The 229,874-nt window shown below is 29.1% G+C and overlaps 30 protein-coding genes across 56 annotated transcripts; 17 read left to right on the forward strand and 13 right to left on the reverse strand.

The window, feature by feature from the left end:
- The first annotated feature begins 3,521 nt into the window (after nt 1–3,521).
- LOC124498478 (carboxypeptidase D) lies at nt 3,522–5,264 on the forward strand. Its single transcript, XM_047062236.2, is given in 3 exon segments — nt 3,522–4,516; nt 4,518–4,604; nt 4,680–5,264. Coding segments are annotated over 3 exon segments (1,461 nt in total). The 5' UTR covers nt 3,522–3,649; the 3' UTR covers nt 5,187–5,264.
- Nucleotides 5,211–8,235, reverse strand: LOC124498476 (TBC domain-containing protein kinase-like protein). The gene is given in 6 exon segments (XM_047062233.2): nt 5,211–5,541; nt 5,543–5,931; nt 6,066–6,630; nt 6,632–7,539; nt 7,602–7,865; nt 7,927–8,235. Coding segments are annotated over 6 exon segments (2,613 nt in total). The 5' UTR covers nt 8,144–8,235; the 3' UTR covers nt 5,211–5,271.
- A 36-nt stretch (nt 8,236–8,271) lies between these two features.
- On the forward strand, nt 8,272–10,132 carry LOC124498480 (cysteine-rich with EGF-like domain protein 2-B). Its single transcript, XM_075729074.1, has 4 exons — nt 8,272–8,677; nt 8,734–9,451; nt 9,663–9,709; nt 9,795–10,132. Exons 1-4 carry the CDS (start codon nt 8,441–8,443, stop codon nt 10,047–10,049), a joined length of 1,257 nt encoding a protein of 418 aa, XP_075585189.1. The 5' UTR covers nt 8,272–8,440; the 3' UTR covers nt 10,050–10,132.
- A 43-nt stretch (nt 10,133–10,175) lies between these two features.
- Nucleotides 10,176–10,728, reverse strand: LOC124498481 (uncharacterized). Its single transcript, XM_075729075.1, has one exon. The coding sequence runs from the start codon at nt 10,608–10,610 to the stop codon at nt 10,176–10,178; it is 435 nt and encodes a 144-aa protein (XP_075585190.1). The 5' UTR covers nt 10,611–10,728.
- Nucleotides 10,729–10,918: 190 nt separating this feature from the next.
- LOC124498479 (nuclear hormone receptor HR96) lies at nt 10,919–15,367 on the forward strand. The gene is made up of 4 exons (XM_047062237.2): nt 10,919–11,596; nt 11,848–12,698; nt 12,775–12,836; nt 12,903–15,367. Exons 1-4 carry the CDS (start codon nt 11,425–11,427, stop codon nt 13,111–13,113), a joined length of 1,296 nt encoding a protein of 431 aa, XP_046918193.2. The 5' UTR covers nt 10,919–11,424; the 3' UTR covers nt 13,114–15,367.
- LOC124498475 (sodium/potassium/calcium exchanger 5) lies at nt 13,362–15,197 on the reverse strand. Its single transcript, XM_047062231.2, has one exon. The coding sequence runs from the start codon at nt 15,195–15,197 to the stop codon at nt 13,563–13,565; it is 1,635 nt and encodes a 544-aa protein (XP_046918187.2). The 3' UTR covers nt 13,362–13,562.
- Nucleotides 15,368–15,813: 446 nt separating the features above from the next.
- Asator (tau-tubulin kinase asator) lies at nt 15,814–25,623 on the reverse strand. 3 transcript variants are annotated; one of them, XM_075729072.1, is made up of 9 exons: nt 23,931–25,082; nt 23,520–23,844; nt 22,425–22,737; nt 21,190–21,451; nt 20,893–21,024; nt 20,482–20,506; nt 19,984–20,232; nt 19,419–19,880; nt 15,814–19,346 (listed from the first exon to the last, which is right to left on the reverse strand). In XM_075729072.1, the coding sequence occupies exons 3-9, from the start codon at nt 22,653–22,655 to the stop codon at nt 16,649–16,651; spliced, it is 4,059 nt and encodes a 1,352-aa protein (XP_075585187.1). In that variant the 5' UTR covers nt 22,656–22,737; nt 23,520–23,844; nt 23,931–25,082; the 3' UTR covers nt 15,814–16,648. The 3 variants fall into 3 exon arrangements, with proteins under 3 accessions (XP_075585187.1, XP_046918018.2, XP_075585188.1); XM_047062062.2 differs by lacking the exons at nt 23,520–23,844; nt 23,931–25,082 and adding an exon at nt 25,560–25,623; XM_075729073.1 differs by lacking the exons at nt 23,520–23,844; nt 23,931–25,082 and adding an exon at nt 25,244–25,547.
- A 563-nt stretch (nt 25,624–26,186) lies between these two features.
- On the reverse strand, nt 26,187–28,598 carry LOC124498321 (uncharacterized). The gene is made up of 2 exons (XM_047062063.2): nt 28,363–28,598; nt 26,187–28,298 (listed from the first exon to the last, which is right to left on the reverse strand). Exons 1-2 carry the CDS (start codon nt 28,565–28,567, stop codon nt 26,317–26,319), a joined length of 2,187 nt encoding a protein of 728 aa, XP_046918019.2. The 5' UTR covers nt 28,568–28,598; the 3' UTR covers nt 26,187–26,316.
- On the forward strand, nt 28,594–29,787 carry cnir (cornichon-like protein). Its single transcript, XM_047062065.2, has 4 exons — nt 28,594–28,890; nt 29,054–29,122; nt 29,192–29,304; nt 29,393–29,787. Exons 1-4 carry the CDS (start codon nt 28,816–28,818, stop codon nt 29,565–29,567), a joined length of 432 nt encoding a protein of 143 aa, XP_046918021.1. The 5' UTR covers nt 28,594–28,815; the 3' UTR covers nt 29,568–29,787.
- Nucleotides 29,788–29,911: 124 nt separating this feature from the next.
- LOC124498322 (U3 small nucleolar RNA-associated protein 6 homolog) lies at nt 29,912–32,233 on the forward strand. Its single transcript, XM_047062064.2, has 3 exons — nt 29,912–30,655; nt 30,730–31,134; nt 31,236–32,233. The coding sequence occupies exons 1-3, from the start codon at nt 30,039–30,041 to the stop codon at nt 32,104–32,106; spliced, it is 1,893 nt and encodes a 630-aa protein (XP_046918020.1). The 5' UTR covers nt 29,912–30,038; the 3' UTR covers nt 32,107–32,233.
- LOC124498319 (phospholipid-transporting ATPase ABCA3) lies at nt 32,179–38,053 on the forward strand. The gene is given in 7 exon segments (XM_047062060.2): nt 32,179–32,760; nt 32,849–33,612; nt 33,697–33,776; nt 33,839–34,129; nt 34,131–35,575; nt 35,656–37,325; nt 37,401–38,053. Coding segments are annotated over 7 exon segments (5,067 nt in total). The 5' UTR covers nt 32,179–32,459; the 3' UTR covers nt 37,917–38,053.
- Nucleotides 38,054–39,001: 948 nt separating this feature from the next.
- LOC124498260 (cell adhesion molecule Dscam1) lies at nt 39,002–103,962 on the forward strand. Of its 2 annotated transcripts, none has more exons than XR_012832100.1 (29): nt 39,002–39,717; nt 39,929–41,165; nt 49,600–49,657; nt 49,775–49,869; nt 51,989–52,138; nt 72,315–72,572; nt 72,653–72,799; nt 72,974–73,315; nt 77,520–77,909; nt 78,022–78,092; nt 80,110–80,266; nt 80,369–80,554; nt 80,614–80,781; nt 90,997–91,097; nt 91,238–91,358; nt 91,432–91,500; nt 93,490–93,609; nt 93,678–93,866; nt 94,088–94,175; nt 94,341–94,681; nt 97,226–97,768; nt 97,827–97,919; nt 97,999–98,181; nt 101,589–101,669; nt 101,923–102,129; nt 102,208–102,378; nt 102,438–102,724; nt 102,790–103,073; nt 103,163–103,962. XR_012832100.1 is itself a non-coding variant. In XM_075729076.1 (29 exons), the coding sequence occupies exons 2-29, from the start codon at nt 40,823–40,825 to the stop codon at nt 103,363–103,365; spliced, it is 5,250 nt and encodes a 1,749-aa protein (XP_075585191.1). In that variant the 5' UTR covers nt 39,002–39,717; nt 39,929–40,822; the 3' UTR covers nt 103,366–103,962. The 2 variants fall into 2 exon arrangements, 1 of the variants encoding a protein (XP_075585191.1); XM_075729076.1 differs by having other exon boundaries at nt 102,790–102,877.
- A 297-nt stretch (nt 103,963–104,259) lies between these two features.
- On the forward strand, nt 104,260–105,458 carry LOC124498263 (uncharacterized). The gene is made up of 2 exons (XM_047061998.2): nt 104,260–104,527; nt 104,585–105,458. The coding sequence occupies exons 1-2, from the start codon at nt 104,461–104,463 to the stop codon at nt 105,121–105,123; spliced, it is 606 nt and encodes a 201-aa protein (XP_046917954.1). The 5' UTR covers nt 104,260–104,460; the 3' UTR covers nt 105,124–105,458.
- On the reverse strand, nt 105,121–107,761 carry LOC124498261 (uncharacterized). 2 transcript variants are annotated; one of them, XM_075729367.1, is made up of 4 exons: nt 107,358–107,588; nt 106,682–107,305; nt 106,156–106,626; nt 105,121–106,094 (listed from the first exon to the last, which is right to left on the reverse strand). In XM_075729367.1, the coding sequence occupies exons 1-4, from the start codon at nt 107,509–107,511 to the stop codon at nt 105,190–105,192; spliced, it is 2,154 nt and encodes a 717-aa protein (XP_075585482.1). In that variant the 5' UTR covers nt 107,512–107,588; the 3' UTR covers nt 105,121–105,189. The 2 variants fall into 2 exon arrangements, with proteins under 2 accessions (XP_075585482.1, XP_046917951.1); XM_047061995.2 differs by having other exon boundaries at nt 105,163–106,094; nt 106,682–107,309; nt 107,362–107,761.
- Nucleotides 107,762–107,862: 101 nt separating this feature from the next.
- LOC124498333 (uncharacterized) lies at nt 107,863–109,055 on the forward strand. The gene is made up of 2 exons (XM_047062074.2): nt 107,863–108,018; nt 108,091–109,055. Exons 1-2 carry the CDS (start codon nt 107,967–107,969, stop codon nt 108,990–108,992), a joined length of 954 nt encoding a protein of 317 aa, XP_046918030.2. The 5' UTR covers nt 107,863–107,966; the 3' UTR covers nt 108,993–109,055.
- A 5,062-nt stretch (nt 109,056–114,117) lies between these two features.
- On the forward strand, nt 114,118–115,200 carry Dpm1 (Dolichyl-phosphate mannosyltransferase subunit 1). 2 transcript variants are annotated; one of them, XM_075729077.1, is made up of 4 exons: nt 114,118–114,312; nt 114,378–114,588; nt 114,662–114,770; nt 114,834–115,200. In XM_075729077.1, exons 1-4 carry the CDS (start codon nt 114,203–114,205, stop codon nt 115,070–115,072), a joined length of 669 nt encoding a protein of 222 aa, XP_075585192.1. In that variant the 5' UTR covers nt 114,118–114,202; the 3' UTR covers nt 115,073–115,200. The 2 variants fall into 2 exon arrangements, with proteins under 2 accessions (XP_075585192.1, XP_046914156.2); XM_047058200.2 differs by having other exon boundaries at nt 114,662–115,200.
- Nucleotides 115,201–115,238: 38 nt separating this feature from the next.
- Nucleotides 115,239–116,565, forward strand: LOC124498223 (ribosomal L1 domain-containing protein 1-like). Its single transcript, XM_047061947.2, has one exon. It carries the CDS (start codon nt 115,329–115,331, stop codon nt 116,508–116,510), a length of 1,182 nt encoding a protein of 393 aa, XP_046917903.2. The 5' UTR covers nt 115,239–115,328; the 3' UTR covers nt 116,511–116,565.
- An 89-nt stretch (nt 116,566–116,654) lies between these two features.
- Nucleotides 116,655–118,512, forward strand: LOC124494912 (protein lethal(2)denticleless-like). Its single transcript, XM_047058198.2, has one exon. It carries the CDS (start codon nt 116,749–116,751, stop codon nt 118,462–118,464), a length of 1,716 nt encoding a protein of 571 aa, XP_046914154.2. The 5' UTR covers nt 116,655–116,748; the 3' UTR covers nt 118,465–118,512.
- Nucleotides 118,476–124,262, reverse strand: LOC124498270 (uncharacterized). 6 transcript variants are annotated; one of them, XM_075729082.1, is made up of 7 exons: nt 123,977–124,262; nt 121,083–121,778; nt 120,573–120,990; nt 120,115–120,514; nt 119,741–120,040; nt 119,085–119,543; nt 118,476–119,007 (listed from the first exon to the last, which is right to left on the reverse strand). In XM_075729082.1, exons 2-7 carry the CDS (start codon nt 121,548–121,550, stop codon nt 118,830–118,832), a joined length of 2,223 nt encoding a protein of 740 aa, XP_075585197.1. In that variant the 5' UTR covers nt 121,551–121,778; nt 123,977–124,262; the 3' UTR covers nt 118,476–118,829. The 6 variants fall into 6 exon arrangements, with proteins under 6 accessions (XP_075585197.1, XP_075585193.1, XP_075585198.1 ...); XM_075729078.1 differs by having other exon boundaries at nt 121,083–123,810; nt 123,977–124,260; XM_075729083.1 differs by having other exon boundaries at nt 121,083–121,665; nt 123,977–124,074.
- A 3,559-nt stretch (nt 124,263–127,821) lies between these two features.
- LOC124494523 (uncharacterized) lies at nt 127,822–129,010 on the reverse strand. Its single transcript, XM_047057701.2, has 3 exons — nt 128,785–129,010; nt 128,179–128,298; nt 127,822–128,074 (listed from the first exon to the last, which is right to left on the reverse strand). Exons 1-3 carry the CDS (start codon nt 128,962–128,964, stop codon nt 128,030–128,032), a joined length of 345 nt encoding a protein of 114 aa, XP_046913657.1. The 5' UTR covers nt 128,965–129,010; the 3' UTR covers nt 127,822–128,029.
- A 205-nt stretch (nt 129,011–129,215) lies between these two features.
- Nucleotides 129,216–139,670, reverse strand: LOC124495328 (uncharacterized). 6 transcript variants are annotated; one of them, XM_075729085.1, is made up of 3 exons: nt 139,435–139,662; nt 135,968–137,665; nt 129,216–134,366 (listed from the first exon to the last, which is right to left on the reverse strand). In XM_075729085.1, the coding sequence occupies exon 3, from the start codon at nt 133,253–133,255 to the stop codon at nt 130,613–130,615; it is 2,643 nt and encodes an 880-aa protein (XP_075585200.1). In that variant the 5' UTR covers nt 133,256–134,366; nt 135,968–137,665; nt 139,435–139,662; the 3' UTR covers nt 129,216–130,612. The 6 variants fall into 6 exon arrangements, 5 of the variants coding, with proteins under 5 accessions (XP_075585200.1, XP_075585202.1, XP_075585201.1 ...); XM_075729087.1 differs by lacking the exon at nt 139,435–139,662 and adding an exon at nt 138,203–138,999; XM_075729086.1 differs by lacking the exon at nt 139,435–139,662 and adding an exon at nt 137,743–138,999.
- A 793-nt stretch (nt 139,671–140,463) lies between these two features.
- On the reverse strand, nt 140,464–141,609 carry Tfb4 (transcription factor B4). Its single transcript, XM_047057760.2, has one exon. It carries the CDS (start codon nt 141,518–141,520, stop codon nt 140,489–140,491), a length of 1,032 nt encoding a protein of 343 aa, XP_046913716.1. The 5' UTR covers nt 141,521–141,609; the 3' UTR covers nt 140,464–140,488.
- Nucleotides 141,610–141,838: 229 nt separating this feature from the next.
- LOC124494567 (uncharacterized) lies at nt 141,839–152,011 on the forward strand. 6 transcript variants are annotated; one of them, XM_075729293.1, is made up of 4 exons: nt 145,153–145,240; nt 145,303–145,704; nt 147,781–149,277; nt 150,962–152,011. In XM_075729293.1, exons 3-4 carry the CDS (start codon nt 148,107–148,109, stop codon nt 151,501–151,503), a joined length of 1,713 nt encoding a protein of 570 aa, XP_075585408.1. In that variant the 5' UTR covers nt 145,153–145,240; nt 145,303–145,704; nt 147,781–148,106; the 3' UTR covers nt 151,504–152,011. The 6 variants fall into 6 exon arrangements, with proteins under 6 accessions (XP_075585409.1, XP_046913714.2, XP_075585410.1 ...); XM_075729292.1 differs by having other exon boundaries at nt 145,303–145,654; XM_075729294.1 differs by lacking the exons at nt 145,153–145,240; nt 145,303–145,704 and adding an exon at nt 141,839–141,947.
- Nucleotides 152,012–154,023: 2,012 nt separating this feature from the next.
- Nucleotides 154,024–155,130, forward strand: LOC124494453 (uncharacterized). The gene has a single exon (XM_075729099.1). It carries the CDS (start codon nt 154,186–154,188, stop codon nt 155,128–155,130), a length of 945 nt encoding a protein of 314 aa, XP_075585214.1. The 5' UTR covers nt 154,024–154,185.
- A 313-nt stretch (nt 155,131–155,443) lies between these two features.
- On the reverse strand, nt 155,444–201,576 carry LOC124494452 (uncharacterized). Of its 3 annotated transcripts, none has more exons than XM_075729088.1 (13): nt 201,079–201,576; nt 181,581–184,941; nt 180,847–181,479; nt 171,421–172,754; nt 169,473–169,688; nt 168,953–169,015; nt 166,774–166,936; nt 166,387–166,575; nt 165,738–166,290; nt 160,002–161,702; nt 159,782–159,848; nt 159,227–159,484; nt 155,444–157,578 (listed from the first exon to the last, which is right to left on the reverse strand). In XM_075729088.1, the coding sequence occupies exons 2-13, from the start codon at nt 183,766–183,768 to the stop codon at nt 155,545–155,547; spliced, it is 9,399 nt and encodes a 3,132-aa protein (XP_075585203.1). In that variant the 5' UTR covers nt 183,769–184,941; nt 201,079–201,576; the 3' UTR covers nt 155,444–155,544. The 3 variants fall into 3 exon arrangements, with proteins under 3 accessions (XP_075585203.1, XP_075585204.1, XP_075585205.1); XM_075729089.1 differs by lacking the exon at nt 201,079–201,576 and adding an exon at nt 185,582–185,676; XM_075729090.1 differs by lacking the exon at nt 201,079–201,576 and adding an exon at nt 185,425–185,448.
- On the forward strand, nt 164,049–165,331 carry LOC124495882 (uncharacterized). The gene has a single exon (XM_075729091.1). It carries the CDS (start codon nt 164,060–164,062, stop codon nt 165,149–165,151), a length of 1,092 nt encoding a protein of 363 aa, XP_075585206.1. The 5' UTR covers nt 164,049–164,059; the 3' UTR covers nt 165,152–165,331.
- Nucleotides 192,456–193,560, reverse strand: LOC142597371 (uncharacterized; the record flags this gene model as incomplete). Its single annotated transcript, XM_075729100.1, has 1 exon — nt 192,456–193,560. A coding segment is annotated over one exon (1,095 nt), but the record flags the coding sequence as incomplete, so codon positions are not given.
- An 8,244-nt stretch (nt 201,577–209,820) lies between the features above and the next one.
- Nucleotides 209,821–217,447, forward strand: LOC124494830 (ribonucleoside-diphosphate reductase large subunit-like). Of its 2 annotated transcripts, XM_075729671.1 has the most exons (5): nt 209,821–210,146; nt 213,845–213,915; nt 214,706–214,831; nt 214,889–216,670; nt 216,730–217,447. In XM_075729671.1, the coding sequence occupies exons 2-5, from the start codon at nt 213,892–213,894 to the stop codon at nt 217,261–217,263; spliced, it is 2,466 nt and encodes an 821-aa protein (XP_075585786.1). In that variant the 5' UTR covers nt 209,821–210,146; nt 213,845–213,891; the 3' UTR covers nt 217,264–217,447. The 2 variants fall into 2 exon arrangements, with proteins under 2 accessions (XP_075585786.1, XP_046914056.2); XM_047058100.2 differs by lacking the exon at nt 209,821–210,146 and having other exon boundaries at nt 213,836–213,915; nt 216,730–217,358.
- Nucleotides 217,448–217,746: 299 nt separating this feature from the next.
- On the forward strand, nt 217,747–227,585 carry LOC124494831 (acyl-CoA desaturase 1). Of its 4 annotated transcripts, none has more exons than XM_075729673.1 (7): nt 217,747–217,957; nt 218,090–218,214; nt 220,606–220,933; nt 221,002–221,132; nt 221,195–221,400; nt 222,350–222,526; nt 223,555–224,346. In XM_075729673.1, the coding sequence occupies exons 3-7, from the start codon at nt 220,693–220,695 to the stop codon at nt 223,889–223,891; spliced, it is 1,092 nt and encodes a 363-aa protein (XP_075585788.1). In that variant the 5' UTR covers nt 217,747–217,957; nt 218,090–218,214; nt 220,606–220,692; the 3' UTR covers nt 223,892–224,346. The 4 variants fall into 4 exon arrangements, with proteins under 4 accessions (XP_075585788.1, XP_075585790.1, XP_075585787.1 ...); XM_075729672.1 differs by lacking the exons at nt 217,747–217,957; nt 218,090–218,214 and adding exons at nt 219,176–220,378; nt 224,803–227,585 and having other exon boundaries at nt 223,555–223,790; XM_075729675.1 differs by lacking the exon at nt 217,747–217,957 and having other exon boundaries at nt 221,002–221,126.
- On the reverse strand, nt 225,331–226,659 carry LOC124494519 (uncharacterized). Its single transcript, XM_047057697.2, is given in 3 exon segments — nt 225,331–226,204; nt 226,206–226,343; nt 226,345–226,659. Coding segments are annotated over 3 exon segments (1,074 nt in total). The 3' UTR covers nt 225,331–225,583.
- Nucleotides 227,586–229,874: the final 2,289 nt, after the last annotated feature.

Below are 229,874 nucleotides of genomic sequence, written 5' to 3' on the forward strand. Positions count from 1 at the left end.
TCATCATTATTGCCAAGTGAGAAAAAGCGACGAAAAAAAATTCGTGAATGTTATAAATTTTCTAAATAAAATAAGCAAAAAAATTCATTTCTTCGCAGTTGTACCAGATGGCTGGTTTTTTTTTATTTTATTTTTTTGTGGCCTAAATGCAAAAAAATTTTAAGACTGTGGATACAGAATATGCAATGTGATGAAAAACGACAACAACAAAAAACAAAATAGTAAAATAAATTGACATATATACATTGGTTGTTGTTTTTTCGAGATTCGACAAAATATAAATGTTTGTTGTAGAGCAGAATATGTTGGTTAAATGGAAATAAATTAAAATTGATTTTTTTTTCTCTCTCTCTCTATCTGAGGCTCGTGTCTTGACAATGATGATGATGATGATGGTGATTATTTTTTTTCGTATAATAAATAAATAGACTCATTTTGTGGCTTTTTCACACAACGCAATCATTGGACTAATTTTCTTTCTATACTACGATTCATCTTTGGGCCGGATGATCACATACACACACACATACACAGCCTGGTGGTTGTTCATCAAAAATACAACCAACAAGCCTATGGTCAATGAATATTTGCTGTCAAAACAAATTTCTTTTTTTTTTTCTTTCCCCACTTCAAAAAAGTCTGGCCCAGCATGCAAGGCCAATGATTTGTTTTTATTTTTCTTTTGCTTGTTACTGATTATCATCATCATCATCATTATCATCAGACATGTTGATCCTGATCAATTTCCACATGAAACATGCTGTTTGTTTATTTGTTCAAGTAATCATAATTATTTTTCTCTCTCTTTTTTTTATGTAGTCGTTATTGATTATCATCATTACTGTAAGTCTAAATATTATTTCATCTAGTTCAGTCTGTGTGTGTGTGTTTGTGTTAATAATTGAACGTAATTGAGAAATCGTGTATCTGTTTGTTGTTATTTACAATTGAACAAATTTATTGGTTTAATGAAAGATTTGAATTTTTGATAAATATTAATTTAATTAGAAAAAAATGGTAAAAAAAATTCATAATAAGTACATAGGTGTCATAGGTGTTTGAAAATTTTAATAGTTGAAATTTTCCGGAAAAGAATGAATGATTGATTCATTCATTCATTCATTTATTCATTTGCTCCTTTTTTTTACCAATCATAAATGATCATTATGAATTTTTAAATATCAATTTAGATTTGATTATAAACGATGTTGGAATGTAAGTAAGTCACTAATTATAGCCTATCATTACTATGTTAGATATATTCAATTAGTGAATTAATTGTTCACAACACCGATCATCATCAATGATGATGATCATTTTCAATGATTCTCTCAAACAAGAAACAAAAATCATCAGGTCAACATATAATTCTTTAATTTTCAAAAACAAGAAGAATACAACACAAACTAATAGCCAAAAAAAAAGATCAATCAATTTCGAAGCTTCAAAAAAACTTGTCTGATATAATTGCTAGGTTTATACAAACAACAACAACAACAACAGTCAGATTGTGACTATGAGCAGCAAAAAAAAAATTAGCAAACTAAAAATTGAATTTCATCTAAAACCATCACCTTTCTTGATTTTTGTTTTTTTAGAAAATTGAATTTTTTGTTTAAGCCACTTTTTTGAAAGTTTTTCAGAAACAACACGAATTCGATTATTATTATTATTATCATCATCAACATCATCATCATCGTCATTGTTATTATCACATTGATTTGATAGGAATCAATGGAAATGAAAGATGAAAACATTTTTTTTTTGTTGTTCACGAATTATAAATATGAATGAAAATGTGTATCGTAATCATAATAATTATTATTACCATTATCATCATCATCATCATGAAATAAATATTGGAATGAAATTAAATTCAATGATTGTGTGGGCGTCAGACCAATGCACACACCCCAAACTTGAATCAATTTCGTACAGATAAATCAATAGATCGATATTTTTTTTCCTAATGTTTAATTAATCAATACGACTGTGTTCAGGTGTGTGTGTGTGTGTGTGCAGGTACACAGTGTTCGTGTAAATCAGTTAATAATTTAAACCGGGCGTGAAACAAATTAGTTAAACGTTTAAACGTGTCTTGAATCAATTTCGAATAAAAAAAATGATGGAAAAACTTTTTTATAATTGGTCGATTGATGTGGAATCGATTTACTTACAACACACACACACACACACACCAATATTTGTTGCTTTCCTTCAATAGCTAATAGCTGTTAATGATGATCCAATGATTTATAATTAGCCGGTAATTATATATGTGTGTGTGTGTACAACATAAATTGATTGAAAAAAATAATCTAATGTAACAAAAAAAAACAAAAATTTTTCCTGTACAACAAGTAGTCGGCCGTTGTTTTTTTTTCTTGTATATAATGATTATGGCCATCGGCCTTTGCCACTGTGTATGTGTGTGTGTGTGTGTTTGTGTTTGAATGAAAATCCTTCTTGATCATTTTGAACCAGTTATGATAATCCACATGTTCAATCCTATTCAATTAATGATGATGATGATGATCCTCATCATTTAATCATTAGCTATCGATTAATGATGATGATGATGATGATGATTATAATGATCAAATCTTTGATACAAATTGAATTATAATAACTATATATATCTTTTGTTGTTGTTGTTGTTGTTGTTCTTGATCGTTTAACATTTTTTTTCTGGCTTATAATTATAATTATCTTGATTGATAGTAGTAAATTGAAAATTGATCAATTGAAATTGATAATATCAAAATGTACGAATACAAATCTAACAACCATTTGGCATAAACCTGTTAAATAATCTGATTTTTTTTCGTTCAATCTGATGATGGTGGTAGACACAAATCAAAAAAAAAAACTTGTCGCGTGCAAATATGTTTTATGTCTGTTTTTTAAGTTTGTACAGGTGTTTATTGTTTTTTTTGTCTGTTTGTTGAATGTGTGTGTGTGTGTGTGTGTGTGTGTAGGTGTTCATTCATTGTTATTTTTATCCATCAGATGATGAACAATTGTCATTTCAGTCAATTTATTCGATTCAATAATAATAATAATTGACTGTATTGATCACGTATATTGGAAGATATTTGTAGGTGTTCAGTATGGTTTGGTAAAGCTTTGAATCGATGATGTATTGAACCCATCCACATCTATGCTGCCTCTCTTTTTTTTTATTCATGGATTACAATTTCATCGATTTGTGAATGAAATAAATAGATTCATCATCGAATTATGAATTGCTATAAATTCAAGTTCTATTTGTTCGATTTGATTTTGTTTCTAATATAAATATTAAATATATACATGGAAAAATCATAGATTTCTTTGACTTTTATATTTTCATTTGTGAAAATTTCAAATGTTTGTGTGTGTATGTGTGTGACGAAAAAAAATAATAATGATGACTACAGCAATTTCAAGTTCAATCTATTCATTAACCACATAATCATCATCATTGATTTGTAAAGTTGAATATAATAATGGCCATATTTCGTGATATTTATTGATTTGCCTGATTTGTTTTGTGTGTGGTCATGTCTTTGTATATATTAAATCAACCACAACATACATACATCAAAATTGATTACGTTTAATAGAAGAAAAAACATTGAATTTTTTTTTCGACTATCCATCCTAATTAATGGATACCAGTTATGATGTTTCGATGACAATTGTTCACGGCAATAATGATCATAATAATGATGATGATGATGATGATGACGATGTTCAGTGTACCTCTAATAAATCCTTCAATCAATCAATTGCTAATGAACAACAACAACAACGACAAATCATGAATAGTTGGAAAATTCTTTTCCATATTTCAGCACGTAAAATTCTTATTGGAATATTAATTTTTTTGGGTATATTAATATCGCTTTTATTACTTGGTTTTATTCTTTATTATTCAATTATAAATCGTACCGAATGGCCTGATCAATTACGGCAACCAAAAATTGGCTATTATCATCATAATAATAATGAACTTTTATCAATTCTTGATGCTTATTCCAGATATTATCCACAATTAACACGTTTATATACGATTGGCTATTCGAATCGAAAAAATCCCATTAAAGTATTGGAAATCAGTGATCAACCTGGTGTTCATGAACCAGGTGAAGCTGAAATCAAACTAATTGCTAATATACATGGTAATGAAGTAGTTGGACGTGAATTATTGTTACACTTGATTGATCATCTCTTGTCAACATATCATTCAAATTCATCGACTAGATCATTAGTTGATAATTTACGTATTCATATCGTACCTACAATAAATCCTGATGGTTATGAAGATGCAATGGAAGGAGAATGTATGGGACTTATTGGTCGTAGTAATGCTAACAAAATAGATTTAAATCGCAATTTTCCCGATCAATTTATTCATAATGATGTGAATGAAGAACCAGAAATAGAAACGACAATTGTTATGCAGTGGATAAAACAATATCCATTCGTTTTATCCGTATCATTGCATGGTGGAGCTTTAGTTGTTAATTATCCATTTCGATAATAATAAAGAAATGACTAAAAATGAAACAAAATGTCCTGATAACGATGTTTTTCGTCATTTATCTTTAATATATTCCAAGGTAAATAAAATGACAGATAAAATTATCATCAAAAATTATTGTTAATATCTTTTATTGATTATTATTCTTGAACAGAATCATCCATACATGTATGCCAATAATGGTCGTTGTCTTGATTCATGTGATGGAACAGATGATTATTTTTTACAAGGTATTACAAACGGTGCAAAATGGTATCCAGTTGCTGGTGGAATGCAAGATTGGAATTATTTAAATACAAATTGTTTTGAATTAACTATTGAAGTTGGATGTAAAAAATATCCATTTAGTAATGAACTAGAAACATATTGGCAACAACATCAGAATTCATTACTAAATCTAATCAATTCCACTTATAACGGTGTACATGGTTTTGTCCATGATAATCATGGTAGACCAATAGAATTGGCCATCATTTCTGTCGAAGGAATTGATAAAAATATTACCACATATAAAACAGGTGATTATTGGCGTTTATTAACACCTGGCCGTCCATATAGAATAACAGCTTCGAAATATGGTTACAATTCACAGACATCGGTAATATTCATTCATTATTCCAATCAATTAAATTTTACATTGTATAAATTATCTTCATTTTAATCTATTTTTAAAAAAATTGGAATATGTCAAACACAGGTTTTTTATTCAATTACCTAAATAAAAATACATAGATAAAAATTTATGATTATTGAATGAGTAAACATTTTGGAATATATCCTGGATCTGATGATGATAAATCCAGATAGCAAACACGAGGAATGGAGAAATTTTCAATCAATTCTAATGTTTTTTCAATTGAATCAATGACAATAATTAAATCATGTTTACCATGTGGCTGTTGATAATGACATTTGGTTGACCGATTAGTTTTATTGCCATTCGTTATTTCTTTTTGTAATTCTTGATAAAAATCTTCATATCGTACTGAATTGATAAGGGTACCACCGTACTTGGATTATATCATCTTTTGAACGGCAATCAATCAGAACTAGTTGGGTGTTACGACCACAATCCGAACACAATGATTGTTGTTGATCGAAAGCTACCGCTGTGGCTGTACAATTGGATAGATTAAGCCGATCGACCAATATGGTAAGATCTTCAATATTGATCCTCGGCAATCGAGGATATTTTTTAAGTGCATGTATTTCCCACAAATTTCGTCTACTAATCGATTTAGGCGTTGAACAGAAAAATTTTATCGAATTTCTCACACATCGATCAATGTCAATCTGTGGTAAATCGCTAAATATTAGGATGCAATCGTTGAATGTAAAATCCAATATTCGATCACGTAACTGATGAAGAATGGCCAAACCAATGAAAAGAGGAAAGGATTCATTTCCTACAATGGGAAAAAAAATTATGAGACTAATAATAAGAAAACGATGGAAAAATAAAATAATCATTGACAAGAGAAAAATAACAAAAATCTATTGATCATTTATAATAATAATATGATTTAAGGTAATAATTTACCTAGGATTAATGTGTCCCAAAGCTGAAAAATCTGATATAATGGTAATATATGGGTGAACATTGTCAAAAACCATGAAATGGCATATAAATCCGGAACAAATTTCAATGATGCTAAATGATTGCTGAGCACTGGATCATGAAAGGCAATGATCACCTGAAAAAGGGCCAGATATTCCTGTATTGCTGCTGAATTATCTTTTTGGAAAAATCCATGTAAATATTTACGAACAAAATGATCAAAACAAGCAAATGCTTGTGATTCATTGTTAAAATTCAATATGACAAACGGTGCTGCCAATGAATCAAGACCTTGCCAATATACTTCACCATTAGATTCATTATATGCAAGCCATGCTTTTAATATTCGAGTTAATTTTCGATGTCCTTCGGCCGATGCTAACAGGTCATTGTATTGATGACAACGAGGTATATCTACAGCAATTTGTCGATCGGTTGTTGTTTTGCTTATTTTATCAATTTGTTCAAACAATAATTTATCTTTCCAACGAACGTTGAGCAATGAACACCAGATTTGAGCACGATAATGAGGACAGATATCGGATTTTGGATTCGGTTATCAATTGATTTCGTAGAAAAGGATAGCCATTTAATAGAGCTTTAAATAGAAAAAGTCGTTCGCATTGATAATCAAAATCCATTTCACGGATAGGCAACGGTAGCGATTCACAACTTTGTTTAGATTCGGGTCTATTATTGAAAAGATTAGCATCGGAAATAAGTAGAGGAGAGAAAATTTCGCTAGATAATTTGAGTAAACGTTGATTTATCGTATCGACGGGTAATAGTTTAAAATCACAGTTCGAAGGTAATCGTACCATTTTCCAATTGGTTTCCAGATCTATGGACATAATTTTTTCAATTAAATTATTTTCATCATCAGGGACTGTTCGATTATGATTACTATCACAGTTATCTTGATTCGAGCATTCATTTTCCAATATGACTAGCTTAGGTATTGAGAGTATTGTAGGAATTTTTTGCTCTTCTTTATTCGTTTCTTTTGATGGATATGCAATCGACCACAGATAATAGAATTCGTGTAAATTGATAAAATTGCTAATTTTAAAAAATTCTTCATCATTTACTTCGTTAACATTTTGATAAGATTTAGTTTTAATGAATTTTTCATATGTCGTATAATACTGTGGCTCTGGAATGGCCATTATTGCAATCAATTCTTTGATCGATAAACGTTCATTTGGATTTGGATTTAAAGTTGATTGAAAAAAATTCATCCATTTTTCAGATAAATCTTTAATTTCGATGCCAAGTTTTACCATTATCGAATTAAAGCCATTTGAATCATCTATCAATTCCAATGGATTGTAAGGAAAATTTTGACGTTGATTCGGAAACATTAAGTATAAGATTGACAAACCAAACGACCAGATATCGCTTTTCTTTGTTGGTTTCAATAACAGACATTGTTCGGGGGATATGAAACGAATGTCATCTAATGACAATGAAAATTTAATCAAATCAAATATAATCCCATAAACTATAATAAACGCCTACTTGGATAGATTCGAGTTTGACAAAGACGACCCATGTCAGTGATGATATTAATTGCCCAATGTGTTAATTTGTAAGGAATTTTCTGGTCATTTGTTGTCAAGAATGCACTTGGTGATATAAGGCCATGGACAGCACCAATCACATAATGTAAATGATATAATCCATATAGACCACATTGTAAAATTGATTGCAAATTTTCGTTGGATATCGGTGAATCTTCTGCTACACACGAAGCATAATGTTCAAATACCAATGTAATTCGTTCTAATTCAGTTTGAAAATATTTCAAAAATTAGATTGCATTTAAAAAATCTGATAGACATACCATTTTTACTACGTATACAATCCAGATAATGTGTCAAATAAGGCGTTAATGTGTTGGCAGCATTAAAACTATGAACAAACGAATGAAAATTACCGATCATTGTGATTGATGGCGGTGTCAACGGTAAACCATTCGTACCGAACATATCATTTTGATTTACTGTCGATTCAAAGGCTACAGTGGCCAATTTATAGTTGTCTGATAGTTTCATTACCATCTCGATAGATTCAAAAATTATAATTCTTTGTCGATTGATAAAAAAAAACGAACAAAGATCAATGATTGAACGATGCAGTCGAAATATTTTTTTTCATTGTTTTGTTTTTATGGATTTAGGATCCATTCAAACAATACATGTCGATTGTTGCTGGTCAAACGACGTTTACAGAGGAATTTTCGCGAACCGGCTTGTTATTTCCATTATAAATTTTTGACCAAATTTTCCATATTTTTACTCAGGAATTCAATTTCCAATCATCATATCATCAGTTTATAACCATTTTCCATCATTGATATGATGGTCGTCCAAAGTGGTAGATTGTTTTTTCAATTTTTCAATTTACAAAACAATTCTTATGTGACGTGTACAAAATATCAAAAAAATCTTGTCAAATTTATTACACTTTTATCACTAATTTTGTTAATAATTTTATTCGAATGTCATCATATCAATGCCTATCTACATCAAAAAGATGAAAAAATTCTAGATTCTTGCCAAAGATGTAAATTATTGGTTAAATCTTTCAAAGAGGTATGTGTTATTGTTTGTCATGTCATACATATAGAAAATTGATATTTTTATACCAGGGTCTGAAACGAACGGCTCGCGGAAAACATGAAGGTGGTGATGCTTATTGGGAGGAAAGTAAATTGAACAATTATGCTGATAGTGAAATACGATTGACTGAAATACAAGAAAATCTTTGCAATGATGTCAAATTGGGCAAAGATCAGTGCCATAGTTTTGCTGAACAATATGAAAGTGAAATTGAAGATTGGTTTTTAAAGAATCGTAAACAAGAACGGCAAGATCATTTGGAAGAGGGTATCACATTATTTGAATATCTATGCAATCAACTTAGTCAGGCTTGTTGTCCAGATGGACATTTTGGTGCCGATTGTCAACCGTGTCATGGCTATCCGGATAATGTTTGTTATAATCGTGGATATTGTTCTGGTAATGGTACACGAAAAGGCCAAGGAAAATGTATCTGTCTTGGTGGATTCGATGGCGAATTTTGTGAAAAATGTTCGCCAAATTATTTGGCTATTGGCATTATTGAAATGAATTTTGAGAAAAAAATTCCAAACATTCCTGAACAATGCATTCGTTGTGATCAATCCTGTGCCTCATCATGTCATTCACTTGGACCACAAGGTTGTCATGTTTGTCGTACTGGATATTTTCGTGATAATGATAAAGGATGTATCGATATCGATGAATGTAATGTATCGGATGTTGAATTGAATCCATGCAAATTTCAAACATATTGTGTCAATACACAAGGCTCATATAGATGTTATCGTAAGTGTATGCTACAATATTATCAGGGATACTGTACACGAAATCAGATTGCTTGGCAATCATTCATTAATCGATTTTTAGATACTAAAAATTTAATCAAAAAGAAAAATTGAAGACATTAATTAATAAATTTAATAATTCTTATTGTTTTAAATTATTAATTGTTTTATTTTTTTCCCCCATTTCATAATACCAAATGGACAAAAAAAAGCTTGTCACGAATCATGTGAAGGTTGCACTGGACATGGATCGAATTCGGTAATGAAAAAGGTTTTCATCTGGATCTTGATTTTCATTTTAATTTTTATTTCTTTATTTTACAAAAAATACGATAATATTTTAGTGTATCCAATGTTCATCCAATTATAAACGATCGACAATTAGTAATGATTGTATCCGAAATGATGAATACATTATATGGCAATTATGGAAACGATATATTCAATATATACGATATGTATTTTATTTAATGTCAATGATCATCATTTTCATCATTGCTTCATGTAACAATATTTTACTGGCCGTATGTTTTTCATTAATCACTTCGATTATTATAACATTCATTGAAAAGCCTGATTTACTATATGATTTTCTGTAATAAAGTAAAAATCATCATAGTTATTAAATAAGCAATGTACATTATAATAAAATAAAATAAAAATTAATTTACATAATGATCAATTTCAAAAACTGGTGATGATGAGTATCACGTGGTTGATTATGATTATTTCGTCCAGCTAACTTTTGGTATATCATAATGTTCACTGAGATTTTCCAGATGGCTATTAAATTCTTCTACTCGTTGTTTATGTGTTTTTGATGCTTTTGCCATTACTCGTGCTAATTGTCGTTTTTCTTGTTGTGCTAAGAATTTTTTCTGCGCTTCGGTCATCCAAGATGATGATGATGATGATTGTTGTTGAACAATCGGTTCATTCGAATTTGAATCACTATCAATAATTGATGTTGCGGTTGTTGTTGTTGTTGATGATGATGATGATTTGGCTGTTTCGATTATCGCTTTTAAATCTTGACCTTTCACTTTGTTTTTATTCTTTTTTCTTTTTTTATCTTTTTGGCTTAGTCCGAGAGGATTGTTGTTGTTTTTTTGTTTTAATTTTAATGATCCGCTAGAAAACAATTTATAATCATCAGACATGTTGCAATTATTATTGAAATTATTGTTGTTGTTGTTTTCCTTTTTTTCCACTCAATATAAATGGTTACGCAAAGGATAGTAAATAATTCGAATGACAAATTAAAGAAATGATGATGATGATGATTGATTATTGAAATTCAGCAATATTATTCTCATAAACTCAAATCTGCATATATAAACATATTAAATGGCCTTGGGAAAAAAAATTGTTGTTGTTTTCCATGCTACTCGATGGTTGCCGTTCATATAGTATGTATGCGAATGAAAAAAAAATTACATTCAATTATAAATTGTCCTATACTATAGGACTCAAATGATGTGGCCATTTCAATGATGCATGTAAAAAAAAAATATTTACTTTGGTCTTGTTACATTACATTCATGTTTATTTGTGCGTATCCAACCATAAAAAAACCAACAAATTGATGCTTGTAATATCGTTACCCCCCGCATATATGATTTACCTGTTTAATCATTTGTTTGTTTTGAAAATTTTTGTTCCATGTCAATTGATTCAATAATGGTGGCTGTTTGACAAACATTGAAGAATATAGTGTGAACATACACGACCACATTCTATACAATAATATGATTCCTTCATTCGAATATATATTTTCTGATCGATACATTTGTTCCTTCTATTTTTTTTCTACGTTTCCATATAATACTATGGAAACATTCTTCTTCTGTATGTATTGAGAAACGAAAAAAAAACTCCAATATAAACAAGGAATAAAAAGAAAATTATATAACAACATTCGATAATAGAGTGAAAGAAGGAAAAAAAGTAGCTTTATAATCATAATCAGCATCTATGACGACAATGGGTTCCACAAATTCGCCGTCAAACTTTTCAATAAATCAATTTAGCTATGAAAAATCCGAGAATACGTCACAGGAAACAACTAATTCATATAATCAAATCATTTACAATCAACATTCATTCGACTCATCTAACAATCAACGCATGGAAATGAACTCATTAGGTAATTATATCGATTGTTAATGATAAAGATCATGTTTAAAAATCATTTCATTTCCTATATTCAAAAAAAACGTTAATCATTCGAACTATAATATAGCTACATATTCTCAAAACAAAAAATAAAACTGAATGCTTTATTCATGCTGTATTGTACTTTACCCCATAAGAAATCCGATCTATTTTCTTTCATTAAATATTTCATTTGATCAACAAACTCATTCAATAACATTGATTTTCTTTTACTTTCATTAGGAATGAAAAATTTATCAATGAAATCGATGGAAATTCATAATTCAAATCCTACCAGAGTGAGTCCAAACATTGTTTCACCTGCCCTAGAAACAATGTGTAACGATTTTGAAGATGTTGAAGATAATTCAACTACAGCGACAACAAATTCGCCTAGTACATCATATGGTCCTAATAATTCATCAAAAAATCCAAGTGAATCTAATTCACCAAATTATTCTGGATTGAATTCATCTTTGGATACATTGAAAAAAGAAATCAATCAGGTTAAAGAATCGATTATATTTGCTGTTTCGAAAATGAACATGTGCGATGTACCATTGCGACGTCAAGTATTCGAATCAATGATCAATAAACAAGCCGAACAATTGAGTACAGCTAAACGAATGCCCGGTTATAAAGAATTTTTAGAAATTGAAAAATGTAAAACATTATATCCAATCGAAAATGAGCGACTTGAAGAGTTGAAAAAAGCCTGTCTCTTGCTTCGAAATCCATATGAACAGATAGTAAATACAAATACACATCATTTAACAGATGCTGTTCAAGTGACCGAAGCTGCCATTCGTCGATTAATACAAATGTCCAATAAATTGAGCTCATTTAATCGTCTATCACAAAGTGATAAGATAGCTTTACTTAAAAGTTCTATAATTGAAATGTTTTGCATTCGTGCCACAACCAATTTTAATGTCGAGAATAATTTTTGGTATTTCATCGATGACCAAAATAAAGGCCTTTCATTGGTTTCTATGGAAGTGCTCACTGCTGCTCAGATCAATTTTCTATCACATAAAGAATTTGCCATAAAATATCAATCAGAATTCCGTAATGATAATGTTATTGCCGATTTGGTATGTTTTTTTTTTGTTTTGCACATTTATGTCAAAAAAATTCAACATCATTTTTTCATTCTGTTAATAATTATAGCTAACAGCCATAATACTATTCCGGCCATCGAGAGCAACGATATCGGTGCCAGATATTGTCCAGTAAGTGCAATTAATATTTGAAAAAAATCAAATTAATTATCGATTTTTTCTATCTGTTAAAAACAGTGAAGAATTTCTCAACTATTGTTATTTACTAAACCGTTATCTTCATGTTAAACATGATGGTGACTCATGTGCAGCTAAAACATCATTCATAACATTGATGCATCGACTTGAAGAACTATTCCATTTATCCGAAGATATTGTCCGTATCTATATGGATCTTAATCCACAGAATGCTGGACAATTATTTGTGGAACTTTTCGATCTCTCATAAACATTTATTCTCTATTTTTTTTTTTTGTCAAACATACAAACAACAAAACAATCATTTTAAATTATCCATCCAAATTCATTCGTTCATTTCATGAATATATCCATTCATTGTGCAATATCATCATTTCATTCCATAAACATTATCATCATTATTCATATAATTGAACAAAATAAAAACACCAATCAATATCATTACATCAGAAAACAATCGTAAACAGAACAAAAAAAAATTTTAAACAATACGATATACCTCATAAATATCCATAATGTCATATATATTTTAATAATTTTATAACAATACAAAACAGCAGCAACAACATAATCATCATCATCATCATCATATTCATTTGATTCATTTGAATTTAAACCCGATGAATTGTATATAAAAAAAATATTGGTTTAAAAAAACGAACAATGATGATGATTATTACTTTTAAATTCATTACCATTTTATACAATCGAAATATAATGATCAAATATGAGTAAACATACAAGAAAAAAAATATATAAAATAGTAAATGAATAGCTAGATTTGATTGATAATTTCCAATTACTTAAGTAGAATATAAATATGAATATTAGTAATAATAATGTTAATGATATAGCAACATATTCAAATAATCGATAATCAATATCAATTGTATAGGCTTGTAATTTTTCCAATGTTGTACCTTCTTTCACGGTCAATATGAAAATCTTTAGAAACCATGGTAATCCAAGACAGATAAGAATGTTGAAAATATTTGAACCAATTGCATGACATATTACCATATCGACTAAATGTAATCGTTTAATGACAATGATTGAAGATATCATTTTGGTTATGTTACCAAGTGCTAACATGGTTAACACTGAACTTGAATGAGTAAAATGAATAGCTTTGCTTATGATTGATATCATCCACATAAGAAAATAGGTTATAGCAACAATCCAAATGTTTGAAAGTATATATGTTGCAATGAATGATCGTCGATTAACTCTTGGAATTGTTATTGAAAATATCCATTGAAATGGTATCAATATCGATTTTAGATATTTATCTTGTGGAAAAGTTCCACGATAAAGTGTTGATCCACCACCATTATTATTATTTTCTTGGCTACCACTTGTGGACGGTTGTTGTGGATTGGCAATCGTTAATTTTTTCATGGCAGGTTTCATATTGATTTTTGATTGTTGTAGATAATGGGTATATTTAAGCCAAGGTCGGTCCTGAGCATGGAAAAATTTTCGTCGATTTTGTTGCTGTTGAATTATCTCGAAATTTGACCAAAGATAAAGACAAAGCATATAAACAGTGTAAATGAAAATAAATATCAATGACTCTATACAATCAATTGAATCATCTTTGATGCTCAGAATGAATACAACAATTGTAATCGAATAAAAGACAATTTCACGGCGTACTGGCCATGCATTTATACGTATAAATGTAAATGTTCTTGGTGTCAATACCATTAGGCCACATATTCCTGGAATAGCCAATAAATTGAATAGGCTTGATACGACAATTGCACCGGTAACGATTGATTTTCCACCAATAAACACGGAAATTATTGAAGTGAACAATTCCGGTGATGATGTTCCTAATACCATTAATGTTGAACCAACAATATTTGGTGATAATCCATAAACATGGCTAAACATTTGTAATGATGGTACAAAATATGAATCAATGACCAATGTTAAAACAAAACATAGATAACAGAATATTAAAATGTGAACAATATAGCCACCATTTCGACGTAATTGAGCATTCATAAAATCAGGTGGCAAAAAACTTAAAACATTGATCAGATCAGGATTTATATCACGATCATCTTCTATGGTGTAATTTTCTCCAATACGATTCGGTAAAACAGTAATATTACTTTGATTTTTAATGATTTGATCGACAAGCTCATCGACAGATATAATTGTTGTTGTTGTTTTAGCCGTTGTGGCTATTATTTTTGTTGAAGTTGTTGTTGTTGTTGTTGTTGTTGTATTATTGTTTTTGGAACAATTAGTCAAAACAACCATCAGAGAACATAGGAAAAAAACCAAATTGAACACGTACTTCATTTTTTTTATGATGATGTTCATTCAGTCAATAATATAATTGAATTAAAACAAATACAATGAAAGTCTTTGATCAATCGAATACGAATGAAATTTCGTTTCAAAAATGGCAAAACAACATTATCGTTAAACAACATCATCAATACCCAACAACTAACAGAAAAAAAAGATGATTTAAAAAACGGCTACGTGAACAAGATATAAATACCTCACTATCGATAGACTTTAAATGTTCAAATCCATTCATGTTCATGTTTTCACCAAAATGATAAATAATCAATATATGGGCAAACATTTTTTAATTTTATATATAAACATAAGATAGAAAAAAAACTGATCTCAGAACAAACATATCGTTCAAGTGCAGCCTTATGATACAATCATCATAATGATAAAATATAATCAATATGTCATATGATCAACACATTTAACATAATCATCATAGACTTACAAACGGATATTTACACTGGTTAAAAAACGGCTGATTCGTCTTAATTTTTTCTGTTTGTTTGTTTGTTTGTTTGATCGACAAATCTATCAAATTTGATTTGATTCGGAAATGATGGTAACGGAAACGCGAACCCACTGTAATCAAATTCAAAATGCAACAATGAATGAATGTATGAATGGAAAATTAGTCTTTTTTTATGATGCCATTAAATTTAATGTGAATGAATAAAATTGAAAATGTTTTTCTTTTCTGTTGTTTTCAATGATGATAGTGGATAATAATAGTGTGGATGATGATGGCAATATAATATATAATATAATAATATATAGTACAAAAAAAACAAATGAAATTAAAATGACAAAAAAAAACAAGAATATAACAAACAATGAATTTGTATGTATATGTATGTTTGGATGTTTACGTATGTGATGATTGAGAATTATGGAACCGAAGAAAAAAAAAGAAAAATAAACATAAATTTAAATTGCAAATCCTATGATCAAAAAAAAAAAAAAAAATTGAAACTCAATAAAAAACAAATTCAGAAAATTTGTCTTTCTGTTGACAAATGTATATATATTTTCATTTCTGGAACAAAAGAAAATTCTGAATTTGAATTTTGTATAAAGAATTTTTGCGTGTTTTTATTTTGGCTGAATTTTTTGAATTTCTTTTATTGTTGTTGTTGTTGTTGTTATTGTGGGAGATTCATAATGAACATTTGCACAAATAATTTCAATGGTTAGGTGTGTTTGTGGATTGGTTTCGGAGTTTTTTCTTAGTTTTCACAGAAATTTTTTTTGTTCAACAACAATTTTTCTCTAATTTCACTAATTTTAATATATTGTTGTTGAATCATTATTTTGTGATTGATAAATCGATAATTTTTTGATTGTATGATATTGACACAGTATTTGTGGGATAATTTTTTTTGAAGGAAAAAAAAATGATTCAAATTTTTGTTTTTTTGGCCAAAAATTTTTCTTCATCCATAGAAGAATGGATAAAGGTTTTTTATGCATTTTTATTTAATAAAAAAACGTTTCCGGCGTACTGAAACCACTTCGACTAATGGTGGTGGTGTACCGGATGGTGTTTCTAATCCATTTGTTGTCTGACTACTATTATGACTGCCACTAATATCCACCATGATATCATCATTATTATTATCACGTCCGGTTAACGGAATTCGTTTAAAACAATTAGCACCTCCAGGCACATGATTACCGGCCATATCACCAGTATTATTATCAACATTTGAAGAATCTTGACTGGTCGATGATGATGATGAAGATGAAGAGGAAGATGTTGAGCTAGTCGTGTTTGACGTCACCGAACTATGGCTATTACTACTTTCACCTTGAGACATCGGAACACAATCTCGATTTGATAGTTGTTGATGGCTTAGACAATCATCATATCTTGAAGTTGATAATCGTTCATTTTGTTGATTATAAATTTGATGATGATTATTATTAATACTTGAATAACTGATGGAACCAGCACCACCAACAACGACATTATTGGATAAATGTTTCAACGATGATGTTGATGATGACGATGATGATCTATTTGTTAACAATGAAATTTTACCATTTTGTTGTTCATTATCACCAATATTGTTATTGTTGATAGCCATACTTGAATTCTTACTATCGCTCTTATAATAGTATAAATAGCTACTAGATGAACCGGATGATCGAGATTGTTTATTATCATCATTATTTTTATTTTTATTTCCTTGATGATGATAATTATTCGTACTATGAAATTGTTGATCACAATCATGCTTTTGTTGTTGCGATTGATTAAAATGACTATTATTATTTTTTGGTTGTCTTATGATAATATTTGCTCGTGATACGACATTACCATTTGATGTGTATGACCAAATTGAATTATTGCTAATGTTGTTTTGATTAGATGATGTAGTGTTGATGGATAAGGATTTGATCGACGTCAATATTGACGAAGGATTTTGATTACAATTTGATTTGTTTGTATTCATTTCGATTTTTTTCGTCGATGAGGATGATGATGATGATAAGGGTGGAATATTTCCATTCACCTCTTCACCATCAATCCATGATGTTCGATGTTGTTGATGATCACGATTATGATGACGATGATTGATGATAACGTTGTTTTTCACTTTTAAAACTACTTTCACTTTGGTTTCTTCATCATCATCATCATCATCGTCACCTTCTTCTGATTCATCACTTTGATCTTTGACATCTTCTTCACTTTCTTTTTTAGTATCAACGATATGTTTGACAATGGCATTATTGGGTTTCACTAAAATTCGTCTTGGTGGTGGTGATGGTGGAAGTATCTGTTGTAGCTGTCGAACGGATGATTCTTGTTGCTCTTCATCATCATCATCGTCATCCTCTTCTGAAATTATATTTTTTGAATCAACCTCTTCACCAACAACAATATTATTAGATTCACTACTTGAATTTCTACTCGTTTGAGCATGATGATTTTGTGATGATATTGTCGAAGTTGATGATTCTTTACTATCAGATAATGTTTTGATTCGTTGTCTTTGAATAAATTTTCTTGGACTATTCGAATTATTTTGCTGTCTACCACTGATAGTATTTTCATTGTTACTATTACTAGTATGTTTTGATTGGCTATCATCAAAATATTGTCCTTTATTAGTATACGGTGATGTTTGCCGATGTTGTTGATAGCCAATATGTTGCTGATGATGATGATGATGGTAGTAATGATGATAATTTTCATTAGCACTATAACCACCACCACCACCACCGCTACCGGCATTATGATCATCATCATCGAATTTTTTATCAGATTTATAATAATCCATCATGTTAGCATCAATTTCATTTGGTTTTTCTTCATCATCCTCTTCCTCATCATCATCGACAACAGGACCAACAATCATTGATGGTAAACTCATTGATCGCAATTTATTCAAATCTTTGATAATTGGATAAGTATTCGATGGTTTTATTGATGATATAGCCGGATGGCAATAATTTTGTAAATCAGCTGGATTGTCACCGCTAAAATGATGTACATCATTTAAATGATGATGATGATGATTAACATAGCCGTTATTATCGTCATTAAAACCATTCTTGCAATAATTTTGCGATTGTTGTTGTTGATGGTGATGATGATGATGATGATGATAAGGCAAACGATTGGTAGAATTTTCATTTTTGTTTGCTATGAATTTTCTATTATTATTATCATTATTATCACTATCGTCATCAGCAACGACATCACTTGGTTTAGAATCAACGATCTTATTATTAATCAACTTATTGCAAGTCGATAATTGTTGAGCAATTGCTTGATTATGAGTATTGATAAATGGATTATTCAATGGCGATCTTTGGTTATTATTCTGTCCATTTGTTGTTGTCGTAGTCGCCGTTGTTGTTGTTGCTATTGCAGCCGTATCATAATATAACATTGACGATAGTCGTTGCTGTTGTTGGTGATTGTGATTGATATTATTGTTTGATGATGTCATCGATCGTGGATGTTGTTGTTGTTGTAAATCAATATCATTGTTATTATTATTATTATTCGATAAAGATGGTTGCTTTTGTATTGGATCACCACACGAAGATGAATTTGGTTTATGTGTACCAATACCGATTACAGGTTGATCATCACAATCATCTTGATCATCATTACATTCATTTTCATCATTAGCCACACTCTTTTCCCACATGTTACTATTTGATTGATGAATTTAAAAGGAAAAATTAATTAATTAAAATTCAATTCGATTAATTCATAATACATACGAAACACAATACTGTGTAATGTTGCGTTTATTATCCAGATCACCAGTAGTGTTTGGCTTCAATGAAAGATCATCAGCACAAGCGTTCATTTGTGTGACTAGACTAACATCTTTGTTATTGGTGATGGTTGTACCAATATTTAAATTGTTAATTTTATTTGTCAATGATTTATTGTTTACACCATCATCGCCATTATTATTATTCGCTACATGATTTCCGGCATAATTCCCGGTGGCTGTAGCTAAAACATTCGATGAATTGGCTAAATTGATTATATCATTTGCACGTTCAGTATTTTTTGCATTGAAATTATTTTTTGCTTTATTATTATTGTCAGAATAATATCCGACAGAAATTTCATTCTCATTGTTCATGTCACGATTCTGGCTAATCAATTCCCAATCATAAGGATCATCAGGTCGGATATTGCGTCGTTTAATGCTTCGTTCAAATATTGAATTTCTTTATTGCAAAAAAATAACATAAAAAATTTAACATAATAATTGTATAGCCAAAAAAAAAACTAAATCAGAAATATTATTAGCTATAATCTATCGATACTCACAATAGTTGATAATTGGGTGTATCCGTATATGTCAATGATTCAATATGTTCTAAAAATTGTTTAAAATCTTGAGGTAAATGTTTCAACAGTAGACGATGATCAAATGTTGATTTCATTAGACCAACAGAATCTTTGTCTTTAATTTTACGCCAAGGTAATGAACCATTGACCATTTCAATGAGCACATAGAATAATGACCATAAATCATCATGTCGGCCCATTTCTTTATTTTTATGAGCATTTATGGACCTATGTTTTGTATATTTTGTTGTGTTTGATTTGATTTGTTCGTTGTTGTTTTGTCATCATCCAAGAAAACCACCACCATATATTCATAGAAAATTAACGTTTGACAGCGATACACAAACAATAAATGTTTTTGTTACAGGAAAATGGATAAAAACAAATAACAACAAAAGAGAAACAAAAAATAAATAATAAAAAAAGAAAATGAGAATAAAGGAAAGAATCGAGGTCAAACATTTGAGAATAACTTACGCATATCTCACTGTTCCACGAAAGCCTACAAATATGGATTATGAACGACAAGCCAGAAAAATGGGCGCCAGATACATTTTTTTTATGCAATATTATGCAATTATGCAGCAAAAACAGCAACAAAAAAAAGAAAGAAAAAACAAAAAAGAAACCAGAAATGAGAAACAACAACAAAAAATTTTTATATACATAGAACAAACACAGCAGAACCTAGAGGAATCAAAAAAAAAATTTCCCTTTCATTTTTTTTCTGTTTGTAAAAAAAACAACTCAAACAACCAGAGCTTGATATAATCATCATCATCAACAAACAAAATTTAGTCGGTCAGTCAGTCAATCAATCAAAAATATCATGATATTTATAAATGATTCACAAAAAAAAATAATGTGCAAAATTTGCAATCATATTACCTGCTGCGATTCTGGGTGGACGTACTTCATTCGTATTCGATATGACATATTGACGGGCGAGACCAAAATCAAGCATGTATACTTTTTTGGAATTAGTTTCACTACGTCCCATTGCAAAATTTGAAGGTTTAACTGTATATGTGTAAATTGGGTTAGGTTTGAAATTGATTTTTTTTTTGTTGTTGGTTGTTTTAATATTTATGAAAATTAATTTAGTGAAAAAAAATAAAATAATTAATCATTTTTTTTTTTGTTTGATCGAAATTATGTAATAATACAAGTGAAAATAATACTCACTATCACGATGAAGAAATCCAATTGAATGTATAGCCTGTATTGATTGTAATATCTGTTGACATAATCGTAATGCAGTTGAAAGACTAAATGCCGGTTTCTGATTGATTTGTACCACTGAACGTCTTAATTCGGCCAAATTTTTACCCAACATTGACATCACACAATAATTGAAACGTTCATTACGTCCGCAACCAATAAATCGGCATACATTGGCCGATGTATTTTGTAATTTTTTCAGTACAGCCACTTCCATTTTGAGTACCTATTATTATGTCAAATAATTATATTACAATCTATGTCATCAACCAACAACAACAACAACAACAACCAATCAACATGTTTTTTTTTAATCAGAATATTTTGTTGTTGTTGTAAACGTTGTTGTCATCAAATGTAATCATTTTCTAAAAAAAAAAAATTTTTCATTTGTTGGGGTTCCCATTTCTTTTACTTACTCACAAACAAAAAAAATAACAACAACAAAATCTATCAATAGAATCCTACTATATCAAAAGAACTTGAAAAAAAAATTTTTTTTTAAAGCCAAGAATATGTTTATCACAAACACATCAAGAATATAATGTACTCATTCATTCATTTATATAGAAATCTAAATGATGACGATATTTGTGCAGAACAAATGGAAAACAAACAAATTGTCTTAAAATAAAAAAATTTCAATTCTCAATAAATTCTCACATGGTGTTGATAATGATGATGATGATGACGATGATGATATGATCATATATTACCATCAATTTTAGTTAGCTAACAAGAATTCTGAATTTTTTTTTAAATGTTGAAATCATCAAATAACAACAAAAACAAGAGAAAAAACACTGACAAACAACTACACCATTATTTTTTGAATTAAAGTTATTCTTATCATTGACATGTATCTTATTTCCCATACATAGGTAAGTGAAACATTGACGTTGTCTTCGAAACACAGTGAAAAAAAATGATTAAAGCAACATGATCCTTTTTGTTTGTTTGTTTCGATGGTTGTCATTCCGAGAATCTGAATGATAATTTGAAAAATGGTTGAAAGAAAATAACAGATAACTATCTGATAATGTTTTATCATAACAAAAAAAAAATTCTAAATCTAAATCTAAGTTATGAGAGCAAATATATTAATCAATCTCGTTATCAATCCGTTAATTCTATGTCGTTGGTTGTTGTTGTTGTTGATGACAACAATCAATGAAACGGAAAAAGAAATTTGAACAAACCTGTTTTTGTTGTCGTGTAGATTCTACTTTTAGTGCGACATGTTGATTCGTTTGTAGATCTAAACATTCGAATATTTCGCCAAAACCACCACCACCAATACGTCGTATAACACGCCATCGTTCTTTGACCACGTGTCCAGGTGATAATAAAGATTGATGTTGCTGTTGTTGTTGTTGCTGTTGTTGCTGCTGCTGCTGCTGCTGCTGTTGTTGTTGGTGATTGGCATCCATTTTTAATGCTGATGATTTTTAAAATAGGAATTTGATAAATCCGTCAATTCCTAATGGAATGATTGTCAGAATTTACCATTCTCTAATTTCAAATAGAATTCATTTGAATGATGATCAATAACGATGAATGAATGAGTATCAAATACAAAAAAAAATATATATATTGAATTCAATGTTTCAAATAATAAGATTCGAAATAAGATTGAATTTAAATAAATAAATAATCATCAAAATTTGAAAAAAATTGAGATCATTCAAACAAAAACTTTAAACACAAACACAAACACAAGCACACACACGATGAAAACAGAATAAACACACACACACACAAACACAAACAAATAAAGACAGTTGGCAGCCAACAACAAACAAAAAAAACAACGATTCTTCAAAATTCAAACGATTCTTTTTGATATTCGTCAATTTGTCGAAATCGACAACATGTGCTGTTTAGTTTTTGATGATGTTAACTATATGGCTGAATTGGTCGCCGATTCATTTCGTGCATCATTCTATCTCACAAAATCAAAACAATAATGTGTGCAAAAATACTTGATGCAAAAAAAATCTGATTTCAATTTTCGTAATCCAGAATATTCTTGTGAAAAATGAAAACGATTTCAAAACAACGACAACAACAACAACAACAACAATAACAACAGAGAGATTCTATGAATGAAAAACAAGGCAGCAGGCAATCATTAGATGATTTTGTTTTTTTTTCACTGAATTTAGGCAAACATTAGTCTTTTGTTAGCCTGAAAAAAATATAACTGATTTTTTATCACAACACCCGCACACAAACACACACACATTTATATTTATTTTATAATGCGATAATGTTGTGGCCACGTATTTATTTACCAATTATCTTTTGTCGGTTTTTTTTCGTTTCAACACGATATCATGAAGTAGTAGCAGAAGCAAATAATCTTGAATTTATATTGAAATAACCGTAAGTTATATAAAACAAACTGATAAACATTGGCAAATGTTTGAATGAAAATTTTTCATTCAATCGTAGGCGTGTGTCTATGTTTGTTCCAGTTGATCATTCTAAAATTCAATCGATGTGTTTGGCAATTAATTTGTGGAAATGAATTTGAATTTAAAAATTCATTATTGAATTTTGGAATCGTGGAATTTTTTTTTTTTCTGAATGAAAAAGTTTGATTTGCTCCAAACAGCCCTAGAGAATAAGAATAATGAAAAAAAAAATTCTGTAATAAATGCATTTCATCATATTAAGATTGTATGTATGAAAGTTTCACGTACAATTCATTCATTCGGGACAATGTATGAAAAAGGCTTGATTTCGATTTGATTGAACAATAAGAATGATGAGTTGAATATTATATATATGAATTATTCGACTAGAATTGTTATGGGAGTTTGTAAATCCGAAATTCTGTACAGATTTATCAATATGAATGTGAATCGATCATTATTTTTTTTGTTGATAGCCAAATATGATTGGCCACTTGCTTCATTCTAATTCATCAGTTGCATTCATCATGATGAGTGATTGTTGTCATTTGTAGTATTGTTGGACTCTCGAACGACGACGATATGTATAGTAATAATAATGTAAACGGTGGTTATATATTACATCGGATCAATTTTTTCATTATTTGGCTAACTGGTTGACTGGACCATAATGATGATGATTGAGTAAAATTTTTATAAAGACTAGCGTCAACGATGAATATAATAAATATATAGAATATTGTGTTATCACAAAATTTCTGCATTAAAGAAATGTTTTGAGAAACGAAATTTCTGGAACAGGCGCATTAATTACGTTTGAATGAATAAGAATCAACGACAACAGTAAGACAAATGCATGTATAGTGAAAAAGAATTTAAAAAAGAAGAAAATTTTTTTTTTTTTTTGTTCACCAATGATCAGAAGGAATCGATGATTATAATGGTGGTGGTGGTGATGATGATGATGATGATTATGATCACAAATATAAAACAAATACGCACACTTACACCACTACCCCTATACCGGAATCTTTGAAATAATTTTGACGTAATCATGCGGATGGATCGAATAAATGAATTTAGGCCTAAACCTAACGGCGTAATTCACATTCTGATATCAAACCAGAAACCGACCACACACACACACACACACACACACACTTTAAACAATTTATTCATCGATGGCCCAGAAAAACAACAGCTATGAACAAAAATGATTCTTCTTTTTTTCTCAATGTGATTCTGGTGAATATGGTTGAAAAGTTGATTTCGTTATATTCGTATTATATTCAACATTTTGTGATCATCATACGATTCGACCGAGAATATTCTTCACCAGAGAAAGTGAATATATGAAACATTATAAGTAGTAGCAAGGAAAAAAAGTGGAAGAAAAAAAAACTTGGCTAATGATGAAATGATGGCACCATTTTCCATTGTTGAGCAAATACACAAACACACACAAGTTTCATGGCGCCGTAATCATCTTTATCTATCTATCTATATATATATAAAACATAATTGTATACAATAAACACAGAAATAAATGAAGAGTATATAGGAACGAAAAAAAAAATAAATAAATAAAATCTCGAACTCACAAACAAAATAAACGAACGAACGGTAACCAAAATAACCGTTCGACCAACTTTTTTTTTACTATCACGGAACATCACAAACAAATATTATTCAGATGATGATTATAGCGCATGACAATCTTAGAATCTATAGATCCTGATGATGATGTTTAATCGGTAATACATGAAGACTAGAACGGGATATATATAATTTTTTCCGGAATGTAACGGCAATGATTTAAGTAAAATAACCGAGTTTTAGAGAGAAAAAACAGACACATACATATATATGCACACAAAACGGGATAAAAAAAAGAAAAGAAAAAACTTGAATACAAACATTAGACATCAAACAGGAACAGACAGATAGATCAATCGACTAACCGACCAACAACGATACAGTTCGGTTAAAAAATATTTACAAACGAAAAGAGCAAGAAAAATCCACATTGTGTGTAGGCCACCAATTTGGATACCACCGCCACCATCACAACCATTGACAAACGTTACAAACATGACGACTCAGAATTTATAACCAGAAAAACCAGAAACCAGAATATGATGACAATGTTTAAAATGTCTGTGTGTGTGTGTGTGTGTGTGTTTGTGTGTGTGTATGTGTGTTTTTGTATCTATGGTGATTATTGTTTGTTGTTGGTTATTTGAGCTGATGGCTCTCACATCATACACACACACACACACACACATTGGGTATGGTCCATATTTACAATATTCTGGATTTCGAAATATGAATCCAGTTCTCAACAACAACTATCTAAGCATCTTCATTTTTTTACGATGCTTGCGATAAACACACCTTCCACACAAAAACATACAAACACACAAAATTCCATTATTTTTCTTAAAAATATAGTCGATTTGGTATTAAGAAACGAGACTGAATAAAAACATAGAAACAAGATTAATCAAAAAAATAAGAAAAAGAAAAATAGAATAAGGAAAATGGTTTCACTTTTTTTCCCTGAAAAAGGTAAATGAGATTTTGTTTATTAATGATGATTTTTTTCCATTTTCTTTGTTTCAAGTAGATAGAACAATATTATTATCAAACAAACAAAAAAAAAAAATAATGATAGCTAGCTACGAATATATACAAATGGTATATGACATGAATCTTGATATAAAAATTGTTCAACCAATAAACCGGATGGAATTGGAATTAAATTCGGTATAACTAAAAAATTAATCTTATTTTTTTCCGCATTGAATATGTTGCCAAAATGATGTATGGATGATATTGTTACAAAGATGGATGAATGAACTGGATCAACATTTCGTATTATACCACAACCAAAACATTTAGCACTTTTTGGCAATTGATGTAATAGTTTGATGTTTTTGTCCATCGACGACGACGACGACGACGTTTGTCTGTCTGAATTTTTTATTATCATATTTCCATTATTTTGATTATTAATTGATGGCAATTCTTGCTGCATAATGGATGATATCTCAATACAGTTCATATTTTCATTCATTTCATTAGGATCTAGACTTCCTAGAAATACCCAGGAAACATTCAAAAGAATGTAAATAGATTTAGGCACCATAGCTGGATAGTTTGTGAAATGAATATAAAGATTCTCCATACGAATCTGAATTGGTTGTATTGAATAAAATGGTTTGAATGAAATTTGTGGCCATAAATTTGAACATAGATATAAAAGTTGATTGATTTCACGTCGTAAATATGAAACACTGAATATAGTAGGTTTAAAATTTGAAATAAAAGGAAACAATGTGATCCATAATTGATGGCCAATGGAATTTTTCATATCTACTAATTGTATTAAATCTTGAAAATCACTGTCGACATTCAAGTTCAATTTAAATATTCGTTCTAATTCTTTTCGATTTTGGATGTTTATCATGGATGAATCTGAAACGGATAACGATGGAGAATCATTTTCGATTCGAATTATATGAGTTGGCCGTACTATAGAAATGATATTCGTCAATAATTCCAGGCCAAGTTCTTCAATCCAACCCATCGTATTGATGAATAATGGTCGTTTTTTCTTTACATTCATTTGCCGATATGATTGATAAAGTTGAGAGATCAAAGAAATATATTCAAAAGTATTGCCAGATGGTGTAATTGTTCCAAATATTTTTGATTTAATTCTTTCATCATCATTTAGTACATGATTTTCGTTGAATAAAAATTTATATCCCAAGGCGTTGGATATTTTTCCATTAATCTCAACTAAGCTAAGTATTCCACATGGAGCGAATTCCGGTTGTCCAGGATCACATTCCAGGTAAGCAACAGGCTGATTTCTATTATTTAAATATTGATTTATAAGATAATGTAGCAAGGATGTTTTACCACAATTAGCTTGACCATACACTAGAATCACATCGTCGTTACTAATTTTAAGAGTATGAAAAATTTTTAGGATATGCAATGTACATTGTTCAAAATCGATGTTGGATATTTTTGATAAAATATTCATATGATCTTTGTCGCTCATGGTCGACAATTTTTTTCGACAAATTTGTCTAGCTTTTTCATTGGATGATTTAGATAGATATTCAAGGACAAGTCTATATTTAGCCATTGACTTTGGGATCGATTCGAATTTCAAAAGAACATAATCGCCAATTAAAACTCCTGGAAGATGTTGTTCGAGAAAGTCAAATTCATCAAGATTGATTAAATTATTTTTTTGATTTTCGTTAAAATCTCGATAATCTGTAAAACGAATAAATATTCGATGCCTGAAACATGTGGAAATAGTTAGAGTTTCACCAGCTTTGGCCTGATATCCTTCACAAAAAATGGCCCATTTAGTAAATGGTACCAACGATAAATGACCACAAAGATCGGATTGTAATTCATATGATGATTGCAAATCGGTTACCAATATATATCGAACATGAGGTGTAGCCGTAGGATAAACGATCAAGCCTTCAGTATTTACCGGTGAGTCAACTATGCTTTCTTCAACATTAAATTCTTGAGATGATTGGGGATTTTGATGATGTCGATGAAGTCTTAGCATTCGACATTGTTTTCGTGATAGACGCTTTTTAGAAAATTGTCTGATTTTACGAGCTACAAATAAATTTATGATGATAAATTTATATCGAAACAATATGACTGAGAAAAAAATACTTACACGAAGTTTTTATCCGGATTTTTTCTTTATTTCGAGGCATTTTATTATCGATTAAAATTCTCTCGTGTGAATGCTGAAATAAAAATGGAACACATGGCCAATTCCAATGGAATAAGCAAATACTTGTCAATAGATGGCAGAAAATTCTCCGATTTTGGATTAATAAGTTTGCAGACAAGACTAGTTCAGTTTTTGTTGTTGACATTTTTTTTTTTTTTACAAAAGAATTGGCAATAAACGTCAAAATTGATCATCATTCGATTTTTCGTCAGAATTCATTTCTCATTTTCTTTTCCTTAATTTGATTATAAATAGTTGTTTTTCGACTTTCAGGTAAACGATTAAACATTCATCATCAAAGCGAGTACATCGCTACCAAACGTTTTGAAGCGTTATCAAGCATTATTTTTTTAAATCATCAATCTCCAAAATTTTCAATAAAGAAAAAAAATCATGGCCATTAACGTAACATTATTTGGTTTTGCTTTGCTTGATACTGGCGCTCTACTTTTTCTTTCAATCTACATAGTAAGCTTTTCGTATGAAATTGAAAAACATTCATAACGTTTGATTATATATAATGGCTATTTTCATAATTAATAATAATGATGATGATGATCATTTAAAATTATTATCCGATTATAATCATTCTATATGTATTTTTCATTTGTTTTTTTTGAAAAATTTTTAGCTAATCACATTGAGCGATCTGGATTGTGATTATCTAAATCCAATACAATGTTGTGATAGATTGAACAAGGTAATTTTAATGTAAAATTGAATCAAATCTGATTTTAATTTGTTGATCGATTGATTGATTGATTGACAGTGGATCATACCGGAACTAATAGCTCATGGAACAAATATCTGTCTAATTCTATTGACAAGTCGTTGGTTTCTATTAGCCATCAATTTAGCCATGTTATTCTATCTCATCTACAAGTAAGAATTTTGAGTTCTTTTTTTCTGATATATCATATCCAAATATTAACAAATTTCTTAATTTCGATTTATCCAATCAATCATTTAGCTTTTATATATCTCTTCCACGAAGCAGTATGTGTTTCTATGATCCATCCGAGATACATGTACGAGGTAATCTCAAGACTCACATTAAAATATCATTCATACGAATGGTATTCCATTTGATTCATTTCTTTGTCTACTTATATTTGTTCATCATTTCATTACTAACTGAATCATGAATTTTGCATTTCCATTTTCAACATCACTAAAATTAAACCAACGAATAATTGGAACAATTTACTTCGAATCAAATACTTGATTTGATCTTGTAAAAGATAATGTGCCAGATTGACTGTTTGAACATACACACACACATACACTCATTGATTCTCATATAATATGAATATATTGTATTTGCTTCCTCGATAACATTAATTAAATAATCTTAATTTTTTAAAATTTATAATTGAATTTGAATTCTTCATGATAAAAAAAAATAATGTATATCCAAACATGTACTCTATGGATGGTTAACCAAGAATACTTGAGTTCAATTGATGCGCGCACACGTGTTCCAAATGACTGCATGCAGCATTGGAAAAATAGATAGATTCTTGTTGAATTGTTGTTGTTTATATTCTGGGTCAATAGGTTTAATCTTTCTTGGTGTGTGTGTGTGTGTATGTTTTGAATGTGCAAAATATTTTGAAATGGCTGAAATTGTTCAACAAGTTTTTGAAACATCAATACTTGAACTAGCTGTATTGGAAAAATATCATCTATTCAAATCATCGGAAATCAAAACCATTCTAGGCAAACGTCGAGAATTTGAATATCGTCTTCGTAAAGTGAATAAAAACAAAGATGATTTTCTACAATATCTTGCCTATGAAGAAAGCCTATTGAAATTGATTCGTGTACGTTGCGATAAACTTGAAGTCGAAGTTGATAGATATGAAATTGAATATAGCTTTATTGAACATATAAAAAAATTATTTGAATTCACCATCAATAAATTCAAATCGGATATATCAATATGGTTATCATATGTAGATTTTGTGAAAAATCAAAAGATGTACGATCTTGTGTCGATCATTTATTTCCGTATGTTACAGATTCATAATAAACCATGGTTATGGATTCAATATGCTAAATTTGAATTCGAAGAAAAGGCATCATCACAAACAGCTCGTAAGATCATGTTGAAAGCAATTTCATTCCATCCAGAATCCAAAGTGATATGGCTTGAATATTTTAAATTTGAACTATTATATTGTGCCAAAATTCGTAAAAGATTTAAATTGTTTTTAAAGTTTTCCGATGAAAAGTAAGTACAAATTATAAAGTACATTATTTTTCATTTTAATAATCCCATTTTTTTACAATATAATTTTATCGTAGATCGACTACAGAATGGAGTGATAAACAATCAAAAGATAATATCTGGAATGGAAAATTAGCATTAATTGTTTATAGGCATGCAATCAATCGTAATGATCAGTTCGATTTTGCAGCCAATTTTATCGACATTTGCAATCGATTTGATTATGAAACAACCAAAGAGGTTAAACAATCCATTATAGATGATCTTAAAATTAGATTTGATAATCGTGAAGAATTCTGGAATCTTATGGCCATGAATAAATATGAAGAATATAAACAAAAACTACGTGGAAATATGGCTGAAAATGATGATGAAAAATTGGCAATCAAAAAAAATGCCATCATTGAAACGGTAGAAATATTTGAAAAAGCATGCATACGATTCGATACAGCCTTGATGTGGGAGTTTTATCTCGAGTTTAGGTAAGCAAAATCCTCATTTATCGGACATTGTTTTTCTATTATTTATCTTTTATTTTGTCTAATTTTTTCCCATGAAAAATATAATCCATTTGATGGCAAAGATTTAAAGATTTATTAGAAAATTATAACAACAATACTACGGATCAAGCGTCTGAAATTCTACATCTATTAGAAACATTATGGAATGTTGATAAAATCACAATGAAAATATTTCAACAATGGGTTCGATTCTATTATACCTGTTTTCGTAGTAATCAATTAGCGATGCAAAGACTTCAACATTTATTATTGGATAGTGCCGAAAGATGGCCCAATGATTTAAGTCTACATCTATTCATTGGTAGTTTTATGGCTAAATTTCCTTCAGAAAATCAAAAAATTGTACAAAAATATTTTGATGATTGTCTTATGAAAAAATTTACTCATTTTGACCAAAACAATGCTAGTATAGGCATGGATTTCTGGGAATTATACATTGATTGGTCATTGAAAAATAAATTACAGGCACAGAAAATTTTAAAAATTATTAATGATTTCAACAATCAAATACTGAATCATTGTCCACGTAAAATGTCTGAATATTTTAAACCAAAAATTCTTGCCATCAATTATCATCTAATGGGCATCAATCGTACACGTGCTTATTATGAAAAAAATAAATCCGTATCACCTATATGTAAGAATTTTTTTCTAAAAATGATCGAAATTGAAAAACATTCATTAAATGAAGAAGATGATCAACAACAACAACGACAACAATCATATGCCAATGTATATGAAGATCTAATACATTATTTCGGTAATGATGATGCACAAATATGGATTGATTATATCAAATATGCAATGTATGATATGGGTGATATAGTCAAATCAACTAATCTATACCAGAAAGCATTAAAATGTCTACCCTCGTTTATTTGTAATGATTTTTTGCAAAAATATGCTCTATTCCAATCATCATCATTAAAATAATTGTTAATCTAATCCGATTGATTTAATCATTATTTACATATATAGACATTATAATTGTCCTTTCCTTGGTTACAATCACAATGATTTTAAATGATAAAAAATAAAATAATTATTATTAGTTCAAAAATCATTGAGTGCTTTTTCAAAAAAAAACTAACCGCGATCATTCATGTTAAGCGTAGATGACAAGTTTTTACTTTTTTTTATCAATTGGCACTGATTGATTGCGACCCATAAATACCTTCCATTGTTTGTGGATGGAATCTTAAGCTGTTTCTGCCGATGAAATACATCACATCAACCCTTAATCGATGATCAGTCAAACAAAATACAAACAAAATTGAAAAATTAAAATGTTTGGCTTAAATCGATTCTGGCTTTTGTTTTGGAAAAATTATAAACTTCGTATCCGTCATCCATGGATTCTATTGTTCGAATTAGCTGTACCTTGTTTGTTTACAATCATTTTGGTTGTTGTTCGTACGATAACATCATTTGATCGTGTTACCAATGCTACTGTTTTTCAGCAACGAGAAATTGAAGGCTTATCTAGTATCTATGAATTCAACAGTAAAATGATTCTGTTTGGTCCAAAAACAAACAGAACAATTGAATTAATGGATATATTTACAAAACTCACAAAAGGCATAAAAGGTAAGCGTTGAATTTTTTTTATTTAATCATTATCATTAACATTAAATAATATGGAAATTCTTTTAAACACACACACAATGCTTCAAAGTTCTGAATTTTGAAACAGAAGAGGAAATGGTCGATTATTATGTTCAGAAAGATTCGGATTCGATACGATGTGGTATTTGGTTCAATTCTTTGACGGATGATTCGTTGGATTTTAAGCTCCGTTTTTCGTTTGCACCGAGAAAATTAAGCAGTACCTTTGAATTCTCACAAGTGAATGAATTTACGTGGCAAACGTTAAAAAATTTTCCAATGTTTCAAAAACCAGGCCCTAGGTCTGAAAATTCTGATGATGGAGGTCCACCTGATTATTATAAAAGTGGATTTTTATTTATTCAACATTTTATCAGTCGTGCATATGCTTATCAACAGAATCCGAATGCAACTTTAGAATTTTTCGATAATGTTCATTCTTACAATATTCTACGATTTCCATATCCACCATACAATAATGATCAATTTATGTTTTCACTTCAATTCATGTTTCCAATTATCATGATGATCAGTTTCATTTATCCAAATGTTAATCTTGTGAAAAATATTGTTTTGGAAAAAGAACTTCGATTGAAAGAAGCAATGAAAATGATGAGCCTAAAAGATTGGATGTATTGGTCATCATGGTTTTTTGATTCAATTCTTTGGAATAGTATCAGTATAATATTCATTACAATTTTGTTTTGTATATCATTTCAACCGGATCATGGTATCATCAGTAATAGTAATCCAATCCTTATATTTATTTTTTTCATGGCCTACATGATATCATCGATTTTATTTTGTTTTTTACTGAGTACATTTTTCACAAATGTAAGTAGTGATTGTTTTTTTTATGGGGAAAACAAATCAATTTAATTTTTTTTTGAATTTACATTTTTTTCAACACCAAAAAAGGCAAACATAGCCGGAATAGGTGCCGGTACAATTTATTTTCTATCGTTCATACCATATCTAAGCGTCAGTCTAAATTATCAGTTAAGTTTTATCTTGAAGATGAAAATTTTCTCATTTGATTGCTATTGATTTCTTTTAATAGGCAACTATCTCGAGTGGCCAAAATATTAATTAGCTTGCTCTTCAATACAAATATGGCCTTGGGTTGTATGTTTATATCGATTTGGGAAAGTGAACATGCTGGCTTACAATGGTCCAATCTAGCCGAACCAGCAACATTGGATGATAGTGTGACATTCCAGGACATCTTGATGATGTTTGCCATAGATTCGATAATCTATCTGATTTTAGCATTATATATCAGTAATGTTTTTCCCGGTAGATATGGTATACCAAGAAAATGGTACTATTTCTTACAGCCTTCATATTGGTTTGAATCAAAATCAAAAAAATCGATCACCTTCAAATGATACTGAAATGCAGGATAAACATTTTAGCCAAAATAAACGTGGCATTGAATTGTGTGGTCTAACAAAATCCTATAATCATGGCAAAATTAAAGCATTACAGAATTTTAATCTGATGATGAAATCAAATGAAATCACCGTATTGCTTGGCCATAATGGTGCTGGAAAAACGACGCTCATGTCGATCCTTTGTGGTTTAATACCACCAAGTTCTGGATCAATCTATATCGATGGCAGTGATACAGAAAATGATTTTGATGAAATACGAAAAAGTCTTGGAGTTTGTCCACAATTTGATGTGCTATTCAATCATTTAACGGTTGAAGAACATCTGTGGTTTTATTGTAAACTAAAAAATGTTAATGATTCAAAAATCAACGATCATATTGATAAAATAATCAAAATGTTGGATTTTGTTGACAAACGTCATAATCAAGCACAAACGTTATCGGGTGGAATGAAACGAAAACTTTCCGTAGGCATAGCATTGATAGGTGATTCGAAAATTGTTTTATTGGATGAAGCAACATCCGGTATGGATGTTTCAGCTCGTCGATTCATTTGGGATCTATTGATCAAAGAGAAAAAAGATCGTGTTATATTGTTATCGACACATTTCATGGAAGAAGCTGATGTACTTGGTGATAAGATTGCCATCATGGAACAAGGTCAATTAAAATGTTTTGGATCATCCATTGAATTGAAAAAGAATTATGGCCTCGGTTATTTATTAAATTTCGTTGTTAAAGAAGAACAAATCGATGTGAAACGTTTGACCGATTTAATTCGATCACATGTTCATCATGCCAAAATATTAACTTCTGTAGGACGTGAAGTGACATTTAGTTTGCCTGAAAATGAAGCATATAAATTTGAATCATTATTTGCAAATATTGAACAAAATATGACACAACTTGGTATTGTAAATTTTGGAATTTCAATGACAACACTTGAAGAAGTATTCTTACGTGTGGGTGATTTTGCTCAACAAGGCACTGAACAAATAAATAGTTTTTATGAAAAAAATACACAACATTTTGGTGATAAATTTGGCAATGAATCATCAGTGATTGAAAAAATTAAACATAATTCATTGAAATTGAATCAAGGTTTCCATCATCAAATACAAGTTTATTATAGTTTATTTGTCAAAAAGATTTTGTTCACTTATCGTAATCTATTCACATTGTTTGCACAATTCATTTTACCCGCCTTGTTATTGGGCCTTAGTATCGTTGTCAATCGAAATCAGTCTGAACGAACCATAAATTCACCACAATTATTGCTAAATATTGATTCATTTCATAAAATTGAAGCCACAGTATTTCATGATGAAAATCAACAAATAAATTCACTATCCAATTTGTATCAAAATATCATACGAAATGCCCATACGGCCACCATTATCGATGGTAAATATTTGCATGATGAATGATTTGATTTTTTTTTATAAAAATATTTTTTCTTTCAATTTCAAAAATTCAATTTCCAGAAAAAGTAAACAAAACCGATCAACTCAGTGATTATGCTATTGAATATCTGGCCAACTATGGTGCAAAACATGAAGATCGTTTCAACATGTATTATATAATTTCGGCCATATTTGGAATGGATAAAAATGGAATGAAAATTATAGCCATGTTTAATAATCAAGCATATCATTCTAGTGCCATTTCTATTTCTTATATTGATGAAACAATAATCAAATATTTAATTGGTGAAAAATTTCAATTAAGAATCTGGAATCATCCATTTCCACGTAAACAGTTTGATAATTTACAGGCCGTTGGATTCGATATGTCTCAACAGATACAAGTATCGAATAATATTCAATTTTCCGTTGCTTTTCTGGTGGCCAGTTTTATTATATTCCTGGTGAAAGAACAATCAACGAATTTTAAACACATTCAACAGATTAGTGGATTGAATATGTTTCAATATTGGACTAGTAATTTCATTATTGATTACATTATTTATCTGATTTCATCATCAATGTTATGTGCCATAATTTATTGGCTAGATGTGACCAGCTATAGAGAATGGAGACAACAAGGTCGCCTGTTTCTTATATTTGCTACACATGGTTTTGCAGCATTGCCAGTGGTTTATATTTGTTCATTGTTTTTCCGAAATTCAGCAACCGCTTATGTTCGTCTTGCATTATATATACTAATAGTGGGAACATCAACACTTTTGGTCGTATTGATTCTTACATTACCTTCATTGGATCTTAGAAAATTAAGCGAAATACTTGATTATATTTTTTCGGCCATTTTACCTATTCATATTATGGGCATAGGATCATATGATTTATCATCGAATGCAATGGCATTAAATACTTGTCTGTCTAATGTTACAATATATCAACAAACATTGAATATTCAAGAACTTTGTCACGATGAAACTTTGAATATAGGATTAATTAGAATGTGTTGTAAAGAAATATGTGGCAATTCATGCTGGAATTTTGAAGAGAATTTTTTCTCATTTATTAAACCAGGAATCGGTTCCTATTTGGTTGCTATGGCTATTCAAGGAACCGTTTATTGGTGTATATTGGCCATATTAGAAGGAAAATGGCTACATCAAATCTGGTTGAAATTATCACCATCAATAAATGATAATAAGAAAAATCAATTAAACGAAATAATATCCGAAGAAAGCGATGTTGAAGCCGAAAATAATCGACTAAAACGATGCAATCTTTTCTCATTAAATCGATCCGATTCAATGATTGTACAAAATGTTTGTAAAAATTATGGCAAATTCAAAGCTGTACGTAATATAAGTTTTGGCGTTAAACGTGGCGAATGTTTTGGTGTGTTGGGTGAAAATGGTGCTGGAAAAACAACAATGTTCAAAATGATAACTGGAAGCGTCGACATGAATAGTGGCGATATTCTTGTTAATGGAAACAGTGTTAAAAAAGATATTCGACTCATTTACCGTGACATTGGTTATTGTCCACAATTTGATGGTCTTATCGATCATCTAACCGGTCGGGAAACATTGAAAATTATTTCAAGAATTCGTGGAATTAACGAAAATATTATCGATGAACAAATTGATGCATTGAGTAAACTGTTATTCTTTCAAAAACATATCGATCAACAAGTTAGTGGATACAGTGGTGGAACTAAACGAAAACTTAGTTTTGCAATTGTAAGTGAATTTTTACATCCATACGTTTTAAATAATAATCTAATTTTCGTTGTTTTTATTTTTGATTTTCAATAGTCGATTGTTGGCAATCCATTGATTGCATTTCTTGATGAACCAACTACCGGTGTTGATCCAGTATCACGACGTTGTCTATGGAATGCAATACATTTGGTTCGTGAAGCCGGTTCTTCATTGGTATTGACATCACATTCAATGGAAGAATGTGAAGCACTATGTAATCGTTTAATAATTATGGTACATGGTCGTATTACCTGTCTGGGAAGTCCAATGCATTTGAAACAAAAATATGGTGCCGGTTATATTGTTCATATAAAATTGAAAAATCCAGTCATAGAAAAATCCATAAGGAAATTGGATCGATTTATGCGTTCGAAATTTCTTGAATGTTTCATCGACAGTGTTCATAATAATATGATTGTATACAAAATTCAGACGAATCAAATCAAATTAAGTCAATTATTTGGCAGTATTGAACGATCAAAAGATTTATTAATGATTGAAGATTATTCCATTTGTCAGACATCATTGGAACGTATATTTCTATCATTTGTACGTAAACCAAAGAAATGAAACAAAAATCCGAAATTTTGACATCATCATCATCATCAAAATCATCTCGATAGATGGCACACATACACATTGTTGTTGTTTTTTTTGTTACCATTGCTTTTTTCAAAATAAATTTTTTTCGTATTCATTACAAAAAATTGATTTGTTTCCTGTTGCGTCATTCATTTAGAATCTTGAAATTAATTAATTTGGATCGATCTGTTTGAGTTGATTCATCGAAGTGTGTGCGTGTTCAATCATTTCTATTGTCAGCCATTGTATCGAAGAAAAAGATGACAATTCTGTGATTAAATTTGCAAAAAAAAAAAATTATCACCGCATCACATGGTGCCACATGACATGCGACACCATATGTGAGTTTTGGTTTACGTTACTCTGTAACTGGTTGGGCTATAATATCATTTTTGGTATCGTCCAATGTCATCAATCGGGTAAGCTCACCCAGGTTTCCATATACCATTAAAAAAATGAAGTAAAAATGAAATGGATTTATCCCTGTGAATAGTAATAATAAAAATAATGGGAAAATCTAGTCGCGCGAGAATAACAATGATTATATGGGAAAAACATATACACAAGACACGCAAGGGCTGATGAATGCCAAATCCTAGTGAAATCAATATCACCATTCAGTGTGTGTGTGCGTTATAATGATGAAAGGTAATACGCGAAGCAATAAAATATCTTATCTGCAGATCTGGGTACCATTATTATTATTAAAATAGTGCATTGATCCAACTAGAATTGTATGCAATTCAATTTTATAATGACAATCATAATAATAAAAGAGGGCTAAACATTTTGATTTTGGAATCTCATCATTGGTTTCATTGTTGTAAACGTCTACCACACACCAGAATGAAATGAAAACAAACTCTGGTATTCGGATCTGCTTGTTTCGGTGGGTGCGTGGTTTGGTTTTTTTTTTGTTGGATCGTATCCATCACGGCCAATGATTCAAGGCATATATAAGCTGTGCGCGCAGAACTGCGCTGGCGAAATATAAAAAAAAAATCAACCAAATATATGGAATCGAATCTCGATCATCGTATGGATTCCATTTTCATTTAGTCGTCAAACACAAACACACAAGTATCCATAGTTCAGTTGTGTTTCAGTCAACCGTCAGAGCGGATCAACCGTATACGGCCATTTTTCGGACCGATCAACCGACTGTTGTATGTGTGTGTATGAGTGTCTTCCAACAGCAACAGACGGGAAGATTTTTTTTTTTTTTTTTTTTTGGTCCCTGTTCGGATGATGTGATTACTGTTGTCATTGCCGTTATTTTTGCTGTTTGGATTTTTTTCGATTTTCATTTCAACATTTATCTCCATTTTTATATCAACAGTGATGACTGAATTTTTTTTTTCGCCGATGATAAGGATAATTTTGATAAAATTAGTTTGTAGTTAAAGTGTTTGTGTGTGTGTGTATTGAAGGATGATTGTATCAATTCAATATTGTAAGTTATATCCGAAATAATATTCGTCTTTGGTTTGTGTGTGTGTGTGTGTGTTGATCATCATCAGCATCATTAATGTTAGCATGTCCATGCATCGTTCAGTATTTTGTTCAAGTGTGTATTTACAATCAATGATCATTCAACCGATACGAATCGATTAACGGATTCATTCACACACAGACACACACGTATCACTCAATTGAAACAAAAACAGCTCTAAACTTCGTGTAAACAACAGAAACGAAAATAATTTCCGATGAAATTTACTGCCTTTCCAACAAAATGGACCGATGATTTTCGAAACAAAAAAAAATACTTGAAAAAAAAGAATGGCAAGTAAGCAACAAACACAAAACAAAAATTATTACTTATAATACAAATTTTATACTTGAAAATTAATTTTCAAACATTAACAACAAAATGACTTTTCATGAACAACAACAACAACAACAACAATAATAAAAACACTTGTAATTCTAATTTTCTAATTCTAAATAACGATGTTTTTATATATCGTTTTTATTCTTTTTGTTTCACTCTCAACCAGGATTCCATTATCAGATCGACGAAATGGTGGATTCATTTATCTTTTGTGCATTTGATTTGTGATCCATCCCTTTAGTGAAAACCACAACAACAACAACAACTTTTTTTCGTGATTTAGTTTTCTGATTGTGTGTAGTTCTCTTGCTTAGTTGTAGTTGATGATTGTGGCTTTTGAATTTTTTAAATGAACCGTTACATTCTGTGAATTTTCTCTGTTTTTTTCGAATGTATGTGTGACATTTTGACATTAAAATAACTATCTATCTATTTTTCCATCATTATTCGACCTATTATCATTTGGATTTTATGAATTTTGTGTGTGTGTGTGTATGACCAAAGTCCATCATCATTATCGTGATTCTTATTCTTTACATCAGTGATTTCAACACTACCACTACTGCAACTACGTTACAGCTATGATGATGATATTTTGAAAAATTCATCATGATGAAGATGAAGACAGAATTTTTATCATGTCAAACTTTGCCCTTATTTGTTTGCTTGTTTTTGATCATGTTTCGTTATTTTTTTTTGTTCGTTCAGTGCTTGTATTTCTTGTTTGAAACAACAACAACATGAAGATTTCATTGATTCAGTTCATTTTCTTCTTTCCGTTGATGAATGTTTCATTTATTTCATAAAGTTTATTTATTTGTTTGTTTGCTTATCCAAAAAGAAAACAGTGAAACAAACATTAAACCAGGAAACAGATGATTTGATATATGGATAGATGGATGGATCTTATATATATCTGTATCGAATGAATTAAGTCTTAAACAAAGAAAGAAATAAAAAAAATGGAAAATTAAATTGAAACAAAACCCAAATTAAATGATGAAGAGAAGAGAGAAATCATTCTACACGAAAATTGAAATTTTTTTTTTAATTCATCAAAATGGCCAATAATTCTGCTCAAATGGTTGTCCAAAATACAGATATACTGATGATGACAAAAATGAAACAACAACGATCAAATTGGTCACATTCTCACCATCACCATCATCATCATCGTGATCGAAAATTAATCATCAATAATGATGATGATTTATCGATAGCTGCTTATTCTTTTTCATCATGCTCATCATCAATATTGTCATCAATTTTTTCATTATTATCATTATACAATTTAAATTTACGAAAATTTCCATTAAATTCATTCTTCATTGTTTTTATGATGATTTTTTTGATGATTACAATGTTGTCATTACCGACTTGTTGTTTATTGCTCAACACAGCAGGTATGTTTGTTTTTTGAAATCTGTTTTGTTTATTTTTTTCTTCATTTTACCGGTAACAATGTTTGATTTTCATAATTTGTTATGAATCATGACATCATTATTACGGAATCTCTTGTTCATCTCAAGTTTCGTAGTGATGGTGATGGTATCCATTTCCGTGTGTGTGTGTGCGTTTTTTTGTGGATTTTTTTTCATAAAACCCAGATAAAATTATAATGACAACCAGAACCATAGAAAATTCATACAAAATAAGTTGAAGAATTCATCATCAGAAACATGCGATTCATGAATGAATGATTTCATTTTTTTTTGTTTCTCCATTCACCAATTTAATTCTTGATTGACGCTGATTCTATCTTCTTTGTTTATTTACCGATGCTACAAAAATTGTTGCTGCCAATTTGATTCGTTTTTTTTTGTTGTTGTTGTCAGGAATGAAAAATAAAATCCTTATATCCATTGAACTTTTTTTTATTTTCACTCATTCAATCATCCTATGTTGAATGTTGGTGTTGTTTTGATTCAATTCAAAATCATGGAATTATAATAAATTTTTATTTATTTATTTTTCATTTTATTTTTTAACAAATATGAAATGAAAAAAAAACTATAGAATTTTTTCTTGAACGCGATTCTCTATGTATTTTTTTTCACCATTCTGTTATTATTATTATTGAAACTTTCATGGGAATCATTTTTTTCTCTTTCTCTCTCTCTCATCTTTCTCAATTGTTTTCAATGAATGACATTGTCCCTTATATGGATGACGTTCATTTGTTCGTTTTCTTTTTTTTTTGTTCTTGTTGTTGTTGCTGTTGTTAGTGTTCCAATTGGGACCAGTTTTTTTTTCTTCCTACCCTGTTATTCTAATACATCAAGTCAGTATGGTTCTTTCATTCATGTTTTCTTGATATATTCTATGATATTATTAAAGTTACATACAGACGACTTGACTCGGCTATAACTGTAACTAGTAACTTTGAATTTGACTGACTGACTGACTGACTGTGTATTGCAAATTTTTGAATAGCAATGGTATTTATTATTATTATTTTGCTTGTCGTAGTCAATTGGCTTCTTCTTTCATGCATTGATTCACATCCATCTATCCATTCATCCAGCCATCCATCCATCCAAACATTCATTCATTCATTCAACCAAAAATTTAGAATCAAGAGAATACCAGAGAAAAAAGAGGCGGAATTTTTTTTCAATGAAAAAAAAACACAAATTCACCAGTCCACACACACACACACACGCACACAAATTGAGTGATTGAAAGAAACAGAATGAATTATTGAATGATGAAAAAAAAACGATTGAATGAAATTCAACCATCCATCTCAAAATAAAATAAAAAAAAATAGTTCCACAGTGTATGTGTGTGTCGTGTTTCGATCAGAATCAGAATTAAGAAATGTATCAAAAATTCACTCTTTGGTTGATTCAATTTTTGTGTTGAAAAAAAAAACAAAAAAAAAATTTCCCTATTCTCCTCGTTCGTAACTTACATAGTCATTTTTTGACAAATGTTACTATTTTATCATTGTTTCCAATGATGATCATCATGATCTTATGATGCAAAAAAAAGCAATACGGTTTACAGCTGTTCAGTTGTCATCATCATCATCATCATTTTCAATTGTTGGATCGGTTGGTTGGTTGGCTTGGTTGTTCCAAGAGCATCTCGTGATTACCATAATTTGCCTTCATCATATTAATAATAAATATTGATCCAATGACAATGTTCAATGATGATGAATCAAAAAGAAAAAAAGATGTGTGTTTTTATGAAAATGAGGCAGTTTTTTTGTTGTTATTGTTATTTTCGTTTTTCCTTGAATTCATTCATCCATTCACAAATGATTACTATGAAACTGAGTGAAAAAAAAAATTTGAATTCTTTCTAATGAATCTAACAAATGCAAATATATTATACAAATATACATCTTTTTTTTTGATAATGAAATAATGAAAAACACAAACACATGCACATTCTTAAAGACAGCAGAATTTGAATTCTATCAGTTCTGTCAGTTTTTTTTTGTTTTGTTTTTTTTTCTTTTTTTTGTTCTTGAATCTGTCAAATTTTACTTTTCCAATTTTTTTTCAATCTCTTGCTCTCTTGATTCACAACGCCATTGAACGAGTGAATGAATTTTTTTTTTCTTCTTCTTTACACAGCTCTACATACATATTCTTTAATTCTTTCAATTCAATTTTTTTTTCTATGAAAAAAAAAATCTTTTTTGACATTTGATAACTTTTGATTTCATGATGATAGTTTAGAATATGAAGAGAATTTGAATCCAAAAAACAATTCCAGTGTGAAACGAATTGTTTGTTTAATTTTTTTTTTGTTTCTTCTCTTTCTCTCTTACTGAAATTTTATAAATCCATTTGCTTTTACTTTTTTTTCTTGTTTTAAAATGATGATGATGATGGAATGAAATGAAATTGTCAGTGATCCGATGTAATCATGATTGGTCCTAAATTTTAAATTTTTTTTTTTTAAATAATGAATAAATGGATGTATAGGAAATTTTACCAAAGCATTAACCTTATTAGCATCGATGATGTAAAATCGACAATTTTTTAACAAACAAACCAAAAAAGAAAAAATTTCTCTTTTTAAATGGACAGATTAGCATTTATATTTGTCCATCAGAAAAAATAACGCAAAAAATTTACAAATGCATTTCCAATTATAACAGAAATGCTAAAACTTTCGTTTGTTGAATCGTGTAATTGTTATATTGACTGAACAAAATATCCAAATGTCAATTAGTCAATAAATTGGTTAATAATAATATCCTGGTTGTTACTAATTTGAAACTGTTGTGTTGATGCAAAAAAAAACCAAGAAAACCGCTTGGGTACGTTTATCATTATCCAAGTTTTTATTTCTGTCATCAATGTGTAATGTAATGGCATTATATTCAACGTTGTTGTTGTTGTTCACTTATAAAAGGTGCATGAATTTTCATTATTATCCTACAAATAACAACAACAACAACAACAACAACAACAATGACAAAAAAAAACGGGCAGGAAAAATCCAAAATTCTTAAATTTAAATATATTTTTTTTTTGTTCTGAACATGGTTATATATTCAAAACACAATAATACACATTGTATACACATTTATCATGTTGACATACTCTATTTTTATTTTTTTTTCTCCTATTCTGTTGTATATGAGCGCGTATATATTCAACGGTGTTTGAAAGAAAAGGAAATGAAACAGTGGAAAAAAAACATAAAACATAAAACTATGAATTACAGTTTTCATGTAAAAGAATATAGTTCACATTTTATTTTCATTTCAAAAATAGTAAAATAAATGGAAAAATCCAACGTTAAAGTTGATTTTCATTTTAATTATTGAATGATGATGATTTTTATCTTTGCCATTGCATTTGAATCAATATCTTGTCTGTTTGTTTCAATCATTTTTTTTTTTTTTTGAAATCAAAATTCTTCAACAAAAAAAAATCAAATGATGATCCTATTGTGAAAGGATTCTGTACGTCTTTTGACTGCCACTGATGAAGATCATGATTCGTGCATACCATACACTTATCATTATCATATTAATATATAATATCAGAATAAATTGAATCTCACAGCATGTGAATTTTAAATAATGAATTCCTGTAGACACATACATACATACCATATATACGTATACGTAGATGATATACAAACACGCACACACACACACACACACCGAATACATATTTGGAATAATATTTTATTGTAATGATAATAAAAATTATTGCATGGTTTGTGTATGTGTGCGTGTTTCAATGAAGAATGTCATATGAACAACGAAAAAATTCAAAGAAAGAATTCATCCGTATGGATCGTGTTGTCAAGAAGAAGAAGAAGAAAATATTAGATTGCCTCATTGGATTATACCAGGAAAAATCTTTTTATATTGCTTTTGGTTTTGCATATAATAATAATAACTTTAATATCCAATCCATGAAGGGCCAATGCTAAATCTTTATGCAAATTTTTTTTTTACTGAATTTTTTTCCAATTTTCCGAAAAAAAGTCATTCTTTAGTATGAAAAAAAAATCTTGTTGTATTGTGTTCATGTTCGTTGACTTTATTGTCGTTTGAGAATGAACAAGTTTTTTCTTTCTCTCTCTCTCTCTCTCTCTCTCTCTCTCTCTCTCTCTCTCTCTCTCTCTCTCTTTCTCTCTTTTGGCCTGTCTACATTCTTCATTCAATTCCGTCAAACTTCTTGTATATATGTATCTTGTGGTTTCGTTTTGACTGACTGACTTATTGAATGAAATGACTGGAATAAAATCCGAATCATGTAATAAATGTGGCTGACGGTTTTTTTTTTACTCCCCTCTTTCTTATCGGGTCTTATGTATGTATGCATTGGTTGGTGATTGAAAGCAATGAATGTTTTCTGAAACAACCATCAGCCACTCACTGGTTTTGTTGTACATGTAATGCTTAGACTTTTTAATGTAGAAAATGGCGGAAAACGAAAACTTTCATGAATTTTGTCACAATAACTTTGAATCCAAGAATCGCATTGCACTATGGGATTCTTTTTGTCCATTTTTTTTATTGATTCATTTTTTAAATTCATTTTCTTTTGGACAATTTTAACTGGAAATTCTTGTTCAAATCTTTGCAACAAAAAAAGGTGTTGTCATTTGCCAATATAAAGTAATTTATCATTAAATTTTAAAAGATTTTCATATTATTTTTTCTTCATAATGAAGATAAAGATGTTTTTTCTTATCGTCAAAACCGAATACAGAATCCTTTTGTAAACATTATCATTTTTTCTTATTTATTCTTGACCTTTTTATTATTACGACACCCAACCTAATGAAATATGTGTAGATGAATGCAATGCACTTTGAAAATTATTATCACAAAAATTGAATGTGAACCAATAATGCAATTTTTTTTCATGGGTTAAAGGCTATAATGATGATACGAATATTATATATACTACATAATAATGATGATGATGATGATGATCAAATAATGATCGAATTGGATCTATACCCAATCCCTGATGATCCATATAATAATCACACATACACAATATGCAATTGTCCATTATCACCATCGTTGATCTTTTTTTTCTGTTCCTTTCTCTCTCTCTATTTATACGGAAATTATATTGTAATATATTTGTATGGATGATAAACGATCAAATAACGACAAATTTCCTTATTCTAAATCATCCACTCTATACACACATTTTTTTTAGTTCAGTTCTTATATCGATAATCATTGAACAACCGTTGAATAATACCGTCAAACGATGATTATAGATAATTTTAAGCTTTGCTTTTTACTTTCATTTTTTTCTTATTTATTTATTTATTATTGAATAGTTATTATATTCTTGTGGTCTATATATTTATGGCATGTGTATGAAAATATACCATATAATGAATGAATAATCGCCATCATCATCATCATGATACCCGTGATGATAATGATGATAGTGGATCATGGCGCCATCAATACAAAGAAAAATGATTACCATTTCATCATCTCAAACTGTAGTATTGAGAGTATAATAAGGGTTTTTTTCATGATTCTAGTATTTTTTTTTTGCATTTCATTTTTTTATGTTTATTTTTTTCTTGCGATTATTATTGACTTTTGATGATAATGATGATTACAATGATCATTTATGGTATATGTGTATTCATTTTCAAGAATTTATTGCCAAAAACACATTAGATCATCGAAAAAAAAGTTAATTCGACGTTAGTTTACAGAGAACAAAAAAATTTACTTGATCAAAAAAAAAAAAAAAAATGGAAAAATTGTCGCTTCTTTGATTTTTTCTTTTTATATTTGCTCATCAAGTTTTCTCTTTTTATTATTATCATCATCTGTGGTCATTGCATTTAGTTTGTGGTCAATGGGTTAACTTTTTTTTCTACCATCATAAAATAAATGTTCTGTTCTGTTTGATTTGATGCAAAAAAATTAACGTAGTGAATGAAACATCAAACTAACTCAAGATGGTCGTTGCATTTTTTTTTAATAATAACAAGACAATGAAAAATAATTCTTTTATATATGCATTGAGTGAAATGTTCTTACTTGTCATTATTATCACTATTATTATGATTATGATTATGATGATGATCATGGGGTAAAACGTCTTTTATATTATTTTTCATAACTCATTCAATTTATTGAATTTTTAGTGAAGCGGTGGTTGGTTTATTTTATATATGATTGGTTATATAATATGTATGATATTAAAATTGAAGCTCCCAATATAAATGATTTGACTTTCACTTTTCTCTCTCTCTCTCTCTCTCACTTAATATATGGGGAACATTCTCTTGATGCTTTTGATGATTCTGTCTTGATCTCGTTTTTATTTTGTAAGCTTAGAATAATTCTATTGCTGCTGCTGCTACTGCTGCTGATGTCGGTATTTTGATGTTCCTGTTTGAATTTCCTGGTTTCTTTTTTTTTCATTTTGGTTGTTGGCCATGTCGTGCCACACCAAATATGTGTGTGTGTGTGTGTGTGTGCTATGTGATCATCATGGATTGTTGTCATCAGTCAGTCAGTCAGTCAGTCTTTAGTATGACATTGTGCACGCTATAACAATAAAACTATGGTTATATATGGGTTTCAATTTCCAGTGTTGTCGCCATCATCATCATCATCATCACGATGATCATCTTTTGGAATATTTGAAATTTTTTTTTCTGGCCCATTCTTATGTTCTTTCTTTTTTTTTTGATTTTTGGTTGCTCAAAAATGAATGAATGAATGAAAGAATGGATGCTCTATGTTGATGAAAATAATAAAGCCAAAAAACGATGATCATGATATGATGAGCTTGAATTTTTCATTCAATTCCTTTGTATTGGATTCTGGTTGAACATTTTTTTCTTTTACTCCCATCTTTCTCTCTCTTGTTCCTTGTTAATACATTATGAATATTTTGCTTGTTGTTCTCTGGCTCATCAATGGAAAAATTTTTTTTTTCATCGTGGCTTAAGAAGGCGTATGGTATGTGTGTGTGTGTGTGCGAACCGATTAACGTTTTCTTTTCCTATTTTCCTCCTCTTCAGTATCTGGTCGATTGTTTGCTTGGTTGGTTGGTGTAATTTTCAATAAATGGTTTCACCATATAGCCTGTCATCGTTGTTGTAGTCATTTGCGTGTCGTATCAATGAAAGTGAATTAATATAGAAAAAAAATATATATGATGATGATGATATGAATGATAGGCTGTACATTTTATTTTCTTTCTTTCTTTCTTTCCTTTTTTTCATTTTTGTATGGATGATATCACGCAAATATCTCGACCTTAATGCACTTAGTAAGAATCACAACGAGAATTTTCGTCTGTCTTTGTGTGTGTGTGTGTGTGTTTGTATGGGGGGGGAAAGGGAATTGAATTCAAACATTATAAATTGATTGATTTGATTCACTTGCAATATTCACTATCTCATATATATATGAATAGTCATTCAACACAATAATAAATAAGTTCCAATTTTATATTATATTAGTCACATTAATGATTGACAATAATCGATTGTGGACAACCGTTGAATAGGAAAAAAAAATAGAATTCATTCATGATGATTGTTGCTGTGGTGAATTTTGTCAATTATTATTATTATTCGATCTAAATTTAATCAAATTCAATTTTTTTTCTCTATCACGTTTACGGCAGACCTAGAACGAAAGCAAAAGCAGAACAAAAAATTGAAATACAATTAAAATCCATCCCAACGAACGTTCTGAAAAAATTCCAGAATCTTTCATCAATTATTCTTTATTAAAATCATTCATTCAATCGACTATTGTTTCGAGATTTTCATTTTCATTTTTTTCTGTTCTTTGTCGTCCTTTTTTTCCCGGTTGTCAATTTTTTTATCTCATTTTCCCTTTTTATATATTTGCAGTCAATTCCACGTGGATGATTTGTCGTGTTTTTTCCCTCGATCTCTATCTTTTTTCCTAATTTTTTTTTAATATAAACATTTGCAGTACCATGTTGTTGTTGTTGTTGTTGTATGCATGTTCATTCATTATCATCGAAAAAAACACGATGATCAAAAAAAAAAACGATGACAATGATGTCATTTTCACACCGTACTGTCAATAAAAAGTTATGACATTGACATCATATCATATTCATGAATTTACCATGAATATGATAACTTTGAATAAAATTCATTGAATACCATTATTATTAGACATTGACTTTGGGTTGTCTGTCATCATCACCATCATCGTTATCAATGATGATTATGGATTATTGTGAAAATTAATTCCATAATAACGAATGAATGATTATGTTGAATGAATGAATGAAAGAATTGATTTTTTTTTCTTATTCATTTACTTTTCATATAAATAATCTGGTTTCTTTGTTTTTTTTTTTTGGATTTATTTAGATCATATTGGGCCATATTTCATACGTGAACCACCACAGCAAGTGATATTTTCAAACAAGTAAGTCGTATATATGGATGATTTTTTTTATTTTATTGTCACAATAAATTAATTTTGTAATGAATTTCCATTTTTTTTCTCTCATTCATTCCAATTTCTAATGGTTATCATTTTAAGTACCGGTGCCGTAATTTATTGTTCAGTAAATGGTAATCCAATGCCAAAAGTTTATTGGGAAACAAAAAATGATCAAATTATAACCGATGTTACTGGTAAGATATTATTTATATACACATATGTATGATATACACGCACACCTGATCTTTTTTTTTTTTTTTTGATTCCAATAAACAATGTTGGAATGTCCATCTTCATCATCATTCTATTTAATTTCCATCTCATAATGAGAACAATAATAACAGTTAGACATTTTCCCTTTCCCGTTTCTAATGGTCATCACATATTCGATAACAAAAACACCGAAACATGCATGCAAATCATAGGGATTTATTTACATATACCATACTGTTTGAAGCATATTTGAATTCTTTTTGTTTCATTGCCCTGATATTTTATTTTATTTTTATATATTTTTTTTTTGGGATGACGGAACCTAAAATAAAAATAAAAAAAGCCAAAAAACGAATGAATTTATTCACTTTACTGACAAGAAGAAAAAAAATTGACAAAATTCTCTCATGTAGACCATTATTTATGATCATCAATGGAAAATGAATGGTGAAACAAAAAAAAAAAAAAAAAATAGAAAAAAGATGAGAAAAAAACCACGAAACATACACACACACACACACACACACACACACACACACACACACAGAAAGACAATGAATGTGAGATTGAAAATAGTTTCTAAACATTTTTCAACAATATCAACAACATTATGTGTGGCTTATTTTTTTCCAAGGGTCATCTTTGTTACCAAAGAAGATGATGATGATGACGGCGATAATGAAAGGGCAAATTGATTCAGGCGTAAAAGAATTTTTGTTTAGGTAGTCAGAAAAACCAAAAAAAAAAAAAAAAAACAAAAGAAAATTAATATAAATAAAAGTCATCATCTGAACACATAATATTCTTCATTTCAAACAAATTTTTTTTTGGTCACATTAATCAATCATCATCAGCAACAACAACAACGACAACAACTTTTTTCTGATCTTTAAACCTATAATTTTTGTTTTTCGGTTTTTTTTTCATCATTCCATAATGATGATTATTAAATATATGCAAAAAAAATCATGACAAGAAAAAAGTTTAATTTTCCTGAGTATTCAGAATCTGATTTTTTTTTTAAAGAAAGTTTTTTTGGATCCTATCATCATCATCATCATCTTTCAAATGATGATGACGATGTACCAATCATAAGTCAAGTTAGGACATTCACCGACAACGTCAATTTACATAATTTTTTTTTGTTCTGAATAAATGTCGTAATGATGTGAATGGTAATGTGATTTTTTTTTCATTCAGATAAATTTCCATCCCAGAAAAAAAACAACGAACCAAAAATTTGATGATAACTGACAAACTGTGTGTGTTTCGTTGTTACATATTCCGTCGATTCAATTTTCATATAAATGAATGAATATAAAATGTCATAGAAGCCGATAAAATTATTTTCAATTTTTTTTGTTTGTTTGTTTGTTTTGTCGTTGTTTTCGAAATATTACATTGCCTTTTAACATTATTGGTAAATTTATTTATTAACATTTTATGTTTGTTTTTTTTCTGGTTTTCCGTTCTGTTTGGATGTGTTTTGTTTTTGTTTCCCTTGGTTTTTTTTCACTCAAACCAAACAAAACAACGACATTTTTTTCCCTACATTATCCTAATTAGCCCTGAATGAATTATAAAAAATAACAAATGAACGGGCAAAAAAAAACAATAATGAATAGTGATAACAGAATAAAACACACACACACACACACCAATGAATTGTACCCAGGAAAGAATATTTCAATGATGAAATACTATTAATGAAAAAAAATTTCACTTTTTTTCTTTGTTCTTTGTGCTCATTTTGCTCATTTTATTTTCGACTTTAATTATATTATGATTATTGCAATTGTAAATGAATTTTTTTTCGCCGTTTTTCATTCAACGATGCTCGTTCATTTGATGACATACAACGGCAACAACAACAACAAACATACCTTTTGTCATTATCTACATATAGAATAATGATGTTTGTTAAATTACTAGACGCCCATCCAATTAATTTGGACACTACCGAATTTACCCGAATTATTTTATTATTTTTTTTGCGCAAAATAATTCTAATTCAGAATTCATTTTTTTTACTCTTTACTCTTTTCATGACCAATTATTCATCTGGCTGGTTGAATGAATTTTGGAATGAATAAATTAAAGGCCTACGACATGTACGACATGACAATGCGCTCGTTTTTCAACAATTTTCCACCAAAGATTATCGTCCGGATTTACATTCAAATACTTATCGTTGTAGTGCAGAGAATTCTGTTGGTATAATCAAAAGTCGATATGTTCAAGTTCGTGCCGGTAAGTGTGAAATTTTTTTTTTAATAATTCTTTCAACATTTTTAAAATTGCTTATTATTATTAGTTGAAAATAAAAGTTTCTTGAACGTGTAACATACATCGAATGAATTAAGTTTCTACATTCTTTCATCTTTTTTTTTGTGGAGATCATAACATAAATATAAAGCATTCATTAAAAAAAAATTGTATTCAGAAATTTTTCTCTGTTTTTTTTGTTATGAAAATTTTTTTTTTAGATGAAAAAATCGAAACATACATACATCATGAATGTATATGAATGGATAGAAAATCCGATTAAAAAGAGAAAAAAAAATTCTCAGTTTATTTCTTGATGATGAATATAACAAGCTCAAATTCTCTTTTATTCATTTTTTTTGACGCATCCACTATCCATGATCTTTACCTAAAAATGATGTGTGCCTTTAGCCAATATTACTTTAGATATTGTCTACTTTTTATGATGATGATGATGATGATGATAATTTTGAGAAAATGCTAAGTATCTATCTTTTGTCGGCGACGGAAAAAGAAAGACAATCGTCAGCCGACTAACAAGACTATAGAACAATTTCGTTTGTATTTTTTTTTTTTATTGCCATGAAAAGATAACTCTGATGAAACAAGAACCAAGAAAAAAAAATAGTGTTAGAATCGAAACATACACTCGGTTTCCACATACACACACACACACACACACGCACATAAAAAGAAAGCAAAACATGAAATTGGCATTTGTTTTCATTATACAGTCATATTATACCATACATACGGAATGACAGTGCTAATTTCTTGAATAAAAAATAACAGAAAAAAAAGAATAATTCCGTCTATCTATCGAAATCCAGAGAATGTGAACATTGAACACAGAATACAGTGAAAACAAACGATGTATAAAAATGAATGAAACAAGATGTAGAGAAAGAGAGAGAGAGAGAGAGAGAGAGAGAGAGAGAGAGAGAGAGAGAGAGAGAGAGAGAGAGAGAGAGAGAGAGAGAGAGAGTGAAGAATTTTAGTAAGTAAAACAGGAAATTCAATTTCTTCTTATATCATCTTCAGTTTCAAGTTCCAATTTTATTCCATTCTCACTCTCTTTCTCACTTTTCTTATTCTTTTTTTTTGCATTCTAAGAATAAAAGTGAAAAGTGAAAATATACACACACACTTTACATGGAATGGGAAACACACACACACAATAATATACTTGAAAACAACAACAACGACTAAAAGGAGAAAAAAAATATTTGTTTATATGAAATAACTGCCATTGTAAAATGGATATAACATTTTGTATAAATGATGTTGTTAATGTTTGTTTGTAATTCAATTTACAATTAAGAATAAAATGCAAATTGTCATTTTGTTGTTGTTGTTGTTGTTGTTTTCATTTGGTTGAAAAATCTTGACTAGTGTGGATATATAATTTGGCAAATTCTTTTTCACACAATAAAATTCTGTGATTGTCAACAGATCTTTGATAGACTTTCTCTCCATCTTCCTTTTGTTTGTTGTAAAATTGGTAAAATTTCCGAAAATATTGCCAAGAAAAGATAAATTCTCAATACTTTTTGATTGAATTTTATTGAATGCCCTATTGTTTCTTAATAGGATTTGATTGTGATCAAATTGGTCAAATATTTCAATAGCTTTGATTACACACACACACACACCAAAACACACACAATAAGTCATAAGTCTAGATAATGATTGGAGTCAAGATGATGATGATTTCGACAATTGTGCAATGTATTGATAATGAAATAAAAATGGAAAAAAAATTCTTTTGTTGATTTTATTTTCTTCATAGAAATTTAATTAATTTTAATTTCATTTTTGCTTTACGTACAATGAAAAATTATCATTATTTACATTGAATTGAACTTTATTCTCGTGATTCGTGTAATGTTTTGAATCAAATGAAATAGCCTGAATTGACAGCTATTGAAAAAGACCCTAGCTGGAAAAAAATGAAGAAAAAAGAAAATTCTATGATTGTGTGGCTCAATGAATCATCATTTCGAATGGAATGAACACACACACACACATACACACACAGACAGACATCACAAAAGTTCATCTCGGCGAACAAATTAATTTAATTTTCCAACAAATAAAAAAAAATTGAAACCAAGAAAAAAAAATCTCTGTACTTGCCTGGATGTTGATTTTTTTTTTCTTGTCTCATTCAACCAGCCATTTTGCCTGACATTTGGCCATAAATTTTTTTGACGAAAAAAAAAATATTTTCGTGAAAGAAAAAAGGCCAGAATAAAACATCATGTTGTCCTTTCTTTTGAAGTTTTCATTACTCTGAATACATAGATAGTACTTAAAGGTAGCGAATGAATGAATGCCCGTTGGGTCCTATGGAATTTCTTTCTTTCTCATTGGATTTCTTTTCGTGATTTTTTTTATTTTCTTTTTTTCCCTAATATTTCCAAGTCTCGATGTGTGTGTGTGTTTGTGTTTAATTAATCATCATAGCTATATATATACCAAATCATAGAAATTCATTTTTTTTTTTTTGCATTCTCTGCTTGATTCTATGAAAATGTCGCTTCATTCAATTACATAATAAATATGTTTTTCTTCTGCTTATGAAAAAAAGAAAAAAAATTCTTTCATATTTCACATATTTTGCTTGCTTATCGTTCATATATATTTAGAGATGAATTGAAGCGATTAATTAAGTTTTTCTTTTTCTTTCTTTCTTTTTTTTTTGCTTCTTTCATTATTCATTTATAGCTATTTGTATTAATAGTAATGACGATAATGATGATGATGAGTTTGAGATTCGCGTATCATTTGGATTTATAACTAGATAAAAATTTTCTATCAAAACAATGTTTATCCAGTTTTAATTGACTTGTATCAAATAATATCCGGATTCTGGTTGCATTTATTTCGATTTTTTTTCAAGAAAGAAAATTTTTTTCAACATTTTTTTTCACCGTAGAAACAAAAAATGTGATGATGAAAAGTGAAATGAGCAAAAAAAAAACTTTACTTTTGACCAAGATTTGACGAGAGATGTAACAAAAAAAAAAAAAAATGATGAGTGAATGAATGAATGAACGAATGAAAATGGATGAAAAACTTTTTTTTTGGCACAAATTCACAACCGGTTATGGTTTGATGAACATTTTTTTTCCTTACACTGTTCCAGCAAATTCCAAAAAAAAAAAAAAAAAATTCCATAGGGTTATAATATATCGTCAAAGGCTATTTTGATGTTGACTATTTTTACATCAACATATATTCGTATATCACTATCCAAGGGAAGTAGAAAAAAATCATAATTTCCTTTTCATCATCGTCATCTTGTCTGTCTATTTTTTCTTCTCTTGTTGTTGTTGTTGTTGTTGTTGGCTTTCATAAAACTTTTCGACATACGCAATGAACGAATTAATGAATGAATGAATGAATAAAACACTCGTCTTCAAAATGCAGGCTGTGCAGAAAAAAAAAAATCTACCATCTATATCTATGAAAGCATATAACATTGGAATAAATGAAAGAAAAAATACATATTCCATATTTCGTCGTTGTCGTCATCTTTTTTTTTTTTTTTTTTACTTGTCAAAAAAAAGATACACACACACACACATACACGCACACATGTTATGGTACTTTTTTTTCTTTGCCATCTTTAATCATCAAGTCATCTGAATTCCAAATTTCAAGCTGTTTGGCGTAACAGCAGCCAGCAGCCCAACAGGAAACTTCGACCTTTTTTTTCTTGTTTTTTATTTCTGAATCTATTTCAACCATTTTTTTTCTATTCGTCGTCATTCATCGTCGTCATTCACCACCACCACCACCACCACAACTATCAACTATCAATTGTAATCGTCAATAATTTGTCATTCAATAGAGGGAATGAAAAAAAAAATTTTTGTCCCCTCTTTTTTTTGTTTTGTTTTGTTTTGGTGTTGAGATATTATTCAAGCTTGTGAGTGTATACAATAATTTAATTTCATTTACCGTTAGAGAAAAAAAAAGGTAGATTGCCATTCATTTTTTTTTTTACTTTTTCTTGTTCATTTGACGTGTGGCCATACATACACACACACACACACATACGTTCATTCAAACATGGTGATGAAGTCTCGGGTTTCACCTTTTTTTTTAGGTTTCACATTCTATTTGGTCGAAATTTTGGTGGAGAAAAAAAGATTCCATTTTCATTATTGATGATTCCTGTGGATTCTTTGGTTTTTTTCTCTCTGCACATTCCTTTCGTTCAGGTTCATTCATCATCAATTTCATATTCTATGTGTACAAGTTTTTTTTCAAATGTGGTGCTGAAATAAAAAGAAAAATTCGTCAAACTATGTGGTCCGGTCATTTTTTTTCTACTTTCTCTTTAATGACTAATGTTCAATAGATAATATCAATGTTTGGAATTCTTTTTTTTTCAATTCCATCATTTTCAGTATGAAAAAAAACATTGGATTGATTTTATTCGATTTTTTCGCTCTTTTTTTCGGTAAACGAAAAAGCCAAACTTAGATGAGAAAGTAGAAAAAAAGCCAAATGTTTGTCTGCTTTATCATTTCATTTTGGTTAGTTTATTTTTTTTCTACTGTTCAAAGACAGCTAGAATATACCAAAAAAAAAAAAAAAATTCAGATATATTCTATCCATCCATCTATCGTTGAATTCAATTTGGATTGAAATCATTCACATTCACATTCTCAATGTGTTTCATGTGTAAATATTTTGTTATATCATCCCATTGAGAAATAGTGTGTTTGTTTGTTTTTTTGTTTGCTTATACAGAACCAAAACCAAAAGTAAAGTTCCAGTATCTCTATAGTTTAAACAGACGAGAATAGAAAAAAAAATTGCCCAAAATCTAAAATAAATAAAATTTAAACTTTGGTAAATATTTTTCTCCATAGCCCACACACACTTTGCCGGACTAAAAATTCGATATCCACACACACACACACACACAAAAAGAAGAATAAAATGAAAAAAAACCAAAGTCAATTGAATCAACCAAGTGGGCATAACAGGATTTCACTACTACTATATTTGGTTGTTGTTTTTTTTTTTTTTTTTTTTTGGTTCAATTCAATGGTGATATATTCTTGGTGATATGGCTGGTAATCATGAATCAAGAACATACACTTCATCTAGTCAATTATTTAGTTGTGCTTATTGTTTGTGGTGGAATCAACACAGGAAAAATTAGTCTATAATGGTAAAGAGATTAGATTTTTGTCTTGTTTTGTTTTGTTTCGTTGCTTGAAAAAAAAATTTTTGTTTGATTAAAGAATCGTTGGGAAACATGAAAAAAAACAAAAGTGATATTTTTTTTGTTTGTTTGTTTGTTGTCCATTACAATTTCATTGAAAATTTCAAAACATAAAATTTTTTTTATATTTATTTTTCGGTCTGAACGATACTATCGATACTTTGTATCTATATGTGTTTGTGTGAGTGTGTGTGTGTATGGTAAAAAAAAAATAATTTGTCCCAAATTAATATTTGGTTTGACGACGAAAAATACGTTTTGTTCCAATTTTTTTTCTTTCTTCTTGTTGTGATACTAGTGTGTCCAATTTTGATGATGATGATGATGATGATGATAGTAGTTTATACTCCACCCAGATTTGGTTGCTTTTTTTTTGGCAGTTGGTTGAACGTTTCATTTGTTGTGTTTGGCCTCATCAAGAATCACTAAGGTGTGTTTGTGTGTGTGTGTGTGTGTGTCGAGTGATTCAATAAGTGTTGAATATAAATGGTCGATGGATGATTATTATTATGAAGAATAAATGAACAACAGCGAAAATGAATAAATGAATAAGTCTTGAACCAAAAAAAAAAAAAAAAACGAAAAACGAAAAAATAAAAAATTTTCGCTTCTTTTCATCGTGTGTGTGTGTGTGTGTATTTTAATGCGAAATAATGATAATAATAATAATAATGAAAAAAAGAATACAATGAAATACAATGGATAAATAGAGCGACAAACGAACCAAAGAATCATTTTTTTCCATTTATTACATAGCATTGAATATAATGATGATGATGATGATAATAATAATTCATACACAAGCATCATTATCATTTGAAACTTTAAAAAAAAGAACCAAACAAAACAAAACAAAACAAAAAATCATCATCATTTTCAACCATCCACCCACCCACTCACACTTTTTTTCTTTGTCTTTTTTTTCTTTCCTACTAACACACAAACACACAGATGCATCCTATCGTTATCTAATAGGTCCATTCATTTACTAGGACTAACTCTTTAGCCAACTTGGTTTCGTTCATTTTTTTGACTTGATGTTTTTTTGTAAATTAATAATGCGTATCCTGTCAACAACAACAACAACAACAACAACAAATATATGGATGGATGGATGGATGAATGTGAAAAAAAATTGAATATAAAATCCATCCACTAATGGAGATTGGCCGTATTGGCTTTACTTTTTTTTGTTTTGTTTTATTTTGCATGGATCTTGATCCAAAAACTCTTGAATCTTTTTTTTATATTTTATTATTATCGTTGTTGTTCATCATTATGATGATTCTATATAATAGTTTGTTCAATTATCTCTTTCGAAATTTTTTTTTTTGGCATGTGATTTTACATACGTATGTAGAGAAAAAAAGAAAATGTGGAAAAAAGTAAAGTAAAGTAAATAATTCATTTTAAAACATTGTCGACAACAACATTCTAGTGTTCCATATTTATATCTGTGTGTGTGTGTGTGTGTGTGTATTATAATGATATTATACTTTATTTCTTCTTTGCATCATCATTATCATCAGCAACAACAACAACAACAACAAAAAAAACATAAACATCGTTATCCTTTGATGCTTTTCTTTCATTTTCATCATCATCATCATCATCATTATCATCATGGGCATAATTGACAAATGGCTTTCTTTCGTTTTTCATTCACACTTTGAAATGATATTATGATGATGATAATGATGAATGTAATATCATCAGAATGTAACATTTTTGTTTTGTTTTTTTTTCTTATTCATTTTGAAATATTCTTAAATGTATCACAATGTTTTGCATTTTTTGTTTCTGTAAAAAAAATTTTCCTATCATATTGTATTTGGAAACGAAATTTTTTTTTCTCATCTTACATAAATTATAGCTGTAATTTCTTTTGTTTTTATGTGTTAATTCTTAGACCTGGACAGAGAGTAAAAAAAGAAAACCTTGCTGATTTTATGCTATTCAATGTAATTATTATGCATATATGATTATCATTATTATTCGGGTTATATTCATGGTGCACAGATATTATTCCATGTGCTTTATCTTTGGTGTTCTTTGGAGAAAAAAAAACAGAAATTCTTTAACAAAAAATCCATAAAATTATTCTAGGTCATGTATAAATTTTGTCTAACGAATTATGAACGCATCATCACTATTTGCTGTTTTTTTTCATTTCAGTTGGTCATTTTGAAACTTTTTTTTTTGCTCACTGGCTACTATCTAATAGTATTTACTTCTTATTATTATTAATATAAACCGACTATATCAGGCATCACTATGTTGGTTTTTTTTCCATTTTCACTATACGCTTTTAAATTCATTGTTGATGCAAATGCCAGAAATTCTTGTTTTTTTTTGTCTCATAACATTCATCCTTTCTGGATCATTCCTATTTCTCAACCAGGAGATAGAGAGAGAGAGAAAAAAAAATGTGAAGCATCTGTCGTTCATCGTTTCTTTGTGTGTGTGTATTTGGTAGGCGTCTGGTGGTGGAATTTTGTTTTTTTTCCTTCCACTATTCATTGTTCAAGAGTTTGAAAACGATTTGTGTAGAATAGTTAAAAACAACAAACGAATAGACCAATGAAGTGTACACACAGACACACACACAGCAGCAGCAGCAGCACTCTAGTGATTTTATTTTACTGTTTTTTTTTCTTTGGCATTCACCAGAAAATTCAGTTTACCAGAACCAATATATGAGTAAAAAAAAAAATTATGTGAAGTGTGTGTGTGTGTGTGTGTGTTGATTCTAGAATCTAGATCTAACTAACAAGTTTTAAAAGCTAGCGATATGAAAAAAAATTCCACTTGATTTTTTCTTTTTTTTGAATCGATTTAATATTAAAAAAAACGTTGTTGAATACTATTTAAAGCTATGCTATTTGTGAATGTTCAAGATGATGATGATGATGATGATGATGATGATGATGATGATGATGATGATGATGATGAAGATAAGTCGATTCACTAGTATATTTTGATTGTTTTGAAATTTCGATGATCATCATTGTCATCATCATCATCAATAATAATCGCTTAGTGACAATTTAAGTTTGGATTCAATCAAATTATAACGATAATCACTGAATGATTTAAAAACTTTTTCTTTCTTTTATTTTATTACAAATCGATGAACGGGATTTGTTTCGCATATTTTGTCATCATTATAATCATCATTTCTTAACTGGATGCCCGTTTTTTTTGGATCAATATTTCATTCATTTACCGTACAAGATTTTTTTTCAATTTTTATAATTATGAATATTCTTCTCGTTGTTAGCAAATATTGCCAAAAAAAAATCTAATGAAAAAAAATGAAAGTCATCATCAAAGATGTTATTCAATATTCTTGTGGGGTGGGCAGTGAAAGATTGTTTCATTTGATTGTCGCTGTCTTTTTTTTCTCTTTTATCCATAATGATTGCAAATTGTTCATCTAGGTCGTTTCCTTGGAGATATTACTGATTCTTTCAATTTTCATGCTTATTGAATAAAACCTGACAACAATATATATGGATAGAGGCGACAGAATTTCATTCATCAACAACAATGTAAAGAGAAATTAAATCTACATTATAAACATCTTCATCATTATCATTGATGATTGTTTTCACTTGAAGTTCGTTTTGTTTGTTTATTAACATCATCATCAATATATTATCGTACATGATGATGATAATAATAAATGAAAAAAAGAGAAAAAAAAAGATGAAAAGACAATCACACAAAATGATTCAAGTTATTGAGTCAAATAAATTGCACGGTATCCTAGAAAATTTTTTGGAACGATGATCATGATGATGATGATGATTGGACTTGGAGCATTTATTTTTGATTTATTTGAATCTTTACTTTTTTAGACAAAAAAAAACTCGACGAAAATAAAAATCATTTTGATTCAAAAAAAAAAATTTCGAATCAATCGATAAATTAAATCGTCAAGACTTCTATCCTGAGATTTCTATCGCACACTTTTCTCCGTGAATTTTTTTTCCACGATATCAGAGAATCAAATTTCATTTAGGATTTTTTTTTTCTCAAATTCACATATACAAATACACCCATCGAAGATAATCGTTTTCTTTCTAATAATAATATTCCGTGTTTGTGTTTGTGTGTGTGTGTGTGTGTGATGAGAATAATTAGCAACCTAAAAAACCTAAACCTCTTTCAACTTGAATCTTTTCTAATAATATTTTTTTTTACTTGATTGCTTCTTCAATTCTCATTTTTTTTTTTGGTCTGCTCTGATAGGTCATTAAGAATTGGCTTACTACTGAATCCACACAACTAAACAACACCAACAACATAAATTCATAGCAAATGATTGAAATCTAACCAAACAGTTAGCATATAGTAAAGTTTTAATGAGAAAAAAAAATACAGAATTCTTGTATAAATATGTCACTCTCTGCGTGTGAGTGTGAGTTCTCTGTCATCATTAGTTCATTTAGGAGAAAAAAAGACCAGTTTGCAATGATAATAAACAAATAATTTTTTTTCTCTGTTTCCACCATCATCTTCATTCATTTTACCATTGAAAATCATTATTGTCATTTGAAATGTGTATGTGGTTCGATGAACGAAAAAAAAGGTTGGCTTTTTTTCCCATTTTGGGAAACAAAAAGAGAACTGAAATTTCGAATGGAAAACAGCAATCATCATGTGATAAATCACTTTTTGAACTTTTTTTTCCAAAATTCTGTTTTCATTCATTTTCTTCGTTGAAATACCGGTGTTGTTGTTGGTTTTTTTACGGTGTGATCAATATGTGTGTGTGTTTGTGTACCCAGTAGTAATGGATACAACCTTTTTTTTTATTTCCATTCCATATAATCGTGGCAGGTTGTTTTTTTTTTTTTGGGTTTAATTGCATGATATGTTTTTTTCTTTATCCTTTTTTTTCGCTTTCCAAAATGTCATACACTCAGAATGAATGAACAAATGATTCCATTATAATAAATTTATCAGGTAGCGACAATTTGTGCCTATCAATACACTATCATCATCATTGTCATCGATGCATTATCAATTGATTATAAATTATTGCTATCGAATTTGCTAAATTTAGCATTTTGCTAACATCTAGTAGTTAGCAAATAGTTCTTAAGAGATTATTTGTCCAATAATGTTTGAATACAAAACAAAAGATTTTGATAATATCTCATGAACATGATTGTCTTCTTCTTCTTGATGATCAAACAACGATGCAAAAGCAAATTAATTTATTTTTTCTTTCCAATACATTTTTTTGTTTTGTTTGAATTCCGGGTTCTTTCAATTTATAGAATAATTGTTGCCTTATTGAATATGTCAATATAGTTTATTTTGAAAGAAAAAAAAGGTCAATTCATTTTGCTGATGGAATAATTCTGTTTGTGTGTGTGTGTGTAGAATTGACAAAACTTAATTTTGTAACAGAATTTTTTTTTATACTATTATTTTCACTTTTTTTTGAAACAGAAGTTGATGTCGTTGTAGTCATCATTGGCAATTATTATTATCGTTCGATTATTTGTTATAATATTGATGGGGAAAGAAAAAAAAAGATTGAGTAGTTCGATATTATATGTGTGGTGTACAGATATTACAATCCAGATGTGTATGTGTGTGTCTCTCTCTTTTTTATTCCGATTCTTGTTTTTCTGGATCACCAGTGTAAATCTTGACTTTTTTTTTATTCACTTGAATCTCACAACATATTTTTTTTATTCGGTTCCCCTTTAATTTTACCATATATAGTTTTTTTTCTTGAGATTATTCTTGGCCATATTTCATGTCAAAAACAGTTCCATGACATAAATTTTCCATGTCGACAACTATACTATTGCTTATGGTTCACAACTGTTATATTCAATGATGATGTTGATGTTGATGATGGTGATGATGATGATGATGCCTGATTACAAGCTCTACAAGATTTTTTTTCTTTCTTGAAAGTTCAGGGTGTTCAAACAAATATTCTTGATTTTTTTTCTATTTTTAGTTCATTTTTTCCGTGAATATCTCACATTTCACATGAAGATCGGGATTATCCAATTCTGTTAGTCAACAAAAAGAATAACAATTTTTAACATTTTACAATTGCCGCAATCATGAAACAAAACAAAACAAAAAAAAATTCATTCATTCACACATGTTAAGTATATTCAATCTGTATGAGAATAAAAAAAAATGAATGAAAGTAACAAATATTGTTTTTTTTTATTCTGGAATTCATAAATTCTTGGTGAGTGTATCATGTTTCTTTTACATAATAATAATAATAAATAAAAACAAGCGTCATAAAGAGATAGATAAATAATATGCAAAACAACACAGAATTATTATTCGTACACAGAATATATGAATGAATCACAATTCATAATATATGAGTGAATGGAGTGTGGTATTGAAAAAAAAACAATTCGATTTGTTTCAATGTTTTGTGACATTCAATATCATATTATAATTTGATTTGATTTTTTGGTTTTTTGTTTCACTATGAAATTGTTGTAATAATAAATGTGATCGATTCGATTTACACATCCAATCTATGTTTGTGTGTGTGTGTGTGTGTGTGTATCAAAAGTATAAAATAAAAACGGAATGGTCAAACGAAACAAAACAAAACACGAATGAAACACACAATGATAGTGAAAACAACAACAACAACAACAAGAACGTGTCATGAATGTAAAATTGGAAAAATAAATAAAATTTTCATTTTGATTTTCATTCTTGGCCCATACACGCACACACAATCAGTGAAACAAAACCAATCTGTGTATGAATATGTTGTAAGAAACTTTTTTTTTTCTTATATTTCAATGACCACATTTACAACAGCGACAACAAAAAAAAATTGATGAATAGGTGGATATGATGCAAGTGATGAAATGAAAACAAGAAAAAGAAGAAGGAATAATTCGTTCGTATTTTTTTTTCATTTGTATCATCAATTTTATCTGATTTTGTCATCATCATTATGATGATGATGATGAACAACAACAAGATGATTTAATTAATTAATCTTCAGATTCAATTCAATTGTGTATATATGCTCCAAGCAATAATGAGTATTTTTTTTGTTTGTTTGCTTGCGCTTGTGAATCCTATAGTGAATGAATTGCTATTTTCAAGCAAACAAAAAAAAAAAAAAAAGAAAATAGATAAATCGAAGAAAATTGAATTAGAAATTGAATTATTATAGGATTAAGATCGAACGTACACACACACACACACATGAACAAACAAACAAACAAGCAACAACGGTAAAAACGATTCAAACAATCGTTTGGTACAATCGATTCTCTTTTTTACTTTTCTCTTCAAAAATGACAAATCTATGAAAATCTCAAACAATTTTTTTTTTCGTATATCGATTTTAAGCCTTTTTTTCTTATTTCTGAATTAAATCTGGTTCTATGATTCTCTCTATATTGTTTTTTTTTCACGTTTTTCGTTGTCAATACATTTTGATTTGACCCAAAACATACACACACACACACAAAACAAAACAAAACGAAAATTCTCTGCGTGTCAAAAACATCAAATAACTACATTGTTGCCGTAGTTTTATGTTTAACATGATGGAAAAAAATGCAGAATTTTAATCATTTCTGTTTTTTTTTCTTTTGGTTTAACATTACCTTTTCAACTATTTTTCTCTTCTCGATTCTCGATTGCTGATTTGATTAAATCTTATCGTTTCCGTGTTTGGTTAATTCCCATTTATCGTGTGTTGTCGTCAACAAATTATACGCCCAATTCGTTTGTTTTCAACTGAAAATATATTTATTTCTCAATACTGTTGACAATGACAGTTTTTTTTTCTTTTTGCTTTTCACTTTTCATCTTATTTTCGCTTGATTGAATCTAATCATTCGTTCATTTGATTTCGTTTTTTTTTCTTTGGTTCGGTTTTCTGGTCTTGTTTTTTATTTTTTTTTTATTTTTTCGTTCATCATCATCATCATCATCATCATTTCTCTCATGGTTGAATCTCATGATGATGATGATGCATAAGTTATACATCTTTCATAATTAATATTCCATTAGATTTATCGTTTTTTTCGCATTCCCTTTTGAAAAACGTTCGTTTGTTCATCCATCCATCCATTCATTCATTCATCTCCTTATATAACAACAACAAGCTACAACACAGTAGTTTAGTTTCATTGGTTCAATAGCTTATCATTTTTTCCCCTTCTTTTTTTCGACATAGATTTAGGTTTCACCATCATCATCATAGATTTATGTGTGTCATATATAAAGAGTGAGAGAGAGAGAGTGAGTGCTATTAACATTCAAGTTTAATGGTAATGGGGGCATTCTAACCTAGCTTTGAACAACGTCATAAATAGAAAAAAAAGAGAGGGAGAGAGAGAACGAAAAAAATTAGGAAAACCATTTCGAAACAAGACGAAAAAAAACGTTGTATCAATTTATCACATAGAATGAAGAAGAAGAAGAAAGAATACATAACATCCAACAACAAGCATAATAATTCTAACTTTATTTTTACCACACAAACACACACACACACACATCGTCAAAGCTAAAATCATCTACAGCCCTTTTTTTTCTCATCTAATCGTAATGACGTTGCAATTGGTAAAAGAAATCAATTTTCCATTTTTCTTGATCTCATTACACATTATTGGTCCAGATAGATAGGACCTAGAACAGCACACCAAGAACGAGAAAAAAAACTTGATAATGACAGCAAACTATAATATGACGATTATTATTATTTTTTTCGATTCTTTTTTCGATGCTCACAATAATTCGTTTACCCGATTTTTTATTTTATCTATATATTCGATTTTGGCCATTTATATTTTTCTCGGTCAATGTGATTTATGAGATTGTTGAAAATTGTCGCCGATGATGATGATGATGATGATGATGATGGGGGTGGTCGAAATCAAAACTGAAAATGATGACCGATCCTTGTCCAGGAAAAATAAAATATGAAATAATTGTATTTAAAAAAAAAAATTGTCAAAACTGAGAATATTGCCCAATATTGCTGCTTGAATTGCCGGCCACAATTTTTTTTCATCATCAACATTGAATGAATGCTAAACACGGATTTTATCTAAAAAAGACCATTTTGGATTCAAAATGTTTTCAATGAATAAAAAACAATAGAATAAGAATCTCCTGAATTATTATAGGGGTTCCATTTAAAAAAAAATAAATTTTTCACTTGATGACATTATCATCATCAAGATGATCACACTCATCTGATCACATTAACGATCAAGACTAACAAACAGAACAAAAAACCGATGACGATGACATTCTGTTCATTCATTCGTATTTTTAGTTTCATTCATTCATTCATTTATACATTTCATTTTTTTTTCTCACTATTTTCATATTTCCTTCCATAGAATTGAATTCTGTTTGTTCATTTGTATTGTTTCATTTCATTTTTCTGTTCTGTTTTGTTTTGTTTGTCTATCTGTATCCATCAAGATTGCAACTTATTGATGATGACCGACTAATTGTGTAGAGAATGTGTTTGTTGCCATTTTCATTTCTTTCTCTCTCATTCCAAGTCAGTAGTTCACGATGAGAAGAGACCGTTTTTGTCTTGTTTGGTTGTTGTTGTTGCATGATACTTTTGTATTTGTTCATTATGCTTTTGATTGCAATTTTTTTTCATTGCAATTAAAATTCTTTGAAAAGTAAATATAATCAAGTTTGAAGAAAAAAAAATTTTTTTTAAATTAGATTTTATCGTCATTAGCAAAGAATAAAAAAAATCATTTGACCATTTTTTTTTCATCCACAATCATCATTATCATTTGATTTTTTTTTTTGTTCACAGAATAAATTTACATATTTATTCTATAGAATTTCGTATATGAATTTCAAACTGGATGGATGTTCAAATGGATCAATTTCTTCATACATCTATTCATATTTTGATATTTAATTTTTTTTCAAATAACTTATTTTTCTTGACATAATAATAATATCGAAAACATTTATATATTTCATGTCAGTGATAATAAAGGATTCGATAATTTCGAAAATATTCGATTCAATTAACGAATTAAGCAACAGCAGCAACAACAACAGAAAAAAAGTTCCCTGTTTCTGACAAATTTGGCCATTTTCATTCGAATATTTATATGTCATAGAATAGGAAAATGATGAGCGAAATGCAAAAAAAAACTTTTATTTTTCATTTAGCAATCCAATAAATGATTATGATGATGATGATGATGACATAGTTTTCTGCTATAAGAATCAATGTGCGTGTGTGTGTGTGTGTCGAGAGCGAGCAAGAGAGAGAGTTAAATATGTCACATTCAATTAATATGTTCATCTAATCTCTCTTTCAAAACATTCATTCACTGCATATATATACTGTATATAGTATATAAGCCAAAACGTTGTGAAAAAAAAAATAAAATGTTGGCTTCACCACCATAAATAAATGAAACTTTTGTCGTTTTTTTTTTGTTCATTTATTTATTTTTCTGGCCATCAACGCCGTCAATATTTTTGTTTTTCATTTTTTTTTCAACTTTTTCATCATCACACACACTGCTCTTCACAATAAATTCCGTTTCTACAGAATGGATGAAGACAGAGAAATTCTCTGCCATACATTCATTCATCATCGGTTTGAATTTGGTTTTTTTTATTCCGTCTATTTGTTTTTCTTTTCTCTCATTTCATTTTGTGTTGTTGTATACAACAGATTTGAATTTTTCATTGAATTCAATCACGCAATTTATACATAAAATTTATGATGATGATGGTGATTATGAATTTTTTTTCTTGCAAGTCACCACCATCATCATCATATAAATTTATCATCATTGAATTGTTGATTAAATGAAATTTACACACCCATTCACCCATCAACATCCTACTTACACACACACACACACACACTAATTATGAAACAAAACAAACAAATGAATTTCGAATTGGATTTTAATTCTTACTGAATTTTTTTTTTTATATTCATCTTCTTATCACAATTGTTTAATTCAATTTATAATTGAATCTTGAATCTTTCTATGAATTCCACTATATAGATAGATAGATAGATGGATCAAAAATATGTTCATTTTATCATGCCAACACAATGATGACAACAACAACAACAAACATAATCGTATATTCAATATCATCATCGTCATCATCAACGACAACAACATCAGTATCATCAGTGTAATTACTTTGTTATAATTTAATTTAGCTGTTTTCATCACCACTATTATCATCATCATCATCATCATCATCATCATCATAGCTATAGTATCAATGATGATGAATTTGTAAAACTATGAAAAAACTGAACATCAGCTGTGGAAAATAGGGAAAGATTCTGTCCGTTCACAGTAAAATGGCTATATTGCATAAGACTAAAATGGATATAGATGATAATAATGTAAATAATGATAGAGACAAATAAAAATAATAATAATAATAATAATCTAAAGACAAGAAAATGAATAAGATTGTTCATAGAATCTAGTTACTGAGATGATGATGATGATGATGAAAATGAACGACGTTCCCTCATATAACTATGATGATGATGATGATGATGTTTTCGATATATTCATTTTATCTCCATCTTATTTTATTTGTTTCGGTTGTCTCTCTTTTTTTTTACTTGTTGTTGTTGGATAAGTTTCACATTCTATGATGATGGTATTGAATACGACAAAAACAACAACGTTAAGAACAACGACAAACATAAAATGAAAAGATATATATATAGAAATAAAGTAAAGTAAAGAAAAAAATCCATTCATTAAAGGAATCTCTTTTCTTTGCTCATCTTCTTTTTATTCACTATGACTATAGAGAATATATATTGAATGTTGTTGTTGTTGTGTATACACAGTGTATGAGTGAAAATTGGTGTTTATGAATTGCAAAAAAATCTTATCGATGCTATAGTGACAAACAAACAAACAAACAAATGAAAGAAAGAAAAAAAAATTTTTTTTTTTTGAGATTGCAACCTAGCTACCCGCTAGCGGCATCATTGATGTCCCTTAACATCTTTATATTAACAACAAATCATTGATATATATTTCACATTCACAATAATCATTCTGTTCTATTATATACATTTATTTCTACAATTGGTATATACGATTGTAATTTTCTTTCAATATGCCAATTGCAAAATTCTTAACAGAATCATCGTCATCATTATCATTTTGAAACATACAAACGTTCATACACATATTATATATATATATTTACATGTCACATTGCATTTTCACTGTAATGATAATAATTCTTTCATTTCATTCTATCAATATTTTTCTTTCTATGTTTGATAATGTGTACTTTAATTATGAACTTGCTTACTTACTGTCTAATAAATATATCTAGTTTTCTCTTTTTCTTCTGTGCTACACATGTTGTTTCATTTTGTTGTTGTTGTCGTTGTTGTCGTTTTTGTTGTTGTTGTTATTGTCGCCATTGATAACCATCGTATATTATATACATTTTTGAAGTTTAACTTTATTCATATATATATAATACACACCCGTATTAGCGCTAAACGGGGCAGCGTAAGCGGGGTATTACTGTATATAATACACACCCGTATTAGGTTTAGTTTTATCAAATCTCATGAGATCGATGTATCAAATTAAGCTTACACATATACACAAACATACAGGGATTCTATATCCATCTACATAATAATAATGATATATGTGAGAATTATGGTGAACATGAATTTTTCCAGTGATTCATATTCATTCAATATTCAAAGATGTTTCTAGTCATCAATGTTGTTGTTAGGTCGGTCGGTCGATTGGCTCTAGTTATTTTTAATGTTCATTCATTTATTCAATTGACGACGACGATTTGTTAATTTGTTTGCAAAAAAAAAACAAATTCATATTTTACGAGAATTTCATCATTATTCAGCGAAATTTCTGTTTTTTTTTTTTGGTATTCGTTTTTGTTGTTGTTGTTGTTGTTGTTGTTGTTGTTGTTCTTTTTTCTTTGTTTTTTATCTTATTAAAATTACTCGTATAAATTTCCAGCTAATAACAATAATGATGATGATGATGATGATAATTCTGTTAGTTTATTTCCATCATCATCAGCATCATCGTTTAGTTTGTCGGATAAGAGTAAAAGTTGCTTGCAATGATCCTGTGAATCTTTCTTTCTTTCTTTTTTAACTCTTTGTTTTCCAGTAATATTCATTCATTTTTTTTTGTTTCATGTTTTCTATAAAGACAAAACTTTTTTTCCAGTGTTTTGTGTGTTCCACATGCTAATTTAAAAACTCGAAAAAAAACCGAATAAAAGAATTGAGAAAGAAAATTTATTACCAGAGAAAAAAAATAATAATAAACGTTTCGAAAACAAGCTAAACATTGAAAAACACCATTATTACCACTATAGTATAGTGATGACAGGCAAAACATTTTTTGGATCACTGTTAAATGGCTGATAGCTTTGTATTAGGAAAAAGGAAGAAAAGCTTTGCTGGTAAAAGAAATTGGCATCAACCAAAAAAAAAAAAAAAAAAATTTGCTGGACCAATGATTTTTTAATTTATATCCATCCTGTTTGTGCACAAACACACACACACACACACACACTATATGGCGTCATCATACGTATTATCATGATGATGCCATCATCCTTTGCCATAATTTTTCAACACACACAACAATATTATCGCGAAATTTTTTTTTAAAAACTTTTACAATGATAATTAATTAATTTGAGCTTGTGTTTCATCCCAACGACTACCCTCTTCCGTGAAAATCGGATATTCCTCGTTTATATATGTTTGCCTGTTTGTTTGTTTGTATGTTTGTATGTTTGTTTTTTTAATAGAATCCACAAAGATAATTCTTGCAAACAGATCTTTTTTTTGTTGTTCGAAAAAAACCAAATATCATAAACAAAACTGTGGTATTTGAAATAGAAAATTTTGTGAAATATTTTCCATATAATTCACATACACACACAGAGTAATTATCATTAAATACAAATAAAGTGAGAGTAATCTGAATTTATAATTGTTAATTATGATTTTTTTCGGTTTGTTTATGTCTAGTATGTATGGTATTGTCATTCATTATGAGATTCACAATTCAATGAATCATATGATGATTACCGAATGAAAATCATTCAATAATTGACTAATAAAATGATGATGATGATGATAGAAATTGATTCAATCGTAAAGAATTTAATATTTTAAATGACAAAACAGCAAAAAATAATGGCATAACAATGATAAATCTTTATATGGATGAGAATAAAATTATCTGGACATTTTTTCGTTTCGTTTCGTTTTGTTTTGTTTCACCAAATACATGTGATCAGAAAAGTTGAAAAACAATAAATATAAATTAGCCTTATATAAATGAAAACCAAAGGTTCTGTCAGGCCAATGATGATGATGATGATGATGATGAACAACAGAAAAAAAACTATAATATTTATAGAAACCAATAATAATAATAATCATAAAAAAATATTAATAGCTTCTACCGGGTTGTTCATTCATTGTTCGACCAGGGTTCATGTTCGTTTGATGGGTAATTAACCCAATACCCGACAAATAAATAAAAAAAAATGTGGTTATCTCATTTTTGTTTTCTGTTTCTACCACATTATGTCATCTATATTCTTTTTTTTTGTCATTTATTTTTTGCTTTTTATTTCGTTCGTAAATCGGAAAATGTCAATTTCCATTTTCCATCATTGCTTGTGTGTATTAATTTTTATCATTTTATCATCATCATCATCATCATCATTATTATTAGCATTCGCTTTTGTTTGATTTCATTTCATGACATCAAATTATTAATTGATCTTTTTTTTGTATATTTTTTTTCCTTTTTCTAATATTTGACATTATGTTGTGGTGTTACTGTGACCACAATTTATAATCACCCAAACAAACAGTGGTTGAACAACGATTCGTAATTGAAGTATACGATGAATTTGTTACCGCAGGCAATTCAGCATTATTACGTTGTCATATACCAGCATTTATGCGTGATTTACTTGATATTATTGGCTGGATAGAAGGTTCATCTAATTATATTTTACCCGATACAACTGCCTTTGTTTCATCATCATCATCATCATCATCATCATCATCATTATCTTCATCATTGTCTTCGTCATCATCATCGTCCATAACACATCGTCAAAATTCAGGTATGTTATTCTTTCATTTGTTTAAAATGAATTCAAATTGATAAAACATTTTTTTTTTCATCATCCACATGGATGGACAGATAAATATCGTATTCTTTATAATGGTGAACTTTTGATCAATAAAGTTGAACCAGCCGATGCATTAAAAAGTTTTCGCTGTCAAGTTAAACATCGATTGACGAATGAAAAATTTTTGAGCTCAAATTCTGGACGTTTGTTTGTTTCCGGTATGTATCAAGTGAATCAGCATCATGCATTGCCATTAATGTATCTATTTATTTATCATTCCATTTTGAATGATTAATTGATAAATTCCATTTCTTTCTACTTTTTTGTTCCTGATAATTTATATGAACAAAAAAACAACATTTATCCATAATCATCAATATTGAAATATGAAGAACTAATTTCTAGTCAACCACCAAGAATAATTGACACAAATCGTGTGATAATAACTGAAGAAGGTTCAACAGCTGAAATTGTTTGCCTAGCTCAAGGCTATCCAGAACCAACATACACGTGGTATAAAAATGCCGATCTAATATCCGATCGTATTATAACAGAATCATCATCATCAACATTAAGTGGCCTAATGTCAAATAACTATCTAATACCTCGTTTTCGTATATTAACAAATTCAATATTGATCGAAAAAGTCAGCCAAAATGATGCCGGTCTTTATCGTTGTATTGTAAACAATAGTATTGGTTCAGAATTGGCTGAAACACAGTTGATTGTTCGATGTAAGTGATGTTTCTTGTCATATATTCGTTTATTTGTATTTATTCATTCCATATATGAATGTTTGGTGTGGTGTGTGCCGATTTTTCTTTTTCTTTTTCTTTTTTTTCATTCGTTTTCCAAGTGTTTCTATATATATGTTATTTACATTATGAAGAATGATAAAATAAGAACGGAACAAAAAAAATTTTTTTTTTTCATATTCAGAATTATTATTATTATTTTTATTGTTTGATCTACGACATGATTTTGACATTTTTGTGACAGACAAATTCTGTTAAAATTGTTATAAATGTAGCTAACGAGAATAGAGGAGAGAGAAAAAAAATTTTTTGTTTGCTATCCATTGTGTGTGTGTGTGTGTGTTATTCTGGTGGTATTTGGTATGTGCTTTGTGTATCAATAGGATTTCCTGTGTGTGTGTGTGTGTGTGTGTGTATGTTTGTCCGATATAATAATCGAAATATTTTCTCTTTTTTTTTGTTGCACCACATATACAAGCCATTGAAAGTAACATTAAAAATGTGTCACACATAGATTTCATTTAGGCACTACCAGAAAAAAATAGATCTTCAGTTCTGGTTCGTGTAATCTTTTCAAACCATTCATTCATTCATTCATTCATTCATTTATTCTATCCATCCATCCATTTCCCATTCATTTTATTCAACATCATTGCAAAATATCACAAAAATTCTGATTTACATTATGCATTTGCGTTTTTTTCCCTCTTCTTTTTCTTCTTCTTCTTCTTCTTCAATATCCATTGCAATTTTTATTCATTCTTTCATACATACAACCAATGAACGAACCAACCAACCAACCAAAATTGGACACACTGGTAAATTTGCCTATTCCTTATCTATGTGCGGAAAATTGGCCCTTTTTTTTGGTTTTATATGCAATTTTGCATTTGCTTATTTTTTTTCATTATTATGTTGGCTATCAAATCCGATATGTTATTGCTCTTCATCTCTTTCTACCACTGGTGAATTTTTTTTTTTGCTCTTGAAAAGGCCAATTGAATTCACATATATACAGTTTAATTTAGTATGATGACCATTACTAAGAAGCCAAATATATATAATGGACAACGACCAGAAAAAAAACTATTTTGAATCATTTGAAATCATTTTGATGTATTATATCTCATTGGTGGGTGGTGATGGTGGTGGTGGTGGTGGTGGTGATTGTTGTCGAGCCACTGGTATGACAGTATTCTATAATGTGTCTGTATGTTTGTTCCGTTAAACATCAATCACATTCTTTTTTTTCACATGCCTAGTCATGAATCGACCTCAGACAACCATTTCTCTCATTCTATTCTGGTAGCCCAATTCTATTACAATTTGATATTTATTCTGTTTAGAATTGTTGCAATTTGCTTTTTGCCAACCAACAATAAAAAAAATGTTATCTATTTTGGCATCTAACACACACACACACACACACACACCCATTTGAAGAGAGGGAGAGAGAGAGAGAAATCTCTTCTCCGAATTTTTTTTTTATTTTTCTGTTCACTTGATTGCCATCCCTAAGCATAAACAATGTTGACATTTTTTTTTTTTTTTTTTTTGGGGTTCACACTTACACAAACATAAAGCGTAAATTTCTTGTTGTTGTTGTTGTTGTTGCTGTCACTAGATAGTATAGTGGTGATGAGCTCAAGCAGCAAAATGAAAGAAGATGAAAAAAAAATCCAGAAAATCTACTCTTCAAATTCGAATGCAATTTTATCATTAATATCATATTAGAATTTTTTTTTTCATTTATTTTTGCTGCTTCTGCTTACACATTTTGGATAACACATTCTTGTATTTGAGTCCGAACCAAAAAAAAAAATCTGTCAATTTATTAATTGTTTTCCCAATTGACGACGACTACAACGACAATCATCGATCGATCGTTTGGATGGTAGGGACTGGATGGTACACATAAATATACATAGCCAAACCGATCAAACCAATGACACTAAACAACAAACGATGATTATTGAATCGAATTTATTGTTGTTGATGGTCGAATAAATGAATACGGAATTTTCATTCATTCGTGCGTGTATGATATTCTATATGTTGTTCTAAACACATCATCATCATCATATACCAGACATGATTATATTTTTGGCGAGATCTTATATATATTTTTGAGCCTTGTTGTTGTTGTTGTACGGAAACGATTTATTCATTCTTCATTGAATTCCAAACTTACACACATTCTATGTGTGTGTGTGTCACCAAAATTATTATTTTTCCATTTATAATTTTTTTTTTCTATTTGATGGATCACTTTTTTTTTCTTTGCTTCCCACCGTGGTTACCGGTCATCGTTAGTTTTTTTTGTGGAGGTTGTACATTGATGATGATGATGAAGCAATAGGAGATGGTTAGTTTCTCCTTAGTGTGATGTTTTTTTTTCAATCGAAATTCTTTCAGTTAATAATAATAAGGAGAATAGGGTCATCATCATCGTAGTTTTGTTTTTGCCATCCAAAAGGTTTTCTCTTCATATCATATATATTATATTCACGGTAGATTTACATTAGATTTTCATTTTCAAAAACAAAAAAAAAACATTTATGTCATCACAATGTTTGTGTCAATGTATACAACCTTAATTCTACTTTATCTTTGTTTTACTACATAAATATTGTTTCAATATTCAATATGATGATGATGATAAAAATCCTCTTGAAACATCATCCTCTCAGTTTGTTGAATTTTGTCCAGTTGATTGATTTTTATACTATTCAATGTGTTTGTTGTTGCAAATAATAATAATAATAATAATGACATATTAATAGATCCTTTTGATCATTTATAAGTGGGGGGGGGGGGTCAAATGGTTTTTTTCCCATTTAAGATGCATTCTTTTTTTTATGGCTGAAAAGATATATTTTTCAAATATTACTGTCAACAATGTTGTCATTAATGATGATTATGATGTATGATTAATTATGGTTCATATGATGATGATCCACATGATCTAAGTAAAAAAAAATGGAATGCAATCCACTTGTGTCCACTTGATTGTTAAGATGTGTGCATGTGTGTGGCAATGAGATTGCTCTTTTTTCTATTCGTTGTTGACCCCAAATTGGATTCAAAGAATTTCAAACTCAAATTCCAAAAAATTTGATTCAATTAACAAAAAATTCTATCAATTCTTTTTGGCAAATAAATTCGAATAATGATAGTCTAATTATAACAAACAATAAACTTTCGTAATCAACAACAATAACAACAACAACAAATTCGTGTTCGACTTTTGATCTAAAAACAACAACAACGATAATGAAAAAAAATAAAATTCATTATGGTACGATTTTTTTCCACATTCTCTTTTGATGATTTGTGTGCAAGAAAAAAAACAAAAACAAAAACATAACATCAACATCAATGATACAATACACGATATTCTGGCCATTTAATCAAGCGTTTGCAAATTCAGCATTGTTTAGTGGTCAAAATGAAATGATGAAAAACATGAGAAAAAAAATTAATCGTCTTCACTAATTAAACTTGATTCATTCCACAAAAATTGTTTGTTTGGCCATCGGGCATAGTTCAAATAATTGTCCAATACTTTAATTTTTAGAAAGAAAAAACCATAAGAAAAATAAATATCATTCAAGTCCCTGTTCTGGGACCCAACATTTCATAATGAATCATAGAGACAGAGAGTGAAATAAATGGATGAATGCCACTTTTTCATTTTCTTCAATCACATCTTCACTGTCTCTAGATCTAGATCAGATATATATTTCATTTAAAATGTACTACTGTTTTTTTTTCTTATTTCTGTCCATCGTGTTTATATATTTATTTTAATATATATCAAAATTATATTAACAACGATAATCGAATAGAAAATGCAGAAGCAAGAAAAAAAAACATTATGTTTATCATTATCATAATTTTGATGATGATCATCATCATCAATGATGGTCTGGCTGTCATTGCAGAAAATTGTCATTTGTCAGCTTTGTTAGTATTTTTGTTTTATTAATGAATCGATTTATGTCGTGCCATATTTGTTTTCATCATTTATTTCATTTCTGTATGTGATTGTTTGTCTTGCGTATATATTTGTGGACAGATTTTATGTGCTGAAAACCAATTGACAATAACAACATCAACATCAACATCAACAATAATCACAATAATTTTTTGTTTTGTTCGTTTTGTTTTCTCAATCGTTTAGCACCATTGAATGTCCAGATTGGTCTTCCAATAATTCGCATTGAATTGGGCAATAGTCTGACGCTTAATTGTACAGTCAGTGGTGGCCCAATTAAAGCTATCGAATGGCTACATAATGGTCGTCCCATATCGAATATGTTGGCCAGTAGTAATGGTGTTGGTCTATCATCATCATCATCATCATCATTGTCATCATCGGGCATTGGTACCATTGGATCATCATCATCATCATCATCTGGTGGCAATGTTGGTGGTGGATTTCGTATACGATTAATTTCCCGTGAAGTTTTACACATTTCTAAAGTAACAAGAAATGATCGTGGGATGTATCAATGTGTTGCATTTAATGATTTTGATTCAGCACAAGCACAAGTTCAATTACAACTTGGTGGTAAGTTTTTTTTTATTACTTTTTCGATTCATTGATTGATCGATATTTTTTTTGTGGGGAAAAAAATATATTTAAAATCTAACCTTTTTTATTTTGTCAATTTCTTTTCTAGATAATGCACCACAATTATTATCGGTATTTTCCGAACAAACGTTACAACCAGGTCAACCATTATCATTGAAGGTAAGTTTTTTTTTGTCCAATATTTCATTAGCTAATATATGAAAAAAAAACAAAATTTATAGATTGAACAAAAACTTGTACACACACACCGATGACAATCCCAAACGACAACATCTACAACGACAATGATGATAAACATCCCAAGAGAGAGAGAGAGAGAGAGAGAGAGAGAGAGAGAAAAGAAAAAATCTTGTTTAATCAAGCAATAGTAGTATCGAATTGAATGATTGAATGAATCAACATTGGCAATATTTTCGATTTCTGCCGAAAAAAAGATCCATATCCTCAATAGTAATAATAATAAGGATGTAGATGAAATTAGATTGATTGGTTTTTTTCCTTTTTCTTCTCTTTCTTCGTTTTTTTCCTTTTTATCAGGTTTACTTTACAGATTCTGTGGAAGTCATTTTTTTCTAGTGTTTTTTTCTGGTTGTTTTAGCCTGTCATCAAATCAGAGAATCCGGGAAAAAAAGTATGAGAAAGTTGATCAATTGATTGATTGATTGATTATAGAGGTTGAACCAAAAAAAAAAAAAAAGAGAATACATTGAAAATATTGTGTTTGTGAATCTAAGATTCTTGTTATTAATTCCAAATTCATTTATAAAACATATATTACAGAATGTTTTATATACTTATATTATGGTGTTTTCATCATAGAATCTATAGAGAAAATGTGAATTTTAAGATGGTAAACCTTGTTATCATCAAAAAAAAAAAAATGAAATGAAATTTACTGGTAAAACATCACATGATATTGATCACATCATTGCTTACGGGCTATTCTAGCGGAAAACTTTGCCAGTTATTATCACCTATTTTTTTGTCATCATTTTTCACAGAAAAAAAAATAATAATTTCATTTTGAAATTCAATTTTGTAAACAAAATACCATTATATACCAGCAGAATCTCATTTTTCTTACATTATTTTGCTTCAAGCATTGTATGCAGTCATATTGTGAAGCAAAAAAAAATATGATTCTGATAATAATAATAATAATGACCTTTCCATTAAAATCGCGATTTTTTTCTCATTCGAATTGATATATCAGAAGCATCATGCGGCAAAATATCGATTTTATCATTTGTTGCTCATTATTCAATTCTGATATTTGCGGCAATATTAGCGTGAAAATTTTTCAATTTTATTATTTTGCTCTTTTTTTTCCTTGGATCGATTTTTTTTTGCCGCCACATACGATTGTTGATTGATTTTTGATGGCAATTTTTCTTCACTTCGTTTTTTTTTTGGTTTTGTGTTCACTATATATATGATGACCTTGTGCTGTTATTGTTCATCCATTGTATTTATGATCTTCGAAATGCAAATGATCATTTTTTTTCGGGTCGGATATGTGAAAATGGATGTGAAAAAGAAAAGAAAAATTCATTTTTTTTTCATTCTAACCAAATTCCTCGGGCTTAAATCAAATGCGATCCGTCCGAATGAACCGAAACAACAACAACGGAAATGTTGCTATATGGATGGGAAAAAAAATATAGAAATTTTTTGTGCATCCAAAATATCCATGTGTCAGTCCCCTCAGTATCTGTGAATGATGATAATAATAAATCAGCCATTCAATTCGATCTGATGATTGATTTTTTTTCACATTTTTTTCTGCGTTCGATACATTGGATTTTTTTTTCTCATCTTTTGTCATTATTATTATCATCAATTTTTTTTCCTATTCTATTTTGCTTGTTTTTTTTCTCGGATTTGCATCCACTATTTTGACTGATGATATGATATGTATGTATATGTAGAAAATCTAATGAAAATTATTACTCAGTCATCATCATCATCAAATGTTTATGTTTACTAGTGATCCATTTTCACTGACATTAATTTTTTTTTCTGCTGATTATGTCTATTTTTTCACTGTTCACTTGTCGTTGTTGTTGTTGTTGGCGATGGCGATAATTTTACATTAACACTGTATCATCATCATATATAGTATATAGTAATTCTAATAATCTTTTTATTTTGCATTTTATCTATTGTTCTAAAATAGTGTATTGCATCAGGAAATCCGATACCACAAGTTTTATGGCATGTCTATGACAAGTTACCGATACCCGATCATCTGGCTAGATATCGAATTGGTGATTATGTAACAAGAGATTCGTTATTGGTCAGCTATGTCAACATATCATCCATACTACCCGAAGGTTTGTTTGTTTTCATGTCAACTGAATTTTGGAGTTATTTTTTTTTATTTATAAAATTTTCACATTGTTATTTCATCGTCTTTTTTTTTTCTTTCCTGTCAGATGGTGGCCTATATACTTGCCAAGCAATGAATGATGTTGCAACCATACAACATACAGCTCGTATTAATGTATATGGACGGCCAACTATAAGACGTATGCCAAACATGACCTCAGTTGCAGGTGAAAGTATTTCAATTACATGTCCAGTTGGTGGATATCCAATCGATTCGATTGTTTGGGAACGAGGTTTGATCATGCTTGTTTTCTTAATAAGAAAATAATTTTCATTTTTTTTTTAATTTTAGATTCTGTACGTCTTCCATATAATCACCGACAAAAAGTGTTCACAAATGGCACCCTTACCGTTAATGAGCTTGAACGTGTTACCGATGAAGGAATTTATACATGTATAGCTCGTAATAAAGATGATATTCGTTCAAGTGCCAAAACTTCATTCTCACTCAAAGTATTTGGTATGTTGTTGTTTTATTTCATAATAATATTATTCATCTGTTTTTAATATTTATTCATATCAGATGATAATTTTTCCAGTCAAATCGATGTATGTATGAGAGTGTGTGTGTAAGGAAAATTGTATTAAGTTTTGTTTCCATTTAATGTGTTTGCTATTTTTCTTCATCATCAGTAACTTGTTTCATTTACCATGATAATCCAACCTTAATGAATGAATGAATGAATGGATATATAAAAATGAAATGAAAATGTTTGCCAAAAACTTGAAAACAAAAATTTAGAATATAAAAGCTTGATGACAAACATTTGTTTGTCTATCCCCTACAACCAAAAAAAAAAAAAAACGATGACGACGTGCTCAGAATTGTCGAATTTCAAATCATTCGATTCAAAGTTTGTTTATGAAAAACTTAAAATGAGAGAATCAAACTTTGAAATCACCAGCTTTTGTTGATGTTGTTGATTTTTTTTCTGGTTTATCGAGAATATTATAGAATTTCAAAAAGAAAATGAAAACCAATATATATATATAAAAAAAAGAACAAACATGAAAAATTCGAAAATGAGAAACCGAAATGAATAGCTCATTCGATGAAGATGATTATCATCGACAATGAATGAAAGAAAAGATAATAGTCATTTGAGCCAATATCATCATCATCATCATCATCATTATATCATCCGGTAATTTTTTTTTGCACATTTTCATTTGTGATATAGTTTTCAACTGTTGAAAATATAAATCGTTTATCGATGTAAATCGATACATTTTATATGTATGTATGTGGAGAATCATTTTCATCATCCAAATGATATATTCAATATAGTTCCTAGTTGGCTACCAAATAAAAAAAAATTCCACATCTCTAGAATCTATATCGGTTTCATTATTTCATTTTAATATTTTAGTGATGTTTTTTTTTCGGAAATTTCCATCAACGACCGCGCGACCACAATGTTGTTGATCATCGATTACTGACAAAAAAAAAAAATTTTTTTTTCTTGAATTCTTTCATCGCAGAATAAATAATAAATAAACACGTATGATGATGAGAAAAAGAAAACCTTAAGGGTCCTATAGCCAGAGCCAATCATGTTTTTTTTCTCATTTTCCATCCAAAGTAATAGTTCAAGGCTGAATTTGTTTTCAACAAAAAAAACGAGAATATTTCCCATTACTTATCCGATAAATTTTCTTTTCTAGCCGCCGAGAAAATATTCTATTCTCATTTTATATTTACAGTTAAATAAACACTCATTCATTCATTCAACCAAACCATTTGAAGTCAACTTTGAAATCGACAAACAAACAAACAAACAAACATGACCGAAAAAAATTTCCTATTTAGGTTATACTGAATGTTTATTTGGAAATGCGATTGAATCTTTGGTAATTAGATTTACGGAATATTATTACGGAATTCATTCTTTTCATCTACAATTGCCCATCGAATTTATTGACATATGATGATTTTGATGAATATATATGAAATTAATTTGATCCTTGCAATCAAGCATGATGAAAATGTGTATTTTATTTTTTTTTTTTTCAATACAAAACATTTTTATTCACCAGGTGAATATCAATCAATTTACTATATTGTCATTGTATGCATTGAATGTATTTTTGATAGATTTCGATGATGATGATGGTGATGATAACAAAAGTGAGCATTCATGCATACCCAAAAAAAAAGACAATTTGGTCCATGTGTTGTTGAGAAAAATTTTGTTATTGTTGTTGGAAAATGAATTATTTGCTTGAATGAACATACATAAATACATACTAACTCTTATTGGATAAATCCAACTATTCAATCTTCACATCATCATCATCATCATTTTTTTTGTTGTTGTTGATAGAAATTCTGAATTCATCAGAATAGAATCAATTATTATTATTAGAATTGTTTAATATTTCAAACGAATTTTTTTTTGTGCCTTTGCATTAAGTTTTCATTTCCAATTTGGACATAACAGAATTTTATCATCATCATCATATATCTCATCATCGGTATTCATTCATTCAGTCATTTCTATTTTTTTTTGTCTTTAAGTTTGTCCGAAAAAAAATGATATTTGCACTCAAAAGACTCAACACTATTCCCACAAGTGAATTGTTTTTTAATCAAATTCCCTTCATATATTTAGTTTCTGATCTGCTTGTTGTTGTTGTTGTTGTTCAGAAAAACAAATTCTATACATCAAGAGCCAAACAACAAATATTAGATTGATATATCCAAAAGTATGAAAGAATGATAAAAAAAAAGTTTGTCAGAAATGAAAAATCAACCATCAAAATTGTGTTGTCAAATTGTGAACTTTGTCATCATCATCATTATTTTTTTAGAGATAGAATTTTAGCAAAAAAAAAAAAAAATGATTTTAAGTTCTTTCAATTGATTTCTTATCGAATTTTCATTTTTTTTTCTTTCGTTTCCATTTTGAGTTATTGGGTTACCAGAAAAAAAACATATTAACGTCAATGTGTGTGTGTGGGCTCTAAGTTTATGATGAAATTATCAACGACGACGACGACGACGACAACTACGACAAAAATCGGAAAAGAATGTGAATTGAGCGAGAAAAAAAAATCGGAAAAAAAGTATAGACAGTAGTATGAAGAAGAAAAAAAAACTATTATCATTATCATTTGTGTATTGAGTGTATGAGTTTTGTCAAATTATTAATAGCACACATTCTTCAGTATTTTTTTTTCTTGGTTATTCCGATAAGCAAATTTTTATTTTTTTTTTTGACGCCACCATTCTCGATAAATTCGTTTTGTTCGATTTTTTTTCTGTTTTGGTTCGGTTTTTTTATTTCTCTCGCATTCTTTTCGTTACGGGTCGATTTTCCATATTCTAGAATTTTTTTTTTCGTTCAAAGAGGGGGGATATATTGCTATTCTTCGATTTTGGTTTATTATTATCGATCGATTTGAAAAAAGCGATGGTGAATGGTGGCTTCTTTTTTTTTCTCTCCATCAAAATCATCATAATCACCAAATAGAGATGGATGAAATGAATCATTTCGCTTTCTTCTTTTTTTTGAATTCTTTTTTTCATGTTTCATTCATTTATTTTTTTTTTGTTTCTAATTGACGATAAAAACGACCGCAAAAGTCGCGAAAAAAATGGGACAATTTTAATTGACACATCGTCACTGTGTTTTTGTGTGTGTGTATGTGTGTGAATGATAATCTTGAAAGAACAGAAAATTAAAATGAAAACCAAAAAAAAGTCCAATAATAAAACAGATAGAAAAAAAAGAATCTGCAAACACATCAATAATCAATAAACCATTTGTTAAAGTGTGTGTGTGTAGGTTCGTCTTCGTTTGTTTTTTTCTCTCTTGAATTCTTCATGCCTTCCACAAGATTGAAAAAAGAAGTAAAAAAAAAACGAAATTAATGGTTATACACTATTAGTCTGTGTGTGTGCACTTGGACCGACGATTGATTTGTCTGATTGAACCACTTTCATCTCCTCCTATTTTTCGTATATTTTTTTTCATTCTCATTGAAACCCAAATAGTTGTATACATCTTGTATATACATACTGATGTGAGCTATAAAGCAAGCAACCTAAAACAGATACAACAAGAAAAAAATAAAACCAATCAATTGATTATGACTTTGATGAAGCACTCAATTCACCAATTGTGTCATATAGAATTTTTTCTCCATTTTTTTTTTTGATGAAACTTACTAAACAAATATGTTGACTTGCTACTTCATTCACATTTTATTTTTTTTTTATTGATCATATAATCATACAAGAATTTTTTTTTCTCATTGTTGATGAGTATTGTTCGAGTATCATATATAACAACAGAATCATCAAAGAAACTATCTACTAACTAGATGTTTATATTGATGATGATTATGATGGTGATGGTGATGGTGGTGGCCCATATCATTTCTACATTGAGTGTCCAATTTCTAATTATCACTGAACATCACATATGAACAAATTGAGTGTTTTTTTCATCTCTCTCTCTCTCTCTCTCTCTCTCTCTTTATCAAGCTTGATGATTTTGAATATCTAAAATTACCAAATGTCGATTTTCATCAATATCAACCGATATCTATCGATGATGATGATGGCTATTATTATTACAGCTTCTTTTTTTTCGATTGCCTTGGAAATTATTTCATTTTTATTATTATTATTACTCACCCACATACACTCATTTTGACTATAGTAAAACTGGTCATCATTTTTTGTTTTCTTCATGTTTTACATATATAAAAACATTCTGTGAATTATTGCTATCATCATTATTATTATTATATATATATGGCCGAAAAATATTCGATTAATAATAATTGTACAAAGGAAAGCTAAAGAGTGGCTAAAACCCGTTCTGAATTTTGTTGATGAATTTTTTTTTTTTTTTTTTTTTGGTTCTTTTGAATAAATGAATTTTTCTAATTTCATTATATCATCATAGCTACGATAGCTACGATATATATTATACATTGTTATGTCATTGTTGTGTTGTTATGTTGTTGATGTTGTTGTCGAATGATTTATATTAAATTGATCGATGTTATTTCCGTTTATATTATCATTATTATTATTATTACTACTACTATATACATATTATTAAAGTAGATTTTGAGAGTGAAAAAAAAAATTATCAGAATAATAATGTAATATATTGGATCATTCATTCATTCAATTGGTATGAGCCATTTAGTTGGTCGTTGATTCGCTCATATGATGATGATGATGATGATAATGGTAAACGTAAAAAAAAGCGCTACTAGTAGTAGTCTACTATTGATATATACGTTGTTATCGTTTATTGTCGGTTCATTGGCATGTTTTTGTGGAACTTATGATGTCCATCTGAATTATACGATGAAATGATGATAATATAGCCATGTTTTTGTGTGTGTGTGTGTGTGTCGGAACCGACTAAAACAAAATGAAAATGTGAATGTCAATAGCTTTGTCTTATATATATAAACCATATAAAACAATGGATTCATATATTGCTCAATCATTTTAATGATTTCTCTCTCTCTCTCTCTCTCTCTCCCATATCGTTCATTTTTGTTTTTTTTTGTGGTTTATTCATTTTGTTTTGTCTTTCTCTCTTTTTTTTGATATGTTTTATATTCGTTGTCGAGTCATCATCACCATCATCATCATTGTTTGGTCGTTTATTAATTATGATTAAAACCAAATCGTATTTATATGATTTGTCGGTGTGTGTATGTGTGTAGATTCTATTTAGGTTGGTTAGTCGATTAGTTGGTGGTCGAAATTGAATATGTAGTTGCGGTATACATAAAATTTTGACTATTTTTCAGCTTGAATTTTTCTTCCCTTTTTTTTATATTTCATATCCAATCTCTATGGATTCTGTGCCACTTTATTTCTTTCATTCTGTCTATCTCAATGTATGTATGTCAGGATATTGATAGTCGATACATTATCAATATATTATACACAATACGTTCATTTTAGATGAATGAATTCACATGCACACACACACACACACATAGTGAATGGACAATATATGATAGAAGCAAACTACAATTATTACTGCCTAAAATTGATGATGAACACGAGAATAGAGAGAAAAAATGGAATGAAATGAAACCCTCCCCCCTTACCAAAAAAAAAACGACAAGAACAACAACAACAAAAACAAACCAAAAGAAGACGATGAAGAATTATTAATAGTGTTTTTTCTTACTTTCATTCTCTCCCCATGTGTTTTTATGTGTGTGTGTGTGTGTGTGTGTGTGTTTGGCGACCATTATTATTAATAGTCATAATTATGATCCAGTTATAACATGAGACTTGAATGTGAAAAAAAATCGATCGAAGAATATGGGGGTGGTGGTTTTGTAATGAAAAACAAACAAAAAAAAAGAAAATACAACAAAATATTCACTTCTGGTTGTTGTTGTTGTTGTTGTTGTTATTGTTGATTTTTTGATCTTTGGTCTATTCCATGGTACAAGATATTGTTGGATATTATTAAACAAGAATCATCACTATCATCATCATGACAAACCCTCTGAATTACTATTATGAAAAAATAACCACAATGAAAAACTAAATAGTTTTTTTTTGCCTTTGGAATTTTTCTTTGGCGATCCAGGAATTCTTTTGGATTGTCGATTATTAATTTTCTATGTGTGTGTGTGTGTGTGTGTGTGTGTATGACTTTTGTTTTTTTTCTATTCAAGAGATTGTTGGGCCTCAATAAACATCTAATATGGGGTAAAAAAATATATATAGGCCCCTGAAGAGAAAGAAAGAAAGATTCATACAAACATTTGAATGATAATTTTTTTTTTGGATCATAGTCCCCGCTGTGTGTGCTTTGTGCTTCAAATACCGATGGGCATAACAAAACAAAACGAAATAATGAAAATGAAGAGAAAAAAAAAGAAATCCAAGACAAGATAATTTCTAATGCTATTTAATGATGACTATTTACTATATACTTATCATTTCTCTTTTTTTTATCTTTTCTCAAATCTATGAATCTCATCATCTACTCATTCTTTTTTTACTACTACTGCTATAGTAGATTTCTCTCATTAATATTTCGTTTCTTTTGATAAATCAGATGAGATGGAAAATATAAAACAAAAAATATTCGAATCAAATCTTTATGAGTTAATGAGAAAAAGAAAAGAAAAGAAAATGAATCTTGATTTTGTTTTGGAATTATGAAGAAATATATATTGGTTTAATTGAAAATAATTTTCATTTCAAATTCTCTAATTTCTTTCTATTTTTTTGGCTTTTCTTTTACTTTTGTTGTTGTTGTTGTTTTAGATGATTATAATAATGATAATGATAAGAATTTATTCATTATTCTTTCAATAATTCTTGGAATGAACAAAATGTTCATGTTTCTTCTTTTCACTGTCAGATGATGATGAATGAATTCATTTCATTCTCTATATATATATACAATATTACGACCAAGAAGTAGAAATAGAGAAAAGATAAACAAACATCACAAAACTGAACTCGATATCTTGTAGCTTTCAAATTCCAGTCAATAGTTGTGTAGATAAGATTTTTGGTCTATATTTTTTTTCTGTATATACTTTAAAATAAAATTCTCTTCATCATTGAATTATTCCGTTTATCATTTGAATTATTATTATGCTCGTTATCGTTTGGCATCAATTTTTTGTTGTTATATCTATCTGGGTTATATCGATGATGGTGATGGGAGAAGGAGAAAAAAAAATTTAAATTCTTTACTTCAAATAGAAAGGAATATCATCATCAAATTTTATTCGCTTTAAATATTGAAATTTTTTTTCCGCCGAAATTCTTGAATTCTTGAAAAAGAAAAATTATTATTGTTGTTGTTATGGAGCACAGGATCATCTCTTGAAAAAGAAAAATTATTATTGTTGTTGTTATGGAGCACAGAACTCTATTTCGATGTTTGTAAAAAAAATTTATCATCATCTTTTAAACGATCAAAAACGTTATGCTATTCCGTTGGTTGGATCAATAGATTGTATCGATCATATTTTTTCCAATGAAAAATTCTTTACATTTTCATTTATAATTTATCTAATCTATCCTATTATTATTGATACATATTATAGAATCCATTTATTATCATCATCATTATGATGTGGAAATATTTCTCATTCACCCTCATCCATTCCAACATCTATCACAAACATAATGATTTCTAATACATTCATATATACACCACCACTACACAGAGAGATATGTTGTGTGTATAATTGTTTTTTTCGGTGAAAAAAAAACATTGGCTTTACTTCTGAAAATCATTTTAATTTGCTAATTTTTGTTTATTGTTTTGCAGAATTTGACTTGTTTTTTTTGGCAATAATGTCCTGATTCTGATTCTGATTATTATATGACCACAAATAAAAAAACAAAAAAAAAAATGAAATCGCCACCCAAACAAATTGTTTGAAAGAAAAAATAAATAAAATACAAATCAACAGAAATACGATTCACAGCGGCAGCAATAACAACAACAACAACAACAACAGCAAGTCATTTGAGAAGCAAAAATTCTTGATTCACAGTTTTTATTATTATTACTTGGTTTTGGCTCGATGATTTCATCGTACAAAAAAAATTATTCTTCATGTTAAAACATTTGGGATATTTATGCGCATTTAATTGCTTAAATATCATGTCTGCTTGTGTTTGTGTTGTTTATATTTTCTTTTTTTTTTCGTTTGTTTGTTTGCTTCGTTGATTTTCTTCTGTTGTCGTCGTCGTTGTTGTTGTTTATGGGCATCAAATTACCGATTATATTCTTCCGTTTGGATTGCTTGTTGTAATTGTTGTGTGTTTATTTGTTTTCCGATTCTATGTGTTTTAATATTTCATGTTTTAGATATATATATATATTAAGATTTACCGCCATCATGAAGAATTCTATCATGTAGAATCTATATATTTATGCTAATTCATCTTTATATTTATGTTACATATGTGTCATTCGGTGTAAATGAAATGATTCACATTCACATTATATTTTGTATACTTGGTTTTTTTTCTTTGTTTCATAGCTAGTCCAAAATCTAAATCTTTTTCTTTCTTTACTATAATATAGTACAGAATGGGCGTTATTATTATTATTTCGTAATTTATTTCCATACGGTTCGAAGAATCAGAATGTTGTTGTTTTTGGTTGTTGTTGTTGTTGTTTTTTTTTATTCGTACAAGAAATATTATTTTTTTCTTCATCATTTAAACCAAACAATTTTCATTGATAATGATGATGATGATGATCACATCTCTAATGGTTCGTCAAATTTGTTTCTATCGGTCGTTTAGTTTATTTTCTCTTGCTTTTATATAAATCGACTCATTACCATAATTTAATTGAGGCCTTATAGCATATATATATTCATCGTTCCGTTTCAACAAATTCACCAATGTAACCATTTTCATTTTTGCTATCAGCAAGAAGATGTAAAACTACTAAATAAATGAATGAATAAATGCATAAATGGGTTGATGAATGAATAAATGAATGAATTGAGTGAATGAACACGCAATCACCACACACACACACACACACACACGTTCAATACGAAAAAAACGTATGGTTCCAAGGTTTTATTTTTGCTTCCATTCAATATACCAACCATATATAATATGCATATAGAATATTCTATACATTCATCCCATGCTCGATAGTCATAGTTGTAGTGAAAGAATGTTCTATTTGTTTTTTGTTTTCAGTACATTGAAAATAAAAAGAAAATTAATTAAGTGAAAAAACTTGTGTTTTAAGTGATTGCCATTTCCTTTATTTTTTTTTCTCTCTCTCCTTGTCTAACTTATTATTATTATAATCATTATCATCATTATTTCATTTTATTTTCATTTGAAGTTTTGCCTGACTGGTTGCTGGCTGGGAAAAATTTTTTGGGTTCTAGAAAAAAAAATAACAGCAACAATGATAATGATGATGGAATATTTTTGATTCTGGGAAAAAAAAATTAAACAAATTTCTCTGGAAACAAACTTTTTTTTCTATGGCTTGTTTTTCTGTTGTTTTGTTCATCATGTGTTTAATATATAAAATCTTTCAGGTGTTTTTTTTTATTTTCAATGAATAATAATAATAATGATGATGATGATGTAAATTACTGATAACTTTTTTTTCATATTTACAAAAATCCTAAAAAGTGAGTGAGAAAAATCACTGAATATATAGATTATTGTATTCAATGTTTTTCTATTATTAATTTTTATTATTCGTTGACTGTCTTTTTATTCTCTTTTTCACGCACTGAAAGGAATTGATCGTGGAACAATGTGTGTGAGTGTGATATGATCTGGCCTCAAGGAACTAGAAATTGAATTGAATAGAAATATTTGTTGTACTACTACTAGCCTAGTATATGTATTGAATAGAGATAGATAGATGTCTAGTGTAGATAAAATAATGAGAATTTGAACGTTTTTTGTTTCTTTTCACACAACAACAAATATTCTGAATCTCGACTGGATAAAATAACATGCTTTTTACTTTACTTTCTTCTTTTTTTTTTCTTTGTTCATTATATTTTCATTTTCATACACACAGGATGTATACGTGAAACTAATAATTGATTATCATTTTTTTTCTCTTTTCTTTGTCGCTCTTTTTTTTGTTCTATTCATTACTTTTTTTTCGCGAATTTCCAATCATTGATTTGTTTTTTTTTCTCTGTAATATAGTTCGTCCTGTGATCGAACCATTCAAATTTCCACAGTCATTACATCAATCTCAGCGTTATAATTTACTTTGTACGGTCGTTAAAGGTGATCCACCGATCAAAGTATGTTAACTCTTTTTCTATTTTTATTCTCCGTTCTCATTTTTTCTTCTAATATTGATCATTATCACCATTGATAATAATTGATTTTTTTTCATTTTTTTTTATTATTATCGTTGATTATGATGATAATAATAATTCAGGTTGAATGGTATAAAGATGGAAAAAAATTAACCATTGGATCATTGCCTCATACGAATATTATACATGTTACTGATTATTCGGTTACATTGGCATTTGAATCTGTACAACCGGATCATAGAGGTAAGCTGATGAGTGATATGATGATTGATAATATTATTTATTGACTTTTTTCTTTTAATATATATATATATAGGAAACTATACATGTGTTGCATCAAATGGTGCTGGAAGTAGTAGCCATAGTGCAACGATGGTCATACATGGTAGGTGAAAGTGTTATAAATTAACACAATTGTTTTATCCAAAGACAATGGCCTTTCGATTATTGTTGAACCATCATTGTCATCAATAACAATCAAAAAATAGTTTGATTAAAAAACAAACATACAACGATAATTCTATTGGTTTGTCATCATCATCTTGTGTATTATTATTGTTTCTGCTACTACTGCATTTGCTGATGATTATGGTGGTATTATGCTAATTAAATTAATTACATCCAACACGAATCTATCTAAAAGATAAAATAGAACAAAACGAAAGACACGAAGAATGTAATCATTATAATTAGTGCTTACAATGGTGCTAAAATCAGAAAAATCTAAAAACACCATTTTGCATCTCATTTCAACTCATATCTACTATTGTCAATGTCAAAGAATTTTTTTTTTTTTCGATTCTAGTTGAGGAATTCACAACTAAAATGAAACATCCAACCGTACACATTCATATATGAATTGATTAGAATTTTAATTGTTTTTTTTTCATGGTTCCAATGAATATCTGATGAAGTGTTTTTTCTTCCATTCATTCATCAGTCTGAACATTCCGAATTCAAGAAAACAAGATTTTTTTTCTCATCACTTTTGGGACCGGCATTGAATGATTGTTTCTTGTCGACTGGTTTTCCTATAGTCGATTTCTCCGATGAATTCTTGGATTGTAAACTGAATTTTTTTTTCTTTTTTTTTGCTTATGTCAGCAATAATATGATTATGAAGAGAGTTTGTCTTCAAGATAGTTTAGTTCTATTTCGTTGAAAAACTGAGTGAAAAAAAAGAGCGAATTATCTACATCCACATTCTTTTTATATTCTCTTTATTCGTATTGGTTTCTTTTTTTCTCTGTTATTATTTAATTTGTATCAATTACGAACAGAAACGAATATTATATTTTGAGGGGATTCTTTATAATTTGTCGAGTGGCAAAATTAGTTGTATTCTATTTCATTTGGTGCAAAATGATAAATTTCTCACCATGTTTGTTTCGATTATTTTTATTTTGCCCATTTGTTTATAGGATTGTTCTGGTTGTTGTTGTTGTTTTTGTTTTCTCTCTTTTTGCGAATCAACAAACAATTGGCACAAGCAAATTGTTTCCAAATGTTATAATTGATTGACTTGTTTTCATCAATTTTATTTCGACTTTTTTTTTCTCTCTCTCTCTTTCATTCTTTTACATCAAAATTGCAATCTCATCGCCTACAATTGTCTTACAATAATATCCAAAATGAAAACAATTTCTCTCCAGAGACTATGGATATTTCTTTGGACCTTGTTATAGTTCCCTGTTTGGAATCCCTATAGGATCTATTGTGTGTTTTGGAAAAAATCAACGTTTAGACCCATAGAATGTCGGAAAAAAATTTTTCTTGTTCAACATTCTTTCACATGAAACAGAATAGAACAAGTAAAGCGCCCAAATGAAAGCCAGTTAGTTTTTCTCTTTTTTTTATCGAATATTATTATATGCAAATGAACCGAATCCAAAATGATAATATTATGGTGAGAATAAAAAAAAACCGACGACCGTCCTTGTCTTTTTTTTCTCTCTTCTACCATAATCATCATCGTTGTTTCTTTCATTTTAAGAAAGTAATTCAACCAAAAAAAAATCTAACTCCGACAACAAAAATAGAGACGATATTTAGCTCATTTTCAACACCATATATCTATTTATACAGAAAAAAAAATGAAAAACCAAACCGATAAATGAATAACAAAATCAAAGTGAAAGCCATTCATCATTAATGACGTTAAATGCCCTACATTCTTGTCATATATTGTTTTGTTTATGTTTCTATGTCTATGGGTGTTATCGGTTTCCTATTTGGTAGTGGTCCAACAATATTCGAAGTTAAAGATGTTTGGCATTTGGATGATAACAGATGAATCGAATTTGAAAATTATTTTTTATTTATTCATTTTTTTTCTTTCTCTCTCTCTTTTTTTTCTGTTCATCATTGATATCAGTTCCTCCACGTTGGCGTATAGAACCGACGGATGTGACTGTTGTTAAAGGACGTAATGCTATTATTGATTGTGATACGGATGCATATCCGGAACCGGTTATAACATGGTCACGTGCTGAAGGTATTTTTTTTCCATTTTTATTATTTTGTACAGAAAATTTTCATTCTTTTTTTTCTATCATTCATAAGGCCTAGATATTAACAATGAATTACCATCGAATTTTAAGCCGATCAATTCAAATGGACATTATCGATCATATGAAAATGGATCATTGGTCATACATAATTCACATAAATCCGATACGGGTTATTATATGTGTGCTGCATCCAATGGTATTGGTCCTGGAATCAGTAAAGTTATTAAGATTACTGTCAATGGTAAGCCACTGTCATTGATTTAGTGGAATAAAATTATCAAAATATTACTTGTGTAATAACAACAAGTACCATATATAGTGATCACATTCATATTAAATCGAAATCAATGAATTTTGTCTGGATCAACCAGGAAAAATTCTTTTTTTTCTACTCATTGGTCATTGCTATTTTTTTCATGCTTTGTTATCTATTTATTCTCATTCTTCTTTATATTACATTAGTTGCGGCAACATTTGAGACAAAATTCCGTACCGAAACCGTTCATCGGGGATTAGAGGCACGAATCAAATGTAGTGCAAATGGTGATAAGTAAGTTTGGATTGTATTTGGATTTTTTTTCGCCTTTTTGTAAAATCGTTTTTCATTGCCTAGTATTGTAATAGTAGCTAGTGAATAAGCTTAAGATTTTGTTATCCTTTTTTTTCTGTTTTGATTATCGCTTATAAAAATTATTATTATTATTATTATAAATAGGCCGGTTACGATTTCTTGGTTCAAAGATAAAGCACCATTGATGACCACTGAAGATGGCCGATATGATCTAATTGAAACAATTATGAATGAAGGTATTAAATCTGAACTATTAATTCGTAATGCTGATCGTCGTGATGGTGGCCTTTACACGTGTTTGGCATCCAATTCATTTGGTCATGATGATACAAATATACAGCTTATTGTACAGGAACCACCAGATCCACCGGGTGATATTAAAATAATTGAAAGAGATGGCCGTTCTATACGTATTCAATGGTCAACACCATATAGTGGTAATAGCCCATTAACTCATTATATTGTTCAACATAAACCTGAAAGTGGTATGTATCAAATGATGTTTGATTTAATTTTACAATCTTGTACATTTGCAATGGATACAAACAACAGTGTTTATATAGCAAAAAAAAAAAAAAAGAAATGTAGAGACAAGCAGTGAAAAAAATCGACAAACACATATGGATCCTTTGGGTCTCCTTAAAGGCAGAATTGTTCTGGTTTTTATGTTTCTATTCAATGAGAAACTTAATTAAAAATAATATATCACATCACAACCCCGTTACATTAAATTTCGAATAGTGTTTAAACCAAATGTTTTTCGTTCATTGTTCATTATTATTCTACAATTCAATATTTAGCTCGAAAATAGTTTCAAAATATAGAGAGAGAAAAAAAAATGGTTCATTTCATTCGAAACAACCATCAACATACAGTAACCACATTTACTTGAAATCAAAGATGTGAAAAGCAACAAAAAAACCGAAAAAGACGAATAGTTTAAATAAAAAAAAGAGAAAAAAAACACGATACACGCACACACACAGAAACACAGACACGCAACAAACGACCAACGAATCAGTTGATCATTTTTATGATTTTCACGATTGAAAGAATCTAAAATCATTATCACTATTCGTTTGGGTTGGTCGTCGTCGTCGTATCTCATCATCATTCTTATTATGTTTATCGTATTTTTTGTGTGATACTGAGATTCTTGGCTATCCTTGAAATACATTATTATATTTAATTTTCTCGTTTTTGGTCTCTCACTCTCTCTCTATTGGAGCATCATCAACAACAACAACAAAAAGTGAGATCAAAACACAGAAAAAAAGCCTGAAGAACCGAACCGAGAAAGAAACGAAGAAAAAAAAATGAAATTCGTATCTAAACGAATAAATCGAGTCGATTGTGGAATAAAGATAGAGAGATCGAGAGATAGAAAAAAAAAGAACAACAAACCACTTAACAGCAATTTTTTTTCAAGACTTTTAAATTCGTTTTTTTCTGCTGTTGTTGTTGTTGTTGTTATTGTATTCTGAAAAAAATGGTCGACTGCTTGAAGCTTTTATTTTTTTTATTTTTGGTACACATTGACCACCAACGCCCACACTAGAATAGACACTCTTCAACACTTGAAAGTTGTCTAATCATTTTCTTTCGTGATTTTTTTTCTATCAAGTTTGAGTTCACGGCAACTCGATTATCATTATCATTTTTTTTTGGTCATCATTTAATTTGATCAAATCAAATATCTACTATTTTTTCTTATCGTGGATCCCACCCCCGTTTTTAGATTGAATTTATATTTCTGTCAAAATTATTAAATTGAAATTTTATCAATTTTTTTTGTTTGTGTAAATTTTGACGCCTCATAGATTTTGACTTTTTTTTGGTTTTTGGTTGTTGACTTTCAACTTTTGAGGTTTTTTTTATGATCACACTGATCGGTTGAGATCAAAGTAATTATCAAATTTTTTTTTGTTCACAATCATTTGATGGATAATTATAGACAAGAATTTTTCGTTTTGTTTTGTTTTTTTTTGAACAAATACAGAACTGAAAAAGTATCATTTTCGCGGATTCTTTTTTTTCTTTGATCATCATCATCGGACTTTTTTGTTTTTTTTTTCTTTATAGATTCAACACACACACACACGAGCATCAATTTGACGGCTTCGCAAAAATTGCTTTGAAACATTATTTGGTGAAGAAATAAAAAAAAAATTGACAGGATATATCGACAGACAAATCGACGAAAACATATACGTACACAGACATACAAATAGTCATCGATTATAGTCATTTCAAAATATTCTCTATTTCACAAGTGGCAAATTGCCATTAGAATTCATTGGAAAAAAAGGTTGAAAGAAAATGGTAGAAAATAATAATAATATTGCCATTCAATGATGATGATGATGATAGAAATGGATCTCTCGAGCTTCTTCACCGTTTTCTTGGCTCGTTTCGTTTTTTTATCTATTTTATTTGCTTGTGTTGAAGTAGAGAAAAAAAGTATCTTATTCCAATAAATCATTCGATTCACTAGTAACTGGTTGAATGATTCGATGATGACTTTGCATCGTCCAAAGATCAAACGTAGTTTAAAACAGGAATAGTTTGATACACACACAAAAGACGAACTGTAAACTCTGGAAGAAACAAGATATGTAACAGCAAGGTTGAATGTTGTTGTTGTTGTTTGACGTTTCAGTTTTTTCTTATTTTTGCAAAAAGGATCCAAAATGATTATAGCAACATTATGATATTGTTGATGATGATGGTGATTTTCAATGTTTATGATGTCCATTTTATTTTTTCTTTTATTTTTTTTTCACGAACCCATTTCACTCCAATTAATCATTTGATTTTTTTTCCAATTTCTTTTTCCGTTCCGTTTGAATTGGTTTTAAGTTTGTTGAAATGAAAATTTTTTTTCTTTTTTTCTACAATCTACATTCACACACACACACACAGACAGAAATATACAGAACACGACAAATCGAAACGGAAACTTTTTCGGAACAATTTCAAATTGCTATTAATCTACAAATAATGTTTTTTTTTGTTGTTGTCTACTTCAGAGAAATTATCATCACATTACTATAATTTAACATTGGTTGCATCAGAAAATTTTGTTACATTGAATGGCCTTCAACCAGTGACCACATATCAAGTTCGTATTATTGCCATCAATGATCTTGGTCAAAGTGAACCAAGTGATGTAATGTTTGTACAAACGGATGAAGAAACACCTGGTGGTCCACCATTACATCTTAAAGCTGTGGCATTAACATCTACATCGATCAAAGTATCGTGGAAAACACCACGTAAAGAGCTTCAATTTGGTTTTATTCGTGGCTATTATATTGGCTATCGAATAATTCAATCGGCCTCATCGTTGGATTTATCAACATCATCATCATCATCGTCAGGATCTAATCCAACTAGTCAACAAAGTGATTTTATCTACAAAACCCTTGAAGTAAAAGGAAAAGATAATGTTGAAGAATGTATAATTAGCGAGCTTAAACGAGCTTCACGTTATGAAATTGTTGTACAGGCTTTTAATTCAAAAGGTGCCGGTCCTTCTTCGGAACCGGTACATGTTAAAACATTGGAATTTGGTAAGATTTGTCATATACTCTAAATATAATAACTAAATGGTCAAATTTCTATTTATAGATCCACCAACGGCACCAACGCTACAAGTGACTGAAGTAACATTCAATTTCATACGTTTAACATGGTCAATGTTGTCCGATCAAATTATATCAGGCATGTCAAATCTCAAATTTTTTATGGATTTTTGTTTATCTAATAGCCATCAATGTTTATATCATTTTCTTGATCATAGGATATATTCTACATTATAAACGTGAATCAAGCGATTGGCGTGAATTAAAATTATCCAATATCAATACATTTACACATGAAAATCTTCGTTGTGGTACCAGATATCAATATTATCTTGTAGGCTTTAATTCAGCTGGAAAAGGCGATCCAAGCCAAGTGGTTTCGGCACGTACCGATGGAACTTGTAAGTTACATTATTTTTGCTTGCTTGCTTGCTTGTCTGTTTATTATTGTTTATACAAGCCAAACCATAATGTTTTCATAATGATCGAATAAATGATTAATCTTCACCGATGATCAAATCTTTGAAAACATTCTGTTGATCGTAAAAAAAATACAACAAAACCCATCATCGATTATTGTATGTTTATACAACGACAAAAAAAAATTTTTTTCGATATAAACATTAGATCACACAATCGTGTTTATACATACACAAATCATAGAGGATTTTCTGTGGCCAATACGTGATATGCAAAATTGATGTCTTTGATTTTTTTTTGTTCTATTCTTTTGTTATTGTTGTTGTTACAATTTTACCCCACAAAAAAAAATTTAGATGTAATAAGATCATTGAGAATTAGCCGATTAGAACCAGAAAAACCAAAAAAAAAAACCAATTTTCAATGATCGCTATTGGTAATCATCGATAACCATCATCATTATTGAAAAAGTCATTATTTTGATGATTTATCGATGAGCATATATATTTCTTTTCATATATTCTAATCAATTTGAAATTTCCGGAAAGTTTTTTTTTCTATCCGAATGATTCTTCATCTTTTCAACAATCGAATTTTTGTTGTTGATCGAATCTTTAATCACAAGCAAGCATTCATATATGACATACTATATATATATTCAAATTATTATCGAGAGAGAGAGAAAATGGAAAAAAAATTTTCATTTCCAATTCTCAATTTTATTGTGAATGGGGATTTAAATGAAATTAATCATTATATATATACTATTGTTAAACATTGACATACAATCCAATACAATCATCATCAACATTCGAACATAATGTTCAATATTATTAGGGATGTGGTTTCGACAACGACAACAGAAATATAAAGAATCTCATTTTCGATTTTTCTTGAATTTTAATTTCAAACTAAATATCATTTTCACACTTTTTGCCTTATATTTGAATTTTTCTCACATACTACCAACACCAAAGCCAACCAACACAATGGCTGCATGTGTGTGTGAAGAATGAAATCATATTTTTATATTTTTAAAAGGAAAAAAATGTGATGCTTTCCTCTAGCTATTATTGTAAAAATAATGAGATTTTTTTTCTCTGTATGATAATCGTGATTATGATGATGATGGAACGGAAATGTTATGAGAGAGCGAGAACGAGAGAGAGAGAGAGAAAAGAAAAATTTCCTCACGAACAAATGAATTCTGGTGATGGTGATGATGATGATTTTGTCGTTCATTGTATTCTAAACCTAGAGAATATGTTGTTGTTGTTGATGATGACGATGATGATGATGATGTTTTGCATGATAATTTATTAATATGTCAATAATAATCTTTAGAATCAAAATATATAAAAAAAAATGAATGGATGAAGATTGTCGATTTTAATTTCAAATTCTTCTTCAAATCCGATCTTGAGGTCATTATTACTTGTTGTTGTTGGAATATAAAAATTTATTTCTAAGGAAAAGAGAGAGAGAGAGAGAGAGAGAAATTATTCCATTATCATACAATATGTTGATGGAATCAAAGAATAAAAAGAGAAGAAGAGATAATAGTAATGTAAAGAATAAAAAAAAAAGAGAAATTTTTTTCCATAATCACCATCAAAGGAATGATAATCGAATGTTTGACTTTGTAAATGATTCTTTCTTTCTTTCTTTCCTTTAGCTAAATTCATCCATGTTCATTCATTCATTCGCATAGTAGTACTGTAGTTAAAAAACAAGAATTGAATGTGAAAGAAAAAAAAATTCTATAATTGCTCTCGATATCTTGTGCCCATCGTACACTAGAATCAAGCATGTGTGTGTGTGTTTGTATTTGTATATACCATTAAAAAATGAATTAGAAAAGAATTTACCCTCCTAGAATTTTCTATGCCACATTGAAAATGTGTGTGTGTGTGTGTGTGTATTGTATACCAATAGCTTTTTAATTTTCAATTTCTGTCTTGCAACCAGAACAAAAAAAATCTTATTGTTGAATTGCTAGAATTAACTGTGTAAATGAAAGACTTTTATGTCAACAATATGGTGATGATGTTGAAAGTAAATTTTAGTTAGAAAAAAAATATTAGATTATTAAAAAAAAATAAAATGTCCAGAATATTTACATGACCAATATACACAAACATATAGCATATAGAAAAGTTATTTCCAATTTCAATTGCCATCATCATCATCATCATTGTTGTCGTTTAATATATATTATATTTGTGCTGAAAAACATCAACAAAGATCATCGAGATCAAATATGAGGGCACTATCAAAGAATTTTCTGCATTTTTTTTTATTAACTTCTTCATCATCATCTTCAAGTTTTTTTTTGCTTCTCTCTACCCGGTTTTAATACCGTGATCATCAATTCAAATAAAATTCTATAGAACGATGCAGAAAAAAAATAAAGAAATAAGTTGAATGGAATTCTTATGGACACACATTCATGACATGGACGATCAACGGGATCGGTCATCATCATCATGATTCGATTACCAAATGGTCAATGGCTTTTTTTTGGTTAAAAAGAAAATTTCTCATTTTCTGAATTTTTTTTCACTCTCATAACGCTATTATATTTTTTTCATATATGAGAAATTTTGAACATTTGATTCCTTGAATTTTGGAACATAATAATATTGTTAAATACAACAATGTCAAATAGAATCATTTTCCAATTATTATTTCAACAAAGTAGTTCATGATGACCCAAATGATTCACGATTCGTAACACCTGGATGGACTTTGATTTTCTTTTTCATTCATTCATTTAATCATCAGTATTAAAGATGGCAGATGTGATCATTTTGAATGTCTGATGTTCATTGAAAATGATATCATCATCATAATAAACTCAATGTCTAGGAATATTGCGACGAAACAAGTCAATTTTATAGATTCTTAGAATGTGAAAAGAAAAAAAAACATAGAGAAAAACAACGTATACATTTAAATCTCATATAATATACACTCATATAAAGCTATGGCTATAAATTTCAAACGAATACGAAAAACGATCTATGCTGAATAAAAAATCGTCGTCGTTGTCTAGAATAAAAACTTCGATTCTCCTTGATGGATGTATGTTTTAAATTTACGAGCTTGATACACATACACACACACTCATTCACATTCGAACGACAAAATTCTTAGTCTTGACCAATATTCCAATGTCCTAAGTGAAGGAAAAAAAACGGAATCAAATGAAATTCTCAGTCAATCGGGTTGATGCTTTGTTGTTGGTCACATGAAACTATTTAAGATTTATCTTTTTATACAATTAATTTCTTCTTTTTTTTCCTATCCTTTTTTTTCATTCTTTATTTCAAAAAAAAAATCATTCTTTTGTATTTTTTTTTCTCATATTTTTCTATCTATTCTCTAGCTCCAGTTGCTCCCGATAAGAATTCGTTGCTTTCGGTCAATTACACTATGGTTACTATTTATCTTGATTCATTTCATGATGGTAAGTTTTTTTTTCTCTTTTATATTCTACATTTGAAAACATTTTCTTGAATGCGAATCGAACCGTATATATACCGCTAACAGAATAAAAATAATAATAATAATCATCATCATCATCCTTAATGTTCATTTACTATCATCTTTCGTTTTTTTTCGCTCATTCTCATTCTCATTCTCATTGTTCACTATGTTTTCATCGTATTTCTTTTTTCTCTTTTTTTTGTTACCCTACATTTTGACAATGACGATCAAAGGCGGATGTAAAATAAACAATTTCGAAGTGATGTACAAAACGGATCGATTACATAACTGGACGCCGTTGACAATGTCCGATCAACGAACTATTGTGCTCAATGATCTACTGCCAGGACATAAATATCAGATTCGAGTGACGGCATATAATGAAGCCGGTAGTACTGAGGCTGAATATCATTTTATCACACCAATGTCTTCGTTACAAAGTAATAATTATAATAATAATAAATTATTTGGATTTGCAATCCTTTTATCTATTCATTTTTTTTGTTTCATGTTCACAGATGATCAAGCAATTATTTTGATGGGTTCTAGATCAACATCATCGGTACCATTTTATGCCGATGTTTTGGTTGTTGTACCATCGGTCATTTCATTTGTTGTCATTGTCGTACTATTATCACTTGTTTATATCATTTTTACTAGAAAACCTCGACATACAAATAATATTTATGGTAAGCCTTATATTTGTTACATTGATTGAATTTAACATTTTTTTTCTGTCTGGTTTTAGGCAATTTTAATGATCAAAATAAATTTACAACTGAAGGAAATGAATCTGTCATTATGGGCGAATTGGAGGCCAAATATGCTAATAATTTAAATGGTGGATTCAACACTAATACTGACCTTAAAGGCTATCAAATCGCTGGTAATGGTGGCGGTTGTGTAGCCACAATGAATCAAAATGTTGTTCATTTTCAAAGCCCATATGCAATGTCTAATATACACGAAAAGACAGGAAATGAGGAAAGATATCCGCTTAATCATTTGAACATGTCACCAATGAAGGCGGCAAACGTGAGTATTATTATTTTAAATATATGATTTCATATAACTAATCAAACTAATATCATATAATACAGTATTCGATTGAACATGATGGAATCTATGCGACGGTTAAACGAACACCAAGGCCACCAAGATCCGATGTGCACATCTATCAATTTCCTCGTATGACACGGATAATACCGCCTAACGCCTATAGTGTTGTTGATGATGATTAGTGTTGCACAAAAACAGTTCCCATCATTAGAAGCATGTGTTATGAAGCAGATTAGTGTTTGACGATATTTCCAGAGTAGATGAATCATCATTTCCTTCATCCATTCAGAGATAATTCAATTGTACCATCGACACTATAGCCATTGTAGTTTTTCATAGTTCATCTTTTTTTGATTAGAAATTATTATCCAAATATAACTAATTCATTCTTATTCTAAATTATATCAATTTTAGGTGGCTCAACAATGGCTACAACCACAGCCGTTGCAACGACCAATGATATTATCAACCTTGATTCCGAATCATTCGATTCACCAACACCAAATAATGGTGGATGTCCAATATCGAACAACAATATCAACAATATTGGTAGGAGGAATGGAATCATCAACAACGAGTACGATCAACCAACATACAGCCAACAACCATTCGAATAACCAAAACACTGCCAATTGGCGAACAACAACAGCTAACACAACGATAGTTCAACGATTTGATCCAAAGGAACATCATCATCAACAACATCAAGAAACAATGGCTCATATGAAAAAATTAACCGAAATTCAATATGGACATAAATCATTGTTCCATGAATGATCTCTATAACACTGAAATACTGAACATATTTTATTCGAATGCAAAAAAAAAGAAATGTTTGAAAATCAAAGTTTTAATTGTTTCTATCGTGCTTCTTTGTGCTTATATATGGAATATTTTTCTAAATGATGAAAGAACACTTATTTAATTTGCTCATTTTATTCATTCATGATGCTAATGATGATGATTTTATCCAATTTTTATCCAATGTTCTGTTCTGTATAATTCTGTTCATTCATTCATTTATTATAGACAACAAATAATGTTTTACAACCGATCCGCTGAACGATTGTATCAGCCAATGCATACCTTTTTTTTTGCTGCTATTTGTTTGCCAAAATGGCTGATTGATTATTATTGTTGATTGATTATCGATCAATTAAATTTATCAGTTGATTGATTTAATATTAATAAAGCCAAATTTTTATTGTGAAAAATCAATTATCAGTCTTGCAATTTTTGAAACCATTACATTCGATTGTTCGAATATTTAAATAAAAATGTTTTTTGCTGCCATCTATCCGATTAAAATAGTTATAGGTTATCTTTAAAATTTTGATTTTTTTTTTAAATTGTGTATTTTTTTATGTTTATTAAATGTCGAGCACTTCAATATTAAATGTCGACCTTTAGACAGATTTGAAGTACATTTGAATGATATACACTCATTATCTTTAATGATCTTATAAGAAGATGATGATGATTCTTTTTATCATCAAGGATTAATCAATCAATCTAGTTTTAATTTACAAATCCTTAATCCAAAAATAATCAATATTTCCAGTTCATTTGTCTCTGTTGTTGCCCAACTGGTGTATGGAGAAAACTTTTTAATGTCATTTATAATCATCTAGAAGCTTATTCATAATATTTCATAATTGAATTTTCTTCTAATCATTCTGGAAATTGTCATAACATCATTATTGTCTGAAACAATGAAATTCTTCCTTTTTTTCATGTTTATTGGAATGACTTTGGCGATGCCAAATCCAATTGCTAAAGGTTTGTTTATCCATCAATAGAATGAAAAGTGAATTTATCAATTTATCATCATTATAGACACTTACAACAATAAAGTTTCTGAATTGTTGATTGATCGTGCTCGAACATTGGTTGAAAAAGCTAAACATGTCATCGATGAAAATAAAGAACAACATGAAGATTTACTATCATCGATTAAGAATCTTGTGGAACAAATTGAAACATTGTCGGATAAATTTGAAAAAGAATATCATGGATTAGATTTGACCAAGAATGAAATCCATACAATGAGTGAAGAATTATTACACTTCGAAAATCGATTGACTGAAGAATTTTTGATTTTTTACGAACATATTAAACATAATGATGACGATGATGAAGATGTTGATCATCTAATCAAACGTGGTGAAGAATTGATTAAGAAAGCACATGATGTACTACGACAATATCATCCGGATTACAAGACAACAGCAGTGGTAGACTTTGAAATTGCAGCTGTCTTAAAATTGATAAAAATTGTTCGACATGGTGATGAAGAGACAAGACGTAAATATATACCAGAATTAAAACATCAATTACGATCATTGGAAATTATTTTAGAAAGAATTAGGAAATGATATGGGTTACTTGTTTAATCGTAAAAAAATAAAGAAAAACATTAAAAGAATTTATTTATTTAATCATTATTGATTGACAAGATGTCCGGCCAAAAATGATTTGATTTCTTTGACCAAAAATCCAACAAATAAATCAATCTTTGTATTTGAATCGGATGTTTGCTTTATCATATTTAAAAATAATTCGGAAATTTCTTGATTGTTTTTAAATACAGTATTCATTGGTTCCAATTGAAAATTGAATTCATGATCATTAATCAATGCTTGAAATTCTTCTATAATATCTGATTCGAATATATATGATGAAAATAATGGATAAATAAAAGTCGGTTTAGTAGTTGTCGGTGGTGGTGGTTGTTGTTTTATAAAAGTCGTCGCTTTAGTTCGTATGATCATCATTGTTTTGATGAATGCTGGATAAAAATATGGCCATTGATATTGTGATAGAACCATTATATGGCCAATAGTAAAATCCGTAATTGAAGATGATAATAATATAATACTTGCATCGATTAATAATGCAATGACATTTTCTAATGTTGGACAGAGAAATATCATTTGTCTTGAATTATAATATTCATTGGCCAATTCTATACTACAATAATTAATCTCTGATTTTTCGTTACCATTCTTGTCAAATAGATTTTTTGTTAATTGATAACCAAAAGTTAGGTTTGGATCACCTGAATCATTTGATACTGATGAACATAAAAGATCGATGATTTTGATGACAAATATAGCAGCATCTTTGGATTGGTTTAATTTTATACTCAATGTAAGATATTGTATATAATATTGGAGCCAATATAAGAGATTGGAAAAATTATTGTTAACAATGTCTCTATATTCGAAATTTTTCAAAATCTGCATTGCCTCATGGTAATTGGCTTCATGTAATGAATGACAAATTTTGTACTGAAGAAACCGACAATTTTTGTGAAGATCAATTTGAGCGATGTAGGCATCAAATTCTACGTATGAAAAAAACAGTTGATTAGCAATGATAAAATTAATAGATTATGATACACATACCTTGTTTGATAAAATCAATAGAAACATTAAATTCAAGCAACAATTGAACATCTCGTATCAGCTCTTTATCCGCAGCGATCAAACATGGAGCATAGCTCATCAGTTTCCGTTTTTTCAGATTCAAATGGGCCATAGCTTTTCCATCAGAATATCCGGAAAGTTTTTCGCAAATGATACAATTTTTAATCTTGGACATTGATCGACAAAAAAGGATTGTGAACAATACGATCGAATAGAAACCGATTTTCCGGTAGTTTGATGGATCCATTTTAAAACTGAGATCAAGAACTTCATTGTCACGACAGAAACATTTATGAATATACGAAGATAATGTTTCTAAATTCGATTCGATTCGCGATAAATCCAATGAATTATCGTTCTTATAAATATCCCACTTTTTATGTTTACCAATCAAGGTAACCATTTCGATAAGCTTCTTTTCTAGCAAAGGTCGTTTCGTTTGGATATTTTCTATTATAAGAAAAAAAGTGAATTAATTGTAACAATTGACAACTTGCTACTATACCTTGGTTATCATCAAAAAAATCTTGAATAAAATATTTTAGCCCTATTAGAAAATGTTTTTCTAATATGGATTCATCAAATGTTTCGTAGTAAGATTCAGATGAAAACAGTACAGGTAACACATGAAAAGTGTACTTTTCACGAAGATATTCGATAATTTTTGGTTCTAAAACATGGGAGAATTTTTCAATGATTTTGATCAATGCCATTGCTGCTTGTATAATATTATTATGAGGATATTGTATCAAAATGAATATATATAAATCGATCAATTGTTCTATCTTATCCGTGTGAAAAGAACAAAATTTAGTTACAAAATGGATTCGATCTTCAACTTGAAATTGTTTCCAAAGTTGATAATAAAATTTTGCATCACTCATATTGACATTAAATAAAATTTCAAAATCTTGTTTCTTCAGACAATGTCTCCATTGGTCACTAATTGAAAATAGAATGCATTTCATTTCTTCGATGAAAAAATCCTTAAAAGCATTTGTTTGTTCTAAATTATGACGCTTTGAATTATCGGTTAATTGATTCCATAGTTTACTATTACCGAACAAATCGGTAAAATTTTTGGATGCATTGTCATAATCCTTTTCTAGTTTGGACATTTTATACAATTCTACCTATAAATAAACAATGATTTTTAAATTAAATCATAATTATTGAAAAACCTACTTTGATCAGGAAATTATCATTATCTATCGCTCTGGCTGCCATCAAATAGGATTTAGCAAGTGGATAATTTTTCTGTTCGATTATTTTCTTGGCTTTCTCAAGAAAATAACTAAACGGTTTAATCGACTTGGATTCTTTGAATTTGGTCATTTTGTTTTTAAAGGTTTAATCTGAAAAAAAGAACTCTCAAAATTCATGTATGGCTATTGTTATTTGAATCTGCCCAGTTCTTGATCAACATAGGTGATCAGCTGATTGAATTTCCAATGTGTTCTTCCAATGGGATGAACGATTGAAAGAAAATTTCAATTTTATACCGAATTTATCTTGAGTTATTCTTATTTTTTTGTTCCTTAAAATTGAAAAATTTACGAAAAAAATGAACGGTTTAATTTTTATCATATCATTTTTGATCCTTGAGACCGATTTTGTTTTGAAATACTTAAATTGTCAAGTAGTTTTTGAACCGATAAGATTTTTTTTTTGTTATGTACCTGCAAAGTTGCTTTTAGATCCGTTTCAATTTTTTTAAAATCATCTTGTCTTGATTGGTCATAAAGGAGCCATTTCTTTGTAATATAACGTTAAACAAAAACAAAAAAAAGATGAAATTCCTATTGGTTTTCGCTATCTTGGCCATCACGGTTTTTGCTCAAGGTTTGTACGAAAATGAATTTCTAATCAAAGTAAAAAATCATATTTGTTTTCATTTTCTAAATAAAAATATAGATGATTATGGCGAAAAGAAATTCGCCAAACAATTGCTCGAAGATTGTGAACATCTTAATCAAATAGCTCTTGGATTAATAGAGGAATATGAACGTCACGAGAAAGGTCATTTATTGGAAACGGTCAAACATGAAGCCGGAATGGTGAAACCATTGATTGATGAATTGAAAGACGACAGTGAAAAAACGGATTCGTTAAAACACCTAGCTCGATTGCATGTGATTGAAGAACGAACGTTGTATCTGGAGAATCGAATCGATGAAGAAATAGAAATCGTACAGGAAATAACCTTTGACTATAAAAATCGACAAATGACTGTTAAACAAGTTGCCGAAAGAACTAAAATTTTGATCAGAGAAGTCAGTGAAGCATTGGAAGAGAATCAAGTGACACGTCGCAACCGAGAACCAGTTCAATTCGAATTGGAATTGCTGAATAAAATGATTAGGAGATTAGAATATGAAGATCCAACTACGATCGCTGTCACCGATGAAGAACGTTTGGCACGTATTGAAAAAAGCTTGTACCAATTGATCAAACATTTGAAACCATTACCTACCCCCACAACACCTGTTCCAACTACAACGGTACCACCAACTACGGAACCACCAACAACAAAACCACCCACAACAGAACCACCAACTACGGTACCACCAACAACAGAACCACCAACAACAGAACCACCAACTACGGTACCACCAACTACGGAACCACCAACAACAGAACCACCAACAACAGAACCACCAACTACGGTACCACCAACTACGGTACCACCAACAACAGAACCACCAACTACGGAACCACCAACTACGGAACCACCAACAACAGAACCACCAACTACTGTTCAAACTACACTTTCAACACGTAAAGATGAAAATTTGCATACAACTGAATCTCCATAATATGATTTATATGAAAAGAATTTATTTTATTTGTTTCAGTTGAATTAAAAAACTTTTTAAAAATTCTTTTATCAATACATCAGTGAGCATGCTCAGAATACAAGACAATTTCGTCATTGAATGTTTGAGTATCGAGCAAGTTTTGATTCTAAATTATTTTATTATTTATTTTCGACCCATATATTTTATCATGGTATTACGAATTATTATCAATTTTCTTAGCCGTTTCGCTAACAGCGAACAGATGATCCAGAAGCTATCTGAATCATATCCTATTCGAAGATCAGCTCAAATGATGGCCTATTTTTATCACCGAACTAAAGGAACAATTGAATCGGGTTCGATACAAGGAAAGCTTCCACCTATCAACAATCGAATATTAACATTTAAGAATCGTTTTATGAACGAATTTCGACAAGAAATGCAAAATTCTAAAAACAAGATCAAAAGATGATGATTAGTGATATTGTATTACTTCTTATTACCTCTAATCAATGTTGTAAATGAATGTTATCCTAATTGTGATATTGGATTTTTTTTGTAGAAGATACGATTTTTAATCGCATAAAACATGTCGAATAAATGAATCTTATCTAGCATAATTTAACCTCATGTGAAATTTCAAAAAATCTGGTGAAAATTCAATTTTGTCATATATAATCGATTGTATCGATTAATGGTCATATTTTTCAAGTGTTGAGTTGTATACAAGTTCTTTCACAGAAAAAAAAGTAGGGTTAGTACTAACCCAAAATGGTTAGTACTAACCTGCAATGCTAACCCACAAAGGTTAGCACTAACCATTTTGGGTTAGTTTTTTTCATACACACCATACAAGTACTTTTCATGTATAAACCTATCATAATAATTTTAAAAATTGATGCAATGATGAATATGAGAAAGAATGATTTGAACTTGAAACTAATACTCTGTCTGTGGTCGGTTGTTTTTTTTCTCTCTCTCTTTCTCTCGGTATGATATATGAATGAAGTATAAAAAACGTAAGTTTGATTTTCATATCATTTCAATTCACCACAACTTGTCCTTTATTTAATTTCAATATTTTTTTTTCATTCGAGTAACGATTCAATAATAATATCATTATCAATTAACAAAATGGAACCACAAATTGGACATCAATCAATCGAACACCGCCTACAATAAATTGTACAATAATGAGAAATGCAACACCGAATCCATTACGTTCGTTTGTGGGATTTAACCGGACAACAACAACAACAACAACAACACCTTCATTATCACGTGATGAATCGCAAACATTGTTAAATTTTTCATTGGAAGATGCATTCGATTATATTGAATCTTATATAGTTGATTCCGGAATCGATTTTAATGTTTTTCAATTTAGTCAACGTCCAGTATTTGTGACATTTGTACGATTAGCTAAATCAAATTTGAAAAGAATTATCGATCCGATGTGGAAACAAACTTTAAAATTAATGATTACATATTGATTCGAAGGAAACATTTAAAAAATCAACCTTGGATTGGTCCATTTAAAATCGTGGATATATAAGCTATTTGAAATTATTGGTCATAATCAGAAAAAGATTATCGTGCATGCTAATCAAATGAAATCGTATATCGGTGATTGTTCTGATTCTGATCTGTACCAGCTCGTGGAAGACCAAGAGAGTCCATCTGAAAAGGGGGTGTAATGATATTTATGAATGTACTCTCTTGCTCATAGTTTAAAAATATGTTCTTTGAGCTCACTCCAATTTTTATATATTATGATCATTGAATGATTTGCCTTGATTGAAGTATATTCATATTTTCTGTCTTTGTGTTTAATTGAAATAAAAATTATTCCGTTTATGAAATAAACTTGCTTTATTTTCATGTCGTGCTAATTAATCTCTCGGTACTCTATCCAACTTTATTATAGAACATAAAAGGTCAATTGCAAAAATTTATTTCTCATTGGACTCATTTTCAAAATTAAAAATCTTGGTCGACCAAGACAATTTTAGCCTCTGTGATGATTTATTGAATACAAGGAATCATTTCATCATCAAGATATCAGATCACAAACAAAGGACATGCCATGTTTGTATAAAAAAACCAGAGTATCAATGGGTCTTGTACAACAAAGGTTTCTGTTTAAATGATTTTAAATCATATTATAGTCAATTATAAAATAAAGACACTGCAAATTGATGTATTTTTAATTTATAAAATGATTTCTATGAGAAAAACCAAATATATCAATTGTATTTGATGAAATAACAATAATATCCAATACAATATGCAATTTTTGTTGTCTGTGTGCCCATGATCCTATATATAAGATGAAAGTTCAAAGTTCAATTTCTCGAAATATAAAAATTTTAAAAATGAAATGTCATATTTGTTTTTATCTCATGACTTATTTTCCTGTTTGCAAATGTGTATCTGATGTTTCACAAATTTTTACCAGTCACGCCAACACTTCATCAATATTTTTTGCCGCCAGTGAATCAATAGCTTCTCGGTGTTTTTCGAATATTTCACCAATTTCTTTTTTTCGCCTATGATAAAAATTTTTTAAGGCCTCGCGATTTTCTCGGCCCTGTGTGCTGGTATGTATTATTATACAATTAATACAATTAAATTTAGAAGAAAATTTAGATATAAATGTGTATGTAAATAATTGGGGGGCAAATTTATAAGTGATTGTCCACTATCCTCCCCAACAAATAGGTTTTATAAGCGAGGGGGAGGCAAATTTATAAGTGATTATGCGCAAACCACTATCCACCCCCAACACTGACTATTTTTTAAATTACTTTAAGCGCAAGTGTAAATGTGTATGTAAATAATTGGGGGGCAAATTTATAAGTGATTGTCCACTATCCTCCCCAACAAATAGGTTTTATAAGCGAGGGGGAGGCAAATTTATAAGTGATTGTCCACTATCCACCCCCAACACTGACTATTTTTTAAATTACTTTATGCGCAAGTGTAAATGTGTATGTAAATAATTGGGGGGCAAATTTATAAGTGATTGTCCACTATCCTCCCCAACAAATAGGTTTTATAAGCAAGGGGGAGGCAAATTTATAAGTGATTATGCGCAAACCACTATCCACCCCCAACACTGACTATTTTTTAAATTACATTATGCGCAAGTGTAAATGTGTATTGTGATAATTGGGGGGCAAATTTATAAGTGATTGTCCACTATCCTCCCCAACAAATAGATTTTATAAGCAAGGGGGAGGCAAATTTATAAGTGATTATGCGCAAACCACTATCCACCCCCAACACTGACTATTTTTTATATTAACCCAGGCGGCCGCGATGGGATTTGAACCGACGTCGAATGTGTATATGCGTGTATATGTGTTAATGTGTGTAAATGGGGGAGGCAAATTTATAAATGATGGGGTAATTTTCCCCCAGACCATTATCCTCCCCCATAATATAGAACGTAATTATGGTCGTATATAACAATCATATTTTACGACATTACAGAAATACTTCGCTTAACGCTGCCCCGATTAGCGCTGTTTCGATATAACGCTGTGCAATTACATTACATTGCAATACATTGTTACATTGTATATGAAGAGTAAAAATGCATTATGTAAATTATGCAAAAATAACCCCGCTTTGCGCTGTTGTTTCGCTTTACGCTCAATATTTTTGGAACGTAACCCCGCGTTAAGCGTTGTTTTACTGTATATTTGTATTATATCACTGTATATATGTAGCATTACTGGCTGCGCATGCTCCTGCCTATTTCTACTTTCCCCTATTTCGACCGAGAATGTCGGTGAGAGAGAACGAGCACGTTTTTCAGCCGAAAATTCCGAGTCAGGATACTAATAACCTTTTTACTTTCTTTTCTGTGTATACACGAACACTAACACACACAACTCGACAACAAATAAAAATCCGATTTTCACAAACGATCCCACGACATATTTATTATTAAATATTGTTCGTTTTGCATTCAATTGATTCTCACTACAACAATGGTTCATCATTATTATCAATTTGTAGAAACCATAAAGGTGATAGTCCAATTGTATCAGTAAAAAAGATGAATAGGTTTGTTAAATATTTATGTTTCAAATTAAATTGGTTATAATTTTTTTTCTGTTAGCTGTTCGCTATTATTAGGCATTGATAATCTTTTGGTTTGATTTCCATTATTACGTTATTTTGCCTATTTTCAATCATACAACATTCTCTTATTGTAACATTGAAGAAATCTTTTCCAAACGTTTTGCGGTTCTGTCTCTGTGCATTTTTAGTTTATGGGTTAGTGTAATTGTTCATCATTAGTTTATGAAAAAAAATTGTTTAAAAATTTCATCATTTTACAGAGGATTTTGTTTTTGTGGTTGGGTCGTTTTTGGTCCTCATCTCAAATTTCGTACGCTAAGCTAACATTGGAATGTTTGTTTTCACTTATGAACGGTGATGATATGTTTGCTACATTTTTTTCCATTGATGTGAAAAATCATTAAATTGAAATTCGATTGATGATTATGTTCGAGATCAATTCGGCGGTTCCATTGTTCATCAGCATCCAATTCAAGAATAGTTTGACCATGTTCAACACATGATATCAGATTAGGCTTAGGACATGGTCTGAACTATTTCCTATTGAATTTGATGCTGATTGAATCTTTGGAATCAATGAAGCGATCGAAAACATAATTATAAGTCGAAGATTCATGGGATGGAACACATACTTGAAAATGATCATGGTAAGCAAATGAATAGATTAATTGAACAAACAACTAATCACCTTCACTTAGGATCGCCGGCGAACAATTGGGAAATTGAATCTCGAACCACGAATAGAATTTGGACATTGTCTTGGAACATGGACCGCGAACATTGGATCTATTTCAAACGGGACAATTAACGTTGTATGGCGCAATTGGGATGTGAAATATAGATGTATTTTATTATTTCTAATATTTTAATAAATTAATATATCAATAAAATCAATTAAATTTCAATATATCGATTAAATTTTAATGGGTGGTAAAGGCAATAAAAAGGGGAAAAATTGCTGCAACAATCGCGTGATGAACGACACAATCGATGATTTCGATATATCGTTGCAACAATCGCTAGGCAAAATTGCTCATAACCCAAATTGGTTAGTACTAACCTTTTTACTTTCTTTTCTGTGTTAATCCGAAACTATAGAAATTCCAAGATTTTTGAAACAAATCTATCTGATAATAATGGCAAATGAAACATCCAAATCGGACATTGATTACACTATATTATTACCGACATATAATGAAAACGAAAATTTGCCCATAATCGTTTGGTTGATCATCAAATATGTGAAGTAAGCTATTTTTTCTTCAATCAATTGTTTTATTCTCTCTTATTTTATGAATATTTTCCATGTAGAGATTATCGATACGAGATTATCATCATCGATGACAATTCACCCGATGGCACATTGGACGTAGCCAAACAACTTCAGACTATTTATGGCGATGATAAAATTGTTTTGAAACCAAGAAAAGCTAAACTAGGACTTGGAACAGCCTATCTTCATGGATTAAAATTTGCTCGAGGCAAATTCATCATTATCATGGATGCTGATTTATCACATCATGTAAGTAGAACATTATCATGATATGATTGAGGTTTTTGATAACAGATTTTTGTCGATTGTTTTTTTCATGTAGCCCAAATTCATTCCAAGATTCATTGAAAAACAAAGAGAAACTAACAGTCATATTGTCACAGGGACTCGCTACGCCGGTGATGGTGGTGTATATGGCTGGGATTTTAAACGTAAATTAATATCTCGTGGTGCAAATTACCTAACACAAGTGTTATTACGTCCTGGCGTTTCAGATCTGACCGGCAGTTTTCGTTTATATCGCCGAGAAGCATTGGAAAAATTAGTTGAAAGTTCTGTTTCAAAGGGTTACGTTTTTCAAATGGAAATGATGGTTCTGGCTAGGAAATTTGGCTACGAAATTTCCGAAGTACCAATTCAATTTGTTGATCGTGTTTATGGACAATCAAAAATGGGAAGCAATGAAATCATTCAATTTGCCAAAGGTTTACTATATCTTTTTGCAACTCTATGAATATTATGTGGCACAGAAAAATATTTTTTTCTACATTCGACATCAAATAAATAAATAATGATTAAATGATCAATGATTATGATTATTTTTTTTTTAAACAAAATAAAAATTTACATGATTAAAAAAAATTTAAATACCTGCTCTATGAATGGACCAACTGCTAAAAATAATCGCACATTTTTCCACGCGTGATTTTTTTTCAGGCAAGATTTTTCTTAAAATCAATTTCTGAGGATAATATTGTCAACGAAAAAAAATGAAAAATAAATTGCCACGGTCAAAATCATCTTCATCTAACGATAATAGTGATGGTCAGAAAACAGATGAGAAAACATTTGTCATCGAGAAGAAAATTCATGAAGCTGTTGATGTTCTGAAAAAAGTGGTAAATAATCAAAAGAATTCAACGAACGATGAAGGCAAAAAACGATTGTTTGAACAGGATACTGATTTTGTTTTTCTACAATTTTCATTGAAAAAAGTTCCATTGAATAATTCAACATATATTCATTATATTCCATTAAAATATCATTGGCGTCATGAATTAAGCTATGAAACATGTTTAATTGTTAAAGATAAAAATGAACAACCATTAACTGATCGAGATGCGGATTTGGAACAAACAAAAGATTTTTATCGCAATCTTCTTGATGAACATTCAGCGAAAGAATTAATAAGTGAAATATTACCGATGCGTCAATTGTTGACAGAATTTCATCCACCTGCTCTTCGGAAAAGACTTTCCAATGTATACAACGTATTTTTATGCGATCAAAAATTATTACGTAACAAGCATTCATTTTTAAGCCGTTTTCTTGGAAAAGCTTTTTGGATCGATAACAAAAAAGTGCCCATATTGCTAAATTTTAATGATAAAAATCTAAAAGATCAAATTGAAAATAAATTGAATCAAACTTCACTTTATGTTTCGGGTAAAGGTTCTACACAAACCATTCGGATTGGTTCATTACAACAAGATACAGAAAAATTGACAGCAAATCTGATGGCTTGTTTGGAGAAAATCAAACAACTTTATGGTAACAATGTTCGTGATTTGGCAATCAAAACTGAAAAATCCAAGTCTATTATATTCTACATGGATCTTGGTTCGGCCAATGAAATTACAATGGAAAAACGTAAAGAAAATGAAATGGATGAATTTGTTGAAGAAGAATTTGATTTCATACCGAATGCTAATATTCGTGTATATAAAGATGGTCGAATTAGAATTGTAAAACGTGACGTTCCTGAAGAAGAAGATATTGAAGATGATTTGGATAATCTTAAAACTATCAAAGCAATCAACACTGAACCAGATGATGAACAATGGACACGACGATTGGTGTTTAATCGTCCGGAAAATTTGCGAAAAAGAAAAATTATTCAAAGACGTGTTTTCAAAAAAATCAAAACTAAAAAACTCAAAAATAAGCAGTAATTTTTATAATTTTTTTTTCTTGAATATTCGAATTAAAAAAAATTTTAACAAAAAAGTTTTTTTTTTATTTAATGTACGTAACGTCACTTATGTACGGGCAATGCAAAGCGAAAAAAAAACAATTTTGGCGCCTGTTTGCGCGCTTGTTGCTTGCTTTGCCAATGTTTTTAAACAGCCGATGAATTTTTTGACCTTTTTTCTCATTTTTTTCAAAATTCCAAACTTGACATCGAATTGAATGATGTATAATATTGTTTCAATTTTGCAGAATCGTCAATATCATTTGACGAATGGACGACATTCAAATTCATGTCCAATTTTACAACGAAATTTTCTACCACCTTCACGTTTCGATTCGTTGATGGTTGAGCAACATTATAATTTTATCGATTCTAATGCTACATGTGATTCACCGATTACTGCCATAGCTCATCGACCAAATAGTAGAGAATTTCTGTTGGCGAATGACGTTGGCGATATTGTTGTTCTGGAAAAATCATCTTTTAGAGAAATGAAAAAATTTCATGGACATAATTGTGCCGTATTCGATGCCAAATGGCGACCTGAACATTCGAATCAAATATTGACAGCAGCTGGAGATCGTAGTATAATTCTTTGGGATATCGATCGAACCGATCAATCATTGGCCAGTTTTTTTCCAGCACATCAAGGCTCAGTTAAAAGTCTTTCGTTTCATTGCCCAAATACGTTCATCAGTGGTGGGCGTGATGGTGCCATCAAAATTTGGGATCTTCGTACTTCCTGTATTCTAAGGCATGGACCAGTATTATCTATTCACGATCCTCACATTCATATTTTGCCATCGATTAAATCACCAAATTTTCGTTCATTAAAATTTCGTCGACAAAATCCCATTGCATGGGCATCACAAAATGCAAATTATCATCCTTCCAATGTTGTCACTTGTGTTGATTTCCATCCGATTAACAATAATTATTTCTATAGCTCTGGTATAGCTGATGATTCGATTAAAGTTTGGGATATACGTCAATGTCGACGACAATTCCAATGCACTATCGTGCCGACACCAACAAAAATTCATACGACCAAAAATATTTCATTAACATCAAGTATCCATGGATATTCATCCTTTTTCATTTCCAATAATGGTTCGATATTATATGCTTCATCTACCAATGGAAGCATTTATGCATTCACTAGCAATTCAACGTATCCAGTTATGATTCTATCTGGACGATATTCTAATTCACAAACAAAAATTTCACCATTTAGTGATGATTACCTATTAAGTGGTTCGACAAACAGCCGATTTTACATTTGGAATTGCAGTCTTCGAAAACCTTTTGATTCGAATGATGAGAATTTTATATCGATAGAAAATCGTTTACCGTTGTTTGAAATGAATTTCGATCATCAACAAGAATTATCATTAATATTTGGTGATTTCAGTGATCAAAACATTTATTGTGCATCCGAACCGCATGTTCTATGGAAATGGTCTTTCGGTATAGGAAGACATCAAAATTCGAATGAAGTTGAATACATGCAAGCTGGTTATCAGCCAACCCTTCAACGATTCAAAAATCCTGAAAATCATTCGAAAATGATAAATATTAGCCTGAAAAGAGCGTCATCATTTGAAGCAATCACTCACCGAAGATCATCAAGTTTAACAAGGCCATTATCAACCATTACGAACTGGATATCTTCAGGGACAAAACGATTCAAATCAAACGACAACAACAATAATAATAATGATGATGATGATTCAGCCGAATCGCCATCATCTATAAATGGTGATAGAAATATTGATAGTAATAATGATGGTCAGGAAAATCGAAGATCCAAATCAACATCACATAAATTAATAACTAAAAAATGTTCACAAACACGTGGTTTACGAAAAAATCTAAAACGGAATCTATTTAGCGATAATCGAAAAATTAGTGAATTTTTCACCAAATCTTCATAGAACACTGATAATGATTTAATAAAATTTTATTTTTTAAAATAAAAATAACCTTTCTATTGATGTCTGTGTGTCTGTATGTGAGTGTGTTTGTTTTGAGGAAAAAACAATTCAATAAATAATGTTTGAAGATCTTTTTCGGGAGAAAAACAAAATAAAATTAAAAAAATTGATAAAAAACGGATTTTTGATTGGGAATTTAGAAAAAAAATAGGAATGTGATGAGTTGAGGTTGATGATAATGATAATGAATGATGGATGACCAGGATACATGTGAGCAAATGTTATGATTTCAGTTCAATTTTTTCCGGATGAAAATGATAATGATATCTATCATACTACTTGGTATATTAATCTGATTATTATTCTTAATACATTTGTACCGGACACAATTGTTTCCAATCGAATGTTCGAATAGAAATCTGTCCATCATTTTCATCATCTTTAGCTTGTCCAACGTTAATAAGATTTACCGGTCCATTTGTTGAGCCGATTTTTGAATCATATGTTGATAGTTCCGATTCAGACATTCTTAAGCCGGCCAAGCTAAATTGAATTGAATTTTAATTTTTGTTTGGAAAAAAAATCTATAGATCAATTCTAATAGAATCGAATTGACTTACCCATTAGTGGCAAAAGATCCCCAGATATTCATTGTATATTTTTCCAATCCTTTTAGCCAATGATTAGTTTTAGAACCGAATGCAATGCTTATCTCTTCCAGAAGGTTGACTAAAACTTTTGGATCAACACGATAAATTGAAACCTGTGAGCTAACCCCTTTAGGGCTATTTTGTTCCTGTTGTACATGATACATTTTGACTAGTCGACATAATTTAACCATTTCATCTTTATCTAATTTCGATGGTTCCAATGTTTGTCGTTGTTTACGTTTAAGACTTCGACGCCGACGTCTTTCTTCTTCTTCTTCTTCCTCGGTTTCATAATCACCATCATTGCTTTCTTCAGCTTCATCCTTGTTATTATCGATTTTTGAATTGGACTCTGCCACTGCCTTTGAAGCCGTAGTTGTTGTTGATGATGATGAATTGTTGTCCATTTCTTTGTTCTCATTGTTATCACTATTTGTGTTCAAAATATACGAAACATAATGATACAAAATAAATACACGATCATGTTATTGTCGATATTGTTTATGTGTCCCAATTTCACATGTTTGGAACAATCATAGAGCTTGGGCGATGGCGATCGCGTGTCTCCCAAATTTATTAAAAAAATCAACATTCAAAATCAAAATGAACAGAAAATGACCACTGACCTTGTATCGCTTGTTTCATCGTCTTCTTCGTCTTTACTATCATTATCATCTCCATCATCTTTGTTATTGTTTTTTGCATCATCAATTGTATCGTTCGATGGCTTCTTTTCATCATCTTCTTCTTCATCAACAGCACTATTGTTATTCGATTCTTCGGTTTCTTCTTCGCTATCATTGTCACCAGTTTCATCATCATATTCATAATCATCTTCACTTGAATCGCCGAATTTTATATAAGTAGTGATTTTATTATATTTCTCAAATTGATAGTCATCATCTGAATTTAAACCAAGCAATATTCTATATTCAGGATAGAATGATAATTACGAAAATAATAGGATCTTGTATCGTGTAATGGAATTTGATATACTTACTCATGATCGGGAGAGTAAATGTTCCATTTGTTGAACATTATTTCCAATAATGAGTCATTAAAACGTGATTCGGACACCATATTCTTAGCCTGGTCCCATATCTGTTTTGTTAATGGATTATAATCTGGCACAAATGGAATGGCAAATTTATCAATCAAATATTGTTGACCTTCCATGAATACGATCGATTGTATACGACTTTTTTCCATACACGCTCGTATATCGCGTGCCGAAACAGTTTCATCATCACAATTAGAATCTTCCATCAAAAATGGAACACTTTTAGTATTCATGCCGTAAATACCAATGTTCCAGATTCCTTGAACTCCTTGAAGAACTGCTCGTTTAAAATATTTATTTGTATCTTTATTCATCAAATGGAATCCAAGTGATATAGCGCCTGTTTATTGATAAATTGTATTGAAACTTGTTGGTTATTGTCAATTTTTAAAACATACCAGCACCATGACCAACAACGGTAACTTGATTTGAATCACCACCGAATGATCTGATATATTTGTGTATCCATTCCAATGCTTTAGCCTGATCTTGTAGTCCAAGGCTTCGAAAATTGTCATTATTTTCATCGGCAACGGATGATCCGAATCCAAATACTCCCAATCGATATTGCATAGTAATCACAATAATATCCTTTTCGGCCACCAACAGCGAAGGATCTAATTCTGGTGATCCAATACCACCAAATTGAAAAATGCCACCGTGAATGAAGACCATAACTGGCCTGCCAGTCATTTTGGCCGTTTTATTATTTTGGCCATCTTCTTTAAACGGTGTCCATATATTTAGAAATAGGCAATCTTCTTTAGTTTCATCACCCAAGCCTTTAACTTCAGTGATACTTAGTACAAAAGTACTCTGTCATTAATAAAATTATCGAAATCATTAACGTTATTATAAATCTCCGGAAACGTTAAAAAAATTATAACAATGGAAATAAAACAACATACCTGATAACATTTGATTGGTTGATAAAATGCTTCCAATGTTGAATTTTTATTATTTTTATTGAATTGTTTTAATTGAGGAGGTCTGAATAGACGTTGATGATCCACTGGAGGTTCAGCATATGGAATAGATAGATAACTGGCTACTAATTTACCATTGGCAACAGTACGAACTTGACCTTTGATATGAATGCCCGGCAATTGAATCAAAGGTTCATATTCAATCATCTCATCACTATAATATTGACGACGTTTGCCGTCTGTTTTACTCCTGGATGGATCACGTTGACTATTTGAGAATATTGATGATGTTGATAATGATGATGAAGCATTTGTATTTGACACATTATTACGATCACGCCGAGATAGTATGATTAACGTGACTAGAATGATTATAACGATAGCGGCTCCGATTAATCGATACCATCGTTTTCTTGATTGATTTTTTGTTGTGAATGTAGTCATCTTCATTTATATTATATTTGTTTTGGATTATTTATGAGAATGTGTTCACAGAATTATAATTGATTCATTTGGAAAGAAATTGATTTCATTCGAATTTACAACTTGTTGACTTTGACCAAGACTTTAAAAAAAAAGAAAATGAGAAAAATTGGATGGATCAAATGGAATGATCGATAATCTGCCGATATTGATTGTTCGTCGTCGTCGTCGTTAATGTTGTTGATTTTTATTGTACTGTTCGCGAGCAACAAGTGGTATATTTATTTAAAGTGGTCACATTTGCATTCACCAAATACAATGTTTGACATTGAAAAACGTATATAAAAAGAGGAAATTTAAAATGCGAATGAACAAACAAACAGCTTACAGGACGATCCAAGGCGATCATCTACAGATGTTTTAGCTTGTTTGTTAAAAAAAAAAGAATTTTTTTTTGTTTCAAAATGTATCGGCTATTTGATTCGTTTCAAGTGATGAATCATCAACAATAATTCGTAAAGTGAATGGAAAAAAAATACGATCAATTCGAAGGTTCGATACGATTTTTCGAAAAGAGAGAACAACAACAACAACAAAAAAAACAACGTTTCGATTCAAAATTTTCAAACAACACAAACATTGGAAGAAAGAGAAATGAGAAATAAATTCAATTGAATTAATTGAGGATGATACAAACAAACTGTCATCATCAATGAGGATCAATTTCGATTGTTGTTGGCATAATTTTCACTATATATTAAATGATGATGATTATATGATGCAGATTATTTCATTTTTTTTTCGTATGTTGAATATATGATGATGATGTTGTTGTTGTTGTTGTTGTTGTTTGTTGCATATAGCAAATAAATTAATGGTTTTTGAATATGGAAAAAAAGAAGAAGAAAAAAAAAAATTATCACAATTTATCGATATAATGACGGCCTGAAATGAAAATTTGCAATCATACAAACAAACCAAACAGAAATTGATAAAAAAAAATTTCAATTAGAATGAAAACAACAACATAAAATGAATTGCGATTGCGATTTCAAAATGACAGAAGTCAAACAAAAGAAAAAAAAAGACAATGTTGGCTCGTTTTTATATATACAACAATATAGTGATTATTAACAGAAAAAAAATTGGACAATATTTTTGTTCATTATCGTTCATCATTTGTTTACGTACAACGGATGTGGTCGATGTCCCTTGTTTAATGCAAATATATTATTTGAATATACACAAACATATTGGGGGACCAATAGAAAAAAAACAAAAAACGAAAGTAGCTGTCTTCAAATTCGGATGCAACGATTGTTGTTTTTTGTTACATTGGTAAATTCGTATTTTCGCGAGCAATCATGAAAAACGAACAAAAAAAAATGAAACTTGCTAGCTGCAGTAGTAGCATTCAATGATTAAAAACACAAAAAAATTATAATAATTTCTCTCCCCGGTTTTTTTCCAATTATTAAAGTTGTTGTTGTTGTTGCTGTTGCTGCTGTTTGGACCAAACTGGAATGCCACATCCGCATGTATGTTCAATTAGCAAGTTTCGTTTTCGTTTTCGTTTTTTTTATTATCGAGACGAATTTCAAAGACTAAAACATAAACACACTGTACAGACAACACACGTTGTTTAACGATATTTAATTTCTCACTTTTTATCGACAACGATCCCGTATTTGTATGAAAATGACCAGAAAAAAATAGGAAAAAAAATCCAACAAGTGGAAGCAATAATCAAAAATAAAGTTTTCCGTTCAATAATGATGATGGTAACTATCGATGATTGAGATGATGGTGTGTGTGTGGTGATGATCACAGAAGTATTGCAATTTTTCAAATGATTATTTGAAAAAAGAGAAACAACGAAACAAACAAGAAACTTATCATATATAGAAGCCAATGGCGATCATCATACCATGATCATCATCAACAACATCATCATCATTGGTTTCTTATGATATGGTGGTGACCAAACAACTGAGCAAAAAAACAAAAACAACAACAACAACAACAAAAAGAGAAAGTCAAGATAAACTAGCCATCCATCGATTATTCACAAAGATGGAGGTGGTGGTGGTGGTGGTGGCATTGGTCGTCGTCGTCGACGTTGTTTTTTTCATCGAACATCATTTGGTTTTATATAAGAAATCGTAGTTTTTTTCTATTATACAACAAACAAACAAAACAGTTTTTTTTTTTGGTCAAGTTCACGACAAAAACATTATGTGTATATGATGAAGAAAAATTGATAGAAAATCAAAATGGAGGATATATTCTATTCACATTGGAATGATGATGGATAATAAAATTCATAAATGAAAATGAAATGAACGATAGTGAGAGTGTGTGTGTGTCAGAGAGAGAGAGAGAAAGAAAAAGAAAATTATAGAGAAACGAATAATAAATAATATAATATTGAAAATGTAAAGAGATTTACAAACCGAACCAGATAGATACGTATGTAATATCAAATAGCCAATGCCTTTGTATGTGTGTGTGTGATAATGAATGGAACAAAAAAAAAATTAAAGAAAAAAAAAGAAGATACAATCAGCTTCGACTAACTATATATATATGAAGGCGGCGTGTCTTTTGTTGGCTTCACACATTTTCAATTCCAGATACGATCGACTGACGACGATGATTGTGATGATGATAATCATCATCATCATCTCTAAGCAATATTATCCATAATTTTTTCTTTTCGTTTTGTTTTGTTTATGTTTCGTCGTTTTGATTCGAATGAAATTTTTTTTTCTATGAAGAAATTGAATGTAATAATATGTGTTGGGGGGGGGGATAAAAGCGCAATGGATTTTGAAGATGACGTCGAAAATACAGAAAAAAAATGGCTGATGGTTCCTCGACTCCTTTCACTCTTTTTCTTCCTATCGTTTGTTCATAATTTTTCCCGTAACTTTTAAATAATGACTTTGTGATGGCACTAATAGTTATATAAAAAAAAATTCGATGTATGATTGCAACAGATCATCAGATAGAGAAATTGAATAAAACAGAGAGAAAGTGGAAGAAGTGGAAAAAAGAGATTCGGCCAAATGTAATGGTCTTCGTCATGGTGGTGATTGTGGTGGTGGTGGTGGTGGTTGAGAATTTTGTCATTTAAGATCAAAAGAGAACATACATCAAAACATCTAACATGTCTCTGTTGGTGGTGTTTGTGATGATGATGATGATGATGATGTTTATGATGATTTTGTTTTCAATTGCCGGTTCACACTATTTTCTGTATACTTGTTCCAAAGTGGCTGTTTTTTTTTAAAAATCCAAGAAATAAAAAAAACAGCTAACCTGCTGCGTGTGTTTTTGTACATGTGGATATTTTCATGCAATATCGTCACCATGATGTTGATGATGATGATGATGATGATGGAATTATCGTAGACCATTGATATTTTATTGAATTAAATTCTATAAAGTTTTTCTTTTTGTGTATTCGATTGTCCTGTATGATCGTAATGATTATAAGGTATGATTTTTATTCTACTAGCAATTTTTTTGAAATCATGCGAATTGATTGAATCTTGTCATTTAAGGTGATGAATAATCAAAAAACAAAACAAACAATATACGACATTTGAACACAGATTAATAGGAAACATTAAACAAACAATAAACTGGCATCAATAGATATCGATGCAAGGATTTCCCTTTTCCGTTGATAAAATAAAAAGGGGAAAAATGATGAAAAATGGATTTTTTTTCCTAAAGTTCCGTTTTCATTAGTGATTTCATTATAGTTGAATTGATCATCATCATCATCATCGCTTAGAATGACGTTCATGTTGACAATTTAATTTTTTCATTAATTTATTCAATTCAAATGTTGATATTTTCAAACCGATAAACATACATGATGTGTTTGTCAAGTTGATTCTGGCAATATGATATAAATAAATTACGTTTTTCTCTTCAAAATAACACACTTTATAAATATCATAACATTCAGTTTGATTTAATTCAACCAAAAAAAAAAAAAAAAATTTCATTTTTAGAAATACAAAACAAATATTTGATTTTTGAAAATTTGATCTTTCACCTTCACCAATCAATCATGGCAGCAGATGAAAATTAAATTTTCTACTATCCGCTAATATTATAGATGAAAAAATAAAAATTTAGCATTGATGAAATGATGAAAAATAAATTCATGGTCTTAGGTCTCATTGTGTGTGTGTATAACATCAAGATTTGAATTTTCAAGAATTTTCTTTCATCTTTAATGAAAAAAAAACCAATAATAAATGACAGAAAAAAAATATTGTTAAAAATATCCAATATATTTTGAACATCTGTGATGATGTATCTCAAAACACTGTAGGATTTAAGGCCAAGGATGTCCACATTTTACATTATCCGCATATATTCATAATTATTATTATCATTCATATTTATCTATGGCGACACAATTTTTTTTATTTTTTTTTTTGTTACTGTCAAAATCATGTTCTCAATCTCAATGTAATAGTTGTTCATTATAATTTTTGCATTTCCATTTGTTGGTATATGTGTTACCCTCAAAACAAGTTTTTTTTGTGTAGTTGCTTTTTTCTCTGCTTTGTTTATTGATTGTAAACAAAATCAAAAAAATCATCATTGGCTACTAAAATCAATGTTTGTAATTTGGAAAAAGTACCTTGAATTAACATCATTGGTGATCATCATCAGATTTATTCGGCTGTATTGATTGTTCAAGATCAATGATAATAAAGAATATATTAACGTTTCATTAGTTAGAAATAAATTAAAGAAAAAAAATTTGTTTTTCCTTTTCACAATGATCAAATTCTCAAGGGTTCTTTTAACAATGTTCAAATTCTGTGAATGTCAAATTGATGATTTTTTGAGAAACGAATTTTGATGATAATCCGAAAACTGGTTTTATTTTTATTTTTATTTTTTTGGGTTGTTTTCCTCTTTGTTATTTTTTTTTCTTCAACCATCTATCTATTAAGAGGCAAATATTTTAAAAAAAACTTACGTAAACAATTTTCATTTATGTAAATGTTTGACAAAATGTACCAAACAACATATATCAAGTATCTATATATTTTTGTTTCTGTTTCACTAATTATCATCATCATCATCATCATCATCATCACTGTATGCGCAAAACATTCAAGGATTCAAATGTGATTAATGAATTTAATCAAGGACAAATCACATTTTTTCATATTAGAGAATTGAATTCCTATTGCTTATAGCTAAGAAAAAAAAACTGAATTTCGAACATGTTCAAATATAATTTTGCTGTCATTGGTTTTTTTTTGGACATTTAGCCATACTTTTTCAATATGATCAATTGATAAAACAAAGGAAATATCTACCATTTTCAAATTTGAAACATTTATCATTTATCAATTGATGATACCCACCAGAAAAAAACAAAAATATGTCTTTATTTTTATCATTATTCATCTCTATAATAAAAGTGTTTGTAGTCATATTTTTTCAGAATTACATCAAAAAATATTAATCATTATCATCATCAGTCATAAAAATGATCGCATCACCAGCAACTAATCAATCAACAGTGAAAAAAAAAATTTTTTTTTCCTCACCAAAAAAAACCGCTACATTATCAATCAAATAATCATTCAACCGAATGAGTGTGATGGAAGAAAAAAAACAAATAGAAAAAAATAAACATACAAAATTCCCAATGGATGGAATTTGCACGCAAACTTTGATCAAATAATAGCAGACAAAATAATGAATTGTCTGATGGAACAATAATTAAACTAAACATTTGAAATTAATTTCAATCATCATTATTCGACGATAATTTGAATTTCAGTGTCTCAATTTTTATTTGCCTAATTTGGTTTTTTTTTCTCGTTGCAATATATTGTTGAATAGGTAAAAAAAAACACATTTCAATTTAGGCAAACAAATTTACACGTCCTGTGAAATCCTTGAAAAAAAAGAGACGACAAATGCAAATAGACAAAGATGAAGTATATGGAAAAAACACTATCACCACCAACAACAACAACGACAGCTAACGATAAGGTAAAAAACAATGTGAAGGAAAGTTAATTTTTTCGATGAAGAATTATTCGACAGAAAAAAAACGCAAACAAATAAATCATTCATTGTCAATGTAGTGAATGGCTAAAAAAATGAAATATTCTCGATAACTTAAAAAGGAAAAAATTCAAAAAATTTGACGCAAAACATTTGAATGTGTTTTTTTTCCAGCTCCAGGTTTTGTATCAAGGAAAAAAAATGAATCAAACGTCAATTTAATAACAACAACAAAAAAATATTTGGGTTCGAATGTCAAAATGGATTTTTTTATCAAATATTTTATTTGGCTTTCAATAAAGTTGGGTTTTTTTTTAAAAATTTTTTTTTGTATTCATCTGATAAAAATACTTCGTTAGTGATTCATTGCTTAGTATAAACCAATTTCGTGTTTCAGTTGTTACCATCACCATCCCATTCAACAGGTTCATCGGATTTTTTTTTAAATTCTAAATTTGAAAACGTTTGCTTACACAAGTACCTTCGTAGCAAAACTGGATTTTTTTTTCGTTGGTTGTTGTTGATCAGGTAATTAATTTCATGCAAACAAGAAAATGAAGATGAATTATTTTTTTTGATAAAATTACAATCATCATACCTTTTGTGCACCACAATTTTCATAATTTGGTGAATTTCGTTCACTTAAAACGGTTGTCAATGCTGGATTTGATGGTGAACGAATACGGCATGGTGTTTTACATTGTGTACCATGAAGATCCTAATTGATGAGAAATTTTTTATTTTTCATTTTAAATTCAAAGAACTTGACATTGTGTCATTATGAGAGAATAGGAAATTTAATGTCTACATTCACACAATGTGTAAAGATCAATGGAAAATTTAATTGGCGCCATATAGTGACATTGAATGGAAATTTTATAGATATAATTCCAACGAATGAATGAATGAATCGTTTATTTTAAATGTGAATGAACCGATTATCATCATTGTTATATTGTTCAATGTTATTGAAATCATCATTCATGAGATATTAGCGCCACTTTCTTATTTCTGAATGAAAATTTTCAAACCATTGAAATGGAGAATAAAAAATAAACAAAACAATTGAAGGAAATTGTCTTTTTTTTCAAACATCCTTTGGTGACAATGATGATTGTGATTTTGATGAACAAAATAGGATAATTTTTTTTTTTTTGGATGACTAATTTCACTTTGTTTGTTTGTTTGTTTATTTTATACTTACATAGAAAGATTCAACAACGGCATATGGATCGGCTGTCTGCATCATTTCTTCCCATTCATTGAAATATTCCATTTTACAATGAAGATGATCACGTTGATTTGGTTGTCGAGATGCTGATTGTGCCAATGAAAAAATGGCCACAATCATTGTGAACAATGTGATTGATTTTATTGTATTCATTTTTTTTTAAAAAAAAGATTGCAAATCCAAACAATTATGAATCTCGAGGTTTTTTTCAGTTTGTTTTTATATACAAACATAATAATAATTGGCCTGGTTTTTTTTCTACCTCCTCTGACCGGATGAAGGGAAATCGATGAACTGAAACCAGGAAAATACCAATTTATGATCCAGTACATTTGGGCAATAAGGACATGTGAAGTGAAAATTTTCCATCAAATAATCCCCATCAAATCAATTTAATTAACAAATTTTTTTTCAGGAACACAAAAAAAATCATTTATTTTTCACAATCTTTTTGTTGTTGTTGTACTTCATTAATTATTTGGAATTATGTAATAGTAATAATAATAATAACAATATATAGAATGAATGGATAGCAGTGAAAAAAAAAATAAATGAATGCACGCACACATTGTATGCATACAAAAATGTAAATAATAAATCAATATCGATATATAAGGATAATAATCAGAAGATCAGATTTTAGGATAATAGTGGTGATAATGAAGAAGAAAAAAAAATCAATTTTCAAGCACAAAAGAAAAATGTATCAAAATCATCTCGTTATATCAATCAAGAAATCAAAATTAAAAAAATGTGTGAAAATAAAGAAATTGACAAACAATGGAAAAAAATTTTTGTTCAAGAAGAAAATCAAATTTGAATATGAATTGTGTGTATGGTTTACAAATATTAATAACAATCATTATTAGGAAAATTCATAATTAGAAAACGGATCATTTTTGTTTTTGTTTTGGTATTTTTTATATATATGATGTTTAAATTAGGAAAAAAAATCAATCAATTATTTCATATCAAAAAAAATAATAATAAGAAAATATCATGATAATAGAGTATCAATAATCTAATTGATTTCATTGAGAAAAAAAATATCTGTGTGTGTGTGTGTGTGTGTGTGTGTGTGTGTGTGTGTGTGTGTGTGTGTGTGTGTGTGTGTGTGTGTGTGTGTGTGTGTGTACAAGGAGAATCAAAAAAAAAAAATTTGTAAATATTGTTATCAATCGATATTGGTTTTTTTTGCTTCCTTTCGTTCTTCATGGTAGAGTTAGTTTAAACTTTAATTGGCCATAATAAATTACTCCAAGTTTGAGAGAAAAAAAAAGTAAAATTTCAAGACCAGAAACAGAAACAAGAGTGAAAACAAAATGATGATGATTAAGTTCAATGATGATGAAATAAAGGTGTGTGGTATATGAATTAAAAAAAAATCACATTAAATGTTAAAGTAGAATTTAAGAGAAAAAGTGATTAATGAATATAATGAAAAATAACAAACGATTGATTGACAAAAACAATTGATTCTGCATGAAATGTTTTGGTTGTAAACAAATAAAAAGAAAGAAAAGAATATTCAATAATGATGATCAATTAATTAATTAATTAATAATAAGGGTATAAATTTTGTACTTCATGAAACATTAATCGAAATTATATTAATAATAATAATAAGATAATGAATATTCGTAATTGTGTTATATAATTATGAAAAAGTGTGTTTTTTTTTGTATAAAACAATAATGCTGGCCATGCATTCAACCAAACAGTAGGATAATTATGGAACAAACAACGATGATACTGAAAGTTGACATTGACGTTTTATCTAATCGATGAAAATAAATATCATTTAATGATGATGATGATGGTGATGGGGATGTGTTCTTTGAACATTATTATTTAGATTATTACCACCATTCTTAATGTGCGTTCCAGATGTTGCAGATGATGATGTTGATGATGATGGTGGTGGTAAATTTGGCCCTGAAATACGGTTATGTGTACCAGTACCACTAACGACAAATGATCCTTGTAGATTGTTGTTATTAACAGATGTTGATCGTTTTTGATTAATGTTTGATTGTTGTTGTTGAATATATTCCTTGAGACGATAGAAATAAACTTGCAAGTCTTTACTTGTGACAACAATTGAATGATCACCAAATAATGCAACATCTAAACATTGCTGATGTTTTCCTGATGATTCATAAGCACCGATCAAATGTCCATCCAAACGAAATAAAGTAACATTGAGATTGTTGTAATTATCGACTACTAATAATTGATCAAATGCTTCATTGAGACAGACACCAATCGGATAATTTGTGATACCTTGGCCACCAATTTGTCGTAGAAAATCGCCATTAAAATTGAATACTTTTACACAATGATTTCGATTATCTGAAATGAATATTTCGTCCGATCGTGAAACCGCAACAGCGTTCGGAAATTGAATACGTTCTGAACAATCAAATGAATGTAATAGGACACCTTGAAGACTGAAGGCAAATACACGCATCACTTTACATTCAACAACAACGACACGATTCTGATGATCGACGGCCAATCCACGTGGATGGCGAAGATGTTTGGCACCAAATTTGCATTGAAAAATACCATTCTTACTATACACTTGTATCTGATGTACGGGTGGTCTTTCGGATACAACAATTTCGCCCGTATTACGTGATAAGGCAACTCTGTTAGGAAATTTAAGTTTTCCTTCACCAAAATGGAATTTAAATTTGCCCCATTTATCAAACACTTGAACTCTATGATTGTTAGCATCGGCAATGTAGATTTCATCATTAGCCAGATTAACAGCAACACCAGATGGCTCAGCAAATTGTCCATCCTGTGCTCCTTGTTCACCGAATTTCAAATAATAGCTAATACGTTCACGACGAATACGTGGTTGAAGTGATTTTGTGATAGCTTGTTTTTGATTCAAAATATTTAAATCATTGATAGATTGATGTGTCTGTGACGGATGTATAGATCCGTTGAATGTTTGTTGTTGTTGATGATGATGGTCATTTATGTATGACGTCAATGCAGGAAATTCATCATTGATGTTGCCGAGAAAAAACTGATTTTTAGTATCCATAAATGATGATGATGGATTAATTTGTGTACGTTGCTGTTGTTGTTGTTGTTGTTGAAAATCAAAAGATGGCTGTATCAAATGTTGAAAATGAGATGTTGATTGATGAACTGAAGGAACCAAAGAGGTGTTTTTAGTGGAATTGTGTTGTTGGGTGTGTAAATTATTATTTGTTGGCTGTTGTGATGACCACGGTGCTAGCATAACCGATTGTTGTTGTGATGAATGTTGATGATCAGAAAATTTAGCAAAATTATCATCTTGAGTTGATAATGGTTGTGATTGAAAAGCATCAAAATGACTATCAATAGTTGATAAAAATGAATCTGTATTATTGAAAAGAATCGGTTGTTGTTGTTGATGTTGTTGTTGTCTGTTCATCGGAAATATTAGAGCTCGTATAAATCGATCTATTGTTTGCACATCGATATTTGGTATTCGAATCGAATCAATCAAACTAGAATCGATTGATGATTCAAGTATATTTTGTACATTCTGAAGAAAGTCTGAATCAAAAATATCTTCACAATTAATATCACTTAATTTGTTTGTATTAGCATCTTGAATATTGAATAAATTCGATTGTTCATCCAATTTATGTACAATGTCTTCGATTTTAGTCTTTTGAATGTTCAATTCCATCATTCTAGTTTTGAAATATTGATTCAATTCACCATCGATATTTTGCATTATGGCATCCAATTGTGAACGACATTGTATGATGAATGAACGATAATTACTATATGAATCATCATAATTATTTTGTATTTCTTGTTGCAATCGTTTAGTTGTGGCCAATTTTGATCGAAGTGATTGTCGTATAAATTCAATATTCCAACCATTATTATTACTTTTCTGATGAATATGATTAGGATTATTATTGTCTAATGTTGAATCAAAAAAGAAATGATGATTATCTTCAACATTCGTTTTTTGTACTGTAAAAAAAGCTGATGATGATGATGATGATATTGGATTCGACGTAGGTGAACGACGATTTCCATTCAGATCACAATTATCACTATTTAAGGAAATTTGTGAAAATTTTTGATCCATAGTAGAAGATAACGAATGAAATGGATCATTATCGAGTTTAAGATGATGATGATTAGAATTGAATATTTGATGATGGTGAGAAATAGAATTCGAACCAGAAAAATTTAGACCATTCGAAATGGGATGATCAACATTTGAAATAGGTGCTGTCGATGATCCACCGTTCATCATTATTGTTGTTGTTGTTGTTGTTGTTGATATAGATGTTGTTGGTGTTGATCGATGATTGATCATAGTTTTTTCATCATTAATTGATGATGAATATTTTAAATTGTTGCCATTCGTATCCAATGGTGGATAATCAATATTTGAATCAAAAAACGATGCCGCCATCTTTTGATTGATGATCAAAGTAATTTGGATTTTTTTTTAATTTTTCAAACGAAAAAAAAATTTTTTTTCCAAATCAATTCATTTCATCTATGTTGGATAGATTTGAATGGTAGAGAAAAAACTTCTTGATCGAACAACATCCAAAAACCAAATGTATGACTAGAACAAGGGGCTGAGGCGAACAGCAACAACAACAAAAAAAAGCAAACAAACAAACTTTCGCTTTCGTTTCAAAATTTCTTCTGGTTTTTTTCTGATATTTCAGATTTGATAATTTTTTTTTATCTTTCATTCATCCACCCTCACTCACTCACTCACTCAAACGCACAAATAAAAACATACCACACACACACTCACATTCTGATGATTAAACAAACTCTATTGATGACGATGATGATGATTATTATGATCATGGAATGGAATCATGATTGATGATATTGATGTGTTTTCATCGCAATTTCGATGGTAACGACGACGACGACGACAAAACAACAATAATGATATAAATGATGAATCGATGTAATTATAACAAACAAAATACAGTAACAACAACAACAACAAAAACAAAAAAACAAAATTATTTCTTTCCAAAGCTCAATATGTCGTCGTCGTTTTTTGTTTCACATGTCTAAATTTGAAATTAATAAATAAATTCACTAAACAAAAAAAAACACGCGCAAACTATAGTTAGAATGTCAATGGAACAGAAAAAAATCAAAGATCAGAACCACATGACAATATGATAATGAATGATGAGTATATTATGATGTCTATATGGTTGACAATTGTTGAAAAAAAAAATAGAATGATGATGAAAACAAAAACAAAACAAAACAAAAAATCACAAGAGAATAATAATGATGATGATCAACAAGTGAACAAAAGAGACACACACACACACATCAAATCTGAATCAAAATAAGCAACATGTGATGATGATGATGATGGCCATCAAAATGGTAAAATTCAATCCCCGGTAAACAATGATGATATTTGATTTAGATGATAAAATAAAAGAAAATACGTAGTAAATTATTTATGATATAATTTTTTGTTTTCTTTTTTATTCATTCAATCATCAATCAGCCATCATTATGACGAAAACGTTAACCTGTTAATATTGAGAGATAGATGAGAAAAAAAAAGAAATTAGATCAATGATTTGATAACATTTCAAGTTCCACATATAAAATAATGAAAAAATGAGTCAATATAAATAAATCGATACGATAACTAGTATATGTATCAATCGATATGAATTATTATTAATAGTTTTATTGAGAGAAAAAAAATGAAATTCCATATTTAATGCTTTTTTTTGTATACATAATGGACAAAAAAAAGGAGAAAATGGTCATTGAATTTTTTTCTTATAAAATGACATTCGTTCAACCTATAGGAAATGATCGTATTTGGTGGATATTTGGTTCATTTTTTTCATTTCATTGAGGTTTGATTCAATGAAAAAACAAAAACAAAGACAATAGCAACAACAACAACTTGTTGCTGTCGATTTGATCAACATCAGATTGTTTGTTGCCTGTTGTAGTTGACAACAACGAAGAAAGATCCGCTTTCATTTTTTTTGTTTGCATTTTTAGGTTTGATTTAATTTTTTTTTGTTTTGTTTCTCATTTTAAATATGAGCCTGTTGCTATTTGTCTGTTTGTTGATGTTTTTTTTTCTGTAAACACATACAACAACAACAACAACAACAATCTATCTCAATGATCATGATTATGGTAACAGTAAATGAAAACAGAAAAAAAAATAGTAGAGGATTGTGTATGTTTGTGTACGAGAAAGAAAAAATTCCAAAATCTAAAATCAAAACGAGAAAACCATATTTATAACCAGAGAAGAAAAAAAAATGAAATATGTCAAACATTTTTTTTTTCTTCTTCTTTCTACTTCTACTTTTTATATTCACATTATATGGATTATGTCAACGTCGTTGTAATCGCGTAGTCATATATATATAGTATAATGATAATTGATTTTCTCTGATATTTTGACATTTTGACATCATCACATATCGATACATATTGATCAAATCTATGTATGTATGTATTGTATCATTAATCGTAAAATTTAGATTTTTTTTGTTTGTTTGTTTGTTTGTTTGGGGGTCAACAGGGGGATTAATTATAATCTTTTTTTTTGCAATTGATATATAGACGTAGTGTGCGTATATATTTGTTAATGTCTATTTAAAAAAAAAGAGTCATTAATCGATGTTCGAATGGATCAATGATGGAGTCATGAACGATAATAATGATGATCCTTGGTATATTGATTCGAAACTAAAAAACTCGATTATGATGATGATGATGACAACAACAACAACAATAATAAGAATAATAATGACAACGAAAAACAATGACGATGATGATGATAAATATCATTAAATAATGGTAAAGAAAAAGAAAAATAAAGAAAAAATTTTATGTCAGCACAATGATCATCATCAACAACATTCGTTTCAATTGCTTAAATAGAATTTTCTAGAGAGATCTTCACATTTATCTATTGCTGACATTTTTATTATATATCATCAAATCAAATGATTTTTATGAATGATTGAATGTGTGTGTCTGATGATTGTAAAATAAAAGAAAAGAACATCTTAAACGGAAAAGTCAAAAATTAATATAAAATTCGGATAAACAAAAAAATTAACCGGAAATCAACTTGAAATAAATCAAATCTTACCTTAAACACATTGAAAGAGAATTAAATTTTGGATTTTCAATCATCAGAAAATATTAATAATGATGATGATGATGATAAAATATTGATGACAATTGACAAAAAAGTGGAAATTGAAGAGTAAATTGCAAAGTAATCAATTTTTTTTTGTTCTCTTTCGTTGATTACAATGATGATTAATTTGAATATAAATTAATTATAAGAATCACACATTTATATTATCATAAATTTGATGTAAAAATTCATACATTCATACATCCAAATAATAAAGAACAGAGAGAGAAAAAAAAGAGAACAAAGGACCCAAGAGGAAAACTATATACAAACAAGCTACTAGTTGCATTTACAGATGAGTAACAAAGAAAAAAAAATGAGAAAAATTATGAGGACTATAGTTGAATGTATTTTGTACGAGTGTTTGTTGTCTCGTAGGGTCGTAAGTAAGTCTGTCAGGTCACACATTCATTCATTCATTCACATGCATACACACAATGACTTCAAATGACCGAAACCAACACAGAAAACATTAACATTATTTTTAGAGAACCAAAGAACCATTTAAATGGAGATTGGTTGTTGTTGTTGTTGTTGTTGTTGTAGTTGGCCGAAATTAGATGAACTACTACCACCACCAACAATTTTTTTTGTGTCGATAATAATAACCACAACAACAATCTGGTAGAGTGGTCGATTTTTTTTCTGTTTGTTCGTAATAATGTTTATATATTAAATGAGACCCTGGGAACTAGTACAGCAAAACAGCACAAAAAAATGAGAAAAAAGAATCAGGATCCAATTGATGATTATTTGAACAAATTCATTTTGGTTGATTTATGATGGGCATGTTGTGTGTCTCTCTGTGTGTGTGTGTGTGTATTGGTGAATTTGAAAAAAAACCAAACACACAATTCAGATTACTAATCACAGATATTGGATAAATAAATATTGATCACAAAAAAAAATTGGTCCAAATATTTGGATAGGAAAACTGATCATAATCAGATCTGATGATAATAATTTACATTTTATTAAATTATCTTTTTCAACAAAGAAAAAACAACAAATATGATGACGAATGAAATAGTATAGTATACGAATAGCCAAGATCATAATAATAACGATGATGTTGATGTTGATGATGATGTTGTTCACATATATTTGTTGCATTTTCCCCTTTTTTTTCATTGAAAATATAATTTTGAAGATTTCTTTGTAGTTGTATTCATTCTTGTTGTTGTTGTTGTTGTTGTTGTCATCGTTCGACAATAGTAGAAAAAAAAATTAGGGACCACGCCACAAAACGACAAACAACAACAACAACAACAACAGCAACAAAACACTTGAATGCAACAAACAACAGCCGATGCGTGTGTGTTCGTATATAAAAAAAAGGAAAATTTCTCTTCTTTTTTTATGAATTAAATTATTATTATTATTATTATTATTTCAATTTGAGAGTTGTCGATGTTCTTGGTTATTTTCTTTCTTTAATTTTTTTTTCATAAGTCGAAGTCAAAGTCTAAGTCGTTGTCGTCGTCGCCATCATCATCATATTCGATGATGATTCGAGGTTTTTCTTTCTGCTGTTTCAATGTTCGTCGTTCTGTTATTATTTTTTTTTGTTTTGTTTGCAGTTTGTTGTGTAAGGATTTTCTTGTTTTTCCCGGTTATATTATTATATACGATATACGATATATGAATCTATTGAATAAATGAAACGTGCAATGTAGAAAAAAAATTATTACAAAGAGTCAAGAAAATACGAACACAACACACACACACGTATATATGAAATAGAACTGGATTGTTGCTTCCATAGTATTATGCATTCAAATAAAGACATGATGGAATTGAAAAAAAAAATTATGAATCAAAAAAATGATCATTGCTTTTGATTGTGTGTGTGTGTGAGAAAATTGATAGAAACAAGCAATATACGATGTTGACGATGTGATTATTATGGCTTTGCGACTCGTTCAGTTTTTTTTCTATTATTTCGTTATGTTTGATTTGATTTGATGCAATCACAAGAAATTATAGTAGATATACAGTAAGAGAGAGAGAGAGAGAGAAAGAAAAAATATCCAAATCTACCACCTCCACCATATCACATCAATAACAAACAAACAAAAAAACATTGGAATTTGTAAATGGAATTGAATTTATGTTTTTGATGCATCAAAATGGATGAAATTATAGAAACATGCTGATCACTCATACACACACACACATACATACACACAGTTGTTGGTTGTTGATGTTTGAAGATGATTTTGATGATGACATCTGGATCATAATCATTACAATTGATAATTTTAATTTCACTTTCAATAGAAATAGAATTTGATACAGGTGACTATTTGATGTAGTATGATCAACGAAAATCGAACAATTTTATTGGATTGTTGTCAATGTTGTCATAGAATATGTTTGTAATATGGTCGGGCTTTTTATTTCTCTTTTTTTGATTTTCTAACTGTTGCATTTGCTACTGCTTTTTCATTCGATCCATATTTTTTTCGGATATTCTTTGAATTTATCGTTTTGTTCATTCATTCGAAAAGAATGAAGATTATATATTGAGTTTTCACTTTTTTTCTTCATTTTCATTTCATGGTTTGTTGTTATTGTTGATTGTGAATTGAGCTCATCATGAAATAATGTTGTTGTTGTTGTTGTTGTCGTTGTTGATAGTGATGATGATGATGATGATGATATCATCAGGCCAATGACGCAATTCTCAAATCACCAGTTGTCTGCAATCTTCAATAAAAAAAAAATACGCGTTGTTCTTGTTGTCTTGTTTGGTTTGTCTGTGTTGTTTTTGTTTTCTTTGGTGCCAATATATATTGCGCCTGTCCGTTTCGATTCGGCGCCCAAATCGGCCAATCATCAAACGTTTGTAAAAAAAATGACGATTGTATTTTTTTTTTTTTTTAATTTTTATTTTTGTTACACGGAACTTTGAAACAAAATATTCATTTTTTTTGTGTCAGATCATAGCGGGGTAACCACCACCACCACCACCAGCACCACCATTTATATAGATTGTATGGACTATAATAATAATGTTTAACCCAAAAGAGGATGATGAAACAATAAAGTGTTTTATCCGTTCGTTGTTTTTTTTTATCGGATTTAATAGTTCTTTTTATACATATTTTATAACTTATATAATACACACACACACATATGAATAATGTTTGATGATTCGATTTAAAGATATCCATGAATCGGATAATATTTTTGTTTTTTGTATTCAAATCATTTATGATAATGGTTATGGTATGTGGGTGGATTTTTTTCTCTCTTAATTTCCGACAAGTATTCGTCAATCAAGATAATCCATGAAGGATTGATTTAAAATTCAAACACACACACGATGATGATGATGATGATGATGATAAAATATTATAAATGGAAAAAATGAATGAATGAATGAATGAATGAATGGATGATTAAAAACTTACTGAATTGAACTCATCCATCTTCGTTTTTTTTATACATGTTTTTGGCATTTTTTTTCAGTTTTTCGTTGGAATAATAATGTAAAGAAAAAGTTCATTTAAGTTTTTTTTTCAATTACCATTCACCATTACATATTATCGGTTGATGAGAGTGTATCGTTGTGTTTTTTTTTCAGAAAAGTGATTACCAATTTTTAATTAATTTATTGGAAATCTAAAATCAAAAAGAAAATAATACATTTGAGGATACATTGCCAGCCAGCCAGCCAGTCAAACAAACAAATTGAATGCTAAAATCGGAAATCTATCTATTCGATGACAGCTGATTACACAAGTTATTAGATTAACTATTAGGTTGAAATAGTTGAAATATATAGAATGCAGAATATTTTGCAATAATATGATCAATTGATATGATCCATCGATCAATTTGTTTGATAAATGAATTGTTTTTTTTATCATTTTAATTTTGTTTTTCTTTTGTATGCGTGTGTATGTGTATGTGTGTCTGTCAAAATAAATGAATCGATTTGTTTGTTTGAATTGCTATTATATTGTTGTTGTTGTTGTTTTTGTATGCCAATAATGATCGAATATTTTTTTTCTGATCAGAAAAAAAATTCAACGAAACACGCCCAAACTGAATGAATGAATGAATGAACAAAAAAAAGTATATTTTTATTATTGACTTGTATCGATCTTCAATGTATACACACAATATCATCATAGGATCGGACAAATTATATAAAAAAAATTTTTTCCATTCATTCATAAATTATCTCTCTATTACCTTTCCAATACATATGACCTATTATCTCAATTGGCATCAATCGTAAGAATGAATATTGAATTGTCAGTGAAAAAAAAAATTGCCATCATCATCATCATCATCATTTGTGCCATTATTCAACATATATGATGATTTTACCTTGCAGATATATAATAACTTTGATGAATATGATGATGAATTAATTAATATATTATATATGGGATTCGAATTTTTTAGTTTGTTTGAGCCGCCCATGGCTATTTGAATTTATTAAATCTCTATATATTTTTATTCATTAGGAAGTACCGTCACGGTTGATGATGATTTCAATTTAGAAATTTGATTTAAATTACTTTTAAATAGATTCGAATTACAAGTTGTACAATATGGTAAAAATTGACAAAATATTGATAAACAAACGGAACAAACATAGCCAATATCTAATAATTTACGATGACAAAAACAAGCAGCAGGTGGAGCAATTTCATGTTTTGGTGGTAAAACATATTGTGGTCGTTCAGTGGCCGATGGTGTTAAACACCAGAATAAATGTTCCAATATGGATGCTACTTTATGTATACGAATATAACGACCACCAGTTAGATCACATCCTTGTTGCAATACTGAAGCTGCAAATTGATCTTCAAGACTTGCTGAAACTGGTGCCGTTTCTTCTGTTTCACGATTCATACTAATTGAACATGCATCAATCAAGACATTAATTTTTTGTGCAGCAAAAAAACAATTAATTAATTTCATATATTGTGATGAATATGTATCCGAATGATCGGCACCAAGGCTGAACACCAATATTCTTGAATGTTTCATTTCATTTTTATACGAATGAATCATACATAAAGCTTGTGCTAGGGCACCAGATAACAATGATGATAATGTTTGCTGTATTTCGGGTTGTTGAGATTGTTGAGTTGCTAATGTCTGCTGAAATAAATTTCGACATTCTTGAATCCATTGTAGAAAATTACGGCGAAAAGTCTGTGTGACCAAAGCAAATTGTTCATTCTGTTGATCTTCGATTATAATTTGATCCTGTTGTTGTTGTTGATCATCATCATTGGAATTGTCATCAAAATAAAGGACAGCATTTTTCACCGAACTGGATCCCAAAATAGTCAAACGATTATATCCAGATTGCATTAGAAATGAATTACCGAATGCAAGAATAGCATCCAAACATTGGATTAATGTTGATTGATCAAATCGTGGTTTGAGTAACATATCGATTACAAATACAACATGTACACCATCATTACTGATGTTTGCTGTGCCATCATTATTATTCGATATCAATGTAGCCATAATGGAAATGAAGAATTACGATTAAAAATAATGATGATAATCACATTTAACGTGAGTAATAAAAAATTATTTCGAAAAAAATTGACAACAACATGCATGGAACAATTGAATCAAAACACATGTTTATTCAAATTAAATCGATGTATCGTCAATAGATGGCGGAATTGTCGTGTAAATCTGCTAAAAAAAGAAGACTTTTTGTTGAGTTGTTGAAATTGATCTGTGATAACATCTTTTTATGTAAAAAAAAATGAAAACTTCGTTCCAGTTTCCATTCCACCCGAACAATAACAATCCGATAATTTATGGATAAATCTTTCCCGATGACTTATAAAGAGTTTTTATTTTCATCTCATCTTGATGATCATTAAAAATGTTGTTTTTGATGAGATGCGATGATGACAATGGAAGGTGGTCTTGAAAAGAGGTCGGTATATTTTTTTCCAACAAATTCTCGCCCAGTCATTTATTCAATCTATCTGGTTATTGTTGTTGTTGTCGATAATAATTCCATTATAACTGCTAATCCAAGCTGCCAACTTCAGCAACTTTCACATTACATCATTTTTTTTTGCTCATAATTATAACTCATCATCATAATCATAATTTGAAAAAAAAATTAAACAGATGCCAAAGGCCTAGTCGTTTTTCTGGTTCTTCATTCATCGGAGTGTGTTTGTAATTGTGTTTGCCAAGTTTATTCACATTCTATTCTATTGTGTCTCGAAGTGTTTTTTATTTTCCTTATTTTTTTGCATTTTCCTTCATCATTTTTTTATGTCGATATGAGGGGGCGTCGGCAAACCTGATGATGATGATCATCGTGTGATGATGACGACAAAAGTTTTTTTTTCTCAATTTTTTTCTTTTGTTTAATGTAAGTTCAGGTCATGTACGTTTATGTTTATGATTCAATAATAATGGTGTTGGTGAACCTTTGTAACCTTTGGACTTTGGTGATCATTCAAATAATCACACATTGAATGATGATGATGATGATGATGGAATTAACTTTCACGCTTATGAACTTTGTCTACATTACCGGCTGTATAAAATGAGAAACAAAATTTCAAAAATTAACTACCGTATTCATTTTATGAGAACACCTGAATGCTTTCATCTCTATGCGAGGAAATGTTTTTTTTCTGTTTTTTGTTTTACAATTCAAAACAATACAAATGACAATTACCACTTGAGAGATAGAGAGAGTGTGTGTGTGTGTGTACACATTTAACCATTGATACCCAGATGTTATGATGAATAGGTTAGGTCATCATCGGTCATTTCTCTTGATCGACTATCCATTCTTATTTTATCTCGATTTTTTTTTCGTTCATCCATTTAATGAAATGAAATGATTTATTTTTTTCTGGTTCAAAGATATCATCATCATCATAATGATCATCACAATGAATGTAAAATAAAAACATCATGAAAACTAATAATAACCAATGATGGTAATGATAGTATGTATTGAAAAAGAAGATAATTCAGCTATGAAAATGAAAGATTAACGAATCTCGAATATATGGTCATTTTCAAGTGATGACATTCCATAAACATGGCATTACACTGGCCACACACACACACACATAATTACTGTTCGATGAACATGTTCGGTTGGATGATTTGCATCGGCGTTTTTTTTTTGATTTGTCCTTGCTTCAATGATTTTTTTTCCATGATGATTTTCATAATGTTCTTGTTTATTTTCCATTTCTATCACCATCATCATCATCATTAATGGTTATTCTAGTGAAAAAAAAACTTGTATTCTATTCCTATTGCATTTAAAGTTTGTTGTCATTTTTATTTTTTTTAGTTTTAGTTTTGTTGTTCATTTTCGCGTGCATAAATAGTCATTATCATCATCATAATCATTATTATTTGATATGATTCACCATAGCAAGCAATACATGTTTTTTTTTTTTTTTTTTTGAATGACATCGTATTTTCGATGTTGTTTCGATGTTTCTGTGAAAAAAAATTCCAGCTAGTTCGTTATTGAATGAATAAAACATTGATGAAATATTCAACGATTGTAAATTGCAATGTGTATATTTATTTATAAATTTAAATACAATCATCGGAAGTTATTGATTCGAACATTTTCTTTTTTCTTCAAACATGTAATATTTGTTGGTGATTAAATCATTTTATTTCAATTACATGATTGTGTGTGTGTGAGGATTATGATTGTCGGATTAATGAATTTTTCTGATCAAAGATTAGCCGTTCGATTAATCAATAGCGCTATAATGAAAAAGCTCTAGTAGTAATTCTCTATTCCCAGATATAAAGTGAGAAAAAAAATTACTATCCTTGAAATCGATTGCATCAAATTACATCCGTATTGATGCTACTTGCCAATCGAAAAAAAAAATTCATCATCATCATGTCTGCCGCTTCAAATTGAATTGAAATTGTTTTTTTTTTTTTTTTTTTGATGTCAGCAACAGTAATCATTCATTTTATTGGTGAATAATTTGATCCATTTTCATGTATGAATTGTTAAATTGTCTGAGTCGAATCTCTGTTTGGTTTAACCCAATCACTATGATGACCAATTAATGTTCCAAATATTGATACAGGACATTCACCCATATTACACAAACATACTATTTATATGGATCAGAAAGCGACAATACACCATTCATGATGATGATGATCGTTGATGATGCTCCAACCGACAATATAAACCAGAACAATTGGTTCATAATTCAGTTCGTTACTGGAAAAAAAAACTTTGCGCGCATTGCGTCAAAATGCATCAACAACAAACATGCATGCATGCATGCTGAAACTTTGAAAAAAACCTATTCGTTTGTTTGGCTTTTTTTTCCTCCATCCCGAGATACAAACAAACAAACAAATTTTTCTCACACACACACATATATATAACATAACATTGAATTCATTTTCCGTAGGCACACACATTGGTTTTTCGGATGATATCTTCTCTCTCTCTCACTTTTTTTCTGGTTGAAGAGGCTTGGTGCATATCTTTCTTTCTCTCAGTGTGATGGCCGAAATTGTGTTCATTTCGTTTCGTTTCATTCATTCATTAGGTCTATGACATAGACTCAATGTGCTTGTTTGTGATTGGTTTTTTTTTGCTTGTTTTCTGGCTCGAAATTTTTGTAGTCTGTTTTGGTTTCAGTTTGGTTTTAGATAGATTTTTGAAATATTTGTTTGATGATATTCATCCACCGATGACGTTCAACTACTGACAACTAAAAAAAAAAAAAAATCAAACAAATAAATGAATCATGGTCAACATACATACCATAATAAGTAATTTATTTGAATTGTTGATTAATAGAAAATATCACGTGCATGTGACAACAAAAATATGGCAACGGTTTTCATCATATGAAAAATTTCGTCTCATTAACCACCGCCACTATTAATCAAGAATTAAACTTGCCATATATCCGGTATGTTTTATTCATTCAAAAAGAAACAGAAAAAAAAATTTCTTGCCCGAATCAATTCATTTTCATACACTATTTGAGAAAAAGGCGGCCATTTCCACACAAAAAGATCATTGGCCACAATTTTTTTTTTGTTGTCATAAGTTTTTTTTTGTTATCATGTAAAAATTGTTTTTTTTAATATTTTGTTACGAACAAACAAGCCGAATTTTTGACAAAGAAAGAAGAATGAAAAACTGTGACAAACAAGTTTATTTTGTAAACATTTTTATTTTCATATGATGAGGTTTGAAATCATTATTTTTGTTTTTAAAAATAATATTTTGCCCAAATGTTTTTTTATATCAGGAAAATGTATGTTTGCTAAGAGATCGATTGACACCCTTGGTGAATGGAATTATTATTTATCATTCGATTTTCGAATTCGAATCAATTCACATTTTTTATACACATCATTTGACCATCATCGCGTCATATACGACCAACTCGTTTTTCGATTTCGATTTTCTATTTTTCGAATAAAAAGAGAAAAAAAATTTTTTTTCTTTTGCTCAAATGGACAAAATATATAACTTAATTGTCTTTATCATCATCATCATCATCATCATCATTTGAATCCATCATTCAATAACGACAAGTTGGAACAAAGTGACTATATTATTACATTAATCATCCATCAATCCTGCCTTAAAAGTCTATTGTAATTATCATTTACACAGATTAGTGATACCAATTTTTCAATTGATTCAAGTTAGTTTTTTTATGTGTCTGTGTGTGTGTGTGTATGTTTTATTTAATCAGAATTGATTATAATTTTTAATGTAGTGGATCAAATTTCTCTCTCTCTCTCTCTCACTGTCTTCAATCTATCCATCATTAATCTCGATTCGGAACGAATTGAATGAAATCGAATACCATCAATGAAAAACAGCAGCAGCAGCAGCAACAATTTTTTCCCGTTCAATATTTACTATCTGTCCGGAAATATACGCATTTATTGTGAACAAAAATAAGATGATTCGGAGCATCATCAGTTGAGAAAAAAAACCCGTGTTGACATTTCCACTATTTTGTTTGTTTGTTTGTTTGTTCATGTCTGGCTCATGATTTTATCTTTTATTACATGGGTCATTCATTCAATTCAACACCAGACAATTTGATGACAGATTCTTTTCAGAATGAAGAAAAAAAAACGATGAACTAGTTTCCATTTGTCTGCTGCATAATACTGTGTGAATATAAGAAAAAAGGATTGCTTGTGTATACAAAAAACATCATGAATGATTGAATTGAATCGAATACATTAGTTTACTATATATATATTTGGTTGTCGTATGTGATCGTCTTTTCATTGTTTGGATTTTTCAACATATATACCAAAGTTATTGATGACTTTTTCACATTGACATTTAAAGTTTTGCTCCAAATTTTTCATATGTATTATATGGCTATTATTACTATAAATTGTCATGAATGAATATGATCGAAATAGTAACGATTAATGATCTGGATTATTATAAATTTTTTTCCGTGATCATCTTTATTGAAAAAGAAAGAGAAATTCATTTGAATTCCGAATATCCATCAAGATTTATTGTTATTTTTTTTGTTGTTGTTGTTCATTAGATATTGAGCTTGATATTCTCTCGATTCTATAGTAGAAAAATCTATCAAGTTTTATTAGAATTTCGTATATTTAATGAAGAATGGAAAGAAATAGAAAAAAATGATGAATATAAACAACCGTAAAAAAATTCCGTAATGAATTAGTAGTTATAAAAGTTTAGAGTTGTTTGTTTTTGTTTTGGTCTTAGTTATTTTTGGTTACAAACCAAAAAAAAAATACATTTCAAAATGACTTAGAATTTTATCAAGAATAACGGTAATCCAGTATAATATAGTAATGTGAAATGAAAATTGGGCGAGTCTCGTATCATTGTTGTTGTTGTTGTTGTTGTCATTTGACATATTGACATGAAAATTTTTTTTTCTGATTATCCAATATAATGTCTTATTATATTCTATCATCATCGCTAAGAGATTTTGGTGATTTTTTTTTTGATCAATGAATCAACTATTACAAACTTGATTGGTTTGATCCATTAAAAATTGCCATAAATTGCCATTGAGTATTTTTTTTTTTTTTTTTTTTTTGCTGATTATATCCATAGAGATGATGATTATTATTATAAATTTTATTTTCACAATTACTGTTATACCATAAACCAATATATATACACTCAAAAAAAATGTGAATTTGTACGTGTATGAGAGAAAGAGAGAGAGGATTGCACAAGAAGAACATTATTAATAGTAAAATCTTTCATACCTTTTTTTTCAATCTATGTTCAAAAAGTTAGATTTTCAGGTTTTTTTTTGTTGTTGTTGTTGTTGTTTTTATTTTTGAATGTGAAAACAACGTTTTATTTGTTTTGCCATTGATGATATTTGGATGGCTATATTGATAGCTGCTAGATGGGCGCTGTTCCACATCTGTTGACAATCATCATCAATTGAATAAGTCACACACACACGTATTGAATCTTTTGTGACAGGATTTTGTCTATACCCGGTTTATAACAAAATCAATCAAATCCAAGTGGTTGAATGTGGTTATAGAGTTATTGGATGAAATTTGATTTAATTGATTATTTTTCTGGGTAATCATTATCATCACTATTATTCAATGTTATTAATTGATTTTAATGATTATAACCTGTTTTTATCTTTGATAATCCTGTTTTTTCTCCAATTAATTAACTTGTTATCTATTTTTATCATTGTACAACTAAACTTTTTTTTTCTTTTCCATCCATCTCATCATAGATCATTTTAAAATTGGATCATTTCCATTGTTTCTTTGATCATCACCATAATCAATAATCAAACGGATACGAATTATATGAATTCCAAAGTAAATTCATCAATTTCATGAAAAACATTATGATTGTGACAAAGTGAAATATTTATCTGACAACGGAGTGGAAAAAAAATTCGCATAAAACAAATAAAATTGAAATTTATCGCCATCAACGTTTCTTTATAATCGTTGGGCTATTTGCCCCATCTCTTTTTTGTTGTTATTGTCGTCTACATTTTGTGAATTGTGAACTTCAGTGCCAAAAAAAAATAGATAGAATATATTCATCATCATGATGTCATCACCAACAACATCAACATCTGAAAACAGAATTCGTAGTCGAAGAAATTTTGTTTTCGACAATTCAATTTCATGCCTTAAAACCGAGAGAACAACAAACATCGACATCGACAATAAGAATAAGAATAATTATTATTATTATGATAATAATAGAATCAAGATGATGATGAATTTTAATCAAAATCCAAATTCATCGTTTCTAATTTTGGCTTATATTCTATTAATTATTACTGCCATTACAATTACTATTGTGAATGGTAATAATATTTGTGGTGCAACAGTGAATTTTCTTTATTGTAATTGTGATAATCACGATAATGCCCTAGAAGCTGATTGTTTTACTATTGGAGAAAATATTTCATCAAATGATCCAAAATGGCAATGGTTTTCCAAATATAAATCATTGAAACGATTGAAACTGAGTGGTTATAATAATGTTACATTACAAAAATTTCCAAAAATATTGTTTCAATCACAAACATTACGCAATTCATTACATGATGTGGTTCTAAGTGATCTACAATTCAAAACATTACCAACTGGTTCGTTCCAGAATATGAGCCAATTATTATTGGTTGATATTTCGCTTTGTTCACTAATGGAAATTCAAACCAATGCATTCGATAATCTAATTCGTCTGGAAAAGATTGCTATGACCAAGAATAATATTTCAACATTACCACGAATGTTTCGTAATGTTCCATCATTAAGAGAATTATTTCTTGAAGATAATAATATAACTAAATTTGAACGTGGTGTATTCGAATCGCTTGAAAATCTAAATTATCTTACATTGGATAATAATAAAATTCAAACATTATCATCATATTATTTTGATGGTCTTGTCGAATTGAATTCATTGGATTTACGTTATAATCAAATTGAACATTTACCGAGTCGTGTGTTTGAAAAATTATCGAAATTAGAAATATTGGATTTAAGCCATAATAAAATCGTTGATATTGATGAAGAAGCATTTGTTGGTTTAAAACAATTGAAAGAGTTACAAATCAAAAATAATAAATTGAAACAAATTGGTACACAATTACGTGTGATGGAGAATTTGATTGAAATCGATCTGGATGATAATGAAATACAAGCACTTTCGAAATATTCATTTTATCGTCCAGATCAGAAACGTTTTGTTGGTATGAAACTTCGAGGTAAGTTTTTTTCAAGATATTATTTTTAATAATATATTTGTTTTGTTTGATTTTTTTTATTGATTGAAACCTATTCCATATGACCGTATATCAATCAGTCAGTTACACTGACCAATAGAACAATCTATTAGCTATTGGTCATTTATTAGCTAAAAAGAAAAATTTCTAGTTGCTGTTTATGCACGCAAATCAAATTATATGGCCATAGATATTGTTTTATTATGAATCTAAAATGAATTTCCTTGATTTTAAGATATTCTGGCCTTATTTACCGTTTTCTATTCAAGACATGATAAAAACAAAGAATTATCAAAATGCTTAAAATCTCTGATATCCGCCCTTAATGAACGTAAAACCTTGTGGTGAATGTGAACCATTTCTATTCGGTTTTTTTAGTTTTCCATTATTCTTTTTACCACAATTTCCTTTCATTTAGTCATTCATATCCGAATGATTTTCTATCTTTTGCTTGCATTTCCTGAAAAATTTTATTCATGTTGAATAAAATTGATTAGAATACTTGTTTAGCTTTTATTTTTATTGATATCTCACCAAATGGCAATACATTATTGCTATTCGAACAAATTGTACAAACAAACCCTGGACTCACAGTAAAAAAAACAAAAATAAGGTAAACAGGCGACCATTTTCTTTTCACTAAAAAAAATCGGTTGTGACCATAGTGACAATATTGTTGTTGTTTTTTTTTCATCTTGTTCAAGATAAAAAAAAATTTAATTTTTTTCGGTTGTTGTTGTTGTTGTTGTTGTTGTTTACTGAAACCATAGAGATTATCATCATTTGTGCAACAAAAAAAAACATTTTCATAATTCAATGATGATGATGATAATGTTGATGTTTGTGTAATTTACAAGGACGAAATTATATTTTGTTTATCCTGACTTGACTCATCATCATCATCATCATCATCATTGCTTGATTATTATTGTTGATAATTCTTATGACAAATATTTGATCAATTTATTTTGATGATGAGATATGAGATTGATAAACAAAACAAAAAAAAACATTAATTCAACAACGGTAATTTTCACTTTCATATTGCAATTGCTAAAAAAAATGTTGAAAGATTCAATACAAGGATAATTTATTTTTTTTTCTCATAACATAAAAATCAGTAGCAATGAATGAATGAATGACAAGAAAAAAAAACTGAATATTTTTGATCATCATACATTTCTTATTGTTTGTTCAAAAAAAAAATTTCTTTTTTCGAATACAATGACCTTTTTTTCTTATTTCATTCAACCTTTGAACTCAATGTGTGATAATCTTCCGTGTTTGTTGTGTAGGTTACGATTACTTTTTTGGCCAGGTCCTCGAATAAATTGTTGTTAATGTGTGTGTGTGTGTGTGTATGTTTGTTTGTTTGTGTGTGGTATGTGTGTTCTACATCAAATTTAATGTTTGTTTAGACGATCCAAATATTTTTACAACATTCAATATTGTCAAGATTTTTCAATTGAATACTGTTGTTGTTATGGTTGCTTTTCTTTTTGTTTAGTTGTAGAAATCAATGACCTGTCTATACTATACTCATTTACTCATAATAATAATAATAAGATGTAAAATTTTTCTTTTCTTTATTAATCGATTTCCGTTTTTCTTTTTTTCACAATTTCGTATCATCATCATGATCCATTCCATTCATCATTATTGTTAGATAATCAACTATATTGTAATTGTCAATTATTCTGGCTGAAAGAAGCATTCGAAATGAATCCAGAAAATCGTAATTATAATAATAAGCAACGTTGTTATCTTGGCCAAGGACAATATTCGAATGATTTAACTATTGTACAATTTTTAATGGATAATTTAACAATTGAACAATGTACATTACCATTACCACCAACAATAGCTACTATTGATGATGATATTGAAACAGAACCTATTGAAACAATTGATTCAATTGAAGAAAATTTTAATGAAAAAATAGATGATTTACCAGATATTCCAACAGATGGCGATAAAAACACTGAACCAGAAATAATAGACAAAATCGATGAAAATATTGATGATCATGAAAATTCTGCAGATAATAATAATAATAATCATGAACCACCACAATTGAATGTAGCTGGATTTGATCGTACTAATTCAAATGATAATGATAATAAAGATAACGGTGTTTGTACATTGCATTCATGGAGTTCAGCATTAGCTTTATCATTTTTATTGATCATCATTTATCACTGCCCGTGAATAAAATTTGGAATTTCGCAAAAAACTTATCTCATACCATATATACACACATTCTTATTCATGTGGAAAAAATATGCCAATACCATCATCATCATCATTCAACATCCCACATCACATTTCCTTTTTTTGTTCTTATTTACCTCCATCCTTTTTTTCATTCTTTATTTTCGATTAATTTATGTTTTTGTTATTACGATCTATGATTTCAAATGAATATTTGTTTTCCAACACACACACACACACACATATGCATAGCTATGTACACAAAACATGTTTTTTGAATTTTCTTTCATTCTCTTTTTATTTCGTTCCAACAATAGTTTTGTTCGTTAGAACCAAACATCCAAACGCGAATACAAACTACTAACACTAAGTCAAACTATGTATTTTTTTTGCGGGGTTTTCTTGTCAATTTACAATTCATTCATTCTACAATCTCACTAATCTTTACATTCAATTATGATTAATGTTATTAATTAATTAAAATCTACATTCAGTTTGATTTCAATGTCTGTGTAATGAAAATAAATAAAAAAATTTGACAAAATTAATTTGAAAAAAAAACATTTGATGTGTTTTAAAAATTTCATCATTATTCAATTACAATTAGTTCATTGGAAACAGGATAGATCACAATTATTGTCACGATAGATAACAATCAATTATCTAATCAATCAATGATCGATCATCTTTCATTTGTTTGTTGTATCGTTGACACAATTGGTGCAACATATTTTTTTTTCGCAATAAAGAATAATATCCAAATTACAATGGCCAGCAACAAGATCAAGGACGACAATATTTCATTTTCACCAATGACATTGTCATCATCATAGTATTTTTTTTTTCGATCGAAACTTTTCCATTTAGATTATCAGGGACCAAAATGAGAACAAAAGAAAAACTAATGATAATTGCCATCAAATATACCTACCTATTATAACAGAATGGTGGAAACTTAATCTACCGACATAGGTATAGAATCATTTCAGTCAATGTTGTTATGATGGTGAAAAAAAAATGGGAAAATTAACTAAGATATCGTTTATTCGATCAATTTTGTTTTTTTTTTTTGGTTTTATTCTTTGCCAGACATTCACAAGAAATTCATAAAAAACACAAATAAATTATGACTATACTACCATATAGAATTTTGCCCAAATATATCATATTTAATGTGAATTGTCTGATATAATTTCATTTTCGTTGATGAAAAATATTGATTATAATTTCAAATATAAAGTTCTGTTATTGATCAATATCAATTCTTATTATTTGATCATAATAAAAATAAAAATAATCAATATTCTGGACGAATATGTGAACAGGAACAGGAAATTTCCATACATTTATCAATCAATCAATAATTCATTTATTCAATTCATCATCAGGTTAGCTTTGTTGGTCATCGCCAAGACCAGTTTTCATTTTCCATTTCGAATGGTTGCAGTATTCATTCATTAAGAACAACAAAAACTGGATTCGTGGGAAAAGATAATAAATAAATTAATTTAAAGTTTTTTTTATGAGCAAAATAAAAAAAAAATCAATCAATATTTCAGTGCAAAAAAATAATGAATATATAATTCTGAAGAATTGCATTTGGAATATATGAAAAAAATGCTTGTTTTTTTATTCTGCTAATGATATTCTGATGGGTGTGGCCCTGTTTTTTTTTCTTTTATTATCTCATTTGGTGGTGATTGTCACCAAATGTTGATGATTGTTTTTATTCCCTACTGCTAGCCCCCCAGCACAAAAATGAATGTCATTTATAAATTTTTTTTCTGGTATCAAAAAAACAAAAAAAAACACAAAAAAAATTAGAATTCAAATGGTGATATTGTTTGCACCTTTTTTCTATACAATATTATCATATTAGATTCATTATCAAACAATAGATATAAAACGAATGATGATGATCATCATCATTAATGGACCAATAATAGACAATATATAAATGAAACAAAATTCTCAATGGAATAATATTCGAGAATAATTTTTTTTCTATTTTTTTTCATTATCAAGATCAGTTGATCGGTTGTTTCATATGATATGCGCATGACAAAAATGACAAAAAAAATACCTGTAGAAATTTTGTTTTTTTTTTTCGATTTTTCATTATTATTCACCATTTCTTCGATACCTTTATGGCCATGAAGATGATCTCCAATTGGGTATTGCGCCTGCGATCAGATTCATATGAAATGATCCATACACTTTTTATTTTTATTTTTGTGTGTGTGTGTGTTTTTTTTTCTTTCTCCCCTTTCATCATCATCATCATTATATCTTATAAACACTAGGAAATTATATGTCAGCATTCTGTTCTTTTTTTTATATTGTTGAAGAGACAAACATTGGAAAAGAATCACATATGCTATAATGGTATATTGTGACTAGCAATATATACACACAATAATAATGGATCAAGTTTTGATAATGTGATAGTCATACATAATTATGTTATTACCGCATACCTAGATTGTTGGTCGTTCGGCCCGGTTCGTTCGAATTCTTTCTAGTTTTTCTTTCTTTGTTTTGTATTTATGTCTGTTTTGTTTCATCTGTAAAATGTATTTGTTTTGGACAGAAAATTCATGGTTGCTTAGGACAGCGGAATAAAAATTCCAATATACATTTTAAATCTTGTGTGTGCCATTCCATTTAATACTGAATTCAATGTCAAAGTCAAAGTTTTTCTCACCAGACAATTGGACGATTGTTAAATTTTTTTTGAAATTTTTATCAAAAAATTCGAAAAATAATCTCAACAATAATAATGATCGAAACATCAATAATCGATCATTTGATAGCGAAAAAAATCGTCCAAAACTTCGGATCGATCCACCATCGCCATTACGACCATCATCATCATCATCATCATCGAACAAAAACAATGATCAATACATCAATGATGGTCCAAGTTTAGGCACATTAATATGCAAACTTATCTTGGCAATTCATTTTATTCTATTTATTCTTCTACAATTTCTTTGGTCTTCTTGGTGCCTATGGTTCCAGATGAATACAATGGATCCATTGTTCAAAATGGCATTGTTCACGACAATGACCTTTATTGATTCTTATCTTTCCTATCATGTTTTATTATGGTTGATAATTCTTATAAAATCGATGAAAAAAAGGACACACCAATATTTAATCGAACGTCGACGAAAGCGACAACTAGGACGAACCCCGCCTGAGCTTCAAACCACATTGACAACTCCAATGAGCGCATTAACATTACAAAGTCTTTCATTGGTTTCCAATTATTTTGATGTAACGCCTACACCGACGCCAACGATAATCATACCAACGATCAATGTTCGTTTAGCTCAAGACCAAGATGATTATGATGATGAAACGGGATTTGAATCAATAAAGTTTATTGACGATTCCAAATCTACAATGGACATGAATTCGTGTTTGAGTTTCATTAAGAGAAAATCGTCTGCGACATCATCAATATCGTCAATTGATATGTTGGCAAATTATTTAAATCAATTCGATGTAAGTTATCTGAGGAAACATAGCCAAGATTTGACTACTGGAGAAAAGCTAACCTCTTCAAACGAAAGTTTGGCAACTGAATGTTCGAAATCTTACCGTGATTCAATGCCCTAATCAAAGAGAAAAAATGACATTTTGATTAAAAAAAATTTTTTTTAACTTAAAAGTTTATTTTAAAATAAATTCGTGATGAAATCCATGAAATTCATTTACCATTTAATAATACCTGTTTCGAATTTGAATATTTTTAAAATGTTCTTATCTGCTGCCATCTAATGTCTTTAATGCAATTATTAATTGTTTATAAATCGTCTGCTTTTTTTGTCGATAGACGGCAGTACTGTTGATGCAACAAATGGCTTAAGTATCGCCATCTGATTATAAAATATTAAACTAATTATTTTTCAAAATAAATATTAAGATTTAATTAAAAGAGCGAACGATTTTTATTTGATAATTGGAAATTTTTAATTACAAAAACAATAATAAGATAATAATTATAACAAAAGTTAGAGTATAATCTTTATTTTAATATGATTCAGTCATAGGCATTTCTTGTTCATAATCCGATTCGATTATTTCATCTGTATCATCATCATCATCAACATCATCGTCTTCATCTTCATCTTCAATTTCAATGATGATCAAATCTTCATCTTCGTCCAAACAATTCATATCCGACAAAATTACATGATTTGATCCATGATGGCCAATATGAAGATCAATATGATCATCAACAGTTTCATTGATTAGTGGTAACGAAAAATCAATTTTGGTCAATTGATTTGATGAATTTCTTGAATTAATATCAACATTCGATGCTGATGATGATAAATTTGCGGTTTTATGTTCATGATGATGTATTCCATAATGATTAATAGATGTGGATAATAAATTATTATAATTTACTCTATTACAATTGTCAAACATATCATTCGAATTACGTATCATTCCATAGGGATCAAACAATTTTGTTATAACCTTATTATTATTATCATGAACATCATCATGAATACAAATCAATTCGTCAACTTCATCATTATGAACATTATCATTATTGTTGTCATCATTCAATGAATTATTTGTATGGTTGATTTTAAAATGATTTTCTATTGTTGATGATTTTTGTTCACGTTGTTGTTGTACACTATTCACAGGATTTAAATCAACCGATCCCAAAGTACTAGCTACTGATGTAGCATCATCATTAGAATTTTGAACTGTAAAAGTGTCAGGATTCGAAAAATGTTTGGCAAAGTTCATACCATTATAATGGCTATGATGTTGTTGTTGTTGTTGTATAGAATGATGATGATAGTAAACAGAAGATGAAGACGAAGTTGATGATGATGAAGATGGCATTGATGTTGTTGGCAGTTTTGTTACAGATGATGGCATAAACAGCGAAGGCGATGATGACAATGACGATGAGGATGATGACAGATGATGCGAATAGAATCCACCACCATTTTGTATGACTTGATTTTGATGATGATGATGATGCTGAAATACTGGCAAACAAGATTCTGCATTTGAATCATTGTCATTATTAATGGGTTGTTGGCGACAATAATAACAATAACAACAATGAGAATGCTTCTGTGAGGCATTTGGTCTAATGGATCCAGTTTGGTTGCCGTTGATCGTTTCCGTTATCGTTATAATACTATTGTTACTAGTTGGAGTTGTTGTTGCCGACATTGTCCTTGATGTTTGGGCCGCTGATGGAATATAATGTTGATTTGAATTTCGGTGTTGATAATGTTGCTGCTGTTGTTGTTGTTGTTGTTGGAGATAAGGATGCAAATTGAAGGCATTACAGGATTGCTGCTGCTGTGAATGATGATCCAACGAAACTATTGGAAAACTTAACGATCGGTTCAATGAAGTTGAAGTAAAATCTGGCATTGTTGTGTCGATAAATGGGACAGCTGTATGTTGTTCAGTTGCGGACGATGTTGCATCATTGGAACAGTGAAATGAACATCCATCTGGACAACTATAGGTATCATTACTACAACAGCATATCAAATTGGTTTTTGTATCAGAATTATAATTCTGATGATGATGATGATGTTGACGTTCAGGTATTTTATTTGTTGAAAAATTTGTCTTATCATCTTTTGATTTTAAAATCGATTGATGTTGTTGTTGTTGTTCACAATCATTATGATCTTCAATATTATTGCTATTACCACATTGTAAACATTGTTTGTCATTATTATTTTTGACATTCAATAGATCACAAGAGATTGTTGAATCTTTTTGTAATAAAAGTTCTGCAACATCAGAATCCATATTGTGATGATTTTGATGATTATAATGATGATGATGTCGATGATGATGATGGTGATGATGATGTAAATGACTATGGCCACCAATATCATCATTATTGTGATCATCATCTTCACCATTTGAATTTTGATGATCAATATTACCAAATAACCATTTTGATATCTGTTGTGTATAGTTATTTAAAAATTTTGATATTTTATTGCCGCCATTACCATAATCCATGAATATTAATCGTAACGAACCATATTGCTGTAGATAATGTTTGAGCTAAATATTCCAATAAATAAAAAAACAACAAATGAAACAAAATCATAATATGTACGAAAAAAAATGGTATAAAAAAAATTTGTTTTTATGTAAAAAAAAATGTTGATGGATTTGGTATCTGTGAATTTTTTTTTATCTCGTTTGTTTCCTATTGAACATATTTTATTTTTTCATCATCGTCGCCGTTATCTTGAATAGTTCACTCCACCATTTATGAATGAGAATACTTTGAATCATTTGAATCGATAAGAGTTATGTTTGAAAAACTAGCGACAACGATGAAAATCGAAAACAAAATCGATAGATATGGCAAAAAAAAAACAAATTTGCATATATAGTCCTGCACAAAATAATCAAACTAAACTTAGCCTGAATGTTCAATGTTGTCGACAAAATAAATAAACACAATTCGATATGTTCGATTTCAGTCTGTAACCTACAAATAATAACAATGCAAACTATTCCAATATAAAAACAACAACAAAAAATCTCATGAAAGTCATTATCATCTTCTGCCAACTGTGTCAATTTTTTTTCTATTTCAAACACACACACACACAAATGAAGAATTTTTCAATAAATTCACACATTCTAAATCGAATAATGGTAGAAGATTACAAAGTTTTGTTTCGCATACTTTTCTTATTGATGGAAAAATTATTCATTTTCAGGAATATTCTTTTCTGCTTTGCAACAACAACAACGACAACAGCAACAATGATTCAATTCTATCGTCAGAAATAAGATTAAATATTCTTTCTATTCAAAAGAAAAAAAAATCCCACTGCCAAAATCAAACTAATTGACAAGTTAGATACTTTGTCGTGATGAAGATAGATTTATTTTTCTTTCATTTTTTGTTTGTTTGTTTGTTTGTTCACATTCAAAGTTGTTGACAAAAACTTAAATGAATGAATTTTTTTTTTCAATGTTAAGTTATAAGTTTCTTTTTTTTTCGGAAAAAAAGTCTGAATTGAAAATGAAATGAAAAAACAAAATCTTCATTGAAATTGCTAAGACTAGCAGCCGGTTTTTCAAAATTGATCAACAAACATTAGCCATATGACTGTTTTTGTCATAATATCCAAAACATCAAACTAAACTTTTATTTGTTAAATTCTGGACCCGTTAACAAACACGTATGACGAAGCTTAGTTTATTGTTGTTCATGTCATAAAGATACGAAAAAAAACTACAGCCACAAAACAGAAATTATGGTATTGAAAAAAAAAACACCCATGGGCAAGAAAAATGAACAAATTTATATAAAAAAACGGAACAATATTTGTGTATGCGCGCAAAAGCTAACATTTATATACGATCCATAATTACAATTTAATAATAGGAAAAGCATCAAGAAAAAAAATAGAGCAAACAATCTCTGGGCTATATGTGTACGAGTAATAAGTAGAAGGAAATATGGAATTTTTTTTTTTTTGCTTATCCCTTAGCCCAGGATTTTATTATTATGTTCCCTATATGCCATCAAATATTAAATTCCAAACAAAGACAAATAAAGATAGAATTCGAAAATTATTGCTAGAGAATCATTTAGGTTCAAAAATAATATTACTACCATGGTGGACGCAAATGTTTGTAAATGTGTTTGTATTTGAGTGTGTGTGTGTGTATGGAAAATGATGCTTACATTATAACGTTGATAGCAATGAAAATAGAATGCTAAAAATGAATGTGATCCATTGGTTAATGCGAATATCAATTCAAATGGCGTTGTACGTAATGTTTCCAATGATAAGACGCCCAAAAACCAATTGAGACAAAAAAATGGTAATAATATTATACAAGCTCGTATTGATGGCCGAATCTGGTGAATTTGTGAACGATGCGACAATGGTTTTCTTTCAAAATAACGTTTAAGCACCAATAGTATCAAACATGTATTGAGCTTTATTATTATTATTATTGTTTTTTCAGTTAGATCAATAAGAATTCCATAAATAATACATGTATATATCGTTGGGAAAAATTCCAAATTCATCGCAAGCATTCATTGCCATCATCAATGTTGTCGATTGAATGAAAAATGATCAAATTATAAGAGAAAATAATAGAAAAAGAAAATGAAAAGAAAAACAATATTTTTCATTATAGATTAATAATAATGAATATTTTTTTTCAAGAATCGAACATCTATTATTTCTTATTCTTTAATGTCGGTAATCACACACACACAAACACATACCGAAATTAGAAGCAATACAGGCATTATAAACGAATATTGAATACCGCCTTCAATGGACATCCAACAGCTATAAGAAAAAAAATAAGAATAAGTAATGAACGATAAAATATGATTAATTGATAATGGTGAGAATCCAAAAATATCGATTCTGAATTAAATCAATAACTTTGTAAAATCAAAAGAATGAAAATCGAATGTTACTTTATTATTATTCACTTACTATCGTTTGGTTTCATATCCTTTTGAATTGAGCAAATAGGATAATAGAACAAATATGAATGGAAAACCTAATGAAAGGCATAAATAGTGAGCACAATTCCAAGTGACAAAAATGGAACGAAAAAAATCTTCAAGACATCTGAAAAGATTTCTATTATTATTATTATCATCATTGTCATTATTATGATGTTTTGATTGTTGATTATTATTGTCATTATGATGGCCATGATGGTGATGATGGTGATGATGATGATGATAATTATTATTATTCTGTTGTTGTAATCGATTATTTGATGATGATGTTGATAATGATGGTGATGAAGGCAACAACAATGATGTCGATGATGATGATGATAAGGAACATTTTTGATGATGATTTGTTGGTAAATTGGTTTTGATTTCTTTCAATGATAATGATGAGGATTTTGTTTCCAAAGTTGATGATGAAGTTGATAACAATGGTTCTTTGTTAACATTGGACATTTCTGTAGACTGATGTTGTTGCTGTTGTAGTGAACTGAATGGAACATTTATTTTTGATAAACTATTATTATTATTTTCATTAAAACGAGTCGATCCATTTATATCGGATTTCTTTTTCATATGAAAGAATTTGGATGACACATTTTTTTGACAAAATTTATGGAATTTTCTTTTGATCATTTGAAATATCGAGCATCTACCATTATTATCATGTTGTTGTTGGTCGATGGATTTTTCATCCATAATATTTGCCATCATGATCTGATGATGGTTCTGTGTTTTTAACTTTTTCAGAAATTTTCGTCTACATTCATGACTGAAAGCACCCAATTCATTCATTGTCATTATATCATTCACCGTTGACGATGACGTTGTTTTAAATGGATGTCGTCGTCGTTTGGTTTGTAGTTTATGAGATGGATTCTGTGAATTTATCGATATATTCGCTGATAACGATGATGTTGATGTTGCTGCTGCTGTTGATGAAGGTTCTTTATGACGACGCCACATTCGTTGATATAAAAGAATCGTATGCGATAACATCCAAAACATTGAAGCCAAATGAATGAAATGCAAAAATATTGGCACGGAAAGACATAAAATATGTTTAATTTGATTGGAGAAGGCTGTCGTTTCGAAACCGGTAGATAGCTGTTCGACACGGATCCAGAAAAGATCCATATGAATCGTGGTTCCCAATAAAAATGTCAATTGAATCAACAAAAGTGCAATTACTAGATTTCTAATAATGAAAAATGTTTCTCGAGTTTCATAATGCCGTAGTCGATATTGAATAATCAAGGTCAATGAGAAAAATATGACACTTGATATAAGACTTGTATATAATATGATATCATAAAGAAAATGATGGCTTGATGGTGCCATAGTTCCGGGTGAAATATGAAAACCGCTTGAACGTATTATACGAGCAGCTATATTATTATTATTATGTCGATAATAAGTTTTATCCGTCGTCATATCATCATCATTATCCATGGATGATTCAAGTAAATTATTTTCACCATTCACTATTGTTACTGATGTTGTTGTTTGATTCATAACTAGCTGTAATGTATTATTATTATTATTTATATTGTCTACTACAACAGACCACCGGCTAACGGCACCAATCAAACCGGGTTCATTACAAAGACATCGAAGATGTGTTCCATTATAACTAGCTGTACGGCAGCCACCATTATCGATTGTCCATATAGGTCTATGATAATAATAATAATAATGAATTGGAGAGAAAATAAAACAAAGAGAAAAATAATTATGACAAACACAAAGATAAACAAAAAAAAATTGTTTCAATATTTTGTTGGATAATATATAACAAAATGTTTTTCAAAAAAAAAAAAAAAAATCTGAATATTATTATAACATATGGCCATGGCATATACATAATAAATACTATTGATTACAATTTTTTTCTGTTGTGGCCATAAAAAATCAATCAATCAATTATATATATAGATATAAACGCGGCAACTAAATATTCCGTCAAAAAAAACTATTTTCATAAACACAAACACCCTGCGAAAAAAATTTGCAACAACTAATAATAATGTGTAATAGTGTGTCTTTGAACAAAATAGCGGCATTCAAATTTAAATTTCAAATGACCGATCGACGGGAGAAAAAATAAAAAAATTCTCATACAGATCCATTTCCTTGGTTTCCTTTTTTCATTCAGTAAAACCATTCCCAAACATTTCACATACACACGAAAAAAACGATGGAAAAAAGTTATCATAAATTATTAAAACAGAAAACAGGAAGAAATCAAGAAAAAGAAGGAAAAAGGAAAAAAATTCTACATTGAATGACGATGATGATGATGATAGTAACAACAATCAACACAGCAAAAGATCATTGGGGTTTTGGGCTCTCTTTTGGGTACTGCTGCCAAGGACATCTAAATTTTTTTTTTTGTTTCAGAACCAATTCAGAATTCAAGAGATCTAAACAAAAGAACAAAAAAAACTGTGAAAAAGAGAAAAAAAAATTGTTTTCATTTATATTTTTTTTCTTGCAAAACGAAAGACTTTCATTTGTCAAGAATAAAATTGGTAAAGAAAACAAAACAAAGAAAACTGTTATGGACACTGTTCATGAATACATCATCATCATCATCATCATCATGTATGAACCGAAAACAATCACAAACCATGCACACAATAGAGAGAATGTTTTGGAATAAATTAAATTTCCAAACAACGGTTCGTTTGTCAGCAAATTTACAGATGGACAATGAGAAAAACAATAAAAGAATGGAGAGAAAAAATGGAAAATGAAAGGAAATCAAGTCAACACATGATGGAAAATAACCTAAAATTTTTAGGGAACAAAATTAAACTTTTAGTATTCTTGAATTAAAATTCTATACTATTTTCCGAGTGTCATTCACATGTCGTTTTCAATGTAATCGTTGTTCATTATAGTAACATTTTCAACATCAAATATAAAACAAACAAAAGAAATTGAGCACAACAAATTTATAAAGCCACAAATTGTGAAGAAAAACTGATTTTTTTTTGGTTGATGATTGTAAATAACAAATTTTCCAGAACATACAAAAATAAATATACGTAGTATGCAGAAAAAAATATTGGCTGTCAAAAACACGGCTGTGAGAATATCAGTTTAATTTTAGTTTAAGCATCAAGCCAAAAAAAAATAGAAATAGAAATTAGCATCACATACCGTTAAATTACATTTTTTTTCATATATATAACATCCTAAAGTTTATTCTCGACTCATAATGGGTATGTGTGTGTGAATTAAATGAATTTATCAAAGATGCCAAGAAGCAAATATAAATTGTATAGAGACAAACAAAAAAAAAAAAATAATAAATAAATTTTAAAAAAATCCAATAAACAGTCAAGTGAATGTTGGCTTCACTACATTGCTTTATTTTCGTTTTTTTTTCTCTCGTTCATTTCGCCTTCGAAAAAAGTTTGAAAACAAATGAACAAAAAAGGCTAAATCTTTAAATCCACTCATGTCGTCGATGTCGTCATCATTTTTTTGGTTCTGTTGTTGTCGATCACTAATCTGATTAAGGTAATTTTTCGTACATCCGTTCGTCCATTTAAGGAACGACAATAGATGAGAGAGAGAGAAAAAAAAATTTAATCCTTCTACTTACGGACCAATGGAAAGTGAGAGTGGAAGAGAAAAAAAATGTGAAGAATATAATTATATGGCCAACATCATCATCATCATCAAACTAAAAAGGAATGTTCGAATGGAATGAAAGTGATGGAAAAAAATTTTTCCGGCCCGAATGTTGGTTCAAACATTTTTTTCTGGGTCAATAGAGGATCAAAATCGAAATATATTGACCTCAATTTATTTCGTTTTCAAAATCTCATTGTTCTTACTGCTGTATGCATCCGATAGTAAGCGATCTTCATATATAATAATAATAAGATGATAACATTGCATTCAAGAGTTTGTTGATTAATTAAATTTATTATCTCAATATATATAGCAAGAAAGAAAGTAAAAGTAAGAAAATTGAATGAAAAAAATTTTTGGTACACCATAAGAATCGAAATAGTCGAGATGACAACAACGTGTTTTTCTAGAAATGCAGAATATGCCCAAAAATGGGTTGAAACTCTTCGAAATATCTCTAATTCTCATGGAAATACTGGAATAAATAACTACAAAACCGAATTGGCGAGCTGTGCGGTGTTTATTCAAAATTTGGTAACTTCAGCTACTAAAGAAATTGAACAAATGAAACGGTCCGTATCCCAATTGGAAACCAAGAATTCATTTGCGAATGTGGTATCTAACAATGTTCAAGTGGCTTCTAGTAATATTTCTCGTAATAATGGTAATGATAGTGGTCGGAAAAAGCCCGAATTTGTCTGTATTGTTGAACCGAAACGAAATAATAATGATATTATTGATTCAAATCAAACGATCAGCTGTCTTAAAGGTGCTATTTCAAGCAAAAGAATTTCTGAATGTGGCCTAAGAATTAACAAACAAATTCCAACCAAAAACAAAAAGGTATTGATAAAATGTGCTTCAAAATCTGACTGTCGAGTTATTCAAGAAGAAATTAATAAAACGAACTGTGGAATAAAAGCGACAATTCAAGAGAAACGAAATCCACAGCTGTTAATTTTGGGCGTTGAAAAAGATATAGAAGATAATAATATTGTTGATATTATCATTTCTCAAAATGAAAATGTTAAAAATTGTTTGAAACAAAAAGAACAATCCTTAAAATTTGCTTTCTCAAAAGATGACCGTGTTGGAACAAAATTTGTAATTTTGGATGTTTCACCTCAAGTTTGGCAAATATGTGTTAATCTTGGAAAATTATTTATTGGATACAAATGTTGTACGGTGAAGAATAATATTTCCTTGGGACAATGTTACAAATGTCTACGTTTTGGTCATAAATCTGCAAAATGTAAAAATGCCCCTGTTTGTTCAAATTGCAATGGTAATCATGAGTCACAAACATGCAATTCGTCTAATATATTATCTAATTGTGCTAATTGTTTGTGGTGGAATCAACACAGAAGAAATAGGTCTGCTGCTGAATTAAATGTCAATCATTCAGTTTTTAGTGAAGAATGTCCACAATTTAAGTTAGCAATCGAACGTTATCATAATCGTATCGATTATGGATATTGATACGAGTTCTAAGTGTGTTATTTTGTTTGTAATTTGTAAATTTTGTCATTTCGATTATTTTTAACTTTATTGTCATATCTTTGAATTTGTAATTTAATGTTTTGATTATTATTTGCCCCTATATATTATGGAATAGGGGTTGTCTATGTTTATTAAAAAAAAAAAAAAAAAAAAAAAAACCATAAGAATCGAATGGATAGGCAAAATTACTGGTTCAATTTCCACATGTGATTATTACTATGGACTAAACGAATGTAACACAAACAAAGACATAAACGATGACCAAACTTAATAAAAATTTCTAACAATTTTTTTTTCAGACATCAATCGTCATACCACATTCTATATTTTTCTCTCTTGCTAACATTGTTGATTGATGTCCGAAGGGTCTATCAATTTTGTTTGTATAAGTAACAGGGACTATGACTAGGTCTGGAATGATTTTCAAGTGTTTCTCTATTGGGATTGAATATTTCAACCAACCAACCAACCAAACAACCAACCAAACCAATCGATAGAAAAAAAACAAACATTTCCCATAAGTTAATGTAAACAAAGTTGATATAAAAAGAAAGAAAAAACTCACTGTTTACGATGTGATATCATCAATCGAGCGCAGTGAATTGTATTGACTGTTGTCAATGACGATGATGATGATTTGTTTGTTTTGATGATAGATTCATTATAAACATGATGATTATGATGATGATGATGATGTTGTTGATGGCGATTGAAGAAACAGCCATCATCATTGTTAGTATTTGTATCGAAATTTGAGCTGTTTATTTTATACTTATCTTCTGAAATATTGGCCTTCATTATTATTGTTTTATTATTATTACTGTTACAATTTTTCTTTTCAAAATGTTTCCTGTTGTCATCATCATCATCATCATAGAATCGGAAGACCACTTCGAAACAAGGAGCAATTTCAAAATTAACTTGTATTGATACAGCTGGTACTAATGATATTGACAGTATTTGATTACTTATATTCATCATCATTATTTTTGATGAATGTGAATTATGTTCATGTTGTTCATCATTATTTTGTTTGGCCATTGCTGTCGTACTGATTGTTTGATCAAATATATTATTGAACCAGATTTCTGTAACGCCCACATCCAATTCATTCATACCTGTATTTTTTATTTTTGCACCATTAAATGTATGAAAAAAAAAATTTGTTTTTTGTTAGAAATATCATAAATAAAGAATAACACAGTTAACCATACCATTAACGATGATTGTCGATGGAGCATTCGAATTGTATAACGTTTCTTTCAATGATGATAATGATGATGATGATGATGATGATGAAGGCATCAATAAATTACACATATCATTAAAATCAATTGTTTGATTTGTTTGCACCAGTGTTATTAATTTTGGTTTAATTTGACGTTGATATCGAAGATTGATTCCTGTGTGTTTTTGACACATAATTCAAGTGGAATAATTATAATTGAAATTGAAATTAGAAGCATTGTATATTGAAAATAAAAATCAATAAAAAGGGACAGAAAAATTCTGTCAATATTATGAATCAATAATTCTGACATTTTTTTTCTCACAGATTCATAATAACATTAAATAATCATTATTATTATTATTATATTTACCAAAATTTTTTGTCGAAGGAAAAAATGGTCGTTGTTTTCCAATAATACTGTTCAAATGTTCAATTGAGCCATCCTGACAAGCTAATATGAAGGCACGTAACAAATTGTCCATCAAAAGTCGTACCGAACTAATTAACTGTATTAATTCAGTTATTATTGATTCCTTGATTGATTGATTTGAAATACAAAAAAAAAAATTCAAAAAGAAAAATTAAATAAAAATTTTGTGAGTTAAAATCTTCATTTTCAATGAAATGAAGCAAAAAACTATCGATGTTCGACGGGAAAAAAACCATCGATTATTAAAATTGAGAAAATGATCAATGAAAAAAAAAAACAGTAAGCAATAACAAATTGATCAAATTGCCTAATTTGTTGTTATAATATTAGATCAACGTTCCTAAAGTTTAATTAATCTAGCTATATATTAGTATTAGTCTTATTTATGTGTTTAATGTTTTTATATTTATGAGTGGATGGCAAAAATAATGTATACATGTACTTTAACAAGTTTTCTGATATGAATCTGTTGGTTTTCAAAGTTTGGTTCCAATTTTTTTCCCGATTTTTTTCTGTTGTTGTTGTTGTTGTTGTCGTTGTTCCAATCTTATTGTCGACTATTAACCAAAAAAAAAGAGAGAAAAACTCTAAATCCTTAACGTCATTCGTATGGACCATTAACACAGCTGAACATACTACTAATAATAGTACAAAACAAGGGGGGCAAAATACATCGATACATCTGAAAACAACAATATCAACAGAAGAAAAAGAAGAAAAAAAAACAAGCAACAAAATTCGACCTCATTGACGATGATCGATCGGAATAAATCTTGGTCTCTATAGCGATTTCATTTATTCACTATTTGGACCATTAAAAACGTTGTATATGTGAATGTGAATGTGTGTGTATCACTAATGATGATGATGATGATCATGAATGTGAATGAAATGCATTGTAGTGTGAAAAAAAAATCAAAAATAAATCGAATATATATAATAAAACATAGTGAAAGAAAAATATTCTAATAGATCAAAAATGTGGCAACACAAAATACAAGGAGCCGATTTAAATTTGATGTTGTTAATTTAATACTTTTGCCAGGAATAGAATTATTGATTGGACAGTGAAATTATTAATTTTTTTTTCGTACAAGTAAATTTATTTATATCTTAGTCTCTCTGTGATTGATCGAAATCATCAATCTATTTATTAGTCCACTTAGTCTAGGTTTTCTTACAAGAAAAAAAAATCAAATAAGTCTTATATTTCATTTTTTTGGGGGGGGATATGGTTTATCGAGCAAAAAAAAAATCGCATATGTATTTGATGTAAAGAAACTAAGGAAAGCTGGTAAAAAAAAGAATAAATAAAATTAAATTTTTTTCTTCGTTTCATCTAGAGACCATATTTTTTTTTGGTGGGTAGCGATATGTGTGTTGGTTCCATGGAAACCCCAAAAAAAATATACAGAAAAAAAACTCAAGATAAATTGAATAAAGATGAAAGGTTTCACTTTTTTTTCAATATTTTTTGATCTCATATGTGTGTGTGTGGTCTGGCACGCAAAGCTACATAATTTGTTACATCGACACACACACACACACACACTATATAATCACTTGTATGTATTGAACGAAAAAAAAAATTGAAAAACATTACGTATGGATTATGTATGATTCATCAGAATCAATATTAAAAAAACAAAAATATTCTATCCATTATTTTACACATTATTCTCTATCTATCTCTGTATATTATTGATGAGTAGGTATGTCTATAAGGTCCATAATAAGAATCAAGGAATATATAAAAATTTTGTAGAATAAATTTATTCACACACACACAAACACAGTTTTGACATGCAAATTTTTCTTCTTTTTTTCCAACATTATAATTCTTTCTCATATCATCATCATCATCATCGTCATGATGAAAATGTTTCCTTTATTTTCTGTAAATTACAAACCAGAAAAGGTTTTAAGAAGCATTGAATGTATTGTATTATTTGTTATTTTTTGCATCAAAGAAACAAAAGAAATATATGAAATAATAAGCCAAGTAATAAGTTTTTGAATATTGATATATACAACACAAAGGTTCGGGTTATAATTATAATTATGAATTTGCAACAGTCAAAAAATAATGAAAACCATAAGGTATTACCACCATACTTACATTATTTCTACGAACATTATGATTGATTGGTTCCAATAAACGATCCGTTATGATAATGACAGACTATATATGTGGTTGTTTTGTTTTGTTTTTGGGCCATCATCAAATAAAAAACCATAGCAAGATTGGCATTAAACAAATAAATCCAAAAACAAAGATTAAAGAAAAATTAGATCAGTTGATGAATATGAAACAACAATGTGGCAATGTGTGTGTGTATGTATGCATGTGTGTTTATCTAATAAGTCAAATTTTCACCAGTGGGTAATGATTTTTTTTTTTGCTGGTTGATTAAATTCATTTCATTTTCATGTTTTTGTTTATTCAATAATAATTGGATTTTTCTTCCATTGTTTTGTTTTGTTTGTTTGTTTATTTTTTTCATTTAACAAATGCCAAAAAAAAAATTTGAAACAATGTATCTTAATGAAAAAAAGATTCTAGATGTTGTTTGCACTTGTATGTGCGTGTGCGTGTTGTGTTTGTTTGATTTATTTGAAATTTTCATTCATTTTCTTACCTGAATAAAATGTACCATTGTACGTTGTTGTTCATAATCATAACGATCAAAACGAATTTTATGTTCAGTCATATGATGTAAAATTGAATTAAATAATAAAAGTGAATCTTTATGATCCAATACATTGTATATATTTTGTTTGATCAATAAATTTCTTAATTCAATAATCAATAAGAATAGGCCATCGATAAGATGTTTTCGTGAATGTTGATTCACCTAAACACATATACATAGAAGAAAAAAGAAAACAAAAAATTATTAACAAACATTTGAACAATGTGTGTGTGTGTATATGATAGAGAGATAGAAAGAGAGAAGAAAATCTCATAAAAAACAGCCAATGTTACAATTCTGGCAACGTAAAACAAAACAAAAGAGAATGATATTCCAACTGGATGATGCTCAGACCAACAATCCAGAACAACGACAACAATGTGTAACGAAAAAAATTCTTCACATTATACAACAACAACAACAACAACAACGGCATCATGATGGTTAAATTGAATGCAAAAAACATACCCAAACGCAAATATTTACCTTTTTTATGCTCGTGTTTGTGTATATGTGTGTGTGTGTATGCCAATTGAATCTGGATCAAAACTGATTTCTGGCTTCCCATTTCTCACTCATTTCATACTATGTGTTTCACTTGGCTACATTTGACAACAACAATTGAAACAATGGTTCAACATAGGTTTTCATTTTTATTCAGTTGAATCAACCATTAAATGGTTAATGGATTGCATGAAATTTATTTCGCTTTTTTTTATCTTTGATTCTATGATAATGTTTACATTTGTTTATACGATAAAATTCTTTTTTACAGACCATGGACACGCAATAGATCTATACATCATCATTCAGAATGAATTCAATTCGACATTTATATTCAACAACAATATTTTTGATTCACATTTAATTCTACAATAAAGTGAAGAAATCAATTTCATTTTCTTCGTTAATACAAAATAGAGAATGTATGTGCGTGTGAGACAGAAAAAGAGATTGGTAGTCAAAGTTAAACAAAACCAAAAAGGAAAAAAAATGAACATCCTATTCTATGCATTTATTGGAAGAGAGAATCCAAAAACTGAAATAAATTCACTTTTTTTTATTCAATCTTTGATATCTCGTGGTTAGCCATATATTCTGTTTTTTTCTTTGATTCAGATTCTGTTCTTTTTGTTCGCAACAATGATAATAGCAACCAGAAACCAGAAACAAGAAAATCGAACATTTTGCTTTTGCAGAAAAAAAAATAATATTTTATCAGCTGTATTGTATGATTGTTATTATTTTTTTTCCTGTTCTATTTGTGTTGGGCAAAGTTATTTTTGTTCATGGATTGAAAAAAAATTGAAAATTGAATCAAACTGATATGACACACACACACAAGTAAAAATAACGCAATTTTTCTTTGAAATGCAAAACAAGCCCGATTTTTTCTATAGATATATACATACATAATGTTCAATGGATGAAACGACCAAAGGCTACTCTACTATACCTAACAACATTATATAATGGCTAAAATTGAATCATGATTTTTTTTCAATGAACTAAATATATTTTTTTTTGTGACGCCAGAATTTTATTCAATTCGAATTCGGCATTCTATTCTAGATATGTGATTTTGAATAACTAATGTATAATAATATGGGCGAAAAAGTGTCTGTGTATAATAATAATAATAATGCTGATGATAAAATTATTAATAGAAAAATAGCCTTGAAGCTATTCGCTTTCAAATTGTGAAAAAAAATACAAATATTACATCAGGCGTCATCAAAATCCAATTGGGCAATCTATTTTCATCTATTCATATATTGATCGATGAGATGAGAATTGTGTATGAATTGTATTCGAGAATACAATTATTGAAAGAAAATCAAACAAAAAAAAATTCTGAAGTGTGAAGGTGAAAAAAAATGAATTCTTTTCTTACCAGATAATGTAATTCACGAAGTTTTGTCAAACGACATTCACTCATATCAGGTTCCATCCAAATGGCTTTAGAATGATGTTGATGATGATGATGATTTGACGTAATGCTATTGTTTGATGAGATGACAAAATTATGACATAATCGAAACATTGTACCATAATATTCATCTGATGGACATGGTTGTACAGACATGATACCCGAATCAGTAAGTGGCCAAATTATATTATGATTATCATCATGTTCAGCAGGACAAAATATCGATGATGATGATGATGATGACTTTAAATCATCAATAACATCTTTATTGCCATTGTTAATTTTGTTTTCAACATAATGATACGATTGATTTTGTTGTTTGTCACCTTTAATGTTAACGTCAACATCATTTGTCACATTATTTGTCATTGTATCAATTGAATCATTTTTGACAGCTGAAAATGTTTCATTTGATAACAATGAATGATGATAATAATTTACATTTTGGATACTGCTATTTGTCACCATTTCGATTGGAAATGAAAATGTTTTGGCCTTTGTTGAATTGGAATCATTACATCGAATAACATCAACAGCAGTATCTGTTGTTGACAAGCATCGATTTGTCGAATAATTTGTTACTGCCGTTGATTTTTGCTTCAACTTAGGTGGTCGTATTTGTTGTGGTAATTGATTGTGATTGTTTGAATCGTAATGCAAATTTATCGATTTCCTTTTTTCATCATCATCATCATCATCATTTTTGTTGTCATGGTTGATTCCATCTGAATGAATGTCATTGACAGGCAAAACGGCAATATTCGTATTGTCAACTGATTTTAGTTGATGATTTTGATGGCTTCCGTTTGGATGAATGGAATAAATTTTCATTTGATCAGATGATTTTTGTTGTTGTTGTTGTTGATGTTCGTTTTGTTTGTTGCCATTATCATCATCAACATATTTAGGTGATAATGTTTCCATTTTATGACTAAAAATTTGACTCCTGTTAACAGCGGAAAATTTTTCTTCACCATTTTCAAGATTGATAGTAGAATCTATAGTCGAAATCAAATATGGAGATAGAGTTGTAAAAGTTGAGATAGTGTTATGAATAGCTTTGGGCAATGATTTTTTTGATAATGATGTAGAAGATTCAACCATGACGTACAACGAAGACGATTTGAGTTTATTAATAATACCATTATTGACAAACGTTGAATTGGAATCGATCAAATCGTTGTTGGTCTTTGCTGTAGTTGTTGTTGTTGAAATATTCAATACATTCATTGTTATCGAAGTGTTCAAAATTTTTCGCATAATAGTTTGATAATTCGAAGAATTCTTGCCATTCAATTCTATATTTGCGTTTTTTTTTTTTTTTTTTTGATAGTCATCAAATATATGAAAAAGAATAAAAAAAAATTATTATTAGTGAAAAAACTTTTCATTTGAAATAGTAAGGCAAACAGCTATATGCTATGATGAACAACTTGACAAACAAACACAAATTCCATTCGGAATTTTGTTTTCATAACTGAAAAAATACATGAAACACAAATAATGGATCCAAAAATATATCACACACACACACACATACGCACATTGTAACGAGAAAAAAATCATAACCAAATGTTGCACAAATTTTCTCATTGATACATCCAATATAGACACGTTCTTGGTTTTATTTCGTTTCGATTTCATCAAAAAAAAGAAAAAGAATTGATTGAATTACCATCAGAAAAAAAAAAACATTTATAAACGCAAATAAATAAACGCTATAGGCTATATATATTGAATGGATATAAAGATGCAACAACAAAAAAAAAATTGATGATGATGATGATGAACAAATCAACCATCCAAACGATGAAATGAAATGAATCCAAAGAAAAAAAATAGAATTCTATTCAATTCGTGATGTTATACAACACATTCATGATAATGATGATTAAACACAAACAACAACAACAACAACAACAACAAAAAAGCCAAAAGGCCAAAATCCAGAAAAAAAAATTCTATTCAATCAGCATCAAATGGATTCACCGAAAAAAAATAAAATGGATTCACACAGACAAACACGAATGAATGGATGGAGGATTTGAAAAAAAACCAAAAATATCAGAATCAAGAAAAGTATCAGCTGTCGATTCGATTTCGATTGTCAAACAATTTTGGCTAATAGATTTTTCCTTTTTGTTGTTGTTGTTGTTGTTGCTGCTGTTTGTTGTCATTTTCATTGTCGTTACGTTTTGCAACGATTCTTTAGCTTTCATTTGATTGTTGCTATTTTTCTTCTTTTTTTTTTGGTTTGTTTTCTTTTCCGTTTTTGTTTTTGTTTTTTACATAGAGAGAATTGTATAGCATGTCAATGACAATTGGCAATTTTTCTCCGTTTGATTTTATTTTTATTGTTGTAAATCTATTGAATGTAAAGTCATACATTGATGTTTTAACATAGCTTTAACCGAATAGACTAATAGAATTTATGAACGAATAAACAAAACAAAACAAAAAAAGAATTTTGAATGAACAAATGAAAATGAAAACATGGAACAAGAAAAAAAGAAAAATTATGAACATCAAACAGATGGATACTTTAAATGTTTTTTTTATTCTTTGGGTGTTAGGAATGAATAAAATGAATTCATGCAGACGAAAAAAAAGCAAAAAAAAAATAATAAGGAATCGAAAATTGAATTCAAATGAAATTCCTGTTGTTGCCTATTGAATTCAATCACATTCAGTTGATTTTCTGTTTTTTTTTCAATCATTTGCCACAATTTTTTTTTGTGGGTGGATGGGTGGGTGTTTGGTTGAGCGAAAAGAAAAAAAAAGGCAAACACACACGATAAACTGGCCGGAAGCCGGATACCTTGAACTAATATATATATACAAATCTACAATATATGAGTATAGAATGTATGAATTTACCGTATTTGTTTCCAACATCATCGTTCAATTTCGGTGATCATAAATCATTGGTTATTCTATATTTTTTTTCTCTTTCTTTTATATTTACATTGTTCACACATTCGATTCATTTTTTTCTAGTTTTCTATAGGATAATATTTTTTTTCTATTACTACTACTGCTATTGCTATTTTCATTTGAACACATAAGAAGCTAAATAAAAATATTGTCACTGCATATGTTGAGGCCATTTATTTTTCTTATGAATTTTTTTTCAGATGCAGGAAAAAAAGCATAAATATGAAGAAATTGATGCAACTGAGATTTTGAAGGCACAGCTGTTGACAACAACAACAACAACAGCAACAGCAGCAGCAAAAACAAATAAATTTAGACCGACATAAAAATGAGCAAAATATATAATACCGGAAAAAGAAAAACGAGACAAACTAGGGACAATAAACAAAAAAATGTGGTGAAAATTAATATGAAAATTTGACTAATGACGATGGGAAATTTTGATTCTTTCTTTTTTTCTTTCAATTTTTTCTTCTCTCTCACACGCACACATATAAATCCATGGTCTTATTATGCTAATAATGTTCAAAATAATAACGATAATACTTGAAAAAAAATGAAAAATAGAATGATGTGAAGAATCAATGAAAATCGATATCCAAAAAAAAAAAAAAATATTTATATATTCAAAGATAAATTGATATCGATTTTCATCATCGTCATCATTATCATCTTGAAAATCTAACCACATTTAGAAAAACCCAAATACTTGAGTCGGTAACAATGGAGCGTGTGTGTGTGTGAGTGTGTTCAACGATATACCATTGAATAATTATTAGTTTATTTTTCGGCCTAATAATTAGAAGAATTTCTTTCTATGTGAAAGAAATAGAAAAGAAAAATCCATTGAATCAAGATCCATGGATGTAATTATTTTTTTTATTTTTTTATTATTATTACGTTACTGAAATCAATGAAAGAAAAGGAAATCACATTTACACAAGCCAAAATCATTCAGATTTAAGATTCATCCACTTTTATTATGAAATTCTTGAATGATTTGTGAATCGTTGATTATACCAGTGGTATGTTACAATACCAGTGATATCAATTGAGAAAACAAAGGCCAAAGTGTGTGTGTGTGTGTGCTTATTTATCTAGTCAAGCGAAATTGTTATCAAAAAGAATGGTTCCGAAGAAAAATTCGGGCCATAAACACGAACATTCTTTTTCAAAACAATCTATTTATCTTTGAATTTTTTTTAGTGAACAAATTCATGTTTAAATTTGGTTTTCCACTTGCCACATAGTAGTACCGGAATGAATAATTGACTGAAAATCATGCAATGATGATGAATTACGATGAAGATGATGATGAAAAATAAAAATTCCAAGAAAAAACAATCGCGACAAAAATACAAAAATGGGTAAATAGTGGTATTAAAAATAATGGTTTTCGATTCGTAGAGTAGGCATCCTGGGAATGTCCTATTTTTTTATTTTTTTTTTTTTGGCGAAGGTGAAAGTGAAAAAAATAGTGATGAAAAATAATATTTGCCTGATTCAATCAAGCTTTTCGTCGTGTTCTCGTTTGTTACACTTGAATTAAAAAAAAAAATTGAAATCGATTTTTGTTTCACACGATCGAAAATTGAGTTTCTTGAGTTGCTCGTTTCGAATTTATTTATAAAATAAAACTATCATAATAATAATGAGGATTTTTTTGTTGTTGTTGTCGTTGAAACAAACTCACGTACTCAATACTTTTTTGAAATTCGTATTTTACGATGTTCATTTCATCATGAAACTGGAAAAAAAAACTTTTTCCATCCAAAATGTGGTGAGTTTTTTTTTCTTGAAACGTATAATAAAAACGCACAGTATATTTATATTTGAATTAAATTAAACTTTTATTTTTCTTTTTCGACAACAGTTCCATGTGAATAAAATAAAATAAAATAAAACCAGAATAAAATTCTACGAGTCATCTAATAGTAGTAGAATGGAAATACTAATAAGATGTAATTAAATGAAAACTATAAGAAAAAAAGTGGGCATAGCAGGCGACGAATCATCATCATTTTGTTTATGTGTTTTTTTTATCATTTCCATTAACATTAACGGTGATTTTCTTTCATTTCAAAATAAAAAAAAAGAAACTATGTCGTTTTTTTTTCGTTTTGACTCTCTTTCAATGTCATCATGGAATTTTTTGTTTTGTTTTGTTTTGTTTTGTTTTACTCATTCGTTATTATTCAGTAGTAGAAAACATTTTTTTTGTTCATGGAACAAAAAAAGAAAACAAACAAACTACAGAGTAAACTGGCAAATGGAACAAAAAAAACAAAAATACAATTGAACTCGAGAAATAACATGAAAGGAAAATGGCAAAAAAAAAGAAAAAAAAATCGAAGAATTAATGTTCACGATAATTTATTGAGTCATTTGTTTGTTACAAACAAGTAGAATTCACACCAACAACAACAACAACAACAACAACAAAAAAAAAAGAAAGAATTCAAAGAAGTATGAAACCGAAAAAAAAAGAACAAAGAGCAAATCAAGTTTGAGATTTATATATATATTGAATACTGATGCTCGTACAATCTTCGTTTTTTTTCAAGTATCGTTAATTTTAATGAATGATTCTTCAGTATTGTCAATTGGAAACTGATATTTTTTTTTGTCTGTTTGTTTGTTTGTTTCATTGTGTCTATTCACCATATGTATACTATTGTCATCGTCTTTTGGTGGTGATAGTGATTTAAGAATACTAAAAAAAATCATATGATTCTTTATTAGTTTGTTAGTATTAGTAGTATAATAATAACTAGTTATTAGTTTAATAACAATCTTTGTAATTCGCAAAAAAGTGAAAAGTGAAAAGTGAAAAGAGATGGATCGGAATTCTGTCATATGCTCGAATATTATTATAAAAGCTAACGATTAATTATAATTGTAACAAGTCAGCTGTAAATAATGAAAGCAATTTTCTTTCAGGCATTTCGAATACGACATTCTACATGCAGACAACAAAAACAGAAAAAATAAGTGCAATATGTGTGTGTGTGTGTGTGTGTGTGTGTGTGATCATGATGATGATGAAATGAACAGGAAACTTTTATTTATAAAACAAAAAAGTTTAAGTTATAAAGGAGGGGGTAGAAACATTTGATGAAAAGGGAAAAAAAATTCAAGCAAGCATGTAATTGTTTTCAATTCTTTCGATCAACACATAGCCACACACACAGACATACATAATGAGAGATAAAAACAAATTGAAAAAAAATCCCAATTAACCTCGACCATGATGATAGAGAGAGGCTAAACATCACATCAGATTACATTAATTTCACACCTGAGTTTTTTTGTTGTCATATAACACATATATATCGATTAAGATAACAAATTGTGAATTGCTGTGAAGCAGGAAAACAAAAATAAAATTCAATTTAATTAAATTAGCCCAAAGCATACATTCTTTTTTTTCGGGCATTTTGCAAACTACTTCTGACATGAAATGGTTAGAAGATGGATAAAGTTTTTTTCTCTCTTTCAAAAACAAATTTTCTGTTTGTTATTGTTGTTCAATCATTAGATGGTAAATGGTGAATCGTTTATTTCATCGTTGCATTTTTTTTTGCCGGTTACAAAGACAGAGAAATTCAACTTGAATTTTCAATGTGGCTAATGTTGCTACAGATGCTACTGCTGCTGCTGCTGCTGCTGCTGCTGTTTTTGCTATCATTACTATCTGAAACCAGTCTGATTGATGCTACTGTATTTATTGTTATTTTTTTCACCATTCTAAACTTGCAAGCCATTATATTCATGAGTAGAATAGCAAATTAGTAGAATGGCGTGAATGAAAAAAAAGAAGAGCCCGAACAACAACCAAGAAAAAAAAGTGAGAATAAAAATTCAGTAAAAATTTTTTTTCTCTTTGATGTCTACTGTTGCTGTTGTTCTCTCTGATGTTCCAATTAATAATCATCATCATATCATATATATAAAAATAATCATAAACCACTCAGCTGATTTTAAGTTGATTTTAGTGGCTTTATCACCAATCATCATAGATTATTATCGTTGTTATTATTGTAATAGATTGGTTTTTGGTGGTGTTGATTTTCATTCAAATTTTTTTTCCCAATCAGCGTTTTCAAAATTTGAAAAGTTTTTTTTTCCCACCATTTCCAATTATCGAGTTATATAATAATTATTCACATATTTAATATGTAAATCACACAATTCAGTTTTCAGTATGATGTAGAAAAAAAAACATCTCAAACGAAGTTGTCCTTCGCATTTTTTTTCCAAACTACAAATAAAAAAAAATCCTTCATCATCATCAACAACATTATATCACATATATATCATGTGTATAATATTGCCCTTGATTATTCAAGTTATATGGTTTTTCATTACATTCATCATTGAAGCGGAAAGGCGAATGAAAAAGAGAATTTTGTTCCATCATTCACGTTATGAATATGAATTATCAAATCTGTTACCCATGTCATTTCAAATATCAAATATTATGCAATATATATAAAGAATAACAATATGGATATATTATATTGGGACAGAGAGAAAAAAAATGTTGAATTCTAAATCAAGGCTTTGATATGCAGCAGATGTTATTAATTTCATTTTTCATATATATAGAATATTATTATATTCATCATCATCATCATCAGAATTATTATTTGTTACTCTGTGTCCATGTTGTTGTTACTTATCATCGTCATTTTCAATATTGTTCTCATATATATACCATTATTATTATTATCATTATTTCTAAGCTTCGAATTTTTTTTTCTCGATCCAATACCCGGTCTTTTTTTCTTGTTTTCTTTTTTTTTACACATAGAATTCAGCCAATTGCATCAATATGACTAGTATCATCATCATTGAGAAAGTAGAATATAATAATAATAAATTAGATTAAATGCCAAGACGCCATTACAAAAAAAAACCAACAACAATAAAATAGCAAAATTCAAATACCGAAAAAAAGTAATAATAATGGAAAGAGATAGATGGGTAGATAGATAGACATAAGATACAATTTCCAAAATAAACATAGCATCAGCAAGAAGGCAATAATATATATACAAGAAAAAAGATTATAAAGAATAGACGAACTGAAAACCCCGACATCAAATGAATGTGGATGAATGATGCAAATTGCCCTCTTGATTCTTTCTTTTTTTTTCTTCTTCATTTTCATTCCCATTTCTAGATGAATACTTTCCTTGAAACACACACACACTCAAACGTAACGAATTCTATTCAATACCATAAAGATTCACCATCATCATCACCATTCATGATTCCGCTTATCTCGATTTCATTTCATTTTCATACAATTCTTTTCGGTATATTTCTTGTTGTTGTTGTTGTTGAATAGGATGTTGATTTATTTGACACTAGAGAGTTACAAACATACACAGACATCATATATATGATGATGATGATGATGATGATGATGATAGTGATGGTAATGGCTATGGGTGATCATTTATGATGATAACCAATAATAACATTTTCAAATGAAATTGTAATATTCAAGTAGCAGCAATATTCTAATATTCATAGAGAAAATCCACTTTATTAATGTCTAATAATGATAATAACATTAGGTAACAATAAATCGATATCAAAATCTTATTTGAATAAACTCATTTTCTATAAATATTTCTGAATTTATTATCATTTGGGTTAATATTTTTCATCTGAACCCTCTCTGAATGATAATTTATTCATCAAAATTATAATATTGCTATGAAATCAACATAAATAAATAGAACGAAAATGTAATTTTTAAACATAAACAAACAAGCTAATTTATCAGCTAAGAAAAAAGATTTCGAAATCAACGGAAATAAACAAAATGTTAAAAACAAGACAAAAATTAAAACTAAAAAATATCTGACTTGTTGATATCTTGTGCTTGCTTTTTGTTAATACATATTACCTTTGCTACAACGCTGATGTTTGGACGAGCCATCATCCATCTACATGATTCTAATTATAGTGTCTATCTATTTTCAGATAATCATAATCACGAAAGTAGTCTTGATACTGGCGAAAAAAATTCCTGTCAAATATTTCCACTCAATGGACACGAACATTCAGGAATCAAGAAAAAAATAAGCCTAATCAATGCACCATATGAAATGGTATATCATTACTCCCTTTTCTTTTTATTCTTCATTTTCATGGAATTCCTGTGAAGAAACTTTCTTTCGCTTCTCGATTACTGGTTACTATTATTGGCGGTTATATCGATGTGTCGTCAAAAAGAATAGAAGAGCAAAAACAATGAAAAATCGATGATATAAAGAAAAAAATAAATAGTCACGCACACACACAAATATTCAGGAAGCACAATGAACTTTGAACAACACACATACACAAAACAATGACATTCAAATTTATATGGATCACATGCACAGAAACGAACAAATAGAAACAAAATAAAGCGAAAAATGAACAAAAATGAACACATACCAGAATTAGAATCCTTGTCATCATCATCATTGTTATTGTTGTTGCTGTCGTCGGAGATGACCATGGTTGTCGTTTCAAATAACGTTGATTTTGAATTTTTATCCAGCCATTGTTGTTCGTGGTCGTCATGATAATGATCTGGATGCACATACATATCATGTTGTTGTTGTAGTTGCTGCTTCTGATGTAATGATGCTGACGACGACAATTTTTTCCATTCATCATCCTTTTTGTCATTGATGAAAATTTGGTGATTGTAATTAGTTGAAACATGTTTATGTTTGACAAGAATATTGTCATCATTGGACATCACAGCATCTACGATGGATTTTTTTTCATTTTTCGTTTTAATCATTTTTCCATTTCCATGTACAATTCTTTTTTTGATATTATTATTTGCAATAATAATCGGATCAGAAATGTTTGATTCCTGTTCAAATTCAGTATTTTTGTTCATCTTATTATTATCATAATTCACGGAAATTGTTCCAATATCACTATAAGTATTATTGTTAATCAACAGCAGATGTTCATTTTTATTTTTCTCATTTATACCATCCACTATATGTTTGTTGTTATTATTATTCTTTTTATTCTGGACAATATGATGATCATTATTGACGGAATATAAATCTTTGAATACATACACACAAAACAAATATGAAAACATAGAATGAATAAAAATATCAAATTAGAACATCTGAAGGTTAGATTAATCATTCATTCATTCTTACCTGTTTTATTTTGTTTGTTATCCATGATTAACGTTGACAACATTGTTTCATTTTGATGATTGGCTATTATTGGCCATTGTTGAAAGATTTGTGAATTAGGAAAAGAATTTTGGCCAATATTTTTTGTTTGACTATGTTGTTGTTGTTGATGATCAACATAATTATGTATGCTTCGGCTTATGTATTGTTGATTTGTTAGATGTTGTTGTTGTTGTTGTTTTTTTGGTTCGTGCTTCACTATCATTTCCGTTGATCTAATCAAATTATTATTCTTGATGATTCTTTGGTTCATGCTCATCATTGTTGTATCATCATCATGATCATGTTGATGATCTTTTTCCTTTTTGTTCGTTGTATTTTCCGGGATCAATTCATTCATTTCATTCTGTTGCTGTTGTTTTTTCATCTCATTCTTTATAATCATCATCATCATCATCAATTCATTCAACTGATGTTTGTATTGTTTGCTCATTATTTGTTGTCGGCATATGTTGTCAATATTGTTGATGATACTTTCATTCAATAATGAATAATTCGATGACAATAGATTTTGATTCTGTAATGAAAGTGGCGGCCATTTTTGCATTGATTTTAAAAATTGAAGCAATTCTGTTGCTATTGTTGTTGTTGTTTGATTATTCAAATTAGTTTCTGTTTGAATTTTATTATTCTTCTGATTATTTTGCTTTGATTGCTGTTGACAAATTCTTTCAAGCAGCTGTATTACGCGTTTCTCATAAGATTGTTCGTTGATTTTTCTTTGTTGTTGTTGTTGTTGTTCAATAATCAGATTTCCATCGTCTGACTTTTTGTTTTGATGTTTATAATCAACGACCGATTCTTTATTATCATTATTTTCAACGATATTGATGTCATTATAAATAATGCCATCATTTTTCTCATCATAATATTTTTCTTTTTTAGGATTTTCCGTTTTTTGATTCTGCTGCTGCTGCTGCCGTTGTTGATGATGGTGATAGCTGCTGTTGTTAATGATGAATGAATTCAACAATAAATTAACTTGATCAGAATCAAATGCTGATGGTATTGATGAAACAGAATTTTCAGCCCAATGATTATCAGAATGAGAATCATTGTTAATATTATTGTCATTGTCAAGATGTTCATCCATGATAATAGAATTCTGATTCAGTTTAGAAACAAGCTGATCATGGTGAAAATTCTGATTTTGTAGCTGTTGTTGTTGTTGTTGATTAAATGATAATGGTAATGATGTTTCATTCTCATTTCTTCTTCTTCTTGTATGAATTCGTTTTTGTTCATCAATGATTTTTCGCACTGTTGTTGCTGTTGTTGTTGATGATGATGATATATTCTGATTAAAATCAAATGGCAATGATGATGATTTGGCATACGTCAATTCTTTTTCATGATTCATTATGGAATCATGTATCTTTGATTCATTACCATCATTATCATTTTGTTTGGATTCAGTTTTCATTGTCATTAGCATCATAGCATTTTGTTCAATTTGATTTGATTTTCTTCGAATTCTTATTTTGATTCGATTATCATCATCATCTTCATCATTATCATCATCATGGTCAGAAATATTGGCTGTTGTTGACAATTTAGATTGTTGTTGTTGACGTTTCTCAATACTGTTGTCAAAATTCTTGAAATTATTTTTTCTATGCCTGCCATTCTTATAATTTTTAGTTGTTGATAAATTAGATTCATTATCATTTTTACTAATGAAATTCGGAATTTTATCATTATTATTATTATTATTATTGGCACTGGAATGTTTTATTGTTGACAACATTTGTTGATCATTTCGGCTATCATTCACATTCTTTATATACAATGATGATTTATTATCATGAATGGTCGTATCTTTTTGGACAACTTTCATTTTAATTGATTTGGATTCAAAGTGAAATTTTGAAATCGTTTCATGATCGTTACGATATTGATAATGATAATGATGATTATTATGGGCACTGATGGTGAAGGGAACAATTTGATTGGTGGCGATCGTAGTAGTAATAGTAGTAGTAGTGTTTGACTTTGTTTCCGTTGCCGCTGTTGTTGTTAGTGTCCATATTGATGATACAATGACCATCAATAATAATGATAATGATAACAGAATAAATTTATTACAGGCAAATAGGAACATTGATCCGATACGACATAAAAGATTGACCAACAATGATTTTTCTGTCATTTTTTCTTTTCTTTTCTTTTTTAGTGTTGTGTTTCACAATATGAATTTCAATGACGACGATACGTATACGTATAGTAAACATAGACAACAGCTAAATTCAATGAAATTGATTTAGTGCAAAGAAGTAAAAAAAAAAAATAACAAGATGCTACTTAGCCACTGAATGGACAGAATTTATTTTGTTCATGTTTGCTCGAAAATAAAGATGAAACTATCATCATCATCATCATCATCAACATCACCGTTGCCATCATCATAGTGGTGAATGTGATCATAATAATGATGTTGTTATTGTTGTTGTTGTTTCGATTTTTTTTTGTTGATAAAAAAATAATAAACAAGAATGAAAGTTATTCTCAGATCTTGTACGGTATCATCATTATTATCATTGTGGCCATTGTATAGGATGTGATGAGGATGATGATGTTGTCATCGCTTTTTTGATTCTATCCAGTTAGACTCTTGAATAACGATGACAAACACACACACACACACACACACACACACACACACACACATACACACGATGCGTGATGATGGGCGAGTATGAGATGTCAATTTTTTTTTCTTCTTGGTTGTTGTCTTTTTCTTTACACAATAAAAACGGACAGAATGATGATGATGATTATAACTTTTAGTCGATAGGACAGTGTGTCTCGAATCAATAGTAGTTTAGACTTATATTTCTAATGTCCCTGTGATCATCAACAATAACAATGGCAACATCATCATCATCATCATCATGAAGACCATTGAATTGGGTGACACAGATTCCACAAGATCCAAACAACAACATTACACTGATGTTTCATATTGATTTTTTTCTTTTGTTTTTTTTCCCATTCATCTGTCATTGGGTTTTTCCAAAATTTATTCTCTATTCAGCACAGTACTAAACATAAATGACGTGTCCAACTTGTTCTGTTTTTATTGTTGTCAACTTTTTTTTTAGGATTTTCTTTTTTTTTCTTTCTCTCTCAAGGTTTGTTTGCGAGTTTTCGATTTGTTTGAATTCAATCAATAATTTTTCGGCAATTTTGTTGTTATTATATTTGGATCACATTTGGACCATATTTTTCTTGAAAATATTCCAACTAAAGCTTTTCAGCTGTTGTTGTTGTTGTTGTAGTAGCTTTACTTTAAATTCGTTGTTTATTTTCATCGTTTCATAATCTACATTTGGGACGAAAAAAAAACAACAAGAAAATCAGATTAATTCAATATTTTGATAAAATAAAAAAAAGAACAAACAAAGACGAGCAAAATGAAAAAAAGTTTTTTTTTCTTTGAACAAAATTGAATTTTTCAATATCTATTTTTCTGGTTGAAAATCAAAATGGACAAATTTCATCGGATTTGCTTCAACATAGAAAAAAAAATTGAATTTGATATTTGGGTATTTCGACATCCGTCAGGAGAAACAGAAAACAAAGTTCATCTCAATCGTTTCTTCAACATTCATTTTGATTATATGCAAAAAAAATACGGTACAAATGTACTGGTTTCATCAATTTCTTGCCCTCTCAAACGTTTCAACACATCGTTTTCAAGGATAACGAATGAGTAAATTGAAGTTTTTTCTTTCGAATCGAACAAAAATAAAGAATTGAAAAAAAAATGAAAGAAAATCTAATTTTCGTAAATAAATATAAATACTTTATTTTAAGAAAACAAAAACTATCGACATGCATTACACACACACACATGCAGCAGAGACAAAAAGATAGATACGAATGTTTTGACAAGAATTTTCGATTGAAAGAAATTGCTTTTAGGGCAAGTATTGAATCAAAAACATACATGACATACTTACATATACACATGGAAGGTTTTATACACATTCAGTATATCTGGGTATTGCTTATTTCTTCAAAATAAATATATATAAAAAAAACATTAAATATCCACATAAGGGCATTCACACACACACATTTATTCGTCGGGAAAAATTGATGATGGAATTATTTTGAAATTTGAATAACCGAGTACGAATATACAAAAATCACAACAACGACGACGACGACGACAAATGTATTGATACCAATGAACGCTATTGAATTTTGATTTTGTTATCGTTATTGTTTTTTTTCTACTATATTCTTGAAATTGTATTCGTTTCCATTCTTTACAAATAGAAAAGAGATATGACATTTTTTTTCGTCGTAATATATTCACATTGGAAACGAAAATATTGCAATATATAATTTTGAAACGAACATGTGTCGATTATAAGTCAGAATTGACCGAAACTGATTCAAATTATGAAAATTATTTGAAAATTGGTGGATATATGCGTTTAACGTTTGATTTCAAATTCAAGAAGTCAATTGAAAAATATCGGACACCATTTCAAATTTATGAATACATGACCAAAAATGTGAAGATTCCTATCTCGAAAAAGATGAGAATTTTGGAAGAAATCATGAAACTCGAATATGTTTCTCGCAATGTGCAAGGTTTTATTAATCTGTTCGAAGGAAAAGTTGATGAAATTAATAAAGACCAAGATTCAGTGGTTATCAATGATTTCCTTAAAGCCTTGTTGTTAACAGCTATGGACAGAAAGAAATTTTCTCATGTTATTCGAAGTATTCAAAATGATAATAAACTGGATTACGATAATTTGGTTCAAAAATTATTGCAAAGTGAAACTACCGAAGTTCCTAAAATTGATACGGTATGTCCGGTTAAAAAAGTTAAATGTTTTAAATGTAACAAATTTGGTCATTATGCTAACAAATGTACATTCAAGAAGAAAGAAAAACATACGATTCAATGAAATCTTTCTATTCCAATGATAACTAATGGCGACAAAAAACATGAAGTTAAACGTCTTACAGTGGTTTATTCTGGATCAAATCAAAAATTAAATTGTTGTTTTATTCTTGATTCAGGAGCATCAGCTCATTGCTGTAATAATCGTGATTTGTTTCTTAATCTTATTGAAGATGAAACAGTTTTGTCAACCATTAGTGGACAACGATATTCTGCTAAATCTTCTGTGTAACCGTACGTTGTTTGTGAATCAAGCAGAAAATGAAGAGTGAAAATACATTCAATGAATTTAAAAAAGCACATGTTATCGAACTTTCTGTACAAATGATTTGTGCTTGTGTTGTGATCAATTTGATTTTTGTTTCTGTGAAATTTTTAAAGATATACCAACATTTGGTATGAAATCTATTTTAATCATTATTATAATTTATAATTTTATTGTTCAATTTTCAGAATTAAAGATTACAATTTGTTGTGTAACACTTCTGGTACGATTATGTTCAATTTTGGAAATGGTTATGGCTGTGTTCAAATCGAAAAGGTCTACTTTACACCAAATTTTGATCTTAATGTTTTATCGATTCCATTGCTACAAAAGCAAGGTTTTGCCATAAATTTTCCAGCCAACGAAAAACGTTGTGAAGTTTATCGTGGAAATGATCGTATTATTGAAGTTGATCAAGATAATGATCTGTATTATGTTAAATATACATCTGTTAAGGATAAAATTGTTTGTTTCACTGCTCATGAAAAATTTGGTCATCCAGGAAAATCGATTCAAAAAAGATTGAATATTAATGAAAATGAATCTTGTAAAGATTGTTTAGAAAACAAAATGGTATCATCACCACATAAATTTAAAATTGGTGCAAATATAACCAAAAAACTTGAACATGTGGCGCCTCTGGTGTCAAAGCCTCGATGAATAGCCCCAGTCGTGTGCGATAAAAGAGAAAGCACGTGAAATAAATATAATCATTCTTCTTTCATACTCGAACTCGTCGCTACAAACATATTAATGTTGATCTTGTTGGTCCAATGTATGTTTCTACAGTCGGTGGCTCAAGATATATGTTGGTTATTGTTGATACATTTTCAAGATTTACATTTGTTGATTTTCTTGGTGCAAAATCTGAAGTAACAGATATTTTAATTAATTTTATTGTTATGGCTTCAAATCGTTATGATTTTACAGAATCGATTGGATCATTATTGTTATTGGTGTTCACCATTGTTGATGTCGTTTGATTAGTTCGACGTGTCAACCGTTTAGCCGATTTTGTTTGATACTCACTCGATGATTTTTGACAAGAACTCTGCGCGACACGGAGTTTTCCACCCTTTTATACTTTCGTCTTTTTGTTTTTCTTTGCTGATGATTAAACGGTCATATGTTGCGATCTGCTGTCGATTCCCGTCACAAAATACGTTACAATGCTTTACGTTTTCCGCTACACAACGAAATTTCGACTGTATCTCTTTATGAATAGTCATCGATTTTATGAACAGGACAAAATTATAATTGGCATTTAGTTTCTCTCCTCTTTCAATATCTTTTATTTTCAGGTATATAAAGAAGCTGAATTTTTGATCATTTTAAGAACTCTTAAGATCTCATGTCCAACCATCATAATTTTTGTTAATTTATCTAAATTTGTCAATAAAATGAATTTGTAAATCTGTACGTGAATCTTCTTGTAATCATTTGCTATGTATCAATCGAACGAAAGTTGTTGTTGAAATCCTAACGGCTTAAATATCGACCAATACTAACGTCTGTCTTCAAAATCTGGCTAAATATCGATTTAACAATATCTACGATTTGTTGCCCCTCTTTCATGTTTGTGATTAAAGATAGAAGGAGAGGAAGTTACGGTCATTTCCGGAAGCTAACTCTCACTTTTATTACATATATATTTGTTTAATATTCGTGAATGAAACTGTGAAATAGAAAAAAAACAAATGAACAAGACAAGTAGTGGGTGAAAAACAAAAAATTCCATGAAAAAAAAACGTTCATAAACAAAAGAATTCAGCAAATGAATGACGATAAAGATTATCATTAACATTTGAACAAAGAATAACAACTGCGATGACAATAGCAAAGAAAAAAAATCGTCTGATTCGATTTACGATAGTTTTTCCATTTGTTATGATTTAAAGTTTAACACAAAAAAAAACAAAATGTTTTTTTTTTGCTATCCAATTTTTTTCACGAAATAAAAGCCAAAATGTCATTGTTGATGGCACATACACAATAAAGGATTTTTCATCGATTTTTGAGAATAAAACAAAACCAAAAATAAACAAAAAACAACTGAAACATGCGATTCTTTGAGATGATAATAATAATAATGATGATGATGATGATGATAATAAAAGATTATAATGATTATCATTATTATTAAGAAATCGTAATCATAAAAAGTTATTTCAAACAACAACAACAACAACGACGACAACGGTACAGAGAAAAAAAATCCGATTTCAGTGATTATTAGTAAGTTTTTTTTCCGATTTTGTTTTAACAGCATTTTTTTTCGTATAGTGCAACTTTCCAAATTCTTTCTCGCTATTTATTTCAAGTATTTATCTTGAATATATGATCAAAAATGAGCAATGATCTGATTCAATTGAAACTTTTTTTTTGGGAGAGGGGGGTGATTGTGGAAACTTTGAAATAAATTCGGAAATGATTCTGGAATTTAACAGAATTAATTAAAAAAAATGAACAGAAATGAGTCAAATGATATGAATATACATTTTTGATGATGAAAAAAATATTTTGTTCAATATTCCTCAATAATGAATGAAAATTTTTCAATCTTTCTATACTGATGATGGTTTTTTCTGGGTTGAGTGTTTTTTTTCTTTTGATTTTGAAAAAAATGATAAAAAATATCAGTGAGTTAAGCTTGATGAAAAGGATGGTGGAATAAAAAAGTTTCAAATTTTATAATTAAATTTTTTTTTTCACGTAAAAAAACGAACAAAATCAGAGAAAATCAGTGAAATGAAAACTAAAAGCCATTAGGAAATCTAATCTAATGATGAATAGAAATCGGTTTTTTTTTCTATTCAGATACAGTTGTTCAGTTGTCTAATCTAGGCTTAGATTTTTTTTTCTTCAATACCATATTCCCTTGAATGAACACACACACACAGCCGGCAATATCAAATTTGAAGGCAAAATTGGAAAAAAATGCATGTCAGTGAAGAAAGATAGAAGCTACAAATATATCAGGGAATTATGTTTGTTTTTTTTTGACATTTGATTTGATTTGATTTGATTTGATCTCGTTTTTAAAATTGAAATTCATTTTTTTTGCTCATCACAATTTTAAATAATGAACAGGCACACACCATAAACAATATATAAATAAATTCCAATGGAAATCTAGTTGGCTACTACTGGCTAGCTAGCTAGTTTTATTGAATCACAACCCATCAATCAATCAGCATCAGTGTGCATACCATTATTTTATGGTATATGATTTAATGATTCATTGAAACTTAAAGTTTTTTTTCTGATTTTCTTTTGAATTTTAGTTTTGTATAAAAAAAACTTTTTTTTGTTGTTGTTTATTTACGATAGTATGGGTGGTCAGGCAACCAGGAGAAAATCTTTTATTATCATGAAAAAAAAACCGGAATCCCGAAGGCTCTCTTCGCAGTATCGGTAATAATAATAATAATAAATGAATAGAGTTGCAGACAATCCATCAAGTTATTCTAACGGTATTTTATGAGAATATCCAATGAACACCAAATCCATTGGAAAGTATGTTTCTAATGGAAAAAAAAGAGAGAGAGAGAATAATTAGCTTTTTTAGCCTAATAGATCATCGTCATCATATGCATAGATAATTTTTTTTTTAGTTTGCAAATAAAAAGCCTGATATCACATATATATATACAGAACATCATCATTAGCGAGTAAAATTGAAAAAAAAAGTTTTTTTTTCAAGCAAAACGTATTTTAATCTCGATGAATGAGAAAGAGTAAGATTTTAATTAAAGAATAATGTTGAATTTTTTTTCAAAAAACGAAACGAGTAAGAATTTTATGTAAATTATCTATGTCGAAACCAACCAAGCAAGTTTTACTTTAATTCTAGGAATTTTTTTCCCTTTTTCATCCGCACAATCATTCGTGTATTTAACCCTCTTTGTTCTAATTTGTTGTTGTTGTTGTTGTTGTAATTTTTCCTTCATCTATAGCCATGTATTCATGGAATTCTTCTCTCCCTAAAAATTAGAAAACCAAATGGAGAAAAACAAAATACAAAAACAAAAAAAAACACATTAAGTATAAAAAACAACAAAAACTAGAACCAAAATTCAAATCAAAGCCAAAAAAACAAATTTCCATAAAATTCCAATTTTCCAACAACAACAACCACCATGACGACCAAAACATGAATGTTTTTGGTTGGATTGAATCAAAAAAGAAAAAAATCAGGAAATTTTGAAGTACAATTCATATGTAATACAGGCAACGAATATCCTTATGTGAGATATATGCTAAAAACAAAAATCAAAGATAGAAAACTTGAATAACAACAACAACAACAACAAAGAGGAGAAATACAGATATAGCTAGAAATGGTGAATGGAAAGCTGCTTAAGCAGCTTAACTGGGATTCAAGATTATTTTTATGGGTTATTGTTGTTTTTGTTTCATTCATTGCTTTTTTTCCCTTGTAGAAACTTTTTTTTTGTTGGCAAATTCAATACTTTATTACTACAATTCTACTGCTTTTCCATTAAGAAATGTTGTAGAATTTCATGTTATCAGATGAAAATTTTTTTTCTTGTATAATGAAAATGATTGCAACTACAACAACAACAAATGAACGAATAGTTAAACATGTAGAAAATCAAATTGAAATATCAAAATATGCACAGAACACTAATCAACAGAATAATAATGATCATCAACTGATGCAAATAGATTAAACTTTATTGATTGATAATTCAAATGATTGTAGAAAAAATATAATGATGAGAAAGGATAATTGATTATGATAATTTTAGAAAAACACAGAATAAGTTAATGAAGATAATGAGGACTTTCATGGGCGCCGTTCGTTGTTTCGTGATTCTTCGTTCGTCGTTTCTCGTTCGTCGTTTCTCGATCGCCGTTTCTCGTTCTTCAGTCGTCAATCATCAATCGTCGGTTCGTCAGTAATAATATTAATAACAAAACATTAATAACAAAACCTAACAAAATATGAATGCATTTTATTATTTCAAATATTTAAATCAATTAATATAGCAATAAAATCATTTATCATTTGAATTTCAATATATCGATTAAATTAATATGGGGGATAAAAAGAATAGAAGGGGGGCCAAATTGCTGCAACAGTCGTGATGGACAATACTATCGATAGTCAAATTGTTAAATCGTTCGCTTCAAATATCTGCAAATTTGGAGACCAGCCTGCACGTCACTTTTTGTGCTGTGATCAATTTAACTGTTGAGTGATCGGGTTTTTTCTATTTTTTTCATCTTTAAATCGTTTAAAGCGAGAAATGGAAATTAATCCAGATATAAAGAAAATGATCGATGAGAAACGCAAGCAAGCACAAGAACGATATTATCGTCAATTGGAAATGAAACGTAAAGTGAATGAAGAGAATGAAATGAATAATACGATTCATCATACATCGAAATATTTTTATACCGAACGTAAATCGACAAATGTCATGGCAAATTCAAATCAATCGAGCGGTAATTCTTCACCTATGAAACAGCCGAATTCCTACACAAAGATAAGTGATCGAAATGAAATAAAACAAAATACGGTTAAACCAGCATCATCATCAGTTTCATCATCGATGCCTGCCAAAACAATGATCAAAAAACAATGTCTTTGTTCCATGTCGTCAATCAATGTTTGATATTGTTTTCGCCTCTCATCGGTCATCTTTTTTACCATGCCATCTCATGATGTATGGGTTGGTGTCCATTCGAGCGGTGAGGGCCTGTTTTCTGGTTAGTCCTCGTCTCAGATATTCTTCGATGTCATTCAAATTGAGTTCGTATTCGTTGCCGATATGTTGATGGTGGATTTCGTCGATTTTGTACATGACATAAGTGGCCAAATGGAAGTCTTCGGAAGTAAGATTTGTCAACTTTAATGTATCGACTACTGAAATTACGACTTCCAATAATCCTTCATAATCTTTAAGTTGTGGTCTAGTCGATAGAAACGGTGCACCTTGAATTTTTCTTGTCAACGCCGGTATTATTTGATGCCTGCCGCCATAATGTCGATCTAGTGTCTGTATGATGTCCTCCATCTTCGGATTCGATCGGTCGATGCGATTGAGCAGATATCTATGATTCAATGGAAGTAGATCTTGGATTTCCTTCAATTTGTTTTTTGCCCCGTCGATTTCTGGATTATTGATTATGTAATGCTCGATATCTTCACGGAATTTATGATAATCTATCGGGTCACCCGAGAATTTATGAATTTGTTTTGGCTGGATCCTTACGGCACCTGGTCTTGGATTCCAACGGATATGATTCGTCCACAATGGTGGGAATTGATTCGGTTGATCGGTGTTATTTCCCGAGTTTGGTATTAATTCGATGAATGGTGTGCTGACCCGTTGCGGCGATTCTTGTGATCTTATTGATCGTTCGACTTTTGCTTGATTTACTACCGTTTCGATATGGTTGTATTTCTCGATTATGGGTTGATGGCGGCATATGACACTTGGGAATTCTTGCTGTATATTTCTGATTTGTTTGATCATGTTTTTCAAATCTTCGAACCCATGGGTGGACAATTTACCAGCGTCAAATTCGTCCATGTGATGTTTAATTGCTTCTAAATTTTTTATGTACGAAAACATGCGGTCAACTGCATTTTTGTGTTCGAGCAACATCTGAAGGTGTCGTTCGTCTCCATTGTCGTTGATCGTCTCGGCGACTGCATTATTGTAATCGATGTATATTTGTTCGATGTTGATTGTAGAAAAAATATAATGATGAGAAAGGATAATTGATTATGATAATTTTAGAAAAACACAGAATAAGTTAATTAAGATAATGAGGACTTTCATGGGCGCCGTTCGTTGTTTCGTGATTCTTCGTTCGTCGTTCGTCGTTTCTCGTTCTTCAGTCGTCAATCATCAATCGTCGGTTCGTCAGTCGTCAATCACCAATCGTCGGTTCGTCCGTCGTCAATCACAAGCAAAAACATACTGCCTTCTCTCCGACGCTTTTTTCACGTGGTTGTTTTTCTCCTCGTTTTTCTTTTCGTCCTCCAACTCAAGTTCGTCTTGGGCCATTCATAAGTGACATGATGCGTTGGCATTCGCACCATCAACAAATGTAAAATTTACAAGAGAAAAAACATAAGAAAATTTTAAAGTAAACTGATTTTTTTTTGCAATGTCAGTGAAAAAAAAGAAGCAAAGAATTTTGTTTCTGTTGAACAAAAAAAAAAGTTTGATTTTAAATGCATACAACAACAACAACAACAACACAGAATCCAACCGAGATTGAATCAAAAGTTAAAGCATGAAAATTAGGTAAATAAAAGAAATTCGAATGAAACAGATGTGTATATACGTGTTTACAAGTAGACAATTTTTTTTTCTTCAAATTTCATTCTGTTTGGTTGAAAACAAAAAATGAAATTCACAATCGTTACAAATAAAAACGCCAAAGAAAAGGGTGAAAAAACGATTTGATTCTCACGTTTTTTTTTTATTATTGATAAATTTTGTTCCATTGATTTGTTTGGACATTTTGTCTTGTGATTTAATGTTTTCAATTTTTCAATTGTATGTGCCATTCAATGTGTTACTATATATTTCACTATTTAACTTTCATAAACCTCAATTTAAATGAAAAACAACTAGACCTAAACTTTTTTTTTGTACATCCAGAAAAAAAATGATTACATGGTTTCTGCTTCATGTCAACTAATTTTTTTTTTGGAGATAGATTGACCAAATGTTTGGAACATACATACACAAACAAACGAATGAATCAACAAGGGAAAATAATTTTTTTCCTGATTCTGATTTTGACTTTTATTCTGGTTGAATGGTCAATACAATTGAAATTTACTATATATATATATTGGATTGAACTAGACACAAACACATACATTATATACCAGTAAAAACAGTGAAGAATCCAAATATTGATAAATCAATGATGGTATTTTTTCCACACACACAGAATGACTTTGGATTTTTTTTTTTTTTTTTTGATTCATTGATTTCACCAAAACCTAGTGCCTTGGCTTTCAAATTCAATTAAATTGTGTGTTTATATCATTTTTTTTTGTTTTGTTTTCTATTTTATAAAAATAAACGACATATATACAGGCCTATTAATTTTTCAATTAATCATCTACGTTCATACAAATAATTTTTATTACTTTGCCATATGATTTTTGTTGTTCATTCAGATAAAAAAAAATTATTAAAATCATTGATTTGGATCATAAATGATCATGTTTTGAAGTATATTTTGTTTTGAGAAAAAAAATAATAATGGATAATATTGCTGTTCCAGACAATTTGAAACGAGAATCATACATCATCATCATCTTCATGACTTTGTTGTTGTTACACGTCTACAATTATTGCCAAACACACACACACACACACACAAAAGACTTTACTATCCAATTTCTAATTTGAAAAAAAATAAAAGAAAATTGGATCATTTCTGTTGAAAAGAATGCAATAAATACAAAAAAACGTGTAGATGAATGTTATTTTTCCATCGAAACTCAAATAAATGGAATCATGAAAAACGTGAGTGTTTTTGGCTGAAGAATTCATTGGAAAGAATTTTTTCTTCTTTCATTTTTTTTTTGTTGATTCGTTCGTTTTTTTCCACTACTTATTGACCATTGAAAATAAAAGATTCGATGATTTTTTTTTTATTTTTTTATATAGCTTTTAAATTGGTTTTTTTTCACACACACACACACACACACACACACACAGTTCTGATCCTCTAGCAATCATATTATCATTACATTTTCTGGAAAATGAAATCATCAAAATTAGATTCAAAATCAAAATAATCAAGTGAGAAAAAAAGGCTTGCGATTATTACCCAACAACATTATAGTGAAAATTTTCAATAGAATTGATTAACAGTTTGATCAAGATCATGATTGAAATTCTTAAAAAAAATAAAACTTGATCAAAACTAAAAAATCATTTCGATCACATTAAATCAAATCGTCGTGCAATGAATAAAAGTAGTATGAAAAAAAAAGAAATTTTTTCCAGGAAAAATGTTCAGACAACGGGAAATTGAATATTTCAAGGATAATATTGCAATTTTTTCCCGACTATCATCGCCATCATTATTATTATTTTTATTATCATGCAACACACACACACACACACACGAACACACCCACACATCAGTCAATTTTGTTGATGTGTTAAACATTAACACATTGTCAGTTTATATTGTAAATGTAGTGTCTGATTTTTTTTTCTCATTTCGTTTAGGAGGTAGCTAGGATATTTTGATTCCGGTTAAAAGAAATGTAGTCAGGTATTTCCGGACATAAAGCATATTATCCATGTATGTAAAACGATTTGTGGAGAAAAAAAATGTATTTCAATATAGTGATTTTGTCACAGTTTTCATTTTTCTGTTTGTCATAAACTGTCCACATTAATATTTTTGTAGTTTATGTATATTCTACTACTATAGTAATAATAATTTGTAAAACATTGAATATGATATAGTAGGAAGGTGGTGGTGGAAGGTGAACAAGAGAGTGAGAAAAAAAACAGCAATAATAAGCATCAATAATGATGATAATGATCGATTTTATCAAACTTTTTCTTTTTTACTTTCCGTCTCAATGGTTTAATGTTTTGATCACGAAAAAAAATCGTTATCCAACACTACATACACATTCACATAAGAGTAGCTTTTTTATTTTTTCTTTATATAATACGAAAATGTTTTGCTTGACTTTTTTTTTCTTCTCACAGCTCCAATAGACTAACACACACACATACACAAGATTCCAAAGGCCTATCCGAACGAAACGACAAAGAATGAATGAGAAAAAAAAATCGAATGCAAATTTTGAATTAATTGTTTAAGACAGATGAGAACCAACAGATACACACACACACACACACACACTTAAATAGGAATCATAGACATCAAGGACAAATCATTTTATGAAAAAACTCTCGTCACACATTGTATATATATATTTAGATTATATATAAATAAAAAAGAATCCTTGGTCATAGTGTGTTCATCATACTCATGATGTGCTCATTGAAATTCTTGATGCATTTTGTCTTTTAGTTTTGAATTGCTCTCACACACTTATTTTTTCATTCTTTCATTGCAAAAAAAAAAAGAAAAATCAAACTAAACTAAATAAACAAATGAAAAAAAATATGAGAAGACAAAAAAAATTCTAATCACCATTATTCTTATTCTTCGTTTATATTCAACAAAAATCTTCATATTGTCTTATTATGCACACTGAAATACCCATACATACATAATATATTCAAAAATGAAGTTAAAAACCAAGTTCTGGAACAGATTTCTGACAATACGACAATACTTGATAGATTTGGCAGTAACGAAAAAAAAACTTTCTTTACAAATTGATAACCTAAACATACTTTTTTTCTAATAAACTAAATTAACACACACACGCACACACAATCATAAATACACCCACTTGAATGAAGAAGAAAATTTGAATAACAAAAAAAAACCTGAAACTCACAAAATATATAAAAAAAACAATGACAAAGATCGAATGTGGTGAACAGAGAATGAGAAAAAGTAAAAAGTGATGATGCAAATTTGCAATCATAATCATCATCATCATCATTATCATTCGATTTTCAGTCTATAGATATTCATTTATATATATAGAATTTAGTTCCATCATCAGCTTGATTTTCATTTATGATCATGATGATGATTGGAAAGAATCGAGAGAGAGAAACAGAGAGAAAATTTGATTATGTATTGTTCCTATCAGAATATATTCTCTACGTACATTTCCAAAAATTATTCTGCAAGAGTAATCACTTTTTTTTCTTTTATTCAGCTGTGCAAGCACCTAAATATGATGCTAATGCTGCTGTTGATGATGATGATGATGATGATGATGGATACTGATCGACACGTTCCATATCCATGTAGTAATGGAATTTTTTTTTCTCCCATCATTCCAATATGTCCAGTGAGAAAACAATTTGTCAGTTGAAATTAAACATGTAATTTTTTTTATTGATTCTTGAAATTTTTTTTTTCGTTGTTTTATCATGTATAGTGAGAAAAGAGAAAATTCTACATTGAATCCATACTGTATCCATATTGATTTGCGAAGGAAATCTTTTTTTTTTTGGAAAAAAAAGTTTGACTACCAAACAAGAAAATCAATTTTCAAAGAAATTTAAATTACCACTACCGATTCTATATTCAGGGCATTTTAGAATGAAAAAAAAATCTCATTAACATGTATGAGTAAGCAATCAATTTAATGGGGATCCAAATTAAAATCATGATCTTGTGATAATGATGATGATGATGATATTAGAGAAGAAAATTTCTATCAAGAAAAAAAAGATCGATTGATTGAGTATTGACAAAATTTATTCGTGAATTTTGTCCGGATTTTAAAAATGAACTCAGAAATATTGCAAAAATTTTTGTTGAACGATTACACAATGATCCAGACGCAAACAGAAAAATTGTTCAGCTTGTATAGAATTGTGGCGCATAGAATTTTAAATTTGAAACAAAAAAAAAAGAAAAATAAATACAAATCTCACACAAAAACAGACCATAGAAAGAGGCAACACCAACCAAAACTTGAAGGCAAACCATCACATGTAAAAACCAGTCGAAATAAAAAAAAAATAAAATACAAAACCCTAATTCTTCATTCTTTGTTCGTTCGTTTATTCTTCATGTAATTTCAAATTAATGTTTCATTAATTTCAAATACACAAAAAAAAGCCGAAGCGACAAACGGGAAAAAACCAAAATACAATACAAACCAAGTAAAAAAAAGAATCAAACACGCACACACACACAATTCGTTCACTAAAATCTTTTGTATTCTCGGAAATCAATGCATTTTATTTTTCTTTCCTTGCCAAACATTTTCAATTCATCGAGATTATTTTTTCTTGTAAAGAACAGAAAAAAAATTTACAAATACGTTGATTCCTGAGAAAAACAAAAACAGTATGAAGCATTGAATCAATATAAAGTTTATGTTGGTTAAACAATTGAAAATTTCACGATAATTTAATCATGGACAATTTTTATTTTCCACAGCACTAACAGTCATAATGAGGTTTGTTTTGAAAGAAAAAGAAATTTAAATTTGGATGCAAACAAGAATTTTTTTTTAATATTCATATTAGTTGTACATGAAAATCAAAAATGATTCTGTGTAGTTTATTTAATGGCTGTGCAATTATTATAATATTTAAGAAAGAAGAGAAAACAAAAATATGGTACATATCACAAATACTGTAAACTTTGCGATAACGTGAATGAGGCGAACAAGAATTGCATTTTTTTTACACCTGAACCTAAACACATCCGGTATACGTTTTCATTTCTTACATTTATTTGGTAGGGTGTGTTTGTGTGTGTGTGAACAACAATAGTGTTAAGAAAAAAGTAAAATGTTTCCTAAACAACAACAACTATGAAAAAAATAATAGGTTATTCTATAACGAGAAGACCAGAGAGTAAAAAAAAATTGGGGAGGATAAAAAAGATGGGTTTTTTTTCTCACTCGCCTTCCCCCGTCCCCGCCAAAAAAAAGCAAATTAAGGATTTCCTTAAATTGATGGTTCATTTCCAAGTTTTTTTTCTATTCTATTATTATTATTATTCTTGATTTAACTTTATACTTGTTCTTTTTTATTCATCTTCTTCCTAGAATTCTGATTGAAATTATACTACAACAAGTTTTTTTTTTAATTCAACAACACGACAACAACAACGAATAAGTAAGTATAGAATTTTATATGCATTGATGTGTTGTGTGTGTGTGTGTGTGTCATCAAAAGCTAATTAAATGTGTGTTCTGGGGGCTATATTGTTACCATGTTTTTTTTTCTTGTTGTTGTATTCTTTGTTGTTACTATTCGTTATTATTGTCGTTTAGATCTCATCCGTCGTCGTTGTTGTTGTTATTGTTGTTGATGTTAAGATGTTCCAGAAAATGAGATTTAAGTACAGAGAAAAAAAAACAGACAGACAGTCAGATAGATAGAAAATGAGAAAACTATTTTTAACACATTATTATAATGTTTGTGTGTGTGTGTGTGTGTGTGTGTGTGTGTGTGTGAAAAGAATAATTTTGTTTGTTAATATTCTGATTTCTGTTACTGATGATGTTGGAACGATTGACGCGTGAAAAAAAAAGATTTTTTTTTCTTAGTTCCAAAGTCCATGAAACCTGGATATAATCAAAAGCACACACACACACACACAGTGAAACTCATTATTCGATTTTTTTTCTCGCCATGATTTTTCTTTAATTGTTTGCCTATTATCATTAATTCTCAATTAACTGGACGTAAATATAATTCAGTTCTTCTATCATTCTACTTTTTTTTCACTTGCTTACAGATGGATTCTATCGTCGTTATGGTTGGTAAAGATAGCATGATAATAATGATGCTCTAGAGAGAATCTGATGTGATATTCGCTGTATAATGTGTGTGTGTGTGTGTGCGTGTATTAACACTAGGTGGTCTACAAAAACGATTTATCTATCCATCTATCCTGGGACCACAGAAGAAAATCTAATCGAAATTTTCAAAGTATTAGTCAAGTTTGTTTTAATGTTTTTTTTTCTTTCTTCATTCTCCGGAATTATTCGATACATCGTTTACCAAAATATAAAAAAAATGATGATTTAAGAATAAGAAAAAAGGGGAACGAAAATAAAATCGATCGATTTCCGATGATTTCCGATCATAAATATAAAAATAAATATGGATTCAAACCATTAATTCAATATTAGATAAGATAGGTATCATTTTTTTTACTTGGTGAATCATAACAGAATGAATCAAGAACTAGAAGAGAGTGAAGAAAAAAAATCATGACCCTTGAGCTAGTGATTTTTATTTTATTTATGAACCAAAGTAAAAAAAAAAATTATAGAATCTTTATGTGTATTCAACATGAACATCAAAACATAAAATATCAAGAGAGAAAAAAACAAACAGAAAAGACTAAAGAAACCAAAAATAACCAAAAAAAAAAAAAAAAAAACAAACTACAACATATGGCATATAACAATCAGCAATTTTATTCTGAATATAGCAAGAAAAAAAAATAATTCAAAGAAAGAAAAAAAAGATCATTCCAGAGGCTATTTGTTGTTGATACCATATATAACCTAGACATTGACTATTGGCATTCGGTTTATGCCATTTTATATTAGATTAAGCTCAAATTCTATCATCATGATAAAATGTGAAAAAAAATTTGAAATTTGAATCAAAACTTACCACTGACATATTCATGTAATGATAAAACAATTAATTATGTTTTGTTTATCTTGCATTCTGTTGATGATGTTTATCGATTGCAAAAAAAAAATTACGATGACAAGAAATTAAATGAAAAAAAAAATGTTGGACCAGAATAAAGATGAATTTTTTTTTTGAATTTGTTTTCTGTTATTCTGATTTGACACTGGATCAAAGAACAAATAAAAAATCGATTTCAATTAACGATTAGAAAAAAAATGAAATGAAACCAGACTAAAATTTCGGCTAAAAAAAATTGGACAACGTCGAAGACAGAAACACAACAACATATTGACAGCTGAATAAAACTGTAAAAAATAAAAAATAAAAAACATAATCCACCGAACATAGACAAATATATGAGAGACACAATATATTTATTAAACTGGAAAAAAATGGCAAACTAGAATTTAGGTTTTTGTTTCTGGCACAAAAGAAAAATCTCTTTTATTGCAGTATTTAAATCTGACAGACACACACACATCGAAAGAGCAAAAGACCAAAATGATAACTGGCTGCTGAATTACTACTTTACCGGAATAGTTTTGACGTCGTATTCGTCATCATCATCATCATCATCATCATTGAGGATACAAACTCAGATGCCATGCACACAAAAGAACCCAAACAGAATAAAAAAAAATTCTTTAGGGTTATGCGCAGAGCAATTTTTCTGAAAATCCAAAAAATGTTTCTGTCTGCATGTATGTATGTATGGTATGTATATTGAGACCGAATTCATCTATTGAGTGGGGATAGTGAAAGAAAAAAAAGTGGTCCATTACACAAACGCACACCAGACGTACACATATCAAACACATCACATCTTTGGAATTTTTTTTTTTCATTTTATTATATGTTATACATGCAGCCCACATATTCACAAAGAGCACATGGTGTAGTATATACAATAACAGTATGAATGAAAAGAAAAATCGTTTTTTTCAAAATTCCCCCCTCCCCACCTCTTTCCTTCTTCTTAAACAAGAAAAACACAACCAAAAAAAAAAAGATAAAAAAAACAATTCAAAACAATTGGATCAAATGTGGTTGAATGCCACAGAGTGGTGAAATTGGCAAAGAGATCCAAAAAAAAAAAAAAAAAAAAAATGCTAGTAGCAAAAATGTAAGGGTTAGTATTGTAAAAAAAAAGAATTTTTTTTCCCCGTTATTCACAATATATCTAAACACATCTTTTTTTTCAGGATTTACCATCTCGTTTCACATATCTTTGAAAATCAAAATGTTAAAGAAAAATATATCATGAATATATAAATGTCGGTCAGCAAAAAAAAAGAAGTGGATAAGACAAGAAAAAAAAACATACAGAATATTCTTAGCCATGTCGAACCAAAAAGATCATATCTATACAAGTATAATTGAAGAAAGGAAAAACAAATAAAACATTTATATGTTCGGGGATGTTTCATTCGTTTAATTAGTATAAATTGGTTTGTATAGTATCCAAAACTACAAAAAAAAACAAAACAAAACAAATTCAAAAAAAAGAAGGAGATGAAACAAAAATCTGGGCGCCATCAGAGCGAATCAAATCGGATTCAAAGATACAAATTTGAAAGTAATAACAACAACAACGACAGTATAAAACAAAAAAAAATCGAATGATACTTATAAAAATGTGTGTTCAATTAGTGGATGACTGTATTTTTTTCTGTCTCTCTCTCTCTTCTTGAAATGAATATATTCCGTATTCAAATGAAAATTTTTGTTTTGTTTTGTTTTCTTCCACCATTTACCATTAATTAAACGACCATCTCATTATCATTATGATTGTGATCATCATCATCATCATCATCGAAATTGAATGGAATTTTAGTTTTATTTTGTTTTGGCTTTTTTTTTGTTAAACATACTACTACTATCATAGAATCCCTATAGTGAATCATCATGATCATCATTTTATCATTTTGTACACAATTGATGATTCTTTCTATTCAAATTGTAATGTGAAACAATTATTCAGAAAACACAGACTATTATGATGGAAGATTTAGCATCATTATTGATGATGATGATGATGATTATGCAAAATAATCGATTTTTATTCACAAACACAAATATTTAGAATTAATGTGTATGGTCATGGTGAATTGAATTTGATGATTTTTTTTTACATTCGATTCATCTCGGAAGAAAAGTGAAAAAAAAAATTTATTTATTTGCCATTTTTTTTCATTTTCTGAAAAATTTCTGTCAAGAAGTTATGGGCTGCTTTTGCTACATTGATGTAATTGTGAATTTGAAAGCAAAAAAAAAAAAAAACAATTTTATCATTCATGTATGAATGATAAATGGAATCGAATGGAATCCAGTCTCTTAGTATGTGTGTGTGTGTTCCGTCATCTTTTTCTCCTTTTTTTTAGGTTTTGTTAGTGTGTGCACAACAACAACAACAACAATTGTATCCTAAAGATTCTAGTCTCTTGTCGTTTTCGCCAACAATCCCGACGAAAAAAAAAATGATTGAGAGCCAAGGAAAAAATAACAATTTCAAAAAGTCTAGTTTTAGTGGTTGGTCGTTTGAAAAACGTTATTTCGACGTTTGATTCTTTTTCATCATCATTATCTCCCTTGCTTTCTTTCGACAATCTCTCTCTCTCTCTCTCGTTGTACGTTGTTATATAAACCATATATAAAGAATTGTTGGAATCCCAAACGAATATCAAAAGCAAAAGCAAAAGCAAAAAAAAAATGCCTTACAATTCCATTTAAAACTTTAAATAGAAGAATCGGAGTGAAAAAAAATTGAAATTTCACAATTCCCACATAACCCTAGTTTCATCATTATTATTGTTGATGTTGATATTATTAATGAAAAAAAAAAATGGATGAAAAAAAATGTTGACGATTCCCGTATACAATAATTTTTATAGTCAATCATCTAGTCATTTTCATTGTGGCTGATTCACCAAAAAAAAAAAAAAAAAAAAGAAAAGAAGTAAGAAAATATATAACATAAAAAAAGGAAGTGGAAAAAATCAACCAAAAGAAAGGAAAAATGAAATGTTTGATCCAAATAATAGAAAAAAAACCCCATAATGTTTAAGCTTCACGACAACGGATGGCAAACAATCATTCGCACACACATAATATTATTCGCGACCAAAAGAAAGGAAGAGAAAAAAAAGTATAGAAAAAACAGCAGCAAAAAAAAATATCATGGGAATTGTTGAAAATAAGCTCGTTTCTTGGCCTTTTCATCGTTATTGCTATTTCAACACACACACATACACACACAATATCCAAACCAACAACAACTATCAAGCAAAATGAAACAACAACAACAAAATGACAATATATGAATGAATATGAAGGAGAAAAAAAAATCCGACGGATATAAAATTCATTTTTCAAATATATTCTGTGCATATCTATTTTGAATGAATAAAAATAAACATAAAAAAAAATTTCTTATGTAGAAATAGCTCATGTCATCATTATCATGTCTAGTAATAAATATTCAAAAAAAAAAAAAAAAAAAAAGCGTGCACACACACACATACACATCATCATCACAGGTATTCTCAAGGTAGATCTTCTTTTAAGATGAACGAAACAATGAAAAAAAGGCCAAATAAGATGATGAATGAATGAATGAATGAATTCATTTCATTCATAAAATTCAAGTATGGACATTCATTTTTCATTACTACCGCCGCCAACATCACCATCATCATCATCATCATCCTAATCAGGAAAACAGTGAACAATATAATAAAAAAAAATAACATCAATCAGAATATATAATCAGGAATTCTGAATTTTACAGAATATTATTATTATGGTCATGATTATTATATAAAAGAAAAAGAGCAACAACAAAGAAATAGAGTGAGAGAGAAATATTCAAATATTTTTCCTTAGATTTGAATGATGATGAAAATTTATTATTTATAAATGTGTGTGTTTGTGTTTGTTCGATTTTATTTTCAAAAATGAGAGACATAGAAAGAATGGAGACTTCAATAAATTTTTGAATCTTCCATTGTAGACATTGCAGGAATTGGTTTTTTTTTTTGGTTGGTGTATGTGTACGATGCCAGACCAGTTAAGTGTATGCAAATAAAATTGCATTAAAAAAAAATTTCATTTTTTTCTCTTGTTATCTTTTTTTTTGAAATGTATGAATCGTAGGTAGGAGAGAAAAGAAAAAAAAAATCTTTTGATTTTGAATTTGTTTTTTTTTTCGTTGATAGAAATGATGAAAAAACTGAATACGCGTATCGCATTAGCGACAAATAGAAAAAAAAGCGATTCAACTTTTTCTCAATTTGTTTGTCATCATAGTATTCATTCGTTAAAGGAAGAGGTGACAAATAAATGTGTCGATTGTTGTTGTTGTTGTTGTCGTTGTAGTTGTTTACATTTTTATTTTAACAATAACAAAACAACAACAACATAGATCAAAAAAAAATCGATGAAGAAAGAAAAGCAAGAAGAAAGAAGCAGAAAGTAGATTGAAAGTTTTTTTTCTCAAATAAAGAATCCTGTTTTTGATCGATTTTTCTTATGGCAGTTGTGGATTAAAATTCAAATTCAATACAACAAACGAACGATGCATGTAGAGAGAGAGATAGTGTATGAAGATGGAGCATGTCAAAAAACAAAACAAAACAAAAAAAAGAAAGAAAAGATTGAATCCAAAGATAGTTGTTTCCATATGAAACAATTTAATACCTACAACTTAATCTATGGTTGTTTCTTGTAATCATGATGATATTGATGGAAAAAAAAGAATGGAATTTTTTTTTCTTCGTTTCGGTATCAAAGTTTTGTGTGATAAAGCGAATCGAAACAAAAAGTACTCCTGTGTTTCATATCATGAAAACGTGCTCTATATATAGAAATAAACAAAACAAAAAAAAAACAAACAAGAAAACTTGACGAATTGTAAAATAATTTTTTTTTTCGCGAGTTTGAAAGAAAAAAAAATTATAATTGAATGGCAAATTGATGCTATTATTTTGAATAATTTATTCATAGATGACGTACGGCAAACAAACAGAAAAAAAAACTTTTAGGACAAATAATGTTTTTTGTGTTTATTTGATTGCAAATAATAATAAAATATATAAAAACAAAAAATCAGCAGGCTAACCATTATCAGCATCAACATTTCGATTTTTTTTTGTGCTGTATTATTAAACAACCGAGAAGAAGGAAGAAAAAAAAACTATGACAGGCCGTTATGATGATCATCGTCATCGTTTTTTCTTCTTTCGTTTTTTTTTTATTTGGGTTGTTCATGTCAAATGCATACCCAATGGGTATTGTTCCGAAATAAAAATGAAAAAAAATATATTTTTTTTCGCATACATTTTCCATCAACAACAAACACATTCCAAACAAATTCAATGGAAAAATAACGACAAAATGGCCGTAGTCATATCAAGATATGTGTGTATGTTGGAAGAATGAAAAAAAAGTGGCCAAAGATGATAGAATCGACATTCGATTACTTTAATAATATTGAACGATTGATGTTGGATGATGACGAAGACGAAAAAAAAAGACGATTTGTCTGTCTGTAATATGCGTAATGTATAAATGTGAATGATGACTGATTTTCTGGTCGGTTGAAATCCTATCTATTATCCCAAGAACTCGTGTACAAACATTTGGAAGGAAATGTAGAATAAAAAAAAAAACGCAAAAGCAAAAGAAAAAAAAACGAAGAAGAATGGGAACTATGTATGTGATGTAAAAACATGCACACGATTCAAATGCATTGACAGGCATCTATATGTGTGTGTGTGTGTATATGCATAGAAAACAGTAAAAACGTCCATCAATTAAATTTGAATTATATGCTGCTTATGTCTATGTATGTGCTAAAGAATGGAATGGATGAACAAAAATTATAGTATGGTCTAGCATAGCATCGAATGAAAAGCAGACAGAGTTGAAATACAGACAGACAAAATAAAGGGAATAAAAAAGAAGAATTCAAGCTTGAATGAAGAATAACTTTTTTTTTACATTTTCAATCAACTATCATATACAATGGGCATATTTTCAATGTTGGTTGGTTGATTTCTATTGTTTTTTTTTATTTGTTTCTCAACGGATATGTATGTAAAAATGGAATCCCTAGAATTCGACAATTCATTTTTTTCTATTTGCTTGCATTATTGCTTGTTCATCATCACGGGTTAATGTATAGTTGTGAAGGAGTAATGTATGTGTGTCAAATGTCATAGATAATCAATGAAACGGAAATGGAAATAACTATCGGATGACAGGCATAATATCCATCCAGCTCTATGACATATGACATGTGGTAGCTTGAAAGGAAATGATTTTTTTTTGTGGGATGGGATTGAGGTTATGCACATAGTTGATGATTATTTATTTATTCATAGAAAAATTGAACAAAAAAAATAACAATAACAAATAACCAAAGCGAAAATATGTGATGTTTTGATGATGACAAGTAAAATATATGAAAATAGAATGGACAACAAAACCAGCCAAATGAAACAAATGAAATAATTTTATGCTTCAATTAATATACAGTGGACATACAAACAAACAACAGAAATAAACACTTTAAACACAAAACACAAAATAAAATTCATGATTTGCCAATTGCCGGAAATGGTGAAAATACCCATATTCACAACCAATCTAGCGTTGAAAAGTTTCTATTTATTTTGGATGTTTTAACGGTGTTGTTGTTGTTGTTGTTGTTGTTGTTGCTGTTGTTGTTGCTGCTGTTGTTGTTAATAAATATTATCGTTCAACAACAACAACAACAAACAATAATTGACAATCTATTTTAAATCTTTTGGAAAAAATGATTCATATCATCATCATCATCATTATTATTATCATGATAATAATGTATGTATATTGTTCTATAGACAAAAGATCTGAAATAGTGTTGTAGTAGCAAAAAAAAAAAAAATTCTATCAAAGAATAATGTTTATTCATGCTATTTAGAAGAGATTTTTATGAAAAATTTTTTTCCCTCTGTATATTCATGCACCAAAACAAAACAAAGAAGAAAAAAAAATGAAAATTGATATTCATAATACGCATAGATCTCATCATCATCATCATGGTTGAGATCATTTAATGAGTTTACAGAGAAGACAAAATAAAACCAAATAAAAATGAAAATTTCAATCCAACTCTTTTATTCCAGCAGCAAAAAAAAATGTAAATAGAGAGTAAAAGAAATTCTATACAAAAAAAAATTTGAACCATGCAGAAATAAACAAACCGAAAAATGGGAAACAAAAATTCAAAATAAAAAATTTTTAGAGAGTTTATTTGGTTTATGTCCATGATGTGATATTAGATTATTATTATTATTGTATGAAGCACGTTTGAAATTTAGCCAAAATAAATATTGAGAGTGAGAGAGAGAGAAAAAAAAACAAAATTCACCGTAATTAAAATAGAAAACTTGAAAATTTTCTTGCTAAAATTCAGTTATGTTTGTGTCCATTTTCCAAATATACAAAAAAAAGGCGCCTATTGATTCCAATTGATTTTATTATTATTATGCATATAAATATAAACATGAGAGATTTGCATCAGTTGAACCAGATTGACAATTTTCAATATTTAGACAATGGATTTTTTTTCAGGAGAAAAAAAAACATTCAAAATGCATCATCATCATAATCATGGCATAAACATTATGGAGAATATCAATATAATAGTAATTTGGCAATCAAATTAATTTATTTCCATTTAAAAAAAATATAATGTTCCAAAATGAATTTTTGAAAATTCAAGAAAATGTTTTTTTTTTGTTAAATGAGATTCCATCAATTTGCAAATATAAAATCGTTGTTCATCTAAGATTCATGATGAAACTGATGTTTCCGGATGGAATTCGGGGAGGGAGCAAAAAAAAAATCTTTATTATGAGAAGAAATTTTTGTTTTGGCCCTTTTTATCATTTTAATTCTTAAAGTTTGTGCTTTTCTGTATTTTTTTCGAATTTTTTTTCATTTTGAATGCGTTCATTCAAACTGTTGGATAATAATAATAATAATAATAATAATGACAGAGCAAAAAAAAAAAGAAGACGAATGGACCGAAATCATTCTGGTTTCACTAATTTTTTTTCTTTCGTATTCTTTTAGTTCTGTTAGTGGATAGAATTTAGACAACGAATCGAGCAAGACAAATCGTCTTTTGAAATTCTTATTCTTGTTCTTTTTTCTCATTATTGTTAGTAGTTATCACTGACAAATTCTGACAAGTTTTTTTTTCTTTAGATTTTTTTTATGTTCACATTCTTGATTTGTGATTTCGTTACAAATGTTTCAGACAGACAATGTAGAAGAGAAACAAAACAAAAAAAAATTTGATTTGAAATACATTTACGATTGGTTATCAAAAAAAAGAAGACGGAAATGAAGTTTTTTACTGCTAAAAATCAAATTCAATGTAATGGCAAAAAAATAAAAATAAAAATAATTGTACATTTCAATAGACTGTGTATCCGGTTTGAAAATCATTTAACAATTTAATCCATTGTGATTTGTGCATATGATAATAATGACGTTAAATTTCATTTAAATTTTGTTGCTGTTGTTGTTGTTGTTGCTATCTAGAAAATAATAAAATCTAAATCAAAACGACAAAATAATCAATCGATTGGAAGGAACAATAAAAAAAATTGCCATCCGAATGATGTACAATGATCCAGTTAGTAAGTGTATCCATTCAATTTAATGGTAGACATTTCATTGAATTCATTCATTATATGATGACGATGATGATGATGATGAATTTTAACAAAAGAAAAATCATCATCATAATCATTAACCTCTGTGAGTGATGAAAACGACTATTGATTTCTCATTTGAAAAGCTATGATTGTGCAATTTATTGGAATTTTGAATTGTATCAACAACAACAAAAACAAACAAAATTCATCCATTTAAAGTTTGTAATCGAACCAACAAAAAAAAAAAATAAAAATATCAACGATCGTAATCGAATAATAAACATTTAGCACATTTTCAATATTTCGTTATTGTTATTGTTATCGTTATTGTCAAAGGTAAAGCTTTTTTTTTCAGTGGCCCTTTAGCGGAAAAATTCGTAAAAAGATTTTTATTTTCGTTCACATCAACAATAATCATTATTGAAACTATTATTTTTGATTCGGATGACTTTGAAAACTTTGAAATGCGAATCGAAACCATAATCATAAAAACAAATAGGTTATTGAAATACGGTCAATCCACATTCTCGAATGAAATGGAATCGAATCCGAATTCTGATCACGATAGAAAATGACTAAAATCTATAAAGTAAACACTAAACAGCAGTATATAGTCAAACAAAGTTTTTTTTTCGTTTTATTTTTTTTTTTGGTTTTTGCTTTAAGAATTTTGTTTCCATCTTATTTTGCCAATTTGCACATTTGTCGACCATACAAAATTCTGATGAAAAACAATTTCTTAACTTCACATTTGATTATTAATTAATTTTTAATGTTCTCATTGCAATTTAATGATAAATTATTAAATTCTGGAAAACAATTCTTGAAAACAAACTTTAATGATGATAATGATGGTGATGAGAAAAACAAGCCATGAAAAAAAAGAATATCGATATGTTGTAAAGCGAAATAGTAATAAAGTAATACGCTTAAAGATAAACTTGTACACATAGACATTCTTAAAATGTCAACCATGTGAAATGTTTCAAAATCAAGAATATGTATGAAGAAAGAAAAAAAATGAAATGAATCAAATAAATTCTATTTTGTTTTCATATATAAATAATGTAGACAAACCATATACCAATGGACACTAAAGATTCATTCATTGAATGGACTTTAAAACTTTCATTCTATCTTTGTTTTTGGTACTCAACACTCCCCCCCGCCGCATTCTGGGTTGAAAATGAGAAAATTCTATAAAAATTGTTTTTGTTTCTGAATAGACCATAAGAAAAGATTGGATAAGAAAGAATTTTTAGTCCATACATATATACATACAACAACAACAACAACAACAACAAACCCAAAGAACAAGAAACTTGCTAAAAAGAAAAGAAGTTAAATTAAAAAGTTGTCAGTTCACAGAATGCCAGAACAGAAAAAATTTCGTCATGAAACTTTTTTTTAGCAGTTGTGACTTTGTGTTTTTTTTTTCTTCAAACGCTCGAATAAACCGACCGATGAGAGACAACTTTTTTTCTCACTATTCTTTTGATGAAAATTTATCTGCAGTTGATTGTCGCCATGCTCATGGACCCAACATACACACACACACACACACACAATGATGATGATCCAATGACCAAAATGTAATTTTTTTTTCATTTCTTTGTTTAAGAAAAAGTTTTTTCTTTATCCACACACACACACACACAAACGACCATAGTTATAGTGATAACGGTTATTGATTTTGAGTTTTTTTTCTCTAAAAAAAAATTTTGTAACATTAAACCATTATAAATTGAATGTTTGAAGAGAACTGTGGTCGCTGGATTGATATCAATGGAAATAAAAACAATTCAAATAATCCAAAATTTTGGAACAAAATATTATAGAAAAAAAATTTGTAAGTCAATTTTTTCTTTGAATATAATTTCGCGCACAAAGAACACACACACACACAAAGACAGCAAGACAAAACACCTAATAGAACAAAATAATAGAATTTTTATAAGAATTCAGGAACAACAACAACAAAAAAAAAAATGATTCCAAATGAAAGATAATAACTCCCTCTCCTTCACCCCACAGGCATGAGACTAGAAAAATTTTTATGTTTGGTACAAACTTTTGGCAAGAGAAAAAAAAATATCATCATGGTTTTGGCGTTTGTTTGTTTGTTGTTTGTTCTCGTATAACATCATCATAATCATCATGGATAAAGTTTTTTCCACTGTTCTTTTCAAATCTAACTATTCTCATTTCGACATATTTACATTTTGTCTTTTCATATTTCTTTTTTTTTTTTTTATTCGACCGGCCAAACCAGAATCACAACAATATTCGAAACAACAACAACAAAGAAATGGAACCATTCGAATGGTCACACTCATTTCTCTGTTCTATGCTCAATTTTTTTTTTGTTAGTTCTTTCTACAATCTTGTTCCTAAAAAAAACGAAGAACAGCAAAAGCATGTATTTTAGTGAGTGGTATATCATGTTTTATAATAAAAATGGATCATCATTTCTTTTAGGAAATTCTCTTTTTTCCTCTCTATTTTCAAACAATTTTCAATGTATGTTGTTTGATAATATATGTATGTTATTATAGTTGCTGTCGTCGTCGTCGTTGTCGTTGTCGTTACTTGGCAAAGAAAATCCAAATGAAATGGATTCTCATCAAAAGAAGAAAAAAAATTCGTATGAAAATGTTAAAACCAATAAATAAATTTAAAAAAAAATTAAGATGGATCAGCAAACATTTTACATATATAAATACAACAAAATAGATAAAACAAAACGTTTGTCACGTATTTTTTTTTTTTTTTTTTTTTTTTTTTTTTTTTTTTTTTTTGACAAAAATTATGAAAAAACAAACAATTCAAATCATCATCTTCTATTGTGGAAACTTTTTCATCAACTCAAACCAGAGAGAAAAAAAATCGCGCTTTCAAACAAACCAAAAATTAAATCGAAAATACGAAATTCGATCCCGATTCTAATTTTATTGCCCACCCTTAATATTTCCACTATTAGTTAGAAATGAAATTATTTTCAACTTAAGTGGGATTCCTTGTCCGATTCTTACATTTTGTTGTATCGATTTCTTTCTATCTCCAATTTCTTTCTTTATTTTGATCTCGAAAACAAACGTTCTTCATGTCTACTGAGTATGCCACAATTAATTTATATATATATCAAACAATCGACCAAAACCGGATGGACTAACATTTCAATTCGATATTTGTGGATAGTAGTTGTTGTGTTGGTCATCGGGTTGGTGATCGATATAGATTTCATTTTCGAAAATTAATAATATAACAATATTAACAATATAACAAAAAAAAATAACAACTACTAATAGTGACGGAATTTGTCTTCAAAACAAAATAACAACAAAAACGAAAACAAAGTTGCTTGATAACCAATTTGGGACAAATAACGAAACAAACCAAGACAAAAAAAAATTTGCCCACTCGATCGAATCTTATTCAATGGAAAGGAAAAACAACGAACCAACCAACCAACCATCCAACAAAAAAAAAGAAAATTTCATTGCAATTATTAGCTTGGTGATCAAAATTGGCCTGAAACCAACATGCAACACAATAACGAGAGAATAAAATAAAAAAAATAAAAAATTTCCCTTGTTGAAGAATGAAGATACGATTCTTGAAATAAACAAGCAAAAAAAACAAAAACAACAACAAAATATACAATGATCGTCAATGGGAAAACAATTAAAGATGACCAAATCATTGGAATCGAATTTTCTTTTCGCTTGAATAAAGCAAACAAATTGTGTAGATAACGAATGAAAAAAAAGTAAAAAAAAATCTGACAGCCAAAAAAAAAAACAAAAACAAAAACGAAAATCCGAAAACTTGGCAAAAAACAGGATTTGCCATGAAAATGATGAATAAATCTTTGTGTATATGTGTGTGTTCGAATTCGAATGGAAATGAATTTGTGTCGGTATAATGGAATGTACAGTTCGCTGTGAAATTGAACATCTGTATCATTATCATCATCATTTCAATGTTTGATTTGATTTTTTTTTTCGTTTTTTTTTCGTTCTTCATGTTGCTAGATTCAAAATACTTAAGGACATTCATAGGAAGAGATTTAGATTGGAACATGAATTGGACCGATAGAAACAATGTGAGTATACTCTATGCAAACTCAATTTTCAATTTGGTCATATCATACGATCAAATTATATCCATCCATTCTATATATGGTTGTAAAAGATCAATCGATGAAATCGTTTATTTGCACATTCGCTTTATTCCGAAAGAATGGTTCAAAAATACTGGAATCGATAATTCATTTTATTTCATATCAAACATTCCATTGGACAGATTAATGAGACATGCCAAATGGTGAATAATAAGTGAAAACAAAAATTCCACAAGATCAAAGAATAAAAATATCTGATATAGTCAATAATATCTTGTAAACAAGCAGCAAAAGATCCAATAATTCAAATATAGATTATTCATAGTAAAAAATTCATTTTAAAGATTGTTGAAAAAAGTGGTGTACACAGTTCATCGATTCCATTTGATATTATGAACCAATCATTCATTTGATTTTTCCATAAATGATTAGAATAAAACTTGAAATATATTAATTTCACACACATGAAAATAAAAAATAGGAAAATGAATAATACTTATATTCGTTTGATGATTGATGAAAACAATGACTATTCCGTAACAACTTCAATGAACGGTATTATTAGAGCGCCAAATTCAATGAGTGTCATGCTGTCTGTCCCAATTCGTTTTGGCGCAGAAAATATATTGGACCATTGTTTGGGATATTTTCGCATACATGCATGCATGTGCCATGAACAGCTGTAGCTATTTGTTCTGAATTTTATATATTTTTTTAGTGTTTTTACTATTTTTTTTTTTTTTTTTTTTGTTTTTCTTTATATTTTATCAAGATGTTTGTGATCAAACGAAATGGCCACCAAGAATCGGTCATGTTCGATAAGATAACATCACGTGTGAGAAAACTTTGTTATGGACTGAACATGCAATTCGTTGATCCAACCATCATTACGATGAAAGTAAGTGAAAGTAAAACTAAATATTCATTGTATTGAAAATTGTTTTTATTTAAATAGGTAATGTCTGGATTATATTCTGGTGTTACAACAAAAGAATTGGATGAATTAGCAGCAGAAATTGCAGCCACGTTGACCACTGAACATATTGATTATGCCATTCTTGCCGCTCGAATAGCTATATCAAATTTACATAAAGAAACAAAAAAAAATTTCTCCGATGTTATTCATGATTTATATACAACGATCAATGAACATACTGGTCAACCCACTCCAATTATATCGAAAGAAATTTATGAAATTATAATGGCCAATTCTGAACGTATTAATTCTGCCATAATCTATGATCGTGATTTTAATTACAATTATTTTGGTTTCAAAACATTATATCGAAGTTATTTGCTCAAAATTTGCGACAAGGTTGTCGAACGACCCCAACATATGTTAATGCGTTGTGCTATTGGTATTCATGGTAATGATATCGATGCCGCCATTGAAACGTATAATTTAATCTCTGAAAATTGGTTTACACATGCATCACCTACATTGTTTAATGCCGGCACAAAACGGCCACAATTATCATCATGTTTTCTGCTTACTATGAGTGCTGATAGTATTGAAGGTATATATGATACCCTTAAAAATTGTGCCATTATTTCAAAATCAGCTGGCGGTATTGGTCTTAATGTTCATTGTATCCGATCTTCTGGTAGTTATATTGCCGGTACGAATGGATTTTCTAATGGCTTGGTTCCTATGTTACGTGTATACAATAATACGGCTCGATATGTTGATCAAGGTGGCAACAAACGTCCTGGAGCATTTGCCATATATCTAGAACCATGGCATTCGGATATCTTTGATTTTATAAATCTTCGTAAAAATACCGGATCCGAAGAATTACGTGCACGTGATTTATTTTATGCCCTTTGGATTCCTGATCTATTCATGAAACGTGTGGATCAAGATGCAATGTGGTCATTGATGTGTCCGAATGAATGTCCTGGATTATTTGATTGTTGGGGTGAAGAATTTGAAAAGCTATATGAACATTATGAAAATGAAAAACGATATCGATCACAATGTCGTGCTCGTGATCTTTGGTTTTCCATTATTGAATCACAAATCGAAACTGGCACACCGTATATGGTTTATAAGGATCATTGTAATCGTAAATCAAATCAACAAAATCTTGGTACAATCAAATGTTCTAATCTTTGTACGGAGATTGTGGAATATTCATCTAAAGATGAAATTGCTGTCTGTAATTTAGCCTCGATTGCTTTGAACAAATTCGTTGATCATAAAAATCGAATCTATGATTTTAAAAAATTGAAATCGATTGTTAAGGTTGTCACTCGTAATCTAAACAAAGTTATTGATGTTACTTATTATCCCGTACCGGAAGCTCGATATTCGAATCTTCGACATCGACCGATAGGTATCGGTGTTCAAGGTTTGGCCGATGCATTCATTCTAATGCGTTATCCATACGAAAGTGAAGAAGCTCGATTGCTCAATATTCAGATTTTTGAAACAATTTATTATGGTGCATTAGAAGCAAGTTGTGAATTGGCTGAACGAAATGGTCCATATGAAACGTATGAAGGATCACCAGTATCTAAAGGTATTCTACAGTTTGACATGTGGAATCGTCAACCAACATCTCTTTGGAATTGGAACGATTTGAAAGCTCGAATCGCAAAACATGGTATACGAAATAGTTTGCTTGTAGCTCCAATGCCTACAGCTTCGACAGCACAAATTCTTGGGAACAATGAATCTTTTGAACCATATACAAGTAATATATACACAAGACGTGTTCTTTCCGGAGAATTTCAGGTTTGTTTATTTTCTGACAATTTTTTCTATTTAAATTTCATATTTTTCTACGATTTTAGATTGTCAATCCTCATCTTATACGTGATTTAACCGAATTAGGTCTTTGGAATAATTTACTTAAAATGAAAATAATATCTTCACAAGGTTCAGTACAGAATATTGATAGTATTCCGAAGAATATCCGAGATCTATACAAAACTGTTTGGGAAATATCACAGAAAACAATTGTCCAGATGGCTGTTGATCGTGGTGCATACATTGATCAAAGTCAATCATTAAACATTCATTTTGCCGAGCCAAATATTACGAAATTGACATCAATGCATTTTTTTGGTTGGCGTTCAGGATTGAAAACCGGAATGTATTATTTACGTACGAAACCGGCTGCACAGGCTATACAATTTACGGTGGATAAAACAAAAATACGTATAACAGAAGAAATACAAGAGCCAAATGACGTAAACGATGGTAATAATGATAAAAATTCAGGTGATTTTACAATGAATAAAACACGTGAAGAAAGAGAATTAGCATTAGCTAAACTTGAATGTTCATTGGCCAATAAGGATGCTTGTCTATTGTGTAGTTCATAAATCATTTCGATAATAATAATATTAAAAATGACATTGCCAATTATCTAATGCTGTAATCAATTGTAATTGAATAATGATTTGATTATATGATTGAATTTGATTGATTTGATGTCTACCAAATTTACCTGAAAAATGCATATTTTTGTCCATTATATATTTAAATATATAAATCAAAATGGTCAAACCATTTGATGTGTGATCATCATCATGATAATGATTTTGTCAAACAGTGGATGACGTGTCCGCCATTATTTTACTATCGATGACGATTATGTGTTTTTTTTTTATTTTAAACAAATTTTTGCATCTGAATTACTATAATTTATATATGAATATGTAAAAATGAGCTGTAGCCCTTCACATTTAATAACTGTGTATGCAAAAAAAAGCCGGTGTGTGTATATGATGTTATGATGACCTTCAAAATACACACATATTTTTTTATATATATAACACGTTGTTGAGGCGCATGTACACAATATATCGATATATGATTGCATGATGTCATCGTATGATACAACAACAGTCATTCTTGCATGTATACATCTGTGTTCCAACAAAATATAATGGAAATGAGCAAATGATTCTATATTGTCTTTGTTTGTTGTGTATATAAATTAGATTCCTACATTCTGTAGAATCGTTTTCATTTGATGATAATCGATAAGACAATTTTTTGCCATTTTATAATAAGGTAAATATTTCGTATGAAAAAGAGGTGTATAATTCCTCTTTTTTTTCCCGTTTAAATATTGATTGCTTATCATCATTAGTGATTATGATAATAAAAGTGTTTTTTTTTCTTTATGTCACGTATGACAAATAGGTCCTGCTTTATAATTCCATCTACAAATGAAAAAAATAATATAATTTTAAAGAAAATCAATCGTGTTTTGTGTTTTTTCTCTACAAAAAAAAAAATTTTATATAGCATATCTACCTGTGTTCGCGGTAAGTCAAATAGATGAATCGATTTTATTCTAATTGTTTTTTTAAATTGTAAGATCTATAAAACAACATTTTTTTGTTTCATTGATCTAAGTTTCGTTGAGAGAACATTATACAGTGAGGGAAAAAAATGTCGAATTTTTTTTCAGATTGATTTTTCATTATATTTATACCAAATTATGATCATTATGATGGGAAAAAATTGTTTATTTCATCCATCATTTTTATCATCAAATCGATTTGTTCGTTTTGTAATCATTATTGTTGTTTGTTTTGCTGCCAATTTTTTTTCCTCTTCTGTATTGGTTTCTTTTTTTTAAAGAAAACCATATAGAAAAATTTTCATACAAAATGATCTTTAACAAGAAACATTTCTTTGTCCAATTAAATGAAATATATCGATAGATAATAATAATAACATCAAATGTTTAATAAATATATGATACAATGAAAAAAAATATGTCAATTTCTATACTTCCAATAACATTGGCCTTGATTTTTTTTTTTAATTATCGCTCATCATTTTTATAAATATAGACATGTGAGTCTGATGATTAAAAGATATGATGATATGATGATGATGATGATGATTTATATAATGATGAATCGAAATTCTTTGATGATATAATCTCATGATTATGATAAAATGATGTTCATACAAAATCCTAAACGAAAAAAAAAAATTGGTTACATATGCTCTCATTTAGCTGTTTTTTTTTCGATTTCATGTACTGGACAAAGTACAGCTTATCATTTGATTGATGTAGGTTTTAATTTATTGTATGGTGAAATGGATTAAGAATATGTATTAAAATTGATGAAATACTTGTTGCATATTTCTTAATTACCATTTTCAATTATTCTTTTTTTTTGTTTGTTTTGGCTATAAATTAGGATTAATTGTTTGTTTTTTTTTTCGTTGAAATATTTGAAGATGATAATTAAAATTAAAACATAAACATTTAATAATGATGATGTGTGATGAAATGGATTATTATCTTTTTTTTCCAATAAAAATCTCACGAGTTGCATATCTGTTGCACTTGTTTGAATCAGCAAATTATTTATTTATTATGAATCGATATGAGAATGATTCATTCAAAAATTGATTATCAAGCAAATTGATTGTCGCATAATCCAAAACTATAATGTCTATGGTATATCCATTTTTCCTTTGATGATCTATTTTCATGACTGTTATGGGTCGTTTTTTTCAACTCACTTTTCATAGATTATATATGGTTGAATACATCTGATTGTTTATTGTAGGTTTTAAAAAAGTTTTTCATGGTCATCTTTCTGCACCTGAAATCATTGCCAACTCTATATTATCAGCCGAAGCAAAGAAAAAAAAAATGTTCGCATGACTGATTAAACTTCCGACAAAAAAAAATCAAGCCAAAAAATTCAAATATCATATCCGTTAAATAATTTGCCTGTGTAGTTTTGTTTATTTCATTCGATTTTTTTTTTGTTATTTTGTTTTGAGTTTTGTAACATTCATTCATTTTGTTCTATGTACATATGTTCTTGGGTTTTGTGTTCCTACTTTCTGTTGCTCGTGTATTCAGGTTACAATCATTCGTTTGATAGAGGATTATATTTATATTTATATATATCAACTGAAAAAAATCTTAATAAAATCATTTGATCAATCAGCGTTTCTAAAACGTTTTCGGCAGAGGACGAAGTGTGGGTACTATTTTATAGCACAGTAACAGTTGGTAAATTTTTTTTTGCGGACCACAGATTGTGAATACTAATGTGTTGCTATAAGAGAGTACATCTACGAAAAAAAACTATCATTTTTGGCTTTTGATTATCAGTAATATTTTCTTTATACATTCAATGCAAATCACGACAATCAAGCTAGTTAAAGTTGATTAAAGTTGTGTGTCTATGTTTTTTTTTGTTCATGATTTATTCACAAATTTGGCCTATATATTCTATAACAAATTTCCAATAATCAAACATCAGAGTTTGAATTGACAACCGATCATATTCATATATTCACTCGTGATTTTGTGGCATTAATTTTTTTTTTGTTTTTAATAAAAAAAAATTTTTCTCCATAGCATTTTTGTTGCTATCAACGATATTGTATTGTGATATTTTTCATTATATTATAATCTGATTTATTTGTGGCAGAAAAAAATTCAATTTAGTCGTAAGTGGTCAATGTTTTTTTTTACATTTATAATTTGATTCATTCATATTGAACTTGATTGAATTCTATCTGTGTTTGTTTAGTTGTGTGTCTGACTTTAGTTTGTAACGGAAATCACCATTTCCCTTACATGTTTGTTATATGTTAATCTAATTTATTTGAGCAATTAAATTAATTAAATTTTGTTTTTTTTCTCTCTCTCTCTTTTTCTCCCTTTTTTCAAATAGTCTTCAATATAGTCCATTCTAGTTTTTCTTCTCTACAAATTTTAAATTTATTTATAATCAATCTAATCTCAATCAATAATCAACAAAATGCCACCATTCATCAAAACAAATGTCAACGATGTACTTGACAGTGATATTCCAGATTTAGAGCCAAGTGTCGAATTAAAAGGTGATTTAAATGATTTATTGCAAGCACAAAAAAATCAAAAGCCATATAAAATACAAATCGTATGGCGTAATGTAATCATAATGGGTCTTCTTCATGTGGCTGCCATTTATGGTGCTACATTATGTTTCGGTACAGCAAAATGGCAAACGGTCGTTGCTGGTATGTGTTTTACTCTATATGACCTTTTCTCTTACTAATTAATGGCATTTTTATTTCGAAAATATTAGCAATTCTTTTGTATGTTTATACTGGATTGGGTATTACGGCCGGTGCTCATCGTCTTTGGTCACATCGATCTTATAAGGCTAAATTTCCATTGCGATTATTTTTAGCTTTGGCACAAACAATGGCCGTACAGGTTAGTTTATCAGTCATAATCAGTATCATTGAAAATAATGTTCCATCCGATTTTTTTTTCAGAATCACATCTATGAATGGTCTCGTGATCATCGAGTACATCATAAATATTCGGAAACTGATGCTGATCCGCATAACGCAAAACGTGGTTTTTTCTTTGCCCATGTTGGTTGGCTTCTCTGCCGAAAACATCCAGAGGTTATCAATAAAGGCAAAACAATCAGTTATGATGATCTACTTCGCGATCCGATTGTTGTATTTCAACGAAGGTTAGTTAATTCAAAAAAAAAAAAAAAAACAAAATTACGTTGACTAAGCAGTGAATGTGTAAATGTAGTAAAAAGAAAAAAGGAAGAAACTGAAGAAGAAAAACAAAAATGATGATATGATCTCAACATCAACACTGTTGATGGTTATATAAAGGCAATCTTATCATAATAATTTTATCCATTTAAAAGAAGAAAAACATTTAGTAATAGTTTATTATTATAAGGAAAAATCTTTCATCTCCAATAATCAACATGTACTCAATAATGTTATATAGCGAAACAAAAAATCAAGATTTGAGGTCCATTACCAAAAAAAAAAAAACATCCTAAAGAAGAAAAATACCATGTTCTGATAAGGCCATGATATCTATGACTTGTTCGGTCATTGGTTATTAGTTTGTGTGTAGTAATCATGAAATGAAACATCTAGATTAGGTCATGTGACGATGATGATGATGATGAAGATGAGCGAATCAATGATTTTTTTTTATTTGTTTTTTTTCATATGAAGAAAATAATTTGTAGCTTATTTCGTCATTGAGATACATCATGCGAACGATGAACTTGTTTTTGTTATTATGAAGATGATGTTTTCATTTGAAATGAAAACTTTTTTTGTTTTTTTTTCTTTTGTGGTTATATTAGTTAGGTTATTCTTTTGATGATTTTTTTTCTTTCTTTTGCTTATATATATTAATTAATCATCATCCATTATTTTTCCATGAAATAAAACCATGTAAATAGGAATATGTATGACAAAATTGAATAAGACACAAGTTACAAATATTGAAATGATGGAAATTTCTGCGTAATTTCTATTTTTTGTCAGATTTACTATTTACATCTAGTTGATGGAAAAAAAGTCACGTTTTCATATAATCTGACATTAAATTCAATTTCTTTTTTTCATTCTAAAATTCTTATTCTTGTTTATTATTTATATATATAGATATTATATTCCATTGATATTGATCTGTTGTTTTATTTTGCCAACATTGTTACCAACATTGTTATGGGGTGAAACATTATGGAATGCATATTTTATCTGTGCCGTATTACGTTATGTATGGACATTGAATATGACCTGGTTGGTCAATTCGGCTGCACATTTCTGGGGACGTCATCCGTAAGTTTATCAATCATTTTTTTTCTTTATCATATTTTCATCATCATCATCATCATCATCATCATCATCATCATCATCATCATCATCATTTTGTTAGTTTTTCAACAAAATTATTTTCAATTTCCTCACTAATTTTTCTGTTTTTCTACTTTTTTTTTGGGTATTTCCATCATTTTCTCGATCACACACACACACACACACACACACAATGATTGCACGTTTACCAGATATTGGTCGATAATTTAAAGATTGTTAGATTTATACTTTAGTTTAGTTTAGTTTAGTTTGAATTTTGATATGAAAACAAAATCAATATTTTTCAATGGAGAATTTTTTCTTCTCCATTGATTTTTTTTTTCAATGCCACATCGAATAATAATAATCATCGTCATCATCATCATCATTTCATTAGATTTAAAGCTATAATCAATTTTTTGTTTTTCATTTTTAAAAAGAAAAGAATGTTTAGTTTTTAGCTTTTTTTAAAAAAAAAACAACTAAAATTTATTGATTGAATTGCGCGGCCTAGCTTTAGATTTGTTGTTGTTATTTTTCTTATCCATCAAACTTTGATAACAAACAAAAAAAATTGTGATATGAAATGTGAAATGAAATTTTTTTTTCTCAGATTTTTGGAGAATGAAAAAATAACTAAACGAAAGATTCATTCGTTTTTTTTTGGCGCGCTAAACACACACATATACACACAAAAAAAGAAAGATAGAAAAAAACTCCACCCATTTGTTTTCCTCTTGCCCAAATTTTTTTGCTATCACATGCTTTATTTAGAGGAAAAAATCTAAATTTTTATTTATTTATTTTTTTATTTTCTCTTTTCTTTCGCAAAAAAAATGTCATTCGATTTGATTATCATTTCAATCTCTTACTAATGATGATGATGATGATGATTATATTCGTTCATTGAAACCGACCCGATTAATAATGTTGGCCGATTATTGATGCAATTTTTTTTTCTACTTTATCTCTATGTATATAATATAATGCCATGGATGATTGGAATGATGTAGATATGATAAAAACATTCATCCAGCGGAAAACTATTTGACAGTATATGGTGCCATTGGTGAAGGCTTTCATAATTATCATCATACATTTCCATGGGACTATAGTACTTCGGAATTAGGATGGCGTTTTAATCTAACAACAATGTTTATTAATGCAATGGCTGCCATTGGACAAGCATATGATTTGAAACAAGTTTCGCCCGAAATGATTATAAAACGTAAACTACGTACTGGTGATATCGATACTCATGGTAATTACGGCCTTTATAATCCACCGATGATGAAGGAATCGACTTCATTGCATCATCGACAAGATAACGACAAGCAACATCAACACTAAGCAACAAAAAAAAAACAACAGCAGCGGCTGCAAGCAACGGTGTGTTGGTTTGAATTTTTTTTTTTTAAATCAAAACTGATTCAAATCAAATCATATAAATGTTTTTTGTGAGTGAATGACCAAAAAAAAAAAAAATCACAAAAATCATCTACAAAAATTTCTATTTTTTTTTGTTATCCGTTATAACCAGAGAAAAACTCTATAATTCACAATCACACCAACCGATGTAAAAAAAAATGAAAGAAGTTTGAGAATTAGATATGTGATGAATGAACCGGAACTAAAACAGAAAAAAATTTGAAAAAATTTTCTATCTGTGCACACCATACTTTCATACACAATACACACACATCTTTGAAATCTTCTTCTTCTTCTTCTTTTTTTTCTATTATACAGAATTTCACCCGGTGTTATTTTCTCCAAATGAATAAATAAACAAAAATTCTGAAGAACAATATATTTATTATAAATTTGAATTTTAAAAAATTTTCAATTCAATGAAAAAAATGTTATGAATATTTTTTTGCATTTTTTTTAGAACAAAAAAATTGCAATTTTTATCACGCCCACTATTGATTTACTGATAAATCAGTGATAATCATTTCATCAATCAATCAATCGAGAAAAAAAACGGGTGCAATCACATCAAGAAAAAATATTGCAGGTTATTCAAATTTATCATCGATAGAATGTTTATCGATTCTCAGCGACAAAAACATTTGCCAAAAGAAAAAACTATCAAACAATTCACCTCTTAACTTTTTTTTTTTGCTTTGATTTTTTTTTTCGTTTCAATTCAACATTTTCACCTCTACACAACAAAATGAATGCCTCAACTTTTTCTCTTAATCTTTTTGGATATAATTCATTACGAATGTTGATTACATTATACATGGCCATTTGTTTGATTTATTCATTGAAATTGACCATTGTGAATGCATCACCTGTGGTCAATATTGGCAAAAATTCGGGTACAAATCATGATCATTCTACTCATCAAAATTCATTATCACCAACCGATTTAATCAGTAATACCGAATATTTTCGTCAAATGTTATCAAATGGTAGCGGTTTCAATAAAACGATTCTTTTTAAACGTGAAGATGTTACAGATAATATTGTCAAAATATTGCGAAATAATCCTAATGATCTATTGCTCACTAATCAAACTGATCATCATTTAGGATCGATTGATTGAACAAATTAATTAATTTTGAATCATACAGACCTCTTTCTCTTCCTCATTCTCTCCTCACGTTTTGTAACCAAAAGAATTTTTTTTTACGAAAAAAATGAGGCGAACAAAAAATAATATTATCACTACCTCAACCTCAGTAGATGAGATGAAAAAAAATCCAATTATCCGACCAAAAAAAAAAAAAAAAAAAAAAAATGGGATCAATCAATCAAACAATTGGGATTACTCCCAATATCACATAGTTTAATATATATTTATTTTTTTTATCACAAAATTCCATGTTTTAAGTTCAATATAAATTGATTGTGTTCGATTATTCATTCATAAAGAAAATGTCCAGCATTCAATTCAGTCCATTTTTCAATTTACAAATATGTAATTCATTTATATCTGTGCCATATTGGTTTTGTTTTTCTTTCTATTTTTTATCGGTTAAAATTTCTTTTCATTTTTTTTTGTCAATTTGAAATTTTTTTTTCTATGATTAAAATAATTTAATTACCAAAGATGGCAGCACTAGCTTTAGCAATTTCATATTTATCATCAGTACAATCGGGAAATTGTTGTCGACATTGATGACATTCATTTTCTGGTGTTGATGCCATTTTATAGCCAGCAATTGCAGCATTATGGATTATATCGATTGATTTGGATTTATTTGGATCACCTTTCATTAAAGTAGATTCACTTGCTGGTGGTTCAACCATGTTCATGCCCAATTCAGTGATAGTCATTGAATACAATTGACAAGTATTTTCACAGCTTACCAATGAATAACAACTTGTCAAATTGGCACGATCAACAAAATGCATTGAATAATGATAATATAACATTTCTGGACTAAGATTTTGAGGTAATTTTGGTGCTAAATCAACGAATGAGACATTTGATTCGATCAATTTTCGATACAATGCATTAATTCGTACAGTGTAAGCATAATTTAATGGTGGACAATTAGCTGAATATTGATTCTGACAATTTATACAAGCTGATCGAAGACCTTTACCACTGGTAGATTTGGCGTTACGAGCAAAGTCAATACCTTTCCTGGATGCTTGCATGATAACCTTAGCAAAATCGGGTGTTTCATCATCTTCATCTTTTTTCGATGATGCCTTCCATGGCAGATATAAATTGATCAATAACAGATTGTTCACGTTGTTTTTGTTCGGCTGTTCTTTCGGGCCATGAATAACAATGTTCGTTACAGGCAGACATGCCAATACAATCGGTCATATTGGCTTCATTGATAAAACGCTAAATTTTGAATGAATAAATCTGAAACATGAACTTGATTCGATACGGTTATATTCATTCGATTTGTTGCATCCGGATTGTAATGCATAAATGGTAACGATGTATCAGCATTGTCAATAATATCTTTGACCAATACAGAAATTGAATTCTTTAAGCGGGTACATTTTTTCAAACTTGATTCATACACTTGATCTGGTTTACAAAGTGTTGGCTGTGATCTTGGTATACGGCTTCGAGCATCAATCAATAACGATGATAAGCCGATGATCAATAAGATCCAACAAGCACTAAAGCCGTGTACACTGATAGACATTTCGATTCTGGATTGATTGATTGAGATCAGATCAACAACAAGCACATTCAAATACCTATAAAGTAAGATTCTAAATTTAGATATGAAATTTAAAAAAAAAAATTTGATTGTTACCGATTGATTTTAAATCGTAACTCGTCGTCGATTATATATTGCAGCTAGCCACAATAAAGATGAAAAATAGAAGATTCGATCCTGACCACTGATCAATATGATAGAATGACCCGAATCAAATGTTCGTCCATCGTCTTTTAAACATTTTTTTCATCGTGTTTATAATGACATAGTGAAGAAGGGGGGCGTCAGCGGATGCGATTTTTTTTTTGATCATCTCTGTTGTTCTTCTTTTCAGCATTGAATCATTTTTTTTTGTTTTAGTTTCTCTTTTTTTTCACATACACATTTCAACTGTCCAAAAAAAGTTCCAAAATGATGATGATGATGATGATAAAAACTTGTAGAAACTTGGACGTGATCCTCTTCAAATCAGATTTTTTTTTAACGAAGAAGACGACTACGAATCCGATAAAATCAAACGACCTAATATTTGTTTGAAATTTTATAAATGGAAAAAGAAGAAGAAGAAAAAAAAGGAAGAAAAATAAATCAAAAGAACAAGTTCCTTGTTTTCAATATTTTTACGTAAACATTTTTTGTTTTGTTTTCATTTAGATTTGATTTTTTTTGTTGTTTTTTCCATGTTTCTGTCATTCTCAACGATGATGATGATGATGATGGAAATTATTGTCAATCAAAAATAATAAAGCAAAAATAACATGAAAAAGATGTAATCAGCATCATCATCATCATCATCATCATTATCATGATCTGGGAATTTCAAATATGGTATAATGATGATGATAATGATTGACAGCAACACAATCACAATCACACACACACACACACACACATTGGATCGACACGATGAATAATAATAAACAACGAATGAATTGGTTCACATTATGGATCATCATCATCATCATTCTAAATAGTTCGTCTGTCCGTATGTCGATATAAAAAATTGGAAAGAAAAATTTTCGAAATTGAACTAGTTTTTTTCACCATTTCTTGACTGTGAGACGGAAATATTCATTTTTTTTCTTCTTCGCGACTATAATAATCTTTGGGACTTGATTATAATTTTTTTTTACGATTTTTTCAGGGCGCTAAAAGTGTGTGAATGTGTCGTGTAGAAAAATAATGTTTTCAATTTTTTTTTTGCTATTTTTATGTATACAACATTAGAGAAAATTCATTCAAAATTTTGTTATTCACTCACGCATACATCATCATCATTATTATTGACAGGTGTATGATGAGGGCGAAAAAAAAATACACGACGACCAGGAACGAGAACTTGGTACGATTTCAATTTTCGACCTATTATAATTCGAGAACAATCAATTTAAGCCATAATGATATATATAGACATATTTCTTTGAATTGAATGAATGAATGAATATATGATGATGACAAAAAAAAGCGAACAACTGTAATGATGATGATGATCCATCATGATCCCAACCATGATTACCTGATGATGATGTTGAAATAATAATGATTTAATGATGATAATAATTCATTTTCGTTCTTTTCCACCTTTATTTTCTTTAAAACATTAATTTTACACCAAATCATCATCATTCATTTATTGATTGATGAATAATAAAATCAGTAAAAATTTCCTGGATTTTTTTTTAATAAAAAACAATTTTCTTGAAATTCAATTTTTTTTTTAAATAATCATCACTTTTTTTGCATATAGCTTGATTGCTTGACTTTCACCAGTTTGATAGATTAGTTTGACCTAAAATGTCATGAGGATTATTAGATGAAAAAAATTCGAATGAGGGAATTTTCAAATAAATTATCCAGATAATTTTATTGTCTTGTGTGGAAAAAAAGTGATGATATGATGATGAATGTTAATTAGAATCGTGTTTTTTTCAATTGAAATAATCAAAAACAAAACAAAAATTGGACATTTTATTGAACATATATCAACATCATCATGGTATCGAGAAAATTTTATATTTTATTCATATATGTAAAAGCCATATATATTGAAAATATAATCTCTTTAGTCATTTCATGGTAAAAAAACAATTCTCAAATCCCGTCACTTAAATATTGAAAAAGTAATGACAAAATTTCCGAACCTGTTGTATGATTTTTTTTTCTTGTTCACTTGTAGCGTAATTATTATCATTATTACAGATGTTCATTTTCTTGTTTATATGTCCTGAAAGCATTATGCATGATTCAAAATTTATTACCTTTACGAATTTTGTTTTTTTTTCAATTTTAGAAATTGAATTTTAATCATTGAGAAATAAATAATACGGTTATCTCGAACATTCGAATGATTCAATTTGTCTATCAGTCTCCATTCGGTCGGTCGGTCGGTCGATCGATCGTAGAGATCATGCGAAAAGGATTGAAGATTGTGATGAAACCTGTGTATTTTTTCTTCATTCAGAATGGGATACTCATACTAATTTTGTTTTTTTTATCTTTCAATAAAAAAAAAAAAAATTCGATCAAGGAAACGACAACGATTTTGATGCGATGATATATGTGTGCGTGTGTGTGTGTGTTTGTGTTTATGGTAATGGCAACTAGATTCGATTCGATCACTATATGATTATGATGATGACGATAATGATGATTGTGATGGATATTGCTTCTCGTTTTTTTTTCTCGTGTGACGAACGAACAGCCAATTAACGTATAGGGCAAGAAAAAAAACCGGAAGAAAAACGGCTTGCCCGTTTGTTGGCTCATTTTATTCGTTATAGCTGGCCAACTCGTTCGGTTATATATCGAATGTATTGCGGGATAGAGAAGAAAAAAAAAATATATGTTTTTTCTTTCTTACTCAAATCTATCAGAGCGAAACTTGTGCAAGTGAAATCGAGATGTTCAATAATAACAATAATAATAATACAGAAATGAAAGTTTATTATGGAGAGAAAGAAAAAGACTGTATGTCTCATGCCGTCTCATTCAATCCGTTCCAAGACAAACAACACACCGAGCCATGCAAATATATTGTCTTTCAGAAAATCATCGTTAACCAAATTATCACTGTATTACTAAAAAAAAAAAAAAAAACAAGAGAGAACGTGAATACAACTTTTACGAATTTTTTTAACGAAAATATTAGCCCACTCCTCATTTTATACGGTTTGGTCATTGATGGTGGTCATTCGGAT

The sequence above is a fragment of the Dermatophagoides farinae genome, chromosome 3 (genome assembly GCF_024713945.1).
Source record: "Dermatophagoides farinae isolate YC_2012a chromosome 3, ASM2471394v1, whole genome shotgun sequence".
Taxonomy (NCBI): Eukaryota; Metazoa; Arthropoda; class Arachnida; order Sarcoptiformes; family Pyroglyphidae; genus Dermatophagoides; species Dermatophagoides farinae.

Coding starts and splice junctions, on each gene's coding strand:
- LOC124498480 (XM_075729074.1), top strand. CDS start 8,441: ATGATGGTCGTCCAAAGTGGTAGATTGTTTTTTCAATTTTTCAATTTA. Junction 9,452..9,662: donor AGGCTCATATAGATGTTATC/GTAAGTGTATGC, acceptor GACAAAAAAAAG/CTTGTCACGAATCATGTGAA. Junction 9,710..9,794: donor CTGGACATGGATCGAATTCG/GTAATGAAAAAG, acceptor ATAATATTTTAG/TGTATCCAATGTTCATCCAA.
- LOC124498481 (XM_075729075.1), bottom strand. CDS start 10,610: ATGTCTGATGATTATAAATTGTTTTCTAGCGGATCATTAAAATTAAAA.
- LOC124498479 (XM_047062237.2), top strand. CDS start 11,425: ATGACGACAATGGGTTCCACAAATTCGCCGTCAAACTTTTCAATAAAT. Junction 12,699..12,774: donor ATAATGTTATTGCCGATTTG/GTATGTTTTTTT, acceptor TAATAATTATAG/CTAACAGCCATAATACTATT. Junction 12,837..12,902: donor TCGGTGCCAGATATTGTCCA/GTAAGTGCAATT, acceptor TGTTAAAAACAG/TGAAGAATTTCTCAACTATT.
- LOC124498475 (XM_047062231.2), bottom strand. CDS start 15,197: ATGAACATCATCATAAAAAAAATGAAGTACGTGTTCAATTTGGTTTTT.
- Asator (XM_047062062.2), bottom strand. CDS start 22,655: ATGGATGCCAATCACCAACAACAACAGCAGCAGCAGCAGCAGCAGCAA. Junction 20,233..20,481: donor CGTGGAACAGTGAGATATGC/GTAAGTTATTCT, acceptor TACAAAACATAG/GTCCATAAATGCTCATAAAA. Junction 19,881..19,983: donor ACACCCAATTATCAACTATT/GTGAGTATCGAT, acceptor TTTGCAATAAAG/AAATTCAATATTTGAACGAA.
- LOC124498321 (XM_047062063.2), bottom strand. CDS start 28,567: ATGTCAACAACAAAAACTGAACTAGTCTTGTCTGCAAACTTATTAATC. Junction 28,299..28,362: donor AATCCGGATAAAAACTTCGT/GTAAGTATTTTT, acceptor ATTTATTTGTAG/CTCGTAAAATCAGACAATTT.
- cnir (XM_047062065.2), top strand. CDS start 28,816: ATGGCCATTAACGTAACATTATTTGGTTTTGCTTTGCTTGATACTGGC. Junction 28,891..29,053: donor TTTTTCTTTCAATCTACATA/GTAAGCTTTTCG, acceptor AAAAATTTTTAG/CTAATCACATTGAGCGATCT. Junction 29,123..29,191: donor GTTGTGATAGATTGAACAAG/GTAATTTTAATG, acceptor ATTGATTGACAG/TGGATCATACCGGAACTAAT.
- LOC124498322 (XM_047062064.2), top strand. CDS start 30,039: ATGGCTGAAATTGTTCAACAAGTTTTTGAAACATCAATACTTGAACTA. Junction 30,656..30,729: donor TTAAAGTTTTCCGATGAAAA/GTAAGTACAAAT, acceptor ATTTTATCGTAG/ATCGACTACAGAATGGAGTG. Junction 31,135..31,235: donor GAGTTTTATCTCGAGTTTAG/GTAAGCAAAATC, acceptor TTGATGGCAAAG/ATTTAAAGATTTATTAGAAA.
- LOC124498260 (XM_075729076.1), top strand. CDS start 40,823: ATGGCCAATAATTCTGCTCAAATGGTTGTCCAAAATACAGATATACTG. Junction 80,267..80,368: donor ATCATCCATACTACCCGAAG/GTTTGTTTGTTT, acceptor CTTTCCTGTCAG/ATGGTGGCCTATATACTTGC. Junction 93,867..94,087: donor TATTAAGATTACTGTCAATG/GTAAGCCACTGT, acceptor ATATTACATTAG/TTGCGGCAACATTTGAGACA.
- LOC124498263 (XM_047061998.2), top strand. CDS start 104,461: ATGAAATTCTTCCTTTTTTTCATGTTTATTGGAATGACTTTGGCGATG. Junction 104,528..104,584: donor GCCAAATCCAATTGCTAAAG/GTTTGTTTATCC, acceptor TCATCATTATAG/ACACTTACAACAATAAAGTT.
- LOC124498261 (XM_075729367.1), bottom strand. CDS start 107,511: ATGACCAAATTCAAAGAATCCAAGTCGATTAAACCGTTTAGTTATTTT. Junction 106,627..106,681: donor TTTTTTTGATGATAACCAAG/GTATAGTAGCAA, acceptor TTCTTATAATAG/AAAATATCCAAACGAAACGA. Junction 106,095..106,155: donor TATTGATTTTATCAAACAAG/GTATGTGTATCA, acceptor TTTCATACGTAG/AATTTGATGCCTACATCGCT.
- LOC124498333 (XM_047062074.2), top strand. CDS start 107,967: ATGAAATTCCTATTGGTTTTCGCTATCTTGGCCATCACGGTTTTTGCT. Junction 108,019..108,090: donor CATCACGGTTTTTGCTCAAG/GTTTGTACGAAA, acceptor ATAAAAATATAG/ATGATTATGGCGAAAAGAAA.
- Dpm1 (XM_047058200.2), top strand. CDS start 114,203: ATGGCAAATGAAACATCCAAATCGGACATTGATTACACTATATTATTA. Junction 114,313..114,377: donor TTGATCATCAAATATGTGAA/GTAAGCTATTTT, acceptor TTTTCCATGTAG/AGATTATCGATACGAGATTA. Junction 114,589..114,661: donor ATGCTGATTTATCACATCAT/GTAAGTAGAACA, acceptor TTTTTCATGTAG/CCCAAATTCATTCCAAGATT.
- LOC124498223 (XM_047061947.2), top strand. CDS start 115,329: ATGAAAAATAAATTGCCACGGTCAAAATCATCTTCATCTAACGATAAT.
- LOC124494912 (XM_047058198.2), top strand. CDS start 116,749: ATGATGTATAATATTGTTTCAATTTTGCAGAATCGTCAATATCATTTG.
- LOC124498270 (XM_075729082.1), bottom strand. CDS start 121,550: ATGAAGATGACTACATTCACAACAAAAAATCAATCAAGAAAACGATGG. Junction 120,515..120,572: donor CGTTGTTGGTCATGGTGCTG/GTATGTTTTAAA, acceptor ATCAATAAACAG/GCGCTATATCACTTGGATTC. Junction 120,041..120,114: donor ATTTACTCTCCCGATCATGA/GTAAGTATATCA, acceptor TCCTGAATATAG/AATATTGCTTGGTTTAAATT.
- LOC124494523 (XM_047057701.2), bottom strand. CDS start 128,964: ATGAATACAATAAAATCAATCACATTGTTCACAATGATTGTGGCCATT. Junction 128,299..128,784: donor CCGTTGTTGAATCTTTCTAT/GTAAGTATAAAA, acceptor CTCATCAATTAG/GATCTTCATGGTACACAATG. Junction 128,075..128,178: donor AAAATTGTGGTGCACAAAAG/GTATGATGATTG, acceptor AAAAAAATCCAG/TTTTGCTACGAAGGTACTTG.
- LOC124495328 (XM_075729085.1), bottom strand. CDS start 133,255: ATGGCGGCATCGTTTTTTGATTCAAATATTGATTATCCACCATTGGAT.
- Tfb4 (XM_047057760.2), bottom strand. CDS start 141,520: ATGGCTACATTGATATCGAATAATAATGATGGCACAGCAAACATCAGT.
- LOC124494567 (XM_075729294.1), top strand. CDS start 148,107: ATGATGTCATCACCAACAACATCAACATCTGAAAACAGAATTCGTAGT. Junction 149,278..150,961: donor TGTTGGTATGAAACTTCGAG/GTAAGTTTTTTT, acceptor CATTATTGTTAG/ATAATCAACTATATTGTAAT.
- LOC124494453 (XM_075729099.1), top strand. CDS start 154,186: ATGTCAAAGTCAAAGTTTTTCTCACCAGACAATTGGACGATTGTTAAA.
- LOC124495882 (XM_075729091.1), top strand. CDS start 164,060: ATGACAACAACGTGTTTTTCTAGAAATGCAGAATATGCCCAAAAATGG.
- LOC124494452 (XM_075729088.1), bottom strand. CDS start 183,768: ATGACAGAAAAATCATTGTTGGTCAATCTTTTATGTCGTATCGGATCA. Junction 172,755..180,846: donor TGACAAGGATTCTAATTCTG/GTATGTGTTCAT, acceptor ACGCAAATATAG/AATTGAATGGCAAGAATTCT. Junction 159,849..160,001: donor GGATATGAAACCAAACGATA/GTAAGTGAATAA, acceptor TTTTTCTTATAG/CTGTTGGATGTCCATTGAAG.
- LOC124494830 (XM_075729671.1), top strand. CDS start 213,892: ATGAATTGGACCGATAGAAACAAT. Junction 213,916..214,705: donor ATTGGACCGATAGAAACAAT/GTGAGTATACTC, acceptor TATTTTATCAAG/ATGTTTGTGATCAAACGAAA. Junction 216,671..216,729: donor TTCTTTCCGGAGAATTTCAG/GTTTGTTTATTT, acceptor CTACGATTTTAG/ATTGTCAATCCTCATCTTAT.
- LOC124494831 (XM_075729672.1), top strand. CDS start 220,693: ATGCCACCATTCATCAAAACAAATGTCAACGATGTACTTGACAGTGAT. Junction 221,133..221,194: donor CACAAACAATGGCCGTACAG/GTTAGTTTATCA, acceptor TTTTTTTTTCAG/AATCACATCTATGAATGGTC. Junction 223,791..224,802: donor TAAACTACGTACTGGTGATA/TCGATACTCATG, acceptor TTTGTTTGATTT/ATTCATTGAAATTGACCATT.